This window comes from Fundulus heteroclitus, chromosome 18, assembly GCF_011125445.2.
Source record: "Fundulus heteroclitus isolate FHET01 chromosome 18, MU-UCD_Fhet_4.1, whole genome shotgun sequence".
Classification (NCBI taxonomy): domain Eukaryota; kingdom Metazoa; phylum Chordata; class Actinopteri; order Cyprinodontiformes; family Fundulidae; genus Fundulus; species Fundulus heteroclitus.
This window is the reverse complement of record NC_046378.1, coordinates 15,850,024-16,138,381: the sequence shown is the minus strand read 5'-3', so window position 1 is coordinate 16,138,381 and position 288,358 is coordinate 15,850,024. Positions and strand designations below refer to the sequence as shown.

The 288,358-nt window shown below is 39.1% G+C and overlaps 3 protein-coding genes across 10 annotated transcripts in view; 1 reads left to right on the top strand and 2 right to left on the bottom strand.

Annotated features, from left to right (window-relative positions):
• gucy1a2 (guanylate cyclase 1, soluble, alpha 2) overlaps positions 1 to 73,984 on the top strand; it is an 84,719-nt gene extending 10,735 nt beyond the window's left edge. The window contains exons 2-10 of one of the 2 annotated variants that reach the window (XR_004933243.1): positions 2,280 to 2,341; positions 4,064 to 4,188; positions 6,689 to 7,590; positions 29,996 to 30,208; positions 32,007 to 32,279; positions 35,478 to 35,621; positions 43,993 to 44,147; positions 45,182 to 50,381; positions 73,962 to 73,984. Coding sequence is in view for 1 of the 2 variants with exons in the window: in XM_012859432.3 (XP_012714886.2) it covers positions 2,280 to 2,341; positions 4,064 to 4,188; positions 6,689 to 7,590; positions 29,996 to 30,208; positions 32,007 to 32,279; positions 35,478 to 35,621; positions 43,993 to 44,147; positions 45,182 to 45,401 (2,094 nt within the window). In the remaining variant the exon portion in view is untranslated. Of the gene's footprint in view, positions 1 to 2,279; positions 2,342 to 4,063; positions 4,189 to 6,688; positions 7,591 to 29,995; positions 30,209 to 32,006; positions 32,280 to 35,477; positions 35,622 to 43,992; positions 44,148 to 45,181; positions 51,286 to 73,961 lie in introns of those variants that run through there. The other variant, XM_012859432.3, reaches the window with a different exon arrangement.
• On the bottom strand, positions 70,214 to 79,240 carry aasdhppt (aminoadipate-semialdehyde dehydrogenase-phosphopantetheinyl transferase). The gene is made up of 7 exons (XM_036149913.1): positions 78,834 to 79,240; positions 78,114 to 78,227; positions 76,106 to 76,226; positions 75,567 to 75,688; positions 74,621 to 74,782; positions 73,040 to 73,108; positions 70,214 to 71,107 (listed from the first exon to the last, which is right to left on the bottom strand). The coding sequence occupies exons 1-7, from the start codon at positions 78,975 to 78,977 to the stop codon at positions 70,964 to 70,966; spliced, it is 876 nt and encodes a 291-aa protein (XP_036005806.1). The 5' UTR covers positions 78,978 to 79,240; the 3' UTR covers positions 70,214 to 70,963.
• Positions 79,241 to 107,414: 28,174 nt separating this feature from the next.
• gria4a (glutamate receptor, ionotropic, AMPA 4a) lies at positions 107,415 to 285,799 on the bottom strand. 7 transcript variants are annotated; one of them, XM_036150275.1, is made up of 18 exons: positions 285,414 to 285,797; positions 281,974 to 282,132; positions 215,555 to 215,794; positions 208,589 to 208,641; positions 208,240 to 208,371; positions 200,714 to 200,767; positions 196,446 to 196,604; positions 187,739 to 187,906; positions 186,184 to 186,288; positions 185,312 to 185,422; positions 170,783 to 170,989; positions 165,308 to 165,523; positions 160,977 to 161,137; positions 136,922 to 137,120; positions 129,069 to 129,316; positions 123,003 to 123,117; positions 117,393 to 117,530; positions 107,415 to 110,923 (listed from the first exon to the last, which is right to left on the bottom strand). In XM_036150275.1, the coding sequence occupies exons 1-18, from the start codon at positions 285,508 to 285,510 to the stop codon at positions 110,759 to 110,761; spliced, it is 2,727 nt and encodes a 908-aa protein (XP_036006168.1). In that variant the 5' UTR covers positions 285,511 to 285,797; the 3' UTR covers positions 107,415 to 110,758. The 7 variants fall into 7 exon arrangements, with proteins under 7 accessions (XP_036006168.1, XP_036006169.1, XP_036006171.1 ...); XM_036150276.1 differs by lacking the exon at positions 123,003 to 123,117 and adding an exon at positions 120,775 to 120,889; XM_036150278.1 differs by having other exon boundaries at positions 110,835 to 110,923; positions 117,283 to 117,530; positions 285,414 to 285,798.
• Between the last annotated feature and the right edge of the window lie 2,559 nt (positions 285,800 to 288,358).

Here is a 288,358-nt window from a genome sequence, read left to right as displayed (position 1 = left end):
TGTTTAATTACCTAACAGCAAACAAAATATACAGTATCTTTTACATGTCTTTTAATAAAAATAACCCTATCAGTTTTTTTTTCCTGGCCGATATCAATCTCCTGCTTTGTTTGAGGTCTGACCTGCAATTTCTGATTTTTAGCCATTTTTTTCCTACAAAAGAAAAACAAGGTCCTGTATGCACCTTGATAGAGGTAATTGTTCTGAATCCGACAGAAGACGAAGGAGTAACAAGACGATCCCTATTTATGTATAGAATTGAACCTCTCTAATCTTTGTTGGATTTTTATTCAACACAAATAGGTGCGTCAAAGTGCTGGATGATGGTTGAGGTGTTTATAGGCCAAAAACGATGGAAAAATATTAAAATGGATGCATTTAGGAAGGAGGAAGAAAAGGTAAAAATTTTCAATATGTGACCTGATCCAAGCTAATTAAGAGAAAACAGCTCGATTATCATCTCTGGTCTATTCATTGATGCATCTCTATATTTCAAAAACCTTTTTAGTCATCATTGTTGAAATGCTCAATATTAGCGAAAGAAAAAACAAAACAAAAACAACATTATAGCTCTGTTGGGAGGGCATTAAAACTTACAGAGATTAATTTAGCCAGAGGACCTTTGGACCACTTCGAAATATTGCAAGAAAGCAAAATAATTAATTTACATAAAAAATTTAATTAGACTAGAGCTTAATTTCTTGCAACACTACTGTAGCTATTGTCATAACTGTATTATTCCTTTTCAGGGTTTGTTTTTGTTTTTCATTAGGTAAAAAGAAAAACAAAATGTACATTTATTCTTATTTATATTAAAGGAATACAGAAACAAATGACAGACTGATACAATTTTAAATAAAACCAGTCTTTCAGAGACTAAAGGTTGGGAGAAAGGTTCTCCATCCTGATAGCAATCAAATAAGACTTTAATTGTCGTTAAAATTAACAATCTTTATATAGATATTTTTCTTACATTTGATCACATGTTTCAGCCATAGCATCTTAAAAAAAAATAATTAAAGAAATTGCAGCTAAATCACTTGTATAGCATTTATATTCAGACAGTAAATTGGAACTGCTATTATCACATTTTGAAAGCATTATGCCTTTAAAACCTAAAGGAGAAGAGTCTGAATTTTTGGTTTTAAAAGGCTTTGATGAGGTATAACAACAATGAATCCTGCTCTCGCAGATCAGAGACTGGACTTCCAGGGGAACAGCTTGCCTTAAAGCCCAAAACCATTCCTCAACGGTTAGAAGAACGCCACTCATTGTTTCTTTCTGCACAGTACAATTGTACGGCATTTGCCCTGCAAACCAAACATTTCTATGCATTGGGAATGTATTCTGAGGGCCGTGGGGTCAACTAAAAACAGGTCATTGTAACTGGCTTTGGACAGTCGGCATGCTAGTCGGATAATAGCTTTGGCCCAGAGGAGAACGGATTTACATTCAATAACTATGAGAGAGAGCATCGTTGTGTTAGATAGACTGAGCTGGGTTTTACCAAATCTGAAAGATTAATGTGGATTTTCTTGGGTTTATCGATGAGCATTGTGGGCAATGTGATGTTGCTTAAAAAAAACATGTATTTTTCACTTATGTCTTTTTTTTCTACATCTGTTTCTGTTGATTTTTGTTTTATTAGTATTCATAAACTTGATCAAGTTGCTGGCATTCCTTTTAGATTTCTCTTCACCGGTCAAGTCCATCCGGTCTTGTGGACCTGCAGAACCACGGTGGCTACATTTGGCAAACTTAAATACAATACACTAAACTATGACTTTATTTGTAAGGCTCTTGAATGAATGAATAAAAATACAGAAATACCCTTGGCAGCTCCAGCATGCAGAATAACGATAAAACTACGACCAATTAACAAAACGTCAGAATGATAAAACTAATAAAAATAGATGATAACATTTTTTAATGAAAACCAACTTCTCAAGCTGAGTTGAAGACATAAGTTGGCGCTCCAATGGTTCTACAAGGGTTTAAGTTAAGTTTATGGGGATATTATGCTCTATTTTAGTCTAATTTATGGGCTATTCTGTAATTAGAAACAGTTTGTGCGTGTAGTGTTTGTATGCCACATGTGAAAAACCCTTGATAATCTTTAGAAGAAGAGAGTTGCCAGTCTTTCAGTGATTTCAAACGACTTATGGAAAAGACAGAGAAACCTGTAAATGCAACTTTACTCATCAAACCTGGAGTTTTGTAACTTCGAGGCGCCGTTGATCCAGACCGATCATTTCAATCATTTTCCCTTTCCTTTGCAGACACAGACTGTTCAGGAGGCTCTTCAGCGAACTCTGCAGTTCTACAGACAGCAAGAGATCAGGTATGAACGTCCAACACTCAATCCCTCCTGAGGCCCCCCCCCCCGCCCCGCCCCCATCCTCATCCTTGTCCGTTTGCTGTCGTGTCTCGGGTATCCCTGTCATTCGCTTCCTATTCGACCCCCTTGTATTTTTCTCACTTGTCCGTCACCCGTCATACACCTCTTCACTCATTTCTCCGCCGTCTACCGCCACTTCTTGTTTGCTTCGCATCCGTCTCTGTTCCCTCTCTTGTTTTGGTCTCACTCACACGCGCAGAACGAAACAGACAAACACCCAGTCTCACTCCTTCACCTCTTGTCTGCGCCCTGTCAAAACAGTAAAACTTCAGCAGAGGGTTTTCAGCCAGGCGTAACACCTATGAACAAGCTTCACGCGGCACGCACCGCATACAGATGCAGACGGGCCGCATCCGGTCTTCCGTGTCTCTCACTTCGGACTCAAGTCGGTGAAACTTACTTAGCTCACGTGCTTCGGAGCGTCCCAATTTCAAAGAGCAAATACAGCAGGGTGAAAAAAAGTATATATAGATTTATTTCATCAGACAAAGATTACGTGAATAGATACAAAAAGCAGTATTTAAATGGTGGTTTAGTTTATTAAGGGGAAAAAAATCTGTCCGGACCAACCAGGCCTTATGTGTCTTTTACTATTCTGTGGAAAAAGTTTTGTCCCACTTTTCTTTCCAGAATTGTATTAATTCAGCTGCACTGGAGGGTTTTCAAGCATCACCGGGTTTTCAAGCATCACCGGCTGCCATACTGTGTCACAGTATGGCAACCAGATTTAAGTCCAACCTTTGAAAAATCCATTCGACGACTAATAATTCAATTCAATTCCACACAGATTGCTGGATACTTTTTTTTATTTACTCTAACATTTGTTTTATAATATGTATAAAACTTGTAAATGTGACAGAAAGGCAAATCCAGAATAATTCTATAATGCGGGCAAATACTTTTATACAACATAGTTTCTGGAGCGTCATACCTCTTCAAATATACAATGCACTTTAATGCATTTAAATATACCATAATGGAACTTTCGATTAGACAGACACTATATCTACTACTTCATCTACTCTTAATGTCAGAATCAGTTCAATTTAGTTTATTTACGTAGCATTATTTCACAGCACATATCATCTCAAGACAGATTTTACAGCATGCTTTGAATGCATTCAAAGCAGTCAGAACAAGCCTTGGAGTGTGCTGTCCCCCGCTGTTGGAGCTTGACAAGGGTGCTTGCCCTATTCCCACATCTGCGCTACCAACCAGATTGTCAGAAAAACTCATTGGATGGCTGGAACCTGGAGAAAAAACGCCCAGAGAGGACTGCCTGATGCTAAGGAATTGCTCTCTGGTGAAAGTGACTACGGCAGCAAAGTACAGGGTAGATATGTACATAAAAAAAAAAAAAACAGAAAGTACAAGTGTGCATAGTGCTGAGGCGGCCAGCTGCTGTGCCATCGTGAATGTTTTCTATCTTGAGCTCACAACCAGCGCTGGAAGTATTAAGCCAGCTAATTTCCAACACATTTACACCGCATGTGAGTTTTGCATGATGTTCTTTCCCCTCTGCGCTCTACCCAGATGCGACTCCGAATGTGTTCATCTGAGATGAGATAAATTTAGGCTTTAATCACTTTGAGCACCATATGAGTAGCTTTTACTGATTTCCAGGCTCGGTTATTCATTTGTTTGTTTGCTTTCTGTGACTTACAGGTGCCAGGATGTTGGAGGTGGTGAAAGGCAGCATGAAAAGAAAGAGGAAAAATGCCCGTTTCTTGAAAACTCGGGTTCAGAGGAAGACGTCCTACAGATTCTGCAGTACATGGCCACAATATTGGGTAAGCGTGCAACAACCCTAATTTGTGTTTGGATTTTACAATTAAAGGACATGAAAATGTAGGTTTTATGTAGATGATCTTATCTAGTCTTATTTGCATCTTAAAGCTAGGGTCGTCGATTTTTTCTGGAAGTTTCCACAAGTCCCTTTTTGAATAACTGCGCATGCGCAACACCGTCTTTTCTCGCTCTTATGCTCTTCAGGGGATTGCATAAAAAAATCTGCCAAATCCACTCTGGTCTTATTTCTTTGCCTCTTCTTCTCATAAACTTGTTCGCAGTTTGTTTCATGCGCCTGTCAGCCATGTTCAAAGGTATACGGTGAGAGCAGAGGAGCTACACTGAACGGCTAACACCGAAGCTAACCACTAAGCTAACCATATACATAAACACTAGAAGTGCGCATGTGCAGCCATCAAGTGGAAACTAACATGGAAGGAGCACGCACACTGGCGTTATATGAGCGCGTCAGAATAATTGGCATGTGAAACAACCAGTAGATAAGGTGATTCACCCCAGAACTGGAGGGACAGAGGGGAATGAGAGCAAGACCAAAACGATGACAAATCCCTGCCTTTTGGTGCAAAGATCAATGATTGGTCAGAGTTTTTACAGGCATGCAGTTCCCACAGAGATAGATTTTTTTTAACCTCCTTTTTCTGAATACATAATGTATTGACTACTTTCAGGATGAAAGGACAAATTTACCCGGTGTAACAAAAAGTGTTTCTGAACAGGATTACCAACTATAGCTTTAATGCAGTCGGTATTTTGTGGACACATATATTTGCCGTGTTGGTTTCACGCCTTTGTTTCTGCCTCTTTGATGCTTTCAATTGAATATCTGTCTGTTAAACTGATGGTAGAGCAAAATATCTCATGCATAAAGTGTCCTTTCAGTTTATCGTTCTTGTGCCTGTTTAAACACCAAAGCCCCTGTCAGAGACCTCATTAAATCCCACATTGTAGACATCTTTCATGAAAATAGGATATATTAGGTACTTTGACTCAAATGGAGTGATTTTATGCACTTAAGCTTCTCCTGTGTTTAAAGCCAAATATGTTTTAATTTGTTAAAACATTCCAAAATATTAAATCCAGTGACTAAAATGGGAGCAATTCCTCAGCCACAGGTTTTGTTTGTGTCATTTATCTGGGATTAATAACTGGCTCTTATTTCCCATTATTTTATAGATTATAGAGGGCATTACATTCTTGGGCCCAGCTTCATAACTCCTGTTGTATTTTTTATGTTTTTGCTATTTTTTTGCTAAAGCAGTTTTGGGCCGAAGATTTTCCCAGAAACAGTTTTAACAGTTTCCTTCTTATCATTCATTTTTGCAGCTTAAACTTAACAAGTTAAATTGAGATAATCGACGTTGTGAGGTTTGACTCAGAAAGTGTACAAGTTAGTTCTCATCCTTTCTAAAAGTCCCATAATATCCAACCTGACACTTCCAGTTTAGTGTCTATTAAAACCTTAAAGTATAACTACTCTACTTTTTTTTTTAATCTTTAACATCTTTCAGAACCTTTTTGCAGCATTTGGCAATCAACCTAACCACCTTCAAAAAATATTCAGTAAAATTTAAAGCTGTTTCCAAAAAGTAAACAATTAGAATTAATTTCACATGTAAATTGCTTACAGCGTCAGTACAAAAATATATCTGATCTCAGTACGCGGTGACTTTAAATGACAGTTGCTTGTTAGGCGATGCGCTCTGAAAGCCAGTGAAACAGGACTATGCAACTATGCTGCTTTTTATGCTGTTTATTTTAGTCGGATTTAAAGTGAGCCAGTTAGACACATCCTCCAGCTCTTCCTGAAGGATTGCAGAATCTTTTCCCTTTTAAGATGAGCCCTGCTGCGTGTTAGAGGTATGCTTGGGAATCGGCTCACATTCAAACGTGACTGGAAAGCATCCAAAGGAAGGAGTAAAGGAAGCCCTTTATTCTCTCTAAGACCTCATTATTGTTCAAACTTCTATATTTGATGTCTGTGTACTGTGATGCTGCATGATTATGTTCTTTTAGATTAAATTTCAAGTGTATTTTTTTTTTTTTGGTAATCCTTTAATCCTGTTTATTTCCCCGATATTATTTAGTCAGTAGGCAGATGATCTTTTTTTTTTTATCCTATCAATATTCATTATTTTAGCAAAGCTTTGATGTTTGATTTCTCTGGTGAGTTTCTATGGTCAATTTGCTTAAAATAATTTTTACTTGGTTAATTTTGGGTGTAAACAAATCAAATCAAAGCAGCAGGCTTCATGTCAGACGTAAAAGAAAAACACGCAAACTTGTAATCTGCATATTTTCTTATTTAAAAAAAAAATCTACAAGGCACACATCCCATCTTTGATTTTTTTCTGTCGTTGTTTCACTTGATCCTCTGCGTGTTGGCGGGATCGCTTGTCTGTGATGTTATTTTCTGTGCACGCAGAGTTCCTTCTGCAGAGGGACCTTGCTGACGCCGGTGTTTTGCATCCCCCTTTCTCACAGGAGTACCGTTCTGCGAGCTGCGAGAGCATTTTGGCGAGGAGTTTTTTGGCCTCTGCTTCGAGGAGAACGAGCGAGTGCTGCGGGCCGTGGGCGGCAACCTTCAGGATTTCTTCAATGGCTTTGACGCCATTTTAGAGCACATTCGCACCTCCACGGGGCGCCGAGCCTCCTCTGAGAGCCCTTCCTTTCAGTGCAAGGACCCCCGCGAAGAGGAGAAAGGTAGAGGGAAATTGGAGAGACTTGGAAATCGTGGCGGCAGAGGGAAGGTGTTGTTTCTTCACTGTTTCAACCCCGCACCTGTTGTGGGATTAGTTATGCCAGGTTTGATTAGAGCTGTTGCCAGGCGGATCTTTCATTCAGAGGTTGAGGTGGAAGAGGTGCCGCCTCTAACCCCCCTGTTGCCAAACGAAGACGCAGAACATACAGATTGCGATTCTTCAACCCCCACTCCCACTGCGTCCCCCACTGCCTCGCCCTCCTCGTCCCCCTCGCCTCCATCTCTTTTTCCAACCTCAGTCCCTACAGTTTGTCTATCCTTCTTAATCCAAGAGACTTGCCTCTCTCCCCTATCCCCCATCCCAAATTCAGCCTCTGTGAGCACTAACCGCCCCCCGCTGCCCCTGTCCACCAACCCCAGCGATCTTCGCATCTCCCTGGCTACGTTTTGCCGTGCCTTCCCCTTCCACCTGGTCCTGGGGCATCGCATGGAGCTGCTGCAGCTCGGAGAAGGACTGAGGAAGCAGGCTCGCATTGAGCCTCACCGGATACTCTCATTTAGGGACTGTTTTGAGATCGTCTCACCCAAGATGGAACCCTCTTTCCAGGGCATACTGCTGAGACTCGCATCCCCATTCACTATCCGTACCAGGCCCGACCCCATGCAGGCTGGCACCAAGGAGAAGGTAAAAATCACCATTATCAGGACCGCCGCTTTCAATAATTTGGAGTCATTCCTGTGCTCTAGACTTGTGACTCTAGAGTTGTGGCTGTTGCTATGATGACTGTTGTTTTAATGTTTGAAATGTTTAAATATCAAGAGTTTCGTTTACTGGACCTAAGTTCTGAAAAAAAAAAAGCCTGCACATCCCAGTCCCCTTTGCATCAAACCTCAGTCAAATGTCATTGTAATGACTGCTGCCAAATCCAGACTGCACCACTGGGTTGCTACACAGAGAGGCATGTTTTTTTTACTACAGTGGAACATATCTTGAACTTCTCTAGTGTGCAGCGGAGGCGTGCATAGATGCAGCTTCACGGCCACGGGCACCCGTCCCAATAATCTCTCTACTCACTGTTGTTGAGCTAATCTGAAAACCACACAAAGTTTAAACGTCTGTAGATATTGGCAGTGGATATCTGCACACTACGTGTCTCATCGTCTGCTGACCCTGCTCTCTGAGTTTACATGGCCTACCACTTGTTGGCTTCATTAGTGTCGTTCCCAATCACTCACAAGAATGACAGATCCTTTCACAAATGTTTGCAGGTGCAATCTGTATGCTTAGGTGTAGGATTTTATACCCCTCTGGTGTCCAGTGGCCAGTGCAGCAGGTTTACAGATGGCTGATGGTTGAGGACTGCTAGGATAAGGCAAGGCAAGGCAAGGCAAATTTATTTATATAGCACAATTCAGTACAGAGACAATGCAAAGTGCTTTGTGTAGGAAGCCCGGAAGATGACCCGTGATTCCGATGGACGCGTAGTGTGAGGTTTAATGTTGTTTTCTAAACAACGACCGGATGCAGATTTTTCCTGGGAATTTGGACTTGAAGAAGAGCTGTGACAGTAGATGACAAACTTTAGATAACGTGCGTGCAAGAACATGAATGATGAAAAGAAGTAAGAATAACCGTCTCCCAGTAAAATCAGCCCAGAGATAGAGGGAGGGAGAGAACATATTCATTCCTGAACCAAATTAAAAGCTTCATACTATAACTACTGTAAGTATTTCAGGCGTTATTGTGTCATGTGGTATAATTATGGCAAACTTTATGCGACCAAATCTAGTTTTTAACATAGCAGACAAACCTACAAATGTGAAGCAGTTTGACAAAAAATAAGGTAAATCTTCTTACACGTAGGGCTTCAAATACTGAACATTTTCAAAAGTTGAATTATTATGTCTTAAAGAAATGCTTTTTTTCCAAATAGTCTGAAACTAGCCACAGATGGTTCATCTCCATTTCTTATTCTGACTGGCTGACTGTCTCGAGCTCTAAGTGTGTCCAAGTTACTTCTGCTCTGCACCTTGTCAACCTTTTCTATTTGAGAAACCCCCGAAGGTCGTGATTGGACATTTCAAGTTGTCTAAACGCAGTCACATTCCCAACTGCAGCGGCAACGTGCCAGAGGTCGTAAACAGAGTTAGCTGCTATTCATATGAAGGTTGGTCTTTTCAACATGTGCGGAGACGGCTAAAGTTCAGATTTATAAAGGTTTCCGCAGCATCAATCAGGCTTGTTCTGTCTGAGTAAAATGCAACAGTTATCTACTGCTGATCCTCTGTCCATGGTAGCCAATAGAAAGTGGATTTTTAATGTCTTAAGTGACGGCTTAAGAGAACAGCAGACATATTTCAGCAGAAAATGCAGACTCATTTAATAATAAGTCGTATTTACTCAGAAGACCCTCCATAATGTGGATATTCTCTTGCTGGTGCAGGCTGGACTCTAAGCTACGGTGTGTTCACTGACCGAAAATATTTTTTTTTTTGTTGTTGCTTTTGCTTTTTATTTTTTTCATTTTTTTTAGTGTCCAACCATCTGGTGACCGTTCAAATCAGTCGAGTTAAAAATCGGGTCCACTCACCAGCCAACTGAGTGGTGCATCCCCATCAAGGACCTTTACCTGACATTCTTACTGTGCTTCAAGGGAAACACAGCTCTGCCCACACAGCACACTTTCAGCACCACGTGTGCAGAGGTTTCTCTTCTCACCTTCTCTAATATTTCATGCTCTAAGAGCAGATTTTCACCTGAGACACCTTCTTTGTAAAGGAAATGCGAGAACAGCAGCTGCGGCAAAAGTCCAGACGGTCTGTAGTGTTCAAATCAGCTTTACTGTTCGGAAGAGTAAGATATATGATTTCTGCTAAACATATACGTCCAGTCCAATTCTTATCACTAAACACAGATGAATTGAAGGCATTGTCACAAGCTTCCTGCACCATAAAAACACCAACTCTGTCATGTGACACATTATTCTCTCAAACTTTGTTACACATTTGCCCTTTGAGTACACTTTGTCTTCTGTCTAGCCAGATTTCAGTGTTTGGAGGATGGATAGGAGTATAAGTCTAAATTAAACAAAACGCAAGTACCAGGTTTACAGACATCAAGAAAAATCTAACATCGCTTTGTTAGAGGCAGGATCTGAATGAAATTTCATCACAGCGCACTCAAAAGCCTGTATATCTTTTTTCGCCGGAGGAGTGAAGATTGAATTGCTTCCAATTTGCCTGAAAAACAAATCAATTGGAGCTGTGCGCTATATCCTGCTCTCTATCGATTGGTTGGTCTCCGCAGGATGTCTGTGACACCACCAAACACCCTGATGCAGAACGGTACTGACAGAGAGGAGATGGATCGGTCTAGCTCTGCTGGTGTGCTGTTTATGTTTGAATTGTCCCTGGGTTAGACGTTCAACTTCCCCATATCTTTAACATCAACTTGCGGAGGTTTAATTGTTAGGTGTGAACGCTGCTCTGTACTGATATTCTTGTGGTTTTTAAGATATTTTTTAGATTTTTAGAGATCTTAGAAAATCTGCTTTGACACCCAGTCGATGCCTATAATCATCAAATGCATTTAAAATGAAGAATCCTGTGTCCGTTTGTTCAAGCTCTTACAAAAGTATTCAATGGGGCATTCTTCAAATGACGAAACATTTGCCCGGTGACACCCCGGGTTTCCCGGGTGGTCGGACAAGAGGAGTGCAAACTAGAATGGCAACAACTGCAATGCCAATCATTTTGGAAGATGACGACATCCCGGGAGCTTCATTTCAACCTGCTTCACTCGAGCAACCCAGAGCAGAACAGCTTAAACATTGGTTTAAATGTAGAGGCCTCAAAATGAGTGGAAAGAAAGCAGTGTTAGTAGAAAGGTAGGAGAGGCCCAAAAACAACCCAAAGTCGCTTTTAATGAGCGGACTATGCAACACTGAGGCTCGCATGAACACCCCTCATGGATCGTATGAAGATATTTTCATTCCGCTGAGAAAAAGCCACATAAACGTAGCCTACCTGCACAGACACTGCAGTCGCTTGTTTCAGGTCTGGATGTTCATGTTGGCTCCTGACGACCGAGGAAATGTAGAGAGCACATAAGTGTCTTTAGTCAGATTCCACAGTAGAGTCCTCTCGGTTAAAAGCTCGTCTGCAACACTGACATTTCTCAGCCGTCCTTTGGGGTTTTGCAAAATTAATGAAAAAAACTCCACATGGTCACGATCATCATATTGAGAGTCACTCCGACAGACACCAACACAGCTGTGTTTTGCTGTTGCCATAATGTCTGTTGAGGTGACATTCACGACAGATCTCTTAACTATTTGACTCAAGTAAACTATTCAGGCGTTACCGCGACTCTAATATGGCTACGATGCATGTGCGCTTTTCTAAATTTAGTGATCTTGACGTCATTTGAGGAATGTCCTATTCAACTACCAGCCTCTCTGTCCAAGCTGGAGACAAACATGCCTACAGCAGGATGCTGCCACCACCATGTTTGACTGTGAGCTGGTGTTTTCACAGTGACTGTGGGGCCGTGTTTTCCATCCAGGTAAAATGTCTCAAACAACTGGAGCACCTTCATTCACATGTTTGATATGTTCCCTTCATGGTTTGTTGCAAACTGTGAATGGGAAATCCTATTTATTTCAACACAGGCTTCCTTCTTGCTGCTCCTAAATAAGGTGCGAGTTTTGGAGTCTCCGTCAAACAGGTGCAGTGCAAGATTCTCCCACCTGAGTTGTGGATCACTGCAGCTCTGCAAGAGTCACTGTGGGCCTCCTGTCTGTCTGTTTAGAGTTCTCCTTGCCCTGACTCTCTGTTATGCCATAGTATTTAATTTTTTTTTGCATTTTTAGTGCTCTATGTTTACTAATGAGGGGTGTTAGTAGAGTAGGCACCCCACATACAAAGGTTATCAGTTCTCGATACAGCTGTCTGGGGTTGACTCACACCCTGTGCTGCATATCTGCATGTAACGTGATGCACGCATTCCTCAAACCATCACACTCCCAACACCATGCTTGACTGTGGCCAAGACACACTTGACTTCATACTCTCATACTGGTTGCCACCCATCTGAACCAATTACGTTAACATTGGTCTCAGGACTTGGTTCCAGTGATCCATGTCCGTAGCCCGCTTGTGTTCAGCAAGCTGTATGCGGCCTGTCTTGTTCATCATCTTTAGAAGAGGCTTCCCTCTAGGACAACAGCCATGCAGACCAATATGATTCAGCATGTGGTCCGACCCCCAGCCCCTTTAACCTGTGCAGCAACGCTGGCAGCACTCACACATATATTTTTTAAAGGACAACGTCTGGACATGACGATCACATCCACTCAACCACTTGGGTCGACCATGGCGAGGCCTGCTCTGAGTGGGACCTGTATTGTCTTCTTGGCCGTCGTGCTGCAGCTCAGTTTCAGGGTGTTGTCTCCTTACAGCCTCAGCCGTCTTTAAGTTGAGCAACAGGTCTTGTTTGCTTCAGATCATAAGAGAGGTCTTTGCTAGGAGGAAAGACGTTGAACTTCCAGTGACCAGAATGAGAGTGATAACACTAAATCTGAAGCACCTGCTCTGCATGTGGACAATGTGGACATTTTCACTTATGGGTGTACTCACTTTTTAGGCATTTACACTGTTTAGACATTAATGGCTGTGGGTTGAGTTATCTTAAGGGCGCAGCAAATTTACACTGTTTTACAAGCCGCTCACTGACTCCTTTATGTTGCATCAACGTGTCAAATCTTTGATGTTGTCTCATGAAAGATATAATTAAATATCCACAAGAATGGGCGGGGATGTGCTCACCTTTGTGAGATACCGTACATGCTACTTTATCTTGGTCACATAAAACCTTACTTTACGATCAGATGTGTGCTTTAGCATCAGATGAGCTAAACAGCTAAAGTTACAAATTAGCAGCGGTTCAGCCTGGGATGAAGGCACAATGCTGTTAATGAAGAAACACCACTGAGACCAATTAAAGATGAAGAAGTAAAAATAAAAAAAGAGACATTGAAGTTAAAGACTGCTGTTCGATCTTACAGAGAAGTTATCACGCATCAGAGAGCCTGCAGATGGTTGGGAAGCTGTGATGGATCAATATGAGATCCCCATAGATTTACACTTTACACTAACAAACCTGATTAAATTGTTTAATGATCTGGCCCCACAGTAAAAAAAAAAAAAAAAGGTTAAACCCCATTTGTAGTTATCTCTGTGATGCTATTTTCATGTTGCTGACATGCTGTTAAATAATACATCAACGGCTGGTATATCATCCAGTATGTCACTAATCATGTAACAAAAAGTGTAAAATGAAGCAACATAGTATTTCACAGAGGGAGAGATGATTGATAAGCTCAGCAAAGGAAATAAAAACAAAGACAAACTTTTACATTTGTAAAAAGTAACAATAATAGTTATAGCCCATAGTCGAGTGTTTTGTAAAATGATTTTCTTATCTTTCTGTCGCTGCCCAGAAGTCACTGATGGTCTAGTGAGTTGCTACTGAAGGAAGCATCAGCCTTTACACATGCAAAGCTCCTATCTGCTATTAATGCTCTGTCACATTTTCTTTTTACACAAAGTAAGCCATAAAACACAATTATGTTTTCGTCATGACATGATCATGAGTTTCATGCTCTCCACTGGTAGAAAACTGACCAATGCAGAGTGCTATATTAATTCTGGATATTTGAAGTCTTTTTTTTTTCAGGGCAAAATAGCTATGCCGCTTATTTCAATGACAACCTTAATAAAATTTAGAGACAACAACTGGTTCTCAAGTTTTAATTTATTGCCAACTGTGTCTAATCCAACAAAGTCAAAATTACTCACAAGCTGATTCAGGACCCACATTTTAATCATACTCCATACATTAGTTTCATGTTAGCCTCCTTTATTCATTGGAAAAAACTTTTCTTATGTGTTCACAGAGGGATAATTGCCCTATTAAGGCCCTGTTTACATGTCAACAATCCAAATTGGATTGTTGTTCCATTTCTGTAAAACATATCTACATAACAATGTTTTGTTTACGATCTTCGTTCACACGACACTAGTAGAAGCATTAAAAACGATGTAGTTTCCCTGACACACCACTGTTAGCTGGTATGTTCTTTGAAACTCAACAATATGCACGTGGATACATAAACATCCTGTTCAAAAGCTGAGTCTGTGGAAGGAAACCAACCAATTCACAAAAGTGAAACCATTTCTGATGAGAAGGGTGGTAGGATAACCAACCATAACCATGCTAAAAGCTTGTTCATAGCTACAGTTTTCCTTGCAATTCATTAAGACTTATATTAGTGCTTGTACGTACATATATTTGGGTCTGTTTATATAATTATTAATTGTAGGGGGAAAAATTATGCCACTCCAGAAAAAAAAAAAGAATTATACAAATGCATAGCAAAAAAAAAAAAAACTAATTCATTTGATGTTTATGCTTAAGATGAGTGTATATAATCTTTTGACCGGCATTGTCTTAAGTCAGGCGTGTCCAAAGTGTGGCTCTGGGGCCTTTTGAGGACCCTGTACTAATTTTGTGTGGCCCCGCAGCTACATTTCAAAGATGGAAACTTTTTATTTTTAATTAGGGCAAAATTATTACAGACAAGTTAAAATGTTCGGTACAACACAAAGTGTTCATCTTTTAAAAATTACACATTTTACATTCTCTTTAATTTCATAGTAAATAGAACCACATCTGTCCAGTGACTTTTTCCCAACTGCAGACTTTGGTACATTGAAATCTGTTTTCAATAAATTTATTAAAATTGGCTAAATATAGCAAGTGTTTTTAAAGAAATGCTTATCCATATCCTGTACCTGGTGGAACTTGAAACAATTGCTAGACCAAAATAATTTTTTTCCCAATCAAGCCCAAACTAATTTGCAAACTGGAGGACCATCTCTTTATAAGGCAAAAGAGCAGAACCACTTTTTTAACTTTTGGATCTACAATGGTTTACACAACCCTTTCCAATAAAATTATCAGATTTTGTAGATTAAAAAAATGAAACAAAACTCACAACACAAATTTTTTTTCACTGTTCATTTTCTGCCTCTCGAATACTTTTGACTTCACATATTTTGCCCCACGTGCCGAAAAGTTTGGACACCCCTGTCGTAAGTGAATATTACAACGTCTAAGTTTTTTCTTTGTTATTAGGTTTTGGACGTTCTGACCTCTTTTGGAGATGGGACTATGCTTAAACTGTCTTAGACTTAGACTTAAACAGACATTATTGTCATTAAACTCCACATTGACAATGTACATTTGAGCAAAATTTTCTGGGCAAGTCTCCGAGTAAAACCAGAAGACTAAAGAGAAACATTATAAACATATAAGTATTTGCCATTTATCAGGAATGTAGCAGCAAACCAAAAAAGACATATGTTTATATATATATATATATATATTTAGGTGGTACAGTATACTGTACCACCTTTATTTATAAAGCACTTTATAATAACGAAGGTCAACAAAGTATTGTACATATACAACTGAAAATAACAATAAAACTAAAAGGAAATAGACCAGTAAAAAGCAGACAGGCTAGAATAGACATAAGATAATCAAAACTGTTAAAATAGTTACAATTAATAAAAAAAAACATAGAGTAAACCTCTGAGGATGTGCAAAAGGCTTGAGCTGATCAAAATAGGGTGTGGGGGGTCCTTCACCAGCCTCTCGAAGCATTTCATCATTGATCGGAGTGAGCGCGACGGCGTGGTAAAACGTGCACGGAGGAAGTTGTGGATTTTCTGGGCTCTGGTATGATGCCTGCACTCTTGAAAGAGGATGGGACGACGGCGTGGGCCAGCGAGGTGTTAAGTATGTCCGTGAGTCTTTTGTGTTTTTGGAGCAGGAGGGCAGACATAGCTTTCCTTATTCTTTTCACTGTGAGTCCTGTGTCACCTGGTCAGGGAAGCAGAAGAGAAAAGAGATGGTGAGCCAGGAAAGAACTGGCTGACATTTTTACTAAAAAGGGCAGAGAGAGAAGGCCACAGGCTGGGTTAAGGAAGCCACACTCCACACGCGCAGCCATGGACGTGTGTGTTTGAGTGACCTGCAGTGGCTTTTCAGTTTGACTTCTATCCTCTCTTCACCTGAAGATATTTGCTGTGCAGGGGACTCTGAGAGCCCCGCTGAGAAGGGCAAACTGCCTCTCTCGCTGTCTCTTTGCTCCCTGTGTGAACGGGGCGGCCACCACACAAGCTCTGCAGGGCGTCGTTTATCCTGTTATTTTCCCTCACATCATGTCTCGAGGGGTTTGTCTGACATGATAAAAAAAGGGTATAATTTTTAGCATTGGAAAATGTCTCCTTCGACAACATTTAATTTCTCTTAAAATGACTAAGACTGAATCAATGAATCATGAAACACCTACCTCGGCCGCGGTGAGGGATTCACTGCAAAAAGCTGAGTGTTCCCAGACTCTTTGGTGTCAAATAGTCAATAGTCTGCCTAAGATGAGTCAGTTCGACAATAGAGCAACTTGCTTATTTCTCAGTGCACGGTAAAAGGTCTGTGAGGTTTTTGACGTAAGCTGTACACTGATTTATTACTCACAGCAAAAAATTAAATTAATCCTACCATTTCCCATAGCATTTAGCCTTATTAGTTAATACAGCGCTGTGAAGTAAAAATATTTGACCACTTACAGATTTTCTATGTTTTACTGATTATTTTAAGATAGAGAGAAAATTATTAAATGTTCGTGTGGTAATTTAGTTCTCAGGACAAACAGGGCAGGGTTGTTCTACAGCGATGCAGGGTTAGAGGTGACCTAAATGTCATGGATTTGATACGAAACTTTGTTTCAGTCATTAGAGGCTTGAGACTTGATATTTGACTTGGTGTGCACGATTTGAGATTTGGAAAAATGTCTTGTAAACATCTCTGCTGTGGAGTCAGGATTTCACTTGAACCCATCTGACAACATGAAGTAGGCTAAAAGATGTTGCCTCACAGCCATGGCCCAGATCTAATGAAAGAACAGGAGTGCTATACCATCCGTCAAACAGGTTCAGTTTAGCTTTATGGGTTTGGTGCTACTTTGCTGTTTCAGGATCTTGATAACTTGCCTGGTGTTAAAGTTTGTCGGATGATCTGAAACGTGTGAATGTGAGAGAAATGGGGGACAGAAGGAACACGTAACGGGGCAAATCTATTTTCACAGCACTGTAGAAGAGACTGAGAAGTTGGAAATTGAGGAGAAAAACGTCTGACACTGTATTGTGGTTGTTTTTGTCTAACAAACGCGATCGCAGTCCTGAAACAGGTTTGCTTGTTTGCGTCATGTTTGCACCTGCATGCTTGGCACAAGGAAAATATTGATGTCAGCATTGTCCGTCTTTGATTAGTGGTAGATAAATCACTGCCGTTTGTTCAGAGGAGCGGCCTTTGAAAGTCCCTTCTCTCTTTCTGTTGTATTTGGTTGAAGATTCAAGGAAGCATGAAAAAAGTCTGAAGGGCTGTGAGAATATATGGTATTTATTGAACACATTAAATATATTATTTGTCTTTAACCTTTGGATGTCAGATGAATAGAACATTTTTCATTTCATTTTATTTGTTTATTTCTCTGGGACCATGCGAAGACGAGATTAAGCTCTAAGAGCAAAGCTGTACGACACTAGATCTATTTTTTGGAGTCCCAATGAAATGTCATTAAAAAAAAGTCATATATAAAATACAAAATATATATATATATATATATATATATATATATATATATATATATATATATATATATATATATATATATATATATATGAATAAAAAAACGATTTTATATATATATATATATATATATATGTTGTATATATATATATATGTTGTATATATATATATATATATATATATATATGTGTGTGTGTGTGTGTGTCAAATGAAGGACTTTATTTACATGAAATACAAAAAGCAAACACAAAAGATCTGATATTGCACAGTTTGTCCGCAGGTTCTGCGCTTTGTGGCTTCCATGAGTGATGACGTTTAGTACAAATAAACTCATGGTGTTCTCTGGTTCAATTAGAAAACAATTTTAAAGGCAACTGTTTTTAATTGGAATCAGCATTTTTAATAAATGTTTTACTTGGCTGGGATCTCATTCATATGTGTTATTCCTTCCCCCCTCCATAAACACGGTGTATGCGAGTGCATGTTTTTTTTTTTTTTTTTTTGTATATAGCAGGTTTTAAAGCACTGAGAGTGGGATGTAAGAGAATTGCACACTAAAGTCTGACAAGATAAAACCTGTGTGTGTGTGTTCTTCTAGTTGCTCATTTTACTAGTAAAGTGAGGACTTTTTTTTTTTTGGTTCCCTCTTTTATCCTGGCTAAGGGTTAGTTTTAGCATTATGGTGTCAATTAGCTTTAGTGTTAGGGTTAGGTATCTATCCAGTAAAGGTCATGGTTAGGCCACAGAGAGGCTTGAAGATGAATGGAAGTCTATGGAAGACAAGCTACGGTCCTCACTACGTATTTTAAACAAGGATGTGTGTGTGTGAGGGAGAAAGAGGCTGACTCATTGACTGTTTGCCGCTCTTGGTGGCTGTTCATGCGAATGAGTCTGTTGACATCTCCCAGAATCTTCTCAGAAAAAAAAAAACATGCATTAGGTCCATGTTCCACCTCCAGCTCTTCTCTTCTCCTCTCCTCTCCTCTCCGCCCCTCCCCTCCTGTCCCTGATTTCTGTTTATCAAGTACAGTGTGTCTGTTCTCTCCGCGTTCTTGCATCTCATTCTCTTTCTCGGACTGTTTCCATCTCCGGCCTCGTCAGACGTTTTTCGTGCTCTCCCACTTTGTTTCTTTTTGTCTCGCTGGACTGCCAGCAGAAACGGCAGTCTGCATCTGAACATTTGAAACATTTATGCACCATTGCAGAGCGTGCACAAATGAACCTGCCAAGATTAAGAGAGGTGTTGTCTCAGCATTAGGCCTACTGGCTGCACTTCACTCGTTGTAGTTTTGTCTTGTGTACATAGTGCTGAATTGGTCGCTCTGGCTGCTTAGAATTTCCAGAATTACAGCTGCAGAACAGCCTGAAAAAAATACAGTGATGACTAAGCAGAGTCCTTGAGAGGAGGCGCAGTTAATTTGTAGCAATCTGTTTCGAAAGAAAAACGCCATGATGCTCAGGACTCGAAGGCTACATCCTGATCTTTCTCCTTCTTGGAAATGTTTGTCTTTTCATCTTATTCTGTTGGAGAAAATGTTGCTGAACACATTAATGTTTTTACTCAGTAAATATTTTTTCTAATAGGAATATTGGTATTGGTCTTATTCTTGGATAATTAACCATTTTGACATTTTATAATTCTAATCAAGAGTGTTGCTGCACATTTCTCCCCCTTTTTTTCCATTGATTACATGAAGTCTGCCAGTACCGTATGCCGAAAAAACTGCCTCGCACCACAGTATTCCCACCGTCAAACTTCAGTGCCGTTCCTCCTCCTGGTGTGTGCAATGATATTCAAGGGCTTACATTTTTATCAGACTGTATTTACACCGTATTTCATTGATTCCTAAATGCTCTGCAGCAAAGTTTAAGTTAGTTTCGACAATCTTTTTCTTCAGCAGTGGAGTCTTGTGCAGGGCAGTGTTTTCTGAAGCTGCTTTCTAGCGGTTCATGTCTTCAGATTATTTTGACTGCTCTGACAAAAGTCTGGTCAACATTTTGGTGAAATGACATTCTATTTATTTTGGAGTTATGGCCCCTATGGCGCCCACTGAACCGTTTAGTGTTTCAGAAAAAAACCTCTGTATCCAATGCCAGTATGTTTTCCCACCATATGGTTATAAATGTCTTTAGAGATCTTTTCCCTTTACCCATCACAGAATCGTTCGAGGACACAAACCTTGTTTATAAGAAAGATTTTATTAGGCAATCATATCCGGTTTGCTCCTGCTGATATTATTGTGCAGTGATGGGGAAAGAATTGCTTGCTAAATGATGTCAGATTTTAGCTTTTTTTCTTGGCTCTTTGTGCCTTTTTACTGCTTCTTCATGTCTAGCTTTCCTTTGTCATTCCACTTTATAAGCATAACTTGTTACAATTTCTTTCTTTGTATGCATAGATTACTGATGTTGTTACTGATACATATTGTGATTTTCACCCTAATATGTAAATATATATATATATATATATATATATATATATATATATATATATATATATATATATATATATATATATATATATATATATATATACTGAGAAAAATATTGACGAGTTCAATAGTTATTTCCCCCCCATTTGACACTTCTGGAGGCCTTGAGCAGTTTCTCTTCACCTAAATTTTGTGTCACTTTGCTTTTTCCAACTTTCCTCTTTCCTCTTTATGTCTGTTCACCCCATTTTCCATCTTTTCCACCTCCTTGTGTAGTTTTACTTTTTGTACTGCTCTGTTTCTTTTCCCTTCCATCCTCACAGTTGACTTACTTCCACTTTCTCTGTGCTGTCATGACAGAGACGCAGGCAGAAGTAGAAAAGAGTGTCGAGTTAAACAGAGACGCACAACTAGGCCAACACAACTGCCTCCAGGGATGTGCGTGTGTGTGTGTGTGTGTGTGCATCTGTGAGTGTGTAAAGTTCGTAACACAGCAAGCCAGAAAATGAGAACGAGAGAGAAATAGACACCCGATACCGAGAGGAAGGTCGGGACACTGGCATAATTATACCTATTGTACATAAATAAAACAGCAATCAAAAGGGGGGGAGAAGGGTCCTATATTGTGTAACAGAATCAGACAAACACAATACCACATCATTAAAAAGTAAACAAGAATAGCAGTGACAAATCACAACAGTGCCGTTGCAGTTCATGGAGAAGGCTTTCCGGATGAGGTTTTTGCTACAAAGCAGGTCGGCGTGCTTACATCATTAATAATTAAAATCAATTAATGATCATATTCTGTGCCTGAAACACTTTCTTCACTTGTAGCTTTAACTTTGTTTTACAAATGTTGGTATAGTTTGACATGTTTTTACCTTTGAATCAAGAAAGGATAATAGGATTTTTTTTGTGTTGTTTAAATGAACACTGGTCTTCACATTATTTTATACATTGACATAAAATTTCAAACTTACGTTTGTAAACACATGTAGGTATTTATAATGGTATTCTGGATACAGCGTAGTAATTTTAGTAAGTTTCAGGCACTGGACTTAATTTTTTTTATAGAAATAGAGTAGAAATACAGAATAACGTGAAAAACTCGTAGATCACTCAGTCTACTTTTAGAACAGCTTCTACATAAGCAAAAAAAACAAAAAACAATCTGAGTTTCAGGATCACAAATACTTTTGTGATGACTTAGAAATCTACTTCAAACTTAATTTACTGTGCCACGTTGACCCCTAGAGCTAATGTGGCACATTCGAACAATATGAGAAGTGAACATGTGAATTAGCTGAAAAGAGCTTCTTTACATCTTTCTGGGAATATAGAAAATAAGCACATAAATCTGACATGTTTCACATGGCTGGCTGTGAATTGTTTCTGAACAACACATGTAGTCATACTTGTATAAATCTTGTGTATGTCTGCCTCAATTCCCTCAGAACATAAGCACATGCTTATTATCTCTGCACACTGGTGCAACTGTATACTAGCAGGTAACAGGAGGTTGTAGACATTAATGAAAGTTATTTGCAGTCCTGCAGATGGTGACATCACAGTAAAGTCGCAAACACAAATATTACTTTGTCATTCCAAACTGTACAGCTTAACATAACAGTAAAAATGCCTATTGAATTTCCTCTGCGTCCCTTCTCAGCAGACCTTCAGCCTGGTCAGGTTGTGCTTTTGAATGTGAACCTCCAGTTGTTTTCATCATCTAAACTCCTGTTGCAGTTCTTTTTTCTGTAGACAGGACATCAGAAGTTTTTACACATAACACGTTTCTGTGTAATTCCTAAATTCCTGGCTTCAGCTCCACTGCTTTAGCTCTCCGATCATACTCCATGTTTGCCCTGTTTGGTTCTTTCTGAGCTGTCTCATAGACCAACCTGTGGGGTCCTTGCAACCTCTCTCTCCACTCGCTGGCATAATCACGGTGCTCTGTTCAGTTGGGGTCGATCCAAACACCATGTCCTCCGGGAGCCGAAGACATCTGCCGTAATGAAGATGCCATGGTGCATATTTGATTTCTTCAATGCGTATACAGTTATTTGCAAGCACCACTTTGACTTGAGAGCCCTGCCAATTAGACTTGTCCCTTTCGGTCAGGTTTCTGAGCCTAGAAAGGAGGCTTCGATTAAATATTTCCACTTGCCCACTTCTAGCTGTATGGTAAGGTGTTGTACAAGGAGCTCTGCATGCCACATATTTTTTTCACAGTTCAGATAATGGCTTGTTTTTGGATCCGTGGCCCTGATCAGGATGCAGCTTAGCTGGGATTGGTATTCCAAACTTCAGGGGAAAGTCTCTAAACATCTTCTGCAGCAGTTTTTCCTTACTTTGTAGTGCATGTGTATGCTTGGGCAAAGCATGTGACATGGTCTAGATTCTAGAACAAGGATGCACTCCTATACTCCTTTACAGGTGAAGGAAGTCAATGGAGACCATCTCTAATAGACACGTCGGGACGACATTGATCAGTGGTACTGTTGTTATCCTGTTTGGGTGCCTTTGCTTCGGGCAGCAATAAATCTTAGTCACATAGTGCTCCACATCCTTTTTCAATTATAGCCAGTAGACTCGGTCATGGATCAGGCTGTCCTTTCCACATCAAGGTGTCCCATTTCCTCATGCAGCTCCTTATGTATTAGCTGGTGGAATACCTTGGGGAGCACCAGTTAAGCTCGGCTGGAGGGCTTCATAAATACGACGCCTTCTGCATTGACAAACAGCTCATTTGTTTCTCTAACAGAAACATAGATGCCTTCACGCCAATTCCTTCTGCAATGCTGAAGCCACTGCTCTCTCATCCCAAACTCATGGACTTTGCCAATGACTGAACCCTCTTCTTGCGCCTTTCTGTGTTTGGATCTTGTTCCCCATCACTCCATACTGCTGTTATGACCGCTGGACGCAGCCACGGGTCTTGGTTGTGAGGTGTCAGCAGAACTGATTGTGAGACAGAAGATATTAACCTCAGTTTTCATATCCTTGCCCCATCGGCGCATATACTCCTTGTTCAGGGGCACCGTGACCGCACATAAGCATCCCCTTTAACCTTTTCTGGTCAGTACCGATGCTATGTTGCTGCTTTGGTTATCCAACGGTGTGTGGTGGTGTTTAGATTTGCTGTTGTTAAAACATGGGTAAACGGGTTATTGTCCATGTAGACAATAAACGAAGACGCATAAGAAAGGTATTCTCATACCTGTTCACAGCATAGTCAAATAAAGGCCATTCTGATGATTCAAAAGCTGGCAGAGTACATCCTTATGCCATTTTGTCCATTCACTTAGTTGGCTTGAGGGGACCTGGTCTAAACTTTTGTTTCCTTTGTTCGTTTTTGAGCTTGCTCCCTTCACTTCATTCCTAAATTCTTCTCCGTAGACATCCGAATGTACATTGTCTTAGCAGCGCATGAGAAGTTTGGAATAAACAGGTGATAGTATGATAGTAACCCCAACTGTTTCCTGAAAACTCCCACCATTTTTGGAACGTGGTCTTTGAGCTGGTGCTACCCCAGCAGGATCCATACAGTAGACATCCTTGGATATAATATGCAAACATTATGGGAGTCTGATTGATGCTAACCTGTGGGACTGTATCCCACAACGCCTTGGTTGGCACAACCTTAACAAAGCAATCCGGCATTCACTTATTTCCGATCAGAGCCTGATTGGTGTTTAAGATGTTTGGGGACATGATGAGCGTAAGTGGGACCTCCTATTTTTTTTTTTCACCTACTCATCCATTTCCACTTGTGCCTCCAGCTGTCTGGTCCGTTCCCAGACCCAGAGCAGTTCATACATCTTCTCCTTAGCTTTCAGCTCAGAATACAACATGTTGCTTTGAGTGTGTGGCTTTCTGAATGTTCACATTAATACCATTGGGTTTAACAATCAACCTTTGTGGCCCTCCGAGGCAAGTCCTCCAACCGTCTTAAAACAGTGTTGACCCTTGTCACTTATGTTACTCCCCTTCACATCCTCTACATCCCCTTTTAACGTTCCTTTTTTGCTTCATGGGCAGGTTTAGAGCTGGCCATGCTTTTCCTTGTTTCAGCTATTTCTTCTTGGGGCAGCCTTACTGTTTCAGGAAGTAAAGAGTCTCTTGGAGTATGATTTTGAGCTCTACAACTTTAGCTGACTGTTCTTGGATTTCTACGCTGACATCTGTTGCAGCCTGCCTTTTTTGCTGCCTGATCTGCATTTGTGTCTGTAGCTCACAACCTGTTTAGGTTTTTCACGTTACTTTAACTCTGTTTGGGCTGTCCTTCTGAATCAACTCTAGCAGCCTCATTCTTGTTTTCAGCAAGAGTCTCATCTTGTACAAAAGACCTCAGCTGAACCTGACTGAGCTCAGGGATTTCATCTGTATAAATCCAGTACTGAAATGTTCATCTACTGTATATCTACTTCCCTTAAAGCAAGCAACATCCTTTCTTTTAGTCCTGCTACTGTCCTGTGTGATATTTATCAGTGTTTGGCAGATATCTGTGGAATTGCGCCCCTTAAAATGTCCCTTTTAATATTGCCTTCAGCTGGGTAAGAGTCGGGTCACATTTTATATTTAGCATGTCACAAGTGCTTAAACCAGGGCTAATTGATTTGATAACAGCTTCTATTACTTCCACCTCTTTGAGTCCCCCACTCAGGCCTCTCTCAATCTGATGCATTAAGTTTGTGTATGAGAGCCTGTTTTTCTGCCCTTTCTCCCCAGTCTGACCATAGATTTTTAAATTCTCTCCATATGGTCTCTCCAGGAAGCGCGTTCGCTGTGTCTGGCATCACGTTTTCAATTGTTGCTTCTTCTTTGGTAAATCTGTTTAACCGATTTGAACATTTTCTGGAGATGGCACGTCACCCTCTCTCTCTCTCTTCATCGTTAGTCACAGCATCACTGGACTCTTGTTATTAACCATGTTAACGCCTGCCTTGTTGCAGCGTTTCCACATTGGATTTTAGCTTCTGCATACACCTTTATTAGCTGTAACTTTTCAAAATAACTGACTGTCTGCAGTCATGGGAAATAATTAGCACACGGCAGTATTCAGTTCTTTCTAAAGAAACAAGTACATACTGATGTAATTTTTATTAATATACAGAAAAGGAAGGGATTTGCAAGTATACGCTAACAATTACTGTTGTTTTACTCATTAAACATAAGACATCAGTGGAAATGTGTTGATGTTTTTTTCTCGGATGTTTGTGTTTGTGTGACTTCAATAGTTCTAAGTCCACGTTAAGTCGCTGAGGTTTAAACTGGGCAGATCTCCTTTAAATTCTGATAAACCATATTCTAGTCCTGTGTACCTGAAGTAAAACGCCTATGTGTGATTTTAGCCATTTTAGGTGGGAATAAACCAAAGTAGTGAGCATAAAATTCCTCACTGCAAATAATTTTTACGTTATTGCATTTATACAATTTATTATTGTTAAAAATTATATTACATGTTCAGATATGTTAGAAAAACACATGCTGTCAGAAGGGGTCCTACGTTCTTCATATGACTGTTTATAAGTTAGAGATAAAAAAAAAAACACAAAAGTTTGTATTTGCAAAAAATTAAATCTTAAAAATTGTATATTTTTTACAACTGTAGAGGTCTGCCTTTGGCCTCCTTAGCTGATAAAGTTTGCATTTCAAGCAATAGGTTAAATTGAACATTAACATTTGATTTACAGGAACTCAGGGTTTTAGCACTTTTATCGTCTGATAAAATAAGTACTTCTCCATGTCTGGTTCTGGTTCTGGGTATGCAGAGTAGAGAAGACATGAGTGGTCTGGATGGTTGATACTCTGACAAAAAGTCTGTAATGTATTTAGGTGCTAAGCCATTCAGTGATTTATAGACTAAATAAACTCTATTCTCTGAAATACAGGGAGCCAGTGTAAGGACTTTAGAACTGGGCCTATGTTCTCTACTTTCTTAGTCTTAGTGAGGACGCGGGCAGCAGCGTTCTGGATCAGCTGCAGCTGTCTGATCCACTTTTTAGGCAGACTTGTAAAAACACCGTTTCAGTAATCAATTCTACTAAAAATGAACGCATGAATTAGTTTTTCCAGATCCTGCTGAGACATTAGTCCTTTAATCCTGGAAATGTTCTGCAGGTGATAGAAAGCCAACTTTGTAATTGTCTTTAGATGCTTTTTGGAGGTTCAGGTCTGAGTCCATCACTACTCCCAGATTTCAAGCATGATCAGTGGTTCCTAGCTGAAGCAGCTGAAGCTGCGTGCTAACTCTTGATCACTCTATACTAGGCTCTTTGGTGTCTAGTATAGAAATCCTCCATCTATCCATCTTGGATTTAACCCTAACCTGGATCCATACCGCTTGACTGTAGGTGAACGTCCGAACATAGAGAGTGCCGGTGAATCAAGAACTTTGATCTTTAGCCCTGATCTGTATGTCCATCTCTCTCTCCATCCTACCATCACTCGTGAACAAGAAAGCAAGATACTTAAACCGCTCTGCTGGAGGCAGAGCACCATGGCCTTAAGACATAGAGGAGATAAGGTTTTTCAAAAACATTTACAAATACATATACATACCTACACATGCTACGTGCATTTGTACTCCTCATCTCAATAAAACTCGGCTTGTGGCTACCTTAGCGCCCTTGACTTACTGTCTTTAATCTTCAGCTGTACTGGAACTACTTACCAGAGAAGCATTAATCACTACCAAACAATTTTTGCTGGCGTCCCTTGTCTGCCACCATGAACCTCATTATCAGCTGAGATTCTGTTATCAATACTATATCAATAAGTTTTCTGCCTATCAGACAACAACATAAAAAGTGTTTATAAGTTGTTATATCTGCCATTTTTCTAATTCTGGACACACTATAGCCTCTGAGTTGACACCTAAGGTCTTTGAATGTCCTTGAACAGAAGCGAAGTAGATTTGCTGTGATTTATCTTGCCCTGTTAGACGTCGTACAATACCACGACTTAATATGCCGTTATCTGGACCCACTTCACAGCGGAATCACAGCTGGCTTTGTCCCCTAAATCTTGCTCTTTTTAGTCCCGGACGTGTCAGAGAGCCGCTCAGGAAAGCATTTTAAGACAGAGAGAGTTAATTTATTTGCACAGGCAGCATTAGAGCATGTTTTTCGTTTTGTATTTGGCTCCCCTGATTTCACAGTCTCCATGGAGATGGCTTTTAGTATGTCAGGCGCGTGGCCCTCCCACTCGGCCAGACGCAGCCCCCCGAAACAGCTGCTCGCGCTGCCGTTTGGTTCCTGTCGGCGTCTGTTTCTCACGTGTTCACATTTCGCAGTCTGTGTTGTTTACGGGACTCTATCCTAAAACTCCAGCGGTGCGAGCGATATCACTGAACGATATCGCGGTTCTCGTTTCTGTAACGGTATCAGCGCAGGTGGGGTTATTGTGGTCGGGTCAACGCAGACCCGGCGGGTTAGAGGCTGCATATCTAATTATGCTGCACGCATGCTACGTTTAAAAAATAAATAAAAATAAATAGAAAGAATACAGGAAGAGGCAGTATGTAATTCTCTGTTTGGATGTTTGTAGAGAAATACTGTGCGCATTTAGCTGTAGACTGTATGTTTTATGCAGACATAGGAGAGACTTGTGCTATAAATAAAACAGGGCTGCAGCGTGCTCACTTGCGGAATAATCTATCTGACACTATGGAGAAAGCCTGAGAGAGGGAATGTAGGAGATGGGAGATACAGAAAGTAGCAAATAGGATTTTAAACAGGTGGACTGAGGAGGAATCTGTTTGTTTTGTTCCGTTTTAGCCGCGCTTACGGGTATTTAACGGGTCCTGAAGATGTATTTCACCAAGGCGAAACCTCAGGCAGCCGAGTAATCTCAGTCTCCTCCAGGTACGCCTGCCAAAACTTCTGTGGAGCTCCTCACCTCTGTGCGTAATCTTTTCAGGGGAAGTTCTGTTAACTTTAACTTGCAAGGCTGCAGAGGAGCCGCCTCTGTGGGACATTTTTCTCTGGGGAAAGCGCCTGCTGACGGGGCACTGAGAAAAAGCCCTCTGTAGTGAGGATGCACGACTGACAGGGAGCTGATCGGAATCAGCGGGTTTTTCAGCTTCACCTGATCTGATCTTTTTATAGGTTTACAGTGCTTTGCAAATGTTTTTCTCCAATACAGGTTTCTTCTGCGTTTTCCTTTTTGTCACGCTTGACCTTTTGTGCATCGTCAAGCGAGCGTTAATGCCAGACAAAGACAAACATGTTGAATTGATATTGTTATTCACAAAAAAAAAATATCCGAACAAACTTGGAGTATTTACTCTGTCTTGTTAAATGATTAATTAACCATTAGTAACTAAATTTGATCATGTGTTTAACTTGCCACACATATGCCAGATATGTATAATAAAGACATCACCAAAGTGGAATCTCCCCGACAATCTGAAGTAGGCTAAAATATCTCAAAAAGCAAAACGTTATGTTCAAATCTAAAGAAGTTCAAGAAAAGATTAAAAAAAAACAGCTTCAGGACTTGGGCAACAGTTTTTTTTCTTTAGTTAAAAGTGGATCATCATCAACATCATCATCATCATCACCACCATCAACTTTTAGTTAAAAGTTGATGATGATCCACAGCACATCAGCAATTTCACATTAAAACGGCTCAAAAACACCAGAATTAAGACTTTGCAGTGGCCTAGTCAAAGTCCAATCCGTAATCCAAAGCCGTAAGTCCAATCGAGATGCTTGCACAAATCCTCAACTTAAAGCAAAAATAGTCCAATTTGGCTGAATTAGAAGAAAGCTTCCACAGATGAGAGAGATTTTTTTTAATACACTGATATAAGAGCCTCATTTGCAGTTATCAGGATTGCATGAGGCCAAGCAGCAGGCAACCAGGTATTGGGTCTGGGTCAATTGGTTCATTTGCGTGGCTTCTTTCTCTTAATACATGAAATCTTTATCATCATTTGACTTAACCAAGTTTATACAAATAAAATATAGTCTTGGTGTTTAGGTCCTAGATGTCGGGCTTTATTATGGAAATAAACAATTTTGATTTGTATTTAAATTAGAAAAGAAATATACATTTTCTGACAGTAAAAAAAAATATCGTTTTAATTATTTTAATTTACTGTCTATTGCATCGTTTGCGAGCTGTTAAAAAAATCAACATGTTCTTATGGCAGCATCTATTCTCAAGGAACAAACAACCATCCAGATCAACGGGAACTCATGAAAACAATGCTTACGCTCTGAAAAACACACATTCTTATGTGTCATACACATGCTCAAAAGTTAACACATCTACAATCACTTTTAAATCGGCAGTGAGATTTACTGACAATTTATTCTTTTGACTCAAGCGGTTATTGCGTAGAAACCTGCTGCTCCAATCGCAACAAGATACTTGGATTTCAAAGTAAAATGTGAACCACAGGTTGTGTTTGTTTTTGTCTTTTCTCAAGTCTTGTATAAAAGCTAGTAATGTAAAAAAAAAAAAACAGTTTTGGAAGGACTGCAACCGGGATTTTTTTTATTTTTATTTTTTGCATGTTGAGAATACTTTGTGTTGGATGTTCTTTGTAAAGAAACAAACTATTGTTTTGTCAAAAAACATCATATTGAACTGATTTTGCTCATTTTATGTATCTAAACTGTTGAGACAAGATGGCCCTGAGATGTTAAAATGGGACAGGTTGCCGTACATGACAAGGCATTACATTCAATAAGTCATAGCGTGTTTTTGTTACCTTTTAGCGATAGAAAAATAAGTTTCTCATTGTCTTTACCTTTACACTTCAGTATGAGCAAACTGTCATAACAGTTGCTCATGATCTCACTGTTTGTTTTATAATGAGAGGCTGACATTAAACCCAAACCAAGATGCAATACTTGTAGGCAACTCAGTTTGAATCCGTCCAGTAAGAAAAAATTATTCATTTTGTTCACCGTGTCTGTTTTTCTTGCCAGGTTATGGAGTTAAAGGGTCAGATGATCCACGTCCCTGAGTCCTGCTCCTTGATGTTTCTGGGCTCTCCGCGTGTCGATAAGCTGGAGGAGCTGATGGGCCGCGGTCTGCATCTGTCAGACATTCCCATCCACGATGCCACACGAGATGTTATCCTGGTAGGGGAGCAAGCCAAAGCCCAGGACGGCCTAAAGAAGAGAATGGACAAACTAAAGGTAAAAAAAAAAATGTCAGCATCGTGCTTGCAGTGATATAAGAGAGAATGTTTTTAATTTACTAGGACTGTGTGACCAGCATGGTGACTTCTCAGCTACACTTCGTCTGACAAATCACATACAAAAACTTGCCTTAATTCTGTCACGATTTGTTGAGGTGAACCCAAACACCTGCAAACACACACACACACACACACTAGGAGCTAGTTCTTAAACAGGTTTGAGGATATATGATTTGGCAGAAGGAGACCAGAAACAGTTATCGGACTGGAGCGGGTGAATACTGAGTGCGGGACCTGGAGGACTGAAGGGAGCAGGAGTTGACTTGGAGCACAGGGTAACAGGCAGTCCAGTAACAGAGTCGAGGGCAAACTTGGAGCACCGGCGTGGCAGAAAATCCAGCAGCCAGCAGAGGCCTACTTAAGGCACACAGGAGGCAGGAAACCCAGCAGCTAACAGAGGCCTTACTTGAAGCTCAGAGGAGGCAGGGAAATTCAGCAGCTAGCAGAGGCCTTACTTGAAGCTCAGAGGAGGCAGGGAAATCCAGCAGCTAGCAGAGGCCTACTTGAAGCTCAGAGGAGGCAGGGAAATCCAGCAGCTAGCAGAGGCCTTTACTTGAAGCACAGATGTGACAGGTAAATCCAGCAGCTAAAACAGAGCACAAACTAGGCTGACAGACGATGAGTGAGTGGAGACTGATGACGAACCAGCGGGGAAGAGAAGACTGAGGGAGGCTTATGTAGGGAGGCTGACAGGTGGAGTGAGTCTGACTAATTAATGCCTAACAGGTGTGACTGATTGCTGGGGAGTGGAAGGTGAGCTGAGTGAGAGGAGGATATGTAGGAAAATAACAGGGAAAAAAGCCAGGCAAAAACTAAACCATGACAAATTCAACTTTTTACACCTCCTAAAAGATGATAAAAGCATTTAGGTGGTTCTTGCTGAAAGGTTCAGACATTAACATACTTGTTTGAGAGCTGTGCTTCAACTTTATTTTAACGTGTTGCCCATGCTGGTCAAAATGCACGACATATGTACATATTTTTTAATAATACAAACTGCTGTATTTTCAAGATCTGATTTATCTTTTTTTGCACGCCAGTTAAATTCCAGGCTAACATATATAATGTGAGCCTGCAGCACCACATCTGGCCTCTAACAAAGAGGTGTTTAGGAGGATGCGACCCCTCCAACGTGATGTCGGCTGTCATCCGATGTTCAATGAATTCTCAACAATAGGAGTTAAAAATGATTTAAATCAGCCTGCCGCTCGCTGGAGTCTGCTCATTAATCACCTCTTTAAGACAAGACCTGTTCTCAGGACTTTTATTCTAAGAAAAAGAAAGCAGCAGATTACAACCTGTAACTGGGAGGGTGGCATGACGGGTCATCACTCACTGATGCATGCAGCTGTATTCATATGTATCGCGCGTGTTGACTGCATAAATACATATAAGGTATGAAAACGTTTATAATAGGAGTTGCTCAAACAGTTTGGCTGCAAAGCTTCTCACAGCAACTCAGCGGATGCTCGCTGCATCAGTCTCTGCAACCGCCTCCCCTTAGGCCGTAGTTATAAATAGCTTTATCATGCTTGAACAGTACTACAGCATTGGATCTTCAGGAAAGTTACAAACAAGCAGATATACTTGGCTAAATATAACCCCCCCCCCCCCCGAAGATTATCTGCATAATGCAGCAGAGTTCATTTGGTGCATTGCTCCTAGCTTTCAGCATTCCTGTCGTCTGCTCCTTCGTCAGAGCAACAACATCCTGATCTCACTCCATCTTCTCTCAGGCCACCTTAGAGAGGACCCATCAGGCGCTGGAGGAAGAGAAACGGAGGACCGTGGATCTGCTCTACTCCATATTTCCGGGTGATGTGGCGCAGAAGCTGTGGCAGGGTCAGCACGTGCCGGCGCGTAAATTCAACGACGTCACCATGCTGTTCTCGGACATCGTGGGCTTTACGGCCGTGTGTGCCCACTGCACACCTATGCAGGTCATCTCGATGCTCAACGAGCTCTACACACGCTTCGACTACCAGTGCGGCATTCTGGATGTCTATAAGGTCAGTGGACGGACGCGTGTGCAATGTCTTCATGTCAGAACCAGAAGCTGGGGAAAGCTTTCTCATTTCCTTTAGGGAAACTGGGGCATTTGCTTTTTGGTGGAAAGTTTAAAAACATATTAGTGTTTACTCTACTTCCACAGTGCCTTGCAAAAGTATTTATACACCTTCTTTTCCACATTTATGACCACAAACTTTTATCTAAATTTTATTGGGCTGATGTACTGCAAACAAAAATAATAAGAAAATCGTCCTATGCCTTTGTATTCATCCTTCCTGGGTTGAACGCTGTGGAACCAGCTTTTGCTGCAATGACACGAGCGAGCCTTTAGGGCTAAGTCTTTACCAGTCTTGCACATCCAGACACTTATATTTCATGTTTATTCTCCTTTTTCGAAATAACTCTGTGTCTTTCAGACAGTCGAGAGCATCTGTGGACGTCTGTGTACGTTACATGGCCTGTGGAGATGTTCCTTATTCCTTCCCTTTAACTGGGGCTTTCTTTCTGCCAATTATTCCCTAAAGGGCAGATTTGTGGAGTACATGGCTAACAGTTGACATATTCTCCCACCTGAGACTTAGACTTAGATTTAGACTTAGACAACTTTATTTGTCATTTTGTATGCACAGAGTGCGTACAGAACGACATTTCGTTGCATACTGAGCTGTGGATCTCTGCAGCTCCTCCACAGATACCATGAGCCTATTGGCTGCTTCTCTGAATAATGCTCTCCCTGCTCGACCTGTCAGTTTAGGTGGGCGTCCATATCTTGGTACAGTTGCGGTTATGCCACACCCTTTCTGTTTTATAATGATGGGACTGAACAGTGGCCCCTGATGAGATATTTAAAACCTGGGATGTTGTTTTATAAGCGAACCTTGCTGTCAACTTCATCACACCTTTCACAACAGACGTGGGGTCTGGTCTTTCCGTTGCTGTTTGTCCACCGATGTTCTCCTTCACAGGCCAGCGTTGTTTATGTGGAGATTAAATTACACACACGGGGACTTTTAAAATGCTAATTAGTTACCTTGTGATGGGAACTGGTTGATTTTATTTAGGAGTGTCAGACTAAAGGGGACTAAAATACGTGTTTAAGGCACTCTGTGTGTGCGTGTGTTGGAAAAGTGGACGATATCCCGTCTCTCAGAGCTTAACAAAGACACCTTCCTGACATCGTCTCATGACTCTCCTATAAAAACCCGGCTTCTCTTGTGTTAGTAGTCAAACGTGTGAGGCGGCAGCTGTGCGGAGAGATGGGAAGAGAAAATGCCGAGACGAAAGGGGGGACGGTGACTGTGATGAGGGTGGTTTTTGAGTGCGGCGATGGAGGAGTTGGTTTGTGTCACACAGAAAGCAGGAGCAGGAGGACAGAAGAGGAGAGTGAATCACCCGCATGTCGCTATTGTCATGGTTACTGTCAAAATGATTTAGCCTGTGGTAGGCTTTAATGAGAGCAGATTGTATTTCCAGATTTTTTTTTTTTTTTTGGGTTGTCTGCCCTAAAGCTATTTTTTACACACAGTATCAGCAGTACTGATTTCTAGCTAACTTTTTTTTTTTTTTGCATATGATAGATCCAGGGAGCTGTTTTTTTTTTTTTTTGTTTAAAAATGTTTTAAAATGATGGTAGGAGCATGCAGCTTTTCCTACTGCTGTGTGTAACTCAGGAAGATGTATGCCAGGAGGATGAAGTACTGGATTCAGGGAACGACGTGTTTTTACACACTTCAGTATTACTATATGATGTTGCATTTTCTTGTTGCTGTCACGATCTGCACCTGTCTGTTATTGCTCACCTGTGTTCTATGTAATTAACATTTATCTTAGTTGTATTTAAATTCAGAGTTGTTGTTCCTTCGTTGTCAGTTTCCATCACTGCTGATGTCCTGTTGCTGCATTGCCACCACAGACCATGACAGTTGCTACTTTTACCTAGATTTCATTTCTGCTTTTAATTTTGACATTAGTTGTAAATTCTTATGTTTTAATCATTTATTTTAATCATCCTTATTTTCTAGCACATTGGTGAGTGCCTGCTGTTTTTAAGTGTTTTTTAAAATTAGAATTGGCTTTGCTTGGTCAAATTAAAAGAACAATCTCCAAACCTGACAGGTCCCCACCAATGACAGTGTTCTGTACCTCCCTTTTAAGGAGCTGCCTTTAATGTCCTAAAAGCAAAACGTTGACCCTAAACTGGACAGGTGAAGGCGGGTCTTTGAGGAGACTTCAGACATGTCATCGACTGTGTCTTTGGTGTTTTCCATACACCTTTGACGGTTGAGGAGAAGTGTCTGGCTGGACCAGACGAGGGTCAAACATGACAATATGTAAACTTTATCAACAGCATTACTTTTTTTACTCATCCTGTGGCAGAACCTTTTGTTGTTTTTGGCCTGATGCCTCTTTTTTATTGATTAACTAAAAACACATTGGTGTTGCAACGTCATGCGTCAAAGAATGAGTCACTAAGTCATTTCAGATGTACCAACTAGAGGCATCCACTGCTCCGGTAGATGACAGTGTTCTTCTGAAAAAAACTACCCGCAGCCAAAGTCAAAGGACTTGTATGACATCCCAACACAATTCAGGGCAACACCCCCTGTGTGTGATAATGTAGGCAGCACTGGTGCCTGTCATGTGATGCATTGTGCTACAGCAAACCTGATGCTTTTCTGTTTATGGTCAGCTTTAAATATTTTTACATTAACTTAGACACCTTTAACTGACTATAGCTGATTTTACATCTACATCAAAGCAAACATAATTTTGTTTTTATATGGGCTTCGGAGTCAAGGGTTGCTTTTTATTTTCTGCTTTAGTAATTTATGTTTATATAATTGTGTATCTATCTATCTATCTATCTATCTATCTCTCTATCTCTCTATCTCTCTCTCTCTCTCTCTCTCTCTCTCTCTCTATATATATATATATATATATATATATATATATATATATATATATATATATATATATATATATATATATATATATATATATATATATATATATATATATAAAATGTTTGTATATCTGGATATCTGGAGCGTGTAACAAAAGTAATTTCCCTCTGGGATCATTAAAGTATTTCTGATTCTGATTCTGATTAGTTTGTTCGCATATAATCCCTGCTGCACTCATTTTGTAAAAGGATTCATTAATCTCAGCTCATGGGCCTCCTCTGTTTTCCCGTACAGATTGAAACAATAGGTGACGCCTACTGTGTGGCAGGAGGACTTCATAAGAAGGTTGAAAGCCATGCTAAACCAATCGCCCAAATGGCTCTAAAAATGATGGAGCTTTCTGAGGAAGTGCTAACGCCCGACGGGAAGCCTATCAAGGTGAGTTTTTATGTCCGTTCTTCCCTTACTGTGCTGGCCTCTCTGGCTATCAAGAAAGGTTATTTGGGACGTCGTTTCATCGGGTTCGGTACTTTGAGAAAATGAAAGGTTTATTTAGGATCAGTTCCCTTGGTAGCAGTTTAGAGGGTTTCGTTTTGCATTGTCTGTTTATGGGTATTCAGTTTTCAGGGTATATGTTCTAAAGCAGATACATCTTCATTTCTCTTCAGTAAGCTTCCAGCTGGAGGTCAATAATATTCTGAATATCTGGTTATATGCTGAAATATGATACCACCAAGTCATTAAATGTTTTATTGCTATTACAGCGGTCATCAACCGAATACTTAGTTTGATATGGCGCTCAAGAACAACTTACAACACCTGAAACAAGATATAACGCAAAGGATGATGTAGACCCAAAAAAACAGATAAAATTAAACCATGGTGAGATATGGAATACTACAGATTAATGTTCAACAATTAAATAAAAAGTTAAAACACTCTCTCTATCTTTATTTTACGGAGGTATATACACAGATAACCTGTTACAACCTAATTTAAAGGTTGTGAGACAACTAGCCGGATGTCCAGAGTAGGTTATTTGAGCCTTTTTGTAAATGATGGTAGTGGTGTCTCTTTGGTATCAGATCACCATAATGATATTTAAAGGCCTTGTTTAAATGCTCCCTGAACAGATTTTGTTAGGCCTCCTGCTTTTCTGTTGCGAGGAGGACGGCTTCACCAAGGTACAACAAGCAAAAGTAGAGGATAAGATGGGTCTACGCTTTATTTCATTTCACCTATTGGTAGTAAAAAGGTTCTGGCTGAGCTGCTTCTTTTCTTTACTGTTTAACTCCTGTATGTTTATCATCGTCACTTAGATCTTATTCATTGTAGATGCAGTTCGAAAGATATTATTTCAACAAATAAAATAAATTTAAAAAAGGTTGTTTTCCATTAGTTTTTGTCCACATCTAAGCTATCCACCGCACAGACACGCATCATATCAACTTAGCTCAGGGCCCTGCAACCTTTACAGTCTAAAGAGCCATTTTGCCTACAGTCCACTTGAATTAAACTCGTTCAGAGCCGCAAATGTTGCCTGGCCTTTTGAGAAAAGACAACTTATAATTTTTGATTAAGATCTACTGTAGGAAATATGTTGTCATTGTTAAAGAAACACCCTTTTATGTCTATTTTGAGGTTTAAAGAAAAGAGGATGGACGGGATGTTGATATTTGTGGATAACGATGTAAAAAAAAAAAACTTAGCTTCCAACATAATGAAAAAATATTGATTTAAAATTAAATATTACTGGCACTTTTAGCATCATTCTGTTGAGACAATTAAACGCAATTATTCCAAGAAAGAAATTGCTAAAACCTGCATTTATTATCATTATTACTTTTAAATACCATAATAAGAATATAATTTGTAGCCAAAGTTATTAAGAGCCACTGTGGACGGTCCAAAGAGCCACTTGCGTCTCCAGAGCCACAGGTTGCAGAGCCCTGACTTAGCTCTATCAGTCATCCTGGTTCTTTGTGAATACATTGGGTTGGACTGCATGATTCTTCTACCAGAGGCTTCCAGAATGAAATGCTTTATCAGAAAACAATCGATGTTAGCGTCTGCTCAGCAAACAGCCATATATCAAGCAAATAATGCCAACCGATCTGAGTTCAGAGTGGCGACGCATTCCAGCAAAGTTTACAGTGTTTCTCACCTTTTCTATTAGAAATCCTGCATTTGACCTACATGTCTCAAATACATTCAGAACTAAAACACGCTGGATAAAGCTGAAGCAACTCATTGTATGTCACAAAGCTTTGATCACGGAATGCACCTTTGTCCGTACTTGTTGAGTTAGCGGCAATATAACTACGTATTTGTGCCATTTCTGTGGTGTGACAAAAGGAGAGGATCAAGCAGCTGCTCTGTAGAGACTTATAACTGTGTTGGTTTCTGAGGAAATAAAACGGCAGAGGGAAGGGAGCTCATCGTGTAAGTTTAGGTGAACATAAAAGAAAAAGCAGACCAAGATTTATCTCTGCTTCAGTTTCCGTGAAGGTCAGCTGCCACTCGTAGGAAGCCTGAGTAGCTCTGCAGGTTTACGTGCAATCATATATAATTATAATATGTGATTATAATCACATAAATCAGTCATTACTCGCAGTAATTATTGCAGTGATCATTGTGTAATTAGCTCAGTTGTCAACATTGCCGTTGTCACGCTGTGTGTTTGTTTTTGTATTCAGTCATAATGTAACACAACAACTTTTTTTAATTAGTCAACTGATAAAAAAAAGTATAAAAAAGCCAAAAACAACAACTTAAATGCTGGTAAAGAGAAAGTTAACCTCCGGCTTCATAACACTTGCTTAAAGCTGTGTTTTAGGAATTCTTGGACGTACATAGAGATATGAAGTGTGGCTTTCAGCCCACATGACAGCGCTGAATAACATCTAGTGCAACCATTTCCACCCAGAAGTCACCTTATTAGTTTGTTGGGTCCACCTCTGTGTAATTTAATTTGTCTGCCAATTTTAAGCACTTGGCACACATGTGGAGGAAGGTGTTCTGGTCTCATGAGACCCAAGTTGAACTGTTTGGCCTTAGTGCTAAATGTACATAACATCGTACATCACCCTGAACGCACCGTCCCCGCAGTGAAAAATGCCGGCAGGGCCACCGTGCTTTAGGGGTGTGCAAAATAATCGTCATGACGATGCATCGCTATTAAAATTTCCGTGATCTACTGCATCGATTCTTGACGCCAAGTAGTGATTAGTAATTTAAAAAAAATGAATAAATAAAATTGCATGAATGGTTGGTGAACATCAGCCAAAAACAAGTGGAATACAACCTCATTGGTTTAAAGGACCACTGAGGCCATGTAAACGGCACTGATTATCCTTATTTTGTTATTTTAAGTTTTATAAATCCTAAGCACTTTTTGTCAGCGTGTCCACTTCAGTAATAGTAATATTTGTGTCCAGTAACAGTAATATTTGTTTTCATGGCAATACCTCCAAAAGTCGTTTCAATAAATGCAGCTATGTATGAATTCAGTTTCTTTCAGTTATGTATCAATTGAAGACACTATCCAGATCATACACAGCCAGTCAGCCACTGGTAATGGCTGCATTTTTTTTCTAACAGTGTTCAGTGAAAATATTGCAATGCATCGCGATACATCGCAATAATTCAAGTATCATAATGCATCGTCATAGAATCGGATCGTGGCATGTGAATCGTGATTGGAATCGAATCGTGACTTCTTTGGCAATACCCACCCCTACCGTGCTTTGGGGGATGCCTTTCTTCTGCAGGAACAGGGAAGCTGATGGGCTCATGGGAAGATTGACGGAGGCAAAAGAAACTAGAAAAATGCCGTTTACAGGCGCTCTTCATCCAGTCTGACATAACTTGAGGTTTTTTCCAAGAGAATAAATTTCAGTGTCTTGATTTGTCAAATAGGTAGGAGCCGTACCTCAAAAGGTTTCAAGCTGTAATTTCAGGAAAAAAATGTAGTTCTACAAAGCCATGACTCATGGCGGCTGTATAAAAATGTCAGACACATTTACTTGATGTTTATTGTTAAAATTTTGAAGACCATGTTTAATCTCCCTTCTCGTTTCCTTCTATTTTATGCCTCCTAAGCTAAAAGCTCAATAAAGTACTCTGCGGGCTGTGTGCGTAACAAGACAACACGCGATCCACTTCTAGGGGTTACGAACACGTTGGCCTGTCAGAGTGAGTAGAACATGAGGGCCATATGCTCACATTAGTCCAAGCTGTGTTCAGCTTGTTATTTTTGCTGCATCTTTCAGAAAATGCAATTTTTTTTGCTTCCTAAAAACATGTTTGTTGCTTTTTTCTTCTTATTTTTTTGTTACAAATCTACACGGCACCGTGAAGGAGCTACAGAAGTGAGTGTGAAAGAAGCTGAGACAAGAGAGCTGCTGAAAAACAGACAGGACACCTCTGTGTGTACTGCTGTGGTCCTAACACGGTCCATTTGTCTCAAAATAGAAAGCCCTTGCCAAGCATTTCTGGCCTGCTCCTTTGCTCTTATATTTGCTCCCTCTCTCTCTCTCTCTCTCTCTCTCTCTGGTTTTCCTCTACCTCTCTTAATCCTCCTCTCCCTCTCTCAGCTGCGCTCCTTTATCTTCACCAAAGCCTCTGCAACTCCCTCAATTTCCTTCACACTTTCCTCCCCTTGTTTTTTTTTTTTTGTTCTCGTTCTGAGTTCTTGTTTTGCCGTTTTAGTCCGCCCTCCTCGTTTTGTGCCGCCGCAGAAGGGGAGATACACAAGATACGCCGCACTCGGGGATGATAAATGCTGTTCAGAGCGCGCTCTCAGCCTCAGCCAATGTTACACTGTTATGCAAACTAGCATGAGAGCCGGCGAGAGAGAATGGCAGAGAGAAAATGCTTTGTGAGACACAAATGAACACAGAGTGATTCAAGGACACCGAAACATACTGAGGTGTGAAATGTCAAGGAGAAAGCATGGACGGTAATCAGACGCTGCACGCTGTTTTCATTATGCTAACGCTATAAAGTATCAGACTTTATCAATTGCTAGTCTGGATGGATGGACGGACGGACAGACATTTGTTCTGTTCTCAAGAGGTGTGGAGGAAATGCAACGTCCACAAAAACCTGTTAATGAGTTCAGCCTTGTGATAGTGCCGCCGTATCTACCTACCGTCTGCATTACCTGCTGCATTTTTTTTTTATTCAGAAAGGGTCAGAGGCTGATCATGCTGACCGAAAGCAGCTGTTTTTTCTTCTTCTTCTTCTTTTTTCCTCCTGACTACGTTTTCATATTGCAGTTGCGACAACCGCAGTGTTTTCCGCAGCGAAAGGTTTTGGCCCCTCAAGTGCAAAGTCTAATCTCTTCAGCCCATTTACTTGCTCGCCATGCACAGAGCGTGCTCTTGCGACAAGACGAAGGAAGCCGTGGAAAGGGACTGGCGCATGAAGCGCATCCACAGTCGCTAGTACGTGACGCCTGATACGGCGAGAACCTCCAGGAAACCCCCCACAAAGGTTCATTTATAGATGTTGTCCTTTCAGTGGGTCCAGCAGAAAGTTTCCACTGTTTACAAAGCTGCCAGGGGTGCTGCATGCCGTCCACGCTGCAGAGAAGACACATCTGTGCCTCCTCCATGACAACGTGTCATAACAAGGGGATATCGGTGCAGAGTCAAGCAGTGTGTCTGGCAGGAAACTTTGTAAAGAACGTGACTGGAAAGTGCTGGCCGCTGTTTTTGTTTGTGTGTATTTACAGATGCCTTTTTTTATGAGACAACAGCTAATGGGTCTGTTTACGCCGTAATAACATTTTTAAAATAGTGTTTGAACCAAATTTAATCCTCCAGCCAATCATGGCTTCTACTTTTCGTTCACCGTTATATATCCTGTTCGTGTTGTGTAGCATGATCTTATTATAAAGTTTAAAGTTCATTGGCTAGAATTTAGATTCACTTTTTATAACCTGCTATTCAATCTATGATTATATTGTTTCTGCAGGGCCACAGCTCGTGGAGATCTTTATACCTGAGCACTCCCTCACTCCATTAATCTGGTAATCAGAGATGAATGCATTCATGCAGGCATGACTTATGTCATAAACTGAAGTCTAAAATTCACTTTATTTGAGAAAGATACAAAATCCCTTTCTAGAAAGGTTGCTCAAGTGTGAGCCACCAGAGCTGACAAAGACTCCTGGATAGGTGCCAAGGTTTTCAGAAAGAACTGAGCGAAAGTCCGGTTGCCTCCAATTTAAGCTGGTTGCTGTTGCGATGACCCGAATAACTGAGAATTTGCAAAGGCCCTCTAGAAAACGCTTGGAGCAACTGCTGAAGCCAGTGGAAAAAGAGCTGATAGTTTTGAAGAAATTGACATTAATACATTTGAACTAGATTGTAGCAAAACACAATAAATAATATTTAATTATAGGGAAAATAGGCGAACCAGGTGTTTGGGATAGACCATGGACTATAAACTGTTAGCATCGTCATATAAACAATGTAAAATGTTACGTAACCAAAACTATTGCATTATACAAAGCAAAATATATTCTAGATAAAAAAAAAAAAACATTATAAGGGTCCTTAATGGTTCCATGCATGGTAAAAAAAAAGTGTTAAGTGGGATGGGAAATAAAGAAGGTGTTGTTCAAAATCAAAATTGAGAAGATGTACAAAAAACAGCTGGTAAATAAACGAAAGAGAGAGGTTTGATCGCCATCTTCATTGTCTGTGAGGGACGATCCATCCTATTCTAACTTTACTTTAGCATAACATCTTTTCTTGTGGGTGTCTACCACCTCTCACCCACTGACCGCTGGAGATGGGCATCGATGCCTCGGCAGCCCTGCACTAATAAGTGGGGATGGATGGATGGATGGATGAATGGATGGATGGACGAAGCATTTAGCTCTTTTTAATTTGCTCTTTTTAATTGATGTTAGTGATTGTAAAAAAGCGTAGAGTAATACGCCTATGCATTTGTGTTCAACTTTGATAAAAAATGTGTGTACTTGTAATACAATACACATTCTGCTAGTTTACGTTTGTTTTATAAATGGTAATACGGATCCAAAATAAATACCTTATCTAAACAGGACTTAATTCCTTTTTGGGAGATTGTTGAAAATCTGTCCACAATCACTCGCCATAATCCACCGGACAGTTCCATGGGTGGTGTGGATTCCTTTGCTGTTCAAAATGGAACATTATTTTGCTGATTTGACATGTGCTCTATCTGTACTCCATCCTTCAGTTTTGGTTACGCTGATTTGTGACGCCGCTTCTCTTTTTCGTTCTAAGTTTATGTCTGTTTCAAAAACCTGAAAATATGTTATTTATAACATATTTTATATTATTATATATAATAATATAAAAAAAATATTGCTCAGCCAACTCAAGGGCAGAAATCACAAGCTTGTGTTCTTCTTCTGTTCTTTCAAATAGGTGGTTCACGGGGCAGCTCACTGTTGCCACCTCCTATGGAGACAGTAGACACCTGAGTCGAAGGCTGAGGTGCAGGGAGCCCACAAATAGTCCGGATCTGCGTGTGTGAGCTGGCACATGCGGATGCCGAGACGCATGTCGAGCGTTTCAGTCTGTCTCTGCCTCTGTATCCATTTGTCAGCGTGGCCACAGGCTACGCCGTGATTGGCTGTCTGCGAAGCTGCGGCATTTGCTCTTCGACTTCAATGAAGGGCCATGTGCGATGGGTGCTGACTCACAGCGAAACAGAGGGGAAGAGTGTACGGCTATTACTGCGTGCGTTTTGAGGCTCAGAAATAAAGAGGAGAGTGGGTGCAGATGCAGATCTGTCTGTCTGTCTCTGTGTGAGCGGCCGTCTGCCGCGGAGACGGGCGGGCGAACGTCCGCCCGTACGCGGTTTAGCAGCAAAAAATAGGTCACGCTGCTGCACCTGCCAGCCCTCTCCTCCCTCGCTGTCTGTTTCATTTTCTTTATCTCTCCCCCTGAACCGTCAAGGTCCCGCGCCGTCTAATTATAGGTTCACTTTGCCTTTCTCTCCATTGTCTTTGCATTCGTGGGAGCTCGCTCCGTCTCACTACAACCCTCGGCTGTTGTTGCCATGACGCCGTTGCAGTGCGCTGGAATGCACGCAGAAATTAATTGTTAACAATCTGCTGGGTTCCTCTGGCTCGCCGCGCGTAATGTACGGCGTATAACCTTTACCCAAGTGCTACAAATCAATAGATGGTCAAGTGGCCCTGAATCGGAAGGATGGCCTTCACTCTGCCTGCGGTTATATATAGATCCACGCTAGATTATAAAATGAGCTCCATGAACCTGTTAGGGGGGGGGAGTGAATCGCTAATTTTCCCTTTCACTCTCGTGCTATTTTAAATCCCGTTGCCGCAGGGGTATGAGATTAGATAATAACATCCACGCTATTATGGAGGTATGATCGCTACGCTGCATTATCCGTTGCTTGTTCCACCGTGCTTCTGGTTCAAAAGCAAGAACGCTTCGGTGGTGCAGAGTAATTAATTGCATCAGTTCAGCTCAGCTCGGGGAGCTCATTTGTGAGCGGTCTCTGCAGGGGCCTGGCGTCACGTCGCTCCGGAGGCCGGGTCGGGTGGAATCCAGGCGCAGCATTAAACCACGTTCTCCGCCGCAGACACGGCACACAGAATTTCTATTTCCGATGTCCGTCTAATTTCGTTTCTCTGAGGGCGAACATGAGGTCTACTGTGGGGTTTGCCTTCTTATCTAAATCCAAGGACAGCATTCACTGGAAGGAACTTCAACAAAAGTTTGCTGGCGTGTCATAAGTCTAACGGCTTCCTCCCTTCTGTCTCTCTGCCTCCCTCTCTTAGCTAAGAATAGGCATCCACACAGGTTCGGTGCTGGCAGGCGTGGTTGGGGTTAAGATGCCACGGTATTGCCTGTTTGGGAACAACGTGACTCTAGCCAGCAAGTTCGAATCAGGAAGCCAACCAAGGTGCATCAACGTTAGCCCAACGACCTACCAGTAAGTCCTTGCACATACAAATGTAAATGCTTGGATGGAGATGAGGGAGCGGGTTGTTTTTTGTGAAAAAGAAGACAGTCCTGATATTGTTTATGTTTAGTCTGATGAATTGTGGGTAAATCATGGAGAGCCCTTCAGATCCCAGCTGTTACACGGCGCTTCACATTGGTTAGCACCTAGTAAGGTTTGTCAAAAGCCCCAAAATTAATCTTTTGTTCCAATTACATAATCTTACTGTGAAATTTAAATAACAACAAAAAAAAAAAAATCCAGCTTTTACCACGGGGACATTTATTTAGAGGGGAAAAACTTGCAAATTAAATCTATCTATTTTTTCTTTTGTTCACTGTTGTCACATCTCTTGACACCCTGCTGTTAATACTTTGCGCCGACCCTTTTCTCCGATGGGACGGCGCGTAGTATAACATTTCACAACTGTGAGAGGAGGGACCTTCCACCGTTACTCTGCAAAAACCTCTCCACAGCACTCCCCAGTTGTCTCTCATGGGCTCGTTACTTTATCTCTCTGTCGTTCCAGCAGAAACAGCTGTTTTCCCCCCAGTCAGTGTCAGGTCCTCCGTTGTTGCCACCAGTCTGTTTTTTTTGTTTCCTTGAAGTCATGTAGACATAAACCAGCTCTGATCCATTTTTAAATAAATGCTCTGACTGTAGAAGTGGTCACGTTTAGGTATGTAGCTATCCTCTTGTAGCCATTTCCTGGCTATGCTCAACACACATCCTAGCTTACTTCAGTTGCAACTTCTGTTGTCTTTCCCATTTTGAGGAGTAGCTAAGAGAAAAGCTCCAGTTATGTTTATTTAATGGGAATTCCTCAGGCTTGCAAATAATTGTGCAACTGGTGAAAAGATTATTTCCTAACCTTTGGTTTTCCTATCTGAATAAAAGTTCTCACAATGAAAGGCTGGATTTTTCAGTAATATTCCCTCAATGCCATGATTGTGAACAGCTTTTAAGTTCGACTGCGTCTTGTTTCGCCACCTTTACAACACATGGTTCTCCTCTTTTATCAACAGACTGCTGAAAGACGAGCGCTCTTTCTCCTTCATCCCTCGTTCTCGGCTGGAGCTCCCAGATAATTTTCCCAAAGAGATTCCAGGGACATGTTACTTCCTGGAGGCAGGGACTTCCCACAGCCACGCCTCGCTCACCAGCTCTCGCTCGGCTCCCCCGGCCTCTATGAGGAAGGTCTCCTACAGCATCGGGACAATGTTTCTAAGAGAAACCAGTTTGTAGGTCCGTGCGCGGGTGTTCAGGCGGGAGCGACTGGACTTGAACCCCCAGAGGACACCCAGGTAAACCAGTCACACAGAGCCGTGGTTATGCAAATGTGTTATGTAAGACGTGGGATTCGCACCTGATTGGTGAAAGATGCTTTCATCGTAGATGAAAGAGAACAACTGTCCCCTTCTCCCCCCCCCGAGCAGTGGAGATATTCTTCAAACGACCTGAGGGACGGCAGCTGCACTAGTCCTTTTTCTACCCTCCAAGAGGTGGACAGGTATAATGGCGTCCAGACAAAGACTGCGCTCCAGCCGGATGTCTCAACTACAGCCCTAGTTCTCATCAGTGGTCCGCGCTCAGACGATACCCAGACCTTTGTCCGGATTGAACAGAACTGGGTTAAGACTGACAGAGACCACACTCATGACCACTGTTGCCCTCATTCGCTACGTGCAAACAGAACAAAACCCCTTTCTCATGTGTAAGGTGGGTGCTGAAGAATGAATTTTGTATGACCCGCTGTCCATCATGTCCAGCATGTCCAAGCCGGGCCGCCAGTAGGAGAAACAACACAACTCTCTGCGTCCTTCATTCACATCTGTCTTTAGGTCAGGTTACGCTTTAGTAAATATAGGAGCTCCTGCTCAAAACTGTTAACATGAGGCCAGCTGGCTGGGGTTTGTCAAGGAAACAAATGGGTTTGTTTTAAACAGGTAAACGACTGAAAGCTAATGCCAACCAGAGTCGAACCAGTCCAGACGTACAGCCTTTATTGTTTCGGGCCCTCCGCAAACTATAGCAGACAATGCTTTAATAATGCAGAGAAACAGAGCGCGCATAACACAAGAGTTAGGATTGCTCTCAGCAGCTTCGTGCTTCTTTGTTTTTTTAGCGCGTTTCATGCTTCTGCCTCTTTTCCGTGAAATCAGTTGTCGGCATTTACCAGCTCGTGCTTTCTTCCATTCAGCCGATCAGCATCTTCTACCCACATGTAGCATCGTCGGAAAGCTTCGCTTTTAGAGGGGACCTGCACAGCTCCGTCTGCAGCTTGCTTAGAGCTTGATCTTTCCATGTGCGCAGGATTTACTGGATTGTTGTGCTGTTTTTTTTTTTTTTTTGTTTGTTTTGTTTGTGGAGCGGTTCACAGTTCCTCACCCCAGTCCTGAAAGAATGTCGAATCAAAGTTTTCAAAGGTGATTTTCTTCTAATTGCACTGTTTATAAAGACTGATGGAAAAGTCCTGCAGTCACTTTAGCCTGTGCAAACTTCAGCTATACACAGTTAAGCCCAACATTATTCACACCGCCCACTGATTTCGATTTTTTTTTTTTTTTTTTTACTGTTATTTTTTTCATAACCTCCAGGTCTTTGAGCTTGAAAGGCCTCCTTGTTCTCACCCTAAACTTTAGCTCCCTCCAAAGACATTTTTTTTATTCATCAGAGTTTTGATCAGGCAGGACAACAACAGGGCCTCTCCACAGTGTCGATGTTACTTTGAGTCAGGAAACTTTTACTTTTCACCTAACTCTGCCTGGAGCATGAATCATTTTGGGCTGTGTACCTGTTTGCTGGCAGACTGAGTACGACTTGCTGAATGAATAACTCAGGCTGTCCCAGACGCCTACAAACATGCTTATTTAAAATTGGCCATCAAAAAGTGGGGCTAAGGGTTTTTGGAAAGTGTGTTTTTTGACTATTTCAGAGACTCTCTAAAGATTTATTCTTCTCTGTTCTAAAGTAGCTTTTATTTATTGCTCTTAATTATGTTCTATGAAATTCCAACCCAGACGTCAGAAATAGAAAAGTCGGGTGAAAGAAAGAGAAGTACAGAAAGTGACAGAGCAGTGGCGCTCGTTTTCATGCTAACGTTGTAATAAGATCGTCACTGCTTATTCTAATACGTTATTCATTCAAAACAAGTTCAAAAATGATAGTGATTACCTAGGCTTAAATATGCTTACCTACTTCTTAGATTTAAAAAAACGCATTAGGCTTTTTTTTTTCTTTAGATTTCTGTTTTATTTTCAGCTAGAGGTCAGTTATATAACTATAATCCTCCATCGATGCATTGGCAGAAAAGCATCATACCATTTTGCAAAGTGATGTAGCAGGACTTAAAAGTAATAAATAAAAATGTGCCAATTTAATTCAAAGATGCCACCAGCACAGGTTCATCATGATGCTGAAGCAACAGCGGGGTTTCTGTGTGTCGTTCTGAAAGATTATTAATCAAGTGTAGGAGTCTGTTCCTCTCTGAAACATGTGCCATATGAGAAATCACTCACTGTTTGTTGGATGCAAAAAATACTATTGCTAACACAAAAAATAGGGCCATTCCCCCCCTCCCCCTCCCCGCAAGTCATGTAAAGAAAAGCGACACCAGCTTTAAAATGCAATATTTCATATTGGTAGAAGTGATGAATAACACAATTATCGACTTTTAACATGCCTGAGCAGTGAACTATTGTCATTGTGTGTGTTAAATAACTAAATGAATAAGCAGATGAATAATGAACTGACGGGATGTTAAGGAAACTATTAAATTGCTAAATTAAAAAGCGATTACACAGCGGGTGGAAGTACATCTGAAAATATAGAATTTTCTGTTTTCTGAAATTTGCTTTCCAGTTGTAGGTCAGTGTCATCACATCTGATCAGTGTTTTTTCTGCAGCGGTCGGGTTGTTGTGCTCTAACTCTGTTTCATCAGATGAGTTTGAAAATACAGCCGCTGTCCTGGGATCAACATGTTAACGCAGCTTTGCACAAGAGGGATTTGGACTTCGAAGGGGCTAAATGTGATCATGCAGCCATTTTTACAGAAAAGGGGCAAAATGAGGATTTGTTAGGTTTAAAAAAAAAAGACTTTTCACAGATTAAATATGGAGCTGAAAACATAAATGTCCAGACACTGTTTTAAAAGACTCAATAATTATTCTCACTCTCTGGTGTTTAATCAGACTAAGTTTCCTGTTTTACGTCAGCTAGGGTTACTAAATGTGTTACGATTTAATAAATGCAAGAAAAATGGTGGAGAGAAACTTTTCAAGGAATTGTTTTTGATACGTTTTCAAATTTAAAAGTTTAAATAAACCAAGATTGCTATGCTTTTAAACAATGTGGAAAAGCCTAAATCAAGGGTTTCCAATCTTTTCAGCCTGCGACCCCCAAAATCACAGTACTGCAGACTGGCAACCCCCTTTTGGCAGGTGGGATGTTATTATTTTTTTTTGGGGGGGTGGATGGGGGGAATTGTAAAGAGTCCTTACAATCTAAAGTGTAGCCTTCCACCTGCATTAAAATGACGAATGTTGGGCATCTTGGAAAGTTATATTTGGTACCTGTTTCACAAATAAAGAAATACTAAATCTTCTTAGCACATCAGCATCTAATCATTAACATTATTCTTGTGTGACATCATGAGAAAAATCTAAAAGGATCAACTATGATATGGGGAAGAGACTAGTCGCCCTCCAGAAGCCCGGTTCTTTCACAATTATCTGTTCAAATAATTCTAACGGTCAGGGTAAAGGAGGTCTGGAGGCCGGCTGCGGCAGAACTTTGCAGGTTGGCGGGGAAAGGCGTCTGGATGCCAGAGACGCAGGAACAACTGAAGACATGAAGCAGAAAGTTGAAGCTTGGGAGCAAATGGGTCTTTGTAATGAGCAATGACTCTAATCATACTGAAAAAGTAGTTACAAAGTGGGGTGAAGACAAAATTTCAAGCAAACACTTGTGAGAGGCTTGTGGAAGGATGTCCAAAATGTCCAAAATAGTTTACCAAATACTAAGGAGGGTGGGGTGGGGATGTATCACTATTTTGTCAATTTCATAATAAATAGAAATAATTTAGTCAGTTTTAATATTAGAAAAAAAGTGTTACGATTTTTATAGTATTGTTGTTATTACTGGCCATATTTATATCTACAATGACTCTAATCCATGATATCTATAATTGCTGTAGGTGCCAAATGATAAAGACTAAATGGTTTAAGTTTATATTTGAGCACTCTTTGAAATGTCTGATGAAGGAAATATTGTAGTATTTAAAAATATATATATTTTTTCATACCCATTATGTTGACCAAACTGTAAAAAAAAAAAGAAAAATCTCCACATATCTATTTTTAAAATTGCTTTGTATTATGAAATTACAAGGGGGAAAAAAAACTGACAGTGGGAGGGTAAAAAAAAAAAAAAGAAGTACAGATCAAAAAATAGTCTAGACATTTGCAACGACATTATTTAGAACAACAAAACAAAACTCCGAACTAGTGCGTCGCTCAGTGGGCTAGTCTGATCTGAAGCAGCGAGTATTTTGTGTCCGGCATGCATTCATTTGTGGACAAGTTGCTGCTCGGCGTCAAGAGTTGGTAGATTGTGTTGTGTGGAGACATTAGCGAAGGCAAAAGATGGCAAAATGTTGTTAACATGCGACCATTTGAAAATGATGCGGCACAAAGTGTTTCTGATATATGGCCGACAACACTAAAGCCGGCGCCTGCAGCAGCCACGTGAAGCAATAATTATCAGGTGTATGCAGGGAGACAGAAATCATTTTTTTTGTTTGTTTTTTTAAGGAATTAAATCTTAAGCAGTCCCATGTAGACACGTTAACATGCTACGAGGTGTAATTACAAGTTAATAATGCATACATGCATTGTTATATAACTGGTAGAGCTCTTGTAGCCTGCACGTATCGAAGGTGTTGTTCTCGCCGAGCTTCAGAGCTCAAGCTCTAGTTTCGGGGCTAAATAAAGCAGATTACGCCAGCCTGACGCCCACACGACTGGTGTCCAACTCTCCAGTCAAGGCTCCGGTTCTTGCATAATATCAAGACATTTAGAAAAATTGTGTGACTCTAGCCGCTCCGACGGAGAGGTTGTCCAGGTGCTGTTTCTCTGCAGAGTCATGGATTGTTGCATCTGCAGTAAATACGCAGACGCAGGCACACAAACAGTTACGGTGGTGAGTGTGTGTGTGTGTGTGTGTGTGTTCAGTGTCCAGTAACATAAAGCCAAAGCAATCGATTTAGTTGTGTTTATTTAACCTTTTTTCTTAAATTTTCAAAACTCACAATTGTGTTTAAGCCTTCTCCTGATTGATTCTGTTTGACTGAATCATTCTAATACTAGAACTTAAACGCATTATTCCACAGACCCCGATTCAAAAAGCGTGTTTCTGTTGTTTTTCTTGGTCAGCTAAATCATTCCTGGCAGTGTTCATGCCACCATGCCAAACATTCTGTATGCTTGAGTAATGTCTTTTTTTTTTATTACTATAATAAATACACTATTCTCTGTATTTGTATTCTCCTGTCAGTTATATTTTCAACTGGTTTCTTTACTGATGTATTGATGATTTTGTTTTTACTTGAACATGAAATGCGTCATTCTCTTCAACATTAAGTTACTTTGTGTATGTTCTGTTAATGTCTGAAAGTTATGAAGTACATTTTGTACCATGATCACTTCTATCCCGAGCGACTCACTTTGCAGTAAGTCTGAGCTTATCAGAAAGCGGTATGAGTTTCATCAGTGGCAGCCTGGCTCTCTCAGCTGAAATAAACATGACCCAAAATTGTCTTAAATGTCCACATTCATAGAGGGGAAAAAAATAATCTCGCCATGCCCCCCTTTCTGTTAAGCGTTCCTTTTCTGGAAGCGGTATATTTGATCACAGGTTTTCATATTTATTTATTCTTTGTTCTGTTTCAAGGCACATCTTGACATGGACAGTGTTTCAACCCTGTTGTTGGGATCAGGTGTTCTGCTGTATTTTAGGGTGCTCGATGACAGCTGTTGGTTTCTGGCTGATGTTTAGGGCACATCGTCTGTCTTACATACTGTAAATAAAAACAAAAGAAAACACCAAGTATCTTTACAATTACAAAAAAAATAATGCCTTGGACTTTTATTGTGAACGCATTTTTCACCTCACCTCACCAAACAATCTGTGTAGCTCGGTTTTTGAATTTGCAGCAGTGAAGCATAAACAAACACATTTGTTTTACAAAACATATACATTACACAAAATAAACTTGAAATTTAGAATCCACAGAATTGACTCAAAATAGCTTAACAAGTTTATAAAAATACAAAAGCCTTAATATTATTCAAAACACTGCAGTGAGAGATATGGGGTTAAAATTCTCCTCCCCACATATAACACCCTGGTTGTTCCATATGTTCCTTACAGGAGCATTTCACTCTCAAACTGCAGGTCTACTGGTGCTTCCTAGAGGTTCTTAAACTAGAATGGGAAGAATGACCACTCTTACTCTCTCTGCTACTTTCTCCTACTACTCTCCAGTCATTCATAATTAGCATTATCAAGTTTTTTGTTGTTATTTTCGAACGTTATGACATGCAGGCTCAGTATGAGGTATTACCGTAAAGTTAACGACTCAGTGCAGTCATCTCTCCGGGGTCACTAAGTGCCTGTTCTGAAAGAGGAGGGATTGCTGCAAAGCCATTTACTCCATGAGCTGGCTTCACATAAAAAAGAAGTGTTACCACTTGGCACAATATGCTGAAATTGGGTATATTTTCACAACCTTTTCCCAAGGTAGCTGGATTTTGGCCCATTTCTCTGGACAAAGCCGGTGTAAAGTGAATCAGGCTTGTAGGCCACCTTGCACACACACACTCAGTTTCCTACAGGACTGAACTAAAGGGCTTTTCGATGGGCTCTCCAAGACATGTTGCTTCAATTTTTCCACAAAATGTTGTTTCCTTGTGTTGCCATCTATTTTGAGAAGTGCATCATTCTGTCTTCTGCTACAACATGATGATGTCTTCCCTGCTTCAATTTCAGCAAGTGACAGGAAATCTCTGCAGAAAAGAAAATCTTTATCCCTGAAGTTGTTTTTTTAAAACTGTAATTAGACTTTTTTTGTTGCTTTAAGATTAAGGCAAGGCAAGTTTATTTGAATAGCACGTTTCAGTAACAAGACCATTCAAAGTGCTGTACATTAACAGAACATAAGAAAGGAAAAGATACAGAAGAAAGGGCATTGCAGTGGAATAGTAGCAGCAGGCCAAGATGTAAGAAAAGTTGGACTAGAAACTAACACATTAACATTCAAAGGCAGCTCTGATCAAATAGGTTTTTGATTTAAAGAAACTCAGGGTTTCAGCACTTTTATAGTGTGCTAGGAGTTTGTTCCAGATGGGTGGAGCATAAGAACTGAAAGCTGATTCTACATGTCTGGTTCTGGGGATCCAGGGTAGACTTGAGCCAGAAGTAATGGCTTCTTTTCTCTCTGACTAACTTCAGCTCGTGTCGGTAAAGGACATCGCTCATTGTGGGGCAGCCTGAAAATGACATTTTCACGAAAAAGTCTTGCTTTTATTTTTGGGGTTGATGCATACATTGGACCCCAAAAACACGTCCAAATCTGGAACGCAGCATCTGTCTCCTTCCTGAACAGCATGACGGCTGGACAGTCCCATACCTGTGAATAACTGTTGTTATGCTGTTATGTGTCTGGAAACTGTGATCAAGAAAGAACCAGACTGGAAATTTTCCACATTTCTTTTCTTGATATCTTTGTTTATTTCTTCAGATTTGCTCTTGACATCATACAGGGAAGGACAGTGTCTTAGAAGATCAGAAGTTTATTTACCACGTCATCTGGGCTTCCCCAAATTGTTTAGATGCGTAGTAAAGTTATTATATATGTTAACTTCAGGTTTTGAGTAAAGTAAAAAAAATAAAAAATCTCCAAGAGATATACCAATTTTTCAATAATATATTTGAAAATCATAACTTCTCTAAAAGATTAGTCTAAAATAAATGCGAGATAGTGATGAAACAAAGTATTTGTGTTTTATAGGGCATCTTAATATTTGTAAAAATATTTGCTTTCAGCTCTAGCTCCACCACATACTCTACAAACATCAGCATGAATGAGCCAAATTACATTCAGACTCTTAGGAAATCCTATATTTGCTTGATTTAACCCAGAAATTACAAAATAGCTCCTCACATTTTGTCCACTATGGGCCGGTTCTGAACTTGCTTCTTCGATCTGGGTTGGATCTGGACTATAAGAAGTACTGCCATAGGGAAACCAAACATCCGCCTGCAGGGTTTTAAATAAGATTACCTATGCAATTTACCTATTTGGAGAAGCTTAGCAACACGGTGGAAAATCGGTTTGAGGATATCTCCAAACCATGCGTTTAATTGGTTATCATATGAACTATTTGAACTTTCATTTTTATTTTATGTAATAGTTTTTTTTGTCTACCAACTAAGTCCTAACATTAATGAAATGTTTTCCTGATGTAGCTCACTCTTTGATTTATTCAGACCCTTCGTTGCTTTGCCTCATCCCCCTGGCACATCATCCGCCCGTCCTCCTGTTACGTCTTTACCCTGTGGCACCCTCGCTGTGTGTGCAGACACACCCCATTACACTAACTGGCGGTGGCGTGTTTTTGCATTTTTCACATGGATCACTTTCACCGGACCACATTTGGGATGAACATCAAACAGGCAAACCAGCTGATGGGCATCAGACACAGACCCACACTGCAGGGATATGAGAGGGGACTTTTCTGCCATTAACATACTGGGTCCGTCTCATTAGCCAAATGCAGCACTCTAGAGTTATGGGATGCCAACAGTGTCAGCATTTCAGCAGTGGGTTCACAGGATGTGTACTCTTTTGTTAACTGACGGGGAGATGTACAGGGATAGTTTCAGTGGTGGCTCGTCAATAGGGGACGCTAGGGTGCCTCCCCCATCAAAATTGCCCACCAAAAAAGTGTTAACACCGTAAATATGAATTACCAAATAAAAAGTAATTAAGCCAACAACAACCTCCCCAAGGAGCATGTTCCCAAAAAGAGGTCGAACAGTATCGTGTGTGCCACTGGGACACATGCTATCAGAAAACCAAATAAATTGGTTAAACCTGTAACTTATCCTTCATTTTATATTTTTATATGAGTGGTGGTGATACTGGGCCAATGTAGTACTTGGCATCCTTGTATTTTTTCATGGAAACTTCCAACTTCAACGATAAAACAGAACATTACCCGAGGTCTTTATTCTGATTTCATTCTGGTTTGGAAAGCTACAAAATGAGGACCACGTGATCCACCTTTATTTTTTTTAATTTGCATACAATGATAAACACTGTCATGATATGTATGTAAATATTAATCCCACTCCCCCTAATTCATTTCTATTTATATAGCACCAATTCACAACACATGTCATCTCAAAACACTTTATAAAGTCAAATTCAATCAAATCATACAGACAGATTGGTTAAAAAGTTTCCTTGACGGCTTTGCAGCAATCCCTCATACTGAGCAGGCATGAAGCAACAGTGGAGAGGAAAACTCCTCTTTAACAGGAAGGAAAACATCCATCAGAACCAGGCTCAGTGTGAACGGTCATCTGCCTTGACCGACTGGAGGTTAGAGAAGACAGAGCAGAGACACAAAAAGCACAGAAGCACTGATCCAGGAGTACTTTCTATGTTAGAGGGTAATGGCAGATGATCTGTCCCTCAGGATGGCGTCGCAGCTAAAACAGAACACCAAACTAGACGCACCTACTATGAAGATAGAAAAAACAGAGTAAGAAATAACAACAAATAATGCAAACTTGGAGAAGAGTAGGATAACCCTGTCTAAAATTGTATGTAGGTCTTTTATATCCTGAACATTATTGTGTTCTCATGAAACCTTAAGTCCACCCAAAGACATGTGGTTATTATTGTTGTTACAGATTTGATAAAAAAGTGTCTTTTTTTATAATTTTGACCCTTTATAACAAACAGGAAAAATATCAATGTTTTTATTCCTAGTATCTCAAACAATTCTTGACTCATAAAATTACCTGATACGTAGTAAAAAAAAAAAAAAATACAAGATAAAATATTTACAAATAGTATTTTTGGAAAGAAAGGCCTATATTGTTTTCAACCTAAACCAAGTAAATTTGGTTTTAAATACAAAATTAGTTAAATATTTTGTGTGTTTGTTTATGAATTGTGGTTCAAGCAGCCATGTTTTTGTAGCAATACAATTTCTAGTTAGAGCATGCGCATAAGGACATACTAATCAAACATTACTAAGGATTGTTCCAGTCCAGGACAATATCTGGACACTTATTAACAGGAGACATAAAATGAAGCCATGGTTTTTCTTGCTGAAGCTGTCTGACAGAAGGGACATCTGCAAACTTGGATAAAACGAAATCAGGGATAATTGATGAAAGGAGAAAGGTCTATGTCCAACTCATTAGCAGAGATCTAATTATGAAAGACACTTAGTTTCCCTTAATTGCTAAAGAGAACAAAGAGACCTGCAAACATCGCCTGATTTATCTATATGAGGTAAATATAGAAGGAAGAAATAGACACAAAGGCTTGACCTTTGCTTTCATTCTGCTTGCTATCAACCAGTTAACTCTTGTTTGATTTTGGATGTGTCCACTTTAAACCAGTCTGATGAACATAAATCTGTATCAGTGTGTATTTCATATCAATAGTTCTACATGATGGACCTATTTCTTCATGATGAATCAGCTGTTCTATCCCCAATCATTACTTGCCCTGTTCTTTTGACTTTTCTTCATTTTTTCCATAGTTCTTCACCTAACATCAAGTTTAAACGATGAAAGAAAATCAAAATTTTCTCTAGGAAGCTCTTATGGAATTTGATCCGCATCGATCTCCTGGAGGACACTGACTGTTTTCCAGGGAACCAAATGGAATAAGAAAAGTTCCCAGGTTATAAATTCACTCGGGGTCAAGTGGGGAAAAAGGTGAAGAGAAACCTTGTGTATCCTTGCTGGTTGTAACATTTTCCATCAGGGTCAGTGGAGTGGGAAAAAAAAAAAAAAGATGAGCAGGATCTGGGATTAGTGTTGATCCATGCAAATTAAAAGATCGCAGAGGAAGCCTCGCAAGGCCGTGTGAACGCCGTGCCCTTCGTGTCCATCTGGATGGGTGCGTGTGTGTCTGTCAGTTCTTGTAACACACCGCTGATACATTGTGGCTCCTCATGCGCCGGTTTGTGCTACCATTTGCACACGTGCACATTCATCGAGATTTAATCTTCAGATGTCTAACACGGTTTATTGGTCCTGTGAGTTATTAACATGCTGAATAATCTGAGATCAGCATAAAGTATCTTTTACAACATTCACAGCTCAGCTAAAGTATCCAAGATTTCAAGAGCTTTTCCTGGAACCCCACATGGGAGTTTGTGATGTTACCTGCCTGTAATTTCCCCCCAAGAGCTGAAATTAAATTAAAAAAAAAAACTCACCGGTTGGGTGTAGACTGTATTATACACCATCCACGTTTACTGGCACTACTGGTGGTGCACAGGAGCTTTAAAACGAGGGGTGCCCAACTCTAGTCCTGCTCCCCAACATCTGCATCAAACTGCAACGTGAATGACACGTTGATCCGTTCATCAACGTGTCATTCAGCTCTGCAGAGGTCTGGTAATGAGCCATTCATTTGATTCAGGTGGCCTGGAGAAAAGAGGCATCTAAAAGTTGCAGGATTGTATACCTCAAGGACTGGAGTTCTCTAAAAGTGAGCCTTGGAGATTTTTACCTTTACCTCCCATACCCTCTCCTCCTCGTCCACCCTGCCCAGCCTTGTTTATCGCACTTCCAGTTGTTTTGGATTTTTTTTAGTTATTGTTTTCCTGTCTTATCAAGATCAACACACCTCTACCCTCCCTGGATGACATGCTCTCTGGTGTTTACCATTTTGAAGAGGGAATCAGTATTGGACATCATATTTGAACGTCAGCACAGTAAGGGATCGCTAATCAAACGTTTTCTAGACGCGCGCCCTAAAATCTAGAACAGGAAAAAAAAACAAAAAAACGTTCACTTACATTACCTAATAGTGGCCCCGGTGATTATATGAAAGACAATTATTTCTCAATGTTGATTTTTTTTTTTTTTTTGCCACCCGTTAAACAATTGTAGTGAAGTTAAAGGTTTAATTTTTCAGTGTGAGATCATGCTGCTGCAATAAATGATGGTTTTGTTTTAATGTTTTTTTTCCCCACATCTTTAGCAGAGGCCCTAAGAAAAAAGAAGGGACGCTGTAATTAAAGATTTTTATTGCTGCTTTTGCCTTTGGTACATTTTGATCAAGCATGGCTGTAATATTGTAAGCCTGCTTCATGTAGGATAATTCATTCAGTGAGTTATATAAAATTTCTGCTCCTGGCTTCTGGAGGTCCAAATGCATTTGGTTGTCTTTCTTACTGAACAAAACCTTTTGATTTTTTCCCTGTTTTTTTTTTTTTACCCTCAGAGGGTATTAGTGTAACTTTCTTTTGGCTTCATGTTTAACACAATTAATATGATTTAATAGAATCTGTGCTCTGTGACTTGTAGAGCATTTTCTTGCTGTGTATTTTCCTCATGTTTTCTACTTATGCACCAAGTTAACAGGTCACTGATCAAAACCCAGGGATATTTTAGGGACTCAATATGTAATAATTTTACTGTGCTTTTAAAAATAAACCTTAAAAAAACACATGTCCCTAATCAACTGACACTGAAAACAGATCTTTGTTGTTGAAAATAATTTTTAAAAATGCAACAAAGTGTCTTCAATGATTTTTAGAGACCAAAAAAAAAAATAAGGTAATTGATACTAAACATTTTTTGACTCCTCTATAAGATCTTTGCAGAAATAAAAGGTCCGAAATACTTTTTATGCAGCCTTTAAGCCTATACTTTACTGTCACTTGAAACTCACAAACTTCAATAATTTTAATATTTCATGTGAAATACAAACGCATCATTTTGAAAAGTTTTCTAAGAATAAAAATCTTAAATATGTGACGTCTTTCTAATCAGTACATTTTCTCCTAAATAAAATCAAAGAAGACTTAAAAAAATGTCTACAGATGCCCTTCATCCAGTTTCATCGAGCCTGAGTTAGTTTGCAAATTAAAAACGGGTGCAATCTTAGTCTCAAAATGTGCAAAGCTCACAGCGACATACATCTAAAGAAGGGCTGAGAACAAATGCATCGCTTACCATTTTGATAGAAGGTACTTGTGCCTATTTCTCAATATGTAAAACAAATCAGCTTATCTGAATCACTTTAGATACTTGATGTTTACAGATGGGTCCTTTGATACGACTGATGCAGCACATAAAAGACTTTGTCCTCTTTCAACACTCCAGAGACTGACTGTATATAATTGTAAGTGTGTGTGTGTGTGTGTGTGTGTGTGTGTGTGTGTGTGTGTGTACGTGCGTGCGTGCATGCTCGGCTGGCGAGTGAGATTTAAGGCCATGCTCTCTGCGCTACTTCCTGGAACATCTTGTAACCTCATTACCATGACATCATTAGGTTCTCATTTAGACCAATCGGATTCCTTTAATCTAATTATTTCCCATAAATTATAAAAGAAGTCCATTATTACAGCCAACAGCTGGCTAATTAGGGCTGGGGTGTACAACTTGTGTGTTCGTGTGCTCTGAGTATTGCTGAGCCTTCGTTCCTTCATCTGCCTCATGCTCATTACCTACAAATAAGATTGCCAAAGTCTAAGGCCATGTGCATCAGTTCCCCATCACTTCATGATCTCAGCTCAGACTTATATTTTCTACATTTGTAATGAGTAACATGCGGCACCCATTTGTATCTACCAGACACGAAGACACAGTGCGTTGTCCTAAAGTAGTGTCCTCAAAACTTGTACTTTCAGAAACTAGTCAGAGTCGTTGGAAAGGTTACATCCATCTTTAAAAGCATTTTGTTCACCTGGTATGAACTGTAGTTAAGCTGACTATCAGTCCGTCCTTGTAACACATTACCAATTTAAAATAACTGTGGAAATCATCTACCACACCGTTAGAAGGGTCATCTTTATCACATTCCTCAAAATGCGTGCAGTCCTGGCTGTCCACTTGTAGCTTCTCTGATTAACTCGTATCACTTTCAGCAGAAAGCTTTGTCTGTGAAGGCCTCACAGGTTTGTTGGACAACATAAGTGAACAAACAGCATCACGAAGACCAAAGAACACACCAGAGTTGGTACCTCTGGATGAGATGCAGAGACTGGCAGCTCAGGTGGGAGAATATGTCAACAGGATAACTATTAGCTGTGCGCTAAACAAGATTGGACCTTTGTGGAAAGGTGGCAGGAAGAAAGCTACTGTTTAAAGAAAATCATGAGGTCCCGTTTAAAGTTTTTCTAAAAGCTACGTAGCAAACCTAGCTAACATGTGAAAGAAGATTTTCTTTGGTCAGATAAGATCAAAGTTGAACTTTTAGGCCAAAATAGAGAACACTAAAAGGCGAAAGTTATCACCGTGCATCATACTGAACGTAAAATAAAGCGCGATGATGGCAGCATCATGCTGCGAAGAAGCTTTTCATCAGTAGGGACTGTAAAGCTGGTCATTGCTTGATGGGAATATGGGTGAAGCAGTCCTTGACGGAGGTCATTAGGAAGATGGAAAAGCCTTGAGACAGGGTGGAGGATTACCTTCAAACATGACAAACACTCCCAAGACATGCAGTTGGAGCAACAATCCAATAGTTTCCCTCTAACCATTTCCATAAGGTAGAAAGTTCAGACCTAAATCCAAGTGAGAATCTGTGGTAAATCTTAAAAAAACTGCTGATAACATATGCACCCCATCTAATCCGACTGAGCCTGAGCTTATTTGCTAAAGAAAAATTGTCTCGGTCTAGATGTGCAACACTGGGAAAGAAACAACCCAAAAGACTTGCAGCCATAGCTGCAGCAAAAAGGGATTCCCTAGTAATAGTATTAACTTGGGTAGCTGACTTCAAAAGCAGGCAATATTTTTTCTGGCAAGTACTAGCAATTATTTTAGCAATGCATCCTTTTTCTTACTCTTTGTGATTATGTACTGCAGTGTATTGATCTATCACATAAAAACCTGATAGAAAAGCAAAGACGTTTGTAGATTTGAGGTGACAAAATGTGCGTTCTGCTGGCGTGAAAACTTTTGCAAGGCATTGTCATCCAGCTTTCCAGTTAAACTTTTCATGTGCCTGTGTGGTGGTTGCCCAGTAAAACCAGTTTCCGCCCACCGTCCAGTAAGATGCTTGGTAAGATGAGTGATGATTTTTAAATGGACCACAGGCGTGGGTGTGTCTGTGCGCCTGTTTGTCTTGCTGCCAAATGTGTCTATGAGCTGGGCCTGTGATGAACAGCAGATCTGGTGCAGTTTACTGCCTGCCTCCTACTCTGAACACAGTAAAGAAAATGGTATGAATAATTGTGGCACAAATAGACGAATGAAAGTCAGCACCCTCTGGCAAAATGTAGGTCTCCCTAAGTGAAACAGAAACTGCCCACTAAACTGTCATGAAGCATCTTTGATCATGAATCAATCAGTCGCTTGGTCCCCTCTTCTTTGGCAAACTGTTTCAATTCATCCACAATGGAGAGCTTTTAAACACAAGTGACCTATTTAATTCAGATTTTTCACTATTCCACTCCAGAACCTTTGTTTTGTTCTAATGATCCTGTTTTAAACAAATTGGCATTGGATTTGCTGATCTGACTCAGTTAATTGTCCTACTTTACTTTTGTTTTTTTCTTTCTTTTCAAACGATCTTTTAGTTAATCAAAGTTCAAGCTGAAGTGTATTTATGTTGCACATTTAAAGACAACTGTGGACTAAAGTCCTGTACAAAAACCCAACAACAAAAGCAGAAAAGGACAAAATCTAAACAACACCAGCCAACCACCCAGTGAGGTCATTAATACCAGCTCAATGGCCTGTGTGAAACGGCCAGGGCCTTGGTAAAGTTATAAACAGGTGATCATTAGATGGGATCCAGGTGGTGCATAAGGCTGCAGGAGGTCAGACAGATACCCAGTAGCCTGTTTGGTCAGTTTCCTAAAAGTCAACACTAAAACTTTAAAATCAACTGTAAGTAGAACAGCGAGGCAATGAAACAGTATGGCAACATGAATGCACTTGAGTCACTTTGGTGGCTGCGCAGTGGGTAGCGCTGTTGCCTTGCAGCAAGAAGGTCCTGGGTTCAAGTCCTGGGTCTTTCTGCATGGAGTTTGAATGTTCCCCTTGTGCATGCGTGGGTTCTCTCCGGGTACTTTGGTACTTCCAAAAACATGACTGTTAGATTAATTGGCCTCTCTAAATTCTCCTTAGGTGTGAGTGTGTGCGAGAATGGTTGTCTGTCTCTGTGTCGCCCTGACACAGACTGGCGACCTGTCCAGGGTGTACTCCGCCTCTCGCCCATTGGCAGCTGGAGATCGGCACCAGCAACCCCTCGCGACACCACAAGGGATAGACGGGGTAGAAAATGGATGGAAAGATAGTCACTTTGGTGCTTTAGTCCTGCAGCGTGTGAGCCCTTTTAAACATCGGGCCCATACTTTTCCACTGGGTCTTATATGTAAGGAAATAAAGTAAAAGTGCTGGATAGGAAGGTATATGTAGTATAACCCGCTTATATATGTTTTCATTCAGCATTCAGAGATGGATCATCATCATCATCATCATCATCATCATCATCATCATCATCATCATCATCATCATCATCATCATCATCATCATCGTCTAGTTATAAAGAGCTTTATAAGCCAAAGTGCTGTAAAGGTAGGCCTACATAAGAACTAAAAGGGAAAACATAAACTAAAATAGCAATTATAATGCAACAAAAGGAATAAGCAAGATGGATGGCTCTCCAAAAGAGTGGCCCAAACCTGTGTGAAGTTTACATACGGTTGAACAGTAATTTCCCCCCCCCCCCCCCCCCCCTCGCCTGCTGTTCGACATCTGCCCTCTGCGAACTTGGTCTATTCGTCTTGTCGTTCTCAGCTGAAACAACAAGCCTCACAGTATCTGCTGGTGAGAGGGCGCAGACGTGCGTTTATCCACATTCTGGGATGAGGAATGGTATGGGAAGCGATTTATGTTTTGGCCACTTGTTGACCTTCGCCGGTCAGGACATGAAGGAACAAGATGTGTTTGTTGAGAAACAGCTGGCTTGAAATAACAGCTCCATGAAGTCCGCAACGCAGCTGACGGTTTCAAGGCCACACGCCTCACTAAAATGAAGAAGAGAAAAGAAACAATCATCTGGTAGAGCTACATTATCGCTCACTTCTCAAACGCCAACGTCTGTTTTGATACCTTATGTTGGAACAATTTAAACAGGTGATATATAAAATATTGAATCCAACCTCTCAACTTCTTGCCCATTTAACCCACAATGACCTCTATGAGCAATTTCAATCAGGTTTCCATCCCTGCCACAGTACTGAAACTGCGCTCATAAAAAATCCTCTCCACAGATTATCTTCAGTTGGTATCACGACACCCTTCACTGGCTTCATTCCTACATTTCTGGCTGCCCTCTCAGTTCATTCAACTAAGAGCCTTCAGTTTCCATCCATCCCTCGTCACAACCAGCACGCCCCAAGGCTCTGTCCTGGGACCCCTACTTTTAGTTATTTACCTTCTTCCCCTCGGCAATTAACCATGCCTGAATTCTCGTGGTATTTGTGCATTCAGAAACATACGAAAATCCATCTTGTCCTGTTACCGCCTCGACCTCTCCTCCTGCCTATCCCAGATAAAACATTGGTTCAGCATCAACGTCTAATAACCAGTGACGAAACTGAGATCCTCCTTGTAGGAATCAAACCTGTTCTGTCCAAAGTTGGCAGTTTCTGTCTCTCAGTTAACGGTACCACGGTCCCCCCTTCACCTCAGGTCAAGAGCCTGGGTGTCTTCCTTGATAGCACTCAATCGTTCACCTCACACAGCAATAGCATCACCAGTCTGCATTTGTTCATTTACGTAATATTATTTGTCTTTGTCTCTCCTTTTCCCTGCACTCTGCATCAGCTCTTATCCCCAGCCTTGTCACCTCACATCGACTACTGTAACTCGCTTCTCTTTCGCCTTCCTTAAAAATCCCTCCATTAGCTTCAAGTGGTTCAGAATACAGCTGCCGCACTATTACCAAAACCTCCTCGTTTCACCACATCACCCCAGTCCTACAGCAGCTCCACTGGCCTCCGGTTTGATTCAAAATTTCTTCTGTACACATTCACGGCCGTCCACAACCTCCCTCCCCCTACCTTTCGGATCTCCTTCACATAACCAGTTCCTCCTGCACCCTTAGATCCTCCTCTTCCATTCTCTTTGCTGTTCCTCCTTCCCGTCTCAGCACCATGGGGAGCAGAGCTTTCTCCTGCTCAGCTCCAAAGCTCTTGAACTCTCTCCCTCCAGACATGTGCAATGCTGACACTTTCTCACTTCAAGTCTAACCTCACCTGTTCAAGAATGCCCACTCACTGTAACTGCCTGTTCTTTCAAACTTTTTAACGCGTGTTGTTTTTATCATGATTTATTGTTGCATTTTTTCTGTGTCCTTGGGCGCTCTGAGAGGAGCTTTCAAATAACATGTATTGATGAATGCAAAAAATGATATGAAAACACAAGGAAGTTTTCTGGAAAAAATATATTCATGAAGTCATGAAACTTGCTTGATGCTATCATGAGCCAAAAATACTGGCATACAACCCATATTATATATATATATATATATATATATATATATATATATATATATATATATATATATATATATATATATATATATATATAATTTATCTTGAATACCAACACTGCATTCAAGACATATCACTTCACACAACCTTCACACTTATGTCCACTTTATCCTGGCATATTGGAAAATGTCTGAGTACTACGATTATAGAATAAAGATAAGACAGTGATCACAAAGAACATTGTTAATGCAGTTTAAAACCATTTTGACCATTATTATTCTGCTATTTATGGCTTTGATGCACACTGGAACAAATTAGTCTTAGTAGCGGGTGAGTCTGCATGTAGGCATTCGAAGCGGCGACCTGAGAGATGAAGCTGATACTCTCAATGATGGATGTGAAATAATTTTCTGGGCCTGTCTGGATGTTGCTTCCTTGGTCTGAAGTGAGGGATGCTGCTTGACTCCCATTAACTTTACAGCTCTTCATGTGAGCAGGGTGAGCTGGGCTGTCATTGGTTAGCAAACCAGACAGAGATGCTGTACCCGATGATGCGCGCTATGGTGAAAGAGCAGCATCGACTTCTCATTGACACCGGAGGCCCTCAGCCTGCGGAGCAAGTTTCTTTTTCCAGGCATTTCTATGAATCCACTTGGGCAATAATGTGAGTAAGGACCACCACTGGTGTGGGGTTTTCAGCTGACACCTGGGGAGGCGGTAGTACTGGTGGTAAGAGGATCAGACAGAGTCCTATTCACCCCCAGACAGGGTTTTTCTAGGTTTTTGTGGCTGTTTTTTTTTTTTTAAAGTAGGCTGACGGGAAAGGGGGAAAGACATGCGGTAAAGGACCTCAGGACGGAATCGCACCCCCGGGTCAGCCACGTCGAGGACTAAGGCTTCCATACATGGGTCATGCTTACTACCCCTGTGCCATCGGAGCACGGCCCATGGCTGCTCTTTTTCCACTGAGATGGGAGTGGGTGAGTGTCAAAGAGACTTCAGAAAAATTGGCCTCCAAACAGGTGTTCATCTACAAAGGTTCGTAAAAGAAACTAGTTTCTCTGTGAACAAGGACCCTGGTGTTCCAGCATCTTTCCATTTAATTTAGGAGTGCTTTGAGCCTCAAGCCAATTTCTTTTTATCTGATGGTAAGATGGTTGAATCTTAGAAAAAAATAGGGTGTCTAAGTTTAAAGCGGACAATTCAATTAAATTTCAATATAATTCAATTTTAATTATATAGCGCCAATTCATGATACATGTCATCTCAAGGCACTTTACAAAGTCAAATTCAATCAAATTATACAGATTGGTCAAAAAGTTTGCTATCTAAGGAACCCCAGCAGATTGCATCAAGCAGCATTCACTCCTACTGAAAGAGCGTAGAGCCACAGTGGACAGTCTGCATTGTCCATGGTTTAGCAGCAATCCCTCAATGCTTCCAAAGGCATGTCCAAAAGTTTTGGAAAGGATAAAGCAGGCTAACATTAAGCCTCTGGAATAACCTCGACGTCAATGTTATTACTTATGGATTATGATCAAAAATTGGTTGCATGCCAGGAAATCTACCAATTTAATTACGTTCTGCTGTTTCTGAGAAGACGAGCATTCAAATACCCATCTCGTTTAATCACATAAGCATGTTGATGGCTACAAACGTAACCATTTAATCATCTATTTCTTAGACTGTATACATGTTTGAGTACGTATGACTAATTTTGACTCTTTATGGATGAAAGAAAACCCCAATTTCATACGCGCACCAATTTTTTTTAGGACTCCTTTAATTTATTCATTGCATTTGTACACACACATAGTCAAAAAACGGTTGAAATGCACAATTTTCAGCCCAAAATGAATATAACAAGCGTGCAGGTGATGAACAGTTGGCCGGTGCCGTAGGATCTATAGCTGTGAAAAACCCAAACAACATCCCTTAGCAATGGTCAAACGCAGAGAAAAGGATTTCTTAAGCCTTTGTGGGACATCCGTTCTGAATCATTTACTGCTCACCGTGGTGATGTTGTCTGATCTTGGTTTTAAATGTGCATTAAAGAATCATGTTCTGCAGCGTGCTTCTTATTACGTAACGTGTTGCATTTGAACCAGCCTGCTGGGCAAACGTTGAAGCATGTGAATTTACACTTAAAAAAAAGGGACGTGTTTTACATTCTCTGGCCTTTCGAGTGGGTTGGTGTGTGCGCTCCAGAGTGAGATGGTGTGATGTCCTTGCCCTTTGTCTCCTACCCTGGAGTGCGGGTTTATTTTGGGGGCTAAGCATGGCGGCTTGCCCCCACAGCGTACTCCCACTGTCAAAGCAAATTGCTTTACATGTGTTTAGCTATGTGTGTGGCGAATTTATTTGTATTTTCATGCACCTGTGGGAATTAATGTAGGGATGCGACCGCTGATGGACGTTTCTGATTGTTTGCGCAGAGGTTATGGCGGAGCGAAGATGTTGAACTCCCTGCACAGACTTCCAGGTGGAAATAACGTACAGGGTATTTCCATCAAAATCAGGAACAGTAACTGCAGTGAAGCACTTTTCTCTGGGTATCTCACAGTGTGAAAGAACGCAACGTACAAGAAGGTATATCGTCAGCTTTTTTCCCCCCAGCCTCCGTGGAATCACAAAGACAAATCAACGAACCGACAAAGAAGCAATCAAAGCACAGAGGTCATGTAGCCGGATCCGAACCAGATTCCACATATGTGGTATTTCAAATCACTGCAATCAACGTTGAATCACGTCAGCCTCCCTGAAGTGCTGAGCTCTGAAGAAAAATACAGTTTTCTCTGCAGCAGAAAACCCAGGAATAGTCCACAGATACCTCTGCACATTGTTTTAGTTTGCAGGTCAACAAGTTGCAGTCCCATCAACTCTCAATTGGCTTCTTTCTTTTAAAAAATACTTTTTCTGACGTGTCGTGCATGCATTGAAAATATCAAAGGGTTGTGAACAGGATTAAACTTTATTCAGTTTTTCCTTTTAACAAGCAAAACAAATATTTTTCTTGATTAAAAGCAACATATGATTTCCCAGCTTGGGCAAATGGAAAGCCCTGCACTTTGTTTTCAGAAAACTTGACACAAACTCATTTACAGGCCTACTAACTGTGAGATTATCTTTGTCCATACTTCACATCTCAGTCAAGCTGGCTGTCTAACCTCTTTGCTGCTTTTTGTCCATTGTTTTTGACTCAAACGTTGACGCCCAGAGGCCGACCAGAGGAGCCAGCGCGGTCCCTGCTGGACGCGTTTGCAGGGCAGCCGACCAAGACCAGGAGGTTAGAATCGACCGAGTCGAATCTGACGTGGCTCTGGCACGAGTCCTGAGTTTGTGCAGAAAGGTTTAATTGATTTTATTTAGTCATGACCATTATCTGAGCAGAATCACTGACCGGTTCAACGGGGCCATGTTTGTGTGTTAATGAGTCCCTACAAAGCCCAAATATCAATCGGCTAATGATTGCTGCTGTCCCTGGGAACAGCTTTTACTAAACTCTGGTTCATCTCAACATTATTTCCTGTTTATTCTTCTTTTAGTTTTAGTTCAGCATTCATCCATAACTTTGTTCGTCCCATTTTCTTTGCTTAAATGGCTTAAACTTTGTACTTGTGATGTAATGTGTAGCTTTTTTGAGACTAAGACATCAACGTAGCAAGCTATTTTGTAGCCAATTTATTAAGTTTTAATAAATATCCTCTAAACTGTTGGCAATGGACAAGTTTAACACAATTTATCCAGATTTCAAGAATAATCATTTATCTGGTTGCAACACTACAGAGGAACATATTTTGACATTATTATGCTCACAGCTTCTTCAAAGCTCCTCGTCTTTTTTACATGTGATTTGATCTTATTTTATTCGGCATTGCCCTTGTAACTTTCAACTATTCATTTGTGCATTAGGCTGTAAAACATGCAAATACGTTTGCATGTAAACACACATCACTTTGCACTAAAACTAATTAAAAGAGCCCTAGCTGATTATAGCATTTTGATTGTAATTGGGGTTACCATTAAACAATAGTTCATTTTAAAGGGAACATATCATGCAAAATCCACTTCTATTTAGCCCCTAAATGCATTCTGTTGTGCATTTGGAGTCTCTAGGAATGCATAAAAGCTGAATTTAGTCTCTCCAGGTACTGGCTCACGGCACTGACTCAGAGATACACAAAGCCGGCGCTGCCGAGGCAGTGGAGGACAGGAGGGGTGCAATTTCTGAGTGGTGAAGTGGTATCGGCGGCATCATTGCTAACATGGGCTAACGTTCAAAGCAATAACAAACGTCAAACGTTATTGTTCATTGCTCACACTGCTTGCTATTCCCACTCCTGACTCGCCATGGGTGCGTGTGTCTCAGTGAGATGGCTCTATGCCTGAATGCAGGGGTATCATGTAGACACGTACCAAGCCGAACCGCTTTAACCAATAGGAAAAATCAACTGCAGTAGCCATGTTTCAACCCATAGAGGTCAGCACTGAGACAGAGTTAATGTCAAGATTTGCACAGTAGCATTAATGATTGTACCCTTAAGACCCAAGTTATATAGTTTATCTGCAAACAAAAAAAAGTTAATTTGGGGGTGTAGCTACTCTATAAAGAGATCGCATTAAGATGTCTTAGATGCACGTCAGAACAGGGGCAAAAGACGGGCTTCAGGCCAAAGCATTGCAGTTCCACTTTCTATACTACACAACTGAATGATTAAAATGTTAAAGGAAGAACTCTTCAAGATTGAGATGCTTATTCCTCATACTTGAAAAGGAGGATATGTGTGAATCTCCACTCATAAAAGCGAAGCTATTCTCACTGATTAAACTAATTCTTGTATTAAAATGCTTTAAGTTTAATAGGTCAGGCCTAACTTGTGGGACTAAAAAGGAAAACACACTTCTGTCAGAGGCATGTTTTCTACAGTTACTGTCATAAACAGCACTTTGATGTAGCAGTTAATTTATAGCAAAGGCATCTACATATTTTTTTTATCAATGTTTTTTTTACAAAATGGTTTCTGTATTTGTGGCCATAAATGCTCTTGTTTTAAAGGAAAAAACTGAATGACGTTCAGCAGCAGAGCGACCCTCAGGCTACACCGATGCTGAAAGAGTTTCTGCCTCCAGCCCACACCCGGCACAGAAGAAAAGTCTATTTCTGTGGTTTTGCGGTAAACCGGAGACAAGAGGAGCCTCTCCTGTCTGACCCTCCTGCCTCTGCTCTTCCTTGCTGCTGCAGAGAAAGCCAGTTTTTAGACAGTGAAGAGGCACACTAACTCGCTGAAGCTGCAGGCAAGGACTGAATGTTTGTTGTTTTTGTCTTCAAAGCTCTTCGAAAAAAAAAAAAAAAGACACAAGGGGCAAGGTCACCTATCATGCCACTACATTCAAATCACTGCACTGTGGTGGAAGTTGCTACGGACCATGGTTAAATGCTTTAAAGGTTTAAAACAACGCTTTATGCACAAACATTTTAGGAAAGCCTTGTTCAAAGACAAGATGGGATGCTGCTGCAACCACTCGCTCCTGCAGTCCACCAACCCTGTGATTTCTCTGTATTTAAAGTAGTTTGTAACAGAATAGCTTGTGATCGGTTCTAGGAAGACTTCTGAACTACCTGTTGCTGCTGACTGGACTTGTTTCCCAGCTCTTTCTTATAAACTCGTCATTGCAATGATTTAAACAAACATTTTTGACAGCCTCTCATTGGTCTTTGCCATAGACGTCTTATGAACATCAGTTTCATTGTGTTTAATCTTTTATTGCTCTTATGTCATATTTATGTATTTCTTTTCAATAAAAGAAAAAATAAATTTTTATAGTTTGTTCAGCGGTTTGTTTAAAAGCACTTTATCCATAGCTGGTATAGTTCGGTACATGGTTGTGAAGCCCAGATAAATCTTGTTTTTTGGGCCTCCGTTTATGTCTCCTTTAAAGGTTTGGCACAAAGCTAAAAATATACCCACAACCGATCTATCTAGACTTCTAACAATTAAAAAAAATAAAAATTTTACTTAGGGCTTGGCATATGTTTGCAAGCTGTTGTCTGAAAAAAAAAAAAAAACGCAGTGTAAAAACAATAAAGGGTTCTCTAATGAATAGACAGAGAAGAAAGCTGAAGTGGTTTTGTATTTCTACTGAAGCTTTATCCATCAATATTATACAGTCCTTTGAAGGCTGATACTGTATCACTCGGTATTTAAGACCATTTTCCACTCAAAGCGTTATATTTTCAAGTAAAATAAGTATACTTTTGTTGAGTTAAACATTCCAAGACATGACAATGATGGGGTTTAACTCTTAAAATGTTTTATTAATGGTACATCATGGCCCAGCTTTTGACAAACAAACATATTACAAGATCCAAGGAAAGGAATGAATAGATTAAATAAAAACAATAATATCCACACAACTTTGACATATAAGTCAGTACTTCCTGCAGAGGTGGTAAAGTTTCTATTTCCTCTGAGAAGCTGAGCTCGAGCTGACAGCTAAGCAATTGTGTGTCAGAAATGTAACATGTCCAAACTTCTATACCATGTTTCAACCTAGTCACGGTTTTTCAAAGAGGTTCATTAATTTAGTTTCCTTTACTTTGCAAATATCAATAAGGCTCAGTATTATTTCAGATTTTGCTTTTTAAGTAAAAGCCTCATCATGCTGAAAAAAAAAACAACAACCTCTGTGTCAAAAGGGAAGACAAATACAGCATACATCCGAACGGCACCCAGAGTTGAACAGTTTCTGCAAGTTGAAAGAGTTTTCTTTTTTTTCATTCCCTCGGCGCCGTTCTAAAGATAGACAGAGCAGAACCCTTGGAGGCAAACTTTAGATTTTTAGGTCTGCAAAGAAACTTGACAGCACTTGACTGGACTTGTGTTGAATAAGAAAGCGGCTTCAATGTCAGTGAACTTGCGTTTCCTCTTTGGCGCCTCTGAAAGGCGTGCGTGTGTGTGTGTGTGTGTGTGTGTGTGTGTGTGTGTGTGTGTGTGTTGGGCAGGTGAATGTCAGCGTGAGACAGGTTGTCAGCCAGATATCTAAGCATCCCTCTGTCTCTGCGGAGCCTCTGCCTTCATGCTGAAGCTATCCCAGTAGGCAGGATCTTCTTCTGACAGCGGCGAGGCCGAGGCCATGAGCTCACCGAACGACAGCGGCGTGAATGTGGCGGGCGGAGGAAGAGGCTGCGAAGGAAGACACAAGAACGACATAAGTCTTTTTTTCCAAGCCTTTATAGTTCCCCTCCCCATGATTCATTTAGTTAGGGACTTATTACCGGTACTCAGCCTGTAAGAAGTCTAAAAATAGGACACGTACAGGCTCCTTGAGACAGAGGTGTCTGACTAAAGAGTTTACAATCACAAATGGCTCTCATTTCAGGAGAGGATTGAAGCTAAATTAAATATTAGATATTCTTCTTCAATAAATAATTTCGAGCTAGTAAAGATGCGGCTGCCAACAGAGAGGAGGGAGCCGCGTGGTCCACCAGGACACAGTTTCCACAGCAACCAATTGCATCAATTGGGGGGGGGGAAATGTGTGTCAGCTTATTGCAGTGGCCCTCAAGAGTAAAGAAAACCAAAAACCAAAAAAAAAAAAAAAAAAAAACAATTTACGAAATTAGGTTTTAAAACCGACGTGGACAAATGCGTTGGCACTCTGGGTGAAGATGTGTTGAAAGCCTAAAAGTGAACACATTGTATATCGCAGGAGCATGTAATGCCTAAAAATCCACCGAGTCATTTTAGTGCATTTATTCATTGGGGAAGACAATAGTCTGTTAAGAAGAGGTGGAACTAGAACTAGAATACTAACAAGAACACTTTTAACTTATATTTCATGGTTTCTTTTTAACGATTGATCACATTCTCAGGAAACTAATTAGTAATGACTTCCAGTTTCCCTGATATACTTATGACACAGAGGCCGGTTTCTTTCAGCCACCGGCCAAAGGGCTGGATGAGAACCCAGTTTTGTCTTACCCCCACTCAAAATGGTGAGGTAATGTAACTGTAGTCGTGTGCTTTGGTCACATGAAACTAAGGAGGAGCTTTCGCCCAGGAAACACTCCAGGTGGGTCAAAAGGGAAACAAAAGATGTGCGGAAAAGCACCTGCTGCAGTTCGCTATGCCAGAGGACCAGCGACGGTGCGTAATCCCGTGATAATTCAGATAAAAATCTGTTGGGACACTGAAAACGTTTCATCATCACCATCAAGTCTTTCACACCTTGGACCTTTAACCCTACTGTAGAGCCAGAACATGTGACCAAACATAAACGGCACCGGTTCGCCAAACACGAAGCCAATCATACCGCTTTCATGTCACCAACTACAGCCTGGAACGAGCCACAGATTGTACAAAGAGGAATAAGTCAAAGGCACCTTTTCTCTGCATCCTCCACTTAAGCTACATTTCTACTAGCAAAGGGATGAATGTAAAGCCGTAACAGCAGGACGGCCAATAACTGCGCCCCCAGGGATTTCATTAAAAACAGAAATGTACTCAAGTTAGAGGCTGAATTGTCTACGTTTATCGGTATGAGATTAAGCTAAAGTAATAAAAGATGAATATATTCGAAGGCTTTTTTATTTTTTATTTTTACATATAAATTGGCAATAAATGGGACTGGCTCACAAACACTGAGATTGAAGCTTTAGTGGCTACAAGGAAATATATAAAACTCCTAACTTTAATAAAGGTTGTCTGTGAAGTGTTTAATATCTCTTTTAACACATTGTTAGAAAAGGATCCTCAAGATTCTGAATGATCCTTCAAAGCAGGCATCCTTGTGAAAACTGGCCAAAATGTGTCCTTAAATGTGCTTAAAAACACGCACTAACTTCAACAAGAGTTTTTCTGGGATCTTACAATGTATGAATTTCTATTAACTTCTTTTAAGAATAGATTTTAAACTTTTACTGTTCGTTTTTTTAAAGCACTTTATGGCCTGGCGGCACCTTATTTGTATGAATCGCTAAGCGTTTGTGGGCCTGACAGTTCTTTTAGGGCTAAAAACGTGTTTTTTTTTTTTTTTTTTTAACGGGCTATATAAATGAATCTGACATCTTCCAATTTTACAAATATGTTTATTGTAACATTTTAGAGTTTCCTTACTGCAGAGACTGCCTTGTCTGCTGGTCCGAGTGCTACTGCGACGTGATGGTCGGCGTCCAGCAGGCTCTCCTGCGGAGGCACACAGACACACACATCAGCACATGCACATAGATGACAGGATTGGAAATTGCCTGTAAGTGTGAGTGAAAATAGCCGTCCGTCTCTCTGCGTTAGTCCTGTGACTGACTGTAAAAGGCACAGCCCGCCTCTCCTCCATGACTTTTTAATGATAAACAGCAATTGCTGAGGAGTAGCTGAACGCTTGTGTTTGTGAAGTGTCAAAAACAAAAACACCCAGCGAAACCCTCCAGAGCCCGGGGTGACTTTATGAAACGTCTGTCGCAAACCAGAGCACAGGCTTCAAAATGAAAAACGAATAAAAGAATGTGAGCAGGCACCAGTTTCAAGTTTGACTACAGAAAAAAATAAATGATAATACAAAATAGTTACAGGTCAATACAAATTTAGTTGGCTTGGTCCAATATAACCTTGTGTTGACACGACCAAGTCCTTATGAAAGGAGACTTCCACATTATATTAATAGTACTCGCAGGTTTTTACATTAGACCAATGATCATAGTAACATGTTGTCTGATCCTGTGGGTTCTGAATCACTGATTCACCACAAACACATCAAAAATAAAACAAAATAATGACAGTTTAGTGTAAGAAATGTGCCCAGAAAGAACAAACGCTGCAGCCTACTGCATTTACAGCTATTTAACTCTCAACAATGTTCACCATATTGACTATTATATACTTTCATATTTGATAGTAGGTGGCTTCTAATGCTGCTCCTCATCATTTGCTGTCTGGCCCTTTATTATGTTTTCTCATTTAAACAGACAACCAAATACACCAATATGACATTTTTTGAAAACCCCTGAATTTTTTTCTAAATTAGTCAAAAACAACATGACAGGTGTGTGTGTGTGTGTGTGTGTGGGGTGGGGGGGGGTCGTCCCAAGGCTGTCTTTCTCTGCTGGCCACCATAAGATAGAGGGGCATAAAGAGCAGCTGAGTAAAGGGGGAGAGCTAGCTTTTCAAACAAAAAAAAAATTCTTTCAGCAGAAAAAATGTTAACGACAGATACAAAAATTTTTGAAAAACATGTATTTATATGGATAAATACAAAGAGGCGTGGTTTGGAGGCTGCTTAAAGCCTAGGCCGCTTAGTTTCCAAACCCGTTCGGGGTTGCAACGCATCATAGGAGGAACCGAAAGCCTTCAAACATCATCCTCACATAGATGTTTTCTTTTTACATTTACCTGGTTGCATTTCTTTCACCTTGCCTCCGGTGACTGATTCTGCATGCAGGCCAGGAGATTATGCCCAGATGAGCTCGAGGCCTCCGCCTTCATTAATGTGGAATGTGGAAAACCACTTCAGCTCGAACTTTTAGCAGCGGCCACAAAAAGGTGGCACTCCGGCTTCCTCCCACAGTCCAAAAACATGACTGTGAGGTTAATTGGCTTCTCTAAATTCTCCTTAGATGTGAGTGTGCGCAAGAATGGTTGTTTGTCTCTGTGTTGCCCTGCGATAGACTGGCGACCTGTCAGGGACCAAGGACCAAAACTTACTTCAAATATCCACTCCTCCTCTGGTTCCTCGTCCAGATGCATCTTGGTCTGGCGCAGCACGGTGCCCTGAGCGAGCGGCTCGGGCGGCAGGTGAAACTCCGCCCTCTGCAGGTTGAAACCCAGACCTGTGCCGATCGCCTTGATGAAGCTCTCCTTCAGGGTCTTGGTGCAAAAGCAGGAGGGGGAAACTTGATCAGTTCCGTGCGCACACAGGTACAGAGAAGCGAATGTGTTGCTTGTGTGAGGAAGCAGAGCGTGGACATAGAGCGTGTCTCTGTGGGTCAAACTACACCGGATGGGGGAAGCTGTGCACACAACGCGGCAAAAGCCGTGCATCGGGAAAAGAGCGGCGTAATGTCTCCGCCAAAACCAGCCGTGCTTCGTGGCCAATAAGCCACAATAACACCATTACAAGGCTCATCACTATGGCAACCGTTGAGCTCTACCATTAGTCAACAGCGTGGTGGTGATATCAGAGCTTGACGTCTCCGTGCCACCCTCTCGCTCTCGCAGCATCTTTACTTAGCTCAGCAGTTGCTTTCAAATGGCCATCTGCGTGTGCGCGCGTGTATGTCTTTAAAAAAAAAAAGAAACGGAAGAAAGGGGAAAGAAAGACGGTGAGCACTGTGACAAGGACATACCGGGATACTGGGGAGAAGCGTGTGAGGGAAGGAAGACAAGAGGGTGGATGAAATGGGCAATCAAAAGGAGGTCAAGCGTTACCGTGCCATGGGTACGAATGTGTGTCAAAGCACACTAAAAAAATCACATTTTCACACACACACACACACACACACACACACACACACACACACACACACACACACACACACACACACACACACACACACACACACACACACACACACACACACACAAACGCAGCCCAGGGCGCCCAGCAGCAGTGCAGTGTGTGATGACAGGGTAGTACGGTTGCCGTGGATACCCAATGGCGGTAGAACGCGGCAAGCTGCTGGTGCTCCGAGCCCGCTGATTGGATGGTGCTCCACTCGTGCGCTGTGAACTGACGAGTCATGATGCGGAAGAACTCCGGGATGGAGCTGCTACCTGCCGGAGGAGACACGCGAGGATGGAGACATGAGGGGCGGGAAGAAGTGAGGAGACGGAAAAATGGAGGTTAAAAAAAAAAAAAAAAAAAACACCAATTAAGCACCCTTAATTGCCACAGCAGCACTGCGCGCTTGGACGCGGCGGCTGAACACAAATGCTTAGACCTACATTTTGAACCGCTTGTCCTTTGCAAACTTTTGTTAGACAACAGCAGCATCTTGTGGACAACTTGTAGAACTACAATATTAATTTAGGACAATAAAAAAAAGAAAGGCTGCAGGCTTGCATTGAAATATTTAATAGAAACTCGTAAGAACAAATGGATCAAAGGTTGTTAAACGTCTGAAAGGTTGTGTTGCTCAAAAAGCCCTCTACTCTTAATTTTAAAACCCATGTGTGAACCTCAGCCTTCACCTGGCATGGTGGTCTTCATCACATCTACGCCAACCTGCGCCCCCTGCTGCGCAGCGAGCACAGCATAGTCGCCCTGGTGGGAGATGTTGAAACTCCAGGATGGCTCAGAACTTGTGGAGACCTGTGTCGTTTTCAGTCACATACAAAGATTTCTGATTAGTTTAGTGTCTTGACAGCTGGGTAAAGCTCTGTGGAAAAATGTAGACAAATAACGGCTTAACAAACAACGTTCCAACATTTTGCAGCCAGATCATGTGCCAAAATATGACCTGAAGGGCCAGGAATGGTACTCAAACGATCTCCATCCTGGTCAACTGGACTAGATTCCACCATTATTGATGCATAAGATTAACAACATATATTGGTTAAACTTTTAAACTGTTTATTTTTTTTTATTTTGTTCTATGTTACCAATCTGTAACATAGCGAAATATTTTACTCAACTGAGTTAAAATAAGCCTCCAAGATGGCTGTCAAGAAGATTTCTTTCCACTTCCACATGAAGTCTTCTGCTTGCTTTAACTCAGTCTTTATGTGTCTTTATGCCTTTATGTGGGAAACTAAATGTTTGTTTCCTTTATGACGAACCAAAGCCAACCAACGGCAGAAGGGAACAAATCCGCGGCTTACGGTCCCCTGGCAATTACAATTTATTTAGGATTTAAAAGTTAGTGTAAAATGGCCTGAACCATTCAGCCATTAATTCAATGTTAAGTGGAATTGCAGCCCCATATCAGATTGTGCTTACGACCAGCTCTAAACAGCACAATGCTACAGGAGGGGATCCTGGTACACCTGGTCTGGCGTTCTGTTAACTGTGACATCATCCAGAGAAGACGGCTCACCTGCTATTACCATCTAATGTAGAACAGATTACTGGATCAATGTGTGCTTCTGTGCTTTTTTGTCTCTCTTGTTGTGTCTCTGTTCTGTCTTCTGTAACCCCAGTCGGTCGAGGCAGATGACCGTTCATACTGAGCCCGGTTCTGCAGGAGGTTTTTCCTTCCCGTTAATGGGTGGTTTTTCTTCCCACTGTCGCTTCATGCTTGCTCAGAATGAGGGATTGCAGCAAAGCCATGTACAATGCAGATGACTCTCCCTGTGGCTCTACGGTTCCCCAGGAGTGATTGCTGCTTGTCGGGACTTTGATGCAATCAACTGGTTTCCTTATATAGGACATTTTTGACCAATCTGTATAATCTGACCCAATCTGTATAATATGACTGAACTTGATTTTGTAAAGTGCCTTGAGATGACATGTTTCATGATTTGGCGCTATATAAATAAAATTTAATTGAATTGAACATAGCCTGGGTTGTTGGCTTTTTAACAGTAAAACCACAATGTGTGAGGGTGAACTGTGTTCTATCAGACACTCTGATCTCCTTCACCGGAACACCGCAGAGCTGCGTTTGTTCACCTTTATTATTTGTTTTCTACACCAATTGGTGCAGCTCTTCCTTCCTACAAATCAATGTGGCAAATACTAAAGAGACGTTGATTGACATTCAAAAAAATCCCACAGAGACCCCCCCCCTCCTCCATTAGGATTGAGGATAAAGCAGTGGAGCTTGTCAACAACTACAAGTACTTTAGGAGTTATATAGAGGACAAGCTGACCTTTTAGACTCAAGTTGAATCTGTGTGTTAAAAAAAAAAAAAAAAAAAAAAAAGTCCCACCAGCACATTTAATTTTACAGGAGGCGGCGTAATTTGAATGTTGACAGCACTCTTGTTTTACTGAATCCACCCTGACCTCATCCTTTATTTGTTGATTCAGCTCCATCTCCCTTAGTGACAAAAACACACTGCAGGGTATTGCAAGAGTGTGCAGCAAAACTGCAGCCATTAACCTGAATGACCTCGCTGCCCTTTACCAGCTCAGAGCTCTTAGCAAGGCCCGCTCCATCTTTGGGGATCACATAGCAAAAGGAGAGAACAAAAGAAAGACGCAGAAGTGAAATACATCACTTTAAATCAAAACGGGTTTTTTTTGTTTTTTTTTTACCTGGAGTGTTGCTGCCAGACACGGTTTCCCTCGGGGGGATCGCTCCAATCTGACCTGTGACCAGGGGATTCCCATCCTCTCACACACAAACTTCCTGAGCAACAGCCGGCCAGCCTGTGGGCACACACGGTTCACATCATGACTTGACGCCACCGGGGTGGCAGCTTTTGAGACTGGCGCAACCTTTCTTTTTTCCCACATAATCCAATATTCCAGCGTTAAAACTTTTCCTCTGAGGTTTCTACGGCACCCCGAGGCTCAAAGGTCATCCAAGCAGCCAGATCTTTGTCCTGTAAGACAAAGATCTGGCTGCTTGGAAATAGCTTGGAATCCCCAAGTCACTTTGTTTTCATCCTTTCCTTGTATCATTGTTGTCAACATGAAAAAATAAATAAAATAAAAACAGCATCGTTCATAATCAAATGAATCTGAAACTGTTGGGAAAATAAAAGATGCTTTGCTCACATTCTTTAGTCACAGCAGCCTAGTGCTTTGGACACCACCACGCTGTCTTGCGGCCAGCAGATCATTATGCTAGCATAACAGAGTCAACAGACTAACTTCCCTGATTCAGTAACATTACAATAGCTAGTTTTTGCATTTTATCTGTAAACTCACTACGGCAACCAGACTCCATGCCAATTACAATAAAAAAAAAACGAAACTTCTGGACAGTGCACACATGCGCTGCAGAAGTTGGCTGAAGCAACTCAAACTCACCATCGCCGACTTAGCATCCTTGGCGAAAACAAACTGTCCGATCCTGTCCTTCTCTTCCCGCTGGACGCAACGAGCAGCGAACAACCATTCGGACCTGCTCGGTGTCCACGACCCGCAGCGGAAAGCCCAGCGGACAGAGCCCATGCCTGCTCAGCCGAGCCATCTTAACTCCTAGCAAACTTCCAGCTGCTCGCGGGTTTGTAAGAATCTAACGTAAGCATCGCGTCCCAACATGCGAATGTTATCAAAGTTAAATTAGGATTATGTGAGGTTTTAGGTTCGCAGCAGGATGCAAGAGAAGCGGGAGCTGCTAAAGAAAGGAGATTCAAACAGTCGGAATTAAATCAAGCTCTGTTTACATTTCGGCTCGCACGCCGCTACGTCCACGCGGAAGAACGTAAATGTCGTCGGCAGTGAACGCGGCGTTTGATTGGCCAATAGGAACCTCTTGAACTAGCGCTCCAATAGAGTTGCCTTCACAGGCTTTCAAGAATGTTGTAAATAAAAACTTTTGTGTTTAAGCTTGTATTATTTTGTTTTTTTGGTTAACTTTTTTCATGAAATACTAGTATAGAGTCTTAAATTGTCAGAAACAATTGCTCTAATAAAATTAACTCTTAATATATATATATTATTCTATTAAACATAAAGCTATATACATACGGTCCGCTGTATTATTACACAGATTTAATCTGTTTGCAACAAATGCAATAAAAATTAAAACCCTGCGTCATTTTAAAGGGGACATATCCTTTAAATTTCTTCCTTATTACATTTAAACAATTCAATTGAAGACTATATTAAGTGGAACAACAATGCTTTGGTCTGAATTCCTTGTTAATTTATCCCCCACAAGCCCTTGTTGTACCTTCGTTGTACAGTCTACAGCAGGGGTCACCAACCTTTTGAAACTGAAAACTACTTCATTCATGTTGTGTCATATGAAGGTCGTACTGACCTTTGAACTAGAAAACTCAGAGTTCACCTTAATGATATGTAAAATAAACATATTTCTCATGCTTTGTTATAGATATTGTCGTTTTTAAATCTATATAAATGAAAGTGTGAATAAACAGGAAGAGTAATGGAACAAAATAAAGATTTATGTGCAGTTTACTGGAGGTGTGCGCTGTTATTAGAACAGGCTTGTGGGCACCAGATGTGGACCTTCGGAGGCTATTTTGTGCCTTGTGACCCCCTTTATGGTCACAAAGCTATGGCCATTTTTGTAGTATGCTGGGGGATAGGGTAATGAATTGTGAGGGTTAATACAACCAACAACAAACATTTTCATGTATCCACTAGTAGCTTCGACATTATTGAGCTTGGACTACAAAATCCCTGTTAGAAATAAAAAGGATTTCTTTGGATAATTGGTTAGCCAGAAGTTCACAACCTTGTTTAGCAGTTCTGCAGCCAGAAAACAGAAAAAAAACACCCTGCAGTTTAACTGCTTGAAAGATATGACTCACCAACTATAATATTACAAACAGTTCAGCCTGAACCTCCCCAGCCTCTCCTTCTTCTTCCCATTAAAAAAAAAAAACATATCATTACACGATTTATGATGTGTTTTTTTTATTTATTCCAAGTCCTCTCTTTAAACAGTATTTAAAGATTTCTGAGCATCTATACTTGATTGGATTTTGGACTCCTCTCTTTTTATGTCACTACCTGGCACGGCAGTCAGTAACTACAGACTTTATACCTGTGAAGCTCAAATCGCCATCAACCAGCGACTAGAGGAGAATCAAATAACATCTGTCTCTCTCCGTATAATATAGTTTCCTTTCGGACTCCTTATAAACATAGATACATATAAACACGTTAAGATATAAAGTCTTTATGGAGGAAAAATACCTTTACCGTACAAAAACAGACATTTTGTCATTTTTCAGAGGTAGAACCTCATGAAAGTATACCAGTATTGAAGTTGAAATGGCTGAATGTGGACACCCCACTCTCCCTCATTCGTACAACATACGAAATATTTCAGCCTGAAGAGCAGTTTGATTTCTTCCTCACTCAACCGGGCAGCTCCTTGCTCATCTTCATCCAGAATCTAATAGAAGAGCAGTCGGTCTGGGCGTGGGTCTTTTACTGGTGTGAGCTGCTAAAATTTCCCATCATACCATTGGTACTGTTTACAGTAGAAAGAACATTGCCCCTCCCCAATTTGTGGCTGCACACTGACAGCCAACTGGCTGAAAGTAGGCTGCTACACTCTCCCCTCACCTACAGGAAAGGCGAATTTGGCTGGTTGGAAATATATCTGGTTCCACAAAACTATGAAAAGTCTGTAATGATCAGAGGCAGGGGACCCAGAATTCAGCCAGACCAGCAGAGGTTTCTTTAAAACGAAGGATTTTAATAACAGAAATCAAAAAACAAAGACAAAATCCAAAAAAAACCTGTTGTAACAAAAATGGCAGAAAAACAAACAGTCCAGTTGTGCAGGCAGGGCAGGGCAGGGCAGGAACAGACAGAACAGGATGGCTCAGGTAACTGGAGACAAAGGGGGTCAAAAATCCAAAAGCAACTCAAAAACAGAATCTTGCAGAAGGAGACTCACCCATAACTCAACAAGACAACCTGGCACTGATGTCTGGTCTCAGCAGTTTATATGGAGGTGGAATCAGGTGAAACTGGTGAGAGGTGATTGCAGCAGGGGAGGAGTTAGGCAGGTGTGCAGAGTAAGTAATTAGACCAGACATCAGTGCTGAGGCTCAAAACAGGAACAGATCACAAATTCAAAACCAAAACTAAGAAGCATCTGAAGACATAACTAAAACAGTAAGCACGAACCTAAACAAGAATCCAGACTAGACAGAACTCAAAACAGCCAGATAATAAAAGACAGGAAAGAGAAGGAAAACTAACAAACCATAACAGAACTCAGAATATTACAAAGTCATAGCACGACTAATTTACCAGCCCTGTTTTGTGATTTTGATTTTTTTATTCCCAGTCTTCTCTTTAAATAGTATTTAAATATTTTTTTAATTTATAGTTTTTACTGTTTTTCAGTAATAAGAGCTGACAATATTAAGACCACATCATAACAAGAATAAGAAATGATCAAAGGTTAAAAAAAAAAAAATACAAGTAGTAGTATAACTAATTGAACGTTTGTGTAAACACCTTTTTTGCTTCCCTTAAAAGAAAAATTATTAAAATTAGTTTTCTCTACATTTGAGTTTTCAATCATTCAACATAATTCCCAATGTTCAACACTTTATTGCTACCAGTCTGTTCAGTCCAGATTGAATTCCTCATTTTAGGCTCCATCTCACTCAGCTTTATAACTTTGGCATGTTGTCTATTTTAAAGCTACCCAAACCTTCTCACACTAGACTATCAACCCCAAGGTTATTTTCTCTAACGGGCTCCCAGGTGGACTGCCGAAACCTGCTGTTTTGCGGTGCCTCCGAGTTCACCTGGCAACGGCACAGATCAGGAAATAAAAGGCGCAGCACCGTGCCAGCCTTGTCATTATATACTCTACGTGTCTGCTTCCACGTCAGATCAGAACCTCACGAAAGCAGGAGAGGGAACGGCGTGAAGTGTGAAGAAAGAAATACTTATAGATGGTGCACTCTCCCGGCCTACCTGCTGCGATATTCTCACTTAGTATACCTCTTCCCAGCTGCTGTTTCCTTAACACCAATCCTCACACGTCCTCACACAGAGACAGCGTCTAGTGGAACAGCTGGTGTCCGTCTTCCAGGAGGTGGAAAACTTCACACAGCCTGCTCGAGTCAGAGAGGAAGTCTTCCCTGTCCCTGATGGAAACTGCTACGCCTTTTGAACTGAGACTCCTGTGCTAGACATAGCCAAGCTTCATGGGAAACACCCGTGCACCTGGAGTTCTGAGGATTACTTCTCCCCCCTCACTTTTACCTGCGATCTGTTGATCTCTATTTTCCTTTCTCCCCACCTTTCGCTCTCTCTCTCCTTATATTCCTGCCTCTGCTTGCATGCTTTTTCCTTATTGGCTCATCTCATCTCAGTTTCTTCTTGTATATATTTGTTGGGGTTGGCCCCCTCCGTTACTCCAAACTTAGTTTCCTGCGGTTAAAGCATCTGAAGAGGAAGAGCAACTTCGGCATCAGAGAAACAGAGGCTCTCATCAGTGAGATTCACCAGAGGAGAGATGTGTTGTTCTCCAGACAGCAGGTGGAGTTTTTTTCACTCGCCTCTTCCGAAGTGATGCATCCAGTGGTGTGGCGCCGTAGCACAAGCTGTCCTGTGGATATACTGACTAAAGCATACGGAGGTCTGATCCCTATTAGGATGTTATAGGTCATTTGAGGGAAGTTAAAGTTCTTTCCTTCTGCAGTTAAAGTGAGTTAAAATGCACAGGCTAAACAAGAGCTCAGTTTATTGTTCATTTATTTAACCACCCGTCACTCCTTAAAAAATATAAATTGATGCTCCTACATGGTTTTTTGTTGTATGTTTTACCTTTTAAACATTATAGACAGAACTGAACACATTTATTGGTACCCCTGGTAAAGATCTTTGAAAATTTTATTTTATTATATTAGAGTAATTTCATACTGCTCTTTGGATGCTCCATTCTCTAACCTGGGTAAAAAAAATGGTAATTGGGGGAAAAAAAGTCTATGTCAAAACATCTTTAATAAAACTGAAACAACAAAGTTATCTGCATTCTTGTTGTGAATATTTTGTACAATCTCCTTTTGCAAACATTGCGATTCCTTACAGCTCCACTGTTATTCAGGGGTCACCACAGCAAATCATTACAACTTGCACTCAGGCTTGGAAGAGATTTAACCCTTCCTGACTCAACCTCCTTTTGCAAACCTGACAGTAGTTAATCGTATTCATTACATTTCACAGGGTTAGCTCATTCAGAGAATGGGACATTTCATTATTGTTTTAGGATATTCAATATTGTAATAATACAGTTTATTACATAGTATTCAGGCCTTGTAGAAGGTTGATTTATATCACCATTTCTGTGTTGAATTATCCACATTTTGGTTCATTATCCTGATGAAAAACCCAAAGAAAACCAACGCTAGATTTCTGACAGAGACCACAACATTTGTACTTAGTGGTCTTGCATTTCAAAGAATGTATGATGTGATGCTCTCTAAGTTCCTCGGGCCTTTGGAATAGAAAAACATGTTATTCCAGGTAAAGTCCCAGGAGATTCTGAAAAACTCTGTACGATTACATTTGTGATGGCGGGAGAGAAAAAGCTTTTTCATCACATCAGAATCAAACAATCCTTAGGCATATAGAGGTAGATTGGATTTTCTTTCCTCCCTCTTACTTACTGCACACATGTAAATAAAATGCATTGTTTTAGAATCAGTTTTTTTTTTAAATTAAACTTACAAGAACACTTATGAACTTTAACAGTAAACATTTTCAAGTGGAAAAAAGTATATTTGAAAATCCATCAGAAGATAAAGGATGATGTCGTTCAGCCTTGCTTAGTTATTAATCATCACCACACCTGAGTCACCCAAAGAATAATGAGTTCACAGGTTAATTCTGTTGGAAACAAAGACTTCAAGATTATTGCAATGTATTTTCAAATTCCTTCTGAATAAAATAAAGCTAAAACTAAGATACTTCAGAGATAAAATTCAACAAGAGAGGTAAAGTAAGAGAAGAAAAATGTCTGGTGGTTATTTTTAAAGTCACATTTTCTATTCCAGCACGCTGAATGAATGGTGTTTGTGTGCACAAACTTTGTTAGAGTTTCAGACAAGAACGACGTTGCTTCATTTGGATAACTTTCCAAACACATTTGGAGATTTGTCCTGACAATTACCACCATTAAATGCTGCCTGCCAGGACAAACAATGCATCACTGTTTGGGAATACACAGACATGGATTGTCGCTGCAAATTGGGCATTTTATTTACTTTGACAGCAGCCTGAATTGCTCGTACTCTTCTGCAGCCCAGCAAGAGCTCCCTATTTCATCACAACACTAAATCTGAGATAATAATACATGTTAGAGTTGTCATACCAAAACAGTCTAATTGCTGCTGCTTGTTGTTCTTCTCGTCTCTGCGAGTGTGAGCAGAACACTGCCAGCTAATGAGCTGAAGAGGCAGGCGGGAGAAGAAGTGGCACAAGGTGTGTACGCGCTTGGGGAAGGGGGAGATGTGAGCTGCAGGAGAGGCGCCTTTAGTCTTCAAAGAGCAGTTTGATACACTTAAGCTTTATTTCTAATTAAGCCAGTTTTCTGTTCTTCTTATGCCCTCGTTCGTTTCCGTCCTGATCTGCCTTGCAGGTGAAGCGGCGTCACTAGGACTGGTGTACGCTGATTAAGGAAAAAAAAAAAAAAAGCTGAAGGCTGAGCTCCCCCCTTCTCCTCCCCAACCTCATCCCCGGCAGTGAAGCCCGAGTACTATCATTTCTCTGCAGAGCATGAAGCTGCCTCTCTCCTGGGTTGGGATGTTAACAGCTGCCTGACCTCCCAGGCTTCCCAAAGGACGTCCAGTGTGAGTGGCTGGAGCTGATAGAGCTCACCGAGCTGAGCGCTGTGCAGTCTGCGATGGCACATCTGGGTGTGAAGACGGAGAATGACACCTGTGAATACAATATAAGCCGCATAAACCAATACAGGCAAAACGTTGGCTTATTCATGACAGTATAACTGCGCTTTAATAAGCTCATCTGAATATTTATTTTTCAGCGCCTTGCAAAGGTATTTATACCTGATAAACCTTTTCATATTTGCTATGTCACATCAACAAATTTCAGTGTAATTAGTAAGTAAGACATACTCGTCAAGTACGAAGGGAAAGGACACACGTTTTTCATGCCATTTGTGTATGTGTATAAAGGTTTTACACATCTGGAGACATGTGCAAGATTTCTTATCAAAACAGCCCAAGCGTAGTCATAGTCAATGGAAAACTTTTGTGAACTAAACTTTAAAGGTCTTTGCCACATATCCTGAATTAGATTTAGTTATGGACTTTGACTGGCCCAGTCTAAGACATGATGTAAACCATTGGATTGTATCTCGGTGTTTACATTTACAGTTGTTGTCTGGCTGGATGCAGTCAGACTCTTTCTACAGTTTTCTTTTATCCACTTTTCCAAAAAGATCAGCTTTCTGGAGTGCCCAAATAAAAGTCATTGTGTCCAAAGATTCGCCCAATATAGCTTTGGATCTCTGCGGCTCCTCCAGAGTTACCATGGTTGCCTCTCAGCTTATTGTGATTCAGTTTAGGAAGACAGCCATGTCTGGGTGGTTTTCAGTTGTGCCATATTCTATCCATCACAGAATCACTGACTGACCAGTGCTGAATGAGATGTTCAAAGTATTTTTTTTTAATTAACCCAGCTGTTCTAATGTTTCATTAGATTTCTTCCGAACGGTTTTTTGCTACATTGTAATGTATTTAGGGGTATTAAGATCAAATGGGCTGAATCTAAATGAATACCACACTTTTCATATTTTTATTTGAAGGAACTTTGAAAACCATGTGTCATGATTTAAGGTTGCTGCGGACCCAAATTGCAACTGGACCGAAGCAGACGCACGACAAGGAAATATATTAACGATGAAGCTAAAATATTACAGGATATGAGGAAATACACAGGAACCAGGGAGACAGCAACAGCACAGAATCCAGCCCAGAGGAAACAGAGAGATGTGATGGTCTACATGGAAACCAGTTGAGTACAATCGAAGCAGCTTGGGTCAGAATATAAGTGGGGCACCGAGAAAAGACCTACCAATAGAAGCAGAATGGACTCACACAGGATCTAAATAAAAACACAAACAACAAAACTGCTGTGAGTCATGACACCATAATTTATTCATCATTTTACTTTTTCTTTACATCCCAGTATGTACTACCTTGTCCTACCAAGTCTATAAAATCCCAATAAAATATGTTGCAGTTTGTGGTTTAATATGAAGAAATCTTGACCAAATCCAAGGGATATAAATATATTTTTTACAAGGCATCATACTTAAAAAGATAATGTCTTTGACTTGCATCTCATATTACCATTCTCCATGTTTTTTTTAGCAGCCGGTTTTGACTTTCAAGAGCAACTTTTGTGATAATTAGCAGAATTAATATCCCCATCAGGAGATGTTTAATGCATCACGGTGATTATGTCTGTGTGTTTTGTAGCTCAAGTGCCTCTTGAGCCAGTCTGGTGATTGGGATCCTATCCACAAGGTGCAAATTGATCTATCAACAGAACGTGTTTAACAAGATTTAATTCAAGTTTGACATGTTGCTGTTTTATAAATATACGTTGCTAAATCATGAGTCATGTTCTAATGCTTTTGGATATTTTATAAGCTGTATTGCAGCAAACTACTATTCATTGGAAAATAAATAAATACAATAAAAAAGCCCAATTTTCTTGCCCTTTTTGATGATTTATTGGACATTATTTTCAACATAACACACATTTGTAGCTCTTTTATTTTCATATTAAACCAGCAGAGACAGAAAAAACATGTAAAAAAAAACATTAATGAATTTCTGCAAAATAATTACAGTATAAAAAGCATAACAATAGCCAACGTTTGATGTATGCATAGAAACAACAATATACTAGATGATTAGAGTCAGGAATGATCAAAATCCTTCAGTAATGTTTTTTTTGTTTGTTTTTGCTTTGTCTGTTGGGGTATTCTCTTTTCTTTGTTAGATAAAAGCTCATTACATTGTGCATGTTTTCAAAGTCAACGTTTTATACCCTTTAAAACCAAACTCCAGCTCTTACTAACCCTTAAATGATCTTCCTCGCTTTCTCCAGGTGGAGGGGCATGTTTGTGGAGAAATTAAATTGCATTCCCTTTCTCCTCAGTGACACTGTGTTACATGATAAGGGGCATGTTGATGACATTTATCCCCTCTGTGATTTGGGACCGATCAGTTTGGCCAAGGATTCAGTCTTTTTTTTACCAGCACATATCTTCTGCCAGGCAGCGGCCTGATGGGATCACCGAGTCATGAACTCGGTAGTTATCATGAGACCTAGAGTGCAGGATGTCTTTTGTCTGTTGAGGAACAGCGGTTGCAGGTGGAGAGAAAAATGTGTGGCCGTGGAGAAACAGCGGCGGCTTGGTGGAAGAGAAGATGCTACAGCAGTGTGGAAGAGGAATGAGAGCAGTCAAAGGTGGAGACTAAAAGGCTGATGCTTTTAGTCATCAGAGCAGGTTGACTCATCTTTGAATCTGCCACTGTCCTCTTCCACTTCTTTATCCTCTACTGTGTTCAGCAGGGCAAAGAGGCAAAAGCTGTACATCGATGTTTAATTTAGAGACAGAGAAGGTGAATCTGGAGAGGACGAGATTACAGCTGGTCAAAGAAAGACTGCAGTTTTTTTAAATTTGAAGCGAACATACTGCAGCTTGAATGTGAAAGACTGCTCATGGAGAAAGAGAGAGAGAGAGAGAATAAAACAGGAAGAAATCATTAAACGCTTGATTAGAAAGACTTAAAGAGATGGGTTAAAAGCTGTAAGAGGATTATATTATTGCTCACAAAGATGTTTCCTCCACACAAGGGCTTATTATTTTTTACAACTTTTAGTTTTCAATTGTGATAAAGCTCAGGATAGTTATACGCAATTAATTGCCAGAAGTCAAGAAATATGGAGAAAACCATAAAAGAAAGATAAAAGAATAAGTCAGACAAGGACGAAGGAAAAAGTTGCTTGTTAGATTCAGAACACCAATCTTAAGCATCAAGACTACCAAAAATGAAAAAGTAATTCCAAGGTCTCCAACTCATATGCGTGCTCATAGGGCAAAAATTCATTTGGCTTTTTGCCCTGTAGGAAATCAGGAGAAATCTTGTCAAAGAGCAGTAGCTTGGGAACCTAACAAACTTCCTTTTCTTTAATTGGTTACTTTCTCTTCCCTCTCACTGGGCAAAGTGTATGGATGGTCCTCCATTTCAACAGAAAATGACAAATAGAATAATCTACGGCCGTCTTTGCTTGTTTATACTCCTCTTCCACAGACAGCACGTCTTCATATAGAAGACAGACAGTTAAAACAAGTATGGCTTACAAGGTTGTCCGCCTTTGGCAACTAAAATCAGAAATAGCGACGCAACAGGGCACCTACCAGTGGGTGGATCGACACCTATGTATTTCTAAACTGCTAATTATAATTTATGAGAGTGCTTTCATTTTTTAATTGATGTTATTAGACTTTGCCAGAATATGTATTTATAAAAGCAGTGCTTGATTTTTCCTAATTAAAAGCCAAATTAGTTACACACTGTCCCTTTTAATAAAGTTTTAGGAAGTAAAAAAATGCAGAAAAAAAAGTCTCTCCTTTTTTTGTTGTCTTTAGCAGCTAAAGACAACAAAAAAGGAGAGACTTTTTTTGATTTTGGGGGGGCCCAGCTTGCAAAAGGTTGAGAACCCCTGCTTTAGCTAATCAAGCTAATGTTAGGAATCCTCACTGACCTAAAGTAAGAAAGGATCAGTCTTATTTAATGTCCAATATTGAGGAGAAAAAAAGTTTGTGCTTTTTTATACAATGCATAAAGGCACTGACTTTCAACTGTATGTTTTTCATAAATGTTTTAAAAATATCAAATTAAATGTTTTCATTTGTCCATAAGTTTTTTTTAGCACTCACACTAGAATATATGCTATATCTCACACTCTTTTTATACATAGTTTTTGGCCATCTACCTCTGTTGTATTTGCTCTTTCCTTTCAATCAGCACAGTATAAAAATGTGTTCTGTCTTAATTGAATCTTGATTTCACAGAACTAGCTCTTACCTAACAGGTAAAAAGACACACATGCACAAACTCAGTCAGGTAGTGAGGCAGTCAGATCAAATCATAAAAGAGCAGTTTACATTTTTATTCAGGAATCTTTTCTGGGATATAAAAGCTTATATGGTAAACAAAAAAAAGGCTCTTGTTTAGCTCTCTGTGTTGATCATAGGGACTGAAACAGTTCCAATGAGATGGCGGTGTGCAACAACACAACCAACTATGGTTCCTGTGTATGTGGAGTAGCTGATTCTAGGTGCATCTGTCACATGTTGGCTAATAAAAACATCACAGTATGTCTTCTCTTTCCTCAGGGTTATTATTACTTTAACTTTTGCTTTTAGGCAGACATGCAAAAGAGACAGAAAAATCAAATCAGTATTCACAGTGTCACATTTTAGATCTCCACCATCAAAAAACAAATAAAAAACGAGCTTCTTAGAGAGCTGTTGAAAATACTCCTGACAGATTGAGATGCCCTAAGGTCCTTTTGCAATATGCTGCTGCTGATGATAACTACTGAAAGGTTGTACAGCTCACAATTGGTATTGCAACAACGTCTGCTTCGACTTACTTAAATCTTTTCGAGGTATTTTAGAGATGTCTGACATTTAGAAATAACACAGTATTTGGATCTGGACTATTTTTTATGAAGACGTCATACAGATGTTTCTGTTATTTTTCACTCAACGCTGTCTTTCGTATCAAGAGAGGGGAAAAATAGCAGCAGATTTGCCTGTCCTGCCATTGAAACATCTTTTCAGTGATTCAACTCTTAGAATTAGGAAAGATACTTTAGAAACAACCTTATTGCAAACACGTCTATCTCTTTCTACTTTGTTCTTTTAAATTCACAGTTAAAATCATCCATAAAAATCAGTCATAGGAATTAGGAATACAATGGTGGGATGTTTATGAGTCATTTTCAATCCCAAATTGAGTCTTAATTCTCCATTGACTGAAATCAATATTTTCACATCAAATGTATGTCATTTGTGTCTGCCTTATTAAGGTAGCTTGTCATATGTTATCATATGTTACGTATTCGAATAATAATTATAATAATATTAATAATAATAATAAGTCTTCAAGCCTTATTTAACATTCAACATTTCCCTATTTATTAGAAAATTCAGTGGACTAAAAGATAAAAAAAGACAACAAATGCCTTTACTGTCCCACAATGGGGAAATTTGTGTGTAACAGTGGCAAAACATATAGTCACTAGATTAGTAATGAATAACAAGCTAACTTAAAATGAAGTTCTAATGCAAAAGAGAATGAGCTGAAAGGCAAAAAGGAAAATATAGCACATTTAATGATAACATGGCATATTCAGATAAAGATGCAATATTCAAGTTAAAAGGAGGAAGGACAGTAGCCCAAAAATGACGAGAGAAAAACTACGCAATATTCATGATTGTACAAGTAGATACTTCAGAGTAGCTAAAGAGTGTGCAAATGAAAACTAGCATCTGACAGAGGCATTAAATTAAAATTATTTAAATTAAATTATTCTTGATCAGACCAAGAACCTGTGCAACCATTATCGTGTTTGTAAACACTTATTGACTCTGTTGTGAGCAGCAGAGATTATAGAGTCTAACAGCAAAATCCCTTTTCCCACAATAATTCACATCTAATAAAGAAAAAACACCAATATGCATTTATGCTAAGGGAAAAATTATAGAAATAGATTAACACCAGTCAATATAACATTTCTGCATCAATCAAAACAGACATTTCTGGTTTCTCAAACTAAAAGCATTTTTTGAATGTAGTGCAAGTTAATAGGGATATATCTATGGTGGCCGAGAGATGCATACGTACTGCAAGTACATAAATGTGCTGCAAACGCAAAAAGTACTCCAAACACAAACAGAGGCTAACACACAAACACATGCAACAGAAAAATGCAGCCAAAGAGAAACTCTGCAATCACAGATATTAGTCACACAAAGTGCAAACATTCTGCAAACACAAATGAGGCTGACACACAAACCCACAAAACACATGCAAAGACTGGAAATAACAAAAACTGCAAGTTAAGAAAAGCTGCAAAATAGCTCAGTATACTGGAAGTGATCCAGACCACTAGGGGGAGTAGACCACCAACCAAGTCATGCAGAACCAGACCCGACAGCCTTGGTAAACATTAATGTGATACCCAAAGGAAACTTGGATAGAAGAAAGAAAAGGAATGTTTTCCTTCAATTTTACAATGTTATAGAACAGCAGTATATATACATCCTTAGTATTTGCAAGCTTGAGACTTTAATTTATAGAAGTTTGCATTTCTGATGTGTGAATCACTGCAGTCAGAGTGATGAGTTTTTTTCTACAGATGATCCATCTGAGACGGAAGCATAAATGGGGATATAATATCAGTAAAAAAAAGTGTTGACTATGAAGATTAGTAATTATTCAAAATTGTTAAATAATTTACCTGTTTCTGGTCACCCCTGGTTCTTTTATCTGATAATGTGGCGTTTCTATTGTAGACTTCTTTAGTAATAAAAAGACTCTTGAAACCATAACTATATTTTACCATATTTAATCTAAAAGGCCGAGGGATGTTTACAGCTTCAGTACTGGGCTCTCAAACACATCAACGCAACAGGTGCCAGAGTGCCCAGTTCATTCTCTCACACATACATTAAATAGGACCCATTGTGTCCATCCAGTCAGGGGCGTTCCCAGTATGATATCAGTGTTCTGTTCATCACATTGGTGGAGAAGATCATGCTATAATGCAGACATGTCCTTGCTGACACATTTTCTCCCAAACAGTCATTGTTTCCAATCCAAGAATGTCAGACTCTGTGCCTCCAGAGTCTGTTTATCTGTAATTTCCATGGCAACCAACTTTGTAGTCCAGTCTCTGTAATCTAATAATCTCTAACAATATTGTTCAGTCAAACACTGGCGCCTGATTTCAATGAACTGCTGAATCATGTTGGCGAGCACAGGATCACCAAGGTAACAACATGCCATTTTCTGTCCTCCAAAATAAGAGCTGAATCAAGATGTCTGAACAACCCTTTAACACTATAACCTTCATAAAGTTGGTATTTACTGCAGGACAGAAAATGCATTTGTTTTATATTATTTTAGCATTTTTATGAAGCTGGTTATTTTTCTTTGCACATCCTGACATGAAGGGAGCATGCGTTCTAACAGACTTGCTTCTTTCTCTAGAGTATCCGTGGCATTTGGGAGCTCGCTGAGGGATGCATGGGCCTTGTTTGGAAAAGCTCCTCAGTTTTTTGGACAAGACCAAAGGACTCATGTGATGGCTCAATATTTTGTCAACATTTTTCCAGTCTTTTATTTGATCTTGCTGGTAATATATATAATTTTGTTGTCCAAAAGCCACATAGCTAGATTTGGACTGCCCATGTCAGTAGTAATGCTTAACAGAAAAAGTCTTATGGAACTTGCTCTCTTAATTATTTCTAGCATGGTTGGCTTACAATTTGTCCTATTAAGGGAATTGCCACTGAAATGGTGAGCCACCACTTGCTTCCATCTTGTTGTTCGTCCTCCTGACGTAAAAACACATGTATGTGTTGCTGCTCTCCTGTATGCTCAGGCAATGTCACATCCATCATTTTTCCCTGTTCCTGGGTGCAGCTCCATGCTTGGTGTGATTGGCTTTTCATCCAGGGTTAAGACGCTGGATCCAGTGTAATGTGTTGCTGTCTTCTTTGCTGGTTTCTGATGTCATGGAGAGGAAGACTCATGTCCTGAAAAAGCATCAAGCCTATTGAGCACGCTGACAAATGGATTGATTGTTTTTTTATGTGCGTTTACTGCATCTAATGCCTCTATTATTCTTCATGCCAGTGGCCTTCATCTGATCTTTGTTAAAGATATGACACAATTTCTTTACCATAATCAAAACTTTCCTTTGCAGGACTGGATATTTTTTTCTCTCCTTTTATCATTTTTAATGTGATGTTTTTAGCTTTCTAATTCCTCACCTTAGGTTCTTGCTTTGTATAATAAAAGGCCTTGTATAATGAAATGTTGGGTTATTTGTTTTTGCAGAATTGACACATCTATTTTATCAACGCTTTTATTTAAATTAGCATTTAAATGAATTACTATTATACAATATGCACAATCAACTGGGTTATACATGCATGTAGTTCTCCGTTCACATTAAAATTAAAAAATGTAGTCCACAGAAAATAATTGATCCCAGGTGATCAGTTAAAACATCTACAGACCCATATTTTCCTCCAAATCATTTAAAACTTCTTTAAAATGTAGATCAGCTCTACCATTCAGCTTATTTAACTCATACTATCTGATACCAGATAAAACCAAATTATTAAATCACATCTGCAACACATTGTTTTTTGGAAATATAGGCGTAAGTCCTGAAAGCTGATATTCATGCTTTGTTGAAGGATGTAGATCTGAACGTGAGCTGGAGCCCGATAAAGCTGGAATACATTTTCTAGCATTCCTATGTTAGCGTGCAGAGAACAACTGACAGAGCTATAAAACAGGTAATATTACTCCTGTTTGGTTTGCTTTACATGCAAAACGTAAACCATTGTAGACATTTTATATTGATCAGTGTATTGAATAAACACCTATTTCTATCAAATATGATCTGTAGCTCCAATGTATTCTACAAAGTGTGGGGAATAAAACGTTTCCGCTCTAATATTTAGAACACTGATAAACGTTAATGCCCTGCTGACTGCAGAGGTCTGTAGGCCTATATGAATTGGTTGGTGGTCGCCACCCCCTAGTGGTCTGGAGCAATTTTGTCATGCGGAGCTAGTTTGCAGCAGCTTTTCTTAACTTGCAGCTTTTTCTGCTATTTGCAGCATTTTACCTTTGCATGTGTTTTCGGTGTTTGTGTGCCAACATCATTGGTGTTTGCAGCATGCTTGCACATTTTGTGTGACTGATTACTGTGATTGCAATGCTTCTCTTTTGCTGCATTTTCCATTGCATGTATTTTGTGTGTTAGCCTGTTTTTGTTTGGAGTACTTTTTGTGTCTGCAGCACACTTATGTACTTGCAGCGGTGTTTGCACCTCTCGGCCACTGTATATATCAATGTGTTTGAGGTAAGTTTATTTTGTTCTCTTCCTAAAATTCAGCTTCAAAATACAGACAGGTATAACTCATGATCAGTAAACATCCTTGGATAATACATCAACCCAACCTGTTACAGGGGGAAATGCACATCAACTGTCAGACCTACCTTTGTAGCTTTAAACGATTGTTTGAAGTGAGCAATAAATAAAAACAGACACATTTCGAACTTGTATTTTATTCCTTAAACTAGCTTGTAATGAGAAGAAAGATAATTAACTCATACATAATGTGTTCAATGTTAAGATGACAACTGGTTATTTGTATACACTAGTGTAAATCAGAGGGGACAATAATAATAATTTACTCAAATAATCTACACATAGAGGGCTACCTCTGTGTACGAGATAAAAGGATTGTCTGAGTCAAAGTCTTGATATCAAGACACAGATACCCACGAATGCAGAGATCACATCTCTGCAACAGCTTGATGCCATCCATTGCTCTGAGGTTTTATTCCATTTTCTTCAGGCTAAAAGTCAAATGACACTCTTATGCTGAAGGAATAGGAACTATTTAAAGGTAATAACGCAACCTCACTTAAAAAACGTACTTATGTTTCTGTTAACAGTGTGAAAAGGATGCCTCAACTAGTGCTTATCTCATGGGGGTGGGGTGTTTTTTGTCACATGCCTCTACATTATGGTTTAATTTTTGTAGAGAGTAGCATGGCACTGTGAAAGGGATCATGCCAGCGGGACAGTGAGTCGTGGCAGGAGCTTCCAAGTAAGCAAATAAACAGCACAAGATGGTGGCTGTTCCGTTGAGAGAACTGTGACAGGGTAAACAACTGTCTCAATCTTATCTAGCATTTGCTTAAAGTGCTAAAAGTTTTTTTTTTTACCTTTTAGCTGCTTGAGATGGCAGAAATGCTCCTCTGAAGAGTGCTTAGCTTCACTTCTACAAACTGGTTAATGGGCTGATACTAGAGAATAATGCAAGTTTTCTGCCTGAACGTGAGTAAAATGTAAATGAATCTACCACACCATTACCACACTGATGGTACACCTGCTGTGCACCGAGTTAGTGGAATGTGCAAACTCTTTATTTTGTGCTTTAGACAGCCTATACTGAAGATGTTTCATTTTTTCTTACTGTTAGTGTTCCTTATGGATATTATTTTATCCATTATGCTGTAAAAGGCTTGAAATTGTACACTTCTGTCCTTGTCAAAGGAAAAAGAAAACTGGTAATGATGCAATGAAAACTAAATCAGGAGTAATTATCCAGTATGTGTGTGTCTGTTTTTTTTTTGTTAATTAATTTCTAATTAGTTAGACTTGAATTAGCCCTGATTTCAAACAAACAACATTTTAGTCACAGTTTTTGGATGTAATTAAATGAGAAACAATTTGCTTGTTTGATTAACTCTCTGCTCAGTCAGAAAACAACGCTGTGCTAATTCAACCTTGTAGTGTTCATCCATTGTCATCTCATGTCGAGTCTAATTGAGTATAGGTATGTAAGCGCCACGCTTTTCAGCGGACTTAAAATATCAGGACCACAGCAGATGCTGGTGTATGCACCCACAACCACAATCCAGCACAGCTGCAAATATGTGTGCGGAGAGAGAGTTGGAATTTAATTTTCCATTCTGTCATGAGAGATGGCTTGGAAGAAAAGAGAAGGCGGGGTGGTTATGACAGGTGTGGGTCCGTGGATGAGAAATCGGGGTTTGAGATCTGCTCCCCAGAGACAAGGATGCAAAAACGGAGAAATTAAATATGACAGGAGAAGGGAGTATAAAGAGAATGATTAGAGGAATTGAGGGTGAAAACAAAGGAGAAATAAGGAAGGGCAGCTTTGCAGAATCGGGAATAAAAAGCAAAGATATAACAAAGATGATATTAATGAGGCCAATGAAACTTAAAAGATGAAACGGGTGCCTTAACTTTGCAGGGGCGGTAAAAAGGTTGATCCAAGGTGTTTGTGTGTGCTGTGTGCATTTGTGCATGAAGGTGTAAGGTTAAAAGGGTGGAAGGATGTCCTCAAAATGGTTATTTTCCCTTCATCCTCGGGTAAATGGGAAATTCCTGTTAGTAATAACCCTGCATCGTAATGTGTTTCTGTGGATGCATGTGTGTGAGTGGGGGTGTAATAAAGAAAGAAAATTTTGTAACTGGTGGCTTTGCATTAGGGAATTTTCAGTTGTGTAAGAGGGACAGAGAACTTGATATGTGAGAGTTTATGTATACAATGTCTCCAAAAGCATTCAATCACCCATCCAAATTATTTAATTCAGATATCCCAATCACTTTAGTGGCAACAGGCGCAAAAAATTCAGCATGTAGCCATGCAGACTGGTTCTACAAACAAAGGAATAGGTTGCTGTCAGTGAATTCCTAGAGATACTGTGACATAATGCCACCTGTGCAATAGTCAGCTGTTTGTGGTATTATAGTAAGCAACTGGTAGGCCACGTAAAATTAGAGATGTGTCAATGTTCCAAAAAGCTACAAAAAGCAGAATCCAATCATGTATGCATCTTCAACATCTTTGATTGACAAAATAGGCAGAAACACAATTCTCCACTGCTGTCAGGAGTCTAAAGTGTCTCTAGCTGCAAATGTCCCATCCCGGCACAAGGGCTGTCCTTTTCCCGGTCAGTCATCACTCAGACTCAGACTCAAATGCTGTGTGAGTAAAACGGCAGGCTGGATTCGATCCTTGCACAGCATCATAGGCCAGTTGCAGTCTGAACTCACTGGTGGGATGGAATTGATCTTGGAGAAGTTGAAAGCTTGGCTTTGGCGAAAAGACCACAAATTTGGCTGTTTGGAGTTGCCATTGAGACATACCAGAAAGACTTTAAGGCGGATGGAAAGTTTCCACAGCTTGCGCCAAAGCAATTTGTTGCTATCTTAACTGGCTCCCCGGATGCTGGCCTTGAAGGCTGGTAATCTCAAATTCTCCTGGATGTTATATAAACAAGATGCTCTGTGCATTCATCGTTGTTACCCCCTGGGAAAAGAACCCTAGGTTGAATGTGTGTGGATGCGCTTCTCACATTGCATCCCATGCAGTTTGGCTTTAGGAAAAACTATTCCACCGAGACCACAAACAATTTAATACTGGAAAACATCAGATCCAAACTTGATAAAGGGGGTCTAGTGGGGGCTGTTTTGCTCAATTTCAAAAAAGCGTCTCATACAGTCAAATGCAACATTCTAATCAGTAAATTGTATAAGTATAATTTTTCACCAATTGTAATCCAGTGGTTAAAATTATACCTGGAAAATAGGAAGCAGTGTGTTAGGGTTAATAACACTACCTCTGACATAATAAATAACTGTATGGGTGTGCCACAAGGTTCAACTTTGGGCCCCCTTTTTTAACTTTATATATCAAAGATTTCCCCGACGTCTGTCCATCTGCAACATGTCAAATGTATGCAGACAACACTATTATCTATCTACACTCAAAAACTAAAACTCAAACTGATATGGTACTATCATGTGCAATGGCATCTGTGCAAAGTTGGTTTGCATTTAAATCTTGATAAAACAGTTTGCATGTACTTTACCAAGTGCAACATCGTGTCTAGCTTGAATATCGGGTAATCTGGAATGGAATGGGTTTAACTTCCTGAGCAGCTGTATACAAACCTTATACCACCAGGTACAGTGCAAGATGTTGGATATCAGGGCCGGAGTGGGACTCATTTTCACAATGTCTTTATTTAGTTCTAAAAACAAGTCTGTTATTTCGTCAATAAACTTAATACATTTTTCATCCATTAATAGGATTGTGTTCATTCTCCAAGAAAATGAACGTTTAGCAGGTCTGAGGGACCGCATGACTAGAGTTACAGGTGCGTGGTTCGAGAGGACAATAGGACCAATATCTACCTGATCAACCAGATGGTTAAGACCTCCAGATACAGAAATAAAATCAATCCAGGATGTTGAACGATGTGGTTGAGAATGAAATGTATATTGACGAGAAAGGGGACTATGCTGCCTCCATACATCTAAAAGATTAAACTCTTTAATAATATTTAGAAGAACTTTAAAATTTTTAGATTGATCTATCTGTAATGGATGCCTATACATTTCAGGGCATAGTGCACAGATAAAGTCAACCCATAATTATATTGGTACAATCCATAGCTGCAAGTTGGCAGTATAGGAATGTATAAAATCCTTCATCTTGAACATTAGGTGCATACACATTTCCTAACAAGATATCCTTGCCATATAATACTCCTCTTACTAAGACACATCTTCTCTCTGTGTCATTATATGAGGCTGTGTCAGTGAAGGGCAACTTTTTGTGTATAAGAATAATCACTCCCCTTTTATTAGCTGAATAAGATGAGAAAACAATCTTTCCTAACCAATCTCTACAATATCCCTTATGCTCCTCATCATTTAAATGTGTTTCCTGAAGAAAAGCTATCTGAATTTCATCTTTTGTAGAGAGTTCAGAACTGATTTTCTTTTAACAACATTATTTGAACCCCGGGTATTTCATGTTGTGATCTTTACTGGAGTCATACCTAGGCTGCATGTAAAGCTGTGTGCTGCAAATAACTTTAACCAAAGAACATTTCAATGACCAGACTATTTCTTCTGATAAAACAAGAATGACAACATATATCCCAAGCAAAAACATAACTTCAACCAAAAGCATGGGAACTGTCTAACACTGTTGGTGAACATAAAAAGAAGCAAAAAAGAAGGATAAAAAAGAATGAAACATTTTAAGCGAACCAACTAAACAGTAATTATTGCTATTAACAGTTCTTAATTGCAACTCTAGACCTGTAAAAGCACAATTTCTGGGGGTAATAAAAAAGAAAACAAAAGCCGTTTAACTATTGGCTCTCACTGGAATGCCACATTTAAGCCACCTGTGTGTGCATATCTTTGAACTAACAACAAACAAAGTCATTTATTTGCTCCATATTTGTGAGAGAGGTGCTGGTCCTGTTGGGGTCCAGCAGATCTTGATGATCGCTGAATACAGAAAGCAGTACTTTATTCCTGCCTCACGCAATGCTTTGCGGCCGTCTGCGGATTCCTTCCTTTTTCTTACGACTTCCACATGAGCTGCTGGTTATGTTCTACACTGCCATTGTTGAGTCTTTCCTACGCTTGACCATCACAGTGTTGTTTGTCTAATCCACAAAACATGTCCTGTCCCGAATGCAACAAACAATTAAGTCTGCAGAAAGGATTGTCAGAGCTGACTTTCCCTCCACCCATGACTTGTACACCTTCAGAAAAAGGGCAGCTAACATCTTTGCAGGCCCCACACATCCTGTACACAAACTGTTTCAACTTTCACCTTTAGGTCGGCAATACAGTGTTAAACTGAAAGAAGTCGAAATTGTGGGAAGGAACCTGTTTTGGAAAAGAATAAAAAAATCCCAATACAGATCTCCTTTTTGCAGTTTATCACTATTTGAGAGGAGTAATCAGGTGTTTACAAGTAAAGATCTAAACGGTGTGGCACCCTATTGCATTCAGTGCCCCCTGATGAATGCTTTGTAGAACTACCTTTCAGTGCATTTACAGCAGTGTATTTTCCAGCTTAGAACTTCTAGACACCGGATTTTCTGCCCAATATTGATTCAGACGATCTCAAGCTCAGATTGAACGGAGATCTTCTGTGAGCACCAATTTTAAGGTCTTAACACAGAGTTTAAGTTATTGGAAGATTTTTAACTTAGCTGGCTTCTTTAAACATCTCTTGTCATCATTCCATATATACCAGCTCTAAAGAGCACACGATTAGAAGTTGCCCTGTCAACAGATCTTCCCATTTGATCTGTGGATTTCTGCAGTGCATACAGAGTCACAATCAGCCTTTTATTATGCAATCTGTTTTTTGATTTATTGAATAGGGATTCGTTAGATGTTCATAGTTTATGATATCGTTTTTATAACCTGACTTGAACTTCACCACAACAGTATCTCTTACCTGTACAAGTTTTACTTGCTCTTCATGCTGTTTATTCAAAGAGGTTCTCTAACCTTTTCAAAACGGCTGAATGGTAAGCCAATGGCTATGGAAAACAGGGGCAGAAGATCACTGAAGTAGAATATGGTGTGAGATCAAGAACATTATAGTTGCAGTAAAAGCCAGTGAACCCACGATGATGGATTTAAGTAAAAAAAAAAAAAATGTAATAATTTAATTTACACAGAAGAGTAGTTGTTTCCCCTGGTGGAGCCTCACAAGCACCACACCATGCTCTACTGTACGTGCATGCTGAAAGCAATCATCAGGAGTTGATGAACTGCTGCAAAAGCTGTAAGAAAGCTATAAATGCATTTGTAGCAATAAATGTAATTCTGATCTTGCGCTTACGCTATAAATAAGAACACTATTAATATCTTGCACATTTGAATAAAAATAATTCTAATACCCTTTCCTGTCATTACTTACCTTTCAGGTGCATTGTTAGTCTGGTGGTCTTTTCAATCCACTGTTAAAAATACAGTATGTTATGAATGTTTACTTGGTGTTTCAGTCTTATTGTATTGGTGCAAGTTTTCCAAATTAAAAACAGTAAACGATGCTCATCTTTACGTTGAGATTTTGTATCACAGGGAGTTTTTCCTCTACATAAAGGTCTGGCAAACCAAAGCTATTTATCCTGTGCTGTAAGATGTAAATATTACATGATTTTTACCTGTATTTTTCTCCAAAAATTTATAAAAATTACCTTGTCCCAAATTCTGTTTTAAAGGAGCCATAAGCAAAATTTAATTTTAGATAAAACTAAAAAAACAGTTTTGTGAAGAACTGTAACAAACAGCCGTTTGTTACATCTAAGAATGAACACTTAACTTTTCCCTTGAGCATTGTAACTGGCATATTTAGCACTTTGGATAGCGTACAGCACTTTAAGGAAGCATATTTGCACATTTCAGAAATTATTGCACACAGTTGATTGTATTAGTGTTTATTGATTGTCTTTCCTTCTTCCTGGTTTTAGATCCAGTGGCACTGTATCAGAGTAGTTCGGACCTGGAGAAGAAGGGTGACAGAAATTAGAATATCAATAAAGTCAATGTCCGTCCGTCCGTCCTTCCGTCCGTTTTCTTCCGCTTATCCGGGGTCAAGTCGCGGGGGTAGCAGCTTCAGTAGGGAGGCCCAGACGTCCCTCTCCCCGGCTACTTGGGCCAGCTCATCCGGGGGAATCCCAAGGCGTTCCCAGGCCAGCCGAGAGACATAGTCCCTCCAGCGTATCCTGGGTCTTCCCCTTGGCCTCCTCCGGGTGGGACGTGCCCGGAACACCTCACCAGGGAGGCGTCCAGGAGGCATCCTGACCAGATGCCCGAGCCACCTCAACTGGCTCCTCTTGACGTGGAGGAGCAGCGGCTCTACTCTGAGTCCTCCCAAGATGACTGAGCTCCTCACCCTATCTCTAAGGGAGAGCCCAGACACACTACGGAGAAAACTCATTTTGGCCGCTTGTATCCGGGATCTCGTTCTTTCGGTCACGACCCAAAGCTCGTGACCATAGATGAGGGTAGGAACGTAGATCGACCGGTATATCGAGAGCTTTGCCTTTTGGCTCAGCTCTCTCTTCACCACAACGGATCAGTACAGCGCCCGCTTCACAGCAGACGCCGCACCAATCCACCTGTGGATCTCCCGCTCCATCTTCCTCTCATTCCTAAATAAGACCCCAAGATACTTGAACTCCTCCATTAGGGGCAGCACATCCTCCCCAACCCGGATGAGGCACTCTACCCTTTCCGGTTCAAGACCATGGTCTCAGATTTGGAGGCACTGATTTTCATCCCGGCCGCTTCGCACTCGGCTGTGAACCGCTCTAGTGAGAGCTGTAGATCACGCCCTGATGAAGCCAATAGGACCACATCGTCCGTGAATAGCAGAGACACAATCCTAAGGCCACCAAAACGGATCCCCTCAACACCCTGGCTGCGCCTAGAAATTCTGTCCATAAAAGTTATGAACAGAATCGGTAACAAAGGGCAACCTTGGCGGAGTCCAACCCTCACCGGAAACGAGTCTGACTTACTGCCGGCAATGCGGACCAGACTCTGACACCGGTCGTACAGAGACCTGACAGCCCTTATTAAAGGGTCCGGTACTCCATACTCCCGGAGTACCCCCCACAGGATCCCTCGGGGGACACGGTCGAATGCCTTCCCCAGATCCACAAAGCACATGTAGACTGGTTGGGCAAACTCCCATGCCCCCTCCAGGATCCTGCTGAGGGTATAGAGCTGGTCCAGTGTTCCACGGCCAGGACGAAAACCACACTGCTCTTCCTGAATCCGAGATTCGACTATCCGACGGACCCTCCTTTCCAGAAACCCTGAATAGACCTTACCAGGGAGGCTTAAGAGTGTGATTCCTCTGTAGTTGGAACACACCCTCCGGTCCCCCTTTTTAAATAGGGGGACCACCACCCCAGTCTGCCAATCCAGGGGAACTGCCCCCGATGTCCACGCAATGCTGCAGAGCCGCGTTAACCAACACAGCCCCACAACATCCAGAGCCTTAAGGTACTCAGGGCAAATCTCATCCACCCCCGGAGCCTTGCCACCGAGGAGCTTTTTAACAACCTCGGCAACCTCAGCACCAGAGATGGGAGAACCCGACCCAGAGTCCTCAGGCTCTGCTTCCGCAATGGAAGATGTGTTGGTGGGATTAAGGAGGTCTTTGAAGTATTCCGCCCACCGACGCTTAATTTAGGCTCACCAGAAGGAGGGTTGTGGAGACACTGGAAGTGAGATCTAGTTCCAACAGATATTTGAAAACAGATTTCCTGTCCAACAGAACGAAGAACTGTAGAACCATCTGCTCAGAAATATCTGGGAAAAATACTAATGTCCCACTAAGTGATCACCTAGCAAGGCAGATTTATCACGTTATCATCTGGGTCTTCTCCCATTAAATCCATTCGAGGAAAACAGGGACATCCACGAGAACTTTCTGAGCGTACTGGGCATAGCAATACCTAGTCCCTGGCTAACAAAGGTTGTTTTTAGCCAGTCACGGTTGACAATGAAAATGTAAGCAGTAGGCGCCATGAGAAACCACAACAAGTTAAGCTAGTCAAAGCAAAACTTATGTGATAGCACCAGCTACACGTTTGTCCTCCTGCACTGCCATGTTTGTTTTGGTTCGGCTGTAGACTCAGCAGCATTTTGATTTAGTCACAGCTGTATGTCCCGCCTTAAACCATAATATTGCAACATGATGGGTTCGAACTGTTTTGTGTCAGTCTCGAACGGTTAAGGCGGGAGCGGTACGAGATGGGTTCTTGTCAGACCCGGCGGCATGGGCGGGCATTGGGGGGCCGTGCCCGCCCTGTGAGCCAGCTGTGCCCGCCCTGGACTGAAAGTCTTTTGTTTTTATATATATACCTCGGAGTGGCCATCGTTCTATTAGTACTATCTTTGATGTGTCAATCATACAATTTAACCAATCAAATCAACGACTGAAGGCAACATGCTAGCCAATCACAGATGGAGTGGGGCGGGACACTGAGTTATAGCCTTCAGTCGCCGACGCGGTGTTCGGCTGTCGTCACCGTCGGTGTCGGTAGAGCGGGATGGAAATTTGGTCTGATTACCAAACAATTACAAGAAGTGACAACGAAGCAGACAAGAGCGAGCTGGAAGCAGCGCGATTAATTACTGTTTGAAATGTCAGCACTGAAGTCTAAAGTGGAGTAAACATTGACGCTAGGAGGGTTAGCTACGACAGCTAGGAGGGTTAGCTACGACAGTTAGCAGCACCAGGAGCAGATCTACTGCCAAATTGGAGAAACTTGGGTTACTTGCAGACAGAAGGGAACTCTGCTTTGTTCTGCTCCTTGCGCTACATACCTGCTGTAATTACAGAACCTCTTTTAGTGTGAATTTTTACTTCAGTCAGTGTTTAGCCTGATCTCATGCTAATAAGCGTGTAGCTTATGCTGGACTTTGAGTCAAGACACAGCACTACAGGTTACCCTATCTCACTGATAGTTTTCCAGTAACCCAACATAAAACCTGCCCAACTTAAAAGAAAAAGCCCAAATCTCAAACTCTCACGTTAAAAGCACAGAACTATTAAACACATAAGAACTATTAAACATAAGAATATGCCATTAGCACACAACTGCACTGAAGCAAAGAAAAAAACTGCATACGGCCTCCGAACAAAATATGCAATCAGAGAACCAAATAACACACACGATCTCTTTAACAATCATGATATACCGGAAAAAAATATTTATAAATAGCTTCCCAACATGAGTTGTAAATCTACCTTAATATAAACTTAATTTCTCTCAGTATAGGTCAATTAAACATTTCTCTTACACGCAGTCATGAAATATTTTTAAGTTGATAAGTAGAACTCAACCCCTCCTGGGCGTTTACATTGACCAAACACTTGATTAACCATTATTCTTTTCTTGTTTTATCATACCAATCAATATTATTCATTATAACTACTATTCATTGATGATGTCACATCGACAGATTCGACTTATTAAAAAAATAAATTGACCAGTATAAGTTGAAGGAGATGGCATTTTATTAAAATGTTTTGGTTTCCTGTCCAACGTTGACAACTATTTTGATATATTTTGTTAGTAATTCTTTCTAAAAGCCCAACAAATGTTGTAAAAAGCTTCCCAATTTTTTTACAACCTGCCCATAAACTATTTTTGTTCCAGCTAATTGGAACAAAAATTAGGCTTTTGTGTTCAAAAGCCTAATTGGTTGGAAGCCTGCCTAATTTGACAAAACTGACTACACTATTGCTATTTGTTTGTTCGTTACAGTAGTCACAGAGCCTTTGTGCAGCCTGAGTCATTCATATATATGTATATATATATATATATATATATATATATATAAGTAATAAATAAGTAATAAAAAACTTTTTAAAGTGTGCCCCTCTAAAAAAATGGAATGCCCCCCCTGTGATTTGTTTCTGCAGCCGGGTCTGGTTCTTGTGTGTTTGTGAACGCACGAATACCGCGGAAATTCAGCCTGCAGGAAAGGTTAACTAAGTGAGGCCGATGGAGGGTTATTGCTGTCGAGAAAAGAAGGTGACTGAATGGATACTTTTCTGGTTAAGATAGGAAATTCCTTGAAATATTGATTTTGAAGTGCAATGAGTTGATCAAGCTGTAAAAGTGGAACATGGTCTATAAGTTGTGAGAAGCCCATTTTAACTAGTATTACTTTTAAGTGAGCACACAACCTTGGAGCTGTTTTTAATCAGAATAAAATCTACCACACTGCAGCTTAAAGACATTCAGATAAATGTTATGCTGTTTAAAATTTGTACCTTCTAGCCAGATTTCCTTCTCTTTATTTCTTCATCCAAAATTCAAAGTAAAGATTAGAAATCAGTGAGGACAAAACTTGCAGAGACCTTAGATTCAGAATTACTGTTTTACTATGAAAGGAAACAAAAAAGGAAAAAAAAAAAAAACATGGATTCTTTACTCTTGGAATCCATTTGCGTTTTACTTTGTGATGCACCACCTACCTTAACATTGCTGCTGTCAGAAACCCACCGTCTCCTGGAAACATCCAGACCCCCAAAATGGACAAAGTGTGCACTGTACATGGGTGGTCATTAATGAAACAAAAATTCCAGCTGATTAACTTTTAATTTCACAGCTGACTGTGTGAAATTCAGAGGTACTGTGTATATTGCAGCCCTGTTAAAGATGTACTAAGGCAACCCTTAGTTTAGTGTACTAAAGGTTTAAAACTAATTTGTTATTATAAAGACTTGGCAACCCCAAGATGTAGCAGAGTGAGGTTTGGATAGATTTTGTTTTTTTAATCTGTGTTCAATAAATATGGCATCAAAAATATTGTCAAGTTATTTGTCCAGCTTTGTTTGTCACACGGTTAAAGTTTTTGCTCTAACTGTAAATGTGAACAAGTTTAGCTAAGGAACCACTTTTATGTTGCCATCTAGGGACTTTAAAAGCTCAACACTCATCTGCTTTAATAGAAACGCTTCACCCGAATTGCCTGCTGGCGGTGGTCAGAGGGCCTGGTGGCGCTGATGTACGGCAGCCTCGCCTCTGTCAGTCTGCCCAAGGGCAGCTGTGGCTACAAACATAGCTCACCACCGTCAGCCAGTGAATGTGTGCGTGAATGAGTGAATGACTGACTGCAATGTGAAGAGGTTTGGGGTCGTCAGACTATTTAAAGTGCAGTGCAAGTACAAGCCATTTACTGTTGCCATGTTGCAACCTTTTCTTTGTGAGGTCATGATACTTCAATTTTTATGCCGTTTTATACATCTCTACTATGTGATCTATATTATGCAAAATGGATCAAACAGCTCAATAAACCTCATACTCAGTTGGATAATCAGTTAGCTGCTTTGTTTAGCAGTAAATCTTTTGCTCATTATAGACCACTTTTCATCTGTAAGGTGGAATACACAGATTTTGTTGTTGTATAATCAGTAGAAATATTTGAAAAAAGGGAAAGAGAGAAAAATGCTCTAAGGAGAAGCTCAGGTCAAAAAACAAAAACAAAACAAAACCCAAAACTCCTAATTACAGTATCACACTTTAAAAAAAGAAAAGAAAAAAAGAAAATCAAGTGCACATTTCCTTGTTTCCCAAAAGCTCATTAGATGTCAATGTAATGTGTAGTTTTCTGTCCCCAGGGCCAGCAGTTACAGTATTTAAGCCAGAACAGTGTGCCATACATTACATAGTTAAAAAAGGAGAAAAACAGGACTGGTTGATGTAAAAAACCCTGTTTAATTTGAAATAACGTTGAGTTTCAATTTGCAGCGGACTCACACCTGGTGAGAAGAGACACAACAAAATGGACCAAAGCTGATTTGAAATGCCCCAAATATGTTACACTCTTCAAACACCCCATGATATTGTCCTCCTAGAAGTCCAACCTCAAGGTCTCTGCAAACCCAGATGTCACACAAATTCTCATGATTGATGTCATTTCTGCACATGAACAGAAAGTCTTTAAATGAGGGATTAAAAAAAAACTGAAAGAAAAAAACCTAATAATAATGACATTTCATTCTGACTGATCACTTTAAGCTGACCCTGTGAATGCGACAATGTATAATGTGCACATTTTCATGTGTGTCCGTGTGAGTGTCGGATGTCGGACATTCAATGTGGATCAGGACACACGAGGACTATGGCATCAAACTCAAGTTATCAAAAAAAAAAAAAAAAAAAAAAAAAAACAGCCATATAACCAAATGTATGCCATGGCCTCTGACAATCAGTGATCAATGTTTTCTATAGCTCTCTATAGTCGTATAGATATATATTTGCATCATATATATATAAGTAAGTAGATTTATTAAAAAAAGAGTTTTACTTAATTACAATTTCTTTTTATATTCATTATTGCAATGATTTGTTATCTAAGATGGTTTAAAAAAGACAGGTGAGCTCAGTTTTGCTACGCAGTTATTTACAACTGTTTTAAAAAGCAAGCTTTCTGGTATCTCTGCCCCAGCCACTGAAAAATCAGAGGGCGTAGAATGACAAACCAAGTGCTCATTAGAGCTTTAGCTAAATTGTGAAATGTATCTGTAAGCTTTAAAATTTAATTAAGTGCACTCAGCATAGACCAACCTGATTATAACCAGCAGAAACAATTGGCGGTCAGTGTCGAGGGCAGACCTGCAGAAAAAAAATATTTCCATTTGCCTATTTAGTTGTAAGTATACTGCCTTTAAAAAAAATCTCCTCTTGAACTTTTTCACATTTTGTCATTTTATACCCAAAACTTAAATGCATTTTATTGCTCTTTTATGTGATAGACCCATGCAAAGTAGCACATAAATGGGAAGTTGAAGTAAAATAATTACTTTTATTTCTTTTAATAAATAAAACACTGCTAAGTATGGGGTGCATTTGTATTAAGCCTCTTCAGTTTGCTATCCCTAAGTATAATTCAACACAAGCAATTACCATTAAGTAACATGAATAGGTGTTAAGGAGAGAAAAGATCAGGGAAGCAGCCAAAAAGGTCACGTTAACTCTGGAGGAGCTGCAGGAATTGACGGCTCAGGTGGGAGACTGTTCACACAGGGCAAATATTAGGCATACCCTCCATAATTCTTGTGGGAGTGGGAGCGAAAAGTATATTGTTGACAGAAAGCAATCAGTCCAATTTAATGTTTGCCACCAGCCATGTAGGTAGCACAGCAAACATTTTGAAAAACATGCTCTAGTAAGAACAAAACTAGACTTTTTAGCCTAAACACAGAACACTGCATGTGAGAAACACTGCACACACTTACATAATAGTATAATGTGCAGTGATCATTCCCTGTCAATGATAAGGGTGGCAAGATCATGTAAGGATATTATAATAAAATTATAGCTGGTCAGAGTTGTTGGGAAGACAAAGAAAGCTAAATACAGACCAATCCCAGTTAAATAAATAAGGCTTAAGGCTGGAGCAGGGATTTTCCTTTCTACAGGACATGGACCCAAAACACTTAACCAGAGCTACACTGAGGTGGTTTAGTTAAAAGCATAGTTATGTGTATGAATGGTCCAGACAAAATTCAGACCTAGATTCACTTATGAATCTGTGGAATGAATCCAGACTGGCTGAGATTGAACTATTTTGCAAAGGAGAATGGTCTTCAGATTAGCAAAGCTGCTGCAGACTAAATTCCATTAAATGATTGGTCAACTAATGAAGCATCAGGGGGAGGCTGAATACATATGCATGCCACACTTTTCAGATTGATATGTTAATATATAAACACATTTTCTACCCACTTCATAATTTTACATTAGTTTGTGTAAGTTTATTACCTATAACTTTAAGGTCTAATAAATTACATCAAAGTTTGAGATTGTACCATGACAAAATATAGAAAAGTTCAAAGAGAATGAATATCTTTGGAAGCCCCTGCAGATCAACTACTCAATAGGATTTGGGTTCTAAATCGTTCTTTTTTTTGCACCAACACCCCACCCAGCCTTCATCATTTGTTTTGTAAAGTTCTCTGATGTCCCAGTGGTTAGGTTGAGAAGCATTTCGAGCCATTTGAGATCTGCACATGTGTTGTTTGTTTTCATGTCTTAAGCTCTAACCTTAGCATCGCTGCCTAACAAAAAAAGTAATGATTATCTTGTTTTTCAGTGGTTCTGGTAATATAATGTTACTCCTGATGAAAAGACTACTAATTAATATATTTTTCTTGTACAAACCCCTGTGCATCCTGTAGTAAAGACCAGACACACATTTCTAGGTTATTTTACTTCAATGGTTGATTACCCAGCTGACTAAGATCAATAAATCATTCTGTTTGTTTGATAAAAAAGGCTTTTTTCATTTAGTATGAAGAGTCTGTGGCAAAAGAGAAGGTTTGCACAGTCTGACCGTTCAAGCTTACAGTTTTCTGGTCTCCTAATGGTTATAATATCTGGCACGCAGTCTTTGTAGGCAAGTAAAGATGATGACCATGATGATGACCATGAAAATACTGTTTTCCAGGGAATACTAAGGCTTTTGTCAGGGGGGCGTGGCTTATGGGTCTTCATTGTCCAATAAGACAGGAGCAGGAACGGAGTGGAATTGGGTGTCTTCAAAAGATTCGATCATCATCTTTATCGCTACCATCATCACAGTCTGATCAGCTTTGTGGATGTTTACTCAGATCAGTTTTTGTTTTTTTTGTTTTTTAAATCTGTGCTAGGTTTCACATTGGCTTGAAATCACAACATTGTCCTCCCCAGAATATGAAACAAGAACAACAACAAGAAAACAAAAAATCAGAATGCTGTAGGTAAGTGTGAAGTCTTGGTTGTCCATCTTTCTTTTTCTGCACCTCTCACTCCACAGTTTTAGTTCATTTGTCTTTTGTATAACGAGCCAATGGCAGCAGGAAGGTGAAATGATTTCGCAGAGTTCGTTCTTGTGTATTCAAGTGTTGAAAAATGTTTCTGTTTCTGAGTATTTTTATTCACTTTTATGTTGCTAAAATGAGGTGTCTGTATATGATATGTGCTGCAAGCATGTATCGGCGTTTTGTTCTCAGTCTTCTTGTTTGTGTGTGGTTAAGGCACGGCAGGTGTTTTTGGTTTTCAGGGCAGTCCGGAGGAGACCACTGCAAGGCCGGGGTGTCGGAGGGAGGCGTGACCAGCATGCACGGCTTTGGGGCAGTCTGGAGTCAGGACGCGGCCGTTCTCCCCCACGCTTCCCGTGATGGACAGTCGGGCCTTATTCCGCATGGCTTCAGAGAAAGAGAGCTGTGTGAGAAGAGATGGAGAGGACACAGGAAGGAGGTGGAGACAGCAAACATGGTTTTAAAAAACTCGCCACACAAACATGGTAACTGTACGGCGGCCGACAGGTGCAAACAAGCAACCAATGGCTGGACACGTTACAAATGGCCAAGCGGCTGCACAAAAACGAATAATGCAAACTGCAAAACAACAAGACAAAAAAACAATGCAGAAGAAAAATGCTCCTAAAGAACAATGCTGCAATTACCAAGAACAACAGCAAGTTTAAAAAGCTGCAAACTCGCTCGACATATTTATGTCGATATCTTCAGCATATTTTTTTCTTACTGAGGGTCTCGCCCCACTTGACATGGTGGGTGACTCCCTCTTGTGGTTTGGCTCTCTTCCAGTTTTTTTAGATCGACTTCGGAGCTTTTTTTAACTTGCTGTTGTTTTCGGTGCTTCCAACATTTTTTGCAGAGTTTTTCTTTAGCGTTGGATTTTCGTGTTTTTCAGTTTGCATCATTCATGTCTCTGCAGCTCGTCTAGCTGTTTGTGGTGCGTTTGCTCATGTCGGCCACCACAGAACTGTCCGATAAATGCAACCGTTCGCTAAGAACATCAAGATTCCAACTCACAAACATGCCCAAAACATTTACACATGCATGTGCCTGTGCACACGACACATAAACACTCATTGACCTGCTATCACATAAAATATAGCCATATATACTGTGTCCTTCACATTTACTGGCACCTCTGGATAAAATCTTATTTGTTTTATTTGACCAGGTGGGTTAGTTGAGAACTGATTCTCCTTTACAATGGTGAGATGGCCAAGAGGCAGAATAGCAGACACAAATGCAAAAGCAATAAATCTATTTAAATCTTTAAAATAGTATAAAAACATACTGCTCTGACCTAATCTAACCTCCTCCCTGTATTTGGTAACATAATATACATAAATCCTTGTTCAACCTTATTTGTTACAGTTTCTCTTTCAAACTTTGACTTGGCCAATTCCTGGAGATAAACACACATCTGCTTTACTTGAATAGCATGTTCTCCTTCTTTCCCATCGTTAACAAGGGCAAATTGATTTTAAAAAATGTCATTTTTAAACAACTAGATATTTTTTCTTACTTACACAATTGTTTTCAAAAGTTTAATTACGACAAAATCAATGTGACGTTATACTACGTCTGTATTTTAGGGTATTTACACATCTTACAGAGGGGTGCCAGTAAATCTGGAGGATAATGTACTGTAATAGATAAAAAAAGATATATAATTATTATTTCTCCAGATCAATTTGAAGCTGGATGTTATGCAAGAACTATCTAGCATTATTTTTTTTTTTTTTACGTTACAGTATCCTATTAATTGATATTGCCAGAATTAGATTTGGGGTTAGTGTTTAAAATCATATTTTAAAAATGCTACCAGAGTTGCAAATTTTATAAATATATTTTACAAACATTTCTTATTCCTCAAACAGGTCATCAGTAGAATCATTCTCTAATCAGATGTTATTAGGTCCTAATGAAAAACAGTGCCATCTGAATTCCTCCTGGCTTTGAGAAGAGGATTTGGTTAAAAAGTAATCTATACACAAAAGTAAACTTTTATGAGAAAAGGTTTATTTTTACTGGTTAAGAATCTTTCCTTGCAAAGGTAGCAGAGGGCACTTATATGCATCAACAGGGTCGCAAACTGTTTCACTAGATTTTGTAATAATGTTACAAAAATGCAGTAAGGAGCTGCTCATGGAGACATTGATCCATACTTCATCTAATACTCAAAAGCTCCACAAGAAACCGGTAAACTTTGTTTAGCAACAGAATAATTGTTTAACTATTCTAAAGGGTACAAAATGCATTTTCGTGCAAACCAAGTCAAATTTCTCTAGGTTTAGATACCACAAATGGACTATGTATCTAAGAAATGGGTAACTACAACCAAACAACACATTCAGATCACTATATGATCACTAATTGCTAATATTAATAATAATATACTGTTTTGTTTTACAAAAGACAAAGCAGGCAACAGTCAACAAACACGTAGAAGGTAGACAAGATACAGAAAGTAGACATCTGCACTGGGGGATGACATGCATTTCTGGGTTGTGGTTTCTGTACGCTATGAGATTCAGGTGTGGATTTTAAAGGATAGAGTTAGGAAGGTGAGGACCTTGGAAAGACAAAAGGAAAATGTGAAGGAGTGATTATTTTCTTTATAGGATCAGATTTATAGAGAGGGAGTGACTGACCATACTGCTCAGAGGTGGTTAACACTTCATGCAAACAGGGAACCAAGTGATGTTACCGCTGCAGCTACTATCTGAAAGTAGCACCTCACATTTCTGACAGCCTTAACTCTTTGTTTGAGACAGTTGCATTCTTGACAGGTTTAACGCCTTACTGTTTGATTTTAGTAGTGTAAAATGTATTGTTAGTGTCATACCTTTCAAGTAGATGCTACATTATGTTGATTATCAATTTAAATATGGCATGTAAGAAATACCCAAATTAAAGCAATTAGTATCCAGTAATATAAATGAGGCATAATACTCCCACCACTAGATGGCAGCAAAGGGCTTCCCTGTTATGTGTAGAATAGGCATCAACTGGCATTAGTTGGATACATAGCTATCATGCTACATTAAGGCCAAAAGCAGGTCTATAAGAGCTTTAAAAGTGATCTGGATGCTGTTGATTTAGCCATTTCTCAACATGACGTGTTAGTTTTACACAGAATATCTGCTCCCGGCCGGGCTAAGGTTCCATCAAGGAAATTTTAAAATGAAAATATTGTCCCTAAAAAATATATAGCTTGATTTTGATGATTTAGCTGGTTTGATTTTGTACGCCGAAATATCATTCAAGATATATGCAAAGCTTTGTTTGAAATTCATATTGTATATGATAAATACTATACGATATGATTAAGTAAAATAATAGGAAAATATTTGTATTTAAACACTGTATCAGAAACCCCCCAAAAGACTTCCATGACATGTTGTCAAGAAACATGATATTTGAAAAATAAAATTACATATTTGATAGCATTTTTTTCTGTTGATAAATGAAAGGCATTTAGGATCGAAACATAAACTTTTTAAAGACATTGTTGCTTTTAATCCTGATCTCCTAATAGTTTACATTTTACAGATGGAATGCCCATCTTGAATCTGGCTAATACTGTACTTTATGTCCTTCGTTTCACTATTGATATTACTTTATCATAAACGTAGATAGTGCCAGTTTATTTTAAGGTGAAATACATGTTATCTGAATGGTTTGTTATGCAGGCAAATAAACCTGGGTTCAGCACATCCTTTCACCTACCCCCACAGTAATTGCTCGGTGCCATCAGTAAATATGAGTCATGGTTTTGCAACATCACTGAGCGGCTGTTCTATATGAAGTGTTTGCTCATCAATTATCCCCCTCTATTGATGCAAAGTAAGCAGGTGGACTGTTTTAAAGTTGCCAGGGCTGTAATAAGCTGTTTGGACCATCTGTAACAGGGCTACACAACTCCAGTTTATGGATAGGACAGTAAATGTACAGTGGATGAGGGAAAATGCTGTCAGCTAATAGCAATCAGAGCTCGTTACACTCTAATTTATCTTTGGTGAAGCAAATTTAAAAGCAGTATACTTCTAGCTCTTCCTCTTACATTGTAAATGAAAACGTGTTGGGAAAATGTCTTATCATACCACCTTCTATAATCATAACAGTCACTATTTTGATCAGATTGATGGATGAGAGCAAAGTGAAAAAAGCAATGTGCAGCAAATAAATTACTAAATATATAGGTTGTCAAATAATAGTATGCATAAACTGAAAGCAAAGCATAGCTGTCCTGTTTTTTTTTTACAACAATGAACATAAAACATCATATTTTAGAGCCATAAAAGGAATAACTATAAAAAGCCTGAATAATAAATAAATAATCAGCCATGTATTTGCTTTTCAAACAAGTTATTTTAAAGGCATTTTTTGACAATAAAAAGGGTCTTGTATCCACGCCTCTCTTAAAACCAGGAAGTACATCAAGTGGCATATGTAGACGATCTGATCTGGTTCATAATGGATCACTTTTTTGTACATAGGACATTAATGGTTTTCTTGAGTAGGAAATATCTTTTTAATGGGAATTCATCCAATAGATGCTAACCACTTAGTGCCACAAAGAAAATCATTGAGTGCAAACTCTTGCTCCATATGTATGCAGGAAACTGCCACAAGCTCTACTAAACTAAATGGACAGGGAAAATTGCTTAAGCAGCGAGTCAACAGCCAGACCTCTGAAGCAACCACAGCTGTAGTTTGTGAGCATAAAGTTTACTAGCTAAGAAAATGCTTTCTATCACTAGCTATGTTTACATGCGGAAAATTCCTTAATCGGATTGAAATACCTTTGGATTAAAAAAGGGAAATATAATCTGATTTTGATAAAATCAGTTAATCCGATCATGACGTATGTTTATTCAGGCTTTATTCAGAAAAGAAGCACTGTGACATGCGCTGAATCCTCAAATTTCTCTAAAAAAACACAGAAGTTGTTCCTCCATCTGTGTTAAAGAAAAATCATAATAAAAAACAAAACTGTATTAGTTATATACTAGAAACAAACACGGAAAATGAACAATTATATATATAAACTAATGCAGTTGTTCTGTGTCGGTTGAGCACCCAGAATGGACCAGTACATGGGTCTAAGAACCGTTAAGACGTTACTGCACTCGCTAATAAAGCTGCAGGCTTAGTTACTAACACATGCATTACAGGATGAATGACATGATCGTAACAAGTGTTTAGATGGACGCTGTTCGGATTAACAAAAAACATAAACCTCCTGTCTCAAGTGGAACACAATTTAATTCCGATTGAATTTAATAATCTGAATGGTGTGTTTAGGTGACACATTTTTACTCCGATCTGCTAATTATTTTTATTAAGTATGTCCATGTTAACATTGCTATTGTTGTTTTTCCTTTTTGTGTCCTCTGTCTGCACAAAATGTCTGCTCATGTTTGCAGGTTAGGTGGCAGTTATGTTGAGTTGCACATTGCCCTTTTTAAAATAAAGTCAAAACGACAAAGTACAATAAATCAATGTCGCTTTATCCAAACAATTTTCCTACATGTTATCCATGTTTAGTCAAACCCTCTATGCAGGGGTTTCTTGAGATTTCAGAAGGCGAGCCTTGTTCTAAATAAACTGTCACAGTTTTGGTGTTGTTGTTTTTCTCCTCCAAAAAGGGATTACTTAAAGGTCAAGTTATTTGAAAAAACAACAACATAAAAGCTCAGTACCCACAGAGGTTAAAATATCTTGATAAAAGTTTTCTTCATTAGATGCCAGTCACATTATGAGGTCATCCAAACATGATTTAGTCAGAAACAAATCTGTGATAATTGCTGTCCACACAGCAGCTAATTAATTTGTAGCTAAGAGCAGTCACACATTTTAATGAGAAGAACTTTGGTTTCAGTGTTATGCTGCTTAGTTGGTTGGAAACCAAAATAAGCCTTAACTGAATGACAGTTCAAGAAATACAATAAAAATAATTTTTGCTATTTAAAGATCTTTACTTTTCCCAGTGTTTCAAAATTCCTTGTTATGGGAATGGAAAATTTAAATAGAAATAAAGAAATACCGAAACTTAAGTGTTTAACCTAGAAATTATCTATATATCTTTGCTGAGAACAAAATTGATCTATAGTCATTTTAAGCTTACACTGTCTTATCCCTCTCTAATGATGTATTACTGCTTCTCTTTTGCTATAGAGTTCATAAATCTATTTTTATAACAAGTAAGTAACAAGAGTTGTATTTTTGAAGAACATGACCAACAGATCTTTTGCTCTGGAAAATGAAGAATGCGTGTAACCTATATTACTGGAGTTGTGCAGCCCTGATTCATCCCAATAGTATCAGCAATTGACTGAAGTAACAATGCGGGTGCCGAGTCGATTCATTAGCCAAGAGCTTCACCATCACCGTCATCCTCCTCATCATCACCATCATCCTCATCATCTGCAGCCAAAGACGATGGAACCAAATTTTGATTACACAAATCTAACATCAATAACAAAAGAAGCACAAACCAGATTTTAAAATCTTAAGAAATTTTTAAAAATCCAAGAAAATGTTGGACTGATAATGAAAAAAAAGAAGAAGAAATAAAATAAAAATAAAAGCAGCCAAAACACAGAAAAAGGTACTTTGGTTCCACAATGCTTGACCACATCCTCATCACCACATCAAGAATGTGGCACGACAGCCACCAAAAAAACAAACTCTACAGCACTACCACCATGATCAACACCACCATTACCCCACCTATGTATGGGAGCCTCTAAATCCTACCCCTATATCTTGACCCCCTCGGAGCCGTACACGTTGTACCCCTCCCTATAAGTGGCTAGATTCTGGGTGCTGGGGGAGGGGCTGGGGCAGTGGGGGGGGCTAAGGTCCACCTTCATGCGCTTGGCTTCGGCCCGTGACTTGTAGCAGAACTCGACCAGGGCCACCAGCATGGCCAGGCCTAGGCCGCCCACGAGGATATAGAAGACTCCAGCCACGTTGGACAGGCTTAGAGCCTGGGACGACTTGTCCTGCAGAAAGTAGGAGCGAAGGAAGGAGGGAAGAGTCAGGGAGATGGTGTTGTGGAAGGTTTGATGTTGAAAAAAGGATGTTTGGAAAAAAAAATATATGGATGAATGGAGGAGAAAGTGGTGAAAGAAAATGGATGATTGAGGATGAGCATGAAGAATGAGATAAGAAAGAGTCCAGGTGGAAGAAGAGTGATCAGAGTAGGGGTGAAACAGGGGAAATAAACAGAGAGAATAAGAGAACAGTGTGTTAGACACTGGGAAATAGACCTAGCAAAAAATAAGTGTTTCATTAATTACAGCTTTTCTATGCTACTGAAAAATACAGTACAGCAGGATTGGACTGATCACATTATTACAAACTACGAGCTACAAGTGTCACTACTGCCATCACAACACTACAAAACACATTTAAAACACATTTATGACATGGTACAGCTATAAAACTGTTTTCTAAAGCGATGTATGAGATTCCAATTATGCGTAGATCAGTAAATGCCCTTTGTTTTCACAATGATAAAATAGAAAGCTTCTGGTAAGCTGCTGCAAAAATTTTGAAAACTGGTGTAATATTGCGTCTTTAATACTAGGGTATAAACTAAGTGTGTAAATATTTTTACACATTTTTATTATTTTTATATGAAGCCTCTGTGGTTATATGTAAATGCAAACTGATCATATTATATTATTGGCCTGCAATGGTATTTCTGTTTTTATTCCACAGTAATAACTCATTCTACATAAGCACATCCATTCAGTTAGAATCTGGATGTTTTCAATTCTTTTCTTGATACGTGTTGACTTTTCTGTTCATATTTTGACAAATGTCAGATTTCTGTACAATTTGAAAGCTCATACTGGCTGCATTAGTAACTATATCACAGTTATTTTACTTGCAGTGCATTGCAAACGTGTTCATAAATTTTAGCTCCAAACGTTTGTCATGTTACCGCCACAAACACCAATGCATTTTTATTAAGATTTTAAGTGATAAATAATTACAAAGAGGTACATAAATGTGACTGGAAGGAAAATTATACAGTTTTCAATTTATATTAAAAAAACAATCTGAAAAGTATGGTGCCCATATGGATTGAGTATCCATCATTCAATACTTTGTAGAACCAACTTTTGCCAAAGTCATAGCTGTAAGTGTTTTGAGAGTAGCACCATCGTTGCTCTTATAGAGACTGGAATGATTGCCCGTTGTTCTTTTCAAAGTATCTCAAATTCTCTCTGACTGGTTGGAGATATCTATATATACATACATCTATATATATATATATAATATATATATATTTATATATATATATATATACATATATATATAATATAATAGATTACTATTATATATATATAGATAATATAATATACATATATAGATAGAGAATCATACCTATAATAGATATACATACATATCTATACATAATATAGATACTATATACAGAATAGATACATATCAATACCCATCTACATATATATATAATATATATCTATAATATATATATATAGATATTCACACACACACGCAGATATATAATATATATATATATATATATATATTATATATATATATATATATATATATATATATATATATTATATATATATATATATATATATATATATATATATGAGCATTAGTTTTCAAGTCTGGCCACAGATCCTCAACTGGATTTAGGTCTGAACTTTGACTGAGTTATCTTTTTACTTTTGTCTAAGCCATTCCATCTGGGTAGAAAGGATCTCCTCCACCTCAAAGGTCTGTTGCAGTCTCTAACAAGTTTTCTTTCAGAATGGAATCCAGTATTTAGCTCCATCAATATAATTGCTCCATCAACAAGGCTTTCCTGTCCATACTGAAGAAACAACTGCTGCTAGTATTAAATATGAAGCTGCCATTACTATGTTCCACCGTGGGGATGATGTGTTCAGGGTTTTGCACATCTTCAACTTTCTGCCACTCAGTACATTTTTGAACATAGACAAAAAACAAACAAATAGAAAACAGTTATATTTGACCAGAGCACTGCATTCCCCTTAATTGCAGTTCTCAACGGTTGGATTGGTGGAAATTGCAAAAAAAAGGGGGGTAGAAAAGAAATACTTCTTATGACTTTCTATCAACAATTGCTTTTTTCTCTGCCACTCTTTCATAAAGAACAGATTTGTGGAGTGCTTGAGTAATAGTTCCCCTGTTGATCTCTGCAGCGCCACCTGAGCTCGCCTTGCCCAACCTGCTATCCTTAGGTGGATAGGCATATCTTGGTATTTTTGCAGCTGCGACATACTCTTTCCATTTTCGGGTAATGGATTGATCAGGGCTATTTGAGATTTTCAAAGTACTGGACATTGTTTTATAACCTAATCCTGCTTTAAACATCTCTCCAAACTTTATCCCTTAGCTGTTAGGTGATTAAAATACCCAGAGATGAGCTCACTTCACTCATTGAGTAGCCTCTGAAGGCAAAAATACTGCGTATATAGGTATGTTGAAAACTGTTTGTCATTTTCCTTCGACTTCACAATTATATGCCATTTAATTTGATATATTGCAGAAATTCAGATGAAACTGACTGGGATCTGTGTTTATAACATGACAAGATGTTAAGAAGTTTATGGGGTATTTTTGGAATATACTGTAAGTAATGGCCAACAGCAGCGCTTTGCCTCAGATTCTTTAATTTTAAATGGCTCAGTAGTTTATTTTCCCCAAAATAAAACTTTGAACATGAACAGTTTAGAAGGCCTACACCCTTACCAAACAGGATAAAGTTATGTGAAATGAACCTAGCTTAATAAAATATGAAAACATAGAAGCAAGGGAACATATCTAAAAAAAAACATCAGTACAAATTCCCAAGAGTAGATGCGTTTTAAGACATCAAATCTAAATTAACAAATGGGAATAAACAGAAATTATGAAATGTGGGAATTTCTGATGCCACTGTAACTTTAATGAAGATGGGGTTGCCGCAGATTGCTACAGAAACTGGACAAGTATTTGCTGTAATTCTGGTGTGGAGTTAACCAGAACATTGATTAAAACTGGTTAAAAAAAACACACTTTGGGAAATCACCAGATGGACTTTTAAATTGTATATCAAGCATGCTTAGAATTTCCTTTGAGCTAATCAATACAGTTTTGAAAAAAGCTACTTCTAAGGCAGTAGTTGCAGTAATCTGAAGCGTATTCAAGATGAGTTTCAGGCTAGCGTTCTGCAGGCCACAGCAGCGTGAGACTGACCTTACTTCCAGAGTCCTTGGGTCCACACTCTCCCTTGTCATACCACCATTTGTTTTTCAGTTTGTCTAAGACGCCTGCTTCGCTCAGTTTCAAAACTGCAAGGTTTACCGGGGTTCTTTGCGTGTAAAAATAACATAAATAACATCATAGGTCATGTTATTTTATGTTATTATGGTATTTCACATTTGCATTGAACATCTCAAGTCACACAGAAAACTTTGATTGACATACAAGTGACCTAGCATGGATCCCACTGAGTACATGTGTGTACGCTCGTTTCAGGAGGGGCTGGGGCGGGGGGGGCTTACGAGGAGCTAAGTCGAGCTACAGACATATGAGTGGGACCCACCTTTGTCACTCATGGTAACACATTCATGCCGCCCCTGCTGATGTCACAATGAACCAGAGGATGATACTATCAGGACAGGACTATTAGCATCAGGCTAGCTCTATACTGCTACTGAGAAAAAGTTTCAGGTTTCCAACTTAAAGTGAGAAGCTCAAAATTTCAGAAACTCAGCATTTCAACTATTTTTTGATTTGATGTTTTTTTTTTTTGTCTATTTTTAGTTGATTAGTTTAGTACAGACTATAATATAAACGTGTCTCTGCAGGTTGGCTCTAATAATGTCTTTACTTTATAGCTGAACTGCTGTGACTCAGCTAATTTAGGCTTTGCCAAAAAAGCTTTCAAATATAAAGCAAGATAATGCATCTGTTAATACATGAGACTGGCACCCAACGTTTTACGGGCGCGTTTCCAAAATAATTGATCTAAATTACTTTGGTGTGCCTTCATAATTTCCTTTGAGTTGGTGATGCAGCAAATCTATAATTATTGTATAACTAAATAAAAAAAACATTTCATTGGTGTCACACTGACGTGGTATTTAATGGGAGATTAATTTAAAAGAAGGCATCAGAAAACCATTGGCTCACATGGCATCATCTTGACACAGAAAGTATGTTACAACTATGGCAATTCTTGCTTTAAATGCATAAATTGCTTTCTCCATAATATACTACCAACAAGCCACAGTGAACACGGTTTTTAGAGTAAAGAAAAAACAGCATTTAGCTTATAGTATAGTATAGTTCTGAAAATGTAAAAAAAAAAAAAAAAACAGATACTGTTGCTGTGACAAAGAGATTTATAGAGTGATCTATACTTACAGAATAGATTATTGTAAAGTTGGGTTTAAATTAAGAAATTAAAGTCAAATCATTTCCTGCTTGTTTTTCTTACCACTATCCCCATCAAACTAACATCATTTAGTTCAGCTTTTATAGATAAACACTAAGATAACTCATGGCACTGCCCTCATCTTTGGGTGCAGAATAAATGTTGATATAAAGGAATTAACTGATAAACATCTGCATGTTTGTGTCACAGTGCAGGCATACAGTCTAACTTCTGGGAATTACCTTGAAACTAGTCATATTTAAATCCTCTGATTAGCCTACATGCATTGAGATTCACTTAAACTTTGGTCAAGCTGCATGAGTAAGAATAACATAAAAAAGAGAACTATAACCGGCTTTGCATCTGATTCAAATCAACCTCAGATCCAAAATCTCACCTGTAGTTATTAAAACAGTGATAAAACCTGCTACACAACATCTCTACAGTTACCAAATGCTAAAATTTCAAACATTCGTTAATTTTTTTCTCTTCTATCCCCAGAGCTGCCACTAGGGGAAATATTCCTGTCTTGACAGTAATCCCTCCTTTTTTTGTACTAATAACCATCTTTCAGATTTTTAGTCAAGATTTCCACTTCTTCTCAATTTAGAATATGTTTAGGAAGTCAATAGTGGAATTAATATTTTTAAATGCATTTTGTTCAGAGTAAGAAAACACATAATTTCATACAGGATTTATTGAATTCCTGCCTTTTGGAATTTAGTCAAACCAATTGGTTCTGTCACAAAATGCTTTTTGAAATGTGTATTTTGAAATAAGTGCTTCCTTATCACAGAATAGAAATCTTTGCCTGTATCTAAACAATATTTGCTCTCTGCGGTTGAATATCTTTGAGGTTGTTTCATAGGGTTCAGGCTTCTTTCACATTTCCCCTCCCTGTATGGTGCATAAACACTTTGGCGGGGCGGATGCATGTGTTACCCTCTCCAAGAACGGGGGCCATCGCAAGCTGCTACGGCTTGTGAGCGGCCCCTGTCGTCGAGTAGTTGGGGAGGGGCGGGTGGGGCAGACAGAGAGGGCTAACCTTGGAATCCCCTCCCCCGCTGCCACATTCTCCTTTGTCATACCACCACTTGTTTTTCAATTTGTCCAACAGGCCCTGCTCGTTGAGTTTTAGTACGGCCAGGTTGACCGCGTTTCTTTAAGTAAAAAAGGAGGGACAGATAACATAGTTTGGTCAGAGCAGAGAATGGAAGGACAAACAGACAAGATGGATGGAAACCACAGCCATGAGGAGGAGGAAAGAAGGAAGAGGATGAGAAGACGCATGGAAAGGGTAAATCAAGAGGGGCTTAAGGCATAAAGGTGAGCTAGTGGGGAGAGATACACCCCAAAAAACTCTGTCTCCTACTGTTTCAGTTCTTTATTTTATTTTTTTACCATTTTCTACTAACTTGTACAGTTTTATAGGTAAATTTTTATGTATCTCATCTGTTGCGGTTTACCAGCATGTACTGGTAAGAGGTTGCATCAGAGGTTCCCGACTGTATGAGTAAACTGAGGTAACTGTTTCTCTGCAGCCTGCTGATGGTGCTCTTGTCCACTTCTGCTGCCCCTCCGTCTCTCTGCCGAGCTACACGAATGAGAACTGCAGCAGTCATTCTCCCGCTACCGAGCCGACTGACCTTCAAACTAAATCCCCAGAGACGAGGCTAAATATCTGACATTCCTGGAATGTATGCAAAGGAATTTTGTCCCTTGTAAACAAAATCATCTGAGAATTATGCATGCGTGCACTGGTTCTTAAGCTCTATAACGAACTGGGCTCCCAGGGGTCAACGTTTGTGCAAATTTGTTCTTTGCATGATACTTACAGTGGCTTACAGAACTGTTAAAATAGGTAGTTTTTTAATTATTAAAATTAGACTTTATTAAATCACTTCCAAACTTTGCCCACATGTAATGTAACATAAACTGTACAATTCAAGTGAAAAAGCCTGTGTGTAGAACTAGGAGTGTGGTAGCAATACACGGTTCTTCGGTTCCAAAGGAAACATCCAAGCCTCACTAAAATCTACCAAAACTTTTTGGGATGTGTCTGGGTCTGATGAAACCTAACGTTGTTTGTTCCCAGCTTTTTTTTTTTTTTTTTTTTGAAAAAGTTGTAATCAATAAGTCAAAGTGTATTTATACTTTAACAAAATAAGTTCTTTGAGAGAAGAGTTAGCCGAACCCTAACTCCAAAGTTTTGGAAATGTCAAGCCTGAAGTTCTGAACTAAATTCAAGAGGAAATCTGTTGGGTTCAACTGAAGTCGTTCAAATCTTTAGATTTGGATAACATTTACAAGGTAAAGTGAGTAATTATTGCCAAATGGGGGATGCTAACAGACTCCTACCAAGGAAGACTACATGCTGAAACTGAACAAAAAGGTATTTTAAGGGCATTCACTAATATCACTACTAAATTAAAGCAGTGTTTTTACTTTGGCATCTTTCTTCTATTAGATTTGTTTGTTTTTCACTTGAATCATGCAATAAATAGGCCACACATATGTGGATAAAGTTTCTCAAATTATTTGATGTTGTCTCATTATTTACATAATTAAAAAAACCTGCATTATACCAGGGGTGCTAGATACTTTTGAGATCCACAACATATATTAATTCAGTCTTTTTGTTCTATTATTGCTCTCCTCGTCAAATTTGCATATGAGATATGTTTCTTCCTTTTATCCCCTCTGAAACTCTTTTACAGATGATTTGGCAACTCTACAGTTATTTACTGAGCTTTTTATCAAAGTGTCAGGTTACATGTGTTTCAGTCTGCTGATTTGACAGCACGCCTGACAACGAATCTCAGAATTTGATGGTCCAGTTCATAGTTAACCTATGCTGGGGCTGAGAAGTTGTTAAATAAACAAACAAAAATACAGACGAGCTCCAGACAGAGACAGTGTTCTTTGGGGGAATCTTGTCTACAAGCTGTAACATCTCAACATAGAGGGTATGGATGAAAACAGTTCAAACATATCTGATCAGAAAAAAAAAAACATTACAGTTACTCAGTGATATTCATATAACAGCAGGTAAAGTTAAGAAAGCAGAGTTTATCTACTGACATATTGCAAAAATAATCCATGCCTATCATTAACATCATACAGTCAGCTTAGGCCTATCAATAGTACACCAGGAGGAGAGGAAGACTCAAACTCAGGCACACTCACCGCCACATGTGACCTGAAGACGGTGCTTTCTATCAACCGAGAAACCAGAGACAGCCATGGATAGTTTCAGAAATGAGCTCTAAGGGGGCTTAAACAGTACCTTATCCACAAGCTGTCAATCACTTCCCCTCATAAAAGGAAAACTTTTTATTTCAATAGGAGTTGCAGGAAGGCTGAGGTCTTAAATTTTTTTTTTTTTTTTTTTGGGGGGGGGGGAGTTATAGTACAGGACGTGAGACTGATGGAGTGTTTACGTTTTTGCCTTTCACAGAGCAAATCTGCAACAAAGACACAAATAGATGGAGGAGCAGAAGAGAGAGCAGTTGGTCAAATTTATTCAATCATTTCTCCTCTATGGGAAACATTGACACTAAGAAGATTTAAAGCTCTTGCCATTCGGTTTAAACCTTTGAATTTTCCGATTTCAGTCCAATGACACCGCATCTTATAAAAGCAAAATCAATAGCTGCAATTTCAGTCTTTACACTTTAGTGCTAACTTGGGTGCGATTTAGTTCTGATAACTTTCGTAACACACACACACACGCAAACCTGAAAACATATACTAGACAAACAACCCAGTGTGTGGATAATTACCAGATGGGATTTAGATATGGATTTTAAAAAGAATTTAACCTGAACATCAAAGATTATTTTTCACACGCTCGTGATCATGGGCACCAATGGGTCAAAGATCACGATTGCCTTGTTCAGTTGAACTACAAAAAGCAGACAATGATAATTTAGATGAATAATTATTGAAGCTTTTGGTATTGTGTTGATGCATGAAAACATTAAACAGGACTTTGTTTTCATTTGCCGTGTCACACACAAAAGCTATAAAGGATAAACTTTATAAATGATTGAAAGGACAAACTAAATAATGATTCCAGGGCATCACAGGCCGCATCCAGATCTGACACTATCATCCGTCCTGGGTGATCTGATCATGCCCGGCAGGTGCTGAACGCAGACGTGAACCCATTCAAAGCGTACTCAAAACAGTTTGGCTCCGGCCACTTTCCGAGTTGGTCTTAAACAATTCATCAGCATTAGTCCAGAAGCCTGGAAGCGGTGCGTCCTGAGACAGTGAAGGACTGCCCACTGACCTAATGTGTCTTCTCTTAAGCAGACGAGTGTCATTATCCACTGGTGTTTCTGTTTTAGCCTTTCTATTGTGTTTGTTCCTGATATTTCTATTTTTGTCAGTTTTTACATTTTGCCATAAGGTCTTGTCAGATTACATTTTAAATCACTTAAAGCATCAATTAAACAAATAAACTTAAGTCCACAGATGCGCTCCATCACGTTTTACTGAACTTCAGCAATTTTGCAAAATAATTTGTTGTAGATTTGTTTCTAGATGTACAAAGCTGATACTGACACACACCAAATGCAGCTAGAGATTGTCCTTGACTCACATGGGCTAAGTAAAAAGGCATACCACACTTTTTATTTGTTAAAAATCTAAAAATGGAACTCGTGTAAAATTATGTATCATTTTACAACCACTTCACCATGATGAACTCATTTTTAGTGATTTATCAATAAATGAATAAATCCATTAAAGTCTGAGGTTGTAATGTCGCAATGTGGGAAAACGGATATATGGGTATGAGTTCTTGAGTTAACTTTCTCTGAGAAACATTTCTAAAAAATACAGCAGAGTTTTCAGGCTTAAAGTTTTAATGGACTTTTTGTCAGAATCTTAATGAATTTAAAGGAGAAAAAAAGTTTTTCAGGTCTTCTTTATCAGTGGGTTAGGAAGCAGGCCTGGTAAGGGAAGGTTTTCTCTGCAATGCAGCGTAATATTTGTTTTGATTGTAGTCGAACCTGACCCCACCCAATGGGGTCAGGACACCGTATCAAAACCTGCTCCGTTTCAATGTCATAAAAAGAATTAGCTTTCCAGCTTTCTGCACAGCTTTACACAGTGCTATATGCTGTGTGTGCTGCAAAATTACTTGGAAATACCTTTCAGCTGACAAGAAGCTATGGGGTGTTTTACTGCAGTGGGCTTTAAATAGGGTAAAGTCTTTGGTGTCTTATGCTCATGCTGAGCTCTGTGAAATCAAAAGTCATTTGTGCTCCTTTACTTCTCCCATATGGTGTCTGTAATGCTTTAAAGTGAAGCTCGTCAGGAGTTTAGTACTCTTATAACACAAATTGCAATCTAGGTGGATCTGAAGCATGTTAATGTCTAAATAATAACACAGAGCAGCTGACTGAATGTGTCAGTGATTTTCCATCAATTAGCCCCGATGATGGTATTCTGGAAAGCCATTAAGAGTCGTAGCTAAATGCTGCATGTAGAGCAGATAACAGATATCAGCTCTTTTAGGGCATATTTTATTGCTATGTTAACAGTTACGTTTAAAGCATTCCATTTATTTCTGCAGTGGCTACGTCTAAACGGGGCCAGAAACTATAAAGTTCAATATGCCTTTGTAACAGTAAAATATGATTTGTCCTGTAGCTTTGGAAGCTTCTGGAAATTGTATGCTGTTGGATATAGTGGTAATTCCTGTGTGATTGGTTAATTCATATATTGAATATGGTTTTATTTTTTGGTGCTAGCACTGAATGTTGTGTCGACTGTGAGCAGATTAGAGAAAATTACTAAACTTTCCTCTGGTTGGTAAATGCGTACGTATGAACAGCCCATCTGCAAAGGCACAAACAGCCAAAAGGGGCAAAATGACCAGTAACTATTTCTGATTTGTGATAAGATGGCAGTTTTGCTCTGACACACAATAAAGTCTTTGCGTCGTTCACACAGCCCTCTGATAAGTGAATTGGATTCATTGCTTTCACTCTAAAATAAAATCTTGGTTGCTCTTATTGAGAACTTAAGTTAACAAGCCAGAAGAGTGAGGAACTAAAAGGAGTATAAAGCCAAAATAATAAAAAAAGACCAACTGTAGTTATATCCAGTTGCTGTCTCATTCATTTCCTCTATCTCAAATATATATTTTGTTTGTAATCAAACTTTTATGGATACATTGATTTCTAAGTATTGTGCTATTTCAGGTGCTTGTTTGGCATTCTTTGGAAATGTACCCACGTATGGCATCAAAACATTCAATACCATACTTCTTTTCGTGCGTGCCTTTGTAATTTTGATGCAGGAAGCCTTATTAGTTTGACTAACTAGTCCCCCCATTGACCGGGCCCCTCAGTTTTATCTTTCCTGATTGTCTATAAATTCCCCCCTTGTGGCTCTGAAGAAAGTGTCAAAGGTCTGAGGTTCTACCTCTCCTCATGGCAAATTTCTGCAAATACATGTATCTTACGCTAATCATCATCATCATCATCAGCAGCAGCAGCAGCAGGATCATCATCATGAAAAAACACAATGAAGACATAGGACAAATGGACAAAGTTACCTGGAAGTTGGCCCTGTGGAAAAAAGAGGAGTGGTTGACAGTGCAACAGAGGTAAGAACCACGAATGTGATGCATGGCTTACAGTGACACTGGACAAAGAAATGAAGGTGACATGCCCAAAATCAAAAAGACAGGTGGCAGAAAAGCACGGGTACAGCAAAAAAACGTGACATAAATAATTACACACAACACAAAAAAAGGAAAACAAGCAAGAAAGAGAGAGAGAAATTAAAGCAAATAAAAAAGCATGATGACATAAATGATAATTTCTGAAACGTTTATTTGTCACTGCTGCCAGGTAAAACTGCTGCATAAAGTTTGAGTTCATCTATATATATTTTTTTGTGGTTTGGTTTCTAAGAAAAATAATGGCTGATGATCAAATTCTTCAGATTTGTGTGTTGAAAATCTGCCACCTGACAGCAGTGACACTCTGGTCTATGCGTGGGATAAAAGGCACAGCAGGGTAGGTGGAATATCGCAGCAATAGTACAGTCTCAGCGTTGCTACTGTTTCCTATTGTTACACTATTCCACCCACCTTAACTGTGAGCCTTTCGGTGTGGCAATGCCATATCCTTTGGAGTCCAGATTTCCTCCCACTTTCATAGTGTCACAAGGCTTTCGCTGCTCCGTGTATTCATTCATGGTGGACTCCAAGAGGAAGGCGTACTTCCCCTTGGACTTGCGCACTCTTGCCACGCCCTCCGCCGTGGTTTTGGTGAAGACAGACGGCTCAGCGGACTTCATGTAAGACCACATCTTCTCGTAAACGGCTATCTTGGACCTCTGGTTGTGGAGCGGGGTGGAGAGGAGAAAGCAAGGATTATCTACATATTATGGTTAAACGGTACGAACACAGATTTTGAGAACGAGTCCAGTTTTTGTGATTTGTACAAGAAAATTAAATGAGAAAAAGTTAAAAAAAAAGTAACGATATCTGACATAAATGTCAAGTCGGGTGCTTTTTTACACACCCGCTATCTAGAAAAAAAAAAGCACTTTAGACAGACACACACACAAAGAATCAAGTGTACTAGATTTACAAAATAAATTCAGTCCATTTACAAATCTAGGTAAAAATCGATCATAATACAAATATTATGTGTATTCATTGATTCCGTCATTAACCAACATTTATTGGAATTAAACAACTTTGCACATTATGTACAATTTTGGTATTTGATGAAAATGTGATTATTCACTATTAATACATTTTTTCATATTCCACCGCTAATATATACCCATTTAAACTTTTTACATTTGCTTATGTTTCATCCACTTTTAACTGATGTTTTTTGGATTTCATGTAAAGTAGGGCTTGGTTGTAATCTTTCCCAAAATTCTTAAAAAATACAAATGCACTTGTACTATTTAATTTGAAATCCCAAAGTAAAATCCAATGCAATTGTCTGGCTTCAGAAGCTACCTAGTTGTTTAATTGAACGTGTGCAACTGAGTTTTATCATAAATCCAGTTGTTCTCTTAAAACCTCAGTTTTTCTTTTGCAGCCACAAGGCTCATGGTAACTGGAGAAGCTGCGGTGATCCACAGCTAAGGGAGCAGAATTTGTCGATGGTATTACTAATCAGGCACTCCACAAATCTGGTATTTGTGGAAAAAAAGGGACTGTTGGAAGAACGACATAATAAGCCCTGCTTAAAGTTTGTACAAGCCATGTAGGGGAAACAGCAAATATGTTAGAGGAAGGTACTTTTGTCAAGATAAAACCAACACCTTTGTGCAAAATGCTGTATGGGGTGAAAAACTAACAAGGCCTATGAAACATGGTGGTGGTAGTATCATGCTGTGGGGTTGCCTTGGTTTAAGAGTGGCAAACTGGTCAGGGTGAATGGGAGGATGAATAAAGCCAAAGACAGGGCAATTCTGGAAGAAAATGTGTTATAGGCTGCAAAAGACTTTCACACTGCCATAGACGCCGACTCTTAACAGACAACTAGAACCACTATGAGATGGTTGTGATGTGTTAGAAGGGCCCAGTCATACCTCAGATCTAGATCCATCTGGAATTTATTGCAAAAGATGAACAACATTTGGTATGAAATAATGAGTGCAGATGTAAATGGGGAGGGGGTAACCTTCAACTTTATTTGGCTTCATAATTATGTACAACACAGGACTAGTTTATTACATAAAATCCCAACTTGTACTTTTTGCCGGGCACTTTCGGGTAAACAGATAGAAGTTCTTCACTGATATAATTCAGGGAACTGCTTCACCCAGGGTGAAAAACTCTGCTGATTCAAAAGCAAGAACGTTCCAAATAACCATGAGGTGTTCAGACCTAAGACGGAAATGGTGCCTCTCATTTATTTGTTTTAAAAACAAAATTTTAGATACTGGCCTTGCTCAGCTTGCCTTGTGCTATGAAACTGATGCCGACTGAGCTGAAAGTAGAAAGTGTGAATAAAGGTCCCAGCCAGTCACCGTTGCTCTCTGGATCCCAGCAAGTCACCAAGTTTCTCTCCTTTCTCCTCCTATTCTCACTAGCGGGGCCAGAGTTAGCGTTACTTTTAACACAACACAGAGTTGCCAGCACTGCACACAAACTGGGAGCTTTCACTTGTCAAATATAATATTTGCCTGTTTGAAAACTTGAAAACTTTGCCTGCTTTGGGACAACGCTGTACCCAGCATTAAACCAAGCAGATGCCATTGTAGGTCTAAAAGGGTCATTTGACTTCAAACACCATGTTTCTAAGACGGGTGAAGCTTTTATGTTGCCCAGCTCTCACTGTAATGCACCATTCACATCTGACTGCACAGTTAACAGCGAAATACACCGAAAATATGTTTCCTTATCACATGTAAAGTTCAACAATTCTCCATCATGAATAGACTGTGAGGTTTAATATTTAGTTTTTTGTAGTTTTTTAATTTAATTCGACATTTATTTTGAAGTAACCCTTTTCCCACAGAATCTGTGGCTCCTTCTAGATGTCCCTCTACCGCTCCAAGTATATGCTGCTTATTAAAGAATGGATTTCATGATTACAATCTAATTGCTGTAAGTGAGACACAACAGGAATATTTAAAGATCAAAGCTGCTGTTAAATTTAATAAAAGCTTTTTAATAAATTGACACAGTGACTCGAAAGAAATTCACAGTGCTGAGATATGATTTGTGTAAAATACATTAGAGCTTATTAAGTATTTAGGATGTTTTTAATGCATGCAATTCATTGCTACAGTTTTATATGCTGTAGCGCCAAGCTGTTAGAGCTGATTGGAATACAATTTGAGTTTTGAATAAAATTACACCGCTGATTGAAGGCTGTCTTATGCATCTACCATTTTGACGCTTTGGCATGTAATGACTTTTACTAACACATTTAAAATGTAACACCATATCTCAAGCATTAGCCTCACTTCAAATGAGTTTATGACTCGAACAGTTGCATACTAATCATGCAGCTACAAATTCTGATGAGCCTGTCGGTGGGCATCTGTCCGGAGCGGTAAAACCCATTGTATCGGTCCACATATAAGTCAGTTGCTTCCCCAGCCTATATGTGTTTGAGAGGCCGTATTTGCTTCTGTGCAAGTGTGTGACCCGTGTGAACTCATGAGTGAAAATAACAAGCATCCTCCACAAGCTTCTTCCTCTCTTTTTCTCCTGGTATTTAAATGTTACTATTGTTGCTTCGCTAGTAACAAGCCGGGGCCCGAGGAAGTGAAACCGGCACCAGGGGATGGTGTGCGTGTCAGGGTGCTGATGTTGCGTGACGGACACCTATCCCATAATAATGCCATTCACATTCTAAAGGACCAATATTCCCCTCCTCTCTCTCATAACCTGCCTTTCTCCCCAGCCTTTACCCTTATTTTTCACCCTGGCCACAGAAGGCTATCATAAATTCTTGTCATCCTCCCCAGCCCCTTCATTCATCTGTCTGTGCAGCGTCCGGGACACCTAAAAGACAGTAACGTTGGTGCTTCTATGCACGTACAAAACTCTGTCTAGCCCCGGAGGGATAGATGTGTGACAAAATACTGTGGCTTTTCTAAATTCTTTAACAATGAGTGTGGCTGTGAAGGAGGAAATGGATGCTGCAAGTCACCTTCAGGCCTCCCATACACACATATTCTAAATACAGGCGTGAACAGATGCATTTTTCAAGGGAGGAATGCCACTGAAATATCCATACACATCTCAGCTGTATGCATACAATTTAGCTAAATGTGCATACATGCATGTTTGCACTTTCATAGTACACAAGTATACACACACACACAAAGATAATTAATGGTGGTGGCAAATCCCCCTCAGCTGTGGGAGATTAAATTGCTTTTTCACCCTCCACAGATTTCAGCACGCTCGTTATGTTGATGATGCGAGAGCCTCTCAGAGAAGTACAAACTGTCTGCCACTAGCCCCCCCCCCACCCCTCCACCATGTCCCCAAACACAAATACCAGCGCACATATCATTCCACAGCAGAGCAACTTATGAACACACAAAAGCATACATACAAGTGATGAAGCATAATAGGGTAAAAGGGCTTAGTGTTATGGATTTTTGTCCTTGTCAGCAGAAAAAAACAAAACAGAAAATCGTCAGAAGTGTGGTCGTTTACATGTTATTATTAGAAAAGTTAGGGGGACTACAATCGACAGTACATTTGTCAAAATGCCATGGGACAAAACGCATTGCAATTTTGCTCTGGGTTATTTCACTTCCCTTCTGATTTTGCTCCCTACGTCAGGTAGGAAACAAAATCAGAAGCTTTTGAACTGGCAGTACAATTCAATAGCAAGTATGCAACCTGCTATTGAACTGTAAGAGCTCCCTGCAGAACATTTAGCTCTATACGTTGCTCTTCTCTTCATCCACCTAGTAGAATTTTCTGTATAATTCCCTCTAATGATAATTAACAAGTAAATAACTCTCGGTGACTTGGTGGGCGATTGAATGCAAGGACCGTGTTAAACATTGCTTAGCTTTGCAGTAGAAGTCAGAGAATTCCCCAAGAATCATTTGAAAACTGTCTGCAAACTTCAAATATGGCATTTCATGCTTAAAACTAACAAGCAGAGAAAAAAAAAGGAAAAAAACAAACAAATGTCCTCTATTGCCCGGACATGACCACTTTCACGTTTTGTCTGGGACATCCGGGAAGGGATTCATAGATTACTGAAAATGTCTAGTTTTCAAAGGACCAATAGGCGTGTACGTAAAATGAACTGGTGCATGATGTGAGAGGCTTTCTTTTATGTGACGTCATCAGCTGCCAGTTGGCTGATTTTTTTGTTACACCGATAAAAATGGTTAATATGCACCAGAAGACAACCAAATATTTTGAAAAGGCCAAAAGCAAAACATTTTACTCAAGATCACTGAAGATATCACAGTTTGTCTTTGCACCTCCTTCAGACAAGTGCAAATGTTGAGGGTTTTTTTCTTACTGATGCAGAGCCAGCGGACCAAGGAAAAAATCAGCTGACTGTTCAGTCACTGAAGGAAATTTTACTGGTTTAGTATAATTTCAAAGATTCTTCTTGGAAAGGTTTGCATTATTATTTGTTGGGCAACCAAACATTGGAAAGTAAGACCAGCTCTACAGTAAAATGTGAAAACAACAAGAAAAAAATAAGTTAAAGAAGAAAAAATAAGTTCAGAGCATACACGTTCTTTCTATGACTGCTACAGCTTATTTTCATTATTACATTGAAAGGAAAATAATACAATACGGTATTTTTCAGACTATAAGCTACATCAATCAAAAAATGCATCATAAAGAGGAAAAAAATATAAGCCACACCGGACTATAAATCGCATTTATTTAGACTAAAAGCTAACATCTAATCTGGTAAGGCAACCTATTCAGTTACACAATTGCATCCACAACAGGCTAAATAACATAGAACATACCTGGAAGGTTAAATGGGGTAAATTATCATAATAAGCCAGCAACTCCAACTAACAATTTACCAGCAAGGTTTCGCCAGCGCCTTTCAGCATAACGGGCCGTTATGTTGTGAAAATTACGCTGAAATTTGATTGTGAACACAACGGTCCTACGTACTAAGCTAACACATGGATGTTTGACAGCAACGTAGAACTGTCAGTAAAGCTCTTGAATGTGCATCAGCAAAGTTGTAAACCGCCCAGACAACATAAGCTAATGCTAGTGGTTAGATTAGTTTCACCGACAGCCCAATGACAGGATTCTGTTGCGGCCTGGGCTCCCCCTTCGAGCTGCCCCCCCCCACAACGCTACTGAAACAGCGAAACAATATTGTGTTCAATTTTTGTTGTCCGTATGTTAATGTTTTAGTTTCAGTGGTACAGGAGCAGCATGTAGTTTTCACAAGCCTAAAGAGCCGCCTTGTGGCTATAGACAGTAATGTTTACTCCTTGGTTTATGTTGGTCAGTATGAATTATCATTTTTGATTTACGTCGCACCTGACTATAAGTCACAGGATTATGGGAACTATTATAACAAGTGTACCCCATAATCTGAAAAATATGGTACTTGTTTTCTCAGAATATTAGTTCAGATTTTTGATTATTTGCCCAGTATGATTGAAAAAGTGAGCTATTATTTTTTACAGGTTAACTTTCTAATACAGAAGAGTCATTATTTCTATCATTATTTTATAAGTAATTTTTGTACTTGTTCACTTCTTTCTAATCAGAGGCATAGTTTAAATATGTTAAAATTGTAAGTCTCCTTTAAATATAAAGAGCATAAAGTGTTTAATATCCGGGCCAAGTTTCCTCTTTTGTGGCAGACAAAATATGGTCACTCTAGTATAAGTGGCACTTAAAAAAAAAGTCAGAAATTCCTTCCAGTGTGCATGCCTAAGTGTTGGTATAGAATCTTCAAACATATCAAAGATTAATTTGCCATATTATGCTCTTTTTGCCCATTTGCAAAAAGGCATTACAGCGTATAGTGGACTTTTTTGTAGAAGCAACAAACCCCTATGAAAACCCATGTGTCCTTAGTTCTTTTTTTTTTTTTTGCAAACATATATGTTTACATCTAGTAAACAGCATTTAGGCATTGAAATATATTAGAATGTATAATAATATAACCTTTTATGCTGTTTTTGTCCCTTTAGATATTTCATATGATCAAACAGATGCAATAGCCCTTGTTGAAATTCTTTTTTCATTTATGAAGGGGGAAAAAGTCTTTCAAATTCCATGATCTCCATGAGTTTTATGTTTTGATTGTCTTTCGTGTGTGTAAATGTAATAGTTATTTTAGTTTCCTAGATTATACTTTCAGCACTTTATTATCCTTAAGTGTTTGTTCATATTTTAGCTCACATCTTTGTGGATTAGTTATTGGAATCCATTATTAGTTCATTTTATGTTCATTTTCTATCCTTTTTTGTTAGATTTCTTCCCTGTCTGCCTCTGCTGTTATTCTCCCTCTCCCTCAGTTCAATCAGCCTTCATAAGTCTCAGTTATTGTTATTCACCTGATCACTCCCACCTGCTCTCTATACCTTCCCTCCTCACTCTCTCCTGCATATAACTGCCTGGTTTCCTCTTCTTATTTGTGCGTTCATCCATTCGGGTTATTTGCTGCTTCCTGTTGTTCCGTTCCCCTGACAGAACTTTTGCCATCGCTCCTCCTCATAGTTTGTTCCCTGCTCTGTTCCTTGCATTTGTACGTTTTCTTTATTTCATTAAACCTTTTGTCACCACCACACTCTGCACTTGGGTCCACTGAATCACACCATGACAGACCTTTTGTGAAAATAAGTTCCACTTGTGTTAAATACTGAATCAACTGTAATTAGCCACGGTTAATCCGGCAAAAAAAAAAAAAAAAAAAAAAGGCTACATCGATCTAAAGAAATTAAAAAACGGATAAGATACAATGTCATTGACATCTGTCAGCATGGCCTCTAAATAGCCTCTAAAGCCATTTCTGAGGCTTTGGAGCTCCAACCAGTCAGAGTGAGAGCCATTATTCACAGATGGAGAAAAACATGGAACATTGACCGATAAAATTATTTTAAAGCAAAGATACAGTCGGATCACTCTTGACCCTTGTTGTGCTTTAAAGGGTTAATAAATGAATTGCATTTTGTACTTACTCAGGCTAGCTTTGTCTGACATTAAAATTGGTTTGGGGGAAAACATTTAACAAACCATTGGGTTTTGATGAAAATATTGCTGGTTTTATCACACCTTAAAATAAATATTGTTTTAAATGCAATTTTTTGGATCAGAATTTGAAAGGAAAAAAATTTACGTGTGAATATTTCTGGAAATTACGTTTGGGACCAACACAAACTAACTTGTCATGCTTGATGCCATTTTAGAATTTTTCGCAAATAAATAGCTACAACTGGAAATTAACAGTGAAAAACAAACAAACAAAATCTCTCACAGTAAGATTGTGTCCATACCCTGAAGAACTCCTTTGTGGAGCCTGAGTCCAGTGTCCCATAGGCTATTTCTGTCTGTTTGGCCAAGTCTTCTGCACTTTCTATAGGTGAGACCATCCGCTCCACAGTAAGAAAAGCAGCCAGGTTGGCTGTGTAAGACGAGATGATGATCAGAGTGAAGAACCACCACACACCTCCGACAATACGTCCAGATAGAGACCTACAAAGAGTGTTGAGAGGGTTGGCAGTGATGAGTGTGAGGGAGAAAAAGGATGACGAGGAAAGGCATTTTAAGAAAAACACAGACGAAGAGATTAAGTGGATAAAAGAGAAGATTTGATAGAATAGATGAGAAAGTAGACGAGTGAGATGGAGGTGGTGAAGGTAAAAGATGATTTAGTGATAAAAAGATAAAAAAATAAGATTAGAGAGTGAAAAAATATTACAGTTAATTCTTCTGTCAAGAATGTGCATCAAACAATGCTATTTCCAACAAACATTTTCAACAATAAAGTGTGCAGGACTTTAAACCTGCTAGAACTGCCAAAGTAATTGTTTTTCAGGCCTAAAAAGCATTTCAGCAGTAACAATAACAGGCTACACAAAACAGATTGCAATCTGGGCACTGCTCTGTCTCTCTCCACATCTCATTCTCTCAATCTCTTTTCTCCATGTTTAGTCCCTTCATCCACCAATTGTAAGCTAAAGTAAGTGGCAATTCATTTAGTTTTTTTTTTCGGTTGCATGAACTCGTTTTCACAAAGTAGTGGTGAAGAGAGAAAACCAAAGCAAGTCTATTTAAGAGAAAATGGGGAAGAGGTATAAGAAACAGAGAAATTATGATTTTTTTTTGTGCAGCAGTCAGTAGAATGAACAGTAATAAGAAAAACACGATTATTTGTCAGCAAAGACTTTGTTGTACCCGTCGTACTGGGGCTTATTCCCCTGTTAATATTTTCACAGTTTCGGTGTCCTGGCAAAATTTACAATTAAATAAGCGAAATGTTGCCACTGTTAAACTGCAACGCATGTCAAGATCCACTTTAAAAGATTACAAGAACGCCTGACCAAAGTATATTGAAAAGACTAAAGAGTTATGCACAATAGCCTCGTGTTACACAGTAGTACATTGAAAATGTAACTGATGGTCAAAGTCCTGTGTTTGGAGTCATGATTCAACAACACCAAAGGACAGTTTGTATATACAGTAAATGGAGGAAGAGAAATGTTAGTATTTTATGCAAGTATATTTTATACATTTTGCCAATATTATAGTTACCACCAAAAGTTTGTAACAGTAATACAATGATGGAATTTACAAGCGACTATAGAAAAGAAAGAAAAAAAAACGGACTTGGCAACAGTGCCAAAAACCATTTCACATGATGACATAGTAGTAGTTAATACATGGAGGACACATTGACATTGTCACATTTATGACACTTTGTGGCTCCTGAAGTAGTTATTATGTGCTTAACGTCGAGGTCATTTGTTTTGTATTTAACACACCACTAGATGGTGTGCCAGTGTGAAAATCTTACACACCAGGGCTTTAAGTAGAAATGTTGGTTATCTACACTTTACTGGAATAATTCATTTTTGCTAACTTTTAATTTCTACTTCTTTTCACCCAATTATCTGTACTTTCTATTACTTTCATTTTAAAAATAGCTTTGTTACTTCTATTTCATCTCAGCTTGTTTTTCTTTCTGACTTGTCATTGTTAAAAAAAAAACCCCAGCAACAACAGCTTAGCATGAAAATTTCCGTAGCAGAGTATACAGAACTGGAGTGAAATGAGCCAAACAAACACAAGGTAGGAGGTTGGTAGCCAAGAAGAGCAATCTTGGACATTCCTGGCCGTATCTAGAGAAATTTTTCAAGATGGTTAGATGCCAAGTTAAATTTGACATTGTTGCCCCTAGCTATATAATTGAGCATAGTACAAATCAGGATGGTATCAGTCAGAATTATTAGCTATGTTTTGATCAATCACTTGGATTAATCATTGATTTTAATAGAACAGTCTACTGTATATAGACAACCATATAAGGGTAATTGTTAATAAGCCTGCCCTGAATATACTAATTTTACTGTCCAATTATGTTACCTTACATCCACTGGTCTGACTGATTCCTGTAGCCATGCTTGGATGTACATTTTCTATCCAATAAATGTTATTGATGACAAGACTTTTTGCACCATTACAATACTTAATAGGCACATAGTCATCATATCTTCTGCTCCATGAAATGCATGTTAATGCTCTCAGTAGTAGTATTAGTTTTGGCCATTAGAAATATGTATTTTTTGACATTTTTCTCAAAACTTTTTTTTTGAGGGAGGGGCTTTTCACTTTTACTGGAGAAGATACTTCAACTTCTAAATAAGTGTTTGAAACGCTAGTATCGACACTTCTACCTGAGTAAATATGAACACTTTTGACTCGTCTGAGAATAAGACATGGAGCATGGGCAATACTTGGGCAGGCGAGGCACAAACAGAAACGACAATGACCAACAGGAGCTCAACAGGGTAAACAGGTGAGTAGCATGAGTGATAACCAGCAGAGACAGGTGAACTGAATAAGCTGGATTGTAGAGTGGTAGCAAGTTGGAAACAGAATGAGAAAGACTAATAAACGTGAACAAAACTGATTGGAAGTGCAAGAAAAAGCCAAAGAAAATATCTAACAGAAAAACCCCCACAAAATTAACAAATAACACTGGAATAATCTAAAGAATATCCAAAAAAGAAAAACTCTAAGCAAACAATGAGCACAATAAAGAGCAAGGAAAATGACCAAAAAAAAAAGAAAGAAAAGGAAATCAAAAACTCAAACACCTCTAAATCATGATTAACTCTTAACTTTCTTGGATCTGACCAATGTCGGTGGCGTGATCTGCAAATTTCAGGAGTTTCACAGATAGATCCGCTGAGGTACATTCAGTCATTTGTCTACAGCCAGAAGAGAAGTGGGGAGAGAAGAGGTTTCCGGTGATGAAGGTTCTTGTGCCAGAGAGGATGCTCCCCAGCCTAACCTGCTACTGTTGGTCAGTCAGAAATCTAGTGATACACTGAAAGGTGGAGGCCAGCACTCTGAGCTCAGTGAGGTTCTGGTGGAGGATGTCTAGGTTGAAGGTGTTGAAGCCCAGTATGATGTCCAGAGGGGCAGAGGGTAGAGGGGATGTGTACACTTTTTGATAGGGGGTTATATGTTGTGGGGGGAGGCGGGGGGGGGGGGGGTATGGGTGAATAGATGGGAGGTGTGAATGGCTGTTTTTCAAATCTATGGAAGAAGTTGTTGAGGTTGTAAGCCAGTCACGGAGTAATACCAGCATTGATGGGTGCCTGTAGTGAGTGATTGATGCATGATGTCACAGTTTGAGCAGGTTCATTTAGGTGAATAACAAAAGCTTCAAAATACCTCAATTTCTGCAGTTGAGGCAGAACTATAACACCTGCTTTAACTCACCTGTCTACTTTCCAACAGTCCTAACCAAAGTCTAAGAAGTTTCCAAGGAGTGGTGGCCTAGTAGTTAGAGCATTGCACTTTCATCTTGGAGGTTCTGGGTTTGAATGTCACTCTGGGTCCCTAAACAAGGCCCTTAGCCCAAGAATACTCCCTAGGCGCTGCACAGTGGCAGCCCAATGTTCCTTAAGGGATTGGTTAAATGCAGAACACAAATTTTATCGGAATGTATGTTGCAGTGACAAATAAAGATAGTTAATATTTCAGTTTTTGCCTGTAAGTCGGAATGGAATGAAGCAGACAGTAATGAGAAACACCTATCCCGCATGGGAAACTGTATAGTATGCTTCTTTTAAAACACTTGTAACGGTTGTCCAGTGTCTTTGTGTCTCGTCACATTCTGTTTGTATTGTAGTCCCTCATAAGATGTTTGTGCCTTTAAAATTACCAAGAACAATGGTGAGAGAATCTGGTGTTTTTTCTTCGCATCTGTTACCAGCTCAGTAAGCTATATTTCAGCTTCTGATGTGAAGGCTTGTTGTGGGATGTAAATCCACCCCCACCCAAAACAAAAAAAAACCTGTATGAACAAGTGTGATACTGAAGCAGCCATCTTCAATGGAAATTCGAAATAATGTACAAATATTACAAAGCTGCCTGTTGTAAAGAGAATAATGGGGAGAGACTTGCCAGGTTGGGCTAATACATATTGCAAAATGAGTTGTACATTCAATTCAAACACAGCTTCATAGTAACTTGATGGATTCACAGAGTGCTGCCTGTAGGACAAAGTAGTATTGCCAGAGTTAGATTTAATATGGACCTCACTAATAGCAAGCAATTCTTCCTCGTTTGACTCAGTAAAGATGGTTGTTTGAATAAGTGAAATCATGTCTGCGGTGTGCTTATAAATACAACTCCTTTTTATTATATGTGCATCTTGTTTCCGTATGGCCATCACTTAGATGCTGGAATCATTCAATAGACAATTACTCATCTGAGAATTTGCCTTAAAAACATGAAAAAAATGCTGCGGTCCTCGTTCAGTAAGGGACGGAAGAGAAGTTAAGTGCTCTATTAGATGGAAACTCTTTATCTGACAAGGTGACTCTTTTGAAAGAACAAATAATACTAATTAGATACAAAAACTTCAATGAAATCCACTTCCCTTAGAATTAGGTGTATCACATGCCCTTACGTGCAGCAACATATTAGTTTGGAGGCTAGCCAGTAATTTTGCAACATCACCAACCTGATTTGAATGCAGTGGTGTGTGTTATACTTGGTTTTGAGGAGTGTGTGCTGAAGAGAGAAAAGATGGAGAGGAATTTGTGATGTGCATTAACCTCTGTCTCTGCATAAATTGTTTCTTTTTTGGAGCTCTTTTGCATTCTGCTGCTGTTCAAAGGCCAGAACGCCTATGATTAACACTTTCCGCTCACATACAGACACACAAATATGAATTGATAGAACTTGGTTCTGAGATACTGATCTGTTTGAATGAATTAATGAACCTAAGATTGCAAAGGCACTCTAGGATAATATACGTTATTTTTAGATTGTGCTCTCAGAACACTTTGGAATGGACTGACAGAGACAGATGGTCACTAAAAAACCAATAGGTATTAGAAAAATTACAGATGTTGAAATTAATTGAAAAGTTCAGAAACAATCCAAAAACACAGATGTCCTCAGCAGATGGGAAAAGATAGTTTCTGTTGTTGATGAGCTCAGTGTTGATACAAAAACAACAGTTCATGGAGTTGGATATTAGAGGGAGAAAAAAGACACAAGGGATACACAGACTTCTTCTGTTATTGACATATATGAGAATACATATCGCAGTGGCCTATAAAAGGGATAACACACAGCCGTGATAAAAGGAGGCAGTATAATCAAAACAATAGGCTGATCAACTGTAGATATAATGGTCAGGGTATTGACCAGACAGAAAAAAATCCTATTTTTACAAACTTGTTGCAGGAAATCTATTGTTCTTTGTAGGTACTTAATGTAAATTAACTTTAGAAGTAAGTGGACAAGTTTAAATGTAAAATTCTTGCTCATCCCCAGCATCGTTCACAACAGAATACAAATGCTTTGTGTCCACTCCATTTTATCTTGAGACTAGGGTGGCTCACATCCCTATAAAATGCAACAATATACAGTGCAATGCTAGTGGCACCTTGACACCCCCATTACAATATTTCTTATCGACCTCATATGCTTAGTGTTGTTGAAGAGATGCTGCTTAAGGTTCCAGCGTCTTCCAAGACATCTGATACAGAGGGATAGACTGTTTGATCAATACCTAAGCTTGGGTGGTAAATGGTAAATGGCCTGCACTATTACAGCGCTTTATCAAGTCCTGCGGACCCTTAAGCACTTTACGCTACTCAGTTCACCCATTCACTTGCACATTCACAAGCTGACGGTGGTGAGCTCCATTTGTAGCCACAGCTGCCCTATTTTTTTTTATCTTCCTTTTTGTGAATGCATAATGTATTGACTACTTTCATGATGGAAGGACGGTTTTACCCAGTATAACAAAAAGTGTCTATGAACAGGATTACCCACTATAGCTTTAATGTCCTGCTAAGCTATTCAGACGCTCTTGAACTGATGAAAGTTCACTCCCCTCCACATGCTGAAGTGGTTCCATCTGATGGCAGCCTGCATTCTGATTGCACTGCAAAAACGGACGGAACTAAAAATAAATAACATTGTCTTAAAATTAGTGTATCTGTCCTTGATTTTAGCAGGTAAATAAGATTTTTGCACTTAAAATTGTCATGAATCAGAGCAGAGGACCCAGAATTCAACTAGACCAGCAGAGGTTCAGTAAAATAATATTTATTAACAAAATCCAAAAACCAAAAAGGGTAGAGAAACAAACAGTCCAGTTGGGCAGACAAGGCAGGAACAGACAGAAACAGGGTGGCTCAGATCTCTGGGGACAAGGGGTCAAAAATCCAAAATTAAACCAATGAACAGAAACTTGCAGCAGGAGACTCACCCATACTCAAACAGACGACCTGGCACTGATGTCTGGTCTCAACAGTTTAAATGGAGGTGGAAGCAGGTGAAACCGGTGAGAAGTGATTGCAGCAGGGGTGGAGTTAGGCAGGTGTGCAGAATAAGTAATTAGACCAGACATCAGTGCTGAGGCTCAAAACAAGAACAGATCAGACAAATATAAATAGCTGACAAGACAAGTGGACAGAAACAAACTACACACACGATCTAATAAAGAACAAAACAACCCTGAAGTACAAACCTAAAACAGAAAATAAAGCTAAGACTAAAACTGATGACAAAACAGGATAAACTAACAGTAAACAAGAACCTAGACAAGACAAAACAAAGCAACCAGAGAACCTAAGGAAGGAGGGCAAAATACCTTAAACATAAACCAGAACGTGACAGAGCCCCTCCCTTAAGGGCGGATTCCAGACGCCCTAAAACAAGACAGACTAGACCGGGTGGGTGGAGGGAGGTACTGGACGGAGGGCCAGAGTCAAAACAAAAACAACCCAAACCGGGCGAAAGTCGAAAAACAAAAAACAAAGAGTCTGATGGGCATCCTGAACGACGGCCCCGACGAGTCAGGTTCTCCGGCGGGCGTCCCGGACGACGGCCCCGGCGTGTCTGGTTCTCCGGCGGGCGTCCCGGACGACGGCCCCGGCGTGTCTGGTTCTCCGGCGGGCGTCCCGGACGACGGCCCCGGCGTGTCTGGTTCTCCGGCGGGCGTCCCGGACGACGGCCCCGGCGTGTCTGGTTCTCCGGCGGGCGTCCCGGACGACGGCCCCGGCGTGTCTGGTTCTCCGGCGGGCGTCCCGGACGACGGCCCCGGCGTGTCTGGTTCTCCGGCGGGCGTCCCGGACGACGGCCCCGGCGTGTCTGGTTCTCCGGCGGGCGTCCCGGACGGTGGAACGAGACTCTCAGAGGCCAACGCCTGGAGAGAGAGAGAACAAAAACTGGCGCCGGACTAAAGGCTACCGGAGGTGCCGAACTACAGGCTGATGGGGGAGCCTGGCTACAGGCTGCTACTGACAGAGCCTGACTACAGACGATTAAAGGGGGAGCCTGGCTAATAGCTTCTACAGACAGGGCCTGGCTACAGGCTTCGGGCGACCGGGCCTGACTACAGGCTTCGGGCGACAGTGCGCTAAAGCTACGGGGAGCTGGCACTGGAGACAGTGCGCTAAAGCTACGGGGAGCTGGCACTGGAGACGGTGCGCTAAAGCTACGGGGAGCTGGCACTGGAGACGGTGCGCTAAAGCTACGGGGAGCTGGCACTGGAGACGGTGCGCTAAAGCTACGGGGAGCTGGCACTGGAGACGGTGCGCTAAAGCTACGGGGAGCTGGCACTGGAGACGGTGCGCTAAAGCCACGGGGAGCTGGCACTGGAGACGGTGCGCTAAAGCTACGTGGAGCTGGCACTGGAGACGGTGCGCTAAAGCTACGTGGAGCTGGCACTGGAGACGGTGCGCTAAAGCTACGTGGAGCTGGCACTGGAGACGGTGCGCTAAAGCTACGTGGAGCTGGCACTGGAGACGGTGCGCTAAAGCTACGTGGAGCTGGCACTGGAGACGGTGCCTTAAAGCTACGTGGAGCTGGCACTGGAGACGGTACGCTAAAGCTACGTGGAGCTGGCACTGGAGACGGTACGCTAAAGCTACGTGGAGCTGGCACTGGAGACGGTGCGCTAAAGCTACGTGGAGCTGGCACTGGAGACGGTGCCTTAAAGCTACGTGGAGCTGGCACTGGAGGCTGAGTCTTTGAGTTGCTGGGAGCCGGCACTGGAGGCTGCGCTTTAAAGCTGCGGTGAGCCGGCACTGGAGCTGAAATCGAGGGCGAGTCTTCCAGGACCCCTTCTTGGGGCTTGGGTGGAAGCTGTTCCTCCTGGACCCCCTCATCGCCCGCTGGCGGCGGACCCCCCTGGGTCTCCTCGTCGCCCGCTGGCGGCGGACCCCCCTGGGTCTCCCCTGGAGACTTGGGGAGAGGCGGACCCTCCAGGGCCCCCTCTGGAGACTTGGGGAGAGGCGGACCCTCCAGGGCCCCCTCTGGAGACTTGGGGAGAGGCGGACCCTCCAGGGCCCCCTCTGGAGACTTGGGGAGAGGCGGACCCTCGGAATCTCCCTCCTCGTTGCCGAGCGGAGGCGGACCCTCCTGGGTCTTCACGTCGCCCGCTGGCGGCGACCCCTCAGGGACAGGAGCCGATGCGTCAGCCAGAGTAACCGCTCGCCGGCGTTTGCGGCGGAGGGACGGCTGCGGCAGAGTGCTCCTCCCTTGGGTGTGGCGTCTGGGACCAACACCAGGGGGACAAAACGCCAGCCTGGAACCCTCAAATGAGGCCCACTGCAAATTAGCTCTGTAGGGGACAGAGCTCCAGGGCCGCAGCAGGCTCATCATAGAAGAAAAAAAAAGTCAGGGAAAAAACAACAAAAAAGTGAACGTGCTGGTCTGGCGATGGGTCCTGTGTGGGCCAGGTCGTTCTGTCATGAATCAGAGCAGAGGACCCAGAATTCAACTAGACCAGCAGAGGTTCAGTAAAATAATATTTATTAACAAAATCCAAAAACCAAAAAGGGTAGAGAAACAAACAGTCCAGTTGGGCAGACAAGGCAGGAACAGACAGAAACAGGGTGGCTCAGATCTCTGGGGACAAGGGGTCAAAAATCCAAAATTAAACCAATGAACAGAAACTTGCAGCAGGAGACTCACCCATACTCAAACAGACGACCTGGCACTGATGTCTGGTCTCAACAGTTTAAATGGAGGTGGAAGCAGGTGAAACCGGTGAGAAGTGATTGCAGCAGGGGTGGAGTTAGGCAGGTGTGCAGAATAAGTAATTAGACCAGACATCAGTGCTGAGGCTCAAAACAAGAACAGATCAGACAAATATAAATAGCTGACAAGACAAGTGGACAGAAACAAACTACACACACGATCTAATAAAGAACAAAACAACCCTGAAGTACAAACCTAAAACAGAAAATAAAGCTAAGACTAAAACTGATGACAAAACAGGATAAACTAACAGTAAACAAGAACCTAGACAAGACAAAACAAAGCAACCAGAGAACCTAAGGAAGGAGGGCAAAATACCTTAAACATAAACCAGAACGTGACAAAAATAGGAACAATTCATCACCATCATCTTATTTCAAGTGCAGGATGTCTAATTATCTTGTTTTAGGGGTCAAAATACTCATTCCATTGGCAAATGATCATATTTACCTGCTCAGATCAAGGAAGAAAACACTATGTTTAAGAACATTTTGGTTATTTTTAGATCCGTTTTTGCAGTGTGATTCAGCTAATATTTGTTTGATCACTTGGGGGCACAAAGTATTTAACTTACACCATTCATCTAAAAAAAAAAACAACAACAAAAAAAAACAAAAAACCCAAATACACAAATACTGTATAGTATGCCATAAAAGTGAGACACATACTTTGAAAAAGTACTAAGACTTCATATTCCATAAAATGCACTCCATATCCTCATGTGTAAACCCATACAGAATCTGTTTTTTTAGTGCACACTCATCCGTGGCAAGAAAGGAAACTATTTGGCAGCAGGTGTAATCTAAGCCAGAACCCTGAAAATGTGGTGAGCGTCAGATGAATTCAAATTAGTTGAAGTCATTGTGCTCACTCCAAATGGTTATAAATCATTTGTCTGATTATTTGAGATGCCCTATAACATAAAGATTAGCACAGGTCCGTTTTTTTTATCAACAAAGGAAAAAGAGGTTATGACCCATTGTGTGGACATGGAGTAAAGTTGGAGAATATTTGTTGTCTATTTTCAGTACTGTGTGTTACCCTCCCATTAGGCAGTATGGAGTGCATTTCTGGGAGGGATGCCTCTGATGTGTGTGCCGCCTCCATCGCTTGCTTGGAGTGTGTGTTGGTATGCAACAGGCGAATCATTCTATAGCAGGTCATGTATCATCTATGATAGCCAACAGATTGCCTCCCCGATCCTCTGCGTGAAAGATTAATGGCGTTCTGGGTACTTCTTTTTCTCTGCCTTTCTCTCTCACACACATTCTGCTTTTGGCAATTCTTTTATTCTTATCCAGTGGATCCGGATTTATCTCACCTGACTGAAGTGTGTTTGTGTATATTGTTTCACTTGTGCTTATTTTGCTGGTGACTAATTCGAAATCCTTTTTAGGCATGGTTTTCTAAAATAGGAAAACTAGAGGTGATTCATCACTCATTACACTGTCGGATGAAGCCGCCAGGCAAATACATGGAGAGACTTGCTGCTTTATTGTTGGTATTATGGACAGTTTAAACAAAGGGTGCTTTTAAATGCACTAACATCACCCACACATTCAATGGTTTCTAGTTAAGGGAGAAAGCAAAACATATTTCATGAAGTAGTCCGAGATCTAAAAAAGGATGCATGAACCCTCTGACCTTTTCATCTCCCAAGAGCCTTAGGTTTTCTGTCACTTCAGATGGTCTGAATTGTATTATTTGGCTTCAAGAATCACTTTCTTTATAAAACACACTATTTTTCTCATAAAGTTTCACTAATTTTACAATGATTTCCTTGCATTCTAAACTGTTATTGTACCTTTTTGTTGATATAAAGCCGCCTGCAGCTGCACTGACTAGTGAAACAAAACACCAAATCATGAAGGTTAACTATTTTATATTCTAAACTTTTATTTTTGAGTCTTAAACAGTTCCTTTAGCTAATTATGAAGTTCAATTAGTGTAATAACATCTTTAAAATACTTTAAAAGTTGTTTTTTGTTTGCCAACTCAAGAAAAATGAAGAAATGGACTTTATAGTCATCTGAAAATCAGAGCTATTGTTGATTTTCCCAATGTAGCAAATGTATGAAAATATGTAGAAAACGAAACCAATAACTAATGGACTTCTATACAAAGATGTTTTATGTTAATCAACTGCACAGTACAAAGCTGCTCTTACAATAAGAGTAACATCAGATTATCAAAATAGCTAATCAAATTATTTATAAAACTGAGGAGATCGCTAAATCTGAATAAGGAAATTATCTTTCTACTAAACATACCAGGGATTCTATTGCAACCATCTGACATAAATGTCTATGACAAGGTTAGCAAACTGCAGTGCTAACCATCTGATTTAAAAGCTAATCTGTGATATTGTATTGCCTTACACTGGAGCTAGAACCTGTAACTTTCCAGGGTCCTTGTTTGAATTAATGAGCACAAACAAATATGGTTGCCTCTGCATTAGCGATGAGGAGTGGAAGAACTACCGGTATGTCCAAAACAACACCAACGTTTCTTGCATGATCTGTCGTCTCCAGCCCCATTGAGCACAGATCTCTATCATTTAAGTTAAAACAGTACATGGTTAACATGCTGGGTAACCTTTAGCTACTAAAGATGCTTAAAATGCTGTCTATGTAGGAGCTTGGTATTAGTGCTACACCAAAGGGCTATTTCCCAGCTTCTAACAAAACAGCTTAAAACTTGTTTGGTTCAAAACAAAAATACTCCACCTGACCAAGTGGATAATTTTATGCCAAACAAAGGTTATTTGAAACTAAATTTAAGATAAAAAAAAAACTTTAGTGTAGTTGTGAAAACCCCAACAGATTATTTTCAATGCTTTCGAGCATCGGGCCTACCTTAGAAATGGACAAAGTTATTTCCCAATGGTTACAGACTTTTTGAAACAGTTTGTTTCTTTTGCTTCATGCATGCTATCTCTCCTCTTGTTATTTATACTTGATTTTAGTGTCAGTGGTAATATTGATTAGTATTTTTTTACATTTATTTTTTCAATTTAAAGAAACTGTCATGTGCAATTGGGCAAGTGTTAAGTGCAATTGTTAAAATTCCATTGACAGGGGTAAATCATCCATCATGAGACTTTTTTGATGTTGGATGATCAGTAATTCTAGTTGCATTATGGAGGAAAAGATAATTTAAAGGGACAAATGGTCATTAAATGAGTATTAATTTCCCTATTGTCCCTGAGGTTATTGGGAAAAAGCATGAACATATAATGCCAGACCAGAGAAGTGACCCGAAATTCAAGCCAGACATGATTTTATGACAACGTGACCTAGTGGCAGACAGAGGTTCTCTGCAGTAGCGGTCTGGAGACCTGGCAGGAATAAGAGCTGGTTTACTCACTGCAGATGTGTCAGGCAGGATGGTTCAGGCTAGATCAGAGTCTGGGGAACAGGCTTGGTTCATGCACGATCGAGCAGAGATGAACAAACAAAACCAGGAGCTAGGCAAGGCGTGTTGGTAGTGGTGCAAATACAGGTTGAGGTCCAGCAATCAGAAGCTTACTAGATGTCATGGCAGGGAAATCCAGGAAACAATATTATGGCATGGAAGTGGTAATCAGGCGTGAACAGAACTCTAGACATCTAGTCACAAAAAAAAAAAAAAAACTTTCAAAAAATGTTGTGCCTTTCTGCTTTCTGGGGGGAGCCTATAAGAACCAGAAAACAGGTGAGCGGCATGAGTTTGATTGCAGCAGTGCAGTGAAGTGTGGCAGACCAGCACAGACCATGACAGACACGACTGATCACGAAGGAAAACCCTTTCATCAATCATCATCCTTTTTAACTGTTTTCAGTTCTTTTCTCATGAATACTCATGCAAAATAAGGCGATTTGATGAAATTGATAGAAACTGAATAAAACACTTCACAAAAATCGAGCTTAATTGAGGAGAAGGAAGAAAACTGACTTTGTTGACAAATACGATTAACAGATTAAAGATTAGTTTTCTGCACCATGAAAAACCAGCAGTGCTCAGTCACAGGGAGAGAGGAAAGGCTTATGAGATTTATCCAGAAGGTAAATCATAAATTAAATGAGATGATATGAGCAACTGGCTTCCAATTGGTGACCTTAAGACCCATAATTTATTACTAAGTCATTGCTCCTGTTAGTTAGCCATGCCATTAGCAGGAGCTGCTGCTCCCATTAAGAATTTAACACACCCATGGTTATTTCCCCCATATGGTCACATGACACAATTACTAATCCATATAAAACACACATGCTTCACAACCACTAAGAGAGCAGCTGACACACTCCAGGATACACACACAACCCCACAAAAGTGGAAGGCTGTAATTTCAGATGTTTATTGACATGCCCAGCCCTCCTGAGACCGTTACCTTGTGATCAGCTTTCCACTTCTTCTTCTACACTGGATCTTTCAGTGGGTTTCCTTTCTGCCATTTTTTTATTCTATAAAAATATATGTTGGAACCATACTTTTTCACATGCTTGTCAGTTATTTTGCTGTCCACTTTTGTGTTTGACCAGGCCAGCCGTTATCATCAATCTAAAAGCATGCGGGCCAAGAGATGACAGGTTGCTGGAGCATCTGCCTTATCAAGGTCACTGTGACAATGCGAGGTCAGTGTGGGTGAATATGCTCATTTTCGATGACAGCCATAACATCATGTAGTGGACATAAGTGGGAAGGTGCAGGAAGCACAAGTCGATGTGTTTGCAAAGGAGAGAAAATACATAACATGGAAAATCTATGAAGAAATGTGAATTTGAAAGGTCGAAATAAATGTTGAATAAAATAGACAAAAAGAAAAAAAACAGAAAGACGGATGGATCAACAATAAGAAAATGAACGTAGAGGTGCATGAGGGTGTGTGTAATGCTGTGTCTTGAAGACTGCAGAGATGACTGCAGCACAGAGGGAGGGACCCACACTGAATACCAATGGACCTGTGATAGTAACTTAACACACATGCCCATGACATACTGGCACATACACCCGTAAGAAGCATGCAGAATTAGATAAGAACTGATCAGCTTATGCTCAAAAAGGTCATGGAAAGCACCAAACACAATTCAGTAATTTGTGCTCAAAAGCACAAAGAAAGTGTAAATAGCCAAAAAGGCAAAAAAAAAAAAAAAAGCTTTAGAAGACACTTCTGTGAGGTCTTTTGAAAATGCCGCATTGTTCTCTTTATTCCGTCATAATTCCACAGTAAATGTCAAGTTTAACATGAGCTTGTTAGAGATGATCAAAGAAACAACTTCCTCACTGTCAGGGATGTAAAATGAAGTGATTATGCGGAGGACTGTGGAGGAATGTGGTTGTAAACAATTTAATGACACAAGTTTTGTTGTGCCAAGCAAATAAAATAGGTGAAGGCCCTAAAATGTTGAATACGGCATAGGGTATGTTAAAAAGCCAGAATAAATTACCTAATAGTTTAGCAAATACCCAAGATAGCTTACTTATTTGTGCTATGATGGAATCATTGCCTTCAAATTAACCTATATTTTTTTCTGTGGTAGGAAACAATAGATTATAAATAGAATTATGAATAATGAAAGGGTTGTGATTATTGTGACTTGTGATATTTCAACGAACAGGAACATATTCCTTTACCAGTTCTTATTTTTCAGGGGGATGAGGAATCCATAAATCTGCTCTTCTCTGCAGCCTTTGTGTGCAGGATGAGTTTGAAAGCTGAGTGGAAAGGCGTGGACTCCTGCAGCATGTTTCTGCAGCCATGTCATAAGAAACCTCATTAAACTGCATTCTCAATATTCCCCGTGCGCTTGTCAGTGAACCATTCTCATTCATTTCGCTTGCCTGGGATCTCTCAGAGAGATCTTGAGGGAAAAATTGGTTTGAACTTGTCTTTTATTCTCCATTCAACTCCTACCATGCCTCAGCAGCATCTTTTCTTTAACTCTTAAGGGATTCGGGGTTTTAGTTAGGAGATCAGATGATAGTAAAACTCCATTATTATGTTTTTGTGTTGAAGCATACACTCAATACTCTCACCTAACATGATATCAGAAGAATGTTGTGCAGGATACACAGTTTAATTTTATCATTGTGTTCTTCATATATATTCCTTTATTCAGTTGAAAATATCAGTGTATACAATCTTAACAAATGCATGCAAATAAAATCCTCAAAGCGGCAATAAATACATATTAGAGCTAAATAGAAGTAAATTATGAAAAAGGTTTGTGTGACCGAAGTCTATTTTCGATGTAAGGTTTGACATTGTAATTTTACCTGCTTGCAAAGGTGAACAAGGGAATGGGGTATTAGAGGAAATGAACTGAGGAGATAGAGAAATGATATGACGTCCTGATAGGCATGACATGGCTCCTTTTCAAAAGCTATAATCTCAAGAGCGTTATGTCACCGAGGCTCATCTATCACAGGAATTTATGCCTAAAGTCTGTTTCCTATCTCTGTATGTATGCTGGTGCTGGTGTGCTCACTTTCTGAATAATGCAAGTCTATTTGGATCAAGGATGTGGTTCTGCTGTCATTGTCTAATTTTATTGAGTTTTTCCAAGTACCAGTGCCCCTAAGAGGTGAGATTACTATTTGCCCAAGTAGTCAGAAAGTAGTGCAATCTGTCCCTTTCTGTTTCAAGCAAATCACATGCCGAAGTGAGTGAAGCTTTCCACAATGTAGCATGACATGAAGTGATGTTATTAGTGGGTAATTGGTGAGATATTTGAGTTGCAGTTGTGTGAATTGTGCAGCAGTGGTGCATATTCACTGTGTGTAGTGTGTGAAAGCTCTTGCTGCTGAATTTTTAGATATGATGCCTAGATCATTTGGTGATCAAACTGTGCATGGTACAATGTGAAAAGCATAGAAAGACGATGCTGGAGCGCTATTTTCCCATGGCATTCTCTTTTCCTATGCCTCTAAAACAAAAGCCAGACATGCAATAGTGTAAGAGGGTTTTAAGGCTTTTAATTACCAAAAATTTACCTATTGTATTTTCAGTGGCACTGCTGCTTTCTGATGAGCAAAACAGTCATACTATAAAAGTATCAGTCTTTGTTGTTTTAATGGTGTGAACCGATTCACAAACTCACTGTTCGTGCACTGTGTTCAAATTAAAACACATATTATTCTGTAATTCATGTGAATTTTGGTAAATCCCAGAGAAGCACGTGTCCTTTTCACGTTATAATTTTGTTCCTGAGTAAAATGTGGATGTTTTGTTCATTTAGAACTGTTTAGAATCTAAAACAGCATTTATTAAAGTCTGGATCCAGACCCCAACCACACAACAAGTCAATCAGGTTCGCAGATCACACTTTATTCTTTTTATAGCATACTCGTTTAAGGCCTGATCTGAACTAAGAACCTTGTGGGAGAGACCAGAGCACAGCACAGCACAATGCTATAACAGTAATCATTAGTAATAAAGACGTTAAAAGCAAATGAGTCATTAAGCAAATGAACTACTCTGTAAGGTTCTACTCCCAAAGGAATAAGTGGTACAGCAAAATGAAATACCGTTATTAGCCAAATTATAAATGAGCCACAGCAAAACAGAGAGGAGTCAAGCTAACTAGCCTAATACCTTGGCAGGCTTTTCCCTATGCAATCACCCTCAGCAGAGCGAGATATGCATTTACTGAAGACTGTGTGCAGCTTAGACTGTACAAAATCGGACTGGAGGTCAATTTTTTTAAAGCAAACTTGAGGGTGAAGATACAGATGTTGTTGAAACAGTGGTGTACCCTGAGCACGCACAACAGAATGTTTGGTGTCCTTCAGCAGTGGCACATTTGATTCAGCTGTCGATTACCGAGTTGGATCAAGCTCCATGTGTTTAAGATGAAAGGCTGTTAAAACATTACAGCAGCTTTCTAAAGCTCCATTAACCTTGTGTTGGAGCACAGTGGACAGTCCAAAAACTTTGGGTATCTGTCACTGTCAAAGCAAAGGCCATCTGGGCATGATTATTAGTAGCTGAGTTGGTTAGAGCACAGTCACATTGCAGACAATTTCTACATTGAAATTAAATGTAACATGAATTCCAGGTTTATAGCTGGAGAATTTCGAATTTGCAAAATGAATTGTTTCTTTACCCTGAACATAATTTGTTATTCTTTTTATAACAAATATCCTTAAAGCAGTAAAGTAGTCATAAACTTGCATAAAAACACTGCTTCTGAACCGATAGAACCACCGTACTGTTCAGTCTTATTTTATGAGATTGTTTTATGCGTCTTCATGAAACAGATTTCTTTTCTCCACACCTAGCAGCTGTTCTGTTGGGCTATGAAAGGCATAATAGACACTCGAAACTGCTCTGTGGCTTAGTAAAGCAGCAACTCAGACCAAAAAAACTGAAAGTCAAAACAGAAAGTGGAAGCTATCAAAGACCTCTAATCTTTCCCATCTGAATCAAACCAGACAATTTTCACTCGGATTATATCTTTCCCTTGGAGTCTTTTTCCACCACTGTTATCAGTGGAAAGTGAAGAGTTGCGTGCTCCTGCTGCATACATGTGTTTGTGTATTCTTGGCTGGACCATCACAGCACAAAAGGGAGAGTGACTGTGAATTCCGGTAAGACTATCAAAATACAGCTATGGCTGCTCATAGCAAATCGCTATCATGCTTGAATCAATGAAAGAGGAGCTAAGTCCACTTCTGTTCTCTCAAATATGCTTCAGCAGCTTGCAAAAGGACACCAAGTGTTCTGTCTCTGACTTTAGTCCCTATGACTTTTAAACTGGGGGCTTGAGTATCGGTGCCTTTTTGTTTGCAATCCTGGATAGGCCAGACTTGAAAATTCCACATTCGTGACATAGATGCGATTTTGAAAGTGTCACAATGTCGCATATCAAAGATTTAGCCATATGAAACATCTATCAACATGGAAACTGGCCTCTACTGTTGGATTACACTGAAAAAGTTGTCATACCCCTCTGACTTTTTTTTTTTTAATTTTGCTGTTTTACAATCACAAGCCTCTATGTATTTTATTGGGATTTTTCTATGAAAGGACATCGGTGATTAGCAGTTAATTGGAGGAGAAATGATGGATGGTTTTTAAAAATGTTTACAAATCAAAATATCTGAGAAGAGTGGCCTGTATCTGTATCAACTCCCCTTTACTTTGATACCCCTATATAAAATCATGTGGAATCAATTGAAGTTTATTCTCAGAATAAATTCCACTGTGAAGGCCTGAAAGGTTTTCTTCACAGAATGTTAGTGAACAGCATTGTGAAGACCAACAAACACAGCAAACAGGTCAGGAAGAAAGCTGTGGAAAAGAAGATAAAACAATATCCCAAGTTTTGGACGTCTCCCAGAGTATGTTCAATGCATCATCCTAAAATAAAACGTTATGGCACAAAAGCGACCCTACCAATGCATGGCCATCCCCCAAGCCTGGCAAGGTGAGCATTAATCGGGGAAGCAGTCAACAGGCCTTTAACTCTGAAAGAGCTGTAGAGGTCCATAGCTCAGATAGGAGACTGCCAAAAACACAACCATCAGCGATGTGACCCACAAATATGACATTTATTAAACAATGGCAAGGAGAATTTTTGTTTGAAATTTGCTTCAAGTCATACAAAGATGGTCTCAGAGAAAATGAAAAGAGCATGGCACGACTGAAAACCTATCAAGACACAGTCATCTACCTTCACTGGCAGTAAGGAGACAATTTTAAATGTAAAGAAGGATTGTATCATACATTTTTTTTTAAACTTTGAACATTTCACACAGCACAATCCCTTTTCCAAAAACAGTGTTAGCATGACTGGAAACCTATCAGGATAGGACTGTTTTATAACCGATAAGGCGGGCAAGGAGACCAGGGCCTATGGTAAAGCTGGGGGAGGAGCAGAAATCCACAGCACAGAATCCCTGTTCATAAGTCAGCTGGGGGACGAAGCAATGTGAAAGAAATTCAAAAGGGACCAAAAATTATTTTTTTGGCAGCGATGCAATACACTATCTCTGGCGAAAAAGTACCACTGCTCATCACCCTGAACAAATTCACATATAGTGGTGGCAGGATCCTGCTGTGGGCCTTTCTTCAGCAGAGACAGGAAAGCTGGTCAGGGTCGATAGGAAGAAATCTTTCTTTTTTCACTGGATCCTCAGGATTTAGGGTTCAAGAGTTCACCTTCCTTCAAGACAATGATCCTAACCATCTCGCCTGGCCACAATAAAAATAACTGCTGAAAACCGTTTTGTTAGAATAGACCTGTCCAACATGAAATAAAATGGATTGAAGTATGCAGTAGTAATATGTGAGCGATTATGCAGCCACGATGTATGCTGTTATGACGCTTTAATAATTCAATTCAATTCAAATTATTTATAGAGTATTTTAGTACTCCTGTGTCTTGCACATGAGTCATGTCATATGTCATATGAAGTTGTTCATCTCGATACTTCTAATAAGTATGAGGGAAAAGGGTTTCGTAACCAAATAAAGAAAGCACAGCATGCCTCATCAGTACACACTTCCACTGTACTGGGAGCAGAGCCATGTGGCTAAATGCAGCTTTGATATCAGTTGAACCAATATGGTTTATCTCTTGGGGCTTGTTACATATTAAACATCCACACTGACTTCACAAGATAAATCATATGAGCCGTCACTCTAAGAGGGACATCTCAGACTTTAATTTGCATAGAAACATCCTGCCTCATTTAAAGAGTCAAGTAGATAAAAAAAAAAGGAAAGAAGGTGCGAAGGACAAAGATGTAAGCGACAGATTTCTCATTGTCAGAATGTAATCTGGCATTTAAGACTACAGTAATCCCAGGCTATACAAGGGTTGGGCTGTGCTGGAACTGACAGAGCTTGGTGATTTATATGGCGGAGGCTGGCTTCATGTTAAACATCAAATTATTGCGATGACAGCTGTAGCTTAAGCACAGGGCCTGTAAGTCACAGGGAGGTGCACGCATGTCTGCTGGATTGTTGTGAAACTAAGCAGTGGGCGTTTTCATTCTGTGTGTGATTTTGTGAAATGTGTCTGCGCACGCAACTTCTATGGCTGTGTGCTCGCGAGTGTGCGTGTGCCCGCAGCTGATGTAGGTGTTTTCCATTTAGTGCGCTGAGGTTCGGATTGGCCTGTCAGTCTCAGTGAAGTAGGGAAAGTAGAGAGACGACAGGTGTCAGGACTGTGAAGGAGATGGATGAGAGAGCAAAAGAGGAGGAGGAAGAAAGCAAAGTTTGGGTGGCTGCAGAGAAAGTTTTGTTCTTATGGAAAACCAATATATACACACACCAGTCAGGTATACAATTAACACTGTCTTGCTCCCCCTTTAGCTACCAAACCAGCTTTGAACCATCAAGGTTTGCCCTCCACTTGATTCTTTAAGGTGTTCTGAGGTATCGAGATGTTAGTAGCAGATCTTTTTTTTGTCCTGGACGTCAAAAGGTGGGGGCTTCATATTTCAGAATGCATGAAACATCCACGGGTACACTTAATGAGACTCAGGTCTGGGAAATTTAGAGGTGACACCTGGATCTTAAGTACGTAAATAGAAGGCAACTGGACTTCTTATCCTGTTTCTTGAAGACATGGTACCTCTCATTCAAAAGACTTTGTCTGCTCTAAACACGGGTTGAAATTATCAGACTTACAACTTCTAGTGAGAACCAACACACTAACGCTTGTTAAAGGGACAGTGTGTAACTAATTTGGCTTTTAATTTGCAAAAATCAAGTACTGCTTTTATAAATACATATTCTGCCAAAGTCTAATAACAATCACCTCAAAAATTAAAGCGTTCTCACAGCCTAGAACGAGTAGTTAATAAATACATAGGTGGCGGAGCACCCAATGGAAGACACCATGTTGCATCGCCATTTTTGATTACAGTAGGCAAAAGGGGACAAACTTGTGTTTTACCTATGAAGACGTGTTATCAATGGACAAGGAGTACAAAACACAAAACAAGCAAAGACGACCGTAGACTATTCTATTTGCCATTTTCTGTTGAAATGGAGGACCATCCATACTCTTTGCCCAGCGAGAAGGAAGAGAAAGTAACCGAGAAAAGAAAAAGTAGTTATAACCAGGAGAAAACGAAAGCCTATATTGGCGCAGCTATTATTATCAGGTGGCGTGGAGATAATTCATGAGGGAGTGGGGATTCAAAACTGATGCAGAGGTTGCAGGCTTTCTGCTGGACAGGCAAGTTAATTCAATATAACAGTGACGTTTATTTTTGGCGTTAAGTTAGTAACAGGGCAGTGTGGTCCAGCAACTACTCTGTCCTCCCAGAAAAGACGGCTTCATCTTCGTTTTCCTCTCACTTCATTAGATGATCTCTAAATCTGCAGGTCATCAAAAACCATTCCACACGATGACCATAGCTATTAGCTATTAACAGTAGCTTGATACCAAATACATGGAGGACATAATTTTCGTTGACATTGTCGCATTTCTGTAGAAGTTATTCTGTGCTTAAAGGTGAGGTCATTTGTAATTCATTTAGTGAACCACTAGGTGGAAGTAAATCAGACAAACTGGGGCTCTAGGGTCACAAAATTCCTTTTTGACAAAGCTTATAGTTAGAGTGGCTCATGTTACCCTGAGCTATCTCTATAGTTGTGCTGTGATAGGCCTAGGCTGCTGGAGGACATCAGGGTCTAATTTTCTCACTCTACTGATTTCTACTGTTCTTTTATTACATTGAAATGACTGTCATCATTTCAGCTTTTAACTTTTTGCTCTCTCTCTTTTTCTTCATAGTAGGTACACCTGGTCTGGCGTTCTGTTAACTGTGACATCATCCAGAGAAGACGGCTCACCCGCTACTTCCATCTAATGTAGAACAGATTACTGGATCGATGTGTGCTTCTGTGCTTTTTTGTCTGTCTTGTTGTGTCTCTGCTCTGTTTTCTGTAACCCCCAGTCAGTCGAGGCAGATGACCGTTCATACTGAGCCCGGTTCTGCCGGAGGTTTTCCTTCCCGTTGTCGCTTCATGCTTGCTCAGTATGAGGGATTGCGGCAAAGCCATGTACAATGCAGACGACTCTCCCTGTAGCTCTACGCTTCTCCAGGAGTGAATGCTGCTTGTCGGGACTTTGATGCAATCAACTGGGTCAGATTATACAGATTGGTCAAAAATGTCCTATATAAGGAAACCAATCTGTATAATATGATTGAACTTGACTTTGTAAAGCGCCTTGAGATGACATGTTTCATGATTTGGCGCTATATAAATAAAATTGAATTGAATTGAATTGAAATGGTGCCTTTAATCTAAAATGGCTCTACCCTTTATTCGATTAATTGTTTAGGTTGAAGTCACCTGAAGATTCAAACATACCACTCCACCATGGTTCACCCCAGGATAAAGAAATACAAACACAAATTTATCCCTGTGGTATGCCCATGAAAGGAATACCCAACACAGAAGAGCAAAGTCTTGGGTCAAGACTTGCAGTTAATCTACACCTCAAGGGAAACAACTATGTATTTTCAGCAAAATGTTTTTATTACACCGACAGTGCAGCTTCGATTTTTTTCCTCCGTCAGTTTCAGACCTTTTCAAAAGTGGCCAAAAGAATTTACATGTTGACATTGTTAAGTGACATGTCTGGATCATCAAAACCAAACATTAACCACATGTAAGGCAGGGCCAGTGACTCATGTGACCTTGGCAGCCCCATTAGGGAGCTTAATGGCCCCAAAACTTTTAAGAACATATATTTGCATTGTATGACTTTGGTCAGGACCATTCAGGAATTTATGTCCCTCCTGGCTATGGCGCTGGTGGTGAGACTAATAATCTTTTAATTAAAAAAAAGTACTTTTAATAATGTTCTATATAGTTATATAGTTAAACATTTTGGGTTGAGAAATGGCTGTCAATTTAGTAGTTTACTTTTACAGCCTAGGAGATGATAAAAAAGGTAAGCAAAGGAAGATGCATTTTGTTTTGTTATGGTGTGAAGTGTTCCCTGCTGCTCCTTCTCTCCTTAGATCTGCTCCCTAAAGGTCCTGAAGAAGCTTGGTATAAATATTTCACTAAACTGCATTCTCAGGTTATCAATTATAAAATGGCATATTCTTATAAATATTCTAAAAGTACAGCTGGACTCTGCTTCTTCATTGGCGTTTTAAAAATTCATACACACCTAGCAAACTGCGAAATCTTCATCCACACCGGACCCGTATGAATGCAGCAGCTGAAAAATATGCAGGTGTTCTCGCTTTTAGGGGTTTTTGTTTGCATGTGGGATCATGTTTTAGAGTGTTTGTTTGTGTCTAGAAAATATTGCTTGTCTCCAGGATATATTTTGTTGGTGTATCAGACAAGCTAGGTGGAAGCTTGGGAAGCGCAGAGAGAGGTGAATCACACTGTGAACAGTCTGAAGCATCCAGACACTGGATTACCTTGGAAATCTGCTTTACCACTATTGTTCAGTCCTAGCCTTTTTTTGGTCCCCCAAAAATACATTGAAAATGCAGCTTTTCTGGCCCACACATCCTGTTCAAATAAAGCTCAAACAATGTCGCAATCTGGCATTTGTTAGCCCCTGACAACTTCAGCCATACGTAGACATCAATATACACCTTTATGTAGACTTTTTTGTTAGCATTTCTCAATCATATTTAGAAGAAAGACAAATATGCCTTTTCTGTGTCTTATTAACTAAATTCTGCCAAAGGAATACCACTATTAACATTATAAACTGTCCATGTAAAACAAGGGCCTGTACTCATGCACAACTCCAGTGCAATGATTCAAATGGTAACTTTAGTTTTGTCAGTCTGATGCACATATGAACACAACTGGACTGCAAATGTCTCAAGCACACCAACCTTGGTGAGATGTCACAGCCCTGTTGCATGAAGGCTCCCAAAGAAAACCACAGAGAGTTGAAGATGCCAAACTCATTGGGAGGCTGGTCAGTGGGGCCTTGCTCTGCGGCGCCCTCATCCGGTTCCTCTGCATGCCACTCGTACGGACTGAATCGACTTACCTGAAACAGCAAAGGCAGAAAATGTGTCAGGTAATTCGTAGGACCCATGAGGAAAGATTCAACAGAATGATAAATATATTTCACATTTCTCTTGTTTCAAATCCAGCAAGCTGATTCACTTGTCTCCAGGCTGAATTAAACAAATTGACATTATTTCAAGCATCAAGAATAACGAGTCTTTATCATCATTATGTAACCATAATAAAATTTTGGTGAGACACCAGCTTCACACATAACACACAGAGACACAAATCAAAGGCATCAATGGAAATATGAAAAATGACCATAGAGAAATTCATATTCAAATTCATAGAGAAGACCCTCAAAAATGCAAAACCCAACTTTGAAAATTAGCAAAATTTAAAGTTAAGCTGAAGAGAAAGACTGATCAGAAGGGGGAAATATTGTGCAGTTATTATTGGATAATAAAGCATTTTTTTTATCATGCTGCATTTACAGATACAGTTAAAAAAAGATATGATTGGCCAATAGTATTGAGGTGTTAATAGCCTTTTTCAAATGGATTAAAGTGCCTAAAGAGGAGAAGTTTCTGTTGAATGATGATATAACCAAGACCTTGGAGATCTCCATTCTGGCTTATGTAAAATAAGTTTTCTTGAACATGCAGAGACCAAGGTGTCAGCAAAAGAGATTTATTATGCATCTTTGACCGGAACATGTATTGAATATTTTACATTTTTGTTATCATATCTTGCCTTGTGTTTAACGACAGATTTATATGATAGGTTTGTGATCTTTATTCTAGATCTCAATTAAGGATTTGATTGTAATGTTTATATACGGGCCCATTCAATAAATAAGAATCTTACTGAAAAGTTAATTTATTTTATTAACTCAATTCACTAAGGGAAACACATACAGATTAATAACACAGACTGATGTTTTCAAGCCTTTATTTCTATTATTATGATTATTTTCCTTTTAAACATAATGGAACGATGATATTTAAAATTAGAATATTAAATCAGCCCAAAAGAAAAACCTTCTTAAAACAGAAATGTGGGCATTTACGTGAAAAGTATGTTTACCTCCTTAAAAGTTGCTAAAGGTTCAATAGCTACTTGTAATCTAATAAAGGAATCTCATTGCAAAGCATATTTTAATGTATTGAATCAAGAATCTTTATTGTCACAACAGGACATTATCTTTCTAAACTTGACTTTATTTATTTTGAAAATCGTTAATTGCACTGGCCAAAAACACTCCCTGAGAGGCTTAAGCGTGCAAATGGTCCTTAGCAGCTAAAAGGCTCATTCTCCAGTCAAAAAGTCAGATAGCAGTCTTGCGATATTGTGCAATTAATTTAGATCTTTAAATTACACAACTGTGCAATTTGCATGAATGTCCAAACAGACATTAGCTGAGAAATTCAAGTGCACAAATTCACATCTGCATGTAAGAGAATAATAATTATCATGATCAAGAACCTGTGGAACCAGGTTTGTAAAATGCTACAGATTATGAACTGCTCCTTTGGTTTATTGATTCTCAGCAGGGGGCGATAGCCCCCACAGCTTTGAGAAAGAAGCTGTTTATAAGTCTAATAGCTTTTGATTCAATGTTCTTGAAGCTTTTTCATGGTAGAAGTGGGACAAATAGCGGATTGCCCAGATGGATGGGATCTGTGGCTATACATGGACTTGGGCAACATAAGATCCATGTCCAGGTCTAGCAGAAGGCATCCCACAATCCTTTATGCTGCCCTAAACACCCGTGCTCAATCCTTCCTCTCCTGTACTGTGTAGCTCCCGTACCAGACTGTTACACTTAGACACAAAATGCTTCCTATTGTAGCTCTGGACCTCCTCCCTGTAGTGGGTCTCATCATTGTTGGATATGAGACACACCACAGTGGTGTTGTCTGCAAACGTCACAATCATGTTTGTGGGGTGTATACCAGAGCAGTCGTGGGTGAAGAGGGCAGGACTAAAGACACAGCCCTGCAGTGTTCCAGTGTTGAGGATCAGTGGGTCAGATGTGTGTTTCCAATCCTCATCACCTGGGGCCTGTTGGTGAGGAAGTCACTTATCCAGGAGCAGAGCGGTGCAGACAATCTAAGTGGACCTTCAGGGCCAGCATGTCTGGGAGCATAGTGTTGAAGAAGTCCACAAATAGCATCCTAAAGTGTTAGGCTGCTGCAGATGAGTCAGAGCCGTGTGAAACACTAACGAGACAGCAACCTTTATAAAACAATTCTCCCTGCAGGTAATCTGTAGGCTGTCCAGGGCAGCAGGGATGGTATTCTTGATGTATTTCAGGAAGATGATCTTGAAGCACTTCATAATCAATCAATCAATCAATCAATCAATCAATCAATCAATCAATCAATCAATCAATCAATCAATCAATCAATCAATCAATCAGTATACATATATTTGGGGGGAACGGTTGACTGAGGCCTTGCATGCCAAAGGAACGCAGCCGTTAGGCGCTCTCCTTCGACTGCCAAGGACCCCGCCGTGAAGCAGTTTCCTTGGGGCACTGCCTTTAACTGTGGTCAGAGCAACAGGATGGTAGGCAGGTTGTCTTTTTTTTTTTTTGGACACAGGTGCATGGTAGGAGCAACAAGAACATGTTAATAGTGCAAATGATCTTTACCACAGTGAAATAATTTTTATAGGTGTGATTTTGTGCTGACTCCCCGGCTACAGGGGGATGTCTGCGGGGAGAGCTTTCAGGCGTTCCCTGGCTATGAGCATCTTTCAGCGGGCTCCTCACAGTCTGAAAGGCAGACAGCTGCTGCCTTCTACCACATACGGTGGATGGATGGACACTTCAGAGACAACATTTAACAGCTTTCAGTGTGGGTAAAATGACAGAAAGCCTAGATAAATCCACACGTCTGCATATAGAAAGCTGAAGTGTCTTTTTCTTTTGTTTTTCTTCAGGCATGGTTCATGGCTTGTAAATAGTAAAATTATATGTTAGGTTTGGACCACTCCATTTATAGTGATCCTTAACATTAGAAATATCTCATTTCTCCTCACCCTTGGCCAATCACTGAACAGCGGTGTGTTCACTCAAATCTCCACCCGAGTCTATTCGGTTTGACCCTGGTCCTCAGCAGGGCCTGAGAAACCCGGGGTGAACCTGGAAAAGAACAGCTCCTGGAACGCTCACAAGCGGGTGGAGCCGAGTGGTGCGCGGCCAAACCGAGCCAGTGGAACTAGGGCTCACGTCTGGACCTGCAGCCATGTTGATATTGACCTTCTTTAAGGTGAAGGTCACTTGGTGCAGCAGCAGGACAAGGGGCTAGTTTTGCACCTTTGGCTGAGGAAGATGTGCTGATCTTCTGCTGCTTGGAGAGTTGAAGCATGCAAAGAAGCTGTTCAAAGTGTTGGGGAGAGCTAGAATATGACTGTACTTGGAAAACACTCAAGGGCCACCTTTGTATTAAAACATGGCGGGACAAGTTTTGCCTTCAAAACTTCCTTAAATCGTAGGATTTAAGGATAAATATAATAAGGTGTCAGAAACATTCCTGATTTTTTTGCTGATATTGACTTTGATACAAACAGACTTGGTAGCTATGCATCCACAACCCTTATTTTAACACAGAGGTTGTTAGATCGTGTGACTGTTGAGGTCACTGGAGTATAGTGAATCTATTTTCATGTTAAGGAAACTAGTTAGAGATGGTTTTAGCTTTGTGATATGTTATTATCTGACTAGAAGTAGCCACCAGAAGATAGGTATGGCAACATTACTGCTCTAGGCAGTATGGTACCAAGGTACTAAGAGGCCAAAAGTGTGACAAGAAAATATTCTTAACCCATATTCACCCCATATATGCACCTGTAAGGCAGGGTGGATCATAACTATGCTCCTATATTATTTACACCAAATTATGAACTTACCATCTTTTTGTCCTCTATTGGTTAACCTGTGCAAATATTAATGAAGTAGTCGATGAGTGTATTGGATATTTTGAGTTAAAAACATAACATTTTGTAATAACCAACCTAAGCTGTGCAGCACTAAAGACGGTCAGGATAAAAAGCCTCCCTTCTGCCTAGAAATCAAACTGAATTATAAACAGCTTTAATGTGAAACTGACTCTTTCATCTATGAACCAAAGCCTTTAATAAGCCATGTGTATGTCCAATATTCAGCTCAATAGTTGATGAGCAGTTTCTATGAATTACTCACCAAAAACAGGACAACGCTGACTCCAATATAAGCAAACACAATGCACATCCAGATCTCGTAGGCCAGTGGGTCCAGGAAGGAGAAGACGCCTGGTTTAGATTTCTGAGGCTTTTTGATCATGATGGAGATTCCGAGAGACATGAAGGGTTTCGAGAAATCAATCACTTCTTCTCGCACCAATGTTATGGTCAGCGGGGCCACAGCAATTTCTGCTTTCTGCAAAAAAAGTAGGGAATGGTCAGGAAGCTCAAATCAGTCACAATACAGTGTGATTAATTTCTCAGAGATGACTTACAGTATAACACAGATATGTGGCTGGGAATGTGAAATGTACGCAGTAAAAAGGAAGGACGGACATTAACCGGTATTGCAGATGAGCGATGAAATGGACAACAGAAGGTTAAACGACATAGAGGAAGAAGAGGGCAAACCAGAATGACAAAGGAGTAATTTATACAGTATGTTGGCCTGAGAGGAACACATCCAGAATATAAATGAGCCTACAACATCTAACTAGCATCTGCAAGCAACAGTGCTTGTTGTTGCAGAACACAGGTCTTCTAAGTATCTAAAGTCATAGCTGAACAAGGTGATAATAATCAATGATATGAAAAGCTATTCTTGCCAAAATAACCACAATGGGTTCAGAAGTTTTACTTTGATCATTTGAAATCCCAGCGGATATTGTGTCTTCGTGCGCAGAAAAACGGTTGTTTTTATGAATAGAGTGATGAGTATGAATTGCTGCCATTTCCCAAGCTCTTTTCCACACAAGAAAAAGGAAATGAACAACGGGCAATAATAACTTCAAAGTTTATATTGTTTATTGTTTTATGCGTGCCTGAATCCTGCTTTTAAAACTGCAGGATATCCAGAGCTGGGTAGTAACCAGTTACATTTACTCAGTTACATTTACTTGGGTAACTTTTTGAACAAAATATACTTCTAGGAGTAGTTTTACTGCACTGAAATTCTTACTTTTACTTGAGTAAATATCATGAAGGAGTATTGCTACTCTTACTAGAGTAACATTTCTGAATACTCTATCCACTGTGAGTAACTTTACTGAATAAAGAACAAATTTGTTTCAAGCAAAAAATGCAATGCAGAGAATGCAGAGAAACACATCTATAGTTTATATTAAGGTGAGACTTCTTGTGTGTACATAAGTTTTGTTGTTTTAATTATATTTTCTATCTGCTGAACTCATCGAGACATTTACAGGTCACGTAACCATAAAGTAAACAGCAGATATTGTTAATGGAAGTAATTTGCACTGCCCTAACTCAATGTATATAAATTAACTGCTCGGTTTTATACGTTTTATGTTGGAAAACATTGTTTAGAAAAGTGTTTCTTCTGCCAGAATTTGCTACTTTGTAATTGTTACTGTTTGTAAATGTTTTATGTTAGTCATTAAAATACCAGAATTTGTACATAATTTAATATCTTTTCCTGACCAACATAATATTTAAATATTAAATCAGTTGTTATAAATATTTTCTCGGTACTTGAGTAGCCTTCTTACCAATTACAGTTTTAACTCTTACTTGATTAAATTTCTTGGTTGGGTACTTTTTACTTTGACTTGAGTAAAAATACGTTCAAGTTGTGCTACTCTTACTGAAAAAATTATGGCTACTCTACCCACCTCTGAGAATGTCACACATTGCTGAAGTTCACTCTACTATACCAAATATAGGCTATTCAGGCTATTTACCACAGAATAAGATACATACATACATACATATACACATATATATATATATACATACATATACACACACATATATATATATAGATATAGATAGATATAGAGATTATATAATATATATATATATATATATATATATATATATATATATATATATATATATATATATATATATATATATATATATATGTAAAACAGCATTTAACAGTCAAGTTGTTATAGCACTGGTTTAATGTGCATTATGAACCACAAATAGATGTAAAACATAAACTATTCTCCACAAGAGATAAAGCAACTCTTCAAAACATTCAGCAAAACTGCTGAGAGTATTAAGACTTTATTCATTCATTGACAAAAAGTTAAAAATATAAAACTTAATATTACTCTTAGGCCCTTGTCTCTTAGACGACCTGTTCATGGTCTACCTTCAACACTTTGACCACTATAGGATATAGGCAATGGCCTACTCTACCGTCCTATGCACCTAAACCAGCTTAAGTGAGAAAATAAAATAAATAGATAATTAATGTTATTTAAAAAATATTAATTTAGTCCAAGACTTTTCTCATTTTAGTAATTCTAAAACTGTGAATGCAGACACTAGCTCCACACCACCCTATGTTGCAGGACAAACATAATTAATCAAAGCTGCATTTTGGTAGTGCTACCATGAAGGATGAAAGGCCACAGGACCAAAATACAACTTTGTGTTAAATATTTAAAGTTTTGCCATGTCAGATTTTCTCCTCTTCAGTTTATCTGGATTTTTCAATGTTGGCTGTCATTCGCAAGTGACTTAAGGCTCATGTGAATGGAGAAATCAAGAAAATGCTCCCCAGAGGGATCAAGTACAGTTAATTTTTTTTGTGAAGAGATTTGTGCTCAGTAGAATTTGTCAACATAAAATCAGTCAAATTCACTATTTATTTGTGGGGGCTACATGTGTGCAAACATAAATTTCACACTTTTCTAATTCTGAATTTAGACACCAAGGTTTTATCCTGTAGCACATTGATATCTTAAAAAATTTAAGCGCTTTAGAAATAAAATGTATTATAATTATTAAAGACATGTCTGCTCTAAAAAGATAGACCTACTAGAAAATGGATTCTCTCTGAGCTCTGCCTTCATTTTCATGTGACAATTTGCATGCATTTAGAGGGAAGTCCACCACTATCTATCTATATAGAAAAATGCAAATAATACTACATTCTAAAAAAAAAAAACAGAGCTATTTGTATCACACAGTGTGCAATGAAAAAGTGAAAAAAATACCGTCCTCTGAAACTTGATCAGAATTATCAATCAGGATAAATAAATTGAAAAAAACAAAACAAAACTATGCTGGGATGTTATCAAAAGGGTAACTGGAGGTGGAGCACGGTGGTACACTTAAAAACAGGGAGTGGCTCGACCTTGTCGGGATCTGAAGTTACACAAATAAAACTCTACAAAAAAAACAAAACAGTAAAATATTTTCTATACCTTCTACACTTCTGCTCTGGCTGTGTTTGTGGTTCAAGGGAGGACAACTGCAACCTGACCTAAAGTAGAAACTTATTGCTTATTTCTGACGGCATCTGCATGTGTTTCGCCAAAACGTCTTTGTCAGTTTGGTAGAGAAATAAAGCAGACAGAGCGGGGACAACTTTAGGCAGACATCGTTGTGAATTCCTAACTTTGGAAATGTAAGTATAAAGATTTCACCACATCACAGATAGTCAGAAGACATAAGCCCGCAAGGAAACATGCATTTACAAGGAAACATGTGTGTATATTTTAGCTGAAATCTGTTTGATGCCTTTTTAAAGGACGTTGACTGTTTGGGGTGATTCAGAACAGATAAATCAATCCAAAAGTTTTGAGTTACCTTCCACAGCAAGTTGTGGAGGGTAATTGATTCAGTTGCTGCACTGAAGCTCCATCTGTGCTCTCACTCTACTAAACAATAACAACTGACATTGCCTGCTGCATGTCAGTAAAGTTGACATTCAGGCAGCTATGTGAAATCAAAGGCGTAATTAATGAGCTTGGCAAATCCCCCAGATATAAATAACCACCCCATGACACAGCATCTCTGTGGGAACCAAACATGGTTACTAAGGAGACCGAAGCCTTGAGACCGGTTTATGTGCTGCGTTAGAGCATTTTTGCATCTTCCTGCTGGTATTTTATGGAACGCCTCTGCAGTTTATATGACCTACACAAAGATTAAGATGTTCGAGCAGGTCCTGTCCCAGACTGATGCTGATTTCTTGAGCTATCCTCCTATGGTTTGCACAGCTGTTATCCAGGTACTTCTCAACAATTTTCAGAAAATCAGAACCTTATACAGGATCACCAAAAAAAAAAATGGATTTACAAGGCTTAAATGGCAGCCTACTTTAAAAAAGCATTGTAATGCACATAATTTGCTCTGAGTACTTGGGGTCTGGCTTCTTTTGCACGGAGGCGATCATAGCCTGTGGCGATGCTGAGGTGGTAAGGATGCCCAGGTTGCTGTAATAGCAGCCTTCAGCTTCTCTACATTGTTGGCTCTAGTGGCTCTAATCTTCCACTTGACAATACTCCATAGATCCTCTGTAAAGGTTTAAGTCAGGCCATTTTGTTGGCCAATCAAGCACAGTGATCCCGCGGTCCTTGATGCAGTGACTGTGTGGGCAGGTGCTGGGAAATCAAATCAGCATCTCCATGAAACTTTTCAGGGAGGCATCTGTTGCTATAAAACTCCCTGCTATGCTGGCTTTGAAAAAACAAAGCACGTCAACTAACACAGTCGGCATGCTTGCTCAAATCATCACTGACTGTGAAGAATTAACACTGGAACTCGAGCAACTTTTATTATTTGCATCTCCACTCCAAACTGTGTGTACTTGACTCTGAAATGAGATGCAAAATTTACTTTTCATCTGAAAATAAGACCTCAGCCCACTGAGCAACTGTCCAATCTTTTCACCCTAAGCACAGGTAAGCTGTCTCAGATGCTTTCACTTGTACTGGAGTGGTGAAACACAAGGTGGTGGATCCAGCACTGAATCCAGCTGGAGTCCAGCCTGTGGATCTCCCACAAAATGTTGACTAGGGTTCTCCTCTCAATCCTCTCAAACCTTTGGGTTTTACCCATTACTAATGCAGCTTTTTTACTACACTTCTCTCTTCCACTAAACTTTCCATTAATATGCTTGGACAGGTAGCAACTGTGTGGGTTCCTCTCCTAGTGGAGGGTGTCAGTGACTGATGAATAACTGACAAGTCAGCAGTCTTCCCCATCAATATGTAGGCCATAACAGGGCCTATATAACATCTCTTATGTCCATAAAGATTATTTATTTAGTGGTGTAATGTATTATTGCAACTTTCTTGGAAATTTAACTCCTGATTTTTATTACTGTGTAATGTGACCGGCAACCTGTCCAGGGTGTACCCCACCTCTCGCCCAGTGACCACCGCGGATAGGTGCCGGCCTCATCCGCAACACTGCCCGGATAGGCGGGTATGGATAATGGATGGATTCCTTTCAATAGGTGAAAGCCATACTCTTCAAAATTATCAGAAGTAAACACTTGAAATACATAATACTGTGTGTGATAACATAGCTTCAGTTTTTTAATTCGGTTGTTAAAATAAATTAACTTTTTACTGACGTTCTAATTTATTGAAAAGCACTTTTATACTGTGTGATTTACTCAAATGAAGCAGTGATACATTTTGGTTATACTAACAATGAATCCCGGCTATGGTTGTCCTGTTTTCATCCTTACCCCATACACAAGCTCTCCAACCATGCCATTCCATATTTTGGTCTCCGGGTCTCTGGCTCCATATTTTCCATCGGGAACAATAGAGATCTTGTACTTGATGCCGATGTGTTTGGCAATCTCTGAAGCCAAGTCCACACAGTATCCCTCATATTGGTCATTGCCTTCGTAAAGCTCCCAGTTCTTCTTCAGCATCACATACGGGCCCTCCTAAAAAACGATCAGCATAAGGGGAGAAAGACAGCTGTTTGGAGGAACGCATCAGCAGAGACCAGAAAATCGGCTGTGAAGTGTGCAGATGAGAAGAAAAACATACAAGGCAAATGAAGACATAGATGTTAGTGTTGTAAAAAATGAGGGGGGAGAGGTGAAGGGAGAACTGGCACACCTTTACAAAAAACATTTTGTTGGAAAGAGGGAGCAAGTATTCAATCTTAAAAGGGACGTTTAATTGAGGTAAATATTAGAACTGATTAAAATACAAATAGAACAACATACATCTTCAGTTCCTGTTTTCCAGTGCATTCTTTGCTTTATGCAATTCTTTGTAATTCCAGTGAGACCCTCAATTGACTCAACAATGCTCTCCAGGTAAAAAGACAGAAATTAACAAAAAAAAAGAGGAAAACTACACTACAGAGATGATTGTGCACGTGTGCCGTAATAGGTTGGAGTTTTTTTTTTTTTTGTGCATGCAGTTAAGGATTAAAGGAAAAGATAAATAAACACAGACAAACAATGCTCTTAAGAGTTTAATAAAAGAGTAAAGACTAAGACTATGTCTTGTAAATGACAAGCGCATCTTTCAGAAGCAGTGAGTTATGGTATTAAGCTTCAGGCTGTTCACACTGTAATCCACATGAAAGCAAGCCTATTAAAATCTTATCAAGCCCATTTTAATCAAGATACTAATCTCATCTAATTAAACAAACGGGCCTTTGCAATACCCAACACTCCTAAACCATGAAACAGTTTATGAGGGTAATAAAACACACAGAAAAAAGATAACATGCTGTGGATTGAATAGTTCATTCAGGAAATTGTTTCACATTCCAAACAAGTGCAGTTTAATCAGTGAGGAATTACCCACTAACATGTTTAAAAAGAGGTCAAATGAGCAGTAAAACCACTCTCTCAAAGATCTTTACAGAATCTATTGGAGGATCCTTAAGCCAGAAAAAATCAAATTACATTGAAAACGAGTTCAGCTCAGAGTCAGGCAAGCTGTATGATCAAAACACTCTTACAAAAGCAAGCACCAATGAAAGCAATAGACATTATTATTTTCTTTAGATCTTCTCCCTTATATAGAAACCATTAAGATGTAGTAGGATAAAACTGAGGAAATGCTGGTAGGAGTTATTTTCAAAAGGCATCTTCATTTAGTCTTCATGAAACCAGATAAAAAGTTATATATATATATATATATATATATATATATATATATATATATATATATATATATATATATATATATATATATATATATAATGTGTTAGCTTGTAATAAATTGCCTGTAGAACTAGAGGGAGTGCCATCAGCCTCTGCTGGACTCTATGTGGCGGCACTCAGCAAATGTTAAGCTGCTCTCACACTATTTCTTTTCTTGCCATGGGTCTAAATGAAAGGAATGAAGAGCATTTTGTGAAACATCAATTCTTGTTATATGTGTGTTATCATTGTTGTGTCCCTGATTTGTACATTGTGCCAGTATTTTGCTAAAGGGTGTAAAATGTATATTATATACGTCAAACGTACCACATCAGGACAGAGTTAAATTACTTTTGCCCTGATTTCATTTTTCTGTTTTGTTCATACTCAATGATCACCTGACCAGCTTGAGCTGGACATTTAGAGCTCTATACACAGTTTGAGTGCACTGCAAAAACGGAACTAAAAATAAGTTAAATGTTCTTAAAATGAGTGTATTTGTCCTTGATTTGAGCAGGTAAATAAGATGATTTGCCAATAGAATAAGATTTTTGCACTTAAAATAGGAACAATTCATCTCCATCTTCTTATTTCAAGTGCAGGATGTCTAATTATCTTATTTTAGGGATCAAAATACTTATTCCATTGGCAGATAATCTTATTTACCTGCTCAAATCAAGGATAAATACACTCATTTTAAGAACATTTTACTTATTTTTAGAACCGTTTTTGCAGTGTGCCCCTAGAGGTAAAAATATTTTTTGCTACTATTAGCTATTAGATATTAAAAAAAATATTGCTGAACAGCTTACATAAAGACTGAAATTGGCTATATTGAAATTTAAAGACATGTAACTGATTTTTATGTTGTCTAAATGACGGGTTGAATTGACTATAGTTTTCTGTATATAAATGGATCATTAGTTTAATAGATAAACATAATTAACTTGAATTAAACTAAGGCTGTACGGTGGTAGCACTGTTGCCTTGCAGCAAGACGTTCCCTCTAACAAATCTGCTGAGCAATCAGCACTGCTCTGGCGATAATGAGCAGAACTCAAACTCTCGACTTGAAAGCAGAGATTTTCCAGAGTTAATCAACTGATTATTTGTATCATGTAAATTATGCAATTCACATTAGGTTTTATTTCCTTTACTGATATTGTACAGCTCCAAAGCTGGTAGTGGTGCAAGCAACTAGTCTCTACTGCACAACAGTAAGCAACTATTTCAACAAATTTAAGCAAACAGATAACTCATTTAAAAACGCATAAATAAATAAATAAAAATAACCGCAATCATAATATAATAAGGGACCCCCCCCCCCAATTTTAATCAGTTTTGATGGAAAAAGAAACATAACTAGGATGTCTTTAAAAAATTTAAACAAATAAAAGTATTTACATACTTTTTAGTTTACAAGAGAAACATTTAAATCTAAATCATAATAATATTAAAAAGCTGACATGAATGCAAACAAAACACATGCAGTATCCGTATGAGTCAGGACCAATTATTTTAAATCCTTTTTTAACCTTTTACATAGGGTGTTTGCTTTGGCTTACAAAGGCACCATATCAAGAACAATTCTCTTTGTGACTGGTATACAATAAAGTTTATAGGATGTTACTAAGAGCAAAATGTAATCTGTGGGAGATTTTCACCCTGGCACCAGGATTCAGGGTGAGACCTATAATAAGCAGGGTAAGGAGATGACAAGATTAGAAGCAGTAAGGCCAAGTGTGAGAAGGTTGAGAAAGGAAATTGGAAAATATAAATGATAAAAAAAAAAAATGTGTATGTATGTGCTTTATTTTACTCTGGCGGAAGGGTGCTTAAAAAAAAACCCAACCAAGATTACTCCAGAAAGTGTTTTATAACAGCTTGGAGGAAGAATAAATATAAAAAATATTAAGAGAGAAGAAAAAACAAAGTAGGGGGATAGGTTAAAAAAAAAAAAAAACAGACCTCGGGGGGAAAGTGGTAGGGTTAAAAAGGGAACCAAGCTTTGTGGAAGCAAATGGTTGGGGCTGATAAGACATGAAACACACTCCGAAGGGAGCCAAAAAGATGGATAGAACTTGTTATCCAGTCCAGTTGGCCAGCCAGTACACACCAAACAGCAACACCGTTTCTGTCCAGTTATGCATTCAACCTGCCAACCAGACCCTCCATCAATTCAGCATTTTAAAAAGCCAGATTGTCATGTTAAGTTGTGCTGACTTGCCAGGAGATTTAATTAGCCTTGGAGACATTTATGCAGATAAGCATAGAGAGGCATGCCAGGCATTCAGTCAATTACAGCTCCAGTCAGTGAACTTCTCAATAGTCTTGCCATATTAGACAGATTCTCTAATTATGGGATATAATCTTTCCATATTTGGCCAGTGTGACAGCCTTATAGTCTGCTGGCCACTTAGCCAAAAAGACTTTAATGAAATTCAATTTTAAAACAAAGCATTGATGAATTTTAAACATAGAAAAACGTGCTTGAACTGCTACCCAGTTAGCCAGGAGTCTTGCCTGATGGACAGGTCTCTCTCCTTAAAGCTGCGGCATACACTAACTTCCTCAAGTCCAAGCAGAGAAAAGCAGCAGCACAAAACAGTATCCTGGAGTCTTAACAATGGATTTGACATTTGAATTTCTGCAGTTCGACTATGTTTAATATTAACATGATGCAACTTTTATGTTGACCTTCAATTGCATTTTTTTTTTTTACAGTGTTCATGTCTCATTAATACAACGGATTACTAAACTCTCTTCTCCACGGCCCTCATGTGTTAAACATGCTTTTTACGGAAACATTTGTGTGCTGCAATTATTCTGCTCATTTACGATTAGAATTTGGTCAAGTCCCATACCAGGTCTCAGGTAATCTCTGCTTAGTTAATGTCAGCGGGGACATGCGAAGCAGCAGAGAAAATCAAGCAGTGTCGGAGAAGTTTTGGTCCCTACAAGCAGACTATGATATTCTGTGGCAGATTTTCAGTTGATTTGTTTATTTGTGGGTTACGTGTAATTCATGATTTTCTCCACTTAAGTACTTTGAAGATTGGAGGTTATTGGCCACATGAACATGGCAGAGGCTTTGTAAAGTTAAACTATGTCTTTGCATTAATCTAAATCTTATCATAAACTTAATGAGAAAATTCTGGTCTTGCCTACTTCTTTAACAGGAACTCAGGATAACGACTTAAATGAAATATTTTTAGTCAGCAGTGACTGAGAGGAGACTTTCTTAAATGACAGTTCTACTTGAAACAATGTTACTGCAGATTGTTTTGCAGTTATCAGTGGCTGTTAAGTCGTGCTCGTTTTCCAAGGCATGTGGTAGAAAAATCAAAAATCATAATTGAAGAAGAGAAACCTAGCACTCCAAAGCCATAACAGTGCAGGTTCTTTCCCCACTTGGATTTCTAGACATCAGCACATTTCAGCGGAAGATAGAGGATATATGTGTTTTGACACATGCCCCTCTTGAGTGCTGAAAGGAGTCTACCTTGAATCAGCTGTTGGAACTATTGTACATGCTGGAGGAATACTATGATATCAATTTGGCCTGTGCACTTCTGTGCAATATTGCTCTGGGCAGGTGAGTTTAAACTAGATGCTTTGCAGTGGAAAAACTGCTTATACTTTTAAAAATGTTTTTGTTGTTGTTTTAGTGTCTGTAAACCCATGTTTGAACAACAGCCACTTTAAAAACTAGAAGAAATGCCTTTGTTTTCCCATCATTCCTTCATCCATGTCAAAAATAATGTGATGGACAAAACAAAAACAGCAAATAACAAACAAAAAACCTAATGACTGCTAATAGCCACCCGCTGTTCGCTGTGATTAGTCAGTATATGCATAGTATCATGAAACATACCGGTATTTGGAACTTGTTTTACGATTCTTACTGTGCAATGATAAAGTACATTTTTTGATGAATGAGACCCAATAAGTGTAAATTACTTGGGGCAGCAAGCAAGTTTCATCTTTAGTGCAGCAATACATCATCAAGCAATGCATTATTACACTTTAATACTATGGTTTTAGTACAGTATCACATACTGCAATTTATTATTATTATTTGCTGGACTGTATTTAGATTAAAAACAAACATCATTATCCTTGGAAAAAAAAAAGCAAAAGGAAAACTGTACAATTTCCTTGCCATCCATGATGTACGCTCCAAGTTTTAAGATACTTGGTTTTGCTATCTCATTCACTTGATTCATGAATGTTGAACAAAAAGTAAATGCATATGTTGGTATACATCTATGACTGGGAAACATAAAACAACAGAATATGTAGTCAAATGTAGGAAAATACATGACTTCTAACTGAAAGCAACATTTAAAACAATGTCCATTATCATCAAGGAGATAACAACTGCACGTTGATACAGAAATCATGGTTTATTTTTTTTTAACATTTAGTTTATTTTCCCGTTTGGTCAAACACCTTCATTTTATCATAAACTTTCTGTTTTCTTTCTTCCACTTTGGTGCGTCTATTTCAACCTTGTCTGCAGGGAAGCTCAAAACAGAAGAGGCAAGTTGACTGAGCAGGCATGACTGAGTAGATTTACAGAGTGACAGAGCAGAAAAATGAAGATGGACGGAGAGTTGCATCACAAGGTCAAGGATGCAGACAGCAGGACGGACACTGAGTCCTGTAAACACTCTCTCTTGGAATAAAGCATAATAAAACACTTTTTCTGATATGCATTTGTTATATTTTGCTCTGTGGCGAAATAGATAATGTAATTCGTAAATGCCTAGGCCTAAAAACCCCAGGCAAAGAAACTGAAATGTTAAATATCATTAATGTCATGTAACGCTCTACAGTTAGATGACATTGTGCAGCTAAATGCCAAACCTTAACAGGGGCTACAGAAATTCTTGGTCAGTTGTCGTCCAGCTCAGGCTTTTCTCGTGATAGGAAGGTAAAACAACACAACCCAGGCGACTCCCGTGGTTTTGCTTTTTATGTTTGTCCTGCGCCAGTGCAAACCCAGTCAAAGCAAAACATTGACTCCAGACAAAACCATTAAAAACAACATACAATGAAACACAACAAAAAACAGCAGTCCCTGTACAGGTTCAGTATCAGTCTGGCTGTTGGGTCTTTGCCGAGGCTCTGTGTTTCATTCCCGTGCTTTGTCTGCAGACTCGGGATCAGTGTCGCAGCAGAGGCTTCCTCATCATCAGAGGCTGCAAAGAGGAGGAGGTGGCTGAGCTAATTGTTAGTCAAGGCCTGCTGAGGTCATCCACAGAGAAATATGATGGGGGGTATAAGCATGGAAGCATAAACAAGGGGGTGTGGGAGTTGGAAGAGATGACTAGAAGAGAAAACTGCACAGATGGGAGAAAAAAATAGAAGTAGAAGACAGATGTGGGACAGCAATATAGAGGAAACAAACCTTGCAAACAGAACTGCCACACACCCTCTTTCAAAAATGCAAAAGATCTCAACAGCCATGGAAACACTGATAAAACAGCAATAATCACATACATATCCAACAAATTTCAAATCACTCCACTTTACGTTTACTTTGCTTATTCCATTTATGGGCACACAGTGTCTTGCAAAAATATTAACCGTTGAACTATATCACATTATGCCACATTACAACTTTTTAAAGTATTTGACTGGGATTTCTTGTGACAGACCAAGACATGGTAGCACACAGCTGTGAAGTGGAAGTAAAAGCAAACATGGATTTAATTTTTTTTTTTTTTTTTTTTACAAATAAAATCTGAAGAGTGTGGCTTGCATTTCTATTCAGTCCCCTTTACTCTTCTACCCTCTACCCTGCACAACCAATCACCTTCAAAAGTCACTTGAATAGTAAATAGAGTCCACACGCGTGCTAATCCCCCAGTAAAATCCAGCTGTTCTGGGAATGCCTCGGAGGTTTATGAGAAAACATTTGTGAAGAAACCTCATCATAGCGACCAAGGCCCACAACACACAGTCAAGTCAGGCAGGAATAAAGGTATCAAAACCACTGAAAGAGAATGGCAGAGCTGCAAACCTCCAGGACATGATCAGCGACTGAAACTGATAGAACAGCAACACAGAGTATCGATCAGAAAAGCAACCAAGAGGCCCGTGGTAACTCTGGAGGAGCTGAAGACATCCACCGCTCCAGACGAAGACACTTGACAGGACAGCTATTAGTCGTGCACACAAATCTAGCATTTATGGGTAGAGGAAAGCTGTTGTTAAATGAGGCCATCAGAAGTTGTAGTTTGACAAAAGTCACGTAGCACAAACATGTGCAAGAAGATGCTCTGTTCAGATGAGGCCCAAATGCAAAAGATTATATGTTGAGAACAGGGACAACGAAGATGGTCACAGTTAATGGGAAGATTGAGAGATGAATGTTTTGAAACTGTGTTTCATTTTGGCTCCCTTTCACAATTATGTGCTTTTTTTAGCTATTTTATTGCATAGTATCACAGCAAAACATACATTACATCTGTGGTTGTAATTTGACAAAAATTACAAAAGGTAATACTTTTGCCAGTTACTTGACCCAGCAGCATGTGGGCTAGTTTTCTACTGTGTATCTTTGACAGGTTCATACCTTTGCTGACCAACAGAGGCATTGAAGACTCATCGACTCACTATCTTTGTACAGGTGTCCATTTACGAGTAGTTGCAGAAATTGAAAGTACAGACATTTTGGTCACATTTGTAATTATCCTAGATGAAAGAAAAGGATCTTCAAACAATATTCGCAAATAGCACAGTTCAAGCAGCTGTAGGTTGTTTTATCTCTGCGCTAAAATTAGTCTTCTGAGTTGCTTTCACTTGCATCATTTTGCATGCCTAATTGAGTCGAGACTGATTGCATTTACAGGAAGAGAGCGGCCACTATAAAAAAGACTGCAGATGGGTCAAGTGAAATCAAATGTAAGCAGTGGATGTCCGCACATCTCAACAATTAGTCCTCCTTTATTTTTGTTTATAGAAGGAAGGGGAATAATTAAACTGAGTTGAAGAGCTGTGTCTATGGGAAAGTCATTAGAACAGACTGGACGGAGGTCATTTCTAAATGGTGATCTAAGGTCAGTTTTATATTTGCCTTCTAATGAGACATTAGCTCGATCTTCCAACTGAACAAGTGCCACCTCCTCCTGGCTGTGGTCTGGCAGCCCTTTCCAGCTCGTATAACTCATCATTACCAATCCGTTTTTTTTTTTTTTTAATTGCTGTTAACAAGTCTCCATGCAGCTCCCACCACGGTACTTCTTCATGTGAATTTTAGGCACTGCTTTGTCCTAACGTGTAACAGAAGGAGATAAAATTCAGATTGAATGGCTGTCAGATTTAAAGCAAAGTGCCGTGTAAAACGTGTCATACTCTTTGAACTTGTCCATTTTCTGCCAGTTACAACAATAGACATCAACATATGTTATTTGGATCAGCACAGTGAAGTGTGCTTTTGTGAATTGAAGGAAAACAAGACATTTTGTAAATTTTTGGAAATAAATAGATAAATAAAACCGCAAAAAAATAAAATAACTTAAAAGTGTGGCTTGCTTATGTATTTAATAACCCTCATTCACTTGATTTACTACTTAGCAATGCCACCTTGCTGAAATTACTGCTGCAAATTATTTGGCCACAGACGATTGGAAGCCTACTCCACCAGCTTTGTACATGTGCATGACAACTACACAGGCCCGGGATAAATAAAACAAGCAATATAATTGAATGGATGAATGGCTTTCTGTTTATGGGTAAAAGCAAACACCTTGTCACCCAACTAAATCGCTTAATGCATCACAATGCATTATAGAGATAAACAGCCTAAACCCATTGCACTTGCGTTATCAATTATCCACCGCAGTCCAAGCAGTTCTTAGCGATATGCACACTGCGTACATTAATATTGCAATAACCATACGTTTGTGACATATTGTGCAGCCTTAACCTAAAAACAAAAAAATATATATTCTTTCTTTTTTTTTTGTAATGCAACTCAAGCTCAGTCAGATTACATTGGAAAGATCCGTGAAAATCAATATTGAAGTTTTGCCAGAGATTTTCAATATGAATTCAGCCTGGAGAACAACTGGGCCACCACATGAACATGCTTTGTGTAGTAGACCATTTCACTGAGGTTCTGGCTGTAAGTTAAGTGCTGTTCCTTCCAGGCTGGAGTTGTATTTAGCCACCTCAACCAGTTCCCAGTTCCTGCTGAAGAAAATCATCCCCACATAATGATGCTGCCACTACCATGTTTTGCCATAGGATTGATGTGCAGAGTTAACTCGCCGTCCCACATAAGATCTACTAACATCCTAGTTCCGCAATAAAAAGCAACCCACTGCATAGAGGATACATTTTTCCTTTCACATCGTAAAATGTAATCTGCTGAAATTATGGAGCCTGGTGCTTTCTGCTCAGGTTTCTGTGACAGTGTAATCAAACAGGTGTTCAAATGTATTCATGTGATTTAAATACAAACTAAGTTGTTGTGCATCACCCTGAGCTCATTTCATCAGATGATCAACCTTTTTCCTTGGATTAGACGGACAGAGTATGTTGTCTCCACTCCTTGTACAGATGCAGACTGAACTGCTGCCGCTACCGTCTTTGCTCGGTGCCACATCATACATAATTTCTGCAATCCCATAATATACCCAAATTATATCCCTGATCCACCAAGCTGAATCAGGAGCAAGATTTCGGTGGGTAAAATTCACCCAGGACCACCCAGTTGGTCATGAAGTGTAATAAAAGCATGTAACTAATGGAACATTAGGGGCTGAAAGGGGCTATAGTGTATAGTTAAATCCAGGTAATCACTTTTGGTTTGGGTCAGAGCATGGTCTTTGTGTTCCTCGGTCTTTATGATACTGTTTGGTCCAACTAACCTTGAGCTATTTACAGAACGGCTGTATTCAAACTGAGAATACATTAAACAAAAATGCTACTTAATAAGCAGGTGACTTCTGTTCAAATTCATGCCACACTTGTTCAGATTCGTTTTAAATTTGAAAACCATGTGTCCTTTACTTTTTACTTTACAGCTGGGTTGGTATTATCACATAAAATCCCACTAAAATACATCGAGCTATGGGGTTGCAACATGAGAAAATGTTAAACAATTCAAGGTACTACAAGTTTGAAATGATTGTATATATTTGATCTTGACAAAAACTACACGTGTTCTCATGTTTTCTGTTAGTGTTTTGGCATTTGGTGTAAGTTACATTAATTTTCTGAAATAGTTATGCAACAGTATTACTTCCTTAGCAAGGCATTGTTTCTGTTAGAAGCGTTGATTTATTTAAGTGTCTGTCTTTACGCGTGATAAATTATTATCACCTTCCATCTATAGCTGTGTCCTTCATAGTGACAGACGTGTCTAGATTGGTCATAAAAGAATTTGAAGGCTCAGACACAAAATCAGTTTTATCTGAACAATTTACAGTGTCACCCAAACCCTCTCATGTAGCCCGCTGCCCTTTAAGGTGAGGTCCTCTTCAGGTTGAGCACAATAATAGTTGTTTAAATGACTCCTCCTTTGGAAAGATGGCTTTTTTTTAGCTTTTCTGGAGAAATAAATCTCCTAGGATCTGCTGGAGCCTCTGTGAGTATAAGTAAACTTCCTTCTTAATCAGTTTATCTTGCATTAGTGTTGTTTGATATTGGCGTGAAAATGCTTGAGATTTGCCTTGAATTGTCTTGTTACTGAAATGCGCTTTATAAATAAACTTGCTTTGCCTTGCCTTCATTAGTCCACCACCACAGTATCTTGCAAGCCTGGTCCTGTTTTCAGTTTCAAAGGATTAATATCCTTTTTTATCTTTACCAGTCCTAGTTTGACTTTGGGATTTCCTGCCTTTGATTTGCGCTGATTTTCCTGTATGTCATTCTACTCACTGGTCTTTGTGTTCCTCGTATGCTTTGCCTACCTGCATTTTACACCTGGCTATTAATAGCCAAGCTTCCTTTACCCGGGCACATATGAAAATAAAAGAAATGCTTAAGGAGTTGGACATGTTACACTCAGCAACCTTAAAATCAATCAAACAATCGATCACACTTTTAATATGATAGTAACTCCTTTCAAACTGCATGATAGAATATGCTTGGCGCTGGTCACAAGCATATCAGCCAAAAATGAAAAGCAAGTTACAGGTGTTAATGTGCCCACTATTAGAGTCTAGCCCTGAGAAGATGGGGAGGGGTTGTTGGAAAGAGACAGCGGTAAAACGACTGATGTTCTGGGCAAAGCAGGACAACTGCCACACATCGGCTATAGCAGCAGTCTAACTACATGATTTTCCAAGAAAATATGTGACTCTGCTTGATGTATGTCATAGATCATCTTTGTTGGGAGAGGGCTAAATCTGCGGTTTGTGCATCTGTCAGACTAATAGACCATGAACCACTGACTTAGGCTCAAGATTTTATTTCCAAATGAACGGCTTTAGGGGACTTTTTGCACAACTTTTATCTCTGGCCCTGTCTGATCATGGAGACACAAACTTCAATTGTTGTTGTGCAACTCAGATTAGTTTCTCCGTCTTCCAGTTTTCTCTTGCCGCTGGTATTTCTGTTGGCTTAGCCTTCTTTTAATCACTTGGGTTTTGCTGCCATAGACATTTAATTGAAAGCTGATTACTGGGGGGCATTTTTGTGATGTTGTGATGATCTTTGTTAAAGCATCAACTGTTTTGTTGGTGTCCCAAAACAGAATCCTAATTCATTCATTAAAGTCAAAGCCATGTGTTTAACCTAATGTCAGCAACTCTGCTTATTTATAGGAAATAAACATCTTTCAGTGTAGTTTGGTGTTCAGGTATGCACCACACTGAACGTGGACCAGAGCAGGCAAAGGTGGCACGTTTATATAGAGGTCTTAATGAAGATTACAGATGATCATGTTAAGGGTAAAAGCTACAAGGCCATCTTCAATCAGCTTCATGTTAATGTGCTGCCAGCATATTTAAATACTATAGGGTTCAATAGACTGTAGCCAACTTCCCAAGAAATGGGGGGCAGAGGGAAATTAAACCCAAGGTGGATCAGACTCATCAAAAGGAAGATAGCAAGAGCCTAGGAAGCCATCCAAAACCATTCAAACTTAAGCCCAAGTTCAAGGTACATGACTTCTAATAGCAAAATCTGTCGCATCTTTAACCATAATGTGCGCCATTAAAGAAGATCCGAGAGGGCTATAGCATACACTGAAAATCACAAAAAAGCCAGATTGGAATTTACTAAGTTTCACGTTGACATGTGCCTATAGTTTCTGGGGCAATATTGTTTGAACTTACAAAAACAAAGCTGGAACTTTTAGAATGATGATCATAGCTTTGAAAGACAAAAACACCAGACCTACTGGGAAACATTGACAGGGCTTGGTTTTATTTTTTGGCCTGCTTTGCCTAATTTCGCAATGGGAATCTCAAACTGCTGCACAACTAAAGTTTAAAGGGCTCCCTGGAGCAACACACACGGCCCATTGTCATAAAGCCCTGTCTCAGCTGCAGATCATGGCTCCTAAACAGCTGACAGTACTAAAAATGCCTGAGAAAGAAAGAGATAAAGCAAGTCTTAAATTGCCCATATACTTTTCATACTGAAGATTTTTCAAACATCTTAAACTTGTGCTATGGAGATCACAGGCTGCTGAACAATTGTGTGGAGTAACTACTACCCATTTAAAAGAGAAGAAATAAACATGTATTATTGCTCCCTTATTTTTACCTAACAAATCTGATCACTCCTTGTAGTTTGATGAACTTTGGTCTCCATTTACTTTCATGCACTGATGGGGAAGGTGCTTACTGTATCTCCGCTGGCCATTTGGCAAGATTCGGGGTACACTCTGGACGGGTCGGCAGTCCATTACAGTCTGTTAACTTTTATTATGCTTCTTTAAACTCGCACAGCTACCATGGACGGTAAAAAAAACAAAAACATCTTTGTCTCTCTCTCCTTCATCTTTAAAGTGATCTAGCCCAACTATCCGAGGGCAACAGAGGCTGTTTTGGAAATAAAAGTCATGTGATTTCATTTTGATCTGCATAGTCATACAGCCACGGAGAAGAAAAGTAAATTAATGTGAACAGCTTGTTAGGTATTAAAAAGTGCTATATCCCTGGCATCACTGTAAATCAGGCAACACACAGCAGCAAACTGGGTACGACATTGTACTGTTAAGGTGGGATTGCTAAACTCAACCAGGTATCTTCCAGTGTCTGGTGCAGTGAATCCCATATTTAAAGAAACAGACCCACAATTATTTTCTAACTAAAACTTACTGAAAACTCGTTGAATAGTGTAATTAAATAAGCATAAATCCGAGACAGCAAAAGTTAGGATCTTCTTGGGATTTCATGCTAAAAAAACACACCTTCTATCCCTCTAAGGCACCATCACACCCATTCAGAAACAGCGTGCCATGCGAGAATACATTAATTGTTAAACAATATTACTATTTTATTAATAGCTCTGTTGTTATGCTGGAGGGTTTTTTTTTGTCCAGAGAGCACACAAATATTCTATAATCTTATTTTACTTTTGCAGTAATGAAGCAGTTATTAAACTGCTTCCCACTTTTCTCCTCAATTTCACATGTCTATTGTGGAGAAACTCTTCAAACCTGACAGCTTGACTAGGATCAGTGCTGATGAACTTTGTCTCACACAACCATCATGTAGTTCTGCCGTTCTCCATTTGAACGTCTCATTGTCACATTGTGAAGTTTAGAAACCATTAGTTGGCAGTTATTGTACAAAAAAGGTAAAGTTATTGGTTAAATGTGGCATGAACTGCAAAGGATCATGCAATCAAAGGTCACTGCAATGTCAAGTCATTTAAAATAAAAAAAATTGCCTTTTGTTTATTTTGCAAACCACATATCTTTCCAGGTCTGCAAATGAGTTCTGCTCTTCCATTTTTAGCTTATTATCTCCATGAAAAAACATTAACGGCCTTTACATAAAGTGAGTTAAGCAGCTGGAAAACCTATGTTGTGGGTTTTCAACAGCTGTTTGTCATCGCAGGATGCCACCTTCCTCAAAATGTGAAACATTAACAAGTCTGTGTGGAATACAAAGCAGCGGCAGGGTACGTTACCATGATTGTTGTCACAACAACCGTCCGGTTCTCCATCCCTGAGCTGTCATTAGAAAGACCATTTCCATCCTGTACCAGCACAAGTTTGTCGATGTCATTCCAGTAGCCAATCTGAGGAAGCCAAAGGTGAGCACAATTCTTATACAAATTGATTGAAAAAACAAACAAAGCAGTTACAAATGTAAAATAAACCAAATAGAGATGGAGAAAAGGAAATGTAACTACAAAAATCTAGCTGTTTGATTTTCTACTGTAAATTTCCCTTTAGAGCAATACATGATATTGAAAGTGATCCAAAAGTTTCCATTACACGAACATTGCCACCAAAGGGATAATTAGGTTACTTCAATATTGTGTAATTTTGTTTTTTTAATCTTTTACGTGTGCGTGTGTGTGTGTGTTTTAATAAAGATAATTCATAGGCACTGCCATCTGCAGTACTTTCCTCCTACTTTCTGCCACAATGAAGACAAGTATTGCTCAGATTTTTATTACTTAGGAAATTGTAGAATTTTATATTCCTTGGTTGACTGCGAGGTATAAACGTGCGCTTATGAAGTACTGGCTGCAACGAATGGTTAAATGATTAGAATTACAGTACATTTACAATAAAATAGGTAATCATGAAGAACTATTAGAATAAAATACTATGGTGCATTGAATTCTGCAGAACATAACTAGGGAAAAAATGAACTTCCTTTTATCACATTTCCCTTAAAAAGGTCCTTTAGTCTTTTTACACAGTTTTTGAGCAAACCCTAATACGGTCATCCATAATATGTATGTCTACAAGGAAGGTATCTTCACACTGAATAAACAATCCATTTAATTGTTTTAAACTTTACTTCCTAGGCCATAAAATGGGAACTTACCTTTCGTGGTCCATTGCTCTTTAGTTCAAACACATCCATGGTATAATTGACCCTCCGACCATAGTGATCAAACTGAATATTTCCAGTAAGGCCTTGAATACGCACCTACATTTAGAGGCAGAAATAACGGTTAGTACTGCTGAAGATAAATTGTTAACTGAGAAAATACATAATTTGCTACATATAATCTTTCTTTAGAAATTAAAAAAAGAAAAATCCAACCTTTAATTTAAGTACAAGTATGGATTTAATCTCAAAATGGGTAGGACATGAGAACATGCCAACCAACAGCAGCAAGTGTGATGTTCTTGACTTAAACACTTTCCTTCATAATGAAACTAAACTAAGTAAACTTGCCCTTATTCACTGTCACTGCACTAATTAGAAAGTTCAAAATAACTGGAACTTTGAGGCTGGACGAGGAGACCCATGTTCACCCTGAAACACAGCGAGGATGAGACATAAAGGGAGAGCTCTCAGTTGGAGAACTGCAGAGCAGCAACTTGGAGTTACTTCATAACAACCACCCATCAACATGCAAACCAGTCGTTTGGGGGTGAATAGCAAGAAAACAATCATTCCTGTCCTACCGCCACAGACATAAACATATTCTGTTGGCTAAAAGTCAATGAGGCTATAATTGCAGCTCTGCATTTCTTTCTGAGATGTGACATTGATCTAGCTTTCGAGCAGGAAGCCCTCCACATCTGTCTGGCGAGCAACAAAGAATGAATGTGTGGAAAAGAGCAGAAGGTCCACTGTTGTGTGGATAATTTGGTATGATGTGAGCAAATTTCTCTTCCAAAGTTAAATAAAAAAAACTGTGGGGCTTTTTTTTTATACACTTTTTTAATTATACATTTCATGTTGCTCATATTAAACATTTCAAACTAAGTTACTACCCTGTAAGCTCACACTGGTCAGTTTTGTCTCTTGCTTGCTCTTAACTAATGCATAATACACACTTATGAATGCGTTATAAAGTGTTTACAGATTAATTAATAACATATCTATAAGCTATTCATTAGCCAGCTATAAGGGTAGACTTGTTACAATGACATAGCTTCAGTTTGCAGAATTTGTGAATCCCAGGGAAATGTTTGAAACACACGTTACACAGAAAAACTGCGGTCTTTGAATAAAAAGAACTGGGCACATTTTAATGGCGCGTGGTTTGATTCACAGTGGCAGCCAAAGTCCGAACAAAAACCACTTAGCTCCAGCTACAGGATCAGAGCCAGGGAGAGCAGCTGCAGCTGTGCTCCAAGCCAGCAGCTGGATACTATCACAGATTAGACTTTTAAATGGAGCAATGCACATAAAATCCATCACATGAAGTGTCACATCGTTCTCCTTTTTCGTCATTTTTGCAGTGCTCCTCGAGATCTACTGCTTGTCTTAACCTTTAAGACCTGAAGTATCTTCTGGTGATTATGAAGGCCATGAAAGTGTCCGATAAAGGAAGATTAAGGTATTCATGCATATAAAAAAGTAAAGAGGCATAGGTCTGACTTTCATTTATTTCCAAAACACACAACTTTAAACTTATCCCAACCTGTTTCAGTGCTCGCTCCATATCTATCCCTTGGTTCCAGGGAGCCGCTGGATTAGCAAGGCAGTCCCCAGCATTGCCACGCCGACTGATGTCGATTTTCTGACGCCGAAGGGTGCGAAAGGCCTCAGCCATTACAAGAACACCATCATATGTTAGAGAGGAAGTATACTGTGGGATGCAGAGAAACAAAGAGGGGAGGAAAAGGTCATTTGAAATGTTCTATGTTGGCTTTGTTCACTGTAAATTCAGTTAATTTAAGTGTTAAAAAGACAGATATCATTTGCTCAGTTTTTAAAATGGCATTAAGTGAGACCCATAGAATACTGATTAGTGCAGCAGTCCATAGGACGTTTGACATTTATTTGACAGTTAACAGCACTAAATCAATTAACAGCACTGTAAATATAAGATCACTTTAAATGTTGGAGCTTTAAATAAGCTTATATGTTACAAATATAGTAAATAAACTTTAAACTATAACTCAGTGACACTGTAAACTTACAGGGACTTAGTGAAAAGTCAGGTTCCTTTGAAGTTTTTTTACACATTGGTCATGTCACAACCTCAACACCTCAATGTATTTTGTTTGGATTGTGTGACAAACCAACACAAAGCAGGAGATAATAGTGAATTGGAAGGAAACTGATATTTGACTTTCAAAATTTGTTGCAATTTTAAATTTGAAAAGTTTGGGATACACGTGTTCTGCCACTCAATACTTTGTAGAGCCACATTTTGCTACAATTACACCTGCAAGTCTGTGGTGAGATGTCTCAGTCAGCTTTGCACATTTAGAGATTAACCTTTTGACGGAAATGTTGAAATGTTTTGCAGCCTTTAACTTTATTTTTGACTGCCTTCTCTTGAGCTCCATCAGTTATCCAATTAACTCTTGAGTCCTTTTTCTGTCCTAGCTGAAAAAAGCCTCCCTTAGTAGGAGGCTGCAACTACAATACTTCAGTATAGGAATGATGTGTTCAAGGCCAGTTGCAGTTTTCTCCCACATGTAACATTTTGCATGCTGGAAAATAAATTCAGTTTCGGTCTTTACTGACCAGAGGACCCTCCTCCACATGCTTCCCCTCCTTGACTTGTGACAGACATTAACTAGGATTCCTCGTGGCTTTATCATTTTGTTATTGTCCCGGGAAGAACAGATTGTTGTGTACATCAGTGGTCACCAGCCATGGTGTTCAGAACTTACTGTCTGACATGTTTTAGGTGTTTCCTTTCTTTTGCACAACTGATGTAAAGGAATGGGTGATCAACAGGCTTTTGCAGCACTTGATGGCATGCTAAGGAGGTAGTGTAACCATTTGAATCAGTTGGGCTGCAGCACAGACATGTCCAAAACATAAAAGAAAAGTGGGCCCTTAGAACCAGGGTTGGGGACCACTGGGGATGACTTAAACCCCTTTACCCCATCCCCCCCCCCCCCACACACATACACACACACCCACACCTTTATGCTCAGCTCTACGCTATTCTGTTCTACTTGTGTTGGTTTTCAACCTGTTAAGGCCTGAGCGTTGGTGAAAGTAAAATGTGTCTTTCAGTTTTGGAGGACAGATATTTAATTGTATTATCTTTTTTTTGTTATGTACATTTTGATGCATATTATGTTGTTGTTGTTGATGCTTTTGTAATTTAAGTTCTTTGTAAATGTATAGCTTTAGGTAAAGGGGCCATTTTATTCTTCTTTCCATTCATTTAGAATGTTTGTTTTTGTGTTTAATTGTTTCGTTTGAACAGAATGAATGGATAGAAAAAACGCCTCCTGGCTTTAGCACAACCTCCAGCCGTCAGTGTTGTGCACTCTGCCGCTATTAAGCATTAATTTGTGACATTAACTCTTTAAAGAAATCTGAGAAAAACGGTAAAGAATAAAAAAGTTAGTGCATCATTAAAATAAAAACATATATAAAACAAAAAATTCTAATACTGTTTGTATTATTGTGCTTGCAAGAATGTCTTTAATATTTTGTTTAAATATAAAATAATCCACCCGGACAAATATCTGAAACACAGATCAACATGAACTTATAGTAAATAAGGTCCAGCTTCCCTCTGCCAGCACAGGTATGGAGAGCATGACAGAAGCAGAGAGAGGAAACAAGACTATCTAATCTCCTGCAATTATGAGAGCATTTTTACCTCTGCCATGGTGGGAACTACGATAAGGACTTTAAAGCGCAAAGCCGCAGACTTTTGACCACAGTGACATTCTTTATCACTCCGCAGCAGTAGGGAGTAAAGGCAGAGAGCGGTTCGATCAGGGGCTGTGAACAAATTTTTGAACCAAACACTCTTTAGACACAAAACTTAATAAGTTTCAGTGTGTGTAAAATGAAAGAAAGCTTCACTAAATCGGAGGTGGAACAGATTTACCCCTGGGCTCACACTGACTACGGTGTGGGTTTCGGCCCTGATCCAGGTCCGATTTGCAGCAAACCCACACTCACACTGCTCCTAGGGAAACAGTGGCTAGTGGCGGCTTTCGGCTGCGGGACCACCGCTCATGAGAACAGAAGTTCACGTGGTCCTATCTATTGCTTTCCCTCATAGACCGGTACAGAAGATCCTTCCTGCCTGCAGCCATCCCCATCTACAACATACAGAAACCCCTGTAACATGAATTACACCAGCATTTAAATTCCCTTTGGGATTTATAAAGTATTTTTGAAATTTGATACAACATACTTTTGAAATGGAATTGAATTTGAAATGATTAAAAAACAGCTATAGTTTTAGTTTTTTTGGGGGGCCAAACTCATTATCAGTGCACATAAATATCCTGTTTCATCTTCCAAAAGTTTCTCTGTTTCCTTGTGTTTCTGTGTCACCATTTTGTTTACATCAGTCAAGTTAGCGTAAGTTGGTGCGTTGATTTTGTTTTGAAATTCACCAGAAATGTATCCTGTCTTGTGCCCAACGTTTCCTGTTTGGTTTGTATAGTTTGGAAGCTTGATCCGTTAACTGCTGCAGCATCCGATCAAACGTCCTTCTTGCAGAGTTTTTTGCAGTGATGCACGGCTTTGGTAATCGGCCCCACCATCATACGTGGCTGATGTGAGTGGACACGTTGATTTTTTTACAATTTAGGTTCCTTGCGGCGCCGCAAACGTATCTGGACCGTATTCAGTGTGAGCCCGGGGTCAAATACAGTGCATCCGTCTGCATATAGAAGTATCCATTTTCTTTTCTTTTGTTTCCTATAGGCGTGGTTATAGTAATAGTAAAATAGTAAAATTATATTTTGGTTTGACCCACTCCAATCCTGGTGGTCCTTAGTATTAATGTGGTCACTATCAGTTTTACTCTTCCCTGGGCTGCTTCAGAGAAAATCTTCTGGGCTCTCCTCGGCCTTGGCCAATCAGTGAACAGCAGTGTGTTCTCGTCACATCTCGGCCCCATTCCGCTCTGATTGGCCCAATTCTTGAGCCGGGCTGAAGAAACTCATCCCCGGAGGATGGCTGAAAAACCGTATTTGAAATGTTCACTAAGTGGGGCGGAGCCAAGTAGAGCCAGGCCAAATGGGCTTTAGTGTTGTCGTGTTCACACCTTTACACCTGTGGATCTCTCACTGGTGATTATTGTTCTACTTTCCCAGCCTGTCTATTTAGCCGCATGGCCATGGCTTAGTATATTTGCAGGTGTGCCACTCTATTCAACATCTATCCTCAGTGTTCCTTGTTGTTCATAAGTCTGTTGGTTCAAAGAAGTAGATATATAGGATATTTAGCAGACTTCTACAGGTAACTGGTTGTAATGGATTTTATTTAGTGCTGTTGTCTCCATGTGTCTCAATACAAATGCATTTGTCGTAGAAAATAGATCTTAAAGTACTTACAATTAGACTAAAACCACTATGTTTTAAGTCAGAAAATAAAATAAAAAAAAACAATGAGGAAATATAACCTAATCAGGAAGAACTTTAATCAACCACATTGTCACCTAGAAAGACAAGGCTGCTGGGAGCAGTAACACAGATTTAGACGAAAAAACCCAGCACACCCAGAACACACACAGACTCAGTGCCACACAAACAGAAGCAGTCAAACACACAGCAGGCTCCCTTCACATCACTGAGAAAACAAGGGGAGAGATGAAAATGGGAGAAAAGACCATAGTCAGCTGAGATCCTCTCTGTGTCTCTGTGGGTAGTTTCTCTTACTAGCTGACAGCCCTTGATTCTTACCTCACTATGTGTGCTTTGGAGGGCTGCACAACCATGCTGCCCTATTTTCATGTGTACTGTTTGAAACTGAAGGAGACCTCAAGAGAGTGACTGACAAATGACAACTATGGAGAGAAAACATCTAAAGTGGGTGAAGTAGCTCACTGTAGTCTTTGCTTTTTCTGTTAGTGGCAGGACACAAACACCTCTGGGACGCAGAAAATAGTTCTTGCTTAAATAAAAGTAAAACTAGTAAACTAGACTAGAATATGTCTCTTGTGTCAGCTCTCTGCTTTCAGCTTAAATCAATCAACACAAAGTATTTTACACTGGTGAAAAAAATAACAGCAGATTTTCTTTGAAGAAAAGCCGACATTTAACCAGTTAAGTTTATGTCTGATTTCATTTGACTCAGAAGTCAGAAATCTCACATGGGAAGGATTTTACATCAGAAAATGCTTTAACTATGCTTTAGCAGCAATCAACCAGTGGGAATTGAATTTTTTGTAATCGGTGACCAGAATAACTGCATTCAGCAAAACAAGCCAATAACAATTACTTCTGGCTTTATACGTTTTAAAAAAAACACCCAAAGCATTTACTCAGAGGTGACTCTGTGCATAACTTATTTATTTATTGGGATATAAATCTTCATAAGTTCAAATAAACAGTTTCTAAGATTTATGTATGAGGCAGCCACATTCAATTTTAAGGTTTGGAGTGATTAAAAAAACATACATAACAAAAACAGAGTTGTTAATAATAGTAATAATTGTTATTATTATTATTATTATTTTTTTAATTATTATTCAAATTCGAGGGGGTTTGCAATTGTTTTTTTCAACTGGGACTTCCAAGGGAAATTGAATAAATAATTTCTCTGCAGTTTTTAACAAGAATAAACTGCATTGGTGTGATGATCTGAAATAAAGCCCATGCCATAGGTCAAATTTGTGTATATTAAAGAAAATGTATGTGTGGCATTTAGATTTTATTGTGTCTGTGTTTGTGTTTTGCAAAAGTTTTCATTAAAATCTCATTTGGTTGATTTGATTTAAGTCAGCAAACATGCACACAACCGCACCAAATATGCGTGGGTTTATATTGTTATATGCAGATAGATCCATTATGCTCATGTTGTTCACATATTTGTACCTGCTGCAGGCTACAAAAACAGCCTGGATTGGCAGGATGTTGGCACACTTCTTCAAAAAACATAGGAATTAAGTAAAAGTAGAAAACAGTGTAGGCAAGGGGTTTGCCTACAATGCATTTGCCCACCTTGCTCTGACGCTGAGCTATAGTAAAATCAGGGCAACTTTAAACTGGGGTCTAGAAAAAAATTACACACTGAGAGGATAAAAATGGAGACTTGATGGCTATAAACCTATTCAGAATGTGTTAATATGCAGAAATGAAGCGTGTGCAAAAAGGAGATGGGTCTGTAAAGAAGCTGTATGTGATTATACGCACTGTGACTGACTTTTATGACATTATTAACATTTTCCTGCAAGGCACAAATAACTTTTATTACATTTTAATAAAATCTTCAGACACACACATCCTATTTCAAGACACCACCGGTTTGTTTGATGACATAAAGACGTCGACCCAAACTAAGTCTCAACCACAGAGTAAACAAGTTACAGAGGTGCTGGCATTATCATATCAACTGGGCCTGAAACAACCTGTTTTGGATGAAGACAAACTGAGTTTTGGTTTAAAGCAACAATTAAAAGGGGGCTATTTGTATGCATCTGTTGTCACCGGAAGTGATCTGATCTCCCTTATTTGTGTTAAATCAAATTTATTTTGTTTGTATTTGTAGAAAAAATTGGAGAAATAGTTTTTGTGGCCGGGCCTGGAAAAGACAATCTTTGCACGTCCCTTTCTTACAGCTGTTTATGGTTCTGGAAGTTTGTTCATTCAGATTTGATCACTGTGTTTTTTTTTCTGTTACAATCAATCATAATTGGTTTACCTCACAAAGTATTGCACTCAATATTGCTTTATTTCAACAGTGCAAGTGGTGCAGACATCGTTGGCTAATGATAATTAATTGAATGAAAATGAGAGTGATGATTAGCTGATTAAGAACAGCCAGCAGGTAACAATAACATACCAAACACAATATATCAACATGAATGCGTGATGGGATCTTATGATACACAGCATTAGTCTTAATTAGTATAGTTACTACAGGTTGTTTGTTCGTCATTGGAGAAGAGGTAAGTAAAAGCTGTAGTAGGATGTATCTTTAATGGGTAATTGGACATATTCTCTTTTAATATATTTATCTCCACTAGGCCCCAGGTCACTAACAGTGATATGCGTTGGAGTAGGAATGGGAAAAAGACAAGGACAGACAGGAGGGAGCTGTGGAGGTCTAAATATAGAAATACTAATATGGGGGAGGTAATTTGGAAACTAAACATGATGTTTGATGCAGAGATAAGGTGAATACAGATAGAAAAATGAGAATAATGGACAAGAGCTTGATTGGTGAAGCTATATAATTAATATTAAGAAACCTTTGCATCCTGTAGCAAATTTGACAAAAAATCACATACACGGCATCTAACTTCTTCCACATGCTGGGGTTGGCTATTAAAATCTAAAAATTGTATTATATGTTGTATTCTTTAATAATATGGACGCCGAGGCAATACTATCCATCTACAGTTAAAACCATCCCCACCCTTTCATCACATAATTCTTCAAAATACATACCAGTGGGACAATCCAAACAGGTGGTCAGCAATTGAAATAAGAGTTTGATTATCACTGTACCAATAAAGATGTTTCCATTTATTATTTGGAAGGTATTAATAAAATGTGAATAATGTGTTGTAGCAATGTATTCTTTATTACTTAGAGTTTAGTTCAAATTTGTACTAGGGTTACTTTATATTTAGTTGTTTTACCTAAGCTTATTTTGTAGGCTAATTATTATTGAATATATTTTGCTTCTAATGTTGGTTTTGTATGTCAGTCAGGAAGACCTGTGGGGCTATTTAAAAAGGTAAAAGGACTGGTATAGGGCCAGCAGCAGTCGGTGGGCCTATACTTTTATTTTTATTTTAAACCAGAGCAAGAGAAGCAGCAGGAACACATTAGAAAACCGATCTTTCTTTGATGCTTTGGGAACTGGATATATAAACCTCAAAACACAACTTTCAAGCTTTGGACATTCTACTTATTCTGCCTGTGTGAGAAACACACCCACAGTGCAGCAGTGGCTCATTAAAGTTTGATGTTTGCTTTGACAAACAATGGAATCGCCGCTGCAAAAACTATGCACAACAGTGAGATTACTAGTAATGGCAATACTACCATTAGAGTTATGGGTGCCTGATGGTGAAATGAAGCACCAATAATTGTAACATTGGCCTTTTTATTATAAGGTAAATAAACATAGAGAAATACCTTTTTTAAATGTGCTATTCATTTAAGTTATTTTCTAATTTTTTGAGACATGCCTGTCTCATTTCATACTGAAAGCAATTCATCTTGGTTCAAATAAAGTAATATCAAATCTAAACCACCCAGGGACATAGAATATTTTGGGCTTAGCTGTACCTTTTTGTCGTTAAATAATCCCTACAAAACAGCCTGAATCGGGTTATGACACATAGCAGTCAATAAGTGCTTTCCTCCATGGGAAAGTCTTTTCTGCTTAAAGGAGCATAGCGTAACTTTCAGTGTTTTTCCAAGACATCTGCCCCCTCTGGTGATAAGTTGAAATGACACTAGTGTTGTGCACGTATATGGGAAAAGAGGAAAAGCATCTGCCACTGCAACTGCACAAGTCTTGTGTTTAGAGAAATTATGTCTTCTGAGGTAAGAAAGCTATAAATATTGAAGTTAGCCCGTGTTCTCTCACTAATGCATTGATTATGGCAGAGACTGAACAAAGTAGCCAGGTGAACGAGAGTGTGCAGCACATCACTCTCATGCATACACCCAGAGGATACGGCCCAAATCAATTTCTCATGAACTGACTAATCCAGCCTGTAGAGGCAACTCTGGTAAATAGAGGCCCACTAATTGCATGTATGGGAAAGAAAATAATGAATATTTAACTTCGAAACTTGCACTATGCACCTTTTAAAGAAACAAAAATATGTTGTATCAATTTATCTGTTTGAGGATAATTCATTGAAATATAAAGTACTGTTGCCATTAGGGAGAGCTGTACTCAGATCAAGTTTATCAACTAAATATTTCTGATATTAAGTCAAAATTTCCCCAAAAAAGGTAATAACCATGGCCAAAGTGTCCAGTGCGACTCCAAACTGAGTACATTTTTAAACTCTTAGTATTTTCTTATCTACAGGTTTGCCAATAAAACCTTTTTATACGATAAAGAATCATACATGCTGTAATGAGATAGCGACTTTTATTTGATAGATCAGTGCATGGGGTTATTGACCGACTTTATTAACATTATTTCTATCAATGCTTGCCTTTCTGCTCTCCAAATGTGTCTAACTTCGACAACAGCGTTATATCTTATATAACTCCAATTACCTTAGGTGGGCTTTCAGATCCAGGATATTCTCGCTGGTCTAGTTTGTTCCACCGTTGCATGAGCTTTATGACGATAGCTTTGCTGAAGTCCACCAGCTGGAAGCCTGTCACATTGGCGCCACCATGCATGAATCTTTCCAGGGAGATGTCCTTAAATCCCTGAGAGAAAAATATAAGAAGGTAAGACTCAAAAAAAGAAGAAAAAATAACTTTCCAGATCAGATGATGATGAGTTTAGTCTTTTACATAAACTCTTTGCACGTTTCATGAAAGATTATTCTATATACAATAAACAAAGAATCAGTTCCACAGCTGTACGTGTGACTGCATACAGAGAGGCACTTCGCTGTGAAGAGGTGGTGAATCAATTTGGGACAGAGCTAAAGACAGTGGCAGAGTGTAAAGACATGTAAGCATTATCCCGGGTTGATGAATGCTAATGGCTAAAAGCTGTGAAAGCCTATTTAGCCTTCAGTATGTTTAAAGGCCCCCCTTTCACTGTCACAGAGAAAAATACTGTTCAACAGATTTCAGGGATTAGGTTTGAAGTTATATTTTATTTCTCGATATGGGTTTTCAATAGCTCCTGACAGCTTCGAGCTTGTCAAGCGAAGAGAAATGGAAGCATACCAGCTAGAAAATCAGAAGAAATAAGTGCTTTTGGTAAGACTATAAAAAGCAATAAACTTTATTTTTTTTTATAAGACAGAATAAGGCCTTAACTCTGAATATTACATATTTACATAAAAGGAAGCAGAAAGACCAACGATAAACTCCACATTCAGGGGAAATACAGTTTAATAAGGTATAATAGCAAACTTTTGCCAGAGATAACCTCAAATACTAAAATATAAGCTTTACAGTATCTCTGGCAGTGAGAAATTAGATAATAGTTTAAAGCATAATGTAAGGCCACAATTTCTCCTCCAGTATGTTGGCCTAAAATGGGAAGTAGACACCTCATTGAAGAAAAAACAAACAAAAAAAAGACAAACTCCTTCTCAAAACTCGAAAGCTAATATTATCAAGATTATCTTTTGACCCACTCTGAAGAGGTTGCTAGTTCATTACAGGGCAAGACAGAGACTCACAGTAACTAAAGTAATAAATTAACCGAACAGTCATATCTTTAGATTGTTGGAGCAAAGTGGAGTACCAGGTGAGCACACACACAAGCACGAGGAGAACATATAAACTCCATGTAGAAGGAGCTGGGATTAGAACCCAGGACCTTCTTGCTGTAGCGTGACAGTACTATTTTTTTATGTCTTATCCCAGCTAAAACAATGGTATGTGGGTTACTATTTAAACAGTTTAAGGGATAATGCATATTCTGCTTTTCAGTAAACATCAATGAATATTTGTGACCTTGGACCACATGGAATAAAATGATTAGTTAATGAAAGATGGACTTTTACTTAGCGTTATCCTTCTCAACAAATATTCCATTTGTTAAGTTTTCAGCTTCATCAATCTCCTGCGCTGGAGGGCCAAATTTCTACCATTCTTAAATTTCAATATCATTTGGAGTGCTACAAACGACCGAGGGTTGCACTTTGGGCACTGGTTTAAAACTCCATGAGTGCAGAAGACATTAACGAGATCTCAGCTTGCCTGGAAAAAAGGCAAATGTTCCTTTAAGGATTTATTTAGCTTATTCCTTTGTTTTTTCTATGTCTATAATTTTTCCTGTTCATGTATAGCACTTTGAATCATCTTGTTACTGAAAAGTGCTATATAAATAAACCTGCCTTGCCTTTAACATCTGTTCTCTTGTCTAATCTGAACCCACCAAAAAGGTCTGTTTTTGTTCTCTCCTCAGGCAATACATATAGTCTTTTAATTCAGCTTTAAAGACATAACGCTTCATCTTCTTAATGTCTCTGTGCCAGACACCTGGGGCAAGATGCAAAAATAATAGTAACATAACAAAAATTGGAGAAAAAAACAACACCACATCTTTCGATTCCCGCAGAAAACATTTTTTTATGAAAAAAGTACAGTAGGAATGAGAAAACCTCTGACTATTGTTCAAAATAATCCAAACATGTTTGTTTTAAAATTTAGGTACAATATGATAATGCGAGAATTAATAAAGGAGACCAAATTTAGTATGAAACAAATTTCATCCGGGGAGGACTCAGAGTAGAGCCGCTGCTCCTCCACGTCGAGAGGAGCCAGTTGAGGTGGCTCGGGCATCTGGTCAGGATGCCTCCTGGACGCCTCCCTGGTGAGGTGTTCCGGGCACGTCCCACCGGGAGGAGGCCCAGGGGAAGACCCAGGACACGCTGGAGGGACTATGTCTCCCGGCTGGCCTGGGAACGCCTTGGGGTTCCTCCTGAGGAGCTGGCCCAAGTGGCTGGGGAGAGGGACGTCTGGGCCTCCCTACTAAAGCTGCTACCCCCGCGACCCGACCCCGGATAAGCGGAAGACGACGGACGGACGGACGGACAAATTTAACCTATATTTATATATTGATTTCAGCTAGATGATTTTAAGCTTCAGCGAGGTATGATGCTCATATGTAAGGATGGCAACATAAAATCATCCCAAAAGTGAAAGTATAGGAAAAAACGTATTTAGTGTTAAGTAATTTTTTTCTGGAATGGTCTTATGTGATTCACACTTCTGAGTCATGTTTAAGATCAAAGCTTGCTTACTATGCACCCAAAAAATAAGGTTCCAACATACTAACAATGTATTCATCTATAGAGGATAAAGCTCAGATTGCTAGTTATCTTTCTGTAATTCTGGTCCTTGTAATTTTTTTATTCAATTCTTGTAGGGTATTTTTCCATATTAGGTTTGACCACACCTAATAATTATTGCAAAAAACAAGGCTGGTGATGGCTGGTAGTTAGTATTAAAGAGTACCTGAAAAAGTTTTAGAGGTTGTCCTTTTCCCAATAATTACATATAACCAAAATAATAATCTGTAGGGTTTTCTCTGTGCTCTAAACTCTGACACAATATGGGCTTGACAGGGTGACATAACAACCGCACTGCATTGTGGGATTCTTGGGCATCTGGAAACCGGCTTAATTTGTTTACACAGCATTCATCCACAACACTGTCTTTGTTCTCTGTTCTTCTGTTTTTAAAAAGTTGGTGCAAACGCGCTGTGTCATTAAGTGTGACACTCATTTACATGACCACGTCAGGGAAAAAATAACAATAGGTTGAGAATAATCTGTTTTCAACCACCTAGTTGCTGATTTCAGATGTGGTTGAAAAATAAAAAAGTAGTTCATTTTCACCATTCACCCAATGTGAGCAAGATGCTACCACCACCTTGCTTAACAGTAAAGTGTTTGCAGGTTTTGGACTTGACTGGTCCATACACACTTCTTGTCTCGGTGGCCAACTAGCTCAACAACTCAAAATCTGTCTGACTGTAAAACCTTTCTCCAGAAGACATTGGTTTGTGAGCAGCTGTGAATTTCATTTAAGTTGAAGGTGTCAGATTTAGAGAATGGGCTTCTGTCCTCTCATTCTTTAGCACTGGCATGGCAGAGCTTAACCTTAATGTTTCCTGGATTGCTCTTGAATCTCCACAGAAATCTCTTTTTCTCAGAACGTGACAATTAAGGTCAGTTGGCTGAAACTTGGAAGCAATTGTTCAAACATGACAAAGATCCTCAACACTGTTTAAAAGTGTTGGATTAAATAAAGCAGGCTAACAACACACTTCTAGAATAGCACCAACCTCAACTCTGTGGAAAATGTATGGGCTACACTTAAAATCCAGCAAAATTGAAGTAAACCAAGCAATTTTAATGCACCATACCCTTTCTGATATGAAAAGTGGTCCTCAGCCTCAACCCTGTTGAAAATGTGCTTAAAAACATGCGTAAAAGCACACTCCATGTCAGAGAAGTAAGCAATTTAAGTGGCCTTTCTCATTTCAGTGAAGACGAGTTGTCAAATATTCAGCTTCAAAAAGTATGTGTTCTCTCTGTGTGGATTACTGTGTGGATTAGAGCATCCACAATAAAAAAAGATAGAAAACTAAATAAATTATTTAAAAAAATATTACTACATGTACAACAATGATTAGAAACCTCTGATTGGAGTTTCACAAAGGAAACTGGAAAAGACAAAGCTGTAAACACGTGGCACAAAGAACAACACTGAATTTGATTGGTTCTGGGTCCCGGTGTCTGACCTTGTCAAGAAACGATCCATCTTGCAGCTGCCCATCAAAACTGCACACCAATAGTGGACTAAAGCTATAGTGGTCTCGCTATAGCAAAAAAAGATATACTTACCAGGTTTGCTATGATGTAATGGTATCCTTTAACATGTTTCCCCACACTGACAGCCTGGAAAAAGGAAAAGAGGGAATATTACTACTTCTCTAATTTGGAAAACCATTGGTTATTAGGTTCAGGGGTAGGGCAATCAGATATAAATCATACTTTCTCTATTTAGTGCTCCTTTAACTCCTTATTGATGTTGCAATTATTTTATTGCTATATTCAGTGTTATAAAATAATCTAAAATCAGAGGTTGATGGTACAACTCAGTCATAAAAACAAACAAAAAAACTCTGTATTAAAGCTATATAACTTTTTTGCTTATTAGCCTTTAAAGTACCCAGTACTGCAAAATGTGATTTTGAGAGAGGGAGAAAGTAATGGAAAACTTTGGGGCGTTTTGCCACAGAAGACAAGTGCAAATTTCTATTAATATGAAGCATAAATCTAACTAATAAGCTGTTCACATTTTTTACTCCTCTCGCCCACACATATCAGCAGATACTGACACACACACTCATACGCGTGCACATGCACAGATCGCAGCTGGCAGGGGCATAAAAACAGAGCAGTCTCTGTCTCAGAGCAAGGACGGTTGCCAGTGCCGGTACTGCAGGACTGACTGTGAGGGGATTGTGTGTTTGTGCATATATCCCTGTCTCGATATCCATAAACTTAGTGTGCGGTTTGTTCAGTCATCACTTAAGTCGAATAAAAAAAAGAAAAAAACAGCCTATTTGACTGTCTGGTAGGGAGACTGCTGCCCAGGAACAAGAGACGTTTTTGGGCACACATTGCCAAATTTATTCATAAAATTATTTAAAAAAAAACACCACAGCAAGATAAAGTTAACCAACATATTTACTTTGGTTAACACAATCAATGCAAGTCTAATCAAGTAGGGTAACTCAAATGATCTAATTGAATAATGACATGGAAATATTGTGCAACCAAATAAACAAAACTCTGCTCTGACTCAATAAGACAAAAGTAAAGCATTGAATATTCTCGGTAAAACACAACTATTTACAAAAGAGGCTCATCTTCCTACAGAGGTGAAGGGAGCAGGATTGTTCAAGTATCTACTTGACAGGAGCGATCTCCTTGGCGCACTGCGTCAATGTTAACTAAGGGCCCATTATTTTGCTAATAAAATCAAACACAGCTAAGTAACATCTTTCTATTTATTCATATTTTTTTAGATTCATCTCTACATAATAAAGCATTTTATTGAGCCTGCTAAATATAGTTTGTAATGTAAGTTACGGAGCAAAATGCTTCCTTAACTGTTGTATAAATGCTTGCATGAAAAGAACCCCTTGACTAAGGCCACACCCAGACAGAGCCGAGTACTTTATCCACACAGAAATGTTTGAGCGTGAAGATGAAACTGCACCAAGCTGGAGGAGCTGTAATAGGCGTTGCAATACCTATGCAACACAAGTAAGTGGTGCGCTAACGCTGCCACATAATTAAAGAAGGAAGAAGGAGGAAGTTGAGCAGGGCGAAAGGAACAAACAGAGAGAAAAGAGGGACCAACGACAAGGCAGTCTACACAAAACCAGTAGATTAGCAAAATGTGTTAGTGTAAAATCCACAATAAACTGAATTGTGTCTCTTAAGTACTCTAACTCTGAAGTCCACCATTGTTGTTGTTTGTGTTAGCGCATGTGTTCTAAAGAAGAGGCGCGGCCTACGTTGGCTCGCATGTGCAAACACGCCAGAGTTTAGCCGGTTGTGTGGATAGGGATGTCCAGACGAAGAAGGGAGGCGGCTTCAAACTTTTCCACTCTTGGTGACAGTTTAAAATGTTGTTGGTTTCATGACAAAACCTTGGTGTGGACTGGGCCTAAAGGTGACTTTTCCTACACAGTACAGAATTTTGGCCAGGATGCTGTAATTATATAGTATTGTAAGATTGTTTCTGTCTTGATTTGGGTTTTGTTATGGTTTGTTTGCTGTTTAATTAGTTCACTCTCCTGTCTTAGTATTAGCTCTGGTGTTTATTATTTGCTTATGTTCTGTGTAGTCTTAGGTTTGGTCTTTATGGTGTTTTTGGTTGTGGATTAGTCTAGTGATTCTTGGTTTAGTGACTCTTCATGTAATCAATTCTGGCTTAGGTTATGTATTAGTTTTGGTTAATTGAATGGTTTGGGTTTTAATGTGGTTTGATTTTGTACTTGGTTTTATGTTATCAGTTTCTTCTTGCCTGCTCTGATCGTTTCTGTCACCAGCCTTTATTCAGTTCACCTGCCAGCATTCTTTTGTCATCCTGTCACTCCCCTTCACCAGTCACCATCCAATCAGCTTCAGTTTACTTCCAGCCATTTTGTCCCCCCTTATCAGCTCCACCCATTCTGGTAATTAGTTTCACTCTTCCTATTGTCACCCTCATGTCTGGCTGAATACTGGGTCCTGAATCAGTCTCTCGTTCATGACAGTTTCTATTCTCAAAACTTTATTCTGAGAGCTGCTTGACAAGGGCGTCATCCCAAATTGGATCTCGCCAATACAACCCCCTGTCCCCCAAAGTAACATCATTGCAACTACATCAACTTCCCTGCTGTCATTGGGTAAATTTAAACTTATTTCATAATTTACAATGTCATATATTTTCATGTCAGCATAATTTCTGAAAATGACAGGCATGGTTTTAGTCCAGTCTTGTCTAATTACTGACCACCACCAGGAATTATGTGTGTAATTTAGGTATTTTGTAAAGTACATGCTAAAAATGTAAAATATTTGGTACTTTTAGAAATAAAAGTTGAAAAAAAAAAGCATTTCATTAACTGTTGAACTGACGTGGAACATAAAAGGGTCAGAGTAGATACAAAGAAAGAAGATACATACATTTACAATAGAAGCATTACATTTATCTGCAATACAGGAACGTCAAATTAGCCTGAATCGTTTTACTATCGTAAATGATTAAATAATTAAACAGGCAGACAGTTTACCCCCCCCCTCCATGGTACAGCCCATGCTACTTCATTAATTTCTGTCATACTTTTTACTTATTCAGGCTTTCACATCCAAACAATTAAAATTCCAAATGAAGCAAATCTGAAGAACTGGTCATATTTATAGAACTGTTGTTAAATTCTGTGTCTTTCTGCTGCCGGTGTCTGCATCTCTCCTACCCCCACCTGTTCTCTTTGAAACCAACAGTTTCATGAGCACAATGTGCAACAGATGTGTTATCCACGGCTGGTCCTTGTATCAAAAGGCAAGCCACGTAATTCTTCCAGCAGCACTATAATGTTAACTATTATAGTTACCAAACACCAAACAATGTTGATGATTCCACAAACATTATTTTACCTGTCAGAGCGGACATTTAACGGCTGCACTCAGCACTGCATGAGGTATCCTTCACACAGTGCTAAGTGCAGGGTGGGGAGTTAAGGGTGGGGTTAAAGGCAGGGAAAGTAATTTTTTTATTTCATAATATGGAGGAATGAAAACAAATTGGGTTCCAACAGAAAGAGAACTTTCCTCATCCAGGGCTGGAGCATCAATAAGGGTCTTATCTCAGTACGTGTCTGCTGCTGCTGCTGGTGCTAGTGTGTGTTTCTTCCAGAGAAAATAAAGCCTAGAACAGTGATTTATGTGAATCCAATATCCTTGTCTTGATCTGGCCTGTCCTGCTGTCTGCATTCAGCCCTCTGTCATCAAGGATTATTCACCGCACCTGCGAGCTTGACGCTCAGCTCTGCTTCAATCAGCTGATCTCCCACACCTGTTTCCTGCTCTTTATAAGCCCGCTGCAGACAGTGCTACATGATTGAAAGCCTTTGTTAGTAGATGTCCAGCGGTCCTTTTATACCTATTTACCACGTTTTGACCTTGTTCATGTTTTGCTGGATTTTCCTGCCTTGCTCTTGTTGGACATACATACATAGATTCTGATTTCAGGACCATGTTTTTGCGACCACGAACCTCAGCTAGCCACTTGGTTCTGTCAGCTCATCTCGGTTTCGACCACCTGTGCATAACCCAACCTGATTCCAGGACTTCTATCAACCTTCAGCCTATCCTGCATGTTACCTCTGCTGTGAGCAGTCATTTCTCAGCATCTGTATCCAGGTTTACATTAATAAACCTTTGAAAATACGCCATGTCTGGCTTGAATTTCTGATCTTCTGTCTGCCACCTAACAACTCTTTCCTATGATATTGAGGGCTACACTCCAAATCCAGAACACTCCATCTCCAAAGATGGGGTGTTGGGGTTAATTTTGGGGTGTTGCAAATCATCTTAGGCCAGTGGTCCCAAACTCCAGTCCTCAAAAGCCGGTGTCCTGTAACTTTTAGATGTGTCTAAATCTAAAACCTGCAGGACCAGCTCTGAAGGATTTGAGTTTCAGGTCACTGCCACCAATGGCTCTGGAAGCACTGACTTCAGTGACAATTCACCTTGTGAATCTCCTTATAAAGTCTTGAATAGACTTTACAAAACTCTCAAAGCTGCGGTTATTGTTGTTGCTAATGTACCTATTTTTAACCACAATTTTTTCCCCGCCACTCAACCTTCTACTTTTAAGCTTGTACACAGCACTTTATTAACAGCCAACTTATTTTGGAGAAACCAATTCTAATTGATTTCTGCTGCTACTATTTTCATCACCGCTCTGTTTAAATGGCCTACAGTTTACCACTGCACTTGCTGTTTTAGAGCTTTTGCTCTGCTTCATTCTTTCAAATATTTGTTGAAAAAAATAAAAATCTGTTGGGCTGTCTTTGGCATTAACACAGCAATTCTTAATGCTACACAGCCAGATAGGACACGTTAAACAAAACAAAACTATTTTCGTACAAACCTAGTCTATTAGAACCATGGCGTGCCCATCAAATCAAAGTCCTGCCACTGCCTGTAAGGATTTCACAAATTTGCACTTTTCAGTCTTTCATACATGCCTCAGGTATGAAATGGTGCCATCTGTCATCAGATATTTTATGCTGTGTGAAAAAACTGTGCAACTCTGTTTTGACCTTCCTTTATATGACATTTTAACATACCGCTTTGTTCATTAAATACTCAAAGCCATACCCTACAATTGTGTTTAAGTTTGCCTGGCATTCATTTTTGAAGGACTGTATTAGCCCTAAAGTACAACAGAGGATGAATATTAGCAAATGAGATTAAGGTTTTTGAAGAGAAACCAAGATGCATCACGCTGTGCATGATAAAATTCACAAATAACCAACTTTTTCATGCAGAATTTTCTAGCTCCTTCTATTGTTTTATGATTAGGACATGTACTGGGGCTTTTCTGCAATTACTATTTTATGCAAATGCATGTGTTTGAAGAGTATCTGCTTGCATAAGTCACAGGGTTTGTCAGATGTGCATACATGAGATTAGATGTGATGACAGGTGGCAGAACCGATGGGATGTCACACTTGAACCTGAAGTGAAAGCCTCTCAAACACACAGTTACGCCACCTGTCACAGCGCAAGGCTCAACCATAAAGCAGGACAGATAATCTAATGAACTCAGACAAGCATAAGGTGTCTGAGTGAATTCCTTAATGTCACGTATGTGAGTGCACTCTAAATTGCAGTGTGAGCGGATGGCATTGTCGACGCTCCAAACACACACTAATGTAGCTGCGGCGGAAGATCCATTTTTCATTCCACAATATGAACTCCAAGGAAAACACAAATCGGTTTTCCTTTCCAGATGTCAAAAAGCATCTGGAGTGCAGTTAAAACTAGCTGAGTGGAGCAGGCAGATGCCTCAGAGAACATTACGAGTAAAGTGAGAAGAATACGACTTATATAATCAGACAATAATTAGCAGTACTTCTTTAACAAATATTTCCCAACACTACCTAACTTGCATTTTGTATCACATCTCATTCTGTGGTTCAGGCCAATAGCCAGGATGTTTTGACACATTATTAAAAGGTAAGTGCTGCAAAGGTCCGGGTCAGCTATGAAATCTCTGCACTGCTTCCATAGCTCAGTGATGATAACAATGCCACATAAAACTACGGTCGGGTATTTATTAAAGCTGTATCCAGGTTTTTTTTTTTTTTTTTCCACTGTGCACACAATCATAAAACAGAACCCTACATGAGGATTTTGTCAGCCTGTGTAGCAGTGACTTAAGTTTGGAAATGCAATGGCATTTAACAGTAACCATCCTTAAAAGGTATGTCAAAGTTGAATGTTAGCTTTATAAAAACTTACTATTCTCAACATTACATATTTTATTTTCATAAGTAAAAGCTGTGTAAAATATTTTGAGCATGAATACCTTCATGGTTCCTCCACATACAAAAGTAATACAGTTTGATACAGAGTGCAACACACCAACATGAACTAATTATTGGTACAAACATATTTCAATGATGTGCATGAACTATATATATATATATATATATATATATATATATATATATATATATATATATATATATAAACAAAGTCAGAGGTGCCACAGTTTAATAATTGAAAACATTTTCAAAACTGATATTTGTGTATTTTAATAAAATTTGAGACATGTGTTTCAAAGAAGCTATTATATCTATGTCTCAGAGAAACAAAAAAATCCATTAATATTTTTCTTCATTAGAAAATGTCTAAATAACTTTACCAGATTAACCAATCAGATGTTACGGTTTTTCTTCAAGTCTTAATTGTTGTATTATGTACTTTAGCACAGGATGCAAAAACTAATCAAAAATAATATTTTTTGTATGGTTTTGCCATGCATTTGATTTTAAAATTTTGATTCCAATTCTGAATTTAATTATTTAATCAAGTAGTACATTAAGTCCTTTAGAATATATAAAAAAAATCATATTTCATATCCATATTTCCAATTTTATCCAAACCGTCTAATATAACAGTTTATTTAATAACTTAGTATTTTTTGTTTTAGGACGAGTCACTGTAAGCCTTCTACGACAGGAATATCATTTAGAACCTGTTCTAAGGATAGGAAAAGAATAAGTATGGAGCAGATAGGAGGAGGAAGGAGAGTAAGAGTAATGGAGATGATTAATCGTGTCTTCAAATGGTCTATTCTAAACAGTATAATCTCTGGCAGAAAACCAAACAATTTAAACAAGCTCTACCACTTCCAAAAAGCAGAGTGGTATCCAGAGAGAATTATGCCAGCAGCTTGTTGAGCTCTGAAAGAAGCACACGGCGTCTCTGTATCTTGCTATAAGACATTTAAACAATGATTAACGGGAATCAATGAAGTAAATGTGGGTCAGTAAATTAATTTTTTACGCTGTTGGGATCAGAAAAAATCCACATGAAATTCAAAGTTTTGTACTTCAATTATTGCTCTTAAATTCCATCCCCATCATCCCATCCCCGAAAAAAAGTGTGACCCAAATGCCTAACTAAAATGCTTTATTATTTTAACATGAACAACGAGTGTATACTTCTGAACAATCTTAAAGTCCGCAAAGCTTTCCAGGCCTTAATACTTTAACTGTCACATATGAACACATCCCTTGTTTAATATTAATACTATGCACTGTAGTTCCAGGGTTAGATTTTAGCAGTCATATTACCTGTTCGAGGATGCTCTGTAACCTCTCAGGCTCAAGGTCGATCACATATTTCCTCTCCTGTCGTCGGTCCAGGTCTTCTAAGAGCCTGCGGTATGCTGCATCGTTGAAACTCTCCACACAGATTGCGCTCACCTGGTTTTACACATATTCACACAAAGTATTCATGTAAATATAAGCATCATATGAGAGTAAGTTCAAGCAAGAGAAATCAAGTGCAAATTTACTATGTGTGTATGTCTATGAATGATTGTGCAGTGTGTATGTTCTATAAGATCATTTTGATTAAGATGTGTGCTTTCTGGCAGGTTTCCAAGAATGTGTCTGTTTGTATGTGAGTGTGTGTCCTGACCTGCCACGCATTCTGCCCCGCTCTCTCCATAATTGCCTGCAGTATTGCATAACCTGAACAACAGAGTTGGAAACAGAAGGAAACAAAGAGAGAATTAATACTGCTACGTGGTAGATGCAGTAGTTTAGAAGTTGAGTAGATGTCCTTTACGATCTTTGCTTGTGATCTGAAATAAAGACCAGGTAAGGATAACGTGTAAACTATATTCACTTCTTGAAGCAGTAAAAGGATTTTAAAGCGGGGCAAATGATTAAAAAAAATCTTGAAGAAACGGTGCTCTCTTAAATGATAATGATTTCTGTTTTCCTTATTATCTCTAAAGTATTATCATACTAGTCCATTCCTTTTGGTTACATTTCTTAAATTATTCTTGTGTTCTGTCATTTGTGCATTTTGATTTATTTCCTGCAGTTCAGTGTTTATCCTTCCCTTTGGTGAAAAGTCCTCTTAGTTCATCTGTAATTAGTCTCCCTCCCTCAGCTCCCCTGCCCTCCTTCTGCCTCACCTGCCATATTTCCTCTGATTAGCTCCTGTGGTTCATTCATCATTCTCCAACCCTGCTTCAAAATACAAGCTCACTGGTGCTCACTGCTGGATTATCCCATTATACTTCCTCCTACTCTGTTCAACCATTTTTCTGCCAGTGCTGTATGCCTCATCTGTAAGTTTTCAATTTATTGTGTAAAAAAAAAATGTCGACATTTGAATCCACTTGGGTCCTTTGCTTAGACACCAAACAAGACAATTTCAAACATGATTTAAAAACAGATGAAACCGAATTTTAAAATCTATGATAAAACAAAATACACCTAATGATCCAATAGGTTGCAGTTCCCTGTTTTTTTTTTTTTAAGTTTCTTGAGGATTGCAGACATTTCAAAATGGGTATGTTTTCTTCTTCACTCAGCCGCGTTTCCATCAATTTTTTTTATGCACAGGTTGATGGAAGTGGCAAAAATTTAAATAATGTCCTCAATTTAGTGTAATGGTTTTTACACTCTCTTGCGGTGGTTTTCGGTTTTTGCAAAAAAATAGTTGATACGCAAAACAGGAGATGGAAACACATTAACTGAATAAGTTCTTACGTAGCGAACATGAACCTCACATGACTGATCAGCTGTTTCCGCTGGCAGCGTCTTCCTGGAGATTCCTATAAAGCGGATACAATTGCATTTCTTCCTCTACATCTTCAGACAGCTTTTAACATTCCCAATACTAGTTGACATGATAGAAAAATTACAACTAGCCCAATAGCAACACTTTCCTAAAACCTCTCTTCATTTTCCTCAGATGTGCAGGCCATGCTAGTTTGCAACCTCTATTTCTTGTCTATTACAGCCATGCGTAACGTCAACTCCTGACAACATTAAGGTTTGTGTAGCCTGGTCAATTTGCTACAAACCAGTATAGATGGAAGCATGCATAATACATCTGTTTAGCGGCATTTTAAAAGTTCACTCAAAATTCGCATGACAATTGGACAGAAACATTGCTATTTCTGACCTAATTTGGGCCAAGCTTCAGCTAGTAGAGAGACTGCCTCACTTTTAACAAACAGACGTTCTCAGTTAACCAGAAGCTGCTAAGATGCACAGATCCTGCAGCAAGCCCAAACCATCACCACTGAACTGCTGTGCTTGAAGGTCAGAATTTTGTCCGATTAGTTGTCGCTGACTTTTGCCAGTAATGGCATTGTGCATTACGAAAGCCCTTAGCGGAGTCTTTAGCAGCAAAATTGTATCTCTATAAGCACATTGATCTCTTTTCACATTTATTCATCACCTGTATCCAGCAAACAGCCAATAAATGTACTCCTCTACAGGGGATGGTGCCATTTGTAGACGCTCAATTTGTGTCGTTCATAATCAGCACCTGGCTCCTATTTTTCCTATTAAGTCCTAGAAGCAGCATATGCTAGTTATTCACACAAACGTTGTTCATTTTAGTTTTCATTAGTTTTTTTAGGTGTTGAATATGTTGTGTGCTTTTGTATTCTTGAGATCATGTTGACTATAAATAATTTTAGACTCTGATTAGAGAACAGAATTTTTTTATTATAATATTGTTATGAAAGAAACTTCAGAAATGAAAAAAGTGCATTATTTTTAATAGGACAGTCATTTAGGGATCAATTTATTCAGATCAAAACTCTTCCTGCAAGGCGGTATAGCAAAGCTTTGAACATGAAATATGAATGATAAAAACAGCTATCCTAAATTATTTTTGTAGTTAATATGGCACTGTGAGTAAAAGGTGGCTAAACAAGTAAGGCTTAGACACAGAAAGCCAATATTACAACTCACAGGTAAATCTATTATGATTATTCTTGCAATCTTGGCCCCAAAATCAAAGCCTTGCATACGTAATCAAACTTCTCGAGCTTGAATTTATTTAATTGACTTGCACGTGAAACACCTAAACAAAGCACCACATAGGAGAATGATACATGGTTTTCAAAACTTTTTATGAATAAATATGGTTTACCTAAATCACATTTTTTTCTGATATTTACAAACCAGAAACTTTATTCAGTCTCACTTGTCAGGCTCAGTCTATCTGCCAGAGCACACACTGTTGGAAACCATCCTATTATTGAACCCAACTCGTAAAGGGCTGGTTTCATGGCTTTATAATAAAATGTTGACTATGAAAGAGACCTCCACACTTAAACTAAAAGCTTCATGGGGAGAAGATTTGAATATGACCATACTGCATGAGACATGGGAATCTATACTTAAACTGGGGAATACAACATCTCTCTGTGCACGCCACTGTCTCATCCAGTTTAAAATAGTACACAGAATCCATCTCTCCAAAAGCAAAGTATCCCGTTTCTATCCAGAAGTCACCCCATACTGCGATAAATGCAAAACTGCCATGGCCACACTGGTCCATATGTACTGGTCCTGTCCCGCTCTTGGTCAGTTCTGGACAGATGTTTTCCGTACGATGTCCGGTTTGGCCGGAGTGGTGGTAACACCTGGCCCTCTCTTGGCTTTGTTTGGTTTCAGTGGTGAGGGGTCACCTTTACCGGCCTCTAAACGACAGGCACTGGCATTTTGCTCATTGGTGGCGAGGCGTCCAGTTCTGACCAGGTGGATCGGTGCAGCTCCTCCAACTCACAAGCAGTGGTTATGTGACCTTATGTCGTGTTTGAAACTGGAGAGAATCAGATGCTCTCTTCAACACTCAACTGGCAAATTTGAAGAAACATGGGGGCCCTTTCTTGACTCATTCCAAAACTTAGAATGATGCTCCGGATTAAAAAAGTTAATTAATTTTAATAAAATGTGTTTCATCTCTGTCAGGGATTGGAACGTAGTGCGTAGACCTACTTGGTAGTGACCTGGGTGGGCTAAATGGGATTACTTTGTAGGGATTAGTTTTCTGTTTATTACTGTATGTCTGTCTGTGTTGGATAAATATTTATTTGTATTTACAACTGTATGTACAACAGGAAAAGAAAACTCAATAAAAAGACAGTGATTAAAAAACTTTTTATGAATAAAAATGTGCAAACTTTGGCACGTAATTGTATAAAGAGTCAATGCTCTGTAAAACCATCTTTTGCTGCAAGTGCAGCCTGGACCAAACCATGTTTGCTTTGTTCCCAGTAGTGTTTGTGACAAACCTTAAATGAGACTTCTCGTCGTCTGCTTTGAACAAAAGCTTTCTTCTTGTGACTCTTCCATAAGGGCCAGATTTTTGTTAAAAAACATTTGTCATCTCCATTTCCACCTCACATTTACACGGTACTTTCTTTTGGTTTTGTCACATAAAATCCCAATAAAATACATTTTGCACAAAATTGTGGTTGTACTCTTACAACCACATCTTACAACCTTGTAATCTTACAACCACCTTTTCAAGGAGCTTCATCCTGATTTGGTCTGAGATAGAACATGAATATAAAAAGAGATAAACACTTAACTTAACATCAAGCTAAAAGGAGCCATGCTGTTTGTCTCCAGACATAAGGGGAGATTTACAGAATAATATGAATTAGAGTGCCATGCCTTATCTCCATAGCCGCTATAGGTATATTAAAAATGCATTTTTATGCGGTTAAATAAATGCATGTGTGTTTTGGAGGAGCATTTTTCTGTGAATTATGTGTCGATGTTATAAATGTATTAGCCACATAAATGCTATCATTGGTTTACAAGCGTCACCTGCTTGAAGTGAGTCTATGCACCCTTTGATGTGTGTCTGCATTTCTGTGTGAGCATTGCATTTGTCTTTGCATGCAATTATGTGGGTACATGGATATTTGTGTGGGAATGAGTGTGTCAGCAGGCTATCGGTGGAGCAGAGCAGGGCAGAGCAGGGGACATAAAACAGATAACAGCATTACGGCCCATTTTCCAGCACATTACCAGCAGCAGGGCCTGATGGGAGCCTATAATGAAGGGTCCTGCCTTGGCTGAGTTACGGGTGAACACAGTCCAAACTCTGCGCATCTATCCTTTTTTTCTGCTTTCCTTCCTTAACCTGTTTTTGCAGGCTTTCTTCCTACAATGCATCCCCCAAAGGTTGTGATCCTGTCTGTCTTTTTACCCCTCCTGTTTGCACTTGCTGCCATCTCTCTCCTGCGTCCCCTCTCCAGCCACACATCCAGGTCCGCCCTCTCCCAATCCCCACCACCTTGTGCATCTCCTCCCATGACTCACATATTTTCCATCATTTTGGCTGCCCCACCAACTTGATTCATTCCCTCGTTCCTTCCTCTTTCTCTATCTACTCCCCTGGGTAGTCACCCAGACAACCTGGACCACATGGAAGTTGGCAGAGGCACAGACAGAGCCCACACATCACACACTGCAGCTCTCTAATACCCCTAACACACAACCACACAGTGGTCTGTGGGGACTTTGCGTCATGTTTGACCCGTGTTTCACTCCTCGTGGCAGGGAATTTGTCTGTGTGCGCATGCATGTGTGCAAAAGAGAGAAAGTATTCCAAGGATTCCCATGACAATGCTTTACAGCTGGGGGCATAATCTGTTCCCGCTCCACTAATTTACGCACACTTCATGACTGCATGGTTAAATTAAAGGCAGGTAAATGCTTGAGGTACTGGGGCCAAACGCTTGCTTCTCGCTGAAATGAGACAAATTACATCCTTATTTCCATAGCTTTAGTAAAGCCAGTTTAGATCCATTTGCACAACCTCTCTCCTTTCATGGAAATGGAATTTAAGTCAGATAAACTTTGAGAATTATAAAGTACTTTCATTTGAAACATTTGACATTACGTTGTTCTCAGTTTTTAATCCCAAACCGAACCCCAATAAATAGCCAAATGACACCAAATTAATTTGGGAATCTGTTTTTCAATCTCACAGTTAAATATCCAAGTAGGGGCAGAGTTATAGGAGACAATACCTGATCAGATCTAACTATTGCAGCACTGCTAACAATGGAGCACTAATATCAGTCATTTGAAGACATTTAAATTAAAGCGGTGCCTAACACTTTTTTAAACCCTAATTAATGAAGGACTGCAAACTTTCAAACAAAATGCTAATATCATGATATGAATTATCAAAAAACTACAACAAAAAGGTACACCTTTACAGTGAACTGTCACATTCAAACCACAAACTGCAATGTATTATTACTTGATGTGATTTTATGTGACGAGAACAGAAACATGTTTTAGATTTTTTTTACTAGTTAAAATTAGAAAAATGTGGATAATGTGTTCTTTCCTCTTATTCTCTTAAACACGCTTCAGTGCAAATGGGTTGGATTCAGAGCTCAGTTATTTTCTAAACAGAGTCCACCTATGTGTGAGATAACATCTTGGAAAAACACAGCTGTTTTTCTTTTTTGAAGGTCTCAGAGGTTTGTTAGAGAACATTAGTGAACATATAGCGTAGGGAAGACCAAGAAGCACTGCAGACGGGTCAGAGCTAAAGGACGGAGAAGTTTAAAGAAGAGTTAGGTTATAATACAATAACGTGCTGTGAACTGTTCCATCCATCGTTTGCATTACACAACTGCAAACCTACCAAGACAGAAAAAGAGAGCAACTAATAAGAGAAGAAGTCAGTTTTAACAGTGAATGAGCTCAAAAAATCGTGCACTCCATGAGCCTGAACTATGTATGAGGGCAGCAAGATCAAGGGAACTGAGGAAGATCAACCTCAAGAAGTTATGTTTGCAGTTTGCCACAAGCCAGGTAGATGACACAATAAACTTGTGCTAAAAAGGGTTCTAGGGGGTCAGACAAGGTGGTAGCTCCATCCTGCTGTGTGCATGTTTTTTTTTTCAGCAGGAACAAAGAAGCTGGTCAGAATTTGATGAGAGGATGGATGGGGCTCAGAACATCTGTTAGATGCTGCCCTAAACATACAACCAGAGCTGCTCTGTAATGGTTTAGCTCATACTCATACTGAGCAAGCATGAAGCGACAGTGGAGAGGAAAACTCCCCTTTAACAGGGAGGAAAACCTCCAGCAGAACCAGACTCAGTATGAACGGTCATCTGCCTCGACCGACTGGGAGTTAGAGATGACAGAGCAGAGACACAAAAAGCACAGAAGCACACATTGATCCGGAAATCCTTTCTATGTTATTCAATAAACAGTTTTGCAAATAAAAAATTTACAAATGTCTCTTGAAGTGTAGTTTGTGGTTCCAAAGTGACAGAATATAGAAAAAGTTCAAGCATTTTGGATAATTTTACAGGCAATGATGTTAAATTGTTTCAGCACAGGAAAAATTTTCATTTTCTCCACCAGGCAATTAATTGTTTTTGCAAAAAGAACATAAAGGTTTAAAAGTGAGTAATACTACCACACCAAAATGTGAATACATTATCAAGGTATCAAGCGTTTAAGTTCTGTTACATCACTCAAAAACTTCACCCTATTTCTAAATACGATGACTAGAAATGCTGAGCAACAGATTAAAACTTAGCCATCTGTGACACCTTGTTAGACACTCTTTTCCATGTGTGTTTACCTCTGTCTGTGTCATATAGGAAGACAAATCTGTTCCAGTCATAGTGGTCCAGCAGGGACAGCAGAGCTCCTCTGATGGACGGCCGGAGCTGCAGCGTGAACTGTCCCTCGCCCTCGGTGGGGAAGCTGGGCGTCACCAGGCTGATGTGCAGGGCCCCGCAAAACGACGTCAGCGTGTTCACCGACCGCTTGTCGTAAAGGCCGAAGATGGCAAAGACCCCCCTCGAATACTGTGAACAGACTGATGTGATGAAGGAGGAGACGGAAGAGAAGGACAGAGGGAAAGATGGGAAATTGGATGAAATCGTGGGGGGGAAAAGGGAGAAAATTAAAGAAACTAAATTTGAAAGTTTACTAGGTGACGTAATATAAGGATTAAACAAAAACTTTTTAAAAACTTCCTTTGATTTTTGCAAATGAGTTCTGCAGAAACAGACCAAGAGGGGGAGAATTCAGAACACATGGGCCTTAATTAAATTCGCTCAGTGGAATATGTTTAAATTTGCCAACCATTTTAATGAGCTACCACTTCAGCTTGTGTCAGCCCCACACTACCTCCTCTTTCCTAATTAGACCCACAAACTGCATATTTTGAATAGTGTATGTGCCTGAAATTCAGAAATACCTTTTTAACCTCGACAGAAGTTGAAACTGCATCAATCACATTTATCTCAGAAACAGATGAAACGGATTCATGGCACCAGAAGGAAAATCTTGCCTGCCTCTCAACGTCGTGTACAAAAATATAAATAAAAATACAGTTTTAAATTCCAAGAGCAAACACTTGCACGCACGTGTGTTGACATCTGAGATGCCCACCGGCCAGCAAATTTCAGACTTGGGTTAAAATAGAAAAATCGTTCCCATCAACTAGAACCGACAGACTTAACTGTATCTGCAGTCATTAAATAAATTACGGTCAAATAACCCAACCTGCTTAGAGCTAAATGTCCCTAAGAGCCATCCTTACACACAAACAGACTTAGAGATTCAAAACTCTTGACAGAGCCACAAGCACATTTTAAAAATGGAGTCATTTGCCATGGCAACATGTGCAAAGCAAACAGGAAAACAGATGAGTTGAAAAGATTCTCACTTTACAAATGAAAGAAACGGTTAGAGTGTGAATTTAAAATGGTCAAATGTACGAAGTCTAAAAAGCTGAGTATTTCTATTCCCCTGTGTTGTTGTGCACCACAATCCTCGTTAATCCTCTTTTTTTCCCCTCCCTTTCTTTTACCCTCCTTGGCCACATTTATCCTTCCAGTCAGATTCTTTCAAGCATGTTTTTTTTTGTTTTTTTTTTGGACACTGACTTTGTCCTGCGTCATAATTCACTCTCTTCCCTATGATACGTCATCAAGGAGTAAACGCTAGGACCAAAAAGACTGCAGGGTTCACTTTTAGCAACAACTTTACATGACTCCCATGAGCTTTTTTTGTCATGTCTTTTTTTAAATCTTTTCATAAATTGCATCATCTATATCCCTGGATCCTTTCTTCTGTTTTCAAGCTAGACTCCCTTCATCCTCCCTTTCAGCTTCCACCATCCACTCTCTCTCATCTCTTCTCCCCTTCCGCATTTTATGACTGCCTACCCTCCCTCCTTTTTCTTCTTCTTCTCCTCCTGGGACTGAGAGTAATTCCATTATCAGCTATAAGCCTCAGTGAGGGTAAACACTGAGGGAAATGCAGCTTTGACGGTTCGGCTTGTGGCAATTAAACAAAGCCATGGCCTCTGCACCCGGCCGACGATAAGGCAGGGATTTAGTCTTAGATTATGACAGGAGCTAAATGTCTTCAATTCAGAGAACTCGCATATGAGCTGTACTCCGCGTGCGTCACTCAGTTACTGCTGAGTCATGCCGTCCTAAGTGACTTTCGTGTTGGGATTTACGAATATTCTGCATGTTTTTTTTTTTTTTTTTTTAGCTTTTCTTAAGATAAGAGACAGGTGAATAAACGAGACTGAAGGGTTTTAATTTTTTTGCTGATAAACCAGAAAAGTTGCCATCACCGAGTTACTTATATATTATGAACTAAATCATTGAGGAAATGAATTTTAATACGGCGAGTTAAAAAAAGACTCCATCAAAAATGAAAATAGGAGTACAAAGGATTAAAGCCGGACAAAGCAGGGGATGTATGCTTGTAAACACAATTAACCAATCAGCCAGCCACATGACAGCAACTCAGTATGATTAAATATCCAACAAAATTCCGACTGTTTTCAAATTCAAAATCAATTTTTTTTTTGCCTGTGCCCTGGGTTACATTAATGTGATTTATATGCACACTTCCTCTCGAGTTAAAAGTTTCTTTTTATTGTTTGGTAAGTGATAAGTGTTTTCTATGCTTGCATACTTTGATGGCCGATGCAGTCTTTCTAATGTAATGAGAGTATTTATGAATTGGGATATTATCCCAAATTCTCGTTTTGTATAGAAAAAAAACTGCTTTTTCCCTATGGTGTGCCTAGATGGGGAAAATATTTTTAGATGGAAACAATTTTCAAAAGTTCTCATTCATAATTATTTATTTGTGACACTAGTCACAGTAGACGTGCGACAAAGGTCCACAGGACAGGGTTGAACCTGGAATGGACACTTTGAGAACTAAAGCCTCCATGTGTGGGTTGTGTGTGCTGCCCATGCGCCACCGACATGCCCCAGAAGGTAATCACATGTAAAATATCATTATTCCCAGTTAGTTAAGACCGTGATAGAGGCTGTGATAGACTTTCAGCAGGTTACAGGAAGGTGGAACAGAGCTTAACAAAGCTTTTTGTGTTTTTCCTTTTCATTTTTCTACCACTATCTGTTATGGATCATGGTAATGTTGGCAGCCTTTTGGAAATCTCAGAAGGTAATGATGACAGTATAATCCAGTGAGCTTTTTGGTAGACAGGTGATTTCTGTTTATTGGTAGATCGACTGGGTTCTTTGATAACACATTTCTGTGCTCTAACTTTACATTTATATTGGTATGATTACTCAAATATCTTATGCTTAGTTTCATAGTAAATCTTTATATTTTCCCTCAGAACATCACACAAGCAGGTTTTAAATATTGCATGAGAAGAAAAGACATGCGGTCTGTTTAGTCTGATAAAGAAACCTTTTCTGTTGTAAGTTTTAGGTCTTTCTTCAGAGACATACATTAAAACATGTGTAGCTGCAACATTAAATCAATCTGAATCTGGGTCTAGACAAGAGCTGATCTGGGAGTGGATCAGGACTGCAGTCCGCAATTTGGGGAAGGGAATACACCTGGAGGATGCTTTGTATGGCTAGCTTCTCTTACCACAATAGGCACAATGTAACATGTCACTTACATGTCTAGCCAATGTAAGCAAACCGGTCCAAAATTCCTTTCAAAATTTCTATGTGACTTTCTGCCACAAACACAGCAAGTACAAAAGTACTGAACTAAAGAGGTGTTTGCTCACAGAAAGCTCCATCATCTAAATGTATGCAGGGCAGTGACACTGCTCCAAACTGCAAGAACAACATCTCGCTTTATCAGTAAGGAAACAAGTCTGAGATTACATTTCTAAATCAGTACGAGATGTAACGGTTATGGATGCACGGGCGAAAAAAAAAAAAAAAAAAAAACAAAAAACAAGGGGAGTGTTTCCCCAATTTAAGTTATTCATGCAAAATCACTGACAGAAGTTAGAAATAAGTTTCAGCCTTTATTACATCTGGTCTCCACATTTGTTTGTCTATTGAATTGTCTGTGCATCCATTGTCTATTTCTGCTAGTCCTTTCGGGGTCACAGGAGGGATGCTAACTATCTTCAACAACCACTGAACTATTGCTGTTCTCGATTTGTCTCTGAAGTTGAAGCTCAGAGCTGGGAATGACGTCACATCCAAGATGAGAGTATTTAGATGAAGGCTGGAAAACATTGGGATTTTACGTTTCTATGTATGAGCAATACACCCCAATAACAAAGAATTTCTCTCAAATATTATGACTTCAAACACAAAAGGAAGATGTTCCTTTGCTAGATATTTTTACAGCACTATGTGTGCCATTGTTGCATTGAGATACAAAGCATCATGGGGGCTGGTTAATAGTTTATACCGGCAACATTCCTTTAATTCTGTCTGCAGCAGCCATATTACAGTAGATACAAAGATCCAGCCAGAGCAGTGACATTAAACAGCGCTATCAGCAGGGAACTCTGAAAATATGATCTCAAAAGTAGAAAAAGAACTCATTATTGTTTGACAGAAAAAGTAAAAATTACCCCCCTCCAATAAAACAAAACAATTGATTATTTCTCCCCCTCTGTTGTTTTACTTTTCGGATGAAAAAGACGTGTGGCACTCTGTGGGCCTCTGGATTTGGGGCCAGTGGGGCCAGGCCCCACCAGATGTCATTGTGTGGCTCTATGTTCACAACAATCAGTGGGACAGGATAATTCTTTAGAGTAACATTGTAAAAAACAACAAAAAAAAAAGACAGATTCCCTTACCAATAAAATTCTGTTATAATTATTATTTTTTTTGTCTATGTATCTAAGGCTGCCAGAAAACTGACAAGCTCAGTCGGCTAAATCCTCTTGAGGCGCCTTGATATTGGGGCCGGCCCACCAACATTTATTTAAATAACGAACATCTGAAATCGCAGTGTGCATGCCCAACATGCTCTCAGTAGCCAGCTGTGGGGCACAAATCCTGTGGCCCCAAGCTTGGATCATCCAATCAAAATACTGGAAATGCACACGTTACGTTTACATTCTGCTGGATAGTCTGCAACAATGTAGTGTTGGTTGGCCTTGCTAGTTCATTGAAGGATTGATTTGAATCTTTGCTGTTCAATAAATTAAGATTATTAGTGAGCCTTTATTTGCAATTTTATGTATATAAAAAATTACATTTAACATATATACTTAAAATGGTATTTCTAGTGTGTTGGTTTATGCTAATTATCTGATTCACTTATAATTGATCAAAGTCATGTTGTGTGCATCACATAAAAGTTAGTTGGTGCTAATAGGTGTTGGGTTTTTGTGCCCCACTTAACTTATCATGCCCGAGACGCTACTGAAAAAGACATTTATCTTCTATACTAAACAGAGAGGTGCATGCAGAGTGTGTTCTCCCCTAGGGGGGACCAGTAGGAATTGAAGTTCAAGTGGGTGTTACTTTATGGGGCTTTATGAATTAGAAGGATGTCTAAACTCCTTTTTGCATGTGTTGGGTGAGCTCAGACTGTGCAATCCTTCAGCGAAATAAGTTATTTTGGAAAACTGCTCTATGTTAAGGCTGCTGTTTGAAAATATAGCATCACTCTCTGTTCTTAAAGTCCTGCAGTTGGTATATGTATTCAACCCACCTGACCCCTCTCTGAGAAAAAAATTGTTTTGCATTTCTTATTAATTGGAAAAAACTTTGCAAATGTTACATTTCACTGACTCAACAACAGCAGAGGAGATTTGACTGGAACTTCCTTGACCTCCATGCAATTATTAACTGGAGTGCCAAAAAATGTTTTTTTTTTTTTTATCTGCCTCCTGGGTCTCCATTAAAGCTATTTCTGAGAACCTAAACCCTCACTCCTTGTTTCTAAATAATGCCAAAACCAACGAGCCCAGACTACCTAACAATCTTTCCTTTGTTTTTTTTGAAATTGTATTATTTGTTATTAGCTCCACTCTCCTCAACTTCCATGTGTTTTTTTAACTTGGCTTTGCAATTGAACCACTCTCATCCTTTTTCAACTTCCTCCATTTCCCCTTATGATTTAAGCCTCTATGGGACTGTCTCTTTACAACCCCCTCTGACAACACCAGCCTGCCGCAAGGCTGAAATGTGCCAGACAGTGGCGTCATTGTAATAAAACGTGTGCAAAGCTTGGTTCATAAAGCTTTAATGAGAGAAGGGGACCAGCGGCATGGTGCATCATCACTACAGTAAAAACACTGGACACAATGGGTCTCGAGGGACTTTCTTCTGCCTTTTGTTGTCTCCTACTTGCTTGTTCCTGCTGTATCGCATGTACAGTAATCAATTTTATTTTGGGTGTTGCTAATTGTTCTCACTTTCTCTAAAACTGTTAGGTAAGGTAGTATGCATTTTTTAATGACTATACCATCAACCTGAGTTCAGATCATTATGAAAAGTTTTACTAAGACCTTTGTTGGGAAATCTTTTAAAACCTCATGCTTTATAAACATGAGCTTTTTTTATGTTACAGAGCAATAACTGAACTTGTACTTGCTCAAGCACAGTGCTGTGATAATGTTTTTCCCCACTTACAGATTTCTTTTCGTTCTTCCTTTTCCTTAACACATACTACATGTTTCAGAATCTGTAATTTGTAAAGAAAACAGACCAATTATTTTAAGGGTGGATGTCATACAAGCAAACCTGGCCCAATGTGCAAATTCCAAAAAAAAAAAAAAAAAAAAAAAAAAAAAAAACTCTTGTTAAATTTAGCATTATCCGTGATCAGAACATTTTGGAAAGCTGGGAGCAATTTCACTAGCCAAACCTAGGTCTGATTTCTGTGAGGCCAATCAAGAAATCACTAGAAGAGAACCTCTCTGAAAACCCAAAGTAGGCTAAAAGATCTTAAAAAGCAATATGCCATGTCGTAATCTCAAGAAATTCAAGAGCAGAGGCGTAACAAAGTCAGACTGACAACTATCAATCCGGAAAGTCTTACATAACCATTTCTAAGGCTTTGGGACTCCAGTGCACCACAGTAACAGCTGCTATCCGCAAATAAAGAAAACTTGGAAGTGGTGAGTCTTCTCATGAGTGGCCAGCCAACCAAAATTACTCGAAAAGCATATTGATGACTCATCTAGTAGGTCACAAAAGACCCCTAAACAACATCTAAAGCATTACAGTTTAAATGTATTGTTGTGTTTTGGCTTTTAAACCTGTTTTTAATCTTGTTGCATCCTGTAGCAGCTTGGGACTGCTTTTAACAATGAAAAGTGCTTTACATGTAAAACATACTATTATTATTATTATTATTATTATTATTATTATTATTATTATTATTATTATTATTATTATTATTATTATTATTATTATTATTATTATTATTATTATTATAAAATGTCTCAGCTAAAGTCAGTGTCAATGATTTGGAAGAAAAAAAAGAGCATTTGAATGTAAAGACCTCTTCTGACCAAAAACAACACCAAGGTATGATTCACATTTGCCAAAAAACGATTTGCTGATCAAGACTTTTGGGGAAATCTTGTCTACATCCCTTTAAATCTGCAATACAACTGACACAGCATTTTAACATCGTACCATCAACACAGGGGACAAAGTGTGATGGTCTGATGCTGCTTTCTTGTTTCAAGGGCCTGGGCGACTTGCCATAACTGATGGAGTCTACTGGACAATTCTGGAGGAAATTGTCTTGCCATCAGTTTGTAAGCTAAAGTAAACTTGGGTTAAGCAGCAGAAAAATGATCCAAAGCACACCAGGGCCCTGTTTCCGAAACAATAGCTGATCTACCGTGAGTATAAAGCTGCTACTCTGGGAAATTCTATATAAAGCTATCATACTCAGCGTTTTTGGTTTGAGGACATGTGATATCAATCAGGTAACTAAACTCACCATCCTATCAACTCTAAGTTAAGCAAGAGCTCGAACCTGAAAGAAGCCCTCATCAATGAAATGCAGATAACGTGAATAACCATAGCAAAGACAGGAAATAGGAAGCCTTGAAGTGCGCATTTACCACGAGTGGGATTAGAAATCTTTAATTAATGCTTGTGAGTCTCTGATTATGGAACACCTTTAAACTCTACTACAACTGAGTGCAACAGTAACATTCCTGACAGCACATATTTTTTGCATCACCTACGTTATTAAAAAGCTGCCGTTGCCATAAAAACGAAGAGCAGCACAAATAAATTGTTCAGAACTCAGAGTGTCCTCTCGTTGTGTTAGAAGAGTGAGGTGCGGGCTGAGAATATTGAGATAAATCAATGACAGTGGTGAAAAACATTAACGCTTGAAACTATATTAATCCAGAAATTAACACACATTTAACCAAGGTCTGATCAGCCTCTCCCAACAAAGATTTCTGTGGAGTATTTGCGCTCCAGCATTCAGGCTCCTCCAGAAAAGGACTCGCCTTTTCCGACATGTCCTTGTGCAGATCTCAGCATAGAAGTAGGAAAAACTCAGGGTTAGCCCAAACAACTCTCCTCTGTAGCAGGGTTGTTTCACGGAGTAATTTGTTGTCATAATTTGACTCAGAGTAAAGGCTTCTGAGCTTTCTGAAATGGAAAAGCCAGGGTAAGCAGGGATTTACTCCAGACTCTGGATATCCACTAACCCAGCTTTCTGCAACTAAAAATGAGGGCATAGGAGTGGCCTAGTCAAAGTCCAGACTTAAATCCAATTATATGTTGTGGTTTATATAAAATACTTAATATTTAAATACTTAAATACTCATTAGAACTCACTGCAAATGCTTAATGATAGTTGTTGCCTCCAAGGGTTTCACAAAAATGTTTAGGTTTAAATTATTATGTTAACATTTGTTTCAGGATCTGAAACTTTCAACAGTAAGAGAAAAATAGCAAAATATAAATAAATGTGGGTACAAATACCTTTTTACAGTAGTGCATTTTTCATGTTATGCATTTACTCTCTCCCTTACGCTTCCTAACCTACACTCTTTTAGTTTTATTTTGGTTTTAACATGTTTAGAAAGTGCTCTTTTTTCCCACCAGACAGAAAGCAAAGCACACGCAGATTAACCTACTACTGATTAAACTGTCAAGGCATTTCAACACAGCTTAGCACCAAACGTTGTGCGCACAACTAAAAACACAGTCACCTTTGGAATCATTCAGGAGAGCGATCAACTCTGCTCTGTCGTACACAACCTCCAGACTCTCTGTCCTGACGCTGCAGTTGGTTTCTCCTTGTTAGTTTGAATAACACATAACACATAACGTACATCATCCAGACAGCTCACTCTGCAAAATACTGTGAGCTCTCTCGTTACCAGGAGCCAAGGTAGAAATAAAGTGTACACATCATTGTAAATGAGGGATACAAGATAGTTTAAAAGCCATGAAGTGGATTTTTCCCTACAGTGACCTAAAACGCCTACAGTGCAGCGCAGTAATACTTGGGAGGAGTGGGGAACCCATAAACAACAATAATAATATTTAATGAGTAATATAATTAGATGAAAATCTACTGCCCAGTGCTTCATTCCCACATTCATTGTTCAGTCTTTTTCCAGTTGTTATTCTTCAGCAGAAAGGTCCTCTGCATAGGTTGTGTACAGTGCTGAAAGAAAGCACATAATTATCCTTCCACAGAAAAGCAAGTGTGCTGCAGGCATTGAATTTTGTACTGAAGCCGTACCACTTCATCATTATAGTATCTCCTCAGGCATGGAATAAGGTAAATATGGAAAAGAACAATTAACATACAAATGATTTAATCCTTATATCTAATGTAATTATTATGTTAAAAATATATAGTTAATTGTTTAATTATATAAAAAACTTAAACTGATTCTAATCTTGCTATGTTGGTCTATCTAAAAACACATTCAAGGTAGGTATAAAAGTAAATAAATGCAGAAAAAGTGCATTTGAAACACCATGCCCTGTCACATATATTGATTTAGCATGTGTGAATTGGGATGGAGATAATTCTACAGTGTGCGACTGCATAAGATGAGATCATGTGTTTTTGTTTCTTTAGGCTGGAGATTTTGCTGTGTATACACTCTATGTCGTAAAATTCTTGTTACCAAAATTAATCAGAAACTAGGTCTGTATGCATTCAGTTGAAGCTTCTCCAAAGATTTGCCATGAGTGCATCTTCATCCCTGTACACAGATGGAGTGTCTGCATAGCGGAGCATAAGATTAGGTAACATGCAGTATCACCAGATCCTTGCTACAACATTGGTGTAAGACAAGGCAAGTTTATTTGTATAGCACATGAGATCAACAAGACAAGTCAAAGTGTTTAGATGATGAAAAGAAAAGGAAGTACATTGCAGTGGCGTAATCAATGATAGTAAAAATAGTAAACACACTATAGACTGAAAGCAAATGATGTCTCAATTAAGAGTTTAAACAGAGGACCAATGCCACTCAAAGCAAGTGGGTTTTTAGGCTTGACTTAAAATAACTGAGCATTTTAATCAGCATTTTTTTTCCAGTTTTCTGAATGTTTTTTCTAGATTCGTGCTGCATAAAGACTGAAAGCTGCTTTACTATATTTGGTCATGATTCTGAAGATGCAGAGTAAACTTGAACTATAAAATCTTAGTGGTATGGAGGTTGACACAACAATAACTCTTCAGTTACTTCAGTTTTTTTTTTCAATAGAAGATTAAGGCACATCCTTCCATTGATTCAAAGCATCTATTCAACACTCACCTGGTGCCATTGTAATGTAGAGCTGTGTGTCATCAGCATAGTTAGGGTAACTTATCTTGTTTGTTATCATTTGAACAAGTGTGAGCATGTAGACTTCAAATAGGAGGGTCTCCAAGATAAAACCTTGAGAAACACTTGTTGGTTCATACATGAATTTTTGCTGCAGTTCTGCTTTGCTCTAAGTTAAGACATTTTAGTACAAATATACAAAAAAATCTTAATATGTTTGTTGGAAATAAGTATACAGAAATGTTTCTAAGAAGAAGTAAGGCATGGTTGGATTGGTGCAAATCAGGATGGTGATTCACTGACAGATGGAGGCCGGCACTATAAGTTGGGTGGGCTTCTGCTGGAGAATGTTTGGATTGATGGTTTGAATGCATAGCTGAAGTCCACAAACATGATCCTAGCGTGCCTTCGTGAGTAGTCAAGGTCATGCAGGATGAAGTGTAGTTCCAGGATGACCGCATCATCCGCCAACCTGTTTGCCTTCTAAGCAAACCACAGGGGGTCCAGCTGAGGGCCTCTAGTCTTGTTCAGATACTTTAACATCAGTCATTTAAAGGATTTCATTACAACAGACTGGCCACTGGCCTGTAGTCATTTAACTCAACAATAATGCATTTCTTTGGGACCAGGAGGACGATGGAGCGTTTAAAGCACTAGGGAACCTCGCTGTGGGAAGTGACTTTCTTGTCACGTCTTGTACATGGCAGAAGCTTCTGGTGGACTCACACCATAGAAATGTTGAAAATGAAGAGTTGTACAATAGATGTATTAAGATAAATTCCCTCTGCCTTGAAAAGATGTTTGCATTCCCAGAATGTTATAGATATGGTTCACTAATTTAGCAGTACATGCATCTTAAGACAACTTGTTGAGCATCATCAGTCTGCTGAAAATCTCATCTTCATGTCAAACTGTCGGCAGAGGTCCGCTGAAAAACACCTCAATACTGAGACCTTGAAGTTTGTTCAGCAAATGAATAAAATCCTTTTCAAGATTTCTGATTGTTGATTCACAACATCAAGGTATACACTTCCACGACACTGACTCTTGCTGCTGAACAAAAAACCCTTTTCCTCCCTTTCAGGTCGATTAACTTCTTGGCTATGGAGTGAGACTTCCCTGAAGATGCTGTACTATAATAGCTTGTTCCCCCTTAAGTTTCCATTTTAAATCTGTTGGGAAGTGAAACGAGGTTCATCACTGTCCAATGCTTATCCATGATCATCAATATTTTCTCCGGGACATCATTCTAAGACCATATTACTGACAAAACTAAGTGCTTTCACAGGGAAACAGAGCAAGTGGAGAAAGTGTCCAAGCAAGACGGGGAACTGAAGTAGCACAAAAACGTTCATAAGATAAAACAAATTCATAAATTTAATTTATCTTTATGCGCCATAGAAATGAAATGCAGACATGCAATACTGTGGCAGAGGTGTAAAGATCCAAAATGCTTTTTGACACTAAGCACAATTAGGCTATACAATTAAAGACAATCAAGAACTATTAAGATTTGGATGATGATATAGTTATCTTCAGAACGCTGGTGGCACTATCTGGGGCAGAAAAGAATAAAGTAATGTGAAACTCTTTTGGATTACTTCCCTTTCAACATTGATTTCCAGTTACGTGGGCCAATAAAATGAATCATACATTTTAAAATATATAACCATAAATACTCACAAAAGGCAGCTTGACTTTTTTTTCAGCTTTCTTTGTGATATTGTCTTGTCTTTGAACTGTCATTGGGGGCATTTACACTCTGAGGGCAGTTTAGGTCACATGTGTTTCATGACCCACCCAACCATCCTGTGTGTTGTTGTCACCTGTCAGATGCTGCACTACATAGACTACATCTTAGTTATTTTCATCACATCATTTAAGGTGTGAAGGGCTGTGAAACTGCCTGGGAGGCAGTTGATATTTGACACCGCTTTTAATTTATAAGCAAAATAAAACAAGATATCCATATTGAAATACAGATACAAATGCCAAACATTTCATTTGGTGTTCAAGAATTTAAAACAGCCTGGCCAACTTCTTTTCAACTACATGAGATCATAGTGATCTGGAGAAATTTAAACTTTCACATTTAACTTGTTTTTCTGAACTATTACACACTTTTGGACATATGTAAGTTTTTGTTGCTATATTTAATAAGTACTCACAGCTGTGAGGCTGCAGTGAAGTGAAAATTGTTCGAAGGAAACACATTACAAGCAGTGCTAATTGCAACCCACAAGCTATGCTGGGTAATTGATGGCTAAATTTAAGACTCATTTTGCAAGGAAGCAGCAATAAAGGTTCTTTTTATCTTACAATATCTCAGTTTACAAATATGTTCAGGCCTATGACACTGACAAAAAATGACAGAAGTAGAATTTTTGTAATCTTGTGTGTCCTTCAGCAACATAAAAAAGTCAACATAAGGAAAAAGAAGAAACTTAGCAGATCACTTGATGACTCTATCATAAGCAAAAGTCAATTAATCAGTGTGACAAACCACTGCAGGCAGAGCCATATCTGTTTAATAAGATTTGCTTTGGTTGAACTGAACTGAATGAAAATTCCATGAATCTGTTATGACTGGTGTCATCACATTAAACATCTAAAAATAAAAGATGAATCGATGTTCAGGATACATCTTTTTTTGCTAAGGAAGACTAGAACCAAGCCTGATAAAGGGTCTATAAGAGAGGAATTTTCATTTTGTTATTTTATCACTTTCTCAACCTTCACAGCAAGTTTGGGACTAAAAGTTAGCCAGTGACAGTTGCCAGAAATGTTTTCCTGTTTTCCTTTGACAATGTTATTTTCAGAGGGAAGGCTGCTAGCGTCTAAAAGTGTTTGGTTAACCCTGGTAAACTGTTTATTTAAAGATGAGCCTCTGGAGACTTTAGCAGTCTTGCAAAGAAAGCTATGCCCCTCATTATTTTGCCTGCACTGAGATAAAAGCAACTAAATGATCCAGTGTCGGCACAGTAAAATGTATATGTGACTAGATAAAAGATGAAAAGCCTGCTATTGTTGTCAGTTGATTAACCAGTGCAGATAAGGAAGTTGAAGGTAACTTAAATCACAAGATGCTTGTTAGTTTAAGAATTAAAGTTGAGAAAGGTAAATAAAAAAAACTAACATTAGGAAATTATGTGATGCTGTTAAAATACATAATTCAGAAAGCTTTGAGGATGCTTATTTACTTAAAGCCAATATCCATTAAGCTAAGTACATTGGTGTGATTGATATACTGGCAAGAAATGGTAGCTGGTAGCAAACATAACCATTTCATCATATTTTTGTGCCACAAACCCTGACAGTGATAACCTAAGTAATTCATAATCAACCTTTCTACTGTTTTACAGACAGATAAGTAATCTTTAAACACACCTTTTACCACGAGCAGCATTAGCTTGAATCACTGTTCTTGGGACGAACAGCGTGCTGTAATGAAAAAACTGGGTCTATGGACTTTTAGAATTTGAGCCGTGGGATACACAATGTTCTTAGGCCCCGTTTACATGACATTTTCAGATGAAAATGGAACAATTTGGTTCCAGTTTGTTTATACAACAACGCCAAATGTTTTCTCTGAAAACAGTTACCATATTGTAATGGTTAAAAAATGACCCATTTTCCATTGTTGCATAAACAGGAAAAAAATTATATTTCCTACAGGGAATCCTTGGCTCATGCGCAGTATGGCAGAAATCAGTAAAAATTAATGCACACAGGAGTAACATTACAGTCGCCTACAATAAAAAAAAAATTAAAAAAGAAGAAAAACAAACAGACTGTTCTGAATATAGCCAGAGCTTGGCACGGCTATAATTCAAACTTAACTTAAGCAGTAGATGAAAAGTGTCGTCTCTCCATATAGGAAAACTTTATTCCATTTCAAAAGTTTATTAGTTGTGCCTGTTGTGCATGTTGAGTTTTAAAGAACATAGCACCATTAGTGAGTGGATGCATGGGAATTACATTGTTTTTAAGTTTCTGCTGTTGCCATGCAAACAGAGGTTGCAATTAGAAATTTGTTGTGTAAACATTTTAACAGAAATAGAAAAAAAAGTCAAGTTTTTAATGGATCGTTATCGTGTAAATATACTGGGCCTCAGTTTAACAATTTGACTGACTTCTGTTTTTCTGTATGTAACGTTACCACTGCTGCACAACGTTTGGCTGCAATCTTAGCTACCTTGTGAATACTTTCTCCCTTTTATAGGGAGTCTTTTAGGTATTTTTCAACTTTGGACATGAAACTGATCATAATGAACGCAAGCAACAACCCAAACACAACTGAAAAGCATAAGTTGCAAAAACTATGGCGTATACCATCTCCCAAAAAGGTTCTTAAACTATCCATGATTGATTTCATCACTGATACAAGTTTGTGAGTAGTCTGTATTTTTAAAACGGATTGATGGAAGACAAGCAAATATAAAAGTTACATTTTACAACATAAAAAAAATACTTTTCCACTCACAGAGGCAGCATAGTTTAGGAGACGCAATATAAACACAAAACACAAAGACAGAGTCTGGAGATCAATAGAATATAGCTATGAGCAATGCACCACAACATATGGATTTTACGTGTTTAAAATGAGACAAAGCAGTTGCTGCTAGTGCAGCCGAGTGGTCATTTTGTCGAAGAATTTTGTTGTGAATAAAAAAAAATACAATGAAACCCAAACTTGCTGGCAAATAAATTAATAAACTAATTTGGAGCCTTGCATGTTCTCCATCACAAGTGGATGGAAGTGCAGTATCCATGTTTCTTTTGTAAAAACTCAGTCTGCCAATCAATATTTTCAATAGACCATGTTACAATTTCAACAACATTAAAAGGCATGACGGAAAACAATTTAAACACCCTAACTTTTTAAAAGTTGCAAGACTTAGAGGTAAGGGACTACAAGTAAGAACTCTGTGACCAGGATGTGGTTTGAATTGATTTTAATGTGTCTGGTTAAATCAATCTTTATTCACAGTAGGTTAAAGTTGCAAGGGCTTATCAAAAATGAAAAATTACTTCCATTGTTGCAACATTAAATTGTTGGAATTGGCTTTCTTTCGTGTGGAGTGTGCCAATTTTCACTGTTCAGTTGCTGAGGATGTATTACGGACACCAGGCCTCAAGTGTTCTCATCAGCAGCTTTGCAAAGACAAGACAAAAGATAAAGCTTGACAATCAATGGTCTGGTGGCTGTGTTCAGCCACCTTATGGATTTCATATCAGGTCCTGTCTTCTAGAACATAGTTTACAAGATAACAGAGCCACAAATGGTTCATAAACAGGGCAGCGATTATTATGAGTGATAGAGCACCATGTGCTCTGTTGGTCTGTGTGTGTTTCTGGTTCACTGTGCTTGTGAATGAAGCCATTCATCCCTCTGTCTGCTTCCTTCCCTGGTCCATCACTGTCTAATTTCTCCTTTTCCTCCCTCTTTCACCATGCAGCCCCAAGCAGAGAGGGAGGGGAGGCGTTATTTCTTCTCTATGAAGAAAAGAAACAAAATATTGCGGGAAAGAAAAACAAGAGAGGAAGAGAGCTGTTCCAAAACCCACAAGGGAATCTGAGAGCAACAAGAGTCTGCCAAGCAGACTTTACACTGGTAGGGTTGGTGAAGGAAGAAAAAGGCATTGTGCAAAAAAAAGACACAGAATGTGAGACCCCTGCCCCTCGGTTAGCATGACAAACTGGAAACAAGTCTTTAAATGTCCTCAAAGCTGCCTTATATGTGTCGTGACTTCAGCCAATGCGATTGCGCACATACACATTCAACTTGATCAGCTTCAGGTAAGACATGCACAGAGATGCCTCCTGGGATAATTAGAATACATCTTTTTTTGGCTCCTCTGTCTCAGTACAGGGTTGAATATCAGGTCAAAAGTAGGGCCATGAAAAGGAAAAATGCTTCTGGGTACAACTGCTGTAATTAACCTTTTGTCACCTTTACTTAGATCATTGCTTTCATTTGGAGCTACCCCTTGAGCTTTTAAGCATCAAAGAGCAAGAATTTGGTTAAAATAAACAAGGGTCTCTGGGAGAGGGCTACATAACCTGTTCTTGTCACAGTTTGTATGTAATGTAATATTGGCTGATGTGACTGCATTATTGTTGCCTCCATATAACGAGTGAGAGAAGTAAAAGAGATTATTCACAATTAACAAAACAATTAGGTTCTCAGCTGTGGATAATTTAAGTATTTTATTTGGCTTTGACAAGATGTGTGGAGGTCTTCAGAGTAACAATCAGAAAGTGTGGTAAAATAAACATGCCTGGGGGCAATACTCTTTACAATCTAGTCTCTGCAATGATTAAACTGTCGGGGATATAAACTGGATAAACACCACTTAGATCCTCAACCCACTTTCCCAAAGGTTGGTAGGTTAGTTTTAATGATACTCATTTTCAAACAGAATTTTCTCTATTTATTGAGGCAGCTAGTTTTCTATGTTTATTAATAACATGTCAGGATTCCCAGGGGTGTGATTACTTATGGTAGCTCCCTGGAGATCCTGCAGTCTGTAAGTTATTCTTTTGTATTATCCATCCCTAGGTTCCCATTTGTGTTGCCTGTTCAGGGTTTATGTTTAATAGTTTGTGATATCTGTTAGATCCAGATTCTGTTAGTTTGAGTTCTTATTATTTTAGTAGTTCTGTTAGATCCTTAGTTTTTAAGCTGGCCTTTCTTTTGTTTAGTTTTGTTCTGCTATTTATAGTTATAATGGATTTTATTAGTTTATGGCCTTTATTATCTCTGTACTTCTGTTATCTGTTCTTTCTTAGTTAGTTAGATTCTTTCCCCATGTCAGACCCATTATCTCCATCCCTTGTTAGGTACTGTTAATCCCCTGAACCTGCCAGTTTCCTTCAGCCTGATTGTATCCCTCACTTCACCTGTGCCGAATTACCATCCAATGCCATCAATCATGACAAACCGTTGACAAAGACAAGAATTCTGATAATTATGTTCTGAAAAAAGAAACACTTTGTCTTTAATATAATTACTTTAGGAACACATTAAAGGGTTTCATGGGGTTCACATATGAAACACCTTTATCTTTATAAATACATAAAGAAGTTTTAGAGACATATGCGGTCTAATTCAAAAATAATTCTATTCATTTTGGTTCATTTATGAAGCAATAATCAACCGGGAAAGGCACATTCATTTCATACCAATTATACAGAATCCAGTGTGCTCCAGAGTTCAGATAAGCCATCTTATTTTATTACAGATCAGCACTATAGTCAGATTCAGATCCAGTAACTAAAAATATCCAGTAGTAGTCCGGTAGTCTAAAATATTGGACTTTGCATTCAGGTGTGGAGGATCATGTGCCATTTGATTATTCGCTATTCGACCGCAAGCTTCTCCTCCTCACCTTCAGAGTTCTCAATAACTCTGTACCTCCTTACCCAACTGATCTTCTTTAACATTATCCTTAGCTTTCCATAACATTTTATATGATAGATTCAAGGCTTTTGTACCAAGTCTGACATGGTTTAGCTACCATATTTTTTTTACTGCAGAGTGGAGGCACTCTTCTAATGAGAGAGAAAGAGAGAGTTTTTCACTGTGTGTGAGATCATCTTCTGGTAATTTGAGTAATGGGATTTACCTAATTGCATCTGTACCAGTTATGAGTTTTAAGGAATCTGGTGTGGCATTGAATCCAGCACACATAAGAAAAATAACTGATCTCAAAACCTAATTCTTAAAGGTAAGGCTTTAGTGCTGTACAAGCTATTCAACACTGTATGAGCAAAGGGATTCAGGAGAAAATGGGAAGCAAGGAAATTGCATGCCATTGCGACTGTCAATTGGTATGTGGGTTATAGCTTGTTCTATCTCCGCCAAATGAGCCATGGAATCTGATCAATCAGCACGTATTCCCCTTTTTATGTTGTTATCAGCAAATAACAGAATTCTGGTAACATTAATATCTCATGTTTATTTCTTTAGGGTCAGCACATTACTTGAAGCAGGAGCCTCATCAGGCAAAGATCTTTGTTCTCCCCCATCAAAAAGGCAAAGAAGCATCACAAACAAAACCGCTGACTCAAGTAGTCTCCATGCTTACCAAAACTGGAGCCTATTAGTAAAAAAACCTCTAACACATCTTCACATAGTGCATTGATGTGCACGTGTTCAGGAGTATGTGAAATTATCCATGCTGTGGAATGACCTTCCCTTGGGCATTAGACAGACCTCTTCACTTTCTGAATTTAAATCCCTTCTTAAGACCCATCTCTTTTCCCTGGCTTTTGACACAATCTGAGATGTTGACTTTGTCTTACTGTGTTTTACTTTATTTAATTTTATTACTGCTTTTATATACCATTTTGCTTACTGCTAAATGATTGATCATTTTATATCTTATGATTGTGTATAGCACTTTGGTCCTGTGGGTGTTTAAAGTGCTTTATAAATAAGATTGTTATGGTATGGTGTGAGTATCATTAATAATGAGGTTTGTATTCAACAAAGGCAGTTTTCTTAAGTAAGAAGCAAAACTGAGCACCGTTCATTCAAGAAACATTAAACAACAATCTATTCAAAAGTTAACAGCAGCTGCTCATAAGCAAACATGCAGTTCTCCCTTGTGTAAGAACTATAGAACCAGTGTGTTGCATCCATACAGTGCCTTGTTAAATTCATAGCCTCTTAACGTTTTCACATTCTTTTACACAAATGTGTAAAAGCTGACGTATTAAAGTTTATTAAACAGGCTATTACAAAGCTGGGATTGTGTTTTTTATTAGGTTGACCAGTAACTTTTGTATTCCACCATATTTTCACCAATACCCTTAAACCTAAAAAGAGATATCCGTCCACCTAAACTGAAATGGGAAGGAGACCCTTAATCAGAGAAGCAGCAAAAAGATCCATGGTAACTCAAGGGGGGCAGCAGAGATCCACAACTCAGGTGTGAGAATCGGCAAACATAATAAAATGTATATATCCACTCCATGAATCTGGCCTTTATGTAAATGTAGCGAGAAAAAAAGTGTCCAAACTCCATCTCCACTTTCATCTCCTCTCTGTAGTCTATGTAGGTCAGGAGTATTGCTGCTGGACTGGACTGCATTGAAATTAGAAAACAATGTTCAAAATAGATATGAATGAGAGTCTGGCATGGAATTCTTTACTAATTGAAATATACAGCTTCTTATTAAATTGCACCCTGTGATGGATTGGTTATCTGAACTGGTTATCTGGGCCATCTAATCAATCCGTCACAGGGGGGACTGGTTAGATGGACTGGTCCAGGGTGTAGCCAGCCTCTTGCCCAACGACTGCTGGAGATAGGCACCAGTTCCCCCCCCTGACTCTGCATGGATATGCGGGTATAGAAAATTGGTGGGGTGGGGGTTGTCAAATAGCATTTCTGTTGAACTGTGAGCCAATGATGAAAAAACACAACACCAAGGGTTTCTTAAATTTGTTGACCTTTTAGGACCAAAAAAAAAAGCTTCTTTGCAGTGCAGCATTATCCAAAAAAAAATATCTCTAGGACCTGTAGTGACTGTAGTCACTGAGGCATGTTATTAAGCTTGTAACACTGAACTTGGCATAAACGCTCAGGGCAAAATTATGGTACAGAACATATCTGCTCACAGCATGATCTACCAATCAGACATGCATGTACACATATATACGCACACACCCATAGCCACAGAGCACTGCATAATACTGACAATGTGACATGGTAACTTCCCCCCACTGATAAGGTCTGGAATAGCAGAGATAAAAAAAAATGGAGGGAGAATGGGAGAGGAAAGAGAAAAGATGAAAGAGAAGAAAAGAAAAGAAGGAAAGTGCATGTCACCTGTCATAGTGCTTTGCTGGGTACCCCTAGGACACAGCCTTTTAAACAGGGATAATATGTGTGTAGGGAGCAAGATAGAGAGATGTAGCAAGGGAAAGAGAGAGAGTGTTAGTGTGTGGGACAGAGATGTGACACCAAGCCTTTTTACTCCAGTCATCTTTAAGCACTACTAACAGTAGCTAAAACCCTCTGGGCCTGTCCAGTATGAACATAGTCATTCATCACACGCACACACACAAACACACACAACATCACAACCATTCATCACAGCGGTCAGACAAAGAAGTACGAGAGGAGAAGAAAAGGGGAGGAAGAGCTCGCACACATCTGCTTTCTACTGCTGTGATGCTCTTGATGCATCTTGTTGCAATCTGTAGTTTTTATTTGCCTTGTAGTACTGTGGTTGTACTAAGCCCCTCAAATATTCCCAGCTTCTTAATTTCACACTCTAGTACAACAACCCCAGGTGCAAAAAGCCATTTCTCAGGACATGGTTCACCTATAGGTGGTTTTAAAGTAGATAGCTCTGCTGTCAAAATGCCTCAGTGTGATCACTCCTTAAGAGTACCTGCCAGAACCTGATAAGTGTTCTGCTTAGCAAATGCACCGTGAGGTAACTAGGTCAAAAAAACAGCTTCATTGAGGTATGCGTCTGGCTCAGTTTTTATGAATTTAAAAGTGTATATAACTAATTGAACTGCATTAGTAATTCTCTATAGCTCCTCATAATCTGTTTTATAAAATTAACATAGCTCTTTAATCCCAGATTAAGAAACAACAACGTCCTGAATGACGAAAGCTTTCAGCAGGGCGGTATTATTTTCCCATACTATCAAACAGCTCTTCAAATTGGTTGAATTAATAATAATGGTACAACCAAAAATAATTTATTATCTTTTATAGTTTATGCTTATGTGGGTTGTCAAAATAATATGTTATATCCATCCATCCATTTTCTAACATGTCTATCTCTTGTGGGGTCAGAGGGGTGCTGGTGCCTATCTCCAGCTGTCAATGGGCGAGAGGCGGGGTACTGGACAGGTTGCCAGTCTATCGCAGGGCTAATATGTTATATATTCCTATGTAAATATACATGAAACAAAAATTATTGTTTTAGATGTCGACTCTTCCTCTACAGAAGTTGGCATACTTTTACACAGCTTCACTGCTGAAACACTGACACTCCCATGTGCTGAAGTTGTCGTAACATGTCAAGGGTGTCCGGAGAAGGGTATTTACAACCCTCTGTAATCAAAAAAGCAAAAGTAAAAGTCAAGCAAGTGTTGTTTGGGGTTTTGAATTCGAGGCAGATGGAAATGGAAAACAAAACAATATCAATAGGGCCCTTATGTATGGCAATCCATTTAGAGCTGAAGCTGAGTAGCACTACAAACTACAAAAAAGCATCCTAAATACCAACACTGATGTTTATCAGGGAATTGAAAAGCTCAGCAAATCTCCCATATCTGGAACTGTGAGTTGTTAATCATGGTGGATGGGATAAATCCTTAGCATCTCTTGAAATATTAGCAACTTGATGCATGTTCAGTACAAAAAAAAAAAAAAAAGTCTGGGAATGGATGGTTCCAGTGAGTAGAAACCCACCAAAAATACAAAGATATGAAGATATGAAATGGTGAAGGTGACACCAGGTAATATCAGGGAACTTGTGATTTAGCTGGAATAAGGCAGCAGGTCTTGATGGTGTCAGTTCCAGAGTCCTGAAGCCCTGTACAGAACAGCTCCATGGGACTCTACAAGATTTGATTTGGATTTAAACCTTTTGATATAAACCTTTTCAGCACAACAAGGTGTGTGGCTTGAATATCTGGTTTGCTGTCATTTAGTACTTTGCACCAGCATTGTTCGGATCCCAACAAAAACTCATCCATCAGTCCTGAATGACTATAGACCTATTGCCCTGATATCTCACACTATGAAGGTCCAAGAGAAACTCCAGATGGCCTACCAAAATAAGCAAACAAGCAACTTACCAGGTACAAGGAGATGATTGTAGGTTTCAGGAAAAACTGGAATAGATCGAACACCATTTCTATCGTGGGAAAGAATTGGAGGTGGTGGAGGAGTATAATTTTCACCTGGACAAAAGACTGGACTGGAAACGCAACTGTGAAGCTGTCTACAGATCAGACAGTACTTCCTGAGGAAGTTTAGGTCCTTCTGTGTTTGCAGTAAGATGCTGCATATCTTCTATAAATCTGTTGTAGAGAGGGGGACCTGTTCTGCCAACATCTCTTGGGGTAGCAGCCTCAGAGAGCCAGTGACTTAAAAAAGCTCAACAAGACGACAGGCTCTGATCCACTATAAGTAATAATAAAACAGGTAACATTAAAGTAAACATATGTTGTACACAACCAGATACTAGCAAGAACCCAAGATAACCTGCATTGCTGACTCCAACTGATAAAATTAAAAAAAGACCAAAACGCTTGTTTCTTGTTTTCATATCTGCATTAATCAGATCATTGTTTACAATGTTAATAAACTTTTCCTCCATTTACTTGTTCAACTGAGTCCGAGGTACTGTACTCCAATCAGGGATAAACACAAGTATGCTGTTGTTGTCATATTGCTATTGCCCTATTATTTTTTTATTGTCTTGTATAACCACAAATGTGGGTTAGGAAACAATCTGCATTGGGTTAATTTGGTCAGGTTAAACATCATGGTTGCAGTCAATTATTGAGGTTTTAAAGTTATACTGCATCTGCAGGGCCTTCCAAATAAGACAGGGCCTTAGTTCTAGACTCTTAGCATAAATAATTAAAATGGAAATTACCACAAAAGCTTTCTATGAAACTGTAACTTTTGAAATTGCATGAGGTAAAATGTTCTTTTTTATTCTATCTCAAGAGTTTGATTGTCTGTGCTAAGTAAAAGCACTCACCTCCAACAGCTTTATAAAGAGCCTAACAGTGCAACAGATTGAGAAGCTGTCAGAGATAACTGTCTCTTACAGCTCAACACCTGTCACCTGCTGTTTCTGTGAAAATGTTAGATATTTTTTACATCTATAATTTCTTTTAATCACTGACCATTTTTTCTTTGATGACAATTTGATGTTTCTACTGAATAAGCAGTGGACTTGGGACAATAAACAAACAAAACCTAAAACACCATGTTTTAGGTTCACCTCGCTGTGTTTTATGATGACCATCTCCTGTCTATAAATCCATGAGGATTGGAGAAATTATATTTGATGGAACATCCCCCCAATAAAAACAATGAATATATGTCCTGGTATTTGTGCAAGTGTTTAACTGCCACACACAGCCAGATACACAGAGGTGCTTACAGGCGTATGCCCCTCCAGCTTGGAAGGTCCATGGTCACTGAGTGTGCCCACAAGATAAACCGAGCAGTAATGTAACAGAGAAAATGACATCCCACCTCTGGTGCTTCACACTTCACATCTCCATTCCTCAATTATCCCTTAGCTCATCCGTGTCCACCTGCTTTACATCTGTTTAACTTTTCTAGAGTTGGGAATATGGCAATTCAGATTTCTCAAGACTTAGTTGTATTTAAAGTTTTCAGCTCTGTGCATCAATCTATCTGAGCTTGGAGTGGTACCAACTTTAAATGTCCATTTACTCTTTCAACAACAATGGTTAAAACATAAATGCAACCTGAACACCCTGCAAAGAAATGTGGCAAGCAGTTGAACAATGAAACTAAAACTCAGAATTCCTGTAAATTCATGTTGTTGAACTTGTACCCTTACTTCCTATTTACTACTATGGTAATGATCACCAACAACAGCTTATTAATTCTAAGCACACATATTCACTAATGATTTAAAGAAAATCATAAAAAACGCAGTAAACAAGAAATGCCATTGTTTTTATTTGGAGTGTTGCTGTGTAGTTTTGTTTTATTTATTGTGGATTATTTATATGTTTTCTATAGTTCTGTTTTTGTGGCTGCTGGTCTCCCACTTTAAGGAGATTTTGGATGTTAATGTGACTTCCTGGTTAAACAAAGCATCATTTCAAAAATGTATTTAGTCATTAACTTTTGTTTTTAATAAGTTCAGTTGAAGTAATGAAGTACTATTTTATAATGATATTATGATATCCATCCATCTTCTATATATGCAAAATGCAAGGTACAACCTGGACAGGTTGCCAGACCAAAATTATGACCCATCCATGTGTTTCTGCATGTAAAAGATCATACCTCTCTTTCTGAGTATAACAAATAAAATGGAGCTTCAAGCAGGGCCTGTATGCGCTTCTCTGGTAAAAGTTGTTAAAGTTAGGGCATTTTCCTTAATATTGCTAACTGATATGTATGTCTCGTTTTTAATTAGAAACGCAGTAAACAATGAAACTAAAACTCCAAAATCCTGTAAGTCATATTTCTAAAAATATTAAAACAATGTGTAAGGAGTTAACCTGGCCAGCCTGAATGATACTGTGTAGCCCACTATGTTCTGCACATTATCAATCTGGGACTGCACCTACTGAATCCGTTTGTGAAAAAAGCGGGACATTCGCAGAACTCTCCGTTCTGATTGGGCGAAGCGACACCTAGTGCCTGCCTACATAGGGTTGGTTTTAGCCAATCACTGTATCAAATGAAAATGTGAGTAGCAGATGTCATGACAAACCACAAGAAGGTAAGCTAATCATGGCACTTCTGAATGTTCTTCGTTCATAGAAGCAATCGTGGATCCTTACAAAACAGATGTGACTGCAGCAGCTACATGTGCGTCCTCCTGCGCTGCCATGTTTATGTTAGTTCGGCTGTGGGCTCAACAGCTTTCGTCACACCAGTATGTCCCGCCTTAAACCATAATACTGCAATGTGGTTGGTCAGAACCGTTTTTTGGTTCAGACACAAACAGTCAAAGCTGAAGCGGTACCAGATAGATTTCCATGTGTTAGTGAATGCACAAATACCGTGAGAATTCATCTTGCAGGCAAGGTTAGTAGGGAGTGTCAACTCCTTAAAAATCAATTTCTCTTTATGGTTACATTTTATTAAAATGCCATATTAAAAATTATATATACCTATCGATGGAGCAATATTTCTTGACAACTCAGAAATCAAACACTTCTTGTAATAGCCTCCTATGAGACTGTGCTCTTTCTCAAAAGTGGGTATTGGCAGAAAAAGAGTCCCAGGAGCGTGCTCACAGACGAAACTTTCATGTTTTAGCCCACCAAATCAGATTGTATTAACAAAAACATCTGAAAGTTGATGCCTCCAGATTTGATATAGAAAACAGCATTGAGTTACAGGTAGTTCTTCCTATATACATGTTTCCTACACATCGTGAATCCACACAATTAGTTGAGAATAACATCCCTACTCCTCAGTTTATATAATGCTCACGTACAGTACAAGAATATATGGTACACACATTCAACAGAAACTCAACTTTGCTTTTATTTTTCTGTTTGTCTTACAGGCCAAGAAAACCAGGAAATCACTGAATGTCATGACCGGCAGTAAATTATTTCTGCCTGCCAGAAAAAATTTAAGAAAGTCTTGCGACCAAATTTTTCTCTTTGTTAAGGGGTAAATGATGCTCAGATTTTGCTTCGATGTTCAGCTGTACACTCCCACTGTACACAAGCCATATGTTGAGGGATTCTTCACCAGCCTCTAGACGTCTTTGTTCGGATGACGAAACCTTTCTTCTTAAAGTGCTTAGAGCTGAGCATATTTTTTACTCACTGTGCCAGAGTGATTAAAGTTAAAAAAAAAAACAATTTTACCCAAAGAGCTTAGTACTTTGGGAAGTCTCATATCGTCTCATGGCAACTGTGGAAATCATGACTAGCACTTACCCCAAGCATCTGCTAAGTGCTGCTGCTAGCTAAAAAAAAAGAGTTGCTTTGTTAAAAAAAGCCTTAAGTACTTGGTGTCTGCATTAGTGTATGCAAAGACAGCTCTTTAATTAAGAGTACCAGACCGTATTTATTTAAATTTATACAACTTCTAAGACTTTTTTTTCTGCAAAGGCACTGAGATCACCACTTTTAAATAGGAGACAACTGTGCAGTCTTTAACCTGCTGCCAGGGATAAAAAGAAAAAGAAAAGCCTTTTACCACAGTAGTCCATAAAGTCTTTGTCAATTCCAAGTGATTCTCATTAACTTTCAAGCAACAAGAAAGGTTAGCCTTATAAATGTGGCTAATTTAATAAAAAAAACGTTTCAGTCAATTGAAATCTAAATTAGATCAGAGCTTTACAAACAGCAAGTCAGGGAAATCATTTTATGAATTAGAAAACAAGGAATGTATGCAATATACTTAGTTGCAGTAGTGTTACGCCTTAGGTGTGCTTATGCTGGACCCGAGGGCATCATCCTCCTGTGCACATATTTGTAAAGCATAAAAACACAGCAAGACAGCATCACCTTTCGGAGGAACATGTCTAGTAAAGAAGTAAGTCTTCACTAATAATTTTATAATGCTGTTAGAAAGACAACATTTTGATCTGCTGGGGATGCTCTCCACCAAGCTGTGCTGCTCTGACGGTGGCATTTTAGGGCAGGGAGGGCCTAAGCCCTGAGTAGAAGTTATTCACATGCACATATGTGCACACGCACTAAAATAATCACATTTCACATTTCACCTGGAGAAGACCTGTCTGCTAATGACATGTATGTTATTCTGCTAATGTGCCACAAACACTTGGGAATAATTTAGGTGAGTTGGTTTTTAGTAGGTTGCTTTGGCAGATGGGATTTTTAGATGCTCAATTATAGTTTTTTTTCCTATGTATTTTTGGTTAGTTTTCTTAAAAAAACAAAACTTGACCAAAGAACAGTTGCAGTTGATAGCATCAAAATTAATTGGAAGAAGTAATGCAATGATAATCAGAGGCAAGTCAGAGTAAATGTCATGGTTGATTGAAGGAGAACCCAAATGCAGACCGTAAATACAGGCAAAGGTGGATAGAAATTGACGTGTTTTGTTCCATCATCTGTCACAAAGGGACTTGATTCGTATTTCTGATGGACGATGGAGGGTTATGTGTCATGCTGGTGGAAATACCCCATTGACTAAAATTACTTTTATTTGTGATGGACCAGCTTATGTACGGATGATGGCATATGTGTGAATGAGGGGTCAGACTGCTTAAATACTAAGAGAAGAGAGAAAGAGAAGGCACGATAACCAGGTTGAGTCAATCAGATGATTAGGGGACACAGGTGAGGGCAAAGAAGGAAAAGCTGAGGGAGAGTAAAAGGCAGCGTAGAAAGAGAGGAAGCATGGAAAGAAATGAACAAACAGTGATACAGAAAGAACTAACAATCCAGCTAAATCAAAGGGTAAAGATAAAGCAAATATTAAAAGATCATCCACTAAATAAATTACTAAAGAAGACATAATCCAAAAATAACTAAATTAAAACACAAAACACCAAATCATCATGACTGTAAAATAATTATTTTGAGAACAGAAGTCCCCACAGTTCAAAATTTAAGTTTGAGTATAAAGAGTTTGGTGCAAGTTGGGTGCACTCTCCTTTTCATTCAATGGATAATTATTCTGACTAAGCCTTTTTCAGTTTAACAGTGCTTTTCTTCAAGATGAAGTGACTAATGGGGCTATTGCCTGTATTACCTCTCTGTGCTAACTTTTTCTTTAACATATAAAGCACTCCTGGACTGGCCTTTTTTGTCTGCATGTGCTGTCCTCTAAAAGCCCCAATAGGTAGTCACAAATGGAGGCTCATACCAAGCTGAAGGGTTCCTTATCTTAAAGAGTTTTTCCTTTTCATTGTCACCATAAACATACTCAATATGAGGCATCATTGGAAAGTCAGTGAACTGATGCAATCAGATGGTCTTTCTAAGAAAGACAACGTTTTACCAACTACCATTATGAATAACTGGATTTGGCTGCGTTGTATCATAAACAGAAACAAGCTGCAATGAATAACATTGAATATCAATATCTGTCAGTATACTTTTGATCTGATCTGATTTTCTGGATTTGAATTATTTAGTAAAGTCGCATCAAATGGATTTTTTTTTTTTTAATTAGCGCTACTATTTATTTATTTGAATTAACACTTTAAGTCCAATGTAAATAATTCCCTTTATTCATACCTTAATAGTACCTTATTTTAATTCTAAAAACACAGTTCTAAGTGGGATGTTACCTAACAATAATAGCAAAAAAAATTCATGAACAAATTTAAAAGGGGCCTGCTGCTTGGTTCATACTTCTCGGACCGGCCAAAGGTTCTGTGGCTAGGTTAGCACCACAGTGCATCAGGTTTGACATTAAATGGAGGGAATTCTATACTTCCATTTAATGGTATAGCAGGCCTCAATAACAATAATAATACTAATAATAAGAATAATAAGAGTAATAAGAATAATAATGCATTTAATATTACTTGCTGTTGAGTTCCAAATAGTGAACCCTGATGAATATATGCTGTATGTATGTCAGAAAGGTTCAAAATCAACCCTGTTTCTTTAAATCTGTGTTTACTATGACCTTTAAGGTGTATCTGTTTAAAAATAAGCACACTTGGAGAAAATATTTAATTTAATGCTTTTTGTTTTTCCCCTTTTACTGTCATTGCCTTTTCTGAATCATCTATATTTCTAAAATCCAAAATCCACATCAAAAGGAGGTTTTTAATCGAGTAAAAAAAAAAAAAAAAAAAAACACTGCTGAATGGTTGTGTTGTAGTTAAGACTATCAAGAAATGAACATGTTTCTAACCTCCACACAGTAGCCAGTTCTGTTTGTAGAGTAAAAACAAGTGCAAGTGTAAAAATAGCCATATAGATTGCCAGAATGAAATAAGTTAAATGTGAAAAGAAGAAATGAAGAGACTGTTTCTTTCAGTAAAATGTATGTTTTCCTAGCCTTGTTCTGTGAGTGCCCATCGTTCTGGCAAGAGTTTTATTCCCCCTGGGAGTGTGCTAACACAGAGACACGCTGCAGGGTAACAGCACAGTGTATGGCCCTCTTCCCCAAGTAAAACTTAAACTTCTACCAGTGAAAAAAAAAACATGCACACATTCCTGTCTTATTCTGTATCGCTGTACCACACATTGTTCTCCTCTTGACAGTCTACATACAAAAATCTAAATGGACGTTATATTAATTCAGTGTTGTTCAGGTGAATTACTGTTAGAAATGTATAATGATAAAGATTTTTTTTTAATTCCCAACAAAGATATCAGAAGATAAGTCTGTAAACATGTAATATCTAATAATAAAAATGAATTGCACTTAAGTGCTCTCTACTTCAGGGGTTCCCGGGAAATGGATGCAGTGAGTCTTCTTAATTTCAATCCCCACAGTCCTCTGTGGCGTTTACTTGCTAATAGCTCTGGCTTTTTGTACGAAGCAGAAAGGATATACTAAGAAAAACATTTCATACATTTCAATTTGTCGTAAAAAAGAACCATGGAGATGGTAAATACATGCAAACAGCCAAAAAAAAAAAAAAACTCTCAGAAGGACAGTCAGTTCGGTTGAGTGTGCCTTTCTGACAAGAGACAAATACAACCAAATATGAAGAAGATTGCCTAACAAGGTGACAAAAATACAAATACCAAGAATGCCTGATATTTTTTTTTTCATGTGATTATCTTGACATAACAAGAACAATACCACTTTATTACAAGGATAGTTTTTCTTATTGTCACAAGATTACAAAATTTCTTTTCTTGGGACAAAATGATATTTCCTTCAGGAAAATAGTTTTGTTTTTAAGCTCAATGGATGAATATAGAGCAACAATCAGTGCTTCTTGTGTTCCATGCTCAGTATTTCAGTGTTTGCACACATGAAGAGCTTTTGTCAGCTACCCAAGTGGTCTTGTTGGGATGGTGCATTTAAGTTCCATTTTTAAACTACATAATCTACACTAAACTGGCAGAAAAGATTAAAACCCTCACTGTTCTCAGAAATGTACAATGCAGTTTTTCCAAACACCTTTTCAAAATTATTTATAATCATGATTTACAAGTTCTTGCCGTCATTTTACTTAAAGCACTGGATTTAATAGTATATCAAAATGATAACACTCTTAAGCCTCTTTCACACTTACAATCTTACCCAGTAATTTACTGGTAAATTAGGGGGTCAGAGTTATGTGTGAACAAAGCCAGAATTGATTTTCCAGGTAAAACTTACCCAGCAATTTCCTGGGTCAAGACCTAGGCTCGATCTGAATACCATTAATAACAGCTCTTGCTCCTAGCTCCTGTTCATTGACTATAGAAACAGCTTCATTCCAAGAGCTGTGAGGGCAATCGCCCCCTGATGGGAGACTGCAGTCCAACGCTTTAAAATCACACCAGTGTTACTAGCCATTCATGCATTTAAAACACCGTAATGTTACTGCCTACTTGCACACTATTATCTCAGAATATCTAAATGCACATTTCTGTAAATGAAGCCTCAAATCATCATTGCACAATAAGCAACATACTACCTCATTATCTGTTATCTGTGACTCATGAAGGACAACTAGTTCATATAATCATTTTTTTATCTTTAATTAATCTCACTTGAACTTGTTTGTCTCTTATGTGTACTCTTAGTCAGGGTGGCCAAAAGAAATTTTACCACAGTGATATACGGTGATAATAAAAAAATGCTTGAATCCTGTTAATGGAGTCAACAATAAGGACACTGTTGTGGGTAGGAAAGGAGCTTTTGACTGCTGTGGTGATTTCTAACAGCCTTTAACTCCAATGTCATTACGTGACGGAAACACACATGGATGGTAAGAGCCAAATCTGGGCCTTTAGCCTTCCAAAAATAAACTACAAAGTGCACGTTCTCTTCTCTCCGGACAATATTGTTAATTTTCATGAGGTGAGCTGTGCTTATACATCATGTCATGCAAAGGATTGTGGGATACCTTCTAAACTCTTTAGCACCAGTAAGGGACGTTGCGAGGTTCCTTTACTAAACTAGCCACAAGTGGAACCATACAGGCTCCTTTTCCTACATCCTTTCTTACCGGCTGCACAATTCGGACAGCACTTATTATGCTGACAACTGATGCACTTCTGCTTTGGCTAAAGAGTCCTTACTCTATAGACGTATTCAGATGGAGCCCTAGTATGATATCCTCTAATTTACTGGGACCACTCTCATGTGAATGACGCCGTTAATGGTAAGGCACGCATTCGTGTGATTACGTAAGATGTTAATATTCTTCGTTTAGCTCTTTCCTTGATATCTGCAAATTGCTTCTCTGACAGAGAAATGTACTGAAATGTAATTTCTTCTGTAGATTTCATAAAGCTACTCCCACTGTAAGAACCAATGGTCCTGAAGCAATGGTTTGTTTTGGCTAATCCTGTTTATGGATTAGATTTCCTGCTGAAATACTTCTTCAGTGTTTGGCTTGATCAGTTTAAGCTATATCTCTTGAATTACTGTCACCTGCAGGTGATGTCAGGTATAACCATTCCACAATTTCCAGGTTAAGTGGGAAAAGAGCTGACACAGTAATTTACTAGACTAATTTGCATGTGTGAAAGGCGCTAATTACTGTTCGACCCGGGAATGTGGTCGCAGTAAATTACTTGGACCTATGCGTGAAAGGGGATTTATTAAGAAACCCTTACATATAACAAAAAAGATAAGAATCAGAAGAAAAACACACAATGCTGGGAATGCAAACTTGTATTTTTATCTGATATGATAGTGATCAAAAGGATACCTAAAAGTCAGGATTATAGTCAAATTTGAATCCAATGACAATATATATATATATATATATATATATATATATATATATATATATATATATATATATATATATATATACCCCTTATTAATCCTTTGTCATAAAGAGCATGCTTTTCATCTTAGAGTAACAGATAAACCTTCTGCGAGTACTTTAATGTGATATGTTTTTGTAAAAATTTTAAAAGGAAAAACTGATCTGTTTCTATGGAAACCTTTCATACATAAATAACTTCTTCCTGTTCTTGTATGCAGCCAAGACCCCAAGACATACTGTGTCTTACTTCATCCATGCTGCGGTCACCACAAGTATATTTAGTAAAACAGGGTGTGTTTTTTTCGTTTATCTAACAACAAGTCTTTGAATTGCCCAAATTTTCTTTAAGTAGGTGAAAACGACTTTTGTCCTCAATTATTTGGCATCCTAGAAGCAATGTTGCCAGTATTTTAGTGGAGTTTAATTATGATTCGTCATCTTCAAACTGTCTAAGAATGTCCCACATGCCTAATTTAAATGCAGGATTCATTCCAAAGCCTCTGCAGAACTTAATAACATGCTGAGGAGGTCACTTATCCATTTTAATCAGGTGTTCTGGAACAGGAAAACATCTATTATGGACTTTGGAGGTACTGAACACAAAAAGCAGAGGTGCAGTAAATAAACATAAATGATAAAAAATAAATAGAAATGAAAATACAGGAAGAATAACAGCCAAGGCCAAACACTGTGTGACGCTACTATATACTTTACCAACAACTTAATTATGGGTATTAATAAATAGCTTTTTACTAATATTTGAAAATGTTTCTATTTAAAGCTATGTATATTCATTACTATAGTTGGTTCAGACACAAGACAGTCCTGTAACCGAAAAGAAGCTAGTTACATACACCACTGGGCTTATACAATACGCTACACATGCTTCATAAAACATTCAGATACACTCACAGTCTTATCTCCACAAGAAGGTTTGCGAGAGCTGTGTTTGACAACTGCATGTCTCAGTTTCTTTGTTCTGGGGGTAGGCTGCTGGCGTGCACATAATGACAAACAAAGAGATCATTACATCCACCAAAATGATGCAAACAACTCCTCAAATAGACAGTGAAACCAAAACAAATACAGAAATACACACAGCAACATTGAACACTTAAATGCACTTACTGCAATGTATCCAAATGGAAAATATCTGTAGTTGTAATAACTGATAATGATCTACATTTTCAAAGCTGAATGGGTTGGCTTGTTATGCATGTTGTGTCCAAAGTAAGTAAACAACTGAAAAGTCCTGAGAGCTCTAAACACAGCCGGCTCATGAAAAATAGATTTGTTCTATAAAGGGAATGCATAAACTATACCCTTTCTTCACTTTTGTGTTGCTTTCATGTTAAGAATCTTGGAAATTATATTGGGTAGCAAAATTTGATAACTACTCTCAAACCATTTATTGATATTAATAAAAATCAGTTTCTTAATCTGTGTCAAAATCTGTCAAAACGGTTTTAATGGATGAACCATTTGCATCTTCCAAGGAAATAGGCAAATATTGATTTATATTTAAAAAGAATATCAGTAAAATTATTTACACAAAATTACATTATGTCAAAAGTGTGGGATAACCTTAAGCTACAACTGGGAAGGTAAACATCTGCTGCAGTGGTGAACGCCGCCCTCACTTGTCAATTGGAATGAAGTTGTTCTTTTCTTTTCAACTTTTGCTTAGAAAGCACACCAGAAAGACATATTATACTGAGGGAACACCTCTGTAAACATCAGTGCCTGAAAAACAAGAGCACTCATACACGTGGAAACTGAAAGTGAGGTTTGATATATAAAAGGCAGTATTTATTGTGTTTAAATTTAAATTTGCTGTTTACTAAACAAAATGCTGATATAAGTGCTGTTTCTCATCTCTAAAAAACACAACAAATCTACTGCCCTCTGTTTCACCAATACCTGTCTCAGGGAAAACACACCGGACTGTGCACCACAGACGGTGGAAATAGAGTTTGCTTTTACATACACAAAGGTTGGGGTAATTAAGCAACAGTGTTACAGAAGACACGTGGTCTTTTTATTTACCAAAGAAGTTCTCCTTGTTTCTTCTGGCTGTTGTTTTCATCCCACTACAAGTCTGCACAAGAGAGGCTGAAAAACAGCTTGCTGAGCTGACAGCAGTTGTTAGGACAAAAACATCCAAATTCCCTCACCATTGTTCTTGGAGAATTTAGGAGCACAAACCTCTTCAGTGAACTTCCAAAATACAGACAGCATATTACATTTTCTACAAGGAATAAAAACACACTAGACCAGTGCTACACCGCTTGAAAAGATGCATATTGTCACCAGGGCCGCTATTGGGACTTTCTGATCACTGTCTGCCTCATCTTCTTTCCAACCAATGGGAAGAAATTTAAAACTTCTAAGCCTGTTAAGATGTGGATGGAGCAGATCTTACATGACTGCTTTAACTGCACAGATTGGAGCATATTTGAAGCTTCAGTCACTGACTTGAATGGATTTAATGACACTGTGACACCACACATCAGTTTTTATGAGGACTTGTGTGCAGACCAAGGCTGCAACAGAAGCATTCTTGTCATAGCTCCTACCTCCTGTTCCTAGCTCTTATTCCAGGACCTTTCATGAGTTTATTAGTAAGAACTATATTGTGCAAAGGAAACGAGTTTTGGGCTGCTGTGCCGATTTCAGACAGCCTTTAACTCATACGTCATTCCATGCTCTCTTCTCTCCAGACATTTTCATTAATTTCTGTGGGGTAAGCTGTTCTTATATATTATATTACACAGAGGATTGTGGGATTCCTTATAGCTCCTTAGCGCCGGTTAAGGGACTTCGCAAGGTACCCATGCTAAAGGCCATTGCAAGGCTGCCCGGTGTTATGATTTGGGTTTTTGTGTGTTTTTCCTTTGGACTTTTCCTCAGCCTGTCACCTTTCAGTCAATTAGCCCATATCAGATCCACCTGTTGCCAATAAGTACATTCAACTCTGGTCACCTGTTCACTTGCTTACTTATATCTGCCTCTGCCAACTCATCACTATCAGAGCGTCACTTCTCTCGTCTCATCATTGCGTCTTGTATTCCAGTTTTGATGTGCCTTGTCTTTACTGGATCCCGTGTGCTCGGCCAGCTGGACTCTCCAGTTAAAGTTGCCTGTGTCTGCATGCTGCAGTTCTGCCTGCTTTCCCGTGAGTCCCAGTCGTTTGCTGTGCCTGTTCTGGTGGTTTCCCGGCCTACGTCGCTTGGTCTGGTCTCTCCCGACCTGCATCATCTAGTCTCCTGCTCATCCCTGTCTGCTTACACCTGCCTCAACCGCCACTATTCAACCTCTAAATAAACCTTTTAAAAATACGTATCTGAGTCCAGCTGAATGTCGGGTTCACTAGCAGTAATCATTACACCCGGACTGTGTCGAGGGGGATATGCTGAGCAATCAACATGCGGACTCAGATGCTGTGTGAGAACGATCACAAACTGTATGCACAAATTGCAGGCCTGTTATGGTCTGAACTCGCTGGTGGGAGGGAATACATCTTGGAGAAGTTGCAAGCTTGTTTTGGCACAATTGACCACAAATTTAGCTGTTTGGATTCGCCATTGAGATAGAAAGCTGGCTATGTCGATTTCTCCTGGATTTTATGTAAACAAGTTGTCTGCCTCGACCTGAATCTGAGCTATCACCTATCAAAGACTATGGCTTGTGCACTCCCTGAGACAGTATTACTTACTTACACTAACACACACACGCACGCACACACATATGAACATAGCTATAAACACACATCCATATAACTCACTGCCTCTGTATACTTGCCTCTACTCCTCTGCCATTTCGCTTGCTTTCTATTTTAGCTGTAGTTTTCAGAAAAGTTGATCTATTTTAGATCACACACCTCTAAGGATTTACTTAGTGCATGTTTATGATAATGAAACAAAATAAGTCTATAAATACAGTAGAAACAATTAAGCACACTTTATTTTAGTTGTAGTTCTTGAAGAGTTGGACAAAACTATTTTAGATCAGAGACCCCCAAGCATTTACTTAGTTTATTTTTTTATTATGAATAGAAACAATTAAGCACTGTGAGTTTTTCTGCTTTAGTTGTAGTTTTCAGAAACGTTGGACAAAGCAATTTTAGAGCAATGACTCCCCAGGATTTACTTAATTTATTTTCATTTCTTTGAATGTTGGTGTTGAAGTTTGTTACAATAAAACAAAAGTCTAGTGTTCAAGTTTAATGTTTTATTTTCCTATTTTCTGTTCCTCTGTAATGTTGTACAGCACGTTGAATCGGCTTGTCACTGTAAAGTGCTATATAAATAAACTTGCTTTTTTTAAAAGAGCTATGAGAGGAAGCATGCATCCTTCTTTACTCACTGCACTATTTCAACTGCACTTATCATGGTGAGCGCTGACACACTTCTGCTTTGACTCAAGAGTCTTTACCCAAAAGATGTTTTCATGTGCAGCCCAAGACCTTTCACAAATACAACGATCAACCATGGTTGAATTCACACCTTAGAATGCTGTGTGGGTACAAGGAGCATACTCACAGCAGTGGGGACCAGGCCCTGTATTAGCAGACCAGGAACAAACTGACAAAGGAGATCTGGGCAGCCAAGAGAGGAAAAACAGCTTCTCAGTTAATGACCCAGCTGGAGTTTGAAATAGTCTGAAAAAGATCACTGTGCTGACCAATTGGTACCCTGCAGTTTGCCTACTGGGCAAACAGGTTAGCAGATGATGCAGTCAACCTGAGACTACACTTCATCCTACACCACCTCGATCTCCCAGGTACATGCATCAGGATCCTGTTTGTGGGCTTCAGCTTGGCCTTCAACACCATCAGTCTAGAGATCTTCCACCAGAAGCGTACCTAAAGGCAGGATTTTAAAATAATCTGACAATTTTCACAGCCTGAGAGACACACGTAATGATAAAAAATCCTAGATAAAACAGGTTTGGTCGTAGAGTGTGTGGAGTCCGGTCAGACGACAAGCTCAACACACCACACACAAACAGATTTCACTTAAGATCATTCAGATGTCAGACAGAAAATCTTGTGAATCCTGTCGAGAGCAAACGTGAGTTCAGAGTAAATAAATATGGACGGCAAGGAAGAATAATGACGATAGTTTGTGGACTGATTTTAATGGAGAAAAAACATAACAAAAAGAAAAGAAGCGAAGACAACGTGACCAGGGGCTCTACACTTGCTGCATTGTGAAATGTTTTTTTTCTCTCTCGGAGTTTCCCTCACCGACTTTCTGATTGGCTACATGTCTAATTCAACAGGCTGCCTGCTCCTTTGTCTTCGGGAGACACCACACACACTACGATATTGGGGGAAGACAATCCAGCATATTGAAAAACCCCGATTTGAGGTCAGAGCATTCTCGACGTTCTACCGAGCGGAAACGATCGTTCTTAGCACACCACACAGAGCAGTATATTCTCTTAAGATTATCTTTATGGACATGCCAATAAGCGGCGCCTCTCGGAAAAGGTGAGATCGGGGCGACAATCGGGCTAAAAATCCTGCTACGTGAACCAGCCGTAACTCACAGTGGCAGCCTCTTCCTGTCAGTGGATAACCCCCTTCCAGACAGGCAGCAGCTGGTGAGACTATGGGGTATCTTCTCCCACATAAGAACCACCAGCAATGGCATCCCCAGAGGTTTGTCCTCTCCCAACTCCTCTTCTCACTGTGCACAAATGACTGCACTTCAGCGGACCCATCTGTGAAACTCCTGAAGTTTGCAGACAACTCCACTGTCATTCGGTCTGATCCAGGACAATGGCGAATGTGTCAGAAAAAGGACAGCCAACATTTCTGCAGACCCCACACACCCAAGACACAAACTGTTTAGACTTTTACCTTCAGGTTGGCGCTACAAAGCACTATGTACAAAAACTAGCCACTACAAAGACAGTTTCTTCCCCCAGGCTGTTTTTCTGATGAACATTGAACAGTCAGAGTGCCCATGTTGATACCATGCATATTCGCACCAGTCCAACTATGTCTTTCTCTTTTGTCAAAATGTGTATGAATACATATTTACTAAAACTAGTCTTATTTTCCAATTTATATATTCATACCAAAAATGTCATTATTGAGAATAAAGTGGAACTTTTGTTGAATGAGTTTCAATTTTCCCCAACCAAATCATAGCTCACCATGTAAATATGTACACCTGGAAGATTGAGTAATTTTGGTAAGACAATGCTGTCCCAGACGCTGGCAAAGCTGTCAGCGGGCTTGTGCATAATCACCACAACTTGCTCAACATCTTCCAGCAGACCTGATACATTGTGGTGATCTGTAACCAACCTTAACAACATTCAAAAATATATTGGACTTGCTCAATATCTGGAGGCTTTGGCACCTACCTGAGAGACAATAATCTCTTGATTCTCTTATATATGGTACCTTTACCAGATCTGAACACTTTTTAGTTGATTCCAAGTTAATTTCACATACAGTTAATTCCATATGCTAAAGTATTCTAATTTCATGTCATGCTCTTCTATCAATACATATACACTTCTACCTCTACTCATATATATATATACACAAACATTTGGCTCTCAATGGTATTTTGATAATACCGGGATGCTCTAACTTCTCTCTCACTCTTCCCGTACCTCTTCAGCAAGCACACGTGCTTGGCTTGGTTGCAGCTAAACAGGATATATTGAGGGGACTGACATCAGTCATGCCTCCCTGCTTTAAAAAAAAAAAAGATTTGAGAAATAGTTAGCCTTTAGTGTACTCTAATTATATTTGTTTTAATATAAGTAGTCATAAATACTTGCTACTATGCTGATTGTATCAAATTCCAAATTAGTCAAAAGAAAAATGATGATGTAATCCATTCACTGCATGCCATGTTACACAAAGTACTTAAAAATGACATATAATAGATCATTGACCATTATAGGTTAGTCTAATTACAAAGTGCAAGAAGATATAGCTGATAATGAGCTGAGTTGTTCATCTAGGAGGGATGACTTTTCTTCCACACTATAGATCTAATCCCTACTTTTGCCTCACCCCACATGACTTTTCAGACTGTACAACGTTTCCATACAGAGAAAAATACTCTAGTATGCCATCTGTACCATCATCCCATCATTCCCTGGAGCATGTGACTGTGTGTGCTTTTGTGTGTGAGGAGAGGAGCCTGTAGGAAAATGTGTGAAGAGAGTAGGACATGTGGGTGTGCGTGCAAGTCTATAGTTGCGTGAATGACTGAGACTGAGTCGAAGAGAATGTGCATCAGTGCCAGTGATTCACAAACAGTATAACACTGCTATAATACTGGGTGTAATAATCCACACTCGAAGCTGATTGTAACAGCAGTAGCTTTTTGTCTGTCCGAGCATTTTTACATCAGATGTGTCCCCATGCACAATTCCCACAATAGGATTCCCTATAGACGAGAAAAAAATGTGTTTTCTAAGGATACAATGACTGGAGGTATGAACCAAGGTCTTCTCCACTGACTCTCATTACCCATCACAATGTCTTCTCAAGGGAACACCAAAACATTCCTGACATATGTTGCCTTCCAAAGTTACCCAATTCATTACAGTCAGGAAGGAATAAGAGAATGGAGAAAAGATGAAAGGGTTTAAAGTAAAGCACATGGAATTCATTTCGAAATAAAATAAAAACAAAAACAAAGAAAAAGTAGGGAAAGGAAGCAAAGCATGAAGGAAGGAAGGAAGGAAGGAAGGAAGGAAGGAAGGAAGGAAGGAAGGAAGGAAGGAAGGAAGGAAGGAAGGCAGGAAGGACGGAAAGCAAGTAAATAAAAGAGGGAAAACAAGTAAATAAAAGGTGGAAAGCAAGAAGGAAGCAAATGATGGCAAAAAAGCGGGAAGGAAGAAAATAAAGTTAATAAAGTGGTAAACAAGAAGAAAGGAAATAAAAAAGTGAAGAAGAACTGAAGGAAAAGAAGAAAAGAAAGAAAAAAGAAGGAAGACAGAAAAGACTGAGTAGAAGAATGAAAGAAGAAAGGATGACAGTCCAGTGAGCACAAATTGAATTGAGCTCATACAAAGTTTTACATCTACCTAAGGGAAATCTATAGATGTAATTACTAACTGTTCTCTGACAAGTACTGCAGTCAAAGGCCTCAGACTGTTTCCTTCCAGCTGCTCTGTCGACAGTCAATAATGCTCAGAGATGAATGGTATGTAGGCACTTTAATTAAAATGCCTTGCTACAGGCAGATACAAGGAAGGACACCAGTGGGTTTTGAAATGAAAAAGAAACTTTTGGAGATATAAAAACATATATCCACGTATTAATCCTCTTTAAATTTTAACGCAGCAAAAACCTTGACCTGTCTCAAAAAAGGGAAAGAAAAAGAAAAAGCATAGCATGAGGGCAGCAGAATTGAGATCCTCAGAGCAGAGTTTGTGATCCCATTTAGAAAGCAGCCTCTGGTGATTCCTCCAACTAAAATGGCCCCAGATGAGAGGACTCTGACCTTGTTTTGAACCCTTTTGGGTCCGTTAAGAGTAAAGTGTCAAGCTTAGAAAGTTCACAATCCAAAACCTGACAATTCTCCACACAAAATTGGGAATTTATTACTGTCAATATACCTAAAAATAAACATTCTTCCATTATTAGGGGGGTCTTAACATAACTGTGTTGCAGCCTATTTCATCCAATCATTGATATTTTTTACAGACTTTCTGCAGACATTTTTAGCAAGTTCTGCTGTAGGTTTTCATTTATGAATTCTTAACAATCTTCTTCCCCAGTTAAAGTGAATTGCTCAGCAGCTAGGGACAGGCTGGGCAAGGAAGGGCATGTGCTATGGTCCGTAAACGGCACAGAATTCCCTTACAGTAATGGCAAAGAGGAACACAGACATTGGTGCAGAGCTTTGTTTCAGTCTGTTTTGTTCAAATTACCAAAATTAACAAGCCATATGGTGTCACTACAAACTGCATCAGGCTAGCATGTAGTTAGACTAGGATTTATACTAGTCCATGAATTTGAAGTAACTGTTCCGTTGTTCCCTGGTTGTGTTGACAGAACCGGAAATTAGAGACATCGTTGTGGTCACCGACAATATTCTGTCAAAGAAATCTCTACAACTTTGTAATTGTAAAATGTAAAAAAAAAAACAATACATTTTCCTCTTTTTTTCCCTCAAACGTAAATAATGAAAATGTTCAGATAACATACTGAACAAAATGCTTCTAAGTGGGTAAATGATTGAGTTCTGAATGATCAAAGCAGGAGGTGCTTTTATTTGGATATTTTCCGCCGAAATTATCGTCGTAATGATGTGGTGGATAATGACTCAGAGAATGGCAGACGCAAGTTAAAGTTTATTTCGTTCTCAAAGAAACAGAGCTCAATAAATACAGTGTTCAGTTGGAGAAACAAATATGTGGCCATAATCATGAAGATACAGCTGAAATGAACAGATTGCTATGACCCCATTATGGACCCCACCGGCTAATTGCAGTAAAATATGAGCAGCATCACATCACCTCTTCTATGCATATCTAATTAAGGGTAGTCCTAATGCCAAAAACAGCACCAAAAATGCTTTCTTTAGACGTTTCTACACATCATCATACCTGTGGTTTGTAACTTCCACACCCACTTGCTTTCACTACTGAGCAAAAGATTATTAATAGGAATCTAGTCACAGAACACAAAGTCAAGCCACATGTCTTTCTGAAAAAAATTCTAAAAGTCTTTCTCTTTGCGACCGAGAGTCGGACGTGAGTCCAAGTCTGAAATGAGAGATACCATCTCTGCCTCATACGCTGTATAAACACACACAAGGCCAATACTCAATAATGTGAAGCGTTTTTTTTTGTTTTGTTTTTTTGCATAATCCTGTAAATAACTTTCTTTTACTTACTCAGATAAGTTATTACCATATTAGGTTTCTTGATTAGCAATATTTTATAAATCTATGTACATACATTTTTTTTCATGATAATGAATCATTACTTTTTGGTAACTTTTTTTGTCATAGAGTGGAAACAAATGATATCTATACTAGACTATCAAGCTTGCACATTGTTTACTTTCCAAATATTATTATTTTTTTTTCAAGATGATATAAGAAACACTTTCTGTGACAAGCTCTGTGATTTGGCGTTGAGTCTTAGTCAAAGGCCTGAGCTAAAATTATGCTGGCCAGCAACAAGGATGCACACAGTCCCACAAATCCTGCCTGTCCAGACATAAAGACTTGTCTAATAATGACACAGAGACCCTCTCTACATGTCTACACTTGTTGAAAGAAGAAAAAAAAAAGCAGAGACATGGTGTGCTCAGGCGGTTAAAAATAGAAGCAAACGAACATCCATCTATCACTGTGACTGTCTGAAGGGCCAGATCGATTGAGAGTGAGTGCATGCACGTTTTTGGATGCAGTTAACTACCTCAGAAGGAAGGGACAGAATGTGAGTGGGCTAAGTGCGACGGGACGAGTTTAAAACATACACACATATTCTTACTTCTCACACATGTACACCCGCGCGGATGAGCCGTCGAGCTTAAGGAAATAAGCACCAATGGTAGCAGGGAAGTAACTGACCTCCAAGGCCAGGAAACAGACGAGAAGCCATTTAAACACTCCCACACCTGTCTCACTACCTCTCACAAAACCTGGATGACTTGATTGCATTGCTCTCTATGTGTGTGTATGTGTGTGTGTGTGTGTGTGGACAAATGCTTGTTTTGATGAATGCCTACTCTTCCTGCATCTTTATGTGTATCTACCTCCTTGATAATCACCAAAGAGTGCACAATTAATTATTTTCCTCCATTTCCACATGAGCCTTTTTTCCTCTCATATAAGCCCCTGTTCCCACTCTGATCGCTCTAATAGCTTTTTAGCTCCCTTTCCTGTCTCTTCCTATTTGCAAGTGTTATGAATTACAGGCTGGTTACCCGAGAATCTATAACCCATCCTGCATACCAATGGGCAATTAGGGGTGAATTGGTTTAAATCTGATGTGGGCCACAGGAGATAATTTGAGAGAGTCTCTATCTGGTAGATGAACAAAGAATTTTAACCTATACAAATCAACATGTGATTGTTTGTACGTACCCATAAACATATGCACAAACACTTGTTTTCTTGTTCAAAAGGCCAATTGAGAATAGTTTATCCTTAACGAAAGAACAACCCATATGAGGGTTTTGTGAGTTTTTTGTGTGCCAGTTTTTTGGGTGTGTGAGTGTAAAGGTCATTTCTCTCATCTCTAAGTGAGCCGCAGAGAGAAGGGTTGAGTGGCAGCTCTCATCAATATTAACTAATGCCCTTTCTTTCATCTACATCATAAATCCATGGAAACAAACACACACACTCACATCTTTCAGGGACTCAGGGACTTCTTGATGTGGAAGTGTGCGTGAAGGACGCTCAAATTGCACACTAAGCCTTGTGATTAAGATAAAATGTCCAAATAAGTTTTATTCTGACAAAACTAGAGCATTAAAATGTAAGATTAGGTAATCACACGCAGTGTTTGCCTATGTCTTCATACTTCATTTATATTTATACGCTTTGAACATTTCTGTATTTTACAATCACAAACTTCTATATATTTTGAGATTTTATGTAAAAGACCAACATATGAGGCATAGTTGTGATGTAGAAAAAAATGTATGTATGGGTTTTTAACATTTTATTGAAATAAAACTAATGTGGAGTGCATATCTCAATATTTCTTAGTACCACCTTTTCCTGAAATTATAACAGCAAATTTTTACGAGTCTGTCCACAAAAGTTTTGCACATTAAGAGGCTAACATTTACAAACATTCTTAGCAAAATAGCCCAAGCTCAGTCAGATTGGAGACATTAAAATTCAAGTCTATTCACAAATTCTCAATTAGCTTTAGGTCTGGACATTGATTGGGATATTGTAGCATAAAGTTACTTTTAACTAAACTAATTGATTATAATTACCCAAGCTGACCATCCACCTAGGTATCATTTAGATATAAATATAATTTATTATCACTGTCACATGAACAATAAAAGTAAAAGTGCCATCAGCCAGTGCATCATGCTCACCATGATGCACTGGCCATGTTTACTAAAAACATTGATTGTCCCATTAACAGGTTTTTTTCCAGGACTTTCGTGTAATTACCTTTATCCCTCTTCCTGTCAACTATAACCAGCATGGTATTCTTTGCTGAAGAAGAGCAACACCACAGCATGATGCTTCTGCTACGTTTCATGGTGGGGATGGTCTGTTAAATGGTAAATGGCCTTGTGGTGCTTGCAGCACTTCATCAAACGCAACGAACCCAAAGAGCATTACGCTACATTCAGCCATTCACCCATTCACTCATTCACATGCTGACAGTAATAAGCTACATCGTAGCCACAGAAGCGGGGTTGCTATCAGCACCACCGGGCCCTCTGACCACCGCCAGCACGCAATTCGAGTGAAGTCTCTTGCCCAAGGACATAACGGCTGAGACGGTTGGAACGGGGGATCGAACCGGCAACCCACTGGTTACAGGACAAACACCCTAAACACCCTCAAGATAGCATTTTGCACGTATGCCAAAAAGTTCAGTGTTGGCCTCCTCTGACCAGGGCACCTCCTTTCTTGTTTACATATTCTTGGAGATGGTTTGCAGCAAATGTCACAGGGTACTTCTCATAGCTATCATTCAGAAATGCCTTTCTTCTTGCTGCATGGCGTGCCAAAACAGTAGTCCTATCAACAGCTTCTCCCAACTGAGTTGTGGATACCTCCAGAGTTGCCATGGGCCTTAAGGTTACTCTGATCAATGCTCTCCTCCTCCAGTGGTAAGTAACCTGAACTCAGCAATTCAATCTCTGAACTGTCTTTGTGGTCCTTGGTCCCCCTCGTGCAGCTCTCTAGTGTTGTTGAACCAAGATCTGAGGCCTTCAGAGTTATTCTGTTTTAGTGAAATTAAAATTACACACAGGCAGACTTTATTATTGAATTAAGGGAACTCTTTGTTTTAATGGAGTTATTTATGGTTATTATTTTAAAGGCGCTTGAACAAAGTGGCTTTCAAAGTGGCATTTAAAATCCACTTCTCTATTATGAATGAGTGCATCACATAAAATCCTAATAAAACATGTGACAAAATGTGAAAAAAGTTTAAAGGGTATAAATACTTTTGAAATCCACTGCATTTGACCTTTACCTGCAAACAGATTGTTATGTTAAGCAGAGGAGAAAGTCCCCCTTAAACACCTTTTACAGAGTAAAACGGAGAGATTTAAATTCATGTAAAGTGAAAACAAAATTTCAAGGACTGTAAACAGAAGTAAATAAAACTGGGCAGAAGAAACGATGAAACAAGAAGGTGCATCATATCACTGAATTAGTGATTATATGCAACTGCATGAAGATGCTCAGGAATGCAAGAAAAGCATGCAGGAGATGAGTGGAGGAGCAAGAGAAGACAGTCTGCAAGTAGAAATTCTTTGATCAGAACATGAAAACAACTGAAGCTCAGGTGAGAAGACAAAGAACAACAACAACAAAAAAATGTCACTTACAATCACGGCACGCATGGCTCTTTGCACTATAAACACTCCTGTGTTTAGCTAAGGCGGCACATAACGTTTAAAATCCACAGTCATCTCTTTTCATCTTTCAAATACCAGAAAGCGGAAAAAACTAAACAAAAACAAACAAACACAGTGGAAAGAAGTTTTTTCTTCTGCTTACTGAACAGCAATCATACCAACTGGAGTGTCAAACAGAGCTCTTAACGAAGCACATTAGACAGACAAAGGAAGTTGAGGCTCTTACATACATGTGATTTTGCAGGTGCTGGTCAGAATTTGTGTGTTAAAAAGACACAGTTTTGCTATCAAGCTGGTAAAGTCCGATTACCCAAAGCGAGTGGTGCTATTCACTCACTCGTAGTGCATTGCCTAATAATATTATTCATTCTTCATTACTGTGGGAGTTGGAACAGAAAATACAAGAGAATATGGTCCTGACCTGCAGGTGATTGATGTTGTCTGTCTGAACACAGCTAATACGTTAAAAGGTTTTTCTCATTGTTACGTTTTTATCACTTGGCTGTGCATTGCAGTATGTTGTGGGAGGATAGAACTCAGCCTCAGGCTTGGGTTGTAAAATCTGCAAAAAGAAATGTCTCACTCTCTCTCATCTTGCCTCAAGGAACCGCACACCCACGAGAAATTATTTCATTAATATGAGTTTTAGTGTGACTCACTAAATACTGATCCATTAGCCTTTCTGTGCACCATTTCATTAATTCAGCTGTCGCTGCAAATATTTTAATCATTACAGAGACGAACAGCTACCTGCTACATTTTGTAACCAATACCAGTACTAGTGTTTTTAAGCTAGGTGAGCAGCATATACACTTTGTTGTTTAAATTACTGAAAGATCATCAAGAGCTAGCACACAGCTTCAGTTAAAACAGCTAGAAAATGCTGATCAGGTCCAAAATCAGGGTGTTAGTGATGGACTCAGACCTGAGCACATAAAAACAATTACAAAGTCGTGGTCTATCACCTAAAAAACATTTCCAGGATTAAAGGACTAAAGTCCTAGCAGAACTCATCCATGTGTTTATCTTTAGTCGAATTGATTACTGTAATGGTATCCTCACAGGTCTTCCTAAAAAGTCAACCAGACAGATGCAGGTGATCCAGAACGCTTCTGGCCGCATCCTCACCAAGACTAAGCAAATGGAGCACATCACCCCAGTTTTAAAATCCTTACAATGGCTCCCTGTATCTGAGAGAATAGACTTTAAAAATAACCTCTGTTTCTATAGTCTATAAATCCCTGAATGGCTTAGCACCAAAATACATTGAAGATTTGTTGTTGTATCAGCTTTCCAGGTCACCAGGTCTTCTGGTTAAAGTTTGTAACACATCCCCAGAGTCAGAGCAAACATAGAGAAGCAGCATTCAGTTTTTATGCTCCACTAATTTGGAAAAACCCACCCAGAAAACTGCAAAAAACTGCAAAAACCCTGAAACCCTGAGTTATTTTAAAGGTGCCATGACATCACCGTATAAACCATTTTATATTGTTGATATTACTGCATATGTAAATGCTCTTAAGAATTTCATCAAAAAATAATGTCAGCTAGATTTGTCAGGCCAAATGTCCCTCCTGAGTAAAAGGGTTTGGTATGGTAATGATATGCAGTTCTTCCAAGTTGACTTCAATCTGATTGGCTACAACCATATTTGGAAAACTGGTAGAACATAACATTCTGTTGGTACAGATCAACAAAGAGGATGACCTTTTGCAGTTTTTTTTTTAAAGCAGTTTGTTTGAAATCTCCGACTTGAATTCCCCCACAGGAGACCATCTTCAGTAAAGTCCCCATGAATTAACTTCAGCCACTCTTCTGTGATTCTCTCGTCCTTCGGTTGTAAGTGGAACCTTCATGTATTTTCTAGAGCTAGCACAACTCAACGCTGGTGTATCAGCTTGGGGGAGGAAGGGAGGGGGGGAGGCTGTTTGCTTGATGGTGTGAACATATATTACAATCTACATAGTAAAATAAACCGTTTTCTGATCTGACCATTTTTGAGCAAAGAGAAAAAGCTGACCGCTCCTGAGCAAGTTCTTTGGTAATCACTTTTAACATTCACACGGCCTGAGTGCACAACAGATCATATTATACCCCCAAAACCTCAGAAAAATGTAATTTGTTGTCATGGCCCCTTTAAATCAAGGTTAAAACCCCATTTGTTTAGAGTTGTCTTTGCCCTTGAAACAATTAACTGAAACATTTAATTTTACTGCTTATACCAACTTTTCTTTGTTATGCCACTGCAATGCACCTTTTTATGTTTTCTCTTCTGATGTTTCATCATGTAAAGCACTTTCAATTGCCACTGTCTGCATATTTAGAAATGAAAAAAAAACAGAGGTCTTGTGCACACATAGCCAGGTCATTATAAAAACGAATATCTCCCCCACATTTTTTTTTAAATAATATCGTACACACAGGATCGTTTTAAGAAAAGTTTTCATCCACCCAAACCTGTCCAAATTCATCATTGAGTGCTGTTATAAACCTGCCAGATGCATAGGGGGCAGTATACTGCTAAACTAAAACCTATGTCAGCCAGTTAGAATCCTTTAACAATAAGGATTGCGTTGTGCCTCTATAGTGGAAGGGTGAGTTGGTGTAAAACAGCTGACTTCCAAGCACTCTTCCTCCTTTTCACCTCAACATATTGGAGCAGCTGGGCATGTAAAAAACAAAAAAAACAGGCAAAAAGAATCAGAACCAAATGTAAAATGTATAATGCTCCATGTATGCCTTTACTTTTAAGTCTCGATACCGAGGTGAAGACAGGAAATGCTGTGTGGTGACGAGGTAACATCAGTTGGAAGTACAGACCGGAGATGCCGTAGGTTAGTTAATTTGTCCAGTTCAACATTGATTAGACATATTTTAAACAGTCAATCACAACACTAATGTAGAAATCAGCACCTCTCTGACAGCATTCATTTATCCTTCACTGCATGGCAAAGTTAAAACAAGGGTCGCACGCGTGACCTCAGCAATGCATTATTTGTCGCAGCCTGTGATGCGCCAGACCCTTGGAGTCCTTCTTGTCATGTACACACACTGGCTCAAAAACTGAGTTTTTAGAAATCTTGACTTTGGCCAGAGCTTTTTGTTTTTCCAGATATAAAACGGAGTTTACATGTGGATGAAAGGCTTATTCGCATAAAAATTTATTGGTTTCCCCAGATCTCCAGCTACGTGTAGACTAGGTCTGATAAACAGATGTCCTCACAGGGCAGAAAACAATTCAGCCAATCAGAAGCAGATCATGCAATCAACCCAAGAAGGGAACGTCTGTTTGGAACACCACTAATCAAAATCAGACTAGCAACACTTTTTGGCCATGTTATATGTTGCTTGAAATTTCAAGAGATCGAAATGGTGTCTGCTTCTAAAGGAAGAGGTGACAGAGACAGCCTCTTGTTACAAAGAAATTTTGGATTCACACTTCACAAATAGTAAACCACAGGGGTTGGAATGAGGAATTGGTGTTGAACCGTTTTCTCTGAATTGTATGTTCTCTCCAATTTTGTGACTTTTTTGACACTTTGTATTTCTAGAGATTGGGTGAATTTTCTGCTCCTCACACGCTTCCTTTTAGGGTTGATTGCCTGGTTTTGTTCTAAGACTGCACATGTTCTAACTGGACAAACAGCCTAACACTCATCCAATTTGGTTAATCAGTGGAAAAGAACAGTTCAAATCCATCATTGAAGGCATACAATTATAAGATGAGTACATATAAACATGTCACCAGAGCTGAGCTTGCTGTACAATTGTCACCAATATGTATGTCCAAGCTTATGCCAGATAACAAGGAAACAGACATGCAAAGAAAACAATCGGACATCATTGGTCTTTCAGGGGAAATTGCATCAAATAGGAAAGATGAGAGTATGTTATTGTTCTCAGTCATGAAAAATAAAAATAAAATGTTAAATTTAAAGACGACTTATGTTTTTGTCAAAAGTTTAATTTTTATTTTTTACACAATATATGAAGTTTTTCAAACATTTTTAAAGCAGATAGCCTTTTAATTCACACTAGGAGTAGAATGCTAAAAGGAGGTTTTTAAATATACTAATATTTTGTGAGGTTTACTATTATGGCTGACATGCTGTATTCATTTAATTATTTTTAAAATGTACAAGTATACTTATAAAATGTAATATAATGTAGAATGTTAGTATCCATACTTACATATTCAATGGAGTGGGGAGTAGTGTAAAATTATGTATTCCCACAACTTATCCATTTGTTCTTATCTTTTACATAATCTTACATATACCTCTCTATATTCTCACGCATGTTAGTATCTCCATCAATATTTTATCTAAACAATTACAGTTGCAAAAACAACAATTATTTCCTTGAAATTTAATATAAACACCAAACTAGAGGTAACAATAATAACAATAGCCATCATTCTGGCAAGAGAAAGAAATTTGTTTTTTTTTAATAATTTGTTAAAAACTGACATCAAACACCAGAAAAAGCTTGTTACATTCCTCCAGCTGCATGTCTATTTATGGTTCATTTTAGTTTACCCCCAGCCAATATTAGTAAAAGACAGCTTATACTGAGCCTGCTGGATGTTACTTTAAGTTAAAAGAGAGTTGTTTTTCCCCACTGTGACCATGTGCTTGCTCAGGATTGTTGCCAAGTCAGTGACTCAATGTAATCAGGTGGGCTTCCATAGATAGATAACTTTTTGATAACAAGATCTGACAGTATTGTATCATCGTTTTAATGGAATAGAACATTTTAAAACTGGGTCTCAATCTGACTGGATAGGAATTTAACAACTTAGTCTTGTAAAGTGTCTTGGGACGACATTTGATGTTTATTTGCACCACATGAATAAGATGCATTATCTTAAAACAAAAATTTTAAAATCCCTTTACAGCCCTACAGAGGGGACATTTCTCTCTGTGTTTAACCCATCTCTCAGGGAGCAGTGTGCTGCCCCCACTGAGGGGCGCACAGGGAGCAATCTGTGGTCAAGGGTCTTGTTCAGAGACCCAAACTGAGTTTTGAACAACTGACCTTTGGGGCCTCTCAAAGACACAAAGGCCCAGCTCTCTAACCACTAGGCCACCACTAACTATTATAGCTACAGACAAGCTGGAACTATCAGAAAGACAAAATGAAATGAAAAACATGCTGTATAAATAACAGAAAAGCTGATCTTCACGTCATATTAACCGGTCAACTATTCTGAGGAGTTGCATACGCTGTGTCCAGGCAAGAGTGGTGCTTGAATACACAAGATGGTGGCACATCAGTAAACAAAACCATTTCCAGCTCAGGTACAAACAAGTCAATCACGCCTAAGAAAATATCAAATGCAATTTAAAACATTGCCCATTGTGTTCTTTTCTTTATCGATGACAACTTGGATGAGGGAACTGTTTACAGTCTACAACGCTATGCTCATGAGCCTGTTCAGAGAGTCATAATGGGAAAAATCACTCTAACATCAAAGCGTACACAGTCTGAATGGTCCACCAGTATGACCACCTCAACAGACAAGAGCTCCACAGATACTTACAAGCCTTGATGCCAGACTGGCTCTGGTAGAAGGTCTGCACACAGTAGTATAGGCCTCCAGGGAATCACTTGAATACTTGTAGTTTGACTCTTCCTTTTGGATCATGTCTGAGTGACATTCGTGCCTGCACCAGAGGTGTCACTTTCATTTACAGGTATGAATTAATCAAATAATTTGTTTTAAAAAACTGTGATCAAAACTTGTTTCTATTGAGAGGAATTGTGCTTGTCAAAGTTGACTACTTTATTAAGCCCACTAGCCACCAACAATATTATTTCTCAGTCATACAGTATGCACATTAGTTTTGCTATTTCCTCACTAGTAAAACATGTAAACTATGTAATGTACCAATATCTCCACACTAACAAGATAATATCTGGAAGAAGCCGCCTCTAATTTAAAATAACTTAACCTTATAGGATTAGCAATAATAACATGCTTTAATGCCAAGGAGAGCTTCAAAGATGTCCCACTGATCCAGCAATCATCTTGCCAGAGTCTCAAAGATCCCCTCGTTTTACTCTGTTTTCCCCTGTGGTATCATTAAAAACACATATGGTATCTAGAAAGTCATTAAAGATGGATGATGGCACTGTACTAATTGCAAGTGTCACATATCTGCGAGAGGACTGAGGCCTTTAATGGAAGAAGCAAGTAAAGCAAAGGCACAACGCTGTGTCTGTGGGTACATTAGGTATATAAGTTGGCAAATCAATGTTTATATCTGCCAGAGAGAGATAAGAGAGAGAGAGAGAGAGAGAGAGAGAGAGAGAGAGAGAGAGAGAGAGAGAGAGAGAGAGAGAGAGAGAGAGAGAGAGAGAGAGAGAGAGATTGTATGTGAGGACATATTTAAGTGTGGTATTGTGTGTCTGTGTATGCAGCAATGTGTGGCTGAGATGCCAGCTGCACATGGAATCCATTTAATCAGATCTCAAGGCTAGAGTATGTAGAGGTGCTAATGTACTCTTTGGAAGTGTGTGTCTACATACGTGTTTGTGCCGACATCGCGCCTGTCAATGTTAATGGTCATTGATGCGTCAACAAAATTTCAATTAGCATCCAATTGAGCACAAAACCAACATTTACTTGTCAAAGCGGGAAACCTGTTAAGGTTTTAACAGTACATTGCCAGACAATTAAGCAGTTTTTATTCAAAGATAATATTGATAAAGGCATTTTGACATCCTCTAGCAATAAATGTTGTCCTGATGACTTTACAACATAATGGGAAGCATTTATTTTAGGATCATGAAGTATTTCCTATATTAAAAAATACAATAATTTTTGCCTTACTTAATTTTTTAAAGTGAGCTGCCTCTTTTGCTTACTATAAAAAGTGGCTGTGTACATATTTACATCAACTGCTTTAAAACACACACCTCTTTTTCTCATTGTCTGACATAAAACAAACAAATCAAACTAAAAGTTTCCTGTTCTATAGCAGGATTACCAGAATTATTCCTGCTAAATGATAGATTAATAAAATACTTTTTAGCAATTGTTTCAGTACTCTGTTCAACTTTAGAACGTTGCATGCACTGAGATTGCTATGCTTTAAACTATTTGGAAAGTTACAGAAAATGATGTCATGGCTTTGTAATCTTCTAATAGGTTAATTTACAATATCTGAGTTAAATGGGGCCCGCTTGTGTAGAACACCTCAAACATGCTGCCTCATTGTGGACCTTGGAACAAAACAAAAGAAATCAGGCACCATATCGAGGCAATAATTGAAGACCCTCACAAATATGGTTCTTCCAATTTACTCATTTAAACACTTATACAAAAGTATAAAGACCAGCCATTTTACTGTTGCAGAAGAAAATGGGTTCTGAGTCCCAGAGATGAGCAAGTTTAGTTGCTACATGTACATATCAAACCCTGCATGAAACAAAAGCTGTTGTGTGTATGCTGGGTGAAGCTGGTAAGATTATCGACAGAGAAACTGATCCATTACCAACACTGGCTGAAATGCCACTCAGAGAGAAAGAAGCCAGTACTTCAAAAGCAAAATAGCAAACTGTAGTGGAGATTGCTTCATAAGTAAAGAGCATTATCTGAGAATATTGAAGTATCATCTCTAGAAATCAGCTAGGGAGTTAAAGCTTGAGTCTTCCAAATGGATAAAGACCCTAATCATTGCAGTCCCAAAGAAGAGTTGTGGCCAAAGCGGAAAAGGTGTGTACACGCAAGGCAACCCACAAACGTGACTCAGTCCTTTGAGGAATGGGTCAAAATTCCTTGAAGAAGGATACCCAAAATGATATTTCTGGCATAACCTAGCATTCTTAAAAAGACAGAAAGGCCACTATGTGAGATTTGCTCCAGTGTCAGCTAAAACACCGGATGCCATAAAAAACATCCCCTTTCATTGTGTTCATCACCAGGGAGGGAAGAAGTCCATCAACCCCTGGTCTCGCCTTGTAGTAGCAAAGGTAGATCATTTGAAACAAATGAGAAGGCCAGAAATCAGGGTAGAGAGCTGCAGGTGGGCCTATTCCAGATCACCGTGGCCTTAATAAAAGTAACAACAAGTGATATTAAATCATGTGACACTGGACACAAAATCATGTGACAGATAATTGGCACAAGTATCAAATGTTTTCATTTTTGGATGTGGGTGGGAACAGGAGAGTGCATTTGAATAATCCCCTTTTTGTCACACTCTTTTCTCTGTCACTTTTTTTAGGTTTATCTCAAAAACACAAACTATTTGTCTCATAAACAACAAAAAACGGTGTATTGCTAGTGTATACTGTCCAAATGTGGATGACTATGCCGCCTTTAACTTCGTATCATAAATATGGATATTAACTGAAAACACAAGTTACATATTTATAAAACTATCGGGTTACAAAGGTTATTTAGCCCTTAAATACACTTAGTTGTGCACTCAGAGTCTCTAGAAATGCAGATCATTGGAATGTCATCTGTCCAGGTGCTGCAGAGATATCTTTATACTCTTTTTGCATCATATTTTTCAAACCGTTCAGTTTTCTCTGTTTCTATTAAGTTTTGTGCAACTATGTCACATTATTTGCTAAACACGGTTATGGACTTCTGGCTTACTAATTACTATTAATTTTTATTTTGTTGTCCAAGCTGAAGGATGTCTGTGGTCAGAGGGCCCGATGGCACCTATGTATGGCAGCCTTGCCTCTGTCAGTCTGCCCCAGGGCAGCTGTAGTTACTAACATAGCTCACCACCGTCAGGGTGTGAATGTGTGTGTGAATGACTGTACTGTAGGGTGAAGCGCTTTGGGGTTGTCAGACTGGTTAAAAGCACTATACAAGTCCAAGCCATTTACCATTTACCATGCCGAAGCTACAAGTGGATAAGTCAAAATGTTTGTTTGTTCAATGCATCGTACCCCAGTATCCAACAAAAATGGCCCAAAGGGGTGGAATAGAATTACCTGACTCTGCCAGATAGATTTGCTCCGCATATCCATCTGGAAACCTTCCGTTGAAGTAATTTTGGGAAGGGGCGAAAATACTGGTTAGCTGATTGGCCTATGTTGGTGATAGACGGGCCAAATAAACCAATCAGATTCGTTGTTGCTCGTAACACAGCGACAACGAAAACACAACCACAAGCCAAGCTACTCTTGCTGCTGCAGGTAAAGGCTCGTTAGCTCAGCAAAGAAATACTCTGTAATTCCGATAAAACTTGCTCGATAGCCATGCTAACGCTAGTTTCATCGGCTGAAGCCGCCATGTTCTTTAGACTGAACTGTCGCGCTTCCCGTTTCGTCACACCTCAACCCGCCTCAAAGCCAACGCTGATTGGACGTTCGTTTGGTGAACGGCTCCAAATTTTCTTTAATGGAGAGTAGCCAGACTGATCTGCGAGTGAAACCTTGAAAGCTCGCGAGATCAGGATGGTCTCACGAGGCTTGGAATAGAATGCTCTGTGGCCTGAAGGGGAGCGGAGTGCTTCTTTTAGATTTATACTGACCACACCACAACAAGTTACTCTCAGATGCCCTCAGTATTTGGGCAAAAAGGGGGAACCGTCGGGGTAAATTAATAACAAATTCAGACCAAAGCGTTGTAGCTCTTCTTTATTTTGATCATAACTGAATGATGTGAAAAGGAAGAACTGAAAAATAACAATAATTTAGGTAATTCTGTCAGGAACGAGAAAAAATGGTTATGTGTCTTTATACAGAATGTATAAAAAAATTGTATTTCAACTGTGCCGTATTTCTCGGACTATAGGTCACTCTTTTTTCATAATTTGGCTGATCCTTTGACTTATAGTAAGGTGTGACATATATCAAATATATAAAATGTTTTAAAATGGCAATTCATACTGACCAACATGAACCACGGAACAAAAATTACCATCTATAACCGCAAGAGAGCTCTTTAGGCTTGTGAAAACTATGCTCCACCACGCAACAGTGCTCAAAAGGGGGTCCCAAACCACGACAGAACCCCATCAGACAGAACTATCCGTGAAGCTAATAACAGCTAGCATTAGCTTATGTTGTCTGACCGGTTTACAACTTTGCTGGTGCACGTTCAAGAGCTTTAATGACCTTTCTATGTTGCTCTCAAAAATCCTTGTCATACTGTTATCTTAGCATGTAGCACTGTTACGCACACAGTCTAATATCAGCGTAATTTTGACAACTTTCAGCATAACAACCATTTACGCTGAAATGCGCTGGCGAGAACCTTGCTGTTTGCAGTTGCTGGCTTGTTATGGTAATTTACCCCATTCAACCTCCCAGGTATGTTCCATATTATTCATCCAGTTGTGGATGCAGTTGTGTAATAGAATAAGTTGCCTTCCCAAATCAGTTTTTAGTCTTGAATTTTGTGAAAACATTTCTAAATAAATAAAAAAATATGGTACATGCATACAAATAGTTATATAAACGTTTTTCTATGGGGCAAATAACCCTTATTTAACTCTAAAGCCAATTTATTATCACATTAAGGATTTAGACTCCAACAGCTTCACTCAGTCATGCCACAAAGATAGTCTGAATGTAAATGCAATCTGTGGCATTCAATAATACACAAAGTGTATTGATTTAGATGGATTTTGCCACCAGGACATAATTATGCTAGGCTAAATAATCAAAAGTTTTTTGGCATATAGAATAGAATATAAAACAAAATAGAATAACTTAAACCTAACAGTTTCTGTTATTAAAGTCTGAAAGATGGTCAAAGAACATACAGCACTCCGCCCCATAGGATATTATGCTTGTTTGAGCAACTCAGAAGGGTAGATTCAGAGCTGCATCAGATCCTCTATACGAAGACCCAAATGCACACACAGTGATATATGTGTTCATGTATTAAACAAGACAGATATGCAGAAATTGTAAAGAAGGATTGACAACTACAGCGGATACATGGATGCATGACTCTGGAACAAGAAAATGAGTTGTATTCCTGTGTGGGAAAAGGACAATGATTGAGACTGGAATTTTTTTTATGATCCATTCACGCTCTCTGAATACTAGAACGGGAAAGAAGAACCCAAGGTCAGAGGCAGAATTCTTATTCATTGTTCAGCAAGTGAAGGATTAATTTAGAGATCCATTCACCAAGCCTGAGCAAGGGGGGGCCGCAGCAGCAAAACATGATGAAGAAAAGAGTGCGACAGAAGAAAGAAAACAGGAACAAGGAAAAGGGAGAGATGGGAACGAGAGGGAAAGAGTGTGAGACATGTGGAGGGAGAGAAGCAGAGAAGTGTTTCCATGTGTTATGGATAGCTTGCAGACAGACAGGGATGATGATTTCTCCAGAAAAGCTTAATTGGCCAAACAATCCGCCACACACATTATTAATGTTTGTATCTGTACAGCCGTACTCACACATTTGCATGGATGATGTTCTCATGACAAATTCTGTCCACCTTTTAATTTATTGATGAACAAACATTCCTGGATGGTACGAGAGAACCTACTCCCTGCATATTTTTATTTCTTTCATATGGTATCACTACACCTTGTTTGTAGCTCAGAGAGTCAAAGACCATTGTACATTGTCATGTACTGCAGAAACTTTTTTGTACATTGGCAGCTCGACTATCAGGCTTTTCAAGAATTATAGGTCATTTACATAAACTGTGTGTTACAAATGGTCCACTTGATACTGAGATTCACATTGGTTTTTCATTTGTTTTACAGTTTTAGGTGACTTTTTCCATCAATAGTGGGGATGTCACAATTAGATCCAAAGTGGCTTCTCTAGGTCCTGATCAAGACATCCTAATGAGTCTCTGACATAATTCAACTTCCACTACTGATAAAGGTATTAGCAAAGGACTCTTTGCCCACTGACCATAAAAAATCTGTACAGGAATTATCTGTGTGAGTGTTTCCAGAGGGTGCTGTTTCCAGAGAGTGCTCCATCTGGTGACGGTGGGTTTTCAGAAAAGGGCATTTACCGTCTGGAATGAAAAGAAACATTACATTCAAGATGGTCATGTGAATGGCAGCTTTGGTCCTTTCTTCTCTTGTTTTTTATGTTTTTAATCTGCTCTCTCTCACCATTCAGTGATCACTTTATCTAGAGAGGAAATCCTATACACCAGAGAGTGGCTTTTAGACATGTTTCTTCCTTTTTGATCAACCCCAACTTCACTGAGATCTTGGTTGGTGATGATGTGGAACTATAAGAATATTACCAGTGATACAGATGAGGCAAACCGTCAGGCATCCTAGTGAAGCTTCTGCAACGGAGACTCTGTAGACCTTGTCTTCAATCCACCTGCCTAATATCCGCTCTCTGGCTAATAAAATAGATAAAGTGCTGCCTCTTATTAAAAAAAAACAACAACAATAACTCAAACCTGTGCAATCCTTTTTGTTTTTTTGTTTTTTGTTTTTACCGAAACAGGGCTCGGTGAACACATCCCAGACTACCTACAACAGATCCAAGGCTTTCAGCAGTTTTTTTGCGAACTGCAGCGGTGAGTCCTCGAGAAAAAAACAAAACAGGAGGTTTAATCGATTTTACATAAATGAAGGTTAGTTTGCTGATGTCAATGTGTTACAGAAGACATGTAGTCTTCACTTGGATTGATTTTTCAACCCTTCTATTCACCAAGGTCAGTGTTTATATCACACCCAACTAATGGGAAAAAACTGAAAACTTCTAAACCTGTGGTTAGGACAGGTGGTAAGTGGACTGATGATCCAAAGCATGTGTTACAGGTCTGCTTTGATTGCACAGATTAGAGTGTATTTGAAGCTTCTTACACTGACCTGAATGTGCTTACTGAAACTGTCACTTCATACATCAGGATTTTTTAGAGCACAAACATGTAAAGACCAAGGCCTTGCACATAACAACAGAAAAACATGGTTCACTTCACGTTTAAGGAAGCTACATAGGAACAAGGACCAAGCTTACAGTAGTGGCGGTATAAGCAGTATAAGCAGACCAAGTATAAAGTTGCCAAGGAGATCCAGTAAGCTAAGAACACAGCAAAAGGCTAAAAAAACGTCTCTCAGCTGACAACCCAGCTACAGTTTAGGATGCTTTGAGAAACATTGCTAAAAACATCGCTAAAATTGATTCTAATTCAAAACTGATGTCCATTTTTGTAAACCTCCCTTTTTATCAATCCCTAAATGTTTTCAAGGGGATTTAGATGTGTGGAAAACGCAGAATGACACAAAAGAAGGGTGTAATTCTCCTGGAAGAAGTATTTTTTTCGTGAGATGGCCATTGTGTACAGCAGAGTTGTCTTGTTGGAAGACCCAATCAGCAAGCACACAGATCGTCAAATCGAAGGAATGCCCACTGCAACATCTCCACACAGCAAGATGGGTTTCAGTCAAATGTAGGGCCAAAATATCCATTGTTACACTCAACAAAAAAATTACATAGATCATGATAAAATCCCCTCCACTGTGTTATGCAGAAACCATCTTCAGATTATTCAGATCATCCAGATAATTTTCTTCAGAGAATAGTATAGAGAGATATGGCTTTTGAACGTTTTTTTGTTGTTGTTCTTTTGTTCCCTCTGTCACAGAGGCTGTCTAGTGGTTGTTGGACTAAAGAAATATCTGACATTTTTGTCCCGTAACACTCATGATCTTTTAAGAGCTATAAAATGACTGCCTTACTGTATTAAATCTTGGCAGTGACAGATAATTGCAAGAAGCCTTTCTTGTGAAGCTCAACAGTCCTGTCACGCCAAGAGGGAGAAGACTTTTGTGCATGAATGACTTACATGAAAATAGCATGAAAGCCAGGCTGCATCCAAAAGGTTCTATGTATAGCTCCTAGCTCCTGTTCCTTGACCTTTCATGAGGTCAACAGCAAGAACTCTATCGTAGGGAGGAAAGGAGCCTCAGACTGCTGTGCTGAGTTAACAGCCTTTAACTCATACGACATTACATGACGGAAACGCACATGGATGATTCTAGTCAAGGAATCATATAATCTGGGCCTACAGCCTTCTGAAAAATAACTACAAATGTGTGCACTCTCGTCTCTCCAGAAACTTTTGTTAATATCCTTGAGGTGGGCTGTGTTTATACGTCATGTCACGCAAAGGATTGTGGGATTCCTTATAGCTCCTTAGCACTGGTAAGGGACATCACAAGCTCATTATGCTAAAGGGGCTATGATAGGAAGCATACAGGCTCCTTTTCCTTCCTCCTTATTTACTGACTGCACTATCTGGACAGCACTTATCATGGCGACCGATGACGCTATTTCGCTTTGGCTTAAGAGTCCTTACCAATTAGACCTTTTTGGATGCAGCCGCAGATTCTTGCTGAGATTTAGACATTTTAGGGCTGCAGTCTTAAACGTTTCATCAGCTGGTGAAAGGTGTGTTTGAATTATATGCATATTTGAATAATTTTTCTACTCTTTCTTGTCTCTATTATATTTTATATTGGCATGTTGAAGCTCTACTTAAAATCCGCTTATGATCCACTAGTAGGCAATGTGCACACTTGTGGTTTTTCCCTGTTTTTAAATTTTTTATCAAGAGTGCATATGTTTTAGGAAGTCAGCAGCATCCTAACCAAGTTAATCCATCCATGTAGGAGCATCATATTAGACTTCTGCAGAGACTGCAGTTTCATTAAGGTAATTTCTTAATGATGAAATGATTAAATCTATTGTGTATTTGAGGATAGTTATGGCATTGAATTTCTTAATGTGGTTTTAGAATTAATATCTAATTAATATTTTAAAGGACTCCGAGAGCTATTGGACAAAAAACAAAAAAAGAATCTTTATCTGGTCATTCAGCATCAGTGTAAGTTAAGTCTTGAAATGTTTTTTTTTTATTGTATCCTCAACTATCTATATTTAAAGGTAATTATTCCACTCTAAATAAAAATATTTAAAATGAGTTCTGTATTTCTCTCTGTGAATCCATTCTAAACGTAATACACATAAGTTTAATCATATCGCGTTTGCCTATGTGAAACTAAGCACTTTTACCAGAACTACAAGTAGGTCACTGGGATTAAACTCGAAGTAGCAGAAACAGGAGTTGGGCTACAAAAAGAGAGAAAAGGGTCTCTGGTGCCCACTGTAACATATCTCAGTCAGTCAGGCTCCAGTGCACACACAGAGACTGTAAAACTTATGCTGGTTGTTTCATGCACTCAGAAATGAGTGTGCCCTTCCGATGAGCGCACCACTTTATTCATTACTAATAAATTCATACACTTCCTGGTGCATTATGAGCAACCCACCTGATGTTTATTCATCGGGTTCCTTCCCAATCATCCAGCTTATGTATACAGATGCAGAATGTGATTATGTTTGTGCGTGAGAGGTGTTAGATGGCTATTAATTTTTTAACAAGTGTAGTTTGTTTTAAGTAATCTATTCATTCATCTAAATCTATGATGTAGGCGGCACAAAACAAACAAACTTGGAAATTGCATTACGCCTTCTTGATTTAGGATTCTGTGTGTGTGTGTGACTTGTATGACTGGAGACCAATCTTCTTTTCAGGAATAATAAATGTCTCAATGTATTTTAGATGATGCTCTAAAGGTTTTAGATACTGAAGGAGCAATACTTTCTTGTGAAATAAATGTATAGTAAAAGGAAACATCTTTAGAATAGTGTATTGTTATCATTCTAGTTGACTGCCTCATTGGTTTATTTGTTGAACTTTAATGAGATAAGGTGAGCAATAATTACAAAACAATCTCTTAAAAGGAAATCTATTAAATACTGCATGGTATAAAGGAGAGGGATGTGAGATCATGCCTACATGACAGATATGTGGCTTTCTCACCATAAAAATGAAACACAAACACTATCACGTTTTAGACTCACTTTCACTTTGTTTTTCCCTCTAAATTATTAAAACCAACACGCATGATTCAATTAGATGCTTTATCAATGTGCAACTATATTAAACAAGCTCATTGAGACACGAAAATGAACTGCTGTCGCATCACTTTAAATACACCACTAGATAGATGAACTGGGTATAATTATTAACCCATAAAATAGCAAAAGCATGCAAATTCTTATGGAGATCATTACTAATCAATCTTTTAACACCAAGAGGAGTAAACCATTGTTAGGCTGCTGATTTATCAACACAACAAAATGTTTACAACTGCGCAATGAGCCTAAACTAAAAAAATGCTGAGACAGCGGGACAGTTTTTGATATCGGCAATTTGGCTTACCACCCAGGGTGTCAAAGCCTGCGGGGCTCCCCAAACATTTCCAAAAAATACATCTCTTGCTTCCCCTTCACATGGGTTTTCTGTTCCTCATTTGCATGTCAAGTCAATGAAGAATGGGTTGTTCCCTATCTGATGCTCTGTAAGAGAATTTTGTGTCTTTGCAGATGAATAGTATTAGTGCAATTTATATCTAATCTCAAACACTAATTTACTATTATTTTAAGGAAATTAGACTGTATGTTTTTCAGTTTAATATCTAATATACTTATCAAACTTCTACAATCTGGTCAAACTAGCTTAATTTTTCTACACTGAATACAATCATTTCTAAAAATCCGTTTTGAAGTGGATAAAACCTTTATTCTATTTGTGATAACAAAAAAGAGCCAAAGCTCTGTTGGCCTTATACCTCTTTCATTTGAGACAAATATGAAAATCATAATACAAAGACTTTTCAAACCTGGACTGAATTATTCTACACCCATACCACATTTACACATTGATGTACAGCACAGGAGCAAGGTCTTACACATGGTGTCATTCATGCATGCTTGACCATTGCCTTAAGAGGTGACACAATATCCATTTCTTTATCATTTTCAAGCACATGTTTAATAACTCTAAGTATTGACAATATAAATATATAATATATAAAATAAAGTCAATATAGGGCAGAGGTGCCAAAGAATGAAATGACAATGATTTTTACATAAATAAATAAATACCGTATTTTTCAGTCTATAATTTGCTCCAGAATATAAATTGCGTCAGTCAAAAAATGTGTCATAAAGAGGCAAAAAACATATATAAATCGCATCGTACTATGCCTCACATTTATTTTGAAATTTATTTCACACAATCCAACACTAAAAACTGACATTTAATCTGGTAAGGGAACGTATTCAATTACACGGCTCCATCCACAATCGTCTGAATAATATTGTTGTTCAATATGATTTACCATTTAAAATTGATATATAAGTCGCATCTGACTATAAGTCGCAAGGTCAGCCAAACTATAAAAAAAAGTGTGACTTATAGTCCAGAAAATATGGTAAATAAATTGCGTGTCAAGCATTCTCTTGGACTAAAAGGCAGATTCATTGTCAACTGAACATAGACATATATTTTCTTGCTAGGAAATCTGTCTGCTTAAAGGTAGGAATGTATGTCTCAAAATTTCTAATGTGATTTTTTTGAAGGAGATTTTGGTTAAAATGTTCTTATAAAAAGTCAAAAATGCATACGTGTTTCCCACATATCTCAAAATACAACAAACGTTCTATCTACGATCTGTCCAACCGTCATTGGCAGCTAAAGTTTGGAGTGTAGCTGAAATTATTAACTAGTTTGGTTTCACATCTTGCTCATGCAAACAAACCTGGTTCAGCAGATGTTTTTAAATCATCAAATAGATCATAATTTAACAATTTAAAAACTTTTAAGCAAATCTAAAATAAATGTTTTCTTAATGGTAGTTTCAGTACGTTTTAATTCCCTTTTTTAAAGGAGTGTAAGTGAAAAAGAAAATATGAGGCCTCAAAGAGTAGTTAATGGGTGATATATGGAGGGTAATGCATGTGAGTCTTTGAAACTGATACCCCTGTTATACTCCTGACCATCTGCCTTTCAGTGGTGTATGACGATGCACTGCTTTATGTAAATAATGCTCTGGTATCATTTTCCTACCTATCTGATACTGTAATTTGATCAGCATAAAAGCAAGGCTGTCAGATTTTCTTTCATGATTAAAAACCCCTTAGAATAACCATGGTAATGTAGAGACTGACATTATATTGTCATGATACAAATGTCAATTATACATTATGTAAATGCCACTTGAACATTACAGCAATGATGTTACTTGACCTCATGTTACACAGTGGAGATGCTCTGCATCTCTCTGTCTGCACTTGGGAAGATTTACCCATATAAGCAAAGGGATTCAGCTAATGACAATTTGACCACTAGGTGGCGCTGATACGCTGTGTGGAGAGTGTTGATTGTTAAGGCTAAGATGTCAGGTGACCATCAAGTAAAAAAAAAATGACAAAAAGAGAGAGACTTACTCTGTCCTAAGGCAATAGCACACTGTGCATTTTATATTCTTCATCCAAAACAAATCTAGTTGCACATGCAGTGTGACAGCAGCTTTACTGACTTGAATACACACTTGAAAAGACAAGTCAGTAGTGTTAATTAATTAATAAACTTGAGTTGTGAGCCTTGCTTTGACTCAGGTCAATTATCGTGTTTTTTCTTAAGTGATTTCATGGCTGTTTTTTCCCATTTTAATTCACTTTGTACTTTTATATATGTACTACATTGCAGATGAAAGTTGGTTGATTTTTTTTCTTTGTGTTGTTTGACAAATTATGTATTTAGCACTACTCAGATGCTATGTTTTTTCCCCCAAAACTGAGTTCAATGCTGAACAGGCATGAACTCTCCGCTGCTGGGTTCTATTTGGATTTCATTTTTCTACTATTGGTCAAAATTGAAAGTTGGGATTTGGTGTATCCAACTAAAATGCTTTAAACAGTGAAACAATGTAGATTAAACCTTATCTAATTTCCAAATGTAAATTAGAACAGCCTTAGTGCACTCTGTTACTTGAGAATACTGTTTACACTAAAAGCACTGGCATTGTGTTCAGCTCAACTAACTGACCCGGAAATGTAACAGAGAGGCTGCTATAGAGGAGAGTCAGTGCAATTGCTAAGATTTTTATATCTAGTTTGATTTTGAGCTAATATCTTAAAAAAAAGAAATGTTTGTAACCCTTAACATTGCAGGGTTTTCTAAAGCGTATTCCCCGCCCCCACGGCTAAGCATGGTCTGTATATTCTAAATGTGTCGATGTTTGAGAGCGACATCAAATGGTCATTGAAGTTCCCGTCAGGAAAAATACCTCCCGGTCTAAATGGCGAGCACACCAGCTGGTATTAGCTTGACGCATACTACGTCCGTGCGTTGCCCCTCCTTCGAGTCGCCTAACGTAACGCTCCCTGCACTTCCCTTCCACTCCGCGCTCCACGATGCACACAATTCCCAGAACCCACAACAGCACCGCCCGCCAGGATTACCCTACTTTCTGGGGCAAACCCTGCATTGGACCTGTTTAAAACTTGCAGGTTTTGTCATCAGATTGCAAGTAGGTGCCCATCTACTGTATGATCAAACAGACAACAAGGCAGACCACAAAATCTGCCAACAAGGCAGCAGCTCATATAAAATAGTAAAACATCTCCTTCTTGTCTGAACACACACACACATTTTGCTTCCCAAATCATAAGGATAACAGCCCAATGCCAAAGGCCAGAGATGTCTCCTCCTAGCCGCTGTGTTCAGTCCCTCATCTATACAGTTCGTTTTATAAATGCTCCGATGACAACACAACTTCAATTAAACTGAAAAAAAGAAATCCCTTTGCAGACATCACTGTACCTCATTCTTATTAATAGGTATTATAAAAAAAAACACAAATTTCACATATGTAAACACATATGCTAAACACATGTTCAAACAAAGCAGACCCAATGAAGCCCCTGATTTTTCCCAACTAATATTTTAAACACCATGGCATTCTTCGTATTTGATTGTCTTAATGATGCTATTTCTTTCTTCAAGATAGACAGATAGAACATTATGAGCACCTCTGTACTGTCAGCAACAGGCTGCCTAAGTTGAACTGTTAACACTTCTTTCTCAGCACAAGCGTCACAGAGTATCTCTGGAAAGCTTGCAGGTTGAGGTGAAGCGTAAAGAATTAGATTCTAACTGCCAGAGTAAAGACGGGGAGGGTAAGAGATTAGCCGTCATCCCTGAACAGATCAGAGAAGAAACGATTGCCAAGCGATTTGCTTTATTACAAAAATAAAGGAGCTATTCTGAACACAGTCACCATTTTTATTTCAGACTAGTTACAACAGTAATAACTCGGAGTGGTTGTAAAATATTTTGCGAAGGGAGGGGAGAATCTGACTCGATGTAAGCAACTGAAAAATGAACCACTGAGCGTTACCTTGGTAGGCTACACAAATTCTCAAATTGCTCTCGGTGAAGTCTAAAATCGACAATTCCAGCAGCAGCTGTTGCACAAAAGTCAGTTTTAACCAAAACCTGCAAAAATGTGTCACTGTTGCTTTACAAAACCATAAAGTGTCAGCTTGAAACCTTAACTTGTATGACCCGCTGATTAAACCAGCTAGAATAAAATAAGCTTGAGCTCATGAAACATGAAGGCTTGGACGGAAGAGATTGAATCATTTGCTTATGCCATTCATTTGCAGTATCTTGCAAAAATATCCAGACTTCTTGCACAAAATATAACCATAATCTTCCATCTATTTTATTGGGACTTTATGGAGATAGTTAAAAAATTGTGGTGCATAATTACTTTCGCAGTGGAAGGAAGATGATGCGGCCTTTTGGAAATCTAAGAAGTGTGGTGTGAATTTGTACTCAGCCCAACAGAGTCAACGCTTTTTAGAACCACTGTTTGCTACAATTCCAGCTGCAGGTCTTATGGGTTATGTCTCAACCAGGATTAAATATCTACTACAATTGGTTTTGCGCATTCTTCTACGCAAAATAGCTGAAACTCGATCTTGCCACAGATTTTCAATATTTTTTGCAAAGTACTGTGCATATATAAATATTGACATACTTACATGCATTGGTCACTGCAAAGCTATTGGCGGTCTCAATATTGTCAACGTGTGGGACCAGGTTAAATGGAGCTTCCGTAGCGTTAGGGCTGGTGTTGTGAAGGAAGATAGCTAGTCGGAATGCTGTGTACTCCTGATCTGTATTCCTAATGAACAGTCCACCTACAGAGAGAAAGGAAGAGCAAGACCAGGGCAGGGGAGAGACAAGATGGAGCGGAGAGGAAGTGAGTTATTGTGGGGCAGAGAGGGGTCAGGTGGGTGCACGGTGAGACAGGGAGATGGAGGGGTGGGGGGAAAGATGGATGTGAAAGGCAGAGAAAAACAGGGGAGGGGAAAGAGACAAGAAAGCCAATTTCTTCATTAGCTTTGTTATAAAAGGTAATCTGTCTTTCCGCACATTCTCAAGCTCTGTCTAACGCACAGGCATGAATACAAACGTGCTCGTGGATGCTCAAACTACTCGTTTCATTGATGTAATCTGAGAGTGGGGATACACAGAAAGGAAGAGAGGCAGAAAAGAGATTTTAGCAAAAGCTGAGAGGGAAGTCTAATGAGTCAGAAAGGATAACCAGATCAGAAGGCAATAGTTAAAAGAAGGAAAAGAGTAACTTGGGCATTTTCGGTTAGAATTTTAACAAGAAAGAGAAAACTTTACACTACCAGTTGATAAAAACAAAATAAATAGAAGAAAAGGAGAACATTAAAGTGTGGTGGAGATCACCTCTGGTAGAAATAAGGGGTCATGTAATCCTTTCAGGGCACTCTCAAATAACATGTTCTGACCAGAGAGGGGCAGCTTCTATTACCTCAGCCTGATAAGATATTAATAACTGTAATCTGACACAGCTAACAGCTACAATCAGTTACATACTTTAGATATGTAAAAAATATATGCTCAGCAGTCCATTAGTGACATTAGAAGGGAAAATAAGACAAACTAAAAAAATAATAATAAGCAAAAAGTCAGTGCATAAGCAGTGACTATGACAACCCTTTTGGGGATGAGTGTTGTTTTTGTATATCCATACCTTACTAAGACAATAAAAGGAAATAGATTCATGGGAAAATAGATCCTTCAACACATCAATTTACACACAAAGACTATATGATTTAAGTATTGTTTTCTGTTGGATGTGATTTATTTGTATTTATTTATAGTGGCATTTCTTTGTAAAGTTTAATATATTTCTCTGTGTATCTTAAAGGTTTCCAGTTTCACTGATGTTTTAGCAAATTGACCTTTCATTTGTTTCTGAACTGGAATTTCTGCTGGAGATAGAGAGTTCAGGTTATTGGTGTTTTAGACCAGGACTTGCTTTTAAATGAGATTTTAAATCTCAATAAGTCTCTTCCAGTTAAATAAAGTAATGCTAATTTAAAAACCATTCTGCGCTATTAAACTACATGTAGTGGTCTTATATTACCCAATGAAGACCCAATAACCAACATAGGAATTATAGTAATCCAGACTTGATGAATTCTTTAAGGGGACATTATAATTTCACAATTTCTAATATTTTGGGGGAAATGTAATAATTAAGCCCTCCCATATTTTGTTCTGTGCCATCCATCTTCTGTATGTTCTTAAATATTGTTGGGTCGCAGCGGTATGGGATGTTGGGGATACACTGTGGAGAGTTTGTCAGTCCATCACAATGCAGCACATAGGCACAGGAAAGAAAGCCACGGATGAGCACATTCTCACCTAAGTTGAATTTGGAATGGTCCATTAACTTAACTTGCATGTTTTCAGCATGAGAAAGGAAGGCGGAGTACCTAAAGAGAACCCACCCATGCATGAGGGGACCCCTGGACTCTATTGGTGCAAAGCAACAGTGCACCAAGCACTGCGCCACTTGCAGCCCTGCTTCATAATTACTTTCTTTGAATTATCTTACTAGCAGCTTTACTGATTACTCTTCCAAGTTTCAAAAGGAAATTCAAAGTTGGAATTGATTACACTGGCAGAGTGGCAGAGTGAAGGGTGGGAGGAAATTGGTAGCGACAGAGGAAGGTTATCGAGGCAGAGCGTGTTAACTAAATCTCTTTTTTTCTCTAAGGATTGTAATCTCTTATTGACACTTCGGCTACTCACATTAAAAGTTCTTGTTAATATTGTCTGCTGCAGAACAGGCAGACACGGAGAATCCAGTTTGAGAGCCAGAGCCAGAGCTCTTAGCTGTTACTGGGTTGGGTAGCATGCAAACCTAAACGATTTGTACGAACAAGAGAAATGAAACAAAAGCTGAAGCCGAGGCATTTCTGTACAAGTAAGCATGTAAGCATGAATTCACTTAGGATAACTGTTTTATAACTGTCTGGGTTTGATTTTCCATCTTAGCGCAAGAAAACAATTCATTCCTGGTCAAGTATCGTATTGCCTTCACACTAATAGAAACGTCCACATGTAAGAATACTAAACTGCCTCTATTGAATAATTTTACTGTTTCCAGGGAACATGCATGTTGCTCCTCAGGTGGACCGAAGCGCCAGTGGAACATCCTGTATCTACGGGTAATTTGTGCATTGACGGAGGACTGTATGCTGGAGGGGAGGAAAGGGAAGAGCATGCTGTATGTGTTGCTCTGCACAATGCAGGCTTTTTACTTTTAGTCATGCAAGGTGTGTTGTTAAAGCTGGACTGCCAAGAAAAACTAATGATTTCACATATTTTGCATTTCTACATAGGGATTTGCAGAATAAGTAGGGATGCACACACATGCTTGAACATCAGAGCGTTTATGTGCACGTCTGAGCACAGAGCAACCTGCGAATATTTAGCGCATTAAGTTTATTGGCAGCTGCAAGGAGATAGTCAACGAGCTGAATCTCATTATAGGACCTCACAGCTTACCCCCCTCCACCCCACCAAACCCTCACACACAATGCAGTGAGTGTACGAAAGGCACAGAAAAATGAGATTCCATAAATGTGCGATCCCCAGTTTCTGAGCAAAACTGATGCTCCAGCCACAGTTAACTTTATTTCTGATTTGTTGGGAAGGTTCGTGAGTGGTTTATCCCGTCCTAACGCCGGAAAGGGGAGGGAGAGAAACAGAAAGCGACAGAGAGCAGGAATGCTGCAGTATATAAACAGTGAACAAGAGTGGGAAAAGGAACAAAGCTCCCTGAAACATTCATGAGGCAAGAACAGCTTTTAAAATGTCGTGAAATAGTTTCTGTTCATTTATAAACCGCCAGTCACAACAGCGACTACATTTTGGAATTTATGAAGAATGAGATGGGAGGGAGGGAATGTTTCTAGTTTTGTGTTCTTCCAATCCGTCTTCTTTATTCTGAGTAATTTGTTGTGTTTTACAGCGGGGGATTCTAGCGCATTCATTTTCTCATGCATGGTGACTCCTGGCCGCTAACTACCATAAATATTTGGCGGAGTGTATAGTGCCTGTGCCGTGCGTAAAAATCAGTAAACCTCCAACTCACCTATCTGCACTGAGCTGGGGAAAGCCCCTGTCGCCAGCCCCCAATAAAGGGCGGAATACACCCCAAGAAAGTGCCAAGAAAAAAGAATAATCCTCATTTTTTGTTCCTTTCCTCGAATCCCTTTAGAAACTGTTGAGAGACATTTAGGAAGGGGGAATGGTGCGCAAGAGATACAAACGTGGATGAGAAAGGTTGTTTTCCCTCGATTTTTATTTCCCCCAGTTAGTATTCATATTCCATGTTGAATTCGTCCGTTTTCTTCCCCTGCAGTGTCCGCTCAGAAGAGAGCTGTGAGTCCGGCGCACATGTAGAGAAGAGGGGGGAGAGGATAGAGGGGGATTTCGCTGGAATGATTGGCGAGCTGAGAGAACAGGCTGCATTGAAGAACTGGACATGCGCGCCCCGCCGTCTCTTTCTCTCTTTCTCAACCACACACCCTCCCTTTCTTTCTGTCTTTGCCAGTGAAATGATCGGATTCTCTTCTTCTGCATCGTCTTCTTCTTTAGCCTCTCTTACATACTGATAGTTTCGTAATATGGAAGAATTAAAAAACAATCGCAATAAATGATCATGCGCATCTTTAAAGTTGCATTTCCTTTCTGTGAACGGTTGGCCATCTCACCTGGAAAAAAGCTGCTTTGAACTATCCTCAATTTCCTTGAAATTACATTGGAATGTGACAAATGACAAGTAACAATGATGACCAAGTTATGGCCTCCACAATCATTGTGGAGACTTTACGGTTGTCCAGCAAACAGTCATTAACACCCTCCACAAAAGAGTAAGCAACTAAAAAGCCGTTGCTAAAAAATAAATAAAAAAATACTGTATCCAAACATCTGGAGAGTTGAGTGGAAGGAAAAACTATGTAAGAAAAGCGTCCACCAGCAACAAGGATGATTGCAGCTTTGAGAGGGTGGGGAACTAAAGCCATATTCTAGTGTTTGAGAGGGAAACAGAGTGTGGAGTTATTTTTTTTATTTATTTCTAAAATCAGTTAATGTTTGGATGGTATTCAAATTTAATAAGATGCACTTGTATTTGAAAATATTTTCATGCAGGAATTTAGGAGAAGGAAGAATGAGGTCTGAGGAGTTGCTATAACTTTGTATGTTCATTTTGTTCTTTTTACTCACTGTGCCCCCTTTTTAATGTTGTTTCCTTCTGTCTTTCAAATAAATATGGCAAAAAATTATTTACAGTATTTTGAAATTGTTGATGAAAAAGAAACACCTTTTATAATGATTTTTCTGACAAATCAAATCAGTAGATATTTGGTATAAAGAATGAAAACTTGGAGCGTGCATTTCAGATTTTGCCGTAGCAACATACCTGAAAAAGAACCATCTGAAATCCTGTTGGTTTTGCTGCTCTACTAACACAAGATTTAAAGTTGCCTCAATCAAACCACCCCTTTCAAAACTTTCTGGATGTAACCCTGTGCCTTTCCTAAAGGTGTCCCACTCTCCATCTGCTCAGCTGACTGAGGGAAACCTCAGGCAGTTGTCAGATGTGGAACATCAATGATGCCTGGGGGACCTGCTCAAATCATTAGTATTACAACGTCACAAACTCAGGAGTACAAACATCTGGGTAGTGATGGGGGGGGGAAATGACAGAGAGCCACACATGAAAAATGGCAAGGTCATACAATGAAAGCTTGAAATAATCAGATGTTCTACACAGCTGTAAGTAAGGCAATAAAAGAACCTAGCCATGAGTACACTGTTACAGCACATTATGTTACAGCCACATCCTATTCAGGGTTGTTTAATCTAGTCTGTTGGTAACAGGTCGGTAAAGCTGACAGACGGTCTGAGATCGAGTAGTTACACGGTGGAGAGCACAGTTTCATTCTTCCAGATGGCAAGACGAAAGGGATGCTTCACGGATTGTCCCAGTGAAAGATGCGGTCTGTGCTTCTCGGAAGGGTTTCCCCAGCCGGCAGCAGAGCAGACGTGTATATCAACAAAGCGCCAAAAAATGCCAATTTAACATTTTACCGCACTAGTCTGAGAGTCCTGGCTCACTGAAAAGGTGAATATTTTCGTAGCTGTAAAAGATGGCTGCTAATTAAAGATGTCTTAAAGCTAGATGGGTCCTCATGTGCTGATAAAATATGGCATGAATTATGAGATAATTGCAAGCTTTTAATGGGCACATACTCAAAATGTATTGAGACCACAGCATCCAGTTCCCCAATAAGCATTGACTGACCCTGTCCATGGTGCTGACTGCAGGCTCAAAGATAGATCAGGGCTTTTCACTGCTCTCGTGCCATTTTCCATAAATGCAACACTGTGTTGAAGTCTAATTACCCACACTCTCCCCTAAGGAACAGATATCATATTGGTCTCATAAAGTGGTGGTGATTAAAAGTTCTTAAAGCTATCTGAAAGTATCTTTATTTGTATATGCTGTGAGGAAAAACTCAAAAACTTAGGAAAAGAAGAGACTTTATGCCAAAATAAATTATCTACAGCAAAAAAAGGTATTTGCTATTGTTTCAGATCAAACAATGTAAATTTTGGTCAAGAATAATCTGAATAATTATAAAAGTTTTTTTTCAAATGAGGATTTCTATTAATAAGTGGTGAAAGGTCTATCCACATCATACCTGGCCTGACATGAAAAGGTAATTGTCTCATAGATATAATAACTGGTTGGACCCTTTACAACTTTTACAACAATGATGGCCATCTAGTGTTTTAAATAACTGCCAATGCAAGTTCGGCCTACTCTTCTTTGCACAATCTTTTGATTGCAGATTTTAAGGCTTTTCAATATGAATGGCCTGTTTGAGGTCATGTCACAGCATCTGAATCCTATTGAAGTCTGGATTTCAACTAGGACACTGCAAAACCTTCATTAAAAAAAAACATTCATGGACAAACAGAAATTATGGATACATATTCTCCTTATAGTTTAATGTGCGACCGCAAGTC

What these genes read in the sequence shown, in the direction of transcription:
- aasdhppt (XM_036149913.1), bottom strand. Translation starts at nt 78,977, where the DNA reads ATGGGCTCTGTCCGCTGGGCTTTCCGCTGCGGGTCGTGGACACCGAGC. An exon ending in AGGATGCTAAGTCGGCGATG is followed by an intron (nt 78,228 to 78,833) that starts GTGAGTTTGAGT and finishes GTGTGCCCACAG; the next exon opens with GCTGGCCGGCTGTTGCTCAG. An exon ending in GATGAAGACCACCATGCCAG is followed by an intron (nt 75,689 to 76,105) that starts GTGAAGGCTGAG and finishes CTCCTCCGGCAG; the next exon opens with GTAGCAGCTCCATCCCGGAG.
- gria4a (XM_036150275.1), bottom strand. Translation starts at nt 285,510, where the DNA reads ATGAGGATTATTCTTTTTTCTTGGCACTTTCTTGGGGTGTATTCCGCC. An exon ending in TTGTTGTGACAACAATCATG is followed by an intron (nt 170,990 to 185,311) that starts GTAACGTACCCT and finishes ATCGTTTTTTAG; the next exon opens with GAGGGCCCGTATGTGATGCT. An exon ending in CCACAAAGGAGTTCTTCAGG is followed by an intron (nt 129,317 to 136,921) that starts GTATGGACACAA and finishes CTCCACAACCAG; the next exon opens with AGGTCCAAGATAGCCGTTTA.